Genomic DNA, 288,358 nt, shown 5'->3' on the forward strand with positions numbered 1-288,358 from the left:
TACCTCTCACACTGTACTTAAAAGGCTTGAACCACCAAATGTAAACTACCAGAAGCCATCCATGTACAGGTCATATCTGCTTTTCCAACAGCCCACCCATTTATCATCATGTCTACTGAGCCCTTGTTCCATTCTGAGCCTTCTGCCGATAGGAAGAAAACTGTCCTTCATGGTGTGTACTGTCAAGACAACTTTCTAGACAGGAAGAAACATTTCTAAACATTTCTAAAGGAATATCTCCAAAGCTATTTGACAAATTAGGCATTTGGTGGAAGAATCAAAATGAACTCATTCTCTAGGCTTAAGATAATGCTGCAAAGTGAGGAAGAGGTCCCCAAAAGGAAATTCCATAACTGGTAGAACTCAATGGGCAAATAGCTGGATAACCATGGGTGGAAGAAGCAAAGATGACATTTGGTATGGTAACAAGAGCCAAAGTAGAAAAACTTCTGGTAGAAGTGGGGGGAAATCGGTTCTACTTCACTGTATAAAAGTTCATGGCTGTAGGTGAATATACAGATGTGAAGAGAAAAATGAAAACATTTTGGTCCCTCATGCTGCTATGATTTTCCTGGGTAATAAGGAGAGGAGAGATGAACTGTAGTATATACCAGTTTAAAGTCTAAGTCTAAGCCATCTTCTTAGGTTTGACATAGGCTCTTCTAGAATTCTCCCCCTTTCTACATTTCTTCCCTTTGTAACTCTCTCTCTAGTCTACGACAGCCGATCTTTAACTTCTGACTTTTGACCCTGTGGCTCCCTTCTCTTCAAGGGAAAATCAGACTTCCTAATCTACCTAATAAAAGTCTTCTCTAGAGGACTATGACCCCGTCCCTCCCCTCCTCCCTCTCTTCTCTGTCCTTCTCTGTCAGCACGCTGGAGGAACTGATCGCGTGCTCTTTTACAGTCACATTTATCCCATGTAGCTTTCAAAGTTATAAAAGTTTGTGGAATTTAGTCTGAGAGAACGAAACTACTCATCATTTTATTTAACATGTTAATTGAGGTTATTTGAAAATGCATCTATTTCAGAAACATGCAACCGAAACAAAGATTTTATTTGTGATTTTTATTTGTGGTTCCTCTTTCAGAACCACACAGGAACTTTGGCCAAGGTTGTAGCTCATCTTTGTTATTAGGCTAGGCACAGATACTTCTCCTCTCATTTTGGTAGATTTTCTTTTTTAACTTCAGAACAGTAGTGGGAATTATTATATCAAAACCTGCCCATTCTCTTCAGCAGTGGTGCAATTGGAATATAAAATTCATAAAATGGAGACAACATCTAATACTTTGGCTCCATTTCATGCTAAAGAATTCTCCCAATAGCCAATCTGCAATGCTGATAAGACAGGCCAAGTAGAAACAATGCACTGAAGGTCTGAACCCCAACTGAACAGAGAAAATGACTGGCTTGGAAAGAGATTTCTTGATCACAGAAACTTTGGGGACAGATGTGGTTCCAAAGCATTCATACTTCAAATCTGAAATTGCTTACAATCAATGCAGTGATTGTCAAAGTCACATGGAAGCCAGACACTAGTGTCTCATGGTTCTTAGCTACTCAGAAGGCCGAGATCTGAGGATGGCGGTTCAAAGCCACCACAGGCAGGAAAGCCTGTGAGACTCTTATCTCCAAATAACCACAGAAAAGCCAGGAGTAGAGCTTTGGCTCCAGTGGTAGAGTGCTAGTCGAAAGAACAAAAGCTCAGGGGCAGTGTGCAGGCCCAGAGTTCAAGCCCCAGGACCAGCAAAATACAATAATAATAAAAGTCACTTGAAGAACTATACAACTTGTGAAGGAAGGGGGTCAGGAGGGAAAAAGCTGGGAGAAAACGAATGAAGAGGTGATACTGTCCAAGAAGAAATGTACTCAGTACCTGACTTGTGTGACTGTACCCCCTCTGTACATCACCTTTATAGTAATTTTGTTTGAAAAAACAAGTCATTGGAGCTCTGACCGTGGCACGCAGTGGTGTGCTTTATGAATGCGAAGGCAGCTCCTGGACAAATGATGAAGCTTGGCCTTTTCTTGTCATGGCTTTGTTAGAATCTGGGATACACATCAGTCCTAATTTCAATGACTGCATTGATGTATCCACGTCCATCTGATGGACCCCTGTCTAACCTTTCCTTGCTCGTCTCCCTGCCCGTGTCTTCACTACGGATACAGAGCTGCACTTAACACCTCCTTCCCTGCCTTTTTACCCCACACTCCGCCACGTTTTCTTCTTTTTTCAGATTTAATTTTATGTTATTGTAGGATGATGTCAGAGGAGTTACAGTTACATATGTAAGGTAATGAGTACATTTCCCCTCAAACATTGTCACCCCTCCCTTGTTTTCTCCCACTGCCCCTCCCCTCCAGCTCCCCCCACCCCCAAGCTGTCAAGTCCATTTCCAACACGGTGTCCTGTGAGTCTCACTGTTACGTATTTCCCCCTTCCTCCTTTGTGTCACCATTTTGCTGTTCCCTCTCCCCTTCCCCAAATCAGACAAATGTATATACAAGACACAGGTACCAAGATCAAAAACAGTGACAACAGCAGGTAAACCAAAGAAAGAAAGGTGTTTCCCCCCTATGATTTATCCCCTGTTGTCACTGTATCTGATGTTGGTGCCCTGGTATTGTATACACAGTCATCTGAACCAGGGAAGGGAAGGGGAACAACAAAATGGTGACACAAAGGACAAAGGGGGCCAATGAAACAGCCATGCTCCCAAGACGATACGTGGAAAAGATCTGTACAACTCGGGAGCAGGGTGACGGGAGGAGGGGAAGTGGGAGAAAAATGAGGGAGGAGGTGACAAATTTGACCAGAAATGTAATCACCACCTTACTTGTGTTATTGTAACCTCTCTGTACACCACCTTGACAATAAAATTAAAAATTTAAAAATTAAATTAAAAAATAAGTTCACATAGTACATTAAAAAACAAAAAAAGGAGAAAACCTCTTGTTTTCATATATTGGAGTTCAATTCAATTAGTATCATTTTACATAGTCATATGTACATAGCTATTGAGCTATTGTGATCTTCCCCTAGGAATATCCTGGACATGTACTAATTATTCTAAATGAGGGAAACCATGAGCCCTGTGTTTCTTCGGTACTGGCTTACTTCACTTAATATGATTTTTTCCAAGTCTTTCCATTTCCTTACAAATACAGCAAAGTCATTCTTTCTGATGGAAGCATAGAATTCTATTGTGTATATATACCAAACTTTCTTGATCCATTCATCTACTGAGGGGCATCTGGGTTGGTTCCATATCTTAGCTATGGTAAATAATGCTGCAAAGAACATAGCTGTGCTGGCACCTTTTAGTGTGGCCTTGTTTGTGGTCATTTGGGTAAATGCCCAAAAGTGGGATTGTTAGGTCATAGGGGAGCTCTATGTGGAGTCTTTTGAGGAACCTCCATACTACTTTCCAAAGTGGTTGAACAAGTTTACACTTGCACCAACAATGCAGTAGGGTTCCCTTCTGTCCACACCCCCTCCAGCATCTGCTGTTATTTGATTATAGCCATTCTAACTGGGGTAAGGTAGAATCTCAATGTTGTTTTGATTTGCACTTCTTTTATGACCAGAGATGTGACCATTTCTACATGTGCTTATTGGCCATTCTTTTTTCCTCTTCAGAGAAATCTCTTTTTAATTCTTTAGCACGTTTATTAATGGAGTGGTTATTTCTTTGGGGATTTGTTTTGAGGGGTTTAATTTTTTGAGCTCTAGGTATATTTTTGGTAGGAGGCCCTAGTCTGCTATATGGCTAGTGAAGAGCTTTAGGATTCATTCCAGGGATGCAAAGCATGTTCAATATACGCAAGTTAATTAATGTGATTCAGCGCATCAATGGGAGCAAGGACACACATGATCATCTCAATTGATATAGAAAAGGTATTTGACAAGATCCAACACCTTTTTATGACAAAAGCTCTGGAAAAACGAAGAATTCATGGAAAATCCCTCAATATAATAAAGGCTGTATATGACAAACTTACAGCTAGCATTATACTTAATGGTGAAAAGACAAAATCATTTTTTAAAGCAGGAACAAGGTAAGGATGTCTGTTCTCTCCACTCTTGTTCAATATGGTATTAGAATTCCTAGACAAATAAGGAAAGAAGAAAGAAGTAAAATTCTCCCTCTTTACAGATGACATGAGCCTGTCTTTGTAGAGCCCCATATACTCTTCTCCCAAGTTACTTGAGCTGATCCAAAACTTTGGCAAAATAGCAGGGTATAAAATTAACCGACAAAAATCAGTAGCTTTTCTGAATACCAATAATGAGAAGAGTGAGGCTGAAATCAGAAATGCAACCTTTTTGTGCTAGCCTCAAAAAATAAAATATATAGGAATTACTTAACCAAAGAGGTGAAGGACCTCTATGACAAAAGCTTATAAAAATTGAAATAGGAAGTTAAAGCAGATTGAAGGAAGTGGAAAAGCCTTCCATGCTCCTGGATTGGGAGGATTAACACAGTGAAAATGCAATAGTTCCTGAGACTATCTACAAATTCAGTGCAATACCCGTCAAAACCTAACAACACTCTTCAACAACATAAAAGAAGCACTCCAAAATTCATAAGGAATAACAGAAGACTCTGAATAGCAAAAACAATCCTTAGCAGGAAAAACAGTGCTGCAGGAATATCAATACTGAACTTGAAACTCTATTATAAAGCTGTAGTTATGAAAACAGCTTGGTACTGGCACAAGGACAAGCCTGAGGAGCAGTGGAATAGAATTGAAGACCCAGAAATGATCCGACAGACCTATGGCCACCTAATCTTTGATAAGGGAGCCAAAATTATCAGATGGAAGAAAGACAGCCCCTTCAACAAACGATACTGGCAGAACTGGCTATACACATGTAGAAAACTGAAGTTAGATCGTCCAATTTTTCTACAGAGAGTGATGTTGGGAAAGGTAAGGGTTTTTAGAAAAAAAAATGCTACTGGTAAATGTTTCCAAGTGTTGGATATTTGCCAAATACATTTCTTTCTTTCTTCCTTTCTTTTTCTGTTAGTTGTGGGGCTTGATTTCTGGGCCTGGGCACTGTCCCTCAGCTCTTCGGCTCAAGGCTAGTGCTCTACCACTTGAGCCACAGTGCCACTTCAGTTTTCTGGTGGTTTATTGGAGATAAGCATCCCATAGACTTTTCCTGCTCAGGCTGGCTTTGAACCGTGATCCTCAGATCTCAGCCTCCTGAGTAGATAGGATGACAGGCGTGAGCCACCGGCGCCCGGCTGCCAAATACATTTCTATAGTGGGGTCAATGAGCCTAAAAGTGCTAAATCTTCAGAGAGCATATGGATTGGACTTTAGGGCAAATACTCTAGGATATTTCTCTTCTGGCACGGTGTGTCTGAATATTTCCACATTTGTGACCATTGCTCACTCAGATGTTAGAGGTCATGGCAGGATTGGAACTTGCTATGGCAGAAAAAAGCTGCAAAAATATGTATATTCACAGATAGAGTGTGTGAAACACCTAGAGAGAAGTACAATATGAGTGGCATCTCCAAACTATAAGAAAAAAAATACAATAATATAGAATAATACTGGAATACCTTTGCACATATCAACAAATCTAATAATGTCAATAATAACATCAACATAGGTGATATTATACTTCTTTTATAGATACCCTGTGCAATATAACTCCAGAATTATTTTAATATGTAAATATAATATTTACAGTGAGATTTGAACTGTTATTCTCTATAAAATGAAGTAATGTAATACTTCTTTTTCTTCTTTCCCTGATATTTTTCTAGCATCAGCATGTGTTGCTTTTGAGTTTAGAGCAAATTTCAGATAAAAGCAACAGGATATATCTGTCCACAACTCTACAGTATAATATGCTGGTAGGTAAATGATGTCATAGACTCATTTTGCTATTTGAAATAAATGGTTGTGAGGCTCCTGCTTTGAAGACAAATGACATATGTTTTAAGAATTTACGGAGGAAAGACATGAAGGAAAAAGAGGAGAAACACGTATTAGAGAGCCCACATATTGGTCTCTTATGGTAGTTAGAGTAATTTCTTTATAATCATTTTCTCCCATCGAGATCCTGTGTGATAGAGTGGTTCTTCATCTTTCTTTTGTTTGTGTTTTGTTTTGCTCTGTTTGTTATTGTTTGGTTAGTTTTCTTTGAACTACTAAAAGTTTTCTGGTTAATACAACCAAGCCTCTAGGAGTGCTTGCGCATTGATAAATCATTCAGACTGCCACTGAGAAGTTAGTGACATTCATGTATATATGCTTGCACTGGTTATGGCTAAATGTTCTTATTTATTGTTATTATTTATGTTATTTAACAATATTGCTTAATATTGTTAAACATGAAAGTACCTTTAATTCATGTTCTGTGAGAAATAAGTCACTGGTTAGATTTATAAGAATTAACAGAAGGAATATTCCAGTACTGGTCTAAAACCAGTTCTGGGAGACTTTATGTAATGTGAATATGTCTAGGTAGAATTATTGCTATCAATCTATAGCAATGGTTGGATCTCAGTTTCCCCCACAGTAACATAGATTGAGTAATGCAATATAATTACTTTGCAAATGAAATGAATATGTACAATGAGCTTTATATGCCTTGACTCCTTATAGTTTTTCTGACACAATTATGTGTCATTGCTATATACATATACATATATATATATATTGTTTAAAAATTGTTTGTGTGCTGTCATATAGAAAGAATTTTTGTCCGGTTGATACAGGCGACAGGAAATTAAGCCCCTCCCTCCCGGTAAAGCAGCTGGGGTACCACACTGTCTTTACCACGCTGTGTCTGAGCTGTAAAAACGCAACAGAACCATTTGGTTAGAATGGCAGTGTCACCAGCTATTGCAGTACATTTTTAATAAAAGAAAAATTCCTCAGCCTTGATCAACCCATGCTCTTCATTTTGAAACCGAGATTAATTTTCCAAGACATATTATGGTACAGTATTAACACTTGAAATCATCTTATAACTGCTTGCTTTCATATTTGGCATAACTATTGTACCATCTTGGAACTGCTTCTATTGACCTTTAGATTAAAAATATGTTGGATTATCATGATTGACACTTTTTAAATGACTCATTCTTGCCAAACACAGCATAACAACTTTTCAACATTCCCTTTTCTTTACCACTGCCTCCACTTCATTATATGAAATACGGCAGTATTATACCTCTCATTGCCTAACATGCTTGCTTTTTATTTTATTTTTTTAATTTTTTTCAGAGTTTGAGAAGATTTACATTTGGAGCTAAATGTTTCAGTGATTGCTCTGTTGGGTTTCATTATTCGAGTGTAGTTAATCAAAGCAAGCCTGGCCTTGCTACCATGATTCATTGTATGTTTTTTTTCCCCCTTGAACTTAATCATTTACACAGAATGAATATACACCTCATCACAAGGGCTGGATTTCTTGAACAGCCTGCATGACATGGAACTGTAAAGCTTTTGTCAACTGCTGGGTCCCAAGAACTCCTCCATTGCTAGCATTCTGGATAAAAATATTTCATGGAGGAGTTCCTGATTAGGAAAAGCAAATAAGAAGCCCATAGGTGGAGCTGGGCAGAGTAGAGCAAACGGCCCAGCTTCGTTGCCTGGGAAGCCTTTCATTCAGACGTGGTTCTTTGCATAGTGTGTGTGGCCCTCACAATCACAATTAACAAGAAACTTTTTTCCACTCTCATTCCTAATCCCATCATAAATTATTGGCTGTTGGCATCGGAGTAGGGTTTGGCAGAGCTTGGGTTTTAGGGACAGCCTGAGGGAGTTACAGGGATTGTTGTTTTTAAACTGCAGAAGCTAATTGTATAAGTATTAACATATGTGAACCAGGCCTAACAAGCCTGGCGTCTGAGCAGCCCACAGTGGTGCTCCCCGTGAGGCCAGAATCCTGGACCAAACAGAAAAAGCTGATTCCTGTATTCCTCATGGAACCCAGCTATAGATTTTTCAGGAATTAAACGAGTCATCTGTTAAGCATATCAATCCTTTAAAATCAAGGCATAAAAACCCTTAATGAAGTAAATCCTACTTTTAGGAAAATAATATGCAGAACTCATCACTTCCTATGCAATTTACTACACTGAGCTTTAGGCTGAGCTCCTGAAGTTATCTACCGGCCTGGTGGTACAGGCGCACGTGTGTGTGTGTGTGTGTGTGTGTGTGTGTGTGTGTGTGTGTGTGTGTGTGTGTGTGTGTGTGTGTGTAGACGTACACTGCTTACCACCTGTACACTCAGTGCCGGCCCCCCAGGGGTGACCTGACATCAGGCACTAGCTGATTATGTCCACACGGCGGAAGTCATACATTCTTCAACCAGGACTTCGTGTTTGGTTTGCCTTTCTCTTCTGCACAAGGAACTGCCGTGAGCCTTTCTCAGCCTATGAGCCATAGCCACGGCTCCTGTACCCATGGGTCCAAGACAGCCACCAAATACTGCATAATTATCCCAACAATTGGATTGGCCACACTGAACGTGCAACAGCAATTCTCTTTCCTGTCATTCTTTCTTGTCATTACTGTCCCTAAGCAATACAGTGTAACAACTCTATCTCATTTGCATTCCATTAAGGGTTATAAGTAATCTAGAGATGGTTTACAGTATACAGGAGGATGTGTGTAGGAGATATGCAAATTCCATTTTATAGAGGACCTAGGAGTAGCTAAGATTTGGGGGGTCTAGAACCAATTCCCCCCAAGATATTAAGGAGCAGTTATTCTCTCATTTTACCTACCAGAATGTTGTCTTAAAATCTTCAGGAAAAAAAAAATAGGCATCTGTATCCCACAACAGGGTTTTCTGACTTCAAACTCCACGCTCTTACATCTTGTGTTCTTTTTCGGTGGCCCTCGATCCTGCCATAGTACCATACACATTCATGAAAACTTCTAGTGGATTAAGGAGTACTTGCTTGGCGCGTTTCCTCTGTTCCCAGAGTGAGGTTCAAGTTATATACAACGAAGGGCTTACGTTTTTGCCCAAAGACTCGGTTATACATTGACCAGTGCTTTACGCTTCAGTTTCAATAGAGAATTCTGAAGGAATATATACACCGCCATTGTACACACATCCCTACTGATTCTCTTTCATAACTTTCCCTAGCACCAGAACAGACTGAAAACTACTTCTTAGGAAAAAAAAAAAACTATGCATGTTCATAAAACAATTCCCAATGACTAGCACTTTCCAGTCGCCATGCCTTTCCCTGCTCTTCTGACTGTTCTTGGAGCACCACCGCCAACCTTGTTTTCTGACACCTCCCCAAATGCTCCCATTTAGCTTCAAAACCAGTACCACAAAGGCTCTAGTATCTGAAATGTGAAAAGAACACAGTTACATACTTGCAAAGAAGCACTAGCCCAGATGCCCATTCTTAACAGGCTCTGAAAGACTTCACTATTGGATTCCCCTGAGTCTGCTTTCTATGCCATTCAAATTGGTTTTCCATCTATGGGAGACCAGTTTTTCAACCAAACACTACCTTGTGGATGTTAGAGGAAGGAAACGCATGGCTTGGCAGGTGCATAAAGCTACATGGGGCCTAGCCACTCAAATTCAGACTTGTACAGCATTATCTACAAGGAAACTCAAGAAAGACATACGGTCTGTCTGCGTGTACATTCTACCAGAACCATGTGACAGTCAAAATGTGTGTATTGTGAGACTGAAAAAAAAAAATCCATGGGATCCATTTCCTTATGTCTTCATCTCAAATAGTTTATCATCTTTTTAAAAATAACTTTACATGTATTTGAAAAAAACATATTAATTGTACAAAGTAAGAGATCTTGTTTTAGTATTGCCATGCACACATCTAGGCAGACTTTAGACGAATGGTGTAATGCTAACAGATTAATTTATTTCCACCCCATGCTCAGAGCTCTGTAAATGACAACTCAGAACCTGACCGCTAACCCACTTCAGTGTTTCTGTTGGCCATTGCTCCCCTCCGCAGCAAGAGTTACCTTCAGCTCTACCTCTGACCTTGGAGTCACAGCCTCCTCAGGGCCATCTACTAGGGCATGAAGATTGCTTCTTCAAACCATTAGTCACAGCAAATACTTTCCTTATGTTTCCTGCCACCAACCTTGTTGCCTATTTCGTAGAAACAGACAAGTTTCTACTTTTCCCTTCTGACTTAGACATTCTGGGCTGTGTGGCAGGTAGATACGAATCACACTCTACCTTTCCAAGAAGCTTGACTACAAAACATACAAACAAAAGACAAAATGATAGCTAGACTCCTTCAACGGCTATACCATTCCTATGCAAAAATGATATAATAGCTGGGTATCATCAGGAGGCTGAGATCTAAGAGGCACTGTTCGAAGCCAGCCCAGGCAGGAAAGCTGGTGAAACTCTTATTTCCAATTAACCAACAAAAGGTTGGAAGTGAAGCTGTGGCTCAAGAGGTAGACCAGCCCCAACTTAACTAGAAACCCTCAAAACTGAAGAACTGAAGACCATCAATCAGAAAATGTGGTCAGTTGTTGGAAGTCATGCTTTGTCTCAGGAAAACTGCATTTCCAGACAGGCTTAGATGACTTATGCCTGTAGCCCTAGCTACTCAGGAGACTGAATTCGAAGGATAGCAGTTTGAAGCCAGTCTTGTGCAAACAGTGGGTTCATGAAAGTACTAGCCCACTGGCTAACGCTAAAAACCGTGGAATTCAACAAATAGACCCATTCAGCGGTTGCTCTCACCTAAAAGTTTGTCCTATTAACACAAAAAAATGGAGGCAATGGTTGGTAAGAAATGTACTCATTACCTTGCCCATGTAATTGTAAACCCTCTGTACAGTATTTTCACAATAAAAACAATGCAAGATTAGACTTCACACGGGTTTGGCAATGATAGTCTCAACTCCTTGTTTAAATCCAAGCTGCTGTCAAAACCCTGGGCCGGTGAACTGGAAGCTAGGAATAGAGATGCCAGGGTACCTGAAGATTTGCCCTTCGTGCTCTTTGATAAAAGATAGTTCTATCTCACTCACCTTGGGGTTGGACTGAGAGAACAAGGGGGAAAAAAAAAACCACATAGCATGCTGTACACCTTTAAGAGAAAAAAAAAAAATGAACAATCTGCTTGAGTGTAATCCAATTTAATTGAACAAGCGATTTCCAGTCTGGAGTTTGACTTTAGATTGCAGATAAAATCTGTGACTTGGGCCAGGCCACTTTACTCATCGACTGCCACGCCTATGACAAAGAGGAAATAATGTTTCATTAGAAATGATCCCTTTTGTACTTGGGAGGTTGAGGGGGAAGATCGCCAAGTTCCAGGTCAGCTTGGCACCGTCCCCCGCCCCAGAAAAAACCCTAAAGTTCCAGAAGATAAATATTCTACCTATATTATCTTCAATCCTGGGGAGAGGGGCAGAGAGGGCAAGGAGATAAGAAATTCTAGTGTGATCTCCCCTTGTTAGCCATGGAGGAAACAAATCATTCTGAAGAAGAGACCTGCCATTTTCTCAGTACCTAGCAGGATCCTGGCCTTTTCAGTCTCCAGAACACTCCAAGTGACTGAATGATGCAGAGAAGGAGGAAGGAAGAACATATACATATATATTATATATATATAATATATATTATATATATATATATATAGTTATGTAGCGATCTGCATGCTGGGACTTCAATGCGATTCATTATGCACCATATCCTTTACCCTCATCCATCTGCTAAGGTTTTCTTCTGCACTGCAGAAGGAATTTGCGAAGGAAACGTGATGTTATCTGAGAAGAGAGTAACAGCACCACACGGTTAGCACCACCTGCACTAAGAAAGATTCAAGATGGTATTTGTCAAATATTGGAAGCTGGGTGTCTGCTAGCTGAGGGATAACGGGATGTTTTCAGAGACTGTTTTAAAGTTCTATGGCCAAGTAAAAAAAAAGCTGCATTTGCTTCTCATAATGCTGGTTCTCATTTTTCTTGTGAATGTTTATCTACTGATCACCTCACTATGGCTTCCTTTGGATTGTCTTCTTGTTTTCTTTTCTCTTGCTAGAAAAGGTAAACATCTTGGTTCCTGTCTCTTTCCATGGTAAGTACTAAGCATGTACAAAGGTTTTTTTTTTTAAAGCTGCAGTTTTCAAGGAACTGGGTAAGTACAGGCAAGTTCACTCTAATGATAAGGGTATGATACTGGCACCTAAAGATTGAGTTCAAGACCCACTACTGGCATCCAAAAAAAAAAAAAGAGGAAGAGAGAGAGAGAATAAAATACATATAAAGCATTGTCGAAGTCATCAATCCTTACATATATTAAACATTGTACAGAGCAACTTATATCTTGCCAACTATTCTCTAGGTGCACAACATATCTAAATGTCACCTCTGAAATCAGCTAGGCTAAGCCCTCTAAACCTCTGAGAGCGCTTTTTAGTCTTCTAATTTGTTATCCATGCACACTGGGATTGAATTAATGTCACCAAATGGTATTTTGAATGTAGCAAAGGTATTTTTGTAACTTCATAATTTCCCCCTTGTTCTAAATAAAAAGTTTGCTTGTTTGCTTTGTTTATTGGTAATCACTGAGATTGAGATAATTACTAAAATACAAGCAGAATTAGTTAAGTTTTGAATTAACATACATTTCTATTATGAAAGGGTTTTAGTTCAAAGAGAAAAATGTTATTAGAAAATATCAAGCCAGGCAACAGTGGCTCACACCTGTAATCCTAGCTACTCAGGAGGCTGAGATCTGAGGATCGTGGTTCAAAGATAGCCCAGGTAAGAAAGTCAGTGAGACTCTTATCTCCAATTAACTACCTGAAAACCAGAAGTGGCACTGTGGCTCAAGTGTTAGAGCTCTCACCTTGAGCTGAAGAACTCAAGACAGTGCCCAGGCCCAAGGTTCAAGCCACCCCCCCTCCCCCCAAAAAAAGAAAAAAGAAAAGTAATATCACCATGTGGCTAAAAATTTGAGAAGTACAGAAAAAAATGAAAATAAGAAAATATTCATAACACAATCAACAAGTACTATAGAAATAAAGGTAGGTGCCTTTTGCCTTTTTTTCTTCTTTTTACATCGCATTTCTACACAATTATATTATGTGTGTGCTTCCTAGCCTGCCTGTTCTGTATAACATTGTATTTTCATCACTCTTATGTATTGTATAATTAAAACTACAGTCATTATTTTATATACATTTTAGGTGAATTGTAATTGATTTAACTGAGTCCATAGACAATTAGTATGTCACTTTCAACTCATAATCCATAAGAAAATAGATAGGAGTTTGCCTAGTAGGGGAAAAGTACAGATATTATGCTATAACAACAACCTCTTTCTACTATTGTGAGGGCTAGAAGATCAGGGAGCTCTTTTACAAGTTTAATTAGACATGGTGTCATTTCCTTCATGAACCTATACAATACTGGTGTTCTCCAGAGCACACTTCAAACAACCATGACTTGGTTGGTTAAATTATAAGAATTTTTTCACTATAATAAATAATATAGAATTTACCATTATAGGCAAATGGACTTTTTCATATTTAGAATTACTTCCTAAGAATTAATTGTCAGAAGTAAAACAAAATGAAACAAGTAAAAACATTTTGTTCAAGGCCTTTGATAGATCTTGCCAAATTTGCTTTCCAAGTGGTCCACTGATACTTGAGATATCCTCATGGCCAATATTAAATTATTCTAGACACATTCATCCCTGCTCTTAGATTTTAGTGGCCAATACCTAGAATTCTAGAGGCTAAGACCTAGAGGATTTCAGTTCAAAGATAGCTTAGGCAGAAAAATCTTGGAAATCCATCTGGAATTAGCTAACAAAATGCTGGACTGGAGGCATAGCTCAAGTGTCTTTATTACCAACTATAGACACTTTGGTACGTGGAAATACTCATCTTACTTGTCTCCTGTAGCTAACTTAATTGTCAGTGAGCAACTCTCCATTCTCTCTCATTCCTTGACATTTTTCTATTATATTCCTTGCTTCTCTCAGTTTGCCTATTTTAAATGCTTCAGAAAAGTGGAGAAGAGCTCATTAGTTCTATATCCATTATTTTGTCTCTCCTCCTTCCTGCCATCCCTCCCTTCTACCCTCTCCCTCCCCCCAACTCTTCTTTCTTTCCTTCTTTCTTCCTTTTCTTCCACTTCAACCCTAAGAACTACAAAAGGGCTAGCATGTACTCAGTGGTACTTGTTATATATTCACTCTTATGCCATTACTAACAGTTGGCTCTTGGGGGACAGTGGATTTTCACAAATAAAAGGGTTTGTTTTGCCTTGTCTTCTTGTACTCACTTCATTTAATGTATATTATTCCTACCTCTCATGCCTCTCATGTTTCCTTCTCTGTGGGAAGCTGTAAGCATATTTGCTTACAGACTTCCCTCTTGCTGTAGAGCAGTGCTTTTCAACCAAAAGTGATTTTGCCTGTGCAATATCTAGAGATGTCGTCACCTTGGGTGATTGTGGGGTGAATGTTACCATTCAGCGGTCAGCGGCCAAGGACGCTCCAAACATCATGCAGCGCACAGCACAGCCCCAAAGTGACAAAGAACCACCATCAGATCCTACACAGCAATACTGCCAAGTATAAGAAGCACAGGTCTAGGGAGAATTAAAATAATATTAATCTTAGGCATAGCGGAGAATTCATAAGCCAGGCTCCATTCCTTCACTTCTTTTCCTTTGAGATTTGACTGCCTGCAGTTACCCCATTTCAACTGTTTGCACTTTTTCACCCAATGAGTTTAGCCAGGCGGGTGCTGTCCCCACAGGGAATCCATGAACTTCAAGGGCATAAGCTCATTTCAGTAGGGGATCAGGACGCCCTACGTTTGTGTTCCCTAACACGCGCTAGCCAAATAGATGACTAGATGACATGTTAATTTTCCTTTGCTGGAATACTGCTGTCTGCGCTCTCTCCCTCTCTCTCTCTCTCTCTCTCTCCCTCTCTCTCTCTCTTCCTCTCGCTCTCTCTCTCCTTCTCTCCCTCTCTCTCTTACCCCCTCTCTCTCTCTCTCTCTCTCTCTCTCTCTCTCTCTCTCTCTCTCTCCCTCTCTCTCTTCCCCCCTCTCTGTCTCTCTCCCTCTCTCCCCCTCCTTCTCCCCCGCCCCCCCTACCCCATTACTCTTGGTTCATTTTAAACATGAGAAGGAACAGTTACTGGGTTTGGTTTTTTTTTGACAATTCTCTCCTTTCAAAATCACATTCAATGAAGACAAGACATGGTTTAATGGCCAACGGAGTTTACTGACGGGCTAAGGCCTTCCTTATTCACACCAGCACTGCAAAGGAACAGCTGAAATCGTGGAAATGGTGGTGGCTCTAGCAATGACTGCCAAGGCTCTGACAGAAGGACCAGTAAGACTGCCTTTGCAGCTTTCGAAGGCATTTCCTGTTGGTCCTGGATGTTCTGACAGCCATGGGTAGATTGGTGCTGTCAACCAAACGGCCGAGGAAATGCCACATTAAAGAAGTGGCTTTAGCACATATCTGACAAAAAAAAAAAAAAAAACACCTTGGAAAAACCAACTTTCATTGTCCTCACCCTGCAATAATGGCTAAAATAACAGCAGATGTGATTTTAACAGGCCCAGCCATGGATTTGCATTTTGTTGCTTTTCCCATAGAGCCAACTTATACAGTCACTTTTCAGTATCCATGGGCTCCATCTCCCCAAGTCCTCCATAGATACCAAGTTCTGACCGTATCTAAGCCCCTTCTACATAATAGCGTCGCATTTGCATAGCATGGGTGCCTGTCCCCCCATATACTCTGAATCATGACTAGATTATTTATTGTGCCTAATACAATGTAAATGGTATGCAAATCATAGCTATACTATTTTGTTTAGAGAATAATGACAAGAAAATATGCCCGTGCATGTTCAGCACAGTACAATCGTTTTTGAATATTTTAAATCTGTGGTTGGTTAAATCCAAGGATGTGAAGCCTGCAGACACCGAGGGAAAATTGTATGATGCTCAGAACTCTCCATATTATCTCATTTGAGCCTTGCCTCACCCTGAAATACGGTCTTTCTTTCCCCCGACCTGACAGCACGGGAATCTGAATCACATCAAGTTAAACAACGTACCAGAGGTTTTGAGGCTGACAGGAAGTGACAAGAGGGAGAGTCAGGTGGGGTCTCCCGCCTCTTACCATCACTGTCACCCTGCTTCTCAAGATGGCTCTCGGGTGAGCCTGTGGCAGAAAGGTTTCGCAGCGGCCTCACGCCGGAGTGAGCCCACGGCAGGTCATCTCCACCCCCTCTCAGGGCCTTCATTCAGGCAGACCTTCCTCTAAGGGATAATTTTAAAATTAAAAAGTCCCCCTGTGAAAAGTACGGCAGGAAGGGCAAGGCCTGACCACTTCAAAGATGCCAACGGAATGACCCGCGATTAGGGGTCTGCGACGTCCACCAACCACTCACCTCTCTAAGTCTCAGTTCTCTTTCTCAGCAAATAAAAGACACCGTAGTGGAGTGCAGTGGCAGAGCCATCTCTGAGGGCCGACGGTGTGCATGGGACTGCCACCTACATCCACTGGGTCTATGCAGTGCTTTGAGGTCCTATTGGCTCCAGACCTTCTGTGATTGCAGACTCTACAAGTTAATATGTTTGGGAAAGGACACGCAATAATATAGAAAACACAACTGGTTGAAAGACTAAGCCAGGCTCAGAGAGATCAAGGACACATGTTTCTCTTGTATGTGGAAGGCAGATATAAATTGTATGCAGGTTATATGCGTATATACACAAACATATACACAGAAGTATCATCTACACAGAGGAGGATTGTAATAGTATAACTCCTTTGAACAACTGACAATTTAACAAAATGAATACCAGGAACCAGGGACTGGTAATCCTAGCTACTCAGGAGGCTGAAAGCTGAGGATTGCAGTTGGAAGCTAGTCTGGGCAGGAAAGTCTGTAAGACTCTTACCTTCAATTAACCACAAAAAGCCAGAAATGGAGCTGCTGACACCCAAGTAGTAGAGTGTTGACCTTGAGCAGAAAAGCTCGTGGATAGTACCCAGGCCCTGAGTTCAAGACCCAAGACTGGGGAGAAAAAAAAAAAGGAAACAAAGAAGAGAAGGAAACTGACACGTGTTGTTCTCAGGGAGGGGTATCAAGGAGAAGAGAGCAGATGAATGGAAAGACAAATGGTGGGCAGATACTGTCATAATATCCAACATACACATGTGGAATGGGAAGCAGCTAAGGAGGGACAGATAGGGTTGGGGGGGGGAAGGGTGGAGATGGCGATACTGATCAAGACCATGTGCTCGCAAATGGACAGGATGACCCAAACCCCCTTCGTACGTCCACTTAAAAACAAAAACTGAACTAAAATAAATCGTGAACAATGCTACCTCCAGACCGTGAATCTCTTTTTCCTTTCATCCTTCCCGGGGCCGCACTGTTGGCGTCTGGCAAGTACCCAGCAGCCATTCTCCTTGGTTGGGGCAGCCACCAATAGGTTTTTGTGTGACTAAGGAATAAAATGCTTAGAGCCGAGCCCTTGGCAGGCTGCCTTCACCTTTTTACTGGGTCCAATTGCCCTCCTGACACCCAGATAAATGTGTGAGAAGACAGAACACTTTGTGAATATGCACAAGTTTCCTCCAGGGGCCAGGAGAGGCCTCGGTGACTCACAGAAAATGAGATTCCTCAGAAGTAAACTGCCCTGCAGGGAAAAGAAAGAGAAATTCCAGGAGAGAAGGGGGAAAGAGAGAGGGAGGAGAGGGAGAGAGAGAGACAGACAGAGACAGAGACAGAGACAGAGAAACAATAAATTTCAACAACTCCCAAGTATAATTAAAACAACAAGGGCTGTAAATGACAACGGTAAACTTCAGATACTTGCCGACCTCCAAGGCGACTTCAAACCGGTTTCCTCTGGATGTATTTATTTTTCTTTAAATATCTCGGGATGTGCACATGATTATCTTTGTGGCCATCTTCTGTAAACAGGGTGCTCAGGCGTGTCTGCATTGTTCTGGCTTGTTGCAGTCATTGACCTGATTGGACCGGGTACTGCTTTGATCACTTAAAAATGAAAGCAGTTTTTCCTCCAAATTGCACTGGAATGATTTGAAAACTAAACAAACCCAAAGGACACGTCCTATTTATTCTTTATTACTCACACATGTAAAAGAACACGCAGCCCTTCCTTCCCTCACTCCCCAAAATCGAGCATGCTCCGAGCAGCCCTTTTTTTTTTTCCTGCTCTTTCTCCCTTTCTACATTGGAGGCAAATGTGTCTTGAGAAGGGTCTGGAAAGGGCTAGGCGGTTTGGTAGTTTCCCTATGGAAAGCCCACTTTGATTGATCTCCCCAGACCCTCGCGCAGGCTCAGGGTTACAGGTGCAGAGGATTCTGTCTGAACTTGCACTCTCTGCCCATGCGTGGGTGGATACAACAGCTAACCTGGTGTTCACAACCCTCCTCTGTAAAATGAATAGTTCAACATCTTAAAATGATTATGCAATTTAATTTGATATAATTCAAGGGAACAAAAGGCATATGTTGGTTTTGTTTATTTGTGTTTGGTTTTTTTTTTGGTCTGTCTGTCATGGCGCTTGAACTCAGGGCCTGCAAACTCTTTTTGCTCCAGGCTAGCACTCTACCACATTGAGCCACAGCCCTACATCCAGTTTCTTGAGTGGTTAATTCGAGTTAAGAACCTCATAGGGACTTTTCTGCCTGGACTGGCTTCAAACCCCCATCCTCAGATCTCAGCCTCCTGAGTAGCTACAGGTGTGAGCCTCCGTGGCCCAGCGGGGATATGCTTTCTTTATTTGTGGTACTTAGTTTCATTTACACATGGACTCTGAGTGAGCCCATAGACACGATCTACCAGAGAGACAATCCCTGTTCCTTGGCATTCACTTCTTCCTGTCTTCTCCATATAATAGAAATACCCTGGAGGCTACTGCTAGTGTCTCTCACCAGTAATCCTAGCAACTCGAGAGGCTGAAGCTGGGGATCTCAGTTCAAAGCCAGCCATTCCCTGAGCAAGAAAGTTCAAATGGTGTTTATCTCCAACCAGAAAAGGCTGGGAAGTAGAACTGTGGCTCAGGTGGTAGAGCACCAGCCTTGAGCAAACAAGCTCAGATACAACAGCCAGCCCGGAAGAGCAACAAACACCTCCATTAAAATGATGTGCTTGGAATTGTCACTCCCATTAGATTGCCACCACTAAGTCCTTCGTATAAAGACATTCTAAAGCTGTCATTTTCTCTCCTATGTTTTATTAAAATATCCCCTAATTAAAAGATGCTATCAGGAAAATGAGTAGAGAGGCAATGGTTTCAAAACCACTATTTGCATAATGATGTACCCATGGCTGTAGTTTTCTTCCCTCGTCCTTTTGATCAACAGCAGCGATGGCCCTGCCTCTTCCCTGAACAGTCAGGAGGTTATTAGGAGGGACCAAACACCCTAACCGCCATGTACCTTTTGATTTTCTGCCATACTCTCCAAGTTAATGAGCAAGAGGGTCAAGGGAATTTATTCCTGTGCTTTAGGAAATCTACAAACAATAATAAAAGAGAAGTTGGTGGTAGATTAAGAAACTTTTAATAACCTTGTGCAAACTTTCCAGACACTCATTACTCAGCTTCAGTTAGCACATATAGATGATTGAAATATGCAATTTCAAAATATGCTGAGGGAGTTAGGAGGGAGGAGCGGCTCACAGAGAGGTGGTTTGGGCAGGAGAAAAAGAGGTTTAGGGCCAAGGAATTCACTAACAGAGTCAGCTCCTCCTGTTTTAATTCTTTTCCTATTTTCTCCTCCTCCTCCTCCTTCTTTTCCTCTTCTTCCTCCTCCTCTTCTTCTAACATATTTTTAACTAAAGTAACTACATAAATAGGAACAGTGGAAGCACTCCAGAGTCTTCTACCTGTAGCACTCAAGCAGTTCCAAATGATTTAACTAAGTAATAATAGACGCTATGGAAAGCTCAAATAGTACATTTTTTTTAGGAAGGCTAAGGCAAAGCCCAGCACAATAAAGCACCAAGAACCAGGTACTTGCAAGAAAGTAGGGGAAAGGAGTAGACAACAAAATGGAGGAAGTTGGAGAGAATGCAGTCAAGAATTCGTTGTAAATGCTCCACATGAAGAGAGGGAAGTGGGAGGTCCCAGAGGAACGGGGTTGTTGGAAGGAGTGACAGAGGTCACATGCATTGCATTCATAAGCTGCTTTATTCTATGGCACCTCCTTTGTACAACTACTCAAAGAAAAAATTTTAAACTACTAACTAAAAACTATCAACTGAAGTTGATTTATCTGAGTCCTCTCTCTCTCTCTCTCTCTCTCTCTCTCTCTCTCTCTCTCTCTCTTTCACTATTTTTCAAGAAAATAAGTGGCTTCCTAACCACTTTATCAGCTCCCATCTTCTAACTGGAGATTTCAACATACTCTCCTATATGTTTTTGAACAGGTGTTTATCTTCCTAATGCTGTGTCTCTCAAAGCCAACTGTCAACTTACACACAGACTGAGATTATCAACTGGATTCCAACACTAGCTTTAGCTCTTTCTGTGAACTTGTGCCAGTCATACAACGCTTTAGCACAGAATGCCTCAAGAATTATAGCCACATCAGACAGTCATCAGAGGCTCAGAAAATGTAGACATATTCAGAATCCCACAGGCTGAGTGAAATGTTGAAGACATCACTTGGATCCAAGTCCTTGATAGGAAACTGTATCCTAACATTAGTTTGTGTCTTCATGAACTTATCATCACCATCATCATCATCATCATCACCATTATAATCACTTCTGCTACCTTCTTTTTTTTTTTCTTTCTTTCTATTTTTTTTTTTAGACAAGTCCTGGGGCTTGAACTCAGGGCCTGGGCACTGTCCCTAAGCTTCTTTTGCTCAAGGCTAGCACTCTACCACTTGAGCCACCACACCACTTCCAGCTTTTTCTGAGTAGTTTATTGGGGATAAGAGTCTCATAGCCTTTTCTGCATGGGCTGGCTTCAAACCACAAGGAAGAGGAAGAAGAAAGAGGAACGGATTGGAATGGAAAGCCATATTATAGAACAGAGGTGGAGAGCTTTTCCTGTAAAAGGCCAGAGAGGAAACATTGTAGACCTATTGACACATTTATTTTGTTGAGCTCATTCAGGAAACCAGTCTTCAGGAATCCATAAATAGATGAGCATGGCTGATTTCCAGTACAACTTTATTTATGGACACCGGCATTTGAATTCATATCATATTCATGTACATAAAACATTATTATTGTTTAGATTTTAATTTAATCATTTAAAAATACAAATTCTATTTTTTTAACTTGTAGCCTATCCCTAGAAAGGCCAGAGCTGTCTCCCAGAACCTAGTTCACAGATACCATGAAAATGAAAGAGCGTTGAAAATGATAAAATGGCTGACTCTCGTGGATAATGTTTGATAAGGTAATATAATGTCCCACAAGTTCATTAGTAATACAATTGCAAGACTATCCGTTTGAAGAGCTACTGGGTCACCAGGAACCTGGGTGAATTATAAGGGTATTTATAATATACTTAACAAGAAACCTGAAAGTAGAGCTCTCAGAATCCATTTATAAATTTACATGTCTTAGAGACTCAGCTTCTCTTCAAACTTCGGCCCATCCATCCTCAGCCTTGGGCCTCCCCTAGACACTCGTGATCAGAGGACTGCCACCAGAGCTCCACGCACCGTGTCCTGAACACAGCATTCCCCGTGACAGATGGAGAAGATTCTTCCCCAACAAAGCCTCCCACCAGATCAGTCCCTTTTGTCTGGAAGCAAACGCTCACTCAGAAGCACACCGCAGACTATTTCTTTGTTAGAATTAGGTCCCATGGCCATATCTCTACGTTGCAAAGGAAAACAAAGTGGTGGTGATTGTCTCAAACCTTACATCAGTTATTCCACTGGTCCAAATCAAAACGTGGAATCCAGGAGCAGATAGGAAGCAGCGCCGTGAAGGTTACAATAGACACCCTGCCCGCCCCCTCCTCCCCCCCAGTGAAAATAAAAACTTGTGCTTTGTTTGTAATGGAGCCAGAGGCCAGGTAGAAGTAAGATGAAGGGTTTTTTTACATTTATTATTATTATTATCTTTAAGTAGTTGTTCAAAGAAGTTCCCGTTCTATAAAACAGTATATGAATACAAGGTGTCTGATGACATTATCACGCACCCCTCCTAACCCATGCCTTCTCTCACTTTTTTTTAAAATTGAGATTGATGACAATTAGCCTTGTGGAGGTTAAAATGTGTTTGTGACTTTAACTAAGTATCACTGCTCCACAATACTGTGAAATATGTGAAATTCATGTAATCACCTAATCTCAATTCTTTTTTTGAGATGAAAGTTTTACATTCCCAGGAGATGCTGTTTGTTACCACGTAAACATATAATATGGGAAATGTTATGCATTCTCCTCTGGAAATGGGCAAAAATACTGCCCAAGGCCAGGCCAGTGTCTCAGCCATTGGAGTGTTCCTGTCGGGCACATGTCCGCAGTTCTTGGCATTGAGAATCCCTGGCCGAGTGACCTGCTGGGGCTCATCGTCACCGTTCAATGGGAAGGAGAGAGAAAAGGGACAAGGAAGGGGGGAAGAGCAGGGCAGAGAGTCACAGTGCATTCTCCCCTCCGCACAGGATCAGCGTCCCACTGCAAAGAACCAAGGAAAATCTGAACACGCGTGAAAGTAACTTCAGTTAAAAAACAAATGAAAAGACAGACTCAAAACATGGGAATCTCATCAAGAAGAGTTGGAAGTTATACGGCCAATTATTAATAATGAAAGGTTTCATTTTCTGTTCCCTCATTTCATCAGGGATACATAAGAAATGGGGCTGGGAAGGTGGCTCCCTGGTAGAGCGCTTGCCTTGCATGCTTGAGGCTCTGGGTTCGATTCCTCAGCACCACATAGGCAGAAAAAGCCGGAAGTGGCGCTGTGGCTCAAGAGGTAGAGCGCTCGCCTTGAGCTAAAGAGCTGAGGGACAGCGCCCAGGCCTAGAGTTCAGACCCCACGACCGACAAAAATAGATAAATAAATAAATAAATAGAAATGTGTTACCAGGAACAGTGGCATATGTCTGTAATTCTAGCTACTCAGAAGACAGAGATCTGGAGAGTTTCAGTTCAAGGTCAGCCCTGGTGGGGAAAAAAAAAATCACAAATCACAAGATCCTCCCCCTTCCCCCCCCCCCCGCATCTCAATAGAAAAAGGTAGGCATGGGGGGTGGGGGGGTCTGTGCCTGCCTGTCTTCCCAGCTATCGTGAGAAAAGTAAGTAATAAGATTACAGTCTATGCTGGCCTGGTAAAAACTGAAACCTTATCTTAAAAATAATCAGAGCAAGAAAAGCCACAAGTGTGGCTCAAAGGGTAAAGTACTGGCCACCAATACTGCCAACCCTCCCCCCCATGATAAAAAGTACCTGTCAGAGTCTCTGCTAACTTACAAAGGCATGGCAACACCGGTGCTGACGACAGCACCCAGCACAATCGGGAGAACTGCGTCTCTTATGGCTCAGTGGGGAGATCATGCGTTTTAGGTTCAATGTTCTCAACAAATGGCATGTGTACCAACGCTAACTCATAGTGATACGCTTACTGTTGGTCCTGCAGAAAGAATATGTGCGTCTTCTATCACCTTCCCATTGTCTGTGACCATGTGAATATTTCTCTTTCCCTGACACTTTATATAGTATCATCTTCCCTTCTCAGCACAGTTGATATCAGGAGTCACGTGATCGGTCCCAGGGAAATGTCGAGGGGCATGTGCCTCATGGCCGGCTTCCCTCCCAGTTCCCCTCCGCTCCCGGGTTGAGGCCCACCCACCTTCCCACTCACCCCTTCCACCTCCCCACCCCTTCCCAGCATCCACCATGTACACTGCAAGGGCAAAGGCCTCTCAGCTACCATACCAGCCTCCTCTGGATTGCGCTGAGCGCTTGGGGAGCTGAGTGGAGAACGACTGTGAGCACTGTCCACAGTGGTCGTGGGAAACGGAAGGTGCTTCTTGATTCTCCTGAAAGCTGAGGAGAGCCGGCCCTCCATGCTGCAGCCACAGGAAGTGCAGGGCACGCCAGTGGTCATGCCAGGAGCGCATCCTTCCAATCCGCACTGAGAGTCAGACAGACAGACAGACAGAGAGAAGATGGCCAAGAAAGAGACTGGAATCAAGCAGAAGACAGACTAGAGTTGGAAGAGTAGACTCGAGAAAGAAGCAGACAAAAAGCAAGAACAAGGAACTCTTTGAACCAAAGAAACTATTTTCCCGTCATACCTGCGAAACTTCATTCTCCACACCCGTGATTGTCAGAGAAACAGTACTTCACTAAAGGAGGTAAAAGAAAAACCGAATCCCCACACAAGCACACACACACACACACACACACACACAGACATGTAGGTGCACACACACGCACACAGACATGGAGGCACGCACACACACACACACAGACATGGAGGCACACACACACACACAGACATGGAGGCACACACACACACACAGACATGGAGGCACACACACACACACACACACACACACACAGACATGGAGGCACACACACACTCACAGACATGGAGGCACACACACACACACACACACACACACAGACATGGAGGCACACACACACACACACGCACACACACAGACATGGAGGCACACACACACACACACGCACACAGACATGGAGGCACACACACACACACACGCACACAGACATGGAGGCACACACACACAGACACACACAGACATGGAGGCACACACACACACAGACACACAGACATGGAGGCACACGCACACACACACACACACACAGACATGGAGGCACACACACACACACAGACATGGAGACGCACACACACGCACGCACACACACACACACACTCCCCGGAGCATGGCGCTCGGGCCCTCCCCAGTCTCACCGTTCTGCACCACTCACAGTCCTTCCGCACGACCCTCACACATCGCGCAGCAGCCCTTGCGTGGAGGACGCCGTCTGGGTGGAAGAGTCTGTTGTGCAGCCAGGGCAGAAAGCTTCGGCTGCTCCCTGCTGGCACGCTACCCTCGCCTCGGGGTGGGCTTTCATTTTCGGTGTCTGTGCTGCCAACAGAACAGAATGGGCAGGAGATGAGAAGCGGAGGCCTGGCACAGGGTGACCACAGAGACTCTCAGCTGCCCGCGGGTGTTGCTTCTGGCAGGGAGGGAGAGGTCAGACACTCCCTCGGAACCTAGGACACGCAGGCAAGCATCCGTGCATGCGAAGACAATGCCCGGAAACCTGGGCGAATTAATTGCGAGGCTGTACCCAAGTTAAAGTCGTCTTCTTGGGAGGAATCTTAGGTATCGCTCATGCTTACTTGTGGGCCCTCACCTGGCGAATTACCTGCCGTCATTGTAAGACTCACTTCACAGACACGAGACCTTCCAAACATAAAAGGAAGCCTTTCATTCCCTCACTCAGTTCACCCCCAGGAATTATATGTTACGTGATCCGGGTGGGCATTTGGAGAATGACCTGTGGATGCCCAAAGGAATTTACAATCTGGGACGTTAGAGAAAAATCTAATAAATAAGAAAGAAAAAAAAAACCTGTGGCTTACACTGGCACTAAGACGCTTATTTCTGTTGCCATCAGAAATGTCTTTGGGGGCGGGGGAGTCAAAATTGTCCACAAAAAAAGCTAGATGTAGCTTACAAACATGCGAGCAAATGCATCGACCGGCATGCAAGTGTCGAGAAATGTACTGACTGAATGAAATGTAGGAGAGTCGAGGGAGAACTCAAATAGTGTAATTCCTTAGAAAAGCAAAGTCAAAGTTCAACAAAATAAGCACTAAAAAGCCAGTACTTGACAGGGGTGCGGAGAGGTCGGGGGGGGGGGGGGGGGGAGAAGGGTAGACAAACGAAGAGGAGAGGGGGCGATGCAGTCAGGAATGGAAGGTATACTCTACAAAATCAAGAAAAATGAGGCAGGGGCGGGTAGGGGAGGCATGGCGAGCATATTAAAGAGGCGACGTTCCTCAAGATGCCGTGTATTCATCAACTGCCCGGCAACGCCTTTGCACAACTATTCAAAGATAATTTTTTTAAATGAGGAGAGTTCAAACGATAGGACCCTTTTGAGGATGGAAATGTGGACCTCCCTTTGAATTTTATGGTTTGCGGGGAATTTTCCTTGCTTTTGTTTTCTCCAGGAAGCCTGCTTATTAAAAGAAAGCAAAATATATTCTTGAGACTTCGGTCAGAAAGAAAGAAATAGTATCCACAAAATGACTTCAGTGATAAAGAGCATGGACACCTATCTGCTGGAATAACAAAAAAAATATGTATGGCCATCCCCTGCCTTTTATCAGTGCTTTTGAAGAAAGTCTGGTTTTGTTCCTTGACCACCAGAGGTGGTATCCGGAGACACCAGAGACGTCTGAAGACGCGTTGGGTTGTTACGACTGAAAAGTGTGCGCCTCCCAGGGTCGGGCAGGGGTGACCCACACGGAGACTCCACGCGGCAAGACTCCACTATCCAAATTGAGACAGTGGTGGCTCACACCTCTTCAGTCTTCAGGAGGCAGAGGTCTAGAGGATCTTGATTCAAAGCCAGTCATACGAGTCCAGTATATTCCACCTACAACTCACTAGCCAAAACAAAATCTGCATTGGAAGTATGGTTCAAACAGTAAAGCACCAGTGAGCAAGCAAACCAAAGAAGTGTGAAGGCCTGAGTTCAAATTCCAGAACTATATAATAAAAGCAATCATCATCATCATCATCATCATCATCACCACTCCAACTCAAAGTGTAAGGTGCTGAGCTGGAGAAATTCTGCTGTATACTCAAGCGCATGTAATTTTTACATTTCACTCGATGGACGCTATATTATTTTGCCTGTCTTTCTTTTCATTGAGCGAAATAGACACTGGAAGGGAGGAAAGAGGTCAGGCTTACCTGTGCTTCACCTGGGTCTTTCCTCAGATGCGTGGCCCGCTTTGGAAAGGGGGAGCTGTCCCCGCCTCTCCATTGTCTCCACTACCCAGCAGCCACGTCTTCCGGAACACATCGCAAAGCCTCACGGCTGAGGAGCAGCAAGATGGACCAAACAGAAATACAGACGCCTTGTTAAACTCAAGTCCCAGGAAAATCAAGAGAGACTTTTGAACAAGGAAACTGCATGCAAACTTGGGACAATTGCCCCTCTAAATTGGAATTTGGGGATAGGAAATTCAGCCAAACAACACATTTTGTTTTGTTTTGTTTTGTTTCCCGAGGGAGGGGGATTGAACCCAAGACCTCAGGTATGCTAGACAAGTACTCTGCCACCGAAACAGATAATTTTCAGGATATATCTGTGTGCTCTCAAATAGTCATAAAATAATTTTAAAACTGGAATGGAGCCTTAATTGGATACCATGTATCTCATCAAGCAATTCTACCCTAGTTAGGTGTTGCTGTGTCTCTTCACTGCCTAGGGTATTATGACTTTATATTCCTCCTATAGTGATGTTTAATAAGTCTATGTGATTAATTATCTGCCACAGCGCATCTCAGCCCAGCGAGTGAAATCTCAGTTTTGGGAGGGCAGCTTAAACATCACAGATGTGGATATGGGCCACCTTCTTTTTGCCCAGAAAAAAAAATGTCCTAAACATAGTAAAAACCTCAGGAGATACTTCAAAGATGATACATCCTGTCACTTTAGAGCTATATGGTGAAACCAGGAGCAACTTTGTCAGGTATGGCAAGCAGGTGTATTTCTAAGACCAAGATTGTAACTATATTGTTAAAACAGCTTGACTGTGAATAGACCAAAATAAAATTCATCCCTAAAACTGAAAAGATGCTGAAAACAAACAAACAAACAAAAACGCAGATTCGTATGTAAAAACGGTCTGGAAAATAACAGGGAAGAGCTGGTATAGAGTCTTTATGAAGTTTGTCCACTTAAAATCCTAGGGGATAGCCTTCATCCTATATATGTTCTCATGGCTGCTGGAGACTTGGTCCTTTCATCCACCTTCCCTAACCTAAAAGGGTAGAAAGAAAGAAGAAAGATTTCACCCTCTGCTTCAAAAACTCTGTTCCTCTTGCAGCTCACAGACCAAACACAGATCCATGGCCACACACAGCTGTAACGATGGCTGACAAATCTGGTCTCTATTTAGAAAACAAGTCTTGCCAGCTAAAGGTAAGGTTAATCGAGAGGAAAGTGGAGAATGGGCATCTCAGCAGTCTTTGACCTTCGCTGGTCTCTGTCACATCGACTTGTGTCCCTCATTTGGAGAGCAAGTAGGAAACAGCTGCAAGAGGAAATCCTCACCTCTAGCAGTCCAGCTGCTGGGCCTTTATCTGCAGATGCTGTCCCTTCACCCCGCCTTGGAGGTTCCTTGACGCATTTAGGAGCCATCCTTCATGAACGATCCAAGCACCCTGATGTCTGTGCCTTGCAACACCGTTACGTGGTATGAGTTCACATTTTTTCTATTACACCGTCGGGTCGGAGGACAGAGTTCGTTTTGAAGTCATGCCTGTTTGCACACCCTCGGCATTTACTATTTGCCTCCCGGGTAAACAGATGTCCTCCATTTTTAGTGCAAGAAGTGACAACCGACCACATCCACACCGGCGCACCTGGGAGATGTGCGTGCGATTTTTTAATGCTGGCGAAGATAACGTCTTGCGGAGATTATTTCATTTTGTTAAGCGGATTTGGGAGAGGGGGAAAATGAGATTGTTGGGAGGACTACAGGGAGCTTTTTAATATAGCTGATGTGAGAGACTCGAGATTTGGAATAAAATCCTCCCCCAGCCCGCTCCAGAAAGCCGAGCATCTGCACAACTCAGCCATTACTGAATGACACGGTGCCGACAGGCTGTTAGGGAAGCCTGATGCCTGGGCAGCTGGTGTAATGAAGAAATGGAAGGTTTAGGCACAGGAAACCTCAGCTCCAACAGAAGGAGCTGAAAAGATATAGATAAGATTAGTGACATATGTAAAGGCCCAGATACTGTGTGACAAAAGTCTACCCAGCTGAATAGGCTGAAGCCAGAAGTAATAGGAAGGCCATGTTCGTCCTAATCCCTCCAAGATAAGCTGTTCCATCCAGAATTATCAGCCAACAATCTTCAGGGTATCAGGCTGAAAATGAAGTTTCAGACTGCTTTGATTCCTCATCCATAAATGAGAAAGTGCCTGAAGGATCTTTATTTATTCTTACTCCCACCGAAACACTCTTCAAAAAAAAAAAAAAAAAGTGCCAATATACGAGCAACAGATGCATAAAGCCTCCCTCCCTTTGATTGACAGAACATGATATAAAGCAACCCTTAGTTGACATTTCGGTTTCATAAGGATCCTAGCAGGGAGAGGAAAAGAAAAAGAATCTTGTAAAAAAAAAAATAAAATAAAACACTAGAAAATAAAGAAGATTTATGCAAACTCACATGAATGTTTTCAGAATCAAATTTAACAGTTTTATTTCTTCACAGCCTTTATTTGATATTTGGGGATGCAGGTGAAGAATTTCAGCAGCCATAATTCCAGCCATGTGCTTATCAATGTTGATAGCTTATTAAAATAAAGTATTTCCATGTTAATGTCTGTTGATTACTAGATGTGTAAGTTGCTTAGTTCTAAATGATTGGGGGTATTCACTCTGGGAGGAGATGTTTAATGTGGTGTTGTGTGTGCTTTAATTTAGATTTCAAAATAAGGAATTGAATGAGGAAATGTCATCCACACCTTCGCATTTGAGTTTTCAAAGGTCATCCTATGGTTAGTTTGTACATTTTCAAATTCTTGTCACATTGCTCAATAAGATATTAAAGTCCACTGTTCTCCTCTACATATTTTGTGCAATTGACATATAAATGTTCTGTTGGAAATAAGAACTGAATTTCATGCCTACATTTTTAAGGAAGGGGCACCAAAGAATCTTCCGGGTAAGCTCTCCAAAAGAATACTAATTATTCTTGTTTTAGCAATGCAACGTCTTGGTACTTAATTGCTCTCTGAGTTTTGCGTACTATGGAACCCTAGAATTCCAGATGTCCTGGGCCCGGATGCTGCCTCTGAGATCCTTTTGCTCAAGGCTACCACTCTGCCACTTGAGCTGTAGCACCACTTCTGGCTTTGTCAGTGATTAATTGGAGATCCCTCCCTAGGCTGGCTTCAAACCGAAATCCTCAGATCTCAGCCTCCTGAGGAGCTAGGATTACAGGCATGAGCCACTAGTACCTGTAAAATCGAGAGTTTTTTCCTGGTAAACATCAAAGCTACTTTGCATGCTGGGTTTTACTACATGTCACTTAAAGAGAATTTCAAAAAACTTCAGATTATCAAGAAAACTTGGGGGTAAGAGTAGGGAAAAAATATATAGCAAACTGGAGAAAGTTTGGCCAGATAACAAGTCAGATTTATCCAACATAATTTACTTATCTATATCTCTTCATGCTTACTCCACTCTCCTAAACACTGAACACCAGAGAGACAATACATGTTGCAAATAATTCCATTATTTTGGGTGGTGTGGGTGGTGGGGTGGTTTTAAATGTTTATTGATTAACCAGAAGGGAGTGGAAACTTTATGTAGAGTAACAATACTCCTACCACAGAGAATCCAGGGGGAAAAAGTGTGTTGAACTGTTTTATTTAATTGGCTAAAGAGTGATATAATGTTTCCAGGCCTCAACTAACTATCCAGAGTGTGCTACAAGGACTCTTTAATGGGCAGTAATCTTCAATTTGGCAAATAAAACTTTGTCTGAATTCGTGCAGAAGGAAAAGGTGGATAGACTATATATAGTTAGCAGGGCTTACAAAACTATAGAACTTATTTTAAAGATAGACTTCTATGCCCTTTTCATTTAATATTGATATTCACCTTTAGGGAATGGTGGCTTGTGCCTGTAATGCCCCTACTCCGGAGGCTGAAATCTGAAGATCAAGGTTTGAAGCCAGCACTGCTGGAAAGTCTATGAGACTCTTATCTCCAATTAACCACCAACCACACACGAGGAAATGAGGAGCAGTAAACCCCCTTTTGACAAAGAAGGAAACAGGGATTTCTCTCCGAGCTTAACTGAACAAGGTAATGCATAATGTTGGATGTAGAATCCAGCTGCAGGCTTAGATTGTCTGACTGCAAGCCTACCTTCCCCTCACCACTTCAGAGTTTACATTGCAATTTAAAAAGGAAAACACACGGCATAGTCTATATTTTACTTGCAAGATCTCTTGATCTTCAAGGATAATGAAAATACTGCAAAGTATAGAGTGTGCACAGGATTGCCACAATAAAATTACATGGTGCCAATTAGTAGCTTGTGTTTGTATGTGTATGCGAGTGTTTAAAGGAGTCACTCTGCCATTCTAAAATGTACTTTCCGTGCGTGAGGACACGTGCTTTGCCAAAGGCAGCATGCCAGAATGATAATTATAATTTCGGGATAAGCACAAATTAAGTCTACCACTTAAAATGCAAAAACTTCCTATATACAGACTGGATTCCAAAACTGGCCATTTCACATCGAAGTGTTGAATAATTCATGCTGCACTATATGGGCAAAGCTTGCACGCAGTTGGCATTGGTACAGGTCACGTACAAGCTCAAGCATTTCTGGTTATTATTTATTGCCCAAATTTCTTACAAATGCATACTGCTGCTTCTGGGGGGAACCAGCTCGAAATGTGGATGAATCAATTGGGGCCCCCTGACTATCCCACCAGACCTCTAGTCAGCAAGAGATGAGGTTTACAAATAAAGACTGTATTTCTTTAAGTGAATCTAGGCATATTTAGTGCATGCACCCAAGAAATGCACTTGGGGAAATGGGAGTGTTAAACAAATCAGCCCATTTATGCGCTTTGGGGTAGAGCTCCTGCAAAGCTGTGCACCGCCAACGCAGAGGCACGATTATTAACAAGGAGTTTCTGTTGTAAAGCAGACACTCAGTAAGTATTTGTTGAACGAATAAATAAAATGAATGAATTCTCTCTCCCCTTCAGTTCTCCTGCATTCATTACGCGGCTCTGGGAACTCCCTCTTCTGTGGAGCCGCTCGCTCCCCCTCTGCAGTCTGGGCTTGGTTTAGGCGAATCCGTCTGAGGGACATCTGTTGGGGTCTTCATCTCTCCTCATCTGGTTTGGCTACTTGCAGGTTTTCCTCCTGTGGGTGCCTCAAACACCCACATTTTAAAATCCAACTTGACAATCTTCCTTGCTCAGCTGCCCTGTCTCTAGCATATCAGCTAACACATCTTTGGACTACTAGTAGGAACCAAGGTTGCGCAGCTGAACTCAAAACAGGAACTGGAGTCTCGGGAGGGTCAATAAACTAAGCCGCAAACACAGTTCAAGTTGAAGAATGTATCTCATGATCCGTTCTGGTTCAGAACCAGCACACAATGCCAGTGTGCTCTTCTGTTCTAGCTATCCTATTCCAGGGGAATCAGAAAGTAATTATGTTACACAGTATCTTGACCTTGTAAGCCAAGTATTTTTGAGATCTAGAGTAATATAACAAATCAGTAGTATCAGAATCCTAGAGATATGATTGCATTGACAGATTATGAATCTGTCATCATAAAGTCTATACACCTAAAGCATATACTTTCATATATTTTACAAAAGTGACAAATCACTACATGCTTCAGAAAAAAATAAACATTATTACAAATAAAGCAGAAACTGTGCCATAACACCTTCCTATTAGTACTCACCTTGTATCACAGCAAAAAGTTCCAGAATCTATTACCAAAAATCATCATGGGTATTTTTTTAGATCCCTTCCCCCCCCCCCCCCCCCGCTTTTTGTTGGTTACGGGGCTTGAACTCTAGGCCTGGGCGCTGTTCCTTAGCTCTTCAGCTCAAGATGAGCCCTCTACCACTTGAGCCACAGCGCCACTAGGGTATTTTTTTTACTTGTTATAAATGTATTATATAGTGCAGGCTTTTCATATTGCATCGAATCACCCATGTTTCATTATATTAAATCTTTTTTTTTTTCTTTCCTGGTCTTGGGGCTTGAACTCAGTCCTAGCACTGTCCCTGAGCTCCTTTTGCTCAAGGCTAGCACTACCACTTGAGCCACGGCTCCACTTGAGTTAATAGTTAACTTTTTAGTAGTTAAATTTTTTTTATAGTTAATTGGAGATAAAAGTCTCATGGACTTTTCTGCCCAGCTGGTTTTGGACCAAATGATCTTCAGATATCAGCCTCCTGAGCAGCTAGGATTAGGTTAGAGGTTGGCCTGTTAAGTCTTTTATTTGTGGGGTCCATCCAGGATGTCTCACTCATCTTCATTTCTGAAAAGTAGTCCATTGTAACAGTACGTAGTCATTTACTTACTCATTCAGTTGGGATTTTTCTGTTTGTGTCAATTAGATCATATTTTTATGAATGATCTTATTCATGCTTTTTGATGATATATAACACTTCTGTTGATACATATATTGAAGGGAAATTATGGGTTTCAAAAAAAAGCATATTTTTAACTTTTAGAAGGCAAAGCCAAATAGTTTGCCAAAGTATAAGAGAATTTCACTTACTCTACATCTACCAAACACTTGGAATTCTGGTGTGTGTTGACTGGTTGATTGGTTGGTATTGCTGTGTAGTTTTATTATGGCTTGTGTTCATTTTAGTTATTCTTGTGGGTCTGTAGAGGTATCAGTGTGACTATGTTTGCACTTTGCAGATATCTAATGGCAACGAAAACCTTCAGATATGCTTATTGATCATTTAGGTAGCTTTCATAAAAATGTTTCACAAATTAATGGACACTTGATTTCTAGCATTTTTCGTATTTATCTAGAGAAAGTGAATATGGATGTATATAAACATATTTTTGTAAGCTTATAGGCATTACCTTGCTGGAGACAAGAGGCAAACAATATATCACATTACTCTTTCCACTGTCTGAAAGATGTCATCTGGTGAATCAAGGTTCTGAATTTTAGTGCATACAAATGTATCCACATTTCCTGTCATGGCTAGTGTTCTTTGCATTCCATTTAATAACAGGTTCTAACCTCAAAAGGTAAATAAATAATATTATCTTCTATAATCTTCCAAGAAGCCATACATTTAATTTTAATGTCCCATTCGGTTCTGTGCTATTTCTGAAACTGATTTTTGGGTACAAAGTGCCTAAGTCAAAGTTCTTTTTTCTATTTTTTTGTTAAAGTGTGCTATTGAATTACTCTAGCACCATTTTTGTAATGGAGGCTGGGTTTTATTGGGGGAAGGGAGCTGGAGGCCTTGCCCTTGCTTGAAGGTTCTACCCCATGAAATTTAAATTGTTGCTGTCAGTCCTGGGGCTTGAACTCAAGGTCTGGATGCTGTCCCTGAGCTTCTTTTGCTCAAGGATAGTGCTCCACTTCTGGCTGTTTTGATAGTTTACTGGCGATATCAGAGATATATGAACTGTCCTGCCCAGCCTGTCTTCAGACTGCAATCCTCATCTCAACCTCGTGAGTAGCCAGGCTTAGAGGTGTGAGCCACTGGAGCCCCAGATTAAAAGTTTTATTCATTTATGTAATAATTTCTTTTTAGTATGCAAGACTATAATCATTTCTTTGATATTTTAGATTTTCTACATAAATGATTCTATCATCTACAAAATGAAGTTTTTTTATTCCCTACCCCCACCCCTTTTCAATGCTATAGCTTCTATTTGCATCGCTTACTAGGACATCCATTAAAATATTGAACAGAAGTGGTGATAACTGGTGTCATTATGCCTTTCTAAAATTCAAGGTAAAAATGTTCAATAATTCAACCTTCAGTTCATTACTTTTTGTATATTTCTAAAGATTCCCATAGTCAAATAGAAAAATTTCCCTTTTATTTTTAGTTTTTATTACAAAGAAATGCTGGCTTTTGTTAGACATGAATCTAGCAATGTGACCCTATTTCTCCGTTATTCTACCAATAAACTGAATTTCATGCACTGACTTTAAACATTAAACCAACCTTGCATGCCTGGACAACTCTAACCTGCTTTTCAATATTCTTTCTAAACTTTTCTGGGTTTAATTTGTCAATTCTGCTTAGAAATATTTCCTTTTTGTTAGTAAGTTCCCAACACAGAAAAGACAAATAACTTAGTTCCAGAACACAGAGAATGGGAATACTTACTTCAAAGAGATCAAGAAGGCAGCTTCTCTGATGTGCTTATTATTAACTGCCATGTGAAGAATGAGGAGCCAACAGGACACTATTTGAAAATAACTAAAGCACATAGAGCTAGGGATGTAACACTAATGGGGGAGCTCCCGTCTAGAAAGCACAAGGTCCTAGTACAAAAAAAAAAAAAAAAACCACAGAAGAAAAATTTCTTTGAATTCTCAAAAAAAAAAAAAAAGAAATGTGAATAGACACGAGCAGCAAAAAGTGTGAGAATCACAGTGATTTAATATAAAAGGTATATAATCATTAAATAAACCAAAGGTGCTCAAGATGGTTATCTACAAAAGAAGACTTTGAAGTTTGGACAAAAATTGAAAGCATCTGCCTGAAGACTGAAACATTCATTCATATGCCTCTTACGTTTCGAAAAGCTTAATATTTAGGGGATATGAAAAAAATTCTGGGTATTTGTGTGAGCATGTCCAGGGGGTCTATGGGAGAGAGTCCGCATCCCATAATTTGGTGTCCCATAGACCCAATCAGAGCATTTTTCATTTTAACTGGAAAAATTTGAAGCTTCTTGTTTACAGCACAGGGGCTAGGAAACTAGGTATCTTTAAGTAAAATAAAAAAATAGATTCAATCCATCAATTTTAACTTCTGCAATCTTTTCCTTGAAATGTAGCCTTCAGGTCTCTCCATCCAATGATTTTATACTAAGACTGTTCAGCCACACCTCCACTTCTGGCTTTTTGGTAGTTAATTAGAGATCAGAGTCTCATGAACTTTGCTGCCCAGGCTGACTTTGAACTACCATCCTCACATCTCAGTCTCTTTAGTAGCTAGAATTATAGGCATGAGCTACCAGCTCACAGCTGGAGTCATATAAACAGAACTATGTAAAGGTGTAGGTAGGCATGTGTAACTATGTATATCCATCTACCCATATATTCCCTACCTCTGTTGGTAAAAATGACCCAGCTATAACAACTGTTCTACCAAGTATCCAAGGCATTTCGGTCCTAATTTCTAAGTAGTAAGTTATAGTGAAGGAAACCAGTGTCCTGGAGTAGAGGCTGAGTCAAAGGCTGTGGCAGTGAAACAAGATGAGCCTAGAACATCTTGTGCAGGGAATAAGAAAATATTCAAGGAATTGTAAAGTCAGACAGGTATAAGAGCCAGATTAATTAGCCAACCATAGAGCATGTTAATAAATTAATAAAACAAATTAATAATTATTCATTACAATTAACACCATTAATAAAGTAATAAAAAACAAATAAATAAATAATAAAGAACAATCTATTAAGTAAAACTGGATTTTGAATCAATAATTATAAAGATGATAGATAGTTAATTGATAGCTGATAGATCTATCATACAGTATGAAAATGTCATATAAAATGAATAATAGATTTTATAAACATCACCATTTGCCAACCACTATAGAAACAATTGATTCAAATAAAAGTCATCAGAGGAAGGAAAGCTGCTGAGTAAACATTTGATGAGGAATAAGATATTTATGTAATCTCAAACTATGGGCCACAAATTACTTGTAAGTAGTAGGCAGAAATCACGCATCAAGTAACTGAGACATATATAGCCTGGAAACTACTGTCTAAGCAAAGTAATGAGAATAAGACAGCATCAGAAATGAAAGAGGCTGACACCAAATCCCCATGTACTGAGAACAGCGGGTCACTGCCGCTCTGCCCCAAACGCACAAGTCCCAGAACTATGAGATGAGCTCAAACCAGTTCTAACAAAATAATTGGCCTGTAATTAAAAAGAGAAAATCAAGGCCATACAGAGAAAAGAAGACGTCTTCTACACTGAAGAAATATGACAAAACATGCATTCATGAATTGAATCCTGTCTTCTACAAGAGGTATTTTTAATAAGAAAATCAGCAAAACTCGAATGAGGTTCAACTGTCATTGTCAATTCTTTGGACTTGAAAGTTTTACTTTGATTATGTAGGACAGTGTCCTTGTTTCCAGGAATACACCTTTAAGCATAAATAAAGCAATGAGATATCTGAAATGTATTACAGTTTGGAATTTATATGTACATACACAGAGAATGTGTATGGGAAAGAAGCAGAAACAGAGAGAATGGTAAGTATATGCACAAAAAGGTCACTATTGAGGAGCCTAATAGTAGCGTGCTATGGGTGAAATGTGGGTGGAATATGGTTTGTCTGCTCTAGAACTCAGGTTGAAACTTGACTGTCATGGTGGCAGTGTTGTAAGTGGTCCTGCAGAGTGATTAATGCTTCTCTCAGCCCACTGGGTTAGTGACCCTAGAAGAGGTTGTGATGAAGCAAGGCTAACTCTCACATTTTGTCTACCTCACAAAACTGCTGTTCTACTTTTCTCTCCTAGTGTGGTATAGAATTGTACTCACCTGATCTGACACTTGTAGTCTCTGGATTAGTAGATTAGATGATTCTCTAATGCCTCAAAATTACCTAATATCTAGTGTTCTGTAATACTAGGTAATTTTAACAACAAAAATCAGACTGTGGCAAAAGAATTCCAAAGATCTTTGCACCATTTGTAACTTTCCTACAAATTTGAAATTAGGATAAAAAGTTAAGTCAAACAGTTCATTAATTTGCCCTACCACACCATGATTTCTATGAATGTAAATGTGTGCGCGCACTCTCTCTCTCTCTCTCACACACACACACACACACACACACACACACACACATGTAATGGCCCAGAGAATACACACAAATAATTCAGAGTTGCAGTGAAGGAAGAAAATATAGTAAGATAAGTACTAGTCTACTTCACACAGCTATCTCCCAAGAGATGGACCCCAAAATTTGGGTTCCAATTTTATGTCCACTTTTCTGTATTTCAATTTATTGATTTCTGGTTTCTCAGAGAATCATTTTGGCAGATTGCAACCCTTTCCAATATTTCTCAGTGGAGCCACTTTCCAAATATACTGTCTAAGCCTTCATAAATGTTTTCAATATGGCCACATATTTCTCTCACATAGAAAAGAAAAAAGATCTTTTCTCCTAGACAAACTCAGTATTTTAATTTGGGGTACTGTGCTTGAAAATTATCTCTTTTTTTGCCCTCTAGCCTTTGGCTTAAATATTGAATGGTGGGCAGAGGACAATCTATTCTATTTTTTTCTGTTTTTTTTTTTTCAAATTCCAAATATTGACTTTTATGGTTTAGGGTTATTTTCTAAAACTGATGTTTTCATGGAAAGGATTTTAATCTCAATAATTACTTGGGCTATACAAAAAGTAACTATCCTAATTTTCTTTCAATATTCTTGATTAACGATTTTATTGTAAGAAGTCAAAATTTTGCTCCCTCTATAAAAACAAATATTGTAGTGGAAAGATAAAATACCTGAGTCTGGGGAGAAATCTAGAGTCAAGAGAAGTCCCAGTGAGATTCAAGATGGTAGGGACCCTGGGGGCAGGTGATAGTCCAGAAAAAAGAGGGAGAGGGAGGAGTTGGGATGAGGAGGGGGATATGGTGGCATGTGCGAACATTTGAAAGCTTCTTTGGGTTCAGCTTTAAGCATTCCCTTTATATGCCCACAGGTATTATCCTTATGTCCATTTCACAAATGAAGGCGCTAGCTTCCAGAGCGAACCAATCAGTTGTCAGTGGTCACAAGAAAGAAAGAAAGAGAGAGAGAGAAAGAAAGAGAGAGAGAGAGGAAGGAAGGAAGGAAAGAAAGAAAGAAAGAAAGAAAGAAAGAAAGAAAGAAAGAAAGAAAGAAAGAAAGAAAGAAAGAAAGAAAGAAAGAAAGAAAGAAAGAAAGAAAGAAAGAAAGAAAGAAAGAAAGAAAGAAAGAAAGAAAGAAAGAAAGAAAGAAAGAAAGAAAGAAAGAAAGAAAGAAAGAAAGAAGAAAAGAAAGAAAGAAAGAAGAAAGGAAAGGAAGAAAACCTAGAGCCAACCATCAAACCCAGGTCAGGAAGTTTCTGTCACCCTAATGTGCTGACGTTGAATTGCTCCCTCTCTTTCCTGGGTTCCTATAAGACCCAAACTCACTAAGATCCTGAACCCCGAATTCAGAGCACTTAGAAGTTCAACGGGAAATGGTTTCAATGCTTTTTACTGTTGTAATCTAGTGTGCTATAATCGGTATGCTGCCCGATATGCTGGTGATGCGGGACGAGTATGAAAACAACTAAGTAGCCTCTATGTGTATGTGAGAGACAGACAGACAGACAGACAGAGACAGAGAAGAATAGACAGGACAGAGCGGGGCCTCAACATTAAGATTCCTATGAAAGGCACACCTCAATGCCTGGTGGAGGGGGTAAGAACACAGGTTCACCCCAAAAAGGGGACACTTCTGGAATCTCTGCAAACCAAGAGTCCAAAGAGGCATGCCTCCTAGCTCTAAAAAGGTGAAAATGAAATTGTAACACTGAAAGCGGCACGGCTGAAGGAAGGTTCCAGCCATGCAGCCCTGCCGTTGTAACCGAAGAAGGGGACGCTGGAATAGAGACGTGCTACTCAGCTCAGGACAGAGGCCGGGTCAGCAGCGGGCCTGCCCGGCCTGAGCTGACATCACAGCCAGCTGGCATCAAACGCTCAGCACACAGCCACCAAGAGGGGCAGGCTGAGGAAGAGCCCAGCCAAGGTGGGCAGAACCACGCTAGTACGCAGTGCACGCCAAGAATCCTCGCATGGAAACCTGAGCTGACCCTGTAAAGCCCAAGGACGGGGCTGATCTGTCAGAGAGGCAGGATGCCAACGTGCTACAGCTTGGAAACAAAATCGGAAAGTGGCCTCCTGTCATCTCCACGTCCTTGGTACCTCAGTACAGTTGGGCCAACTCTACTATTGAACAAGCTAGACTGTTTTATAAGCAGTGTCGAGATTTGATTTCTATTATTGAATTCTTAAGATCCCTACCATTACCTCCTAACTTTCTGCTAGGAAAGTTATGCCAGGGAAAAACAAACGCGGATCCAACGTATTTTTCCTGAGGAGCCATTCAAGGATCCAAAGATGGAAACCCAAGCTTCACTATCATTCACGCTGCTCTTCCCACACGTGGGTAAATGCTTGTGTAGACATTTGAACGGGTCTGGTACACCGCCATGATTTCACTCATTCACTCATTCAGCAGATAATTGATAGTGCTGTGTGCCAAGCACGTGATATACACACACAGCAAAAATTCCGCACTTGTAGGGCTAGTAGTGTGGGGAGAGCGATCATTAACAAAATACACCATTAGTAAGGTAATTATATTGCAGAGGACAGAGAAGTGCTCTGGAGAAAGGCAAAAGCGGCGTGGATACAGGACAGGTGGAATGGCAGACAAGGCCTAAAGCATCCAGGCCGAAGGAATCACGTAGGATGACTGCCTAGCATCCACATTCTGCAATGGGAACCAGTTTGTATTGGTTAATACAACCCATCCAAATGTGTCCAAAGGTACTGGCAATCAGGCACCGGCAAGGCTGCCAGATGAGAAAGTCCAGTAGTAATAATGAAGCGGACTTAAATGATTACATTTAATCATGTAACCTTGTATAGGATGACATGATCCAGGGATACATTACAGAACTCTAGAGTTTTAGAAGTAAAAAGGGGTCTAATTAGGAAACTGCTGGATTTTTCCTCCCACAAACCAGAAAGTTAAGATCCCGCGGTTTTAAGTGATTTTCCCAAAAACCCCAGTAGGTAAATGGCAGAAAGAGAACTAAAATATAATTTCATGTGTTTAACATCTCATTTTTCTAATGTGCTTTTCAATATTTTGTAACAGGTTTATTCTTGTATTTCCTGTTTAGATTTGATCCCTCATTCCCACCTCATGCCAAATTCATTATTATCCCCCCCCATGCCTTGCTGCTTAGGTTTTTGGTTGTGTGTGTGTGTGTATGTGTGTGTGTGTGTATGTGTGTATGTGTATGTGTGTGTGTGTATGTGTGTGTGGGGTATGTGTGTATGTATGTGTGTGTGTATGTATGTGTGTATGTGTGTGTGTATGTGTGTGTGTATGTGTGTGTGTGTATGTGTGTGGGGGGTATGTGTGTATGTATGTGTGTGTGTATGTATGTGTGTATGTGTGTGTGTATGTGTGTGTGTATGTGTGTGTGGGGTATGTGTGTGTGTATGTGTGTCTGTATGTATGTGTGTGTGTGTATGTGTGTGTGGGGTGTGTGTGTGTGTGTGTGTATGTATGTGTGTGTGTGTATGTGTGTGTGTATGTATGTGTGTGTGTATGTGTGTGTGTGTGTGTGTGTGTATGTGTGTGGGGGGTATGTGTGTGTGTGTGTATGTGTGTCTGTATGTATGTGTGTGTGTGTATGTGTGTGTGGGGTATGTGTGTGTGTGTGTATGTATGTGTGTGTGTGTATGTATGTGTGTGTGTGTGTATGTGTGTGTGTGTGTATGTGTGTGTGTATGTGTGGGGGGGGTATGTGTGTGTGTGTATGTGTGTGTGTATGTATGTGTGTGGGGTATGTGTGTATGTATATGTGTGTGTATGTATGTGTGTATGTGTGTGTGTGTGTGTGTGTATGTGTGTGTGGGGTATGTGTGTGTGTATGTGTGTCTGTATGTATGTGTGTGTGTATGTGTGTGTGGGGTATGTGTGTGTGTGTGTGTATGTATGTGTGTGTGTATGTGTGTGTGTATGTATGTGTGTGTGTGTGTATGTGTGTGTGTGTGTATGTGTGTGTGTATGTGTGTGGGGGGTATGTGTGTGTGTATGTGTGTGTGTATGTATGTGTGTGTTTGTTCCCTATAGGTGTTTCTCCATGTAAGTACAAAAAATACTATTATTTTACTATTTTTAACATAAAAGTAACATATAAACACTTCTTTCTACTTAGTAGCCTTGAATTCTCACCTAAACTCTAGTTTCTGGCTTATGGAGGATAGAATACTAACAATGTTGTTTTTTTTTCTCGGTGGAGATTAAAACCGTGGAACAGAGTCCTTTAATCAGGGTTGTAGTTTAAAAAGATACAGTCTGACTACAGATAACAGAAGACCTGACTTAGACTCAAACACATAGGCATTTTATTTTTTTCTTAGAACAGAGGCTCAGGGGTGGGTGGCCACGGGCGTGGCGTTGGCTGTTCAGTGATGAATCAGGAGCCTGGATCTTGTTTTTCTCGCCATCATCCTCAGAAGATGTCATTTTTTTCCTCCAGCTGTTGCCTCACTCAGCAAAGGCTAGTGTGCCTTCAGGCACGATCAGCATTGGGAAAGGGAGGGAGATATTATAAAGTATCATTATCAGGAAGGAAAGCCCTCCCTGCCAGCCCTTCGTTACTCCTGGCCACAACCCAGTGGTCATGTTCCCATTTCTAGGCCAATCACAGGCTAAGCAGAATAACAAGTTGGGCCCCTATGAGTCAATTAGCCCTCATGGCTGATGCTAAGACCTATGTTCCCATAGATCTACAGCTCTTTGCTCAGTGCCTGAACAAAATAGGATTCTTCCCAATAAGATACAGAATAGTTATTAGGTGAGCAGCAGTCCACACTTGCTAAAATTAATAAATAGACAAATCAATGGGTAAGTCTGTAAGCGTGCCTACTGTGTGTCTAATATTACACAATTGCATACTTTAAGAAGTATGGGGATACTGTCAGCTGTTGATATGTTTTCTCACAGTCCACCCATTATTGCATTCATGTATTGATCAGCTTTCGGTTACGAGGACAAATACCTGAGACAATCCACTTAAAAAGAAGAAAGGGACAGTGTGGCTTACATTAGAGGTTCCAGGCCATGCTCAGTTGGCTCTGGGTGTTGAGCCTGTGGGAGCAGGCAGAGAGCTGGGATGGAGCAGAGGGTGAGATAAGGCATCTTGACGAAGCACAATAAGAAAGCGGTAGGGTCATGATCCCAATTATCTCCTCCAAGGGCCTGCTCCCTATGACCCAGAGACTTCTAACAAGGCCCTGTTTCTTAAAGGCTCCACCCCCTCTCATGTGCATGGACGGTGGCCAAACCATCAAAGCAGGGGGACTGGGGGACATGTATCCAAACTATACAAAATAGTGTCCTTTCTTTTCAGATAAGCTTTCCAAGGACACTGATTTTTTTTAATAATAGGAAAATGTATATAAACAAGAAAACAAGAGATTTGTCCGGTACAATTTTTTAGTACTGAACATGAGATAATGAAAGAAAAGCAGAACTTCCATAGTTGGCCACACTGGAGTTATGTCAGAATAATAAAAGTATGATCTCTATAATAGCTCAACAGCTATGTACGTATGACCACATAATATGATGCTAACCAAAATGAACTCTGAGATATGGAAACAAGAAGGTTTTATCATTTCTTTGTGAAGCTTTCTTTTTTCTTTTTTTTCAGTTTTCCCCCTTTGGTTTATCCCGTGTTGACATAGTTTTTTTTTAATTTTTTTATGTTGGTACCCTGTGTCTTGTATATACGTTTATCTGATTTGAGAAAAGGAAGGGAAACAAAACATGGTGAGACAAAGCACAAAGGGGAACCAATGCCACAGGGACACACAGACACTAGGTTGGAAATGCCACAGGGACTCACAGACACTAGGTTGGAAATGCCACAGGGACACACAGACACTAGGTTGGAAATGAATTGTACAACTTGGGGGCTAGAGGAGTGGAGGGGGACGAACAGTGGGAAAAATAAGGGAAGGGGTGAAAAGGGTTGACAAGAGATCTACTCACCACCTTACTTATGTAACTGTAACCCCCTGACCCTAAAATAAAATAAATGTGATCTACTCAATCTATTCCAAGTAATGCCATCTATATACGAACATATGCAAATAGATATCTACATATATATACATATATATATGTATGAAAATATATGCATATACATATATACATGCACATTGATCTGCTCTTAGTACCTACTAGTCACATAAAAGAGTAACTTTGGAGGAGAGACACGAGGCAGATATCACATTAATCAAGGGATCAAAGTAAACATCACCAGTAATGAGAGAACTTGAGAGCGTGTGGCACTGGGTAGAAGGCAAGGAGAAGACTCTCTTGCCCAGTTTGGATCATCTATGTCTCATCCTAAGAAACAAGACACACCAAAATGAGGACACTCTGACAGTTACCAGGCCTGCGCTTATCAGCAGGGCCAAGGTCATACAAGTTAAGAGCAAGAACTGGTTCCAGGGGGAACAAGGGGACTCAAACTCAGTGACAGCTAAAGGTGAGATAGGACTCTGAACTGGGTGCTTTTACTGTAGAAAAATAGTGGGGCAATGAACAAGGCTTGACCAACGTCTCGTGATTGAATGGCAAGAATGTTGATGCTACTTCATGATTTAGGTATCCTTTACGTTTGTTTTATAGGAGAATGACCTTTGCTAAGGAAATGTATGGCAACATATTCAGAGATGGTGAAACAGCCTAACTCTCAAGTGATTCAGGAGGGAATACATCTTCCACTGTTCTTTCAAGTTCTCTGTACATGTGATACTGATTTGAAACGAATATGCGGTTTTACTGTTGATGTAACCATATATAGGGATACCATTTCTATACCACCACTACATAATATACCTCCCATTGTTTGGAAATAAGTAGTTTCCTATTGCCCGACACCGAGATTGCTTTCAGTATAAAGCTATTTTAACTTATGATGAAATGACTATTTAGGAAGTTACATTATTGTGCACACGTGATACTTTATAAGATGCACGTCTAGAGTAGAAATCATTCTAACGGAGTTGAAGTGGAATCTGCTATGGGTTGACTGCGTATCCTGAAGTTCTTGTGTTGAATCGTGACCAGCAGTGTGACGGCTGGGAAGCGCGGCCTTCCTTAACAGACCCGTGCCAGTATTGCGAGAGTGGTCCTGTTACCTCGGGAATGGGTCTGTAGAAGACAGTCCTGGCTCCCTCTTGTCCTCTCCTCCTACTTTTCATGGAATGACTTTGAAAGTAGGTACTAGCAAGCTGCTGATCTCCAGATCTTGCACTTTTCAGAATAAGGAACTGTGACCCAACAACTTTCGTTCATTATAACTTACTTGATTTCTGGTATTCTGTAATCGCAGCAAAAAAATATTAGGACATAAACCAAAATACATAATTGGCAATGCAATGTAATAAAATATTAACTAAGAGCATCTTTAAGGTGGACAGATCTGGTTTGATAATGTTTCCATTCACTGGTCTAACAAATAGTTTTCATTGACTACTGTGAAGAAAGCTCTGTGTTCATCCTGGGAATACAACTATAATCTTTGCCTTCAAATGACATTAAAGTTTAATGAACTGAGCAAGCTGGAATTAGTTCATTTTTTCCCCAATTCAAGATATGTTTTAATATTGATAATTTTTGAGTGTAGGCAAAATCAGTAGCCTTTATCTCTTTCAAGGTGCATATAAACATTTTCCTCAACATGGAAAGGAAACACTTACAAGATTTAGATACTTGCCTGGTGCGGGTGGCACCAATCTGTCATCCTAGCTACTCAGGAGGCTGAGATTTAAGGATTATGGTTTTAAGTCAATTCCTGTCAGAAAAGTTCACAAGATTCTCATCTCCAATTAACCAGCAAAATCCAGGAAATGGAGATGCGGCTACACACAGAACTGAGTGGAAAAACCAAGGGAGAGCATGAGTTCCTGAGTTCAAGCTGGCTGCAGAAAGGGAAATTTAAAAAATGCTTTACCAAACACTTAGCCTTATTGTTATGATCAAAGCATTAATTTTGTTACTGGTATTGTGATTTTGAACGCATCCAGTTTTGACATCCATGTACAGATTCCTCTGTTTTTATTCTATAATTTTTTTTCACTGAGCTTCCTTCCATAAAATTTTCGTCATCAGCTCTTGAAAGGCTCAATACCCACCTCTTAAGGAATAAGATACAATTGTCAAGTTTGTTTTTTCTGCATATTTTCCAAAAATAATTCAGAGGCAAAAACATTCATAAAAATATTTTAACATAAGTGGAGGCCACTAAAGACACTCACTCCAGGAAATTGATACTTAGAGAGCTGACAAATTGCATAAATGGCCTTTTATGGATATTGATACCAGCTGTGCAGACAGAGGAGGCTCTCCACCAAGGATTTATCAGGAAGATCTGCAAAATAAATGTACGCAGATCTCAGAATATTCTTAGTTACCATTAAGGAATAAATAATAACAAACAATTAAACACCAATGACAAGTAAACAAGTCTCTGAGAATTAAAAAAATATATTCTTCTAAATTGAAGAGCTTGTGGAAGGGATTTGGTTTTGACTTAGTGCTGTTGTCTGTATTTGAAGTCAGTCTCTGGTCTCTACAGAGGCAGGCACACCCTTGGTTACTGAAGAGTATAATGGTCGGGAACATAGCAATGGCTTTGGTCACAGCCACAGAAATTTCTAGAGAGAGTACCTTATGAGTCAGTGACTTACTTCCTCTGAAGGATGTACCCACTTTTAACCAAGACCTAAACAAAAAGAATCACTAAGGACTGTTAGACAGCTTGCCATTTGTTGCAATTTGTAAGAGAAGGCACAGGTTAACATGACCACTAAAGAGTTTGCCGGACTGAGCTGAGCCTGCTTTGTCCGCCTCACACGTCTTTATATCTTACCTAGTTTCTAAAAAAAAAAAATCACTTTAGGGAACATAGTCCTATAGGGCCCCTCCGTAAATCTCCATGACATTTCACCTTTCTGTGCCTTTGGGCTGAAGCAAGTCACCATTTCCTTCACAGTCCTTACCGGGTAACATCCACCAGCAAGTCTTGTCTTACCCACCACCAGCGTTTCCAGGGGGTCAAAATAGGCATGCACCTCTGTGCCTTGGGAATGGGTGTGGAAAGAGGGAGAGAGCGTGCAGGGAGGGATGGAGAGGGAGCACAGGGAGGGAGGGAGAGAAGGAGGGCTCAGGGAGGGAGGGAGAGAGGGCGCAGGGAGGGAGGGAGAGAGGGCGCAGGGAGGGAGGGAGAGGAGGCGCAGGGAGGGAGGGAGAGAGGGTGCAGGGAGGGAGGGAGAGAGGACGCAGGGAGGGAGGGAGAGAGGGCGCAGGGAGGGAGGGCGCAGGGAGAGAGGGAGAGAGGGCGCAGGGAATGCAGAGGACGCTCATGGAAGCGAGGCTGCGGAGTTCCTTCCAGACCAGCTGAGGAGAGCTTTCCATGTTGCATAAGCCCTCTGTACATCACCTTCACAAGAAAATTAAAACAAAACTAAAAAAAAAAAAGAGTTCCGCCTCATCTTAATGACTGAAGCTTATGGGGGGGCTAAGGAGAATTTTGGCAGAGGAGATCAAGAATATATATATATAATATAATATATGTAATATAATACATTATAACAATATATTAATAATATAATATGTAATAATATACAGTATTAATGAAGATGATCTGCTGCAGAGATGCTAGAATGGACAGAGTAACAACGTCACAAACCCAAATGCAGCCTGCCTGGTAAGCAGGACAGATTTCATGTCCTCCCCTTTGGTTTTCCAGGAGGTGGTAACTAGATGGCCAGCAGCACTGGTCCCGCAGGGGTGTTATCCACATTGATTGTGGAGACTTACAAAGCATGGGGTGGGGGGGCAGTAACCTGTGTCTCTGAGCTGTCAGTCTGAATATGGCAGCCTGGGTTCCCCCAAGGTCTGTCTCAGGCATTTTCCCCATAACAGAGAAGAGAAGGGGCAACGCTAATATATTCTACTAAAGAAAAGGAGAGAGAGTTGGAAATGACCCCAAGTGGAGAAGTTCTTACCCCTTTTTGTACGCTGGGTTCCAACCCAGGGGCTTTCCCATTTCAATGGTACTCACATGGTACCCTGCAGCCACCCCATGGAAGGCTTAGTAAACCACATTCTGAAGACCAGGAACTGGACCAGTAATTTGCATTTCCTACAAGATCTCTTGAGAGGCAGCTGCTGGAGATCCAGCAGTCACACTTGGAGATCCAGCAGTCACACTTGGAGATCCGGCAGTCACACTTGGAGAAGCCAGGCCCTCCAGTATCTTCTTCACCACTCCCAAGAACCTCCAAAAGATGGGATTGTTGCAGCCAACGAAGAAGCAGCTATTCGAGAATTAAGGAAACTACCCTCTGCAGGAAGTGGAGCACTAGAGTCCAAAGCCCCGTGTTGTTGGTTTGTTTGTTGCTGTGTTTTTACCTCCCACACTCCTTCCTCCACAGCCGTCCCAAGGCAGCCCGGGCTCCCAGCTCTTTCCTTTCACCCAGCATCCAGACTGCCCACAGCTCCTAAACGCGAGGGTGGGGATTAGAGGAACATCGTGGTGCCTCCTAGCAATTCATTCTCTTTAGACACCGGGTTAGTGCTTTGAGTCACCCTTCTTCATTCTAAACCTGGAAGTCGATGTCCAGATACCATATGAGCAGTTGCTCAGAATGCCCTCTAACTTGGTTTTTAAAAAAACACCATAACACACGCATGTGTATGATCAACATGCAGCTCCCTTATGTACTGTGCCTTTTCCGGTGAGTTCAAGCCTCTGCCACACTTGTGTCCCCCACCACCACCACCTTCCCCGTACTTCTAGGAGGTTTTAAATGGAACTGATCCTGGTGTTCTAGCCAGATCTTTCCCTGTTTTCATAAGTATCCTCACATACTATATACTCATATACTCATATACCTGCCAAACCCTGCTTCTAAGTCTGGATTCTTTGAGTATTTTTCTATTGTCCATTTAGGAATGGTAGAGAGGGGGGAGAGAGGCTGATTGGGGGAAAGGATTACCCAGATGGGTTGGTAGTAGTAAACATTCATAATAAACTTTGCTGAAATAATGTTTCCCAAAGCAGATAATCCCCTAAATGGTCTTTAAAGTTTTTTTTAACTTGCAATTGACAAATAATAACTATATATATATATATATATATATATATGAATATGTATATATATTCATGAGGTACAATGTGATGTTTTGATGTGTTTACAATGTGGGGGACAATCAAGAGCCAGATTAGAGTACAATGCATAAAATGTCTCTGGAACATAGACAAGGGAGTAGGAACAGTGTTTACTTCCAGGAAATACAATTGAGGAGCAGGACACAGGATGGAAAAATTACTTTTCCTCTCATTTTCTTGGTTACTTTTCAAGTTTTATGCCACCGGATCACATTGGCTTCACTAAGGAATGTGGTTTTTAACTATCTAGACATTAAGAGATAGAAGTGCTCCAATTTCAAAGCAGAATCTGAGAGGTAGCAGGGACTTTAGAGAATCTGAGGGCAAGTTTCTGAATTTCATGCTGTATATCCAATCATTATAGAGAAGTTCAGTGACCTCAAGGTCACAGAGTCAAGTAGTATTATACTCCAGAGAGAAAGAGGAAGAGGTCCTGGTTTAATACGTTTATGACATGGTAATATAGTCCCTTTGGGTTTGTCCCTTGTCTCATGAGCTTCCCAATAGCTGACCATGGTGTCTGGAGCACACAGCAAATGCTCTGGGGTCAGCTTGCCTGGAGATGAGTCCTGGCTAACTTTACCTGACCTATGACCTTGAGCAAGTGCATGGGTCCCTCTCAGCCACATGCTCTTCACTGGTTATGACAGCATTAGCTTTATTGCATGAAGTCTAAGAAGCTCTGACTTGCTTAAAATAACAGCTATATCATGCTTCTGTTTGTGCTAGAACTGGAGCATGTACGCAAGACCTTACCATCTTACTGGAGTTTTCACTCAAAGCTGGTGCTCTACCCCTTGAGCCACACACCCATATCAACAAAACAAAATTTTAGTATACAACTAATTGCAGACTAGAAATACCTGTGAGGTACATACTGCTTTCTGACATGTTAAAATAGAAAGAATGCATATTGTAGAATCTCTTTGGCAAAGGGAGGTCCAGTGATCACTGAGAAATAAGCAAACAGGAGTGGTTACAAAGCAGGAAACTTGTCTGGAATTAAGGGCAAAGTAACAACAAATAACTTGATACAAATGCTTTGAGATTTACACAGTGTTGACTAAGAAGGCACAAACAGTTTTCAAATACTTATAAATAAGCACAATACAAATGTAATAGAACTGAGTTACTTTTCAGGAAGTCTGCCCTAGGGTCAAATAATGTGACAAAGTATCAACAACTCATTATGTGTCTTAAAATAGCATTGTAATAAGAAGTGGCAGAGACTTCTCTTCAATCTAGTATTAGAATACCTAGCTACAGCAATAAGACAAGATGCAAACATAAAGGGGATCCAAATAGGGAAAGAAGAAGTAAAACTCTCCCTCTTTGCAGATGACATGATCTTGTATTTAAAGAATCCCACACACTCCACTCCCAAATTATTTAAGCTGATTCAAAACTTGGGCAAAGTAGCAGGGTATAAAATTAACCCTCAAAAATCAATGGCTTTTCTGTGTGCCAACAATGAGAAAAGTGTGGCTGAATTTAGGAAAGCAAATCCATTGGTAATAGCCTCACAAAAAATAAAATACCTAGGAATTAACTTAACCAAAGAAGTGAAGGACCTTTATGATGAAAACTTTAAAAACTTGAAAAAGGAAATCAAAACAGAACTTAGAAAGTGGCAAAAACTCCCATGCTCCTGGATTGGAAAGATCAACATTGTGAAAATGGCAATACTTCCCAAGGCTATCTACAAATTCAATGCAATATCTATCAATATCCCAACCTCATTCTTCAAGGAAATAGAAAAGGCAATCCAAAAATTCATATGGAACAATAAAAGACCCCTAGTAGTAAAAACGATCCTCAACAGAAAGAACAGTGCTAGAGGAATATCAATACCAAATTTCAAACTCTACTACAAAGCTATAGTAATCAAAACAGCTTGGTACTGGCACAAGAACAGACCTCAGGACCAATGGAATAGGATTGAAAACCCAGAAATGAACCTAAAGACCTATAGCTATCTAATCTTCGATAAGGGAGCTAAAAAAATAGAATGGAAGAAAGACAGCCTCTTCCGTAAATGGTGCTGGCAGAACTGGTTAACTACTTGTAGAAAACTAAAGCTAGATCCTTATATATCACCCTGCACCAAAATCAACTCCAAATGGATCAAAGACCTCGAAGTCAAAGCAGACACTCTGAAAACATTACAGGATGGAATAGGAGAAACCCTAGGTCTCCTTGGCTCAGGCCAAAATTTTCTGAATAGAGACCTGGAAACACAACAAATCAAAGAAAGGCTGGACAAATGGGACTGCATAAAGTTGCAGAGCTTCTGCATGGCAAAGGACATAGCTAGCAAGATTAATAGAAAGCCCATGGACTGGGAGAAGATCTTCACTAGCCATACAACAGTCAAGGGTCTCATACCTAAAATATACCTGGAACTCAAAAAATTAAATCCCCCAACAACAAATCTTCAAAGAAACAACTGCCCAATAATTAAGTGGGCTAAAGACTTAAATAGAAACTTCTCTGGAGAGGAAAGAAGGATGGCCAATAGACACATGAAGAAATGCTCAACCTCCCTAGCCATAAAAGAAATGCAAATCAAAACAACATTGAGATACCACCTCACCCCAGTTAGAATGGCTATAATCAAGAACTCTAATAACAACAGATGCTGGAGGGGATAAGGACAGAAGGGAACCTTACTACATTGTTGGTGGGAGTGTAAACTTGTTCAATCACTTTGGAAAGCAGTATGGAGGTTCCTCAAAAGACTCCATATAGAGCTCCCCTTTGAACCAGCAATCCCACTTTTGGGTATTTACCCAAATGATCACAAACAAGGCCACACTAAAGCTACCAACACAACTATGTTCATTGCAGCATTATTTACCATAGCTAAGATATGGAACCAACCCAGATGCCGCTCAGTAGATGAATGGATCAAGAAAATGTGGTATATATACACAATGGAATTCTATGTCTCCATCAGAAAGAATGACATTGCCCCAGTTGTTAGGAAATGGAAAGGCTTGGAAAATTATTAAGTGAAGTAAGCCAGGCCCAAAGAAACATAGGTCCCATGGTTTCCTTATTTGCAATAACTAGTATATGTCTGAGTCAAGCAGAAAAGGTCAGATAAGATGATGTTAGGGGAATGAACCCTAATATAGGTATTTAAATGTTTTATTTTCTTTCAAGCAATTGTTTCTAACATATTTATAAGATGATTTCTTTGTTGCTTTGTATGTCCCTCCCCCATGGTATAACCCCTGCTTTCACTGTATTTGATGTTGATATAATTTGTGGAGGGGAAGGGCAAAAACAAATCGTTTAACTAGGGATAGAGGTGGACCCATTGCAACAATGAGATGTACAAGTCGTTATGTTGAAAACGAACTTCACAACTTTGGTGGGAGGGGAGCATAGGGTGGGAGGAGATGGGAGATGGGAAGGAATGGGAAGGGGAAACAAAGGAGGAGGCTACAATGCTTGATAAGAAATGTACTGGAGACCTTCCTGTTGGCTGGGGGGCGAAGGCAAAGGAGGCAACATAATAAGTGATTTGGGGTGTCTGGGTAATATCACAACTGAAACACACCTACGAATCATGGGGGAGTTGTAAGTCTGCTGCTTGGCCTCATGAGACACTGAAATAAGGTTGCTATTGCATGTTACAATTCCTCCACTTCATCAGCACCCAGCACTGGAACTGAGCCTGGAAAAAGGGGTCCATGCGCCGGAAGGAGACAGAGTTCTGGTTAGTATCGCTGAGGTGAGCGAAGAGTAGACTGGCCTGTTCTCCTCACCCTCTCTGAGGGAGGAGCTCACTCACCTCAGACAGGTGTCTGGAACCAAGTAAGTGCTCAATACATGTGAGCTATTGTAAAAGTACTTGGTCAGCCATAAAACATTACACAAATATTTATATTGTATAATTTGTTTAAGTACCATCCATGATTAGATCCTGATTCTTCAGGCTGGCAATCTAGCCCTCTTCACAATGTGCCACACAATGCTTCATTTCATGCACTATTACTTTAAATGGAAGCCTTTTTCAATAAACTGCATTATATATTTATTCATAAACAATATTTTTGTGCATGGGTGCTGCGTATCTTTCAGATATTTCCATAATACATACACACCATGTACCATGGAAACAGATTTTTCTGTTAAAGAGCAAAGCTTCAGCAGTTTTTCCTGAATTTTATTCTGTCATTTGACTACATTATATTTCTGATGTTCAATTTGTACTGCGTACATTATGGACTTCTCTAGGGAACAGAAAGGATTTTTTAGGTAAACATAAAATGCTTTGATAAATCAAAACATATGAATGAGATTGCTCTTGAAAAAAAAAATGTCCCAATCTGTTGTGAGATTTGAAAGAAAACTTGGTCTTTAACATAATAAAACCCATTAACTTAAAGGCAGCAACAAAATAATAACATATTTCTTCTTATAGAAATAATGCAGAGGGTATATTTTGATAGGTAAATCAAATAGATTTCAAAGGGAACCTTATGGTCAGCTAATTGTAGAGAAACTTAAAGTAGCTGTTGAATTGGATGTTACCTGATTTGAGCCACAAGTACAAGCAAAATGCTTGGAATTCATAGGTAACAGTGGATAGTCATGTAAATGAGCTATAATAGCTCATGCTGGAAAGTCTATAATACCCCAAATATCATGGAATCTCACCTCAGTGTTACCTTTGCAAGAATAAGGAACTGGACATTTAAGACCTCATCCCTCCCCCAGCAACTAGAATACTGCTCATCATATTGGAGTGCAATAAATATTTCTTTCTGCATCAACACCAGTTAGTTATACAGGGAGGCTTCATTTTAATACTTCTGTTTGTGCATTACAGTGCCTTGTGACCAGAGTCAATCCCTCCATCCTTCCCCCCCTTCCTTCCTTCCCAGGCCAGTCTCAGCAAGCTTAAATGAATGGCATATGTAGATAGTCAGTGATTTAAGAAATCCCAAACCCAACCCAGATGCCCCTCAGTAGATGAATGGATCAAGAAAATGTGGTGTATATACACAATGGAATTCTATGCTTCCATCAGAAAGAATGACATCACCCCATTCATAAGAAAATGGAAAGACTTGGAAAAAATCCTATTAAGTGAAGTAAGCCAGAGAAACATAGGCTCCATGGTTTCCCTCATTTGTAATAATTGGTATACATCTAGGATAGTCCTAAGTAGAGGATCACAAGAGCTCAATAGCTATATATATATATATGACCATACAAAATAAGGCTAATCAAAATTAACTCCAAAATATGGAAACAAGAGAGTTTTTTGTTTTGTCTTAATGCACTGTGTGGAGTTCTTTCTTTTTTTCCTTGGTTCCCCCCCTTTTGGTTTATTCCTTGTTGTCACTGTTTTAGATTTGGGTACCCTGTGTCTCATATATACATATATATATATATATATATATATATATATATATGTACTTATATATCTGATTTGGGGGAGGGAGGGGAATTATAAAATGGTGAGACAAAGGATGAACCAATGCAACAGCGATACTCACAGGACACTGGGTGCGAAATGAACTTTACAACTTGGGAAGGAGAGATCAGGAGGGAGGGAAAGCGGGAGAGAAGCAGGCGGGGGCGGGGGGGGGGTAAACAATGTTCAACAAAAAATGTACTCACTACCTTACTTATGTAACTGTAACCCCTCTGTACATTGCACTTACAATAAAATACATTTTAAAAAAAGAAATCCCAATCATAACCATTCAAATACAAGAGGAAAAAAACTCACATCCTTGGGGAATGATAACTAAAAGTACAAAATGGTTCTGAGCTTGCAAGTTTGGTCCAGGTCAAAGTATGGTGGAACAGAAAGCTGGAAATCTCAATTCAGCCAATTAGTCAGCCTTGATTAGTAAGCCACTGAACTATGCCACTTAACTTCTCTGGATGCCAGTTTCTACACTGGGGCAAAGGGCAGGTTTGCTTGTAGCTCATTATAAAGTCTCCTGATTCCCTAAGCTCAAGGACTGTCAGCTATGATTCAAACTCACTCTACAAACAGCTTTACCAGAGTTATTTCCTATTACCTTTGTGGGACCTAAGACAGCTGACGCAAATAATGTTGCGTGTTGCTTCGTTTTTTTTCTTTCTTTCTTTCTTGCAGGTACTTAGGTTTGACTTCAGGACTAGGCACTAACCCTTAAGTATTTCTGCTTAAGGTTGGTGCTCTACCACTAGAGCCACACCTCCACTTTCAGCTTTTTGCTGGTTAACTGGAGATAAGAGTCTTGTGGACTATTTCACCTGGACTAGCTTCAAATTGTGATCCTCAGGCCTCAGCCTTCCTAGTAGCTAAGATTATAGGCCTGAGCTACTTGGAGCCTAGCTGTTGTTTGCTTTAGAATGAGTGAGAAAGTCGTTTGTTTCTAATTCAAGAGTTGCATGTCTTCTCCTAGCTTCCATGACATAGGGATAGGCTGGCGTGTGAATCTACAAGTTGGCTAAGACCTGAGACTTCCCAGTTCTTGACATTCACTTGATCTCTCGCCTCAGAGAAACATCAGGGTTTTATATCAAGCCAGTATATTTTGGGTCTCTGTTTATCAGAAGTACAACCCCATCACATTCCCATTGTCTTAAAAAAAAATCAGTAAGAATCCCAGCTGGCAGGTGTCAAAAACAGTAGGACTGGGAGTTCAAGGCCACCAGAACTACATAATGAGACCTACCTCAAAAAAAGGGTTGGGGCTTTATCTCCTTGTTAAAGCACCTGCTAACAATGCGGAAGAGTCTGCACTCTATCTCAAGCACCACAGGGGGAAAAGTTTAGTCAAATACTAAATGGCCTGTTTGTCTACTAAGGAGATAAATATCTAATGGGTTTGGGTCTATTAACTGAGGCACTTGAATTAAATATTTGTCAGAATATACAGTTTAAATGCATATGTCTTCCTAAAATTCATATATTCAAATTGAATCCCAACCTAATTATATTAAAAGGTGACAATTTTATAAGGTAACAGGTGACCTTATGAATCTATTTGACATTTTTTGTCACTTTGTCCCTCCATCCTTCTACTACCATGTGGGAACACAGCAATAAAGCACTATAGAGCTCTACAACCTGAACCACTCTTCCAGTCATGCTATTTTTTGTGCCAGTCCTAGTGCTCGAACACAGGACCTGGGTACTTTACCTAAGCTTTTTTTTTTTTTTTTGTGCAAAACTAGCACTTAAACCACAGCCCCACTTCTGGCTTTTTTATGGTTAATTGGAGATTAGAGTCCCAAGTCCTTTCCTGCCTGGGCTGACTTTGAAGATGCAGGCTGCGATCCTCACATCTCAGCCTCCTGAGCAGCTAGGATTACTAGCAGAAGTCACGGTGCCCAGGCAGCCTCGCTTTTTGTTGCTGGTTATGCTAGCCCTTTGGTTCATTGGTTATTTTGATAAACTCCACCCATCAAACTTTTCTTCAACGGCAGGCTTCAAACCTTAATTCTTTGCGCTTAGCCTGTGGAGTGACTAGGATCTCTAATCCCTGGACAGGCTCCTGTCTCAGGAACATTTCTACATGACAGAATACTGTGCGGGAATCAGATTGTCACCTGCACCATACAACCTGCTCCCAGTTCAGAATTTTGCACAGAGACAAGGTCTTCAATAAAGATACTGCTAAATAATTTGGAAGTCAACCAGCACAGGTCGGCCATACTATTACTTGTATTCTCTGGACAAAAATGACAAAAAAAAAACCAACTTTCTCCTCTGGAAACATGTTTTTCTTTCTTTTGTTTTCTCCCTGCTCACATCTGAACTCCTTTGGTCTGTTTAAAGACTCATCTTCCCCAATTTCCTGTAATGAATTTACTGTGGTAGAGTTTCTCAATAAAATATAAGGGCATATGAGATCAGGTAGAAAGGTTATAAGGAGATGAGCTTGCAGGAGCATAAAAAACTTAATATCAATGAAATGACTTCCAACAATGAAAGCGAGAGAAAGTTTGGCATGTGCTAATTAAGGAGTTTGATATGTGTGAATTTGTTTCCAATTATGAGATCTGAGTCCAATAATGAATTCTTTGAACCTGTTTCCAAAGTAACATATTTGGACCTAGAATAAAATTTCATGTGTCCCTAAATAAAAATAATTCACCACCTCCATGATACTTCAGAGGAAAAATGTCAAAGGTACACAGTATGCACTTAATGGAAAAATGTTTTTTTAAAAAAGGACTATATTGAAAACTGTAAGCATCTAGAGAAAATTCAAGATATAATATGTGAAATAAAAGCAAAAGAAAATGTGTCTTTCCAATAAATAGATGATAAGAAAACAAAATGTATTGTTTGTGGAGCCATAAAATCATGAGTGAATTTCTCTTTCACTTGGATTTCTGGTAGTATTGAATTTGCACTAGTAGTGGAAGTATACTTAAAATATGTCTATTAAGGCAACTCTTGCTAGTGAGCCTGTGGAATCAATGAGTTTTGTCAAAGAACGGCCATGGAACAAGGTGTAGACAAGTTGTTGAAAATCAACAAAGAATGGGGCAAGAATTGGGTTAGAAAGCAGGGAGTGGTGGTCACATATGAGCATAAACCTATAAAGAGGGAGCTATCAATGAAACCCAAATTGGACTGCTCCATAGAATAAAACCACCTGAGGGATCCAAGAAGCCTGTGAATAGCATCATCACACCAAGGAGAAACTAAGAAATGAGTTCCCCAGACTCATGTTCCTGAGGAATCACAATTGTATATCCCAACAAATGACTTCAGGTCAGCCTCCCTGACCTAGAGCAGAGCTAAAGAAGAGTCGAATGGGGACATGGGGGAGCACGCAGATAAGAAATAGAACAAGAGGCATGCAGCGGTGCAGGAGGATAATCTAAGCATTAACACACACAGTCACAAGGGGCAAAGGCAGGGTTTCAGGCTAATGAAGAGAAATTGAGCTAAAGGCACTTCTGAAACCCCAGAACGTTACATAAACATGTTTATTTCTCCTTATGTGCAAGAGTACCCATGCTGTGCTTGCTTGGCTGAAATAAAATGTTCCAAGACATCCTGCACTCTCCATTCAATTAAGAGCAAAAGCTAATGGCTCTCAAAATGAAAAGAATCAGAGCCAGGCACTGGTGGCTCACGCTTATAATCTTAGCCTGTCAGAAAGCTGAGATCTGAGGATCAAGATTCAAAGCCAGCCTGGGCAGAAACGTCTGTGAAACCACCAAAAAAAGCCAGAGTGTGAGCAACATCATCTATGGGCAGTGCCAGCCCTGACTTCAAGCCTCAGTAACAACACATGCACAGACACACACACACACACATGCACACTACATGTACACCACACACACACACACACACACACACACCACACACACTCAAAAAGAAAAATCTTATTATACCTTAGTTAAAAAAATCTCTTCTGGTCACACTTTCTTGTGGCACAATTTACATATATTATATATAATTAATATATACTATATATAATTCATTCAATCATTTATGTCCTCATGATAACCTTCGAATTTCCTCTGGAAAGTAGTATTTTTTCTAAATGTATAAATTGCTGCTGATGATAACATTGTTACTGATGATGATGATCACTTCAATTATCATCTATAGAATGTTTATTACATGACAAACCTCCAAGGACGTAGATACTATTGTTTTCTCCATGTTAACATTACATGGAGGCCAAAGGAAGTTCACTGGCTTCTTCAAATTAGATTACCAATAATGATTGCAGATTTGGAGGCAGTCAATCTAAAGACCATACATTTAAATACTCTGTAGCTTTTCTCTCTAGAAACAGAGTATTATGTATTTGTGTTAATATTTAGGAAAATGATTGGTTAGCCCAGTACTGGTGGTTCATGCCTGGAATCCTAGCTACTCAGGAGGCTGAGAAATGAGGATTATGGTTCAAACCCAGCCAGGGCAGTCCATGAGACTCTTATCTGCAATAAACCACCAGAAAACCATAAGTGGCGCTGTGGCTCAAGTGGTAGAGCACTAGCCTTGAGCTGAAGAGCTGAGGGACAGCGCCTAGACCCAGAGTTCAAGCCCCACGACCAACAGAAAGAAAAATGATTGGTGGTTTATAAGACTTTTACTTGAAAGCTCATCAAATAAAACATAAAACTACAAAAAAGTGGGAGCACAGATGGGTAAACTGAACAGAGATGGCAGACCAGGACTGAGTTTAGTGCATGGAAGCATCTGTCATGCTGGATGTTACTTGTCTTGTATCTTTCCATTTGAACTGGATATTTGTCCTTCTCTTTCCTGACTGCTTGAAAACTTAGAATATGGATTCAATTTTGCACAATTTCATGACAGTCTTTCTATAGAATTCTGGGCAATGGCTTCACACTTATGTCAGCTTTATTCTATGAAGAGATGTAAAATCCTCTAAACTATGTCCTATAGTGTCTGTCAGTGTAAATCTGTTATAGTAATATGTTATGGTAACTTTCATAAGGCATAATGGTCAAACACTGGGTTGTTTATATTACATAGCCTATGGTTAACATATTAATTTAAAATAACAATAATTTCCAGTCTACTTTGCAATATTGAAGGATAAATAGCCATATTACTCATGAGTCAGCCTTCTGTACTGAGTGAGATGCTTCTATAACTCTGGACAGAGTGTCCTATCTTCCTATTTATCTGATGCTAGTCCAAATAATATGTAAATGTAAAACTCATAAGTTATTTCATTTAATGACTTATTAACAGGACAAAAAAGGTTGGTGATGAAATTAAAATATTTATGTGAAATGACATATTGAGGTTACCAGTAGGATTTAATTAGCCATGATACCATTAAACATGAAAGGGAAGAAGTTGCTATAAATTTCCTAAAGCATGGACTGCCTGCCCCATAGTTTAAACCTTATTTAGCAGAAGAGATGAGAAAGAATTCATTGGCTTCCAACTGATCTAACTTGCCAGCTGGCTGTGTGTCAGTCTGCACTGATGCAGATGTGTGAACTTTAGACTGCTGAAGACAAACCTGTTAAATCCCTTGTCTTTACCACACAACCAAGATTTGATGTGAGCCAGGTTTGAACTTCTGAAATCGTTTTCTGTACTGCTCACTTGTTTTTGCCTCTCTGGTATCCCTTCTCTTTTTATTCTAGCTTACAATACTTCAATTTTTTGTATATCTAAATTATAAACATATCTGAAAACATATACAGGGTCATCCGCATATCTATGTAAACATGTTAGCTAAAATATGGTATATACAGGGGAAAATTCCAATGGTGTAACTCTTTTGAACAACTAACTTAGAGTTTAACAAAATGAATACCAAGAAGTAGGAGGACAATCAAAGGGAGGGGAGGAAGACAAACGGAGAGAAGAAGGGTGGGCAAATGCAGTCCTAACATTCAATGTACATAGGCGAAAATGGAACCAGTTAACTTGAGGGGTGGAGTGGGGTTGGAGAGATGGGAGAGAGCACTGGAAGGGGCGACACCGATCACGATGTGCTGTGCTAACCAACTGCATGTGGAATTGAAACCCCTTTATGCAACTCCTTAATGATAATATTAAAAACTGAAATAGTGTATAAAGCCAACAAGCAGTACTTAAAACTTTCTTTGTAGATCTACTCCAACCCCAATCTCAGGTAATATGGTTTGTGATAAATCACAGGGTTCAAGATGGATCATGGGATTCATTCTTAGGCTATTAAAGCACACCAATTTCCTTAGACATCATTTCTGTACAAGCAAAGGAGTAAGCAGGCATCACAAGCATCAAAATTCCATTTGTCTGGGCACAACTTTTGGTTTAAAGATGGACACAAATCCAACTTAATGCGATCATAGTGCTAATTCAGAGTCTAGAGACGATACATCACAAAAGAACTTTCTTTTGAGGGGGCAGGCTGATTAATGCTAGCAATGATACAATTTTACAGCTAAAGGTACCTACATGGTACTCCAGAATGAAACTCATTAATGTAACACAGAGAAAACTGAGAAACTGGTGCATGATAGCATTGTCTGAGACCCAAACTTTTCCTGAAAAATATGACTGTATATGACTGTAAGTGATATTTGCCAATGTGTCTGTTTGCCTAGGTGAGTTTCAGATGCTTTTTCTTTTACCTGCAATAAGAGAATTATAATTTCCTACCTTCATTTAGTCTTACCTTCTCCTTCTGGAAAAATCCTTTGATCTCCTCTTTGATCTAGCCCTTTCCTATTGAAGAAAATTTAACAATAAATCTCTGGTGCTCAGCTTGAAGAGCTCAGTCTGGCATCTTCTTTAACTTGGCTGGCCCAGACATGTGGCTTAGCAGCATGAGGTCAATTGGGAGGAAGGAAAAAACAAGCCCCAATCGGAAGTGGTTAGGATACTGCGGCCTGCTCAGGACAGGGCAGTTGTGGTCTCTGAGAATAGTACATTGTGGTCACTTCTAAAATCAGGAGTAACATAAATAGGGATGATTACAGACGTAAAACAAATATTTTAGAGACTTCATTTGGGGAAATATAGAAGACCAGAAGCAGTAACACCACAGCTTAATGAGTAGGTTGGTTTCCTTCAGTCCTTGGGTTCCTGAGCCCAGTGGGAGGCAGGAATTGTCCTGTGGTTTGGGCCACCAGAGCTCACTCCGGACAGCAACCATGCTAAACACACCTACAGTAATGCAGACCGCTGCCAGACACACTAACCCTGTTGATAGTTACTCCACAGCCTGGGCCTGTGAGTCCTTTAGTAACTTGAGCTTAAGAAGACAGAGTCCAGGGAACAACCAGCCAGTGTGTCCCACCTCCCAGCCACAGAAGTAGAACTTTGCATATTGGCTTCTAGACCAACCCTGATTTGGCCTTAAGTCCAGGTCCTGATTTAATAGGTTATGATTTTAAGCCAATGTTGAAATTATCTATGCCTCCTTCTTTTCATGTGCGAAATAGTTCTTTCCCCAGAATATAACGGTGAGGATTAAATGACAAAATATATGCCAAATGCTTAGCCCAGATTAGATCCCCGGCCAGGGCCATTTCACCCCTACTCGGCATCCTGTGCTGTGCATTGGTGGGAGGCACCATTTCCACATATACCTGTTGCTTTCTATCGTCCCCCCTCCCATCGCTCCCTCCGTGTCTCCCTTCTGAAATGCCGCCTGTCCATTAAGATTTAGTGCAGAAGTCACTACTGCCATGATGCCTGCCTTCCAAATAGATGAAATCTTTCTTTTGGCTCTGGTTCTTCATCGCAGACAGAAACCACACATAGGGCAGTGCTGCCTAATCCTGGCTGCATATTAGAAGCACTTGGAAATCTATTAAAAATATTGATGCCTGGGCCCCAATCCCAGAAATTCTGATTTAATTGGTCCGGGGTGAGGCTCAAGCATCAAACATGTTTAAAAAGCCCCCCAGGTGATTCTACCATGCAGCCAAGATTTAGAGGATTGAATGAGTGTGTTCTTAAATAATGTTTATGAACGAATTCAAGCTAAGATATTAATGGCTTCAAGTTTTAATAGGCTAATCTTCAGAATATTTGCATTTGTAGTAAAGGCAATACAATGCTATGGTTCGGGAAAACAAAGGTAAATGATTTCTAAAAAGTCTAGGCTAACGAAAGGAATCACAATTTATCTAGAGAGTGATAGAAGTAGACCTTTGAGCCTAGATCATGATAGATGATTGGCACCCTAGAAATGTGTGGAAAGTGTATCAGGGGAACAAAATGGAAGGGCCCATTTTCTGCAGGCAGCAAGAAAGAAGGGGAAAGGGGAATAGGATGACACTAGGCTGTTCTCATTTAAATCCTTTTCCAAAAGATTCTGAGATCGATTGGTTATGAACCGTCTCGTCCTCCACCTTGCGCTCTGTCCATATCCTTCGCAGCAACTTCTTAAGGGACTGAGTCTCAGATGGGAAGGCTGATGCAGGAAGATTGTAAGATCAAAGTTAGCTTGGGAAACATAGCAAGATACTCATCTCAGGATTTTGAGTTAAGTTTGAAGGAGATAAGAGTATTTTCCCTACACGTTTGTAACTTTGTACAGTACAAAGAGACACAGGCTAGGTCTGAGCCTACTTTAAGGGGCTCTACGTGCTTCCATTCTTTCTTTTAAAACCTTGTTACCAACGGAGATCAAGCCCAGGCTAGTCTCTGGAGGATGAGAAATACTCGAGGCAGAGTCCAATTGTTGTAGGTGAGTCTATTCTGGACCAACCAGTCACCAGCCAAACCACTAGTTGAGTCACAGACTCAGGAGTAAGCTCAGCCAAGCTCAGCCAAGCCTTGCCAAGACAAGAGCTGCCCAACCAAGCCACAAACTCGTGAGCAAAATAAATGGTTGTTGTTTTAAGCTACTGGATTTTGTGGTTACATGTTAACAGAATTTTTGTGGAAATAGATAACCAATATGGCCACGCGCTCATAAAATACAATAATAGAACCACAGATGTAACCCGCCCAAATCAGTGCCACTCCCTAAATATAAAAAGGTTGTATCTGTGCCCATCTGCTCGTGCAAACGTGACGTTTCTGACACAAATAGTTAATGCTGGTGGAAAATGAGTACGACACCCATCAATATTCCCACCTAAAAATGGGCAAAGAAGCTACATGCAGTAGCAAATACTAGGTAGCATTGATGGACACTATTGATCTTACACGTTAATCCTCTAATTTCCTTTAGAATTCCCCTCATGTAGTGTGTGTGTGTGTGTGTGTGTGTGTGTGTGTGTGTGTGTGTGTACGTGTGTGTGCGCTTGGCAATACACACACACACACACACACACACACCACAATATATCCTGCTGGATGGTGATAATCAGATAAATATGACTTTGGTAGGTCTCATTGGCATCTATCTGTTGAATCAGTTTCTTGGCAATCTATTGAGTTCTTTAATAGGCCAATCTGGTAGCTTCGTTTCTGCCAGCTGGGTGGTTTTCCTCCTCCATGTTCCTCAGCTGCAACCCTGAGAGAAAAAGAAAGAGGCTCTGGGAAGTCTGAATGTCACAGCCTCCAGCTTACCACAATTGATGCAGGAAATCCTGCAGGGCTGGGGCTTTCCTCCAGGCTTGAGCAATCCCCAGCTCCTGTATTCAGATGTGGGATTTCTCCTGCAGCTTCACAACCACCTCGTCATAACCAACAGAAATGTGGTCCTTCCTGATAGGTAGAGTATTCGTCATCCCCTCACTTTTTTTTTCTTCTAGTCTCTGCTTAGGGCTTGGTTTAATGAATTTGATCTCTGCCTCTGTCCTGTGGTGGGAAGGATTTGTAGAGAAAGTAGTCAAAACTAATCTCCGTTCTAACCCTGAGTGGTGCTAGAGAGAAACCTGTGGATCCAACTTCGGAATGCTTCAAGGCTTCCCCTGTTCATACCACGTGGGCTGAGAAATGGGGTTACACAGGTTGTCACCGCATGAATGTCGGACCTCGGGCAGTACAGGAAGAGAGTCAGGAAAGCTAGCTCTCTCCTAATGCTGTTCTCCTTCCAGAATGGGCCAAGTACGTGTTCCCCTTGCAGGACGATATTCCGTGACCTAACAGGGAGCCCACATTCCAAGGTATTTCTTCTACTGCATTCTCCACCACTTGGTGTTTAGCCTTGATGGTTACATGGTTTGAATTCCAAGAGACCACAGACTACAATTTACCCAAATAGCTTGAAATCTGTGTAGCTACCAATATTTGAGCCATCATCATAAAACTCTTCTTTCTGCAAGCAGAATGCTCTGCTTAGAATATCAATATTCTGGGGGTGGGGGAAGGACAGAAGGGAGAGCAAAGCAAATAAAACAAATCCCTGACCACTATAACTTCATACAGAACACTGCTCTAGAATTGCCAACTCTAATTGATTGGTAGGGTCTACATACAGTTCTGCTGTGTGAGGGATTCTGAGACCGTGCAAAAGAATGCTAGGATTAATTGGTTATAGCTGGCTAAGGTCAAGAGGAAGACAGTAGTAAGATACATGTCATCTTTTGCCATTCTTTTCCTGCATCAATTAAACTTCAGCTCAGTTCTGTCATGTGGCTTTTTCTTTACAAAATGAGAACTTCAAAGTTCAGTAAGCATTTGAGATAAAACCTTGAAAGAAACATCTAGTAGGAAAAATAACCACCTTCACTTCCCTGTAGCAAACCTTCGCTTTTGAGAAACAAGTTCATTTGTGTATATACATTAACGCTGTTCCCAGAAGATGTGTGTGCCCTGTAAGTATGTCATAGTCATCTCCAATCAAAATTGTCACAGAGTCGACATTACTCATCTTTCTTTGTCTTTTAAAATAAGACTTGGCGGAAGTGCTGCTGTGTCTCAAGGGGTAGAGCACCAACTTTGAGCACAGAGAGGCTCAGGCACCAAGTCCAGACTCAGTTCAAGCCCCATCCCTGGCAAAAAAAAAATTAATAAATAAAAATGAAATAAAGTAAGACTGCAGACAATCACTAAACATCTTATACTCTATCAAAACATTCTTGAATTTTTGAGGTTCAGAAATAATACTTTCTCTGCCTACCTGTGTTTTGTGAAGATCAGGTGGACTTTAAAAGGCTAAAGTGCTGGTGTAAGTTATATCTTCAGTTTTACACTGTGGTAACTGTCGTCTTATAAGGAAACTCATTTTCATCACCATACACTTGGCTACCTAGCATTGATTCCTCTTCCTGGACTGCTCTCATCTCCTTTGGGGATTGTCCTCTTTCCTTACAGGTGTGGCTTTGGCTGAATGAGGATTAGTCTAGCAGTACTGGGGTGGGGTGGGCGGCAGTAGGGAGGAAGGAGAAAGGGAGGAAGGAAGGCCCAGGACCGAGCCATCAGAGCCTGCTTCTCCTCTGAAATTGCCTATGTATAGGCATGTGAGAAAACGCAGGAGAATTTCATGCTTGCTCCCAAGATGAGGACTTTGATTATGGACCGAAGTCATTAGTAGCAATAGCTGTGGATGTACTTTTTAGGGGTACTGTGGGAGTGGCAGAGTCCTGATTCTGACTTGACTATCCCTAAGGGGCTACAGAGGGCCTCCTTATGCCTAGCCTCCCTGTTAAAAGTCTCCCAGAGGAACTCTATATATCCAACATTTCCTATGAATTCACTTTCTCTTTTATTTTATATCCGAATGCATTTATTGTTTAAGCCGGCAGTGGCTGCACTATAAACAGGAGCTCTGTGAGTGCAACACAGGAATAATGAAATTGGCCCCCTGTGTTCATGTCTTGGACAAAAAGCCAGCTATGTCGCAGGTGTTCAATAAATAATTGCTGGATAAATCCAAATGCGGAAGACAATTGACCTTTGATTTACTACTTTAATTAGCCATATGCTGATCCTAATGTAGCACCAGACAATGTGTCTAAGTTCAAAACAGGAAGGGCCATGCCAGTTGATACTCTTTGATTAGGGAAGCAAAACAATTTCCCAAAAACCATCATCTAGAAATCTTTGGCTTAGTCCTCTTTGACTACTGTCAGCTGCCACAGAAGATGGGAAATCTTGTACTTATCTCCTACTTTGTTGCCACAAGCAATACAAAATTTTACTGAAGAATTTTAGGCATTGGATATTTTATAGACAACTAAAGATGTCTACAAGCAAAAAGTATTCATACAAACTAAGCAGTGCGTGTGGTCCACTGACACTTAGAGAAATGGGAACCTGGACCACAAAGGAGTCTTGATCTCCGTGAGCCAGGCTCTCCACTGGCCAAACATAGATACTCCTGTAGAGGACCTGTTCAGTCTGAAGATGGGGATACAAGCATGGAACCTCTAGCTGGAGAGGCACCAAACTTACTACAGCTGATGAAGCTCTGGGAAGCCTGGAGATTTCTAGCTGACAGCAGCAAGGTAGGTATGTACTACAGTGGCAGAGCTATTCTGGCTCAGTGTTTCCAGACATCGCCAGGAGTCCTGCTGAATGGCTAAACTGCCTCACAAGGGCTTCCGCGGGCTTCCGACACAGCCCTGGCCTGCCCCTGCAGGATGTACATCTCACAAGACCCCTCATGAACCTAGCAATGATCCTTGCCTCACTAACCTTTCTCTGAGCTCACTCCCTCTAACCACAAGAACTAAACAGTCCCATGCTTTGCTCCATGAAGGCTCCAAACCCTGGGTCTGGAGAGTAGCTAATTGGTTTTTTACAAGCCTGAAATAATGCAGACATTTAAATATTGATGTTCATTTCTGGGTAGCTATAAACACAAAATGGGGAGAAGGAGCATGTGTAACTCCTTCAGTCGCACCATAGTAATGGCCCGAGTCAATAAGCCCAGCTTTCAAAGAGAGGCTCACTGGAATCCAAACGGCTGGTCCAATGTGTTCTGTCTCCTTCTAACAGAATGGTCCATCTGCTAGGCATCATTGGCTCTGCTCACCCAGCAACCCACACACATAGATTAGTGGGCAGGAGGAAGGCTAGAAGACTTCTGAGTCCTGAGTTGGTGGAAGAATAAAGCCACTATCCTCCAGTAGGAGAACTGGGCATTTAACTTCAGATCAAGCCTGGGAGGCCATGCCTGCAGCAACAAGGGGGACTGGTAGATACTTAAGACGCCAGGCTTAGGCCAGGAAGAAACCACTGGGCTATTCCTGCCCCTCTTCCCATCCTTGTCTCTCCTCTAACACCCCTGTCCTACTAGGCCCTCAGACACACTTTTCCACGGGTCCCTGAAAAATCCGCTCATCTTTTTTTTTTTTTTTTAAGTACTGTTCTATATTATTTCTTGAAAAGGTCCATCAACCCCTGATCAACACTAATTTGTTCTAGGGCTGAGATTTCTGTTTCCACCTGTGTCTGGCTGTTATCATTAAATGTTTATAATCCACCCACAGGATCTGATTGCTTCCTAAATTAGGATCATGGAATAGCATTAAGATGTTGTAACCTTCTTAATAATGGTAGTATCCTTTGGTTCAATGAAAACACCATTAGTATTACAATGCAGGTTCATAGAATCTTGTTGATTTATGCATAATTGAAAGTTGGTCTATCTCTCATGGACTTTTATGTTAATGGATCCCTTATGTTATATTTATGATGATTTTCATACTATCACGCTACAGTTCTAGGCTTCTTGGGGGGGGAAGTACTTTTGTTATTCTGGGGCTACCAATCAGATATTGATAAAAAAAAAAAAAACCCTACACAATTTCATTCAATTTTCCATTACTTGATAAACACCTAACTGGGAAGCAAGGAAACAAACAAACAAAAATAAACCCTTCAACTTTACAACCCAGGGATGAAAGAAGATGAAAATTCCTCTTCTTCATTTAGTTTTACACTTTCACTGTCTAAACACTCAGCCTGTTTTGGAGGGAAAGGCCCACTTAGACTTAGAGCTCTACTTTTGGTCGCATTACTCTCCCAGCACGGTCTCTGCCTACAGTGAAAGAGGTGGGGTTCGTGCAGCTTCGTGAGGACACAAAGTCTCAGAACAATAGAGGCCTTCAGAACCAGACAACACCTGAGCTGGCGAGACTAATAACCATAGAAGAAGATGCAGTGGCTCTTCCTGCAGAAGGTTCTGCTGGGAACTAATATAGAGCCTGGAGTTGGTCTAAATGATGACCAATTTTCTCTTTCCATAATTTGTACCTCGTCTTCTCTCTGGTGACTTCGTCCTGAAATTACCCTTGGTGGTATTACAAAATGCATATACCAGGCATTCCTGAATTGCTAACTACTGTTCTTCTGAGAAGCTCATACTAGATTCTCCTCTCAGTCTCCAGACCCGCTTCGGATTTTCTGAGTGTCATAACACGCCCCACAAACGCACAGAGAAGTTCAGGTCTGCCCTCTGGCTCATCTTGGGTTTTGTATGTATGTATTTTCATGTTGTCATTCCTTGATGGCTCTGGCAGTCTAGAGGGCTCTGTTCCCCAGACTCCAAGTGGAAAAAAGGAAAAAAAAAGAATCATCATAAACATGGCAATACTTCCCAAGGCTATCTGCAAACTCAATGCGATACCTGTCAATATTCCAACCTCCTTCCTCAATGAAATAGAAGAAGCAACCCCAAAATTCATATGGAACTGTAAAAGACCCCGAATAGCAAAAACAATCCTTAGCAGAAAGAACAGTGTGGGAGGAATATCAAGACCAAACTTCAAACTCTACTACAGAGCCATAGTAACCAACTTACTATGTTGTAACACATTTGACCGAATCTGACTTGCCATGGATTGAAGGCAATGCCAATGTGTGGCATCCGCACTGCAGAAGAAGACAGCCATGCAGCCGAGCCTAGGAAGCTATGACTCCTGCCTCATCCTGATTTCACAGAGATGAGGTATGGAAGTATATCCACATGAATCATGGAAATGATCTTGTGTTGGCCTATGTTTCTGCTTTATGTTCCTGCTGGTGAGCTGACCACCATTAACCTTTCTCTTGCTTCTCTCTCCCCTAACCCCTGAGACCAAGAGAAGTAGGCTCCAGTGTTTTCCCTTCTTGCCATCCTTCCCCTGGCTTCCTGAAAGCAGCAAGCTTCCTAGTTTTCACACACTATGGAAGAAACCCATCTAGTTGGCGGTGCCCGGCTCTTGATAAGAGCACATGCTGATTTTGGACAATCCTTTCTGTATTCTCAAAGCCTGGCTTTGTAGACAACATTGACCCGTGACAAACTCTCCCTTGAATAACAGAAATTGAATGTTGGCTCCATGTTTTTAGTCTTAAAGCTATTTGAATAACTATAATAAAGTTCTCTGAAGCACACTTGTTGGACACCTCTGTAAAATAAGGCTCTAGGTTTAATGATGGAAGAGAAAAAGAAAGGAAGGGAGAACAAAAGAAGGAAGGAAGGAGGAAGAGGAGGGAGGGAGGAAAAGAGGGAGGAAAGAGAAGAGGAAAGGGAGGAGGAAATGAGTGGGAGAAAAAATGAGGAAGGAAGGAAGGAAGAAGAAAAAAATGAAAAGAAAGAAAAGAAAATGCACACTCAACCAACACCAAAACTCAAAGCACAGTGGCTCACGTCTATAATCCCAGCCACTTAGGAAGCTGAGATCTGAGGATTGTGATTTGAAGCCAACCCAGGCAGGAAAGTCCTTGAGACTCTTATCTCCAATTAACCACCAAAACCTCAGAAGTGGAGCTGTGGCTCAAGTGGCAGGTAGCGCGCTTGCCTTGAACAAAAAGGCTCAGAGGCCATGCCCCGGTCCTGAGTCAAGTGCCACAGGACAGGTATCGAAAATGAATAACAATAAAAACACATTAAAATATTCTATTACAAAGTCTTTTATTTCATCTTCCTAAAAAAAAAATCTAGCATGAAGTAATGGTCCAAGTGGTGTGCATAGAGAAAATTCTAGATGAAACACCCAAGTGTCTGCTGGTTCTCTCAGTGTCTGTTTTGTGAGGAAAGGCGGAATTTGTAGCGCTGACTTTCCTGGTAATTTCCCACAAGAAAGCTAAATTGGCTCTGTTTTCAAGGGATGCACCAGGAATGCTGACTTAGTTGTTGCCCTCTTTGCTATTTCCAAATTGATACTATCTCGCCCACCAAAAATAGCCCTGAGCCCTGTACACTTGTATTCTTTGTGTTGCAATCTTTGATGGGAGGAGTGAACTTTTGCTTCTTTTTATTTTTCTTCTTCTTTTTTTTTTTTTTGCTATTCTGTTAACATCTCACAAGCAGAACAGAGGTTATACATGAAAACCGATACTATTATCACGGGTGAATGGTCCTTTTCTAGTATCATTTTGGAGTAGGCCCAAAGAGAAATTCTAGGGATGGTTCTTGTAACTAGAAGTTTGTCTGTTAATGAAGCTACTTCTTTGTTGCCCTCTTTAAAAAGAAATTCAACTGAGGCCTAGGCTGCCTACTGGAGGAGCAACTGGGTCCTAAGGGCATAGTTCCTCCTTCATTCCTCTCAAGACACTGATAACAAAATCTATATAATTATAGCAATCTAATTCTAAAGTAAGGTGCATGTTAATCTTAGAAAATACTAGAATCATTTGAAAGATGTTCTAAAATGACTCCACTGACTTGTAAATAGCAGTTGAAGAAGTAGAAACACATTCTGTATAAAATGGAATTTTTCTTACACATTTTCTTCAGCAAAGCATCCTTCGCTCTTTTTTTCCTTTTTGTGCTAGTATAAGGTCTTGAACTAAGGACCTCCAGTTCTTAGCCTTTTCTGTTCAAGGCTACCACTTGAGCCACACCTCATGTCCTGCTTTTTGTTCCTTAGTTGCAGATCAGAGTCTCTGTTTTGTCTGCCAGGCCTACCTTCAAACCAGGCCATGATCTTAGACCTCAGCTTCCTGAGTAGCTAGGATTATAGGTGTGAGCCACTGGTACCCAGCCTCTTTCATACATTTTAGTTGCAATGTTTCAATCATCTCAGTCTCCTTTGAAACAAAGTGTTTGGAGCCAGGAGTGATGGTAAACACCTGAAATCCCATCACCTGGGAGGCTGAGGGAGGAAGAAAGGGAGATCGAGACCAGGCTAGGCTATAGAGACTCTATCTTAAGAAAAAAGTGAAGTGGGAAATAGAATGGTTGTGTAAGTATCATATATCTCTCATGATTCATCTTGATATATCAAGATATACCCAGACCGTCCCGAGAGCGAAGTGCGTGTGTGAGCACGTGCCCATGGCCGAGGAATGGAAGTGAACCTCCACTAAGCTTGAATTTGACATGGAACTCTTCAAGAGAGGAGGTGAGTGACTCTTCCTGAAATTCATTGTGTAAACTGATGTTTAGGATCCTAATTGCTGAGATAAATTTTAAGTTAAAAAAATGTCATGCATACTGAGAGGGGACGATTTCTTGTTGTAGTAATTAACTAGAAAAGTCTACAAGTATGACCCAGTATTTCCTCATCCCTTTTCTTCTCCTTGTGAAATGGTCCCCAGGCCTTCCTGGGAGCAGTGTTTCCCACCAGCAGGTTCATAAGCTGCACTGCACAAAAAGGGCCAATGAATCTGTTTGTTACAGTCTACTTACTAAAGCCACGGCTACAATACTTCAGTGCTGAAGTCAGGGAAAACGCATCATCCACACACAATCCAAGGAAAATGCAAGCTGATACAGCACAAAGATGCTTTGTTTAAGAATGGCAGAAATTTCCAGCAACTATCTAGAAAAAAAAAAGTATGCAGGATAGGAGGGAATGTAATCAAATAACAAAACAAACCCCAGCTAAAAGAGAATCTTTATAAACCAGCACAAGGACACTTTGTTTTTAAGTGCACACAATGAATTTTAAAGATCTTTGTTTAGAGGGGAAATAAAGTATTATGAAGGACTGACACATTTGATGGATGGATGGTTTCTGAAAAACCACATTATCAATTACTTTTTCCTTGTTTGGCTCTAGTCCAGTAATTTTTATTTGAACAAGCCACATGCTAGCATGGTTTTGATTGCAGGAAGTCACTGGTTGTTGTTAAAGGATACTATTTCACTGATGGGCTTATCTCTTCCTACACAACCCCCCTCCTTCTGATGGGACTCTGATATGAAAGGCCCAGCTTCAGTTGTTATAAACAGAGTCCAGGATTGTTTGATAAACCCAACCCATGTTTTGCTTTCAGCCTTCTGTGGTACAATCCAAGCAATGTATTCAGCAAGGCTTCAGAAAACAAATACGTGAATTCAGCTTATTTCTGTCCTGAACTTTGATATGAAATTTTGATTTGTCTCATGTTTGTGTCTTTCATAAATCTAAGTCTGCCAGCAAAAAAATAGTTATAGATATCATATTCCTTTTTAAATATTAGATTACTATCTCAAGTGAACCTTGCTGAGGAAAAAAAGGGAATTTTTATGAAACAGTCCACCAAAAATGTATCAAAAGATCTTCTTAACAATACAGTGCCTGTTCTAGCTTCCTTCATGTTTTGTTTGTTTTATTGAAGCAAGTACATTATAACACTAGTGATAGCAATATAAGAAATACAGTTAAACTATATTATTAAGTTTTCCTTTATAAGTAAAGAAATATTTGGGGCAGTTGTCAGTGGGCAGGAAAATCATCTCTGGAATCAACTACTGAAACTCTTGGTGCATGCATACGTGCATGTGCGCGCGCACACGTGTGTGTGTGTGTGTGTGTGTGTGTGTGTGTGTGTGTGCACGTGCACGTGTGTGCACATGTACACGGGTGCATATGTGGTGTTTATAACTTCCTTTATGACTGTATTTTTTTTGATGGCAGGCAAGCACCCTTCCCAGCTCCTAGTTCTATATTTTCAACACTAATTTTAGTGGTTATTCTTCTGCTGGGAATTAAGAAAAAAATAAAATGATGTGCTCAGAGAATGGGAACTTGATTATTTATCATTACACTCAAACAATTTGAATGAATCCAAATTTAATATTGTTCAGTGGAAGAAATATAAATTTAGTAACAATTTCTTGACTCACTGGCCCATATAGAAATTAGAATAGCTCTCAGAACCGAAAAGATCTCACAACATAAACACATAAAGTGTATTAACATATGGAAAATAAATTCACCCTGATTTATTCCTTGAAAATAAAATAAATATATTTAGATGAAATTAATGTATCTAGCTGTCTCATTTTTTGGAAAACAGGAAAGATATTTTCTAGAAAAATAGTCCTTTCGTTTTCATTTTTGTCAGTACTGAAGTTTGAACTCAGGACCTCATGATTTCTATGCATGCACTTAACAGTGCCCTGGGCCCTGAGAAAAAACAGTCTTGAGCTGAATTCTCCTCAGCACTTTGCTGGTTAGGTGAAGTTGGTTAGGTTACAGCACCTGTATGAGGCTTCTCAGATTCACCTGCAAGGTGAAAATTAGAGGGACACTAAAGAATTATACTGAAATAATTAAGTGATAGGGTATATATAACTTTATATACAAGAAAGAAGTTACAAATAACCTCACAGGAAGAAGACAAACAGAGGTCCTTTCCAGGGACCAGCAGAAACCTGTGAGACTGAGTCCTAAGAGAAATCAGAGCCTTTTATCCCTCTAAGTCTTTTACTGCAAATGTCAAAAGCAAAATTACAAACATCCTTTTTTAAATCACTATTTAAATTGCCCATTGAATAAAAGTTAGGACTTTTATTTGGCAACTCTTTTCCTGTACGCTATAACTCTGTACATATTTGGTTTTAATAATTAGGAAAGTTCTGGTTGTACATGCAATAGCTTTACAGATAATAAAATTTTAATTAGGATTACTTTGATTATAACTTTGATTATACATTTCCTAAGCATTGAATAATTAAAAAATGTATGTGACTAACATATTTATTTCAACAAAAACCTAAAGTTCTCTTAAATATTCAAAAGATAAGTTTGAATTGCAGTTGTTTATATTGGACTATGGTAAGCACTCTTTCTTCCTATGGATGGAAAATGTACAGTTACCATACTTTTTGCAAATATAATTTTTATTGGATAATTTTTTATAGCTTGGAGTAGTTATCTGAATCTTGCTATTCTTCTCAACATTATTCACCTATTTAACATTTTTGCAGCAAAATGTTAATAAAAATAATGATGGCTGCATTTCAAGTTAATTGTTACAAAATATTTCTAAATTCAATTTGCAATAAATATCTGACTTATATTTTCACTGTCTTATTAAAATTTATACATGACAATCATCAAAACAATTTTCAAAATGATTAATTATATCCTAGAAAGTTCAAAGAATATAAGATTCTCCAAGGATTTAAAAATAAACAAATTCCTTTTAAGAAAGCTCAGGTACCAAATTTCTTTGGCTTGTAAAGGAAAAATCATCTATACCATACTGCTATTTAAGTCCTTGAGGAATGTCATTCCTGGAGATCATAAGATTATTTTCAGCATGACTTTCCTTTTAAAAGCTTTAATTTCTCCTTAAATTCTCACTCGGTAAATTTTTAAAGGTAAATTGGATTGAGTTACAAAGTGAGACTCGAGAATGAATGAGTTGTTTTTGCATCTCTCCCTTTCATATAGATGTTGCAAAAAGTAGTTAGATTTAGAAATCCACCCTAAGCTCTAAAACCTCTGCACAGTAGCAGCTGTACTGGGAGCAAGGATGCTACACCCTGTGCTATTCTGCTGTATGGATTTCCTCTGATACTGAGGGTAGATGAGGGAGGAGTTGTTACATGGGTAGTGCATCTGCCATTGAGCAATCAAATGAGTAGAGATAAGAAAAGGATAGAGATAACTGTATGGTCAATGTGAACTCTTTTGACTTGTGACTCTCTCCACCTCCCAAACCTTCAGTAAAAAAGTCATTCACCATACCTAGTTTGTGTTGAGATAGATCAGAAGTGTAAACAGTGCCCTAAATGTCAGCCTGGTAACAGAAAATGGACAGACGAGCAAGAGGCATATGATAGAGAGCAAGCTTTCATCAGAAACAAGAACTCACAACCAGCGATGATCCAGAGAAACAGAGGCCTCCCAGAATCCCTGGAGCTACTGAGAGGGATCTTGGGTTGCTGATCTTACATGGGTTGGTGGTGAGTCATTCTTGTTTAAAGCTATAAAAACAAGAAACCCAGCCGGCTAGAGATGAGGACATCCAATTCCCTGACCTGTGGTCAATGCTGATAATCGCTTCCCATAGGTTTTCTAAATATAAACACTGTGGAATATTAAACCACGCTACTTATACACGGTAACATGTAGACATTTGAATTGTAAGGCTGTTACGTTTCTACCTCTAGGTCTGCTCAAGAATCAGTCGAGTCATTTTCTCTAATCTACACTTTCTGTATATGTAAGGCTGTCATAACACCTGCTTTCCCTACCTAACAGGGTTTGCCGCCAACGTAGAAAGAGGCACATGGAATGTGGAATACTTGGTAGGATACAGAGTATTATAATGGAAAGATATTATAAGGCAGGCAGCTTTAGGGATATCAAAAGAAGAATTTTCTTCTAAAGGTTCATTTGATTCTCAACTTGTTTGCTTACTATAGTTGTGTAATATTCGAGGGGCCATTGGCCTTTCTGACTCTCTCTCTCTCTCTCTTAGTCTGTAAAATGGGGACTTGATAACCAGTATGCCCAGGCAATCTCTGAGCACCTTTATATATGATCAGATGTCATAACAGGTGATGGAAATACACAAACACCTGTGGTCTACAAAGAAACTAAGGTATCAAGTGGTATTTCTTGCAGATAAAAACCAAGCAGTAAAGCAGATGGAGTCTCTATGAATGAAAATCTTACGTTTTTGTAAAATTATGAGTATCTGGACTAGACGTTACCTTGCCAGTGAAGGCTCATTTGTACTATTTTATAAGGATTGCTATTAAGGTAGTTCATAGGACTTATCAGAATTGTGCCAAGCAGTGTAACATTGAGAACAGGTCTCCCTAATGCCAGTCTTGAACTCAAGGCCCCGGGCACTGTCCCTCAGTTCTTCAGCTCAAGGTGAGCGCTCCACCCCTTGAGCCACAGCGCCACTTCCAGTTTTCTGGTGGTTTATTGGCGATAAGAGTCTCATGGACTTTCCTTCCCCGGGCTGGCTCTGAACTGCAATCCTCAGATCTCAGCCTCCTGAGTAGCTAGAATTATAGGCGTGAGCCACCAGCACCTGGGTATATTCTTATAAGAAAATGAATTAATTTTTAACAAAAAATATCTGCATCTACTTTTCCCCAAACAATTTTCATTTCAAGAGTGTACTTCTTAGAGAAAGAAGGGGTGACATTGTTCAAGAAGAACTGTACTCATTGCCTGACCTATGGAATTGTAATCCCTCTGTACAACTCCTTGATAATAACAATAGATTTATAAATATTTTTAAAATCCAGAATTGGAGCCTTTGCCGAAGAGATAGGGTGCTGATACAAAACCAAACCAAAACAACAACAACAAAATCCCTGAGTAAATGGATAAACAAGCATACTAGCTAGGCATAAAATGATTTTTTAAAAAGTGCATTTCTTGCAAAGTTTAAGAAGGATGGAAAGAAAACACAATCAAATTTAGCAGATGACATTAAATAAACATCTTCTCTGTGACCGAGCAGATAAAGTATGTTTAGAAATGCAAATGTTGGCATTTGGGGGGAATGGGTACGGAGACCACACACACACCTTCCTCACAGATGAGAAACTACAGAGATGAGATCAGGTAGGCAAAGGATGAACAAGAGTTGAGTAGGCCACAGGAGATTGTAAAGTAGGCCCCAAGTCCAGTGTAAATAATCGTGGACTTCCATGAATTATTTTCTTGCATAGGTGCGTATAGTGTTTAGTTATGCTTTCTTTCCTACACCTACTTCATTCCCATGCTCTCCATTTCATTAAGTAAATACGCAGTTTTCCACCTGTAATGTCTTCCCCTCAGGCTGTTGTGATAGTTAGCAAGAGTGGGGAACCTGGCCCTACTCATGGCAAAAGCAGCTGCGTAGATATGAACCTTGCTATTTGTTGAAAGGAAGAGGACCAGAGCTTCAGCACCATCCATTTCCCTTGAACTTTACTTTTCAGTCCGTCAGATACTCCAGGCGGGGAGCTTTGGGGAGCCAGTTTTGCTTCCCAAGGCTGTGGGAATTCCTCCCTTTCAGCATTTGTCCAGAGGCCCTGGGACACAGTGATTGCCTGATTCACCCTCCACCACCCTCGGTTCAGCAATAAAACATGGACTTGAAAAGAAGGGAAGCAGGCAGGTAAGCCGAGTAGTACTTCAACGGCCGGCTTACCTGAATGTCCACTTGTGGAATTCAAATCAGGAGAGAGGAGACAGGAGTTCCGATTCCCTCTTCAGTTCTTTTGAGATTTGTTACCTTTCGCACACAATTCCTTTCTGAACCTCAGTTAATTAATCTTGAAAGTGGAAATAATGGTATGTTCCTTGTTTGTTTAAAAGCAGGGGGATGGAATGGGAAAATCTCTTTGAGTTCTTTCTAGATTCAAGGAAAGAAAATGTGAACTCTTCTCATGGAAAGGAGTTATTTTTAAGTGTATGATTTGCTTGGGCAGGCAACCATGAAGGAACTTTTCTTCTGCAAAAGGCCATTTGGATATTTATAATATCATTTGAGGGCCAAAGAAAATGATCAATACAGGCAGATGGTGTGGGACAGCTGATGCGAAGTATATGAACATACATGTCCTGTCATGTGCCACGTAATTTCTGGGCCTTAAATGGCTCTCAGACTGCACAGTCCCTTCCCCTGGATAGTGTACAAATAAATCCACAGTTCTTTTGGACTCTTTGTGATATTTGTTCAAGGTGGCCACAAGTCTAGGGTTTTTCCCAACATTCTTAGAACTACTGCTGATTTAAGCTGTGACTTTTTAATGATAGAGGACTTCACCTTTATTACTCATCTGTTTGTTTCACAGCACCCCATTAGTAGAAGGGTAATTAAGCCAAAGGGGGGTCCCTATCTTTAACCAAGAGAGCTTGCGTTACCCATGTATTCTCTTGTTCAAGATGAAATTAGAAATGACTTTTCTTCCATCAGGCATATACTTTCCCTGTTCTTCAACCCCCAGAGGGAAGAGAAAGAACTCAGTTGTTCCTGTGTGCCAATAGAAGGAAGTAAGAATCATTTAAAGGATTTCAAATAATACCTCATTTCGAGGGCTCTTTTCACACAGAAGCTTCCTTAGCATCCTTGTCAATTATTGTGTGTATGTTTCAGTCCTGGGACTTGAGCTTAGGGCTTTTTCAATCATGGTTAGTACTCTACAAATTGAGTTACAGCTCCACTTCTGGCTTCTTATTGGTTAATTAGAGTATCATCGTCATAGACTTTCCTGCTTGGATTGGCTTCAGACTGTGATCCTCAGATCTCAGCCTCCTCAGTAGTAGCTGGGATTGCAGGGGTTAGCCACTGGTGTCCAGCTCATCTGCCTATTCTCCTCTAAGAATGGGCATTCCACCAATGGGTTGGCCATATCTACCACTAAACAGAGACAATTAGAAAAGATAAAACTTGATCTTACCAGACAAGTTTAGACATTTGGTTCCATTAGAACAGTTTGCATCCTTTTAAACAAAGAGGCTACTGTAGAGTTGTCTCTGTCTTATCATAGACAAGAGGGTGGTAACAAGTGAGAGTCTGAGCAAGTGTCTACTGCCGCTTCCAGATAGGGAGCTACGTGCCCGAGATTCTCCCTATAACCATTCATGTTCCAGTTGAATATTCAAAGTAGAACTTGCATCTTCAAGTTGCATATGCATACTCTGCTCTAATTAAAATTTGCCCACCAGCCATTTGTGGGGTGAGACAATGGTAAAGCCAAAGAGGTGTGTGTATGTGTGTGCATATGACAGAGGGGTGGGAGGGAAGAGAGAGAGAGAAAACGAGCGAGAAAGAGAAAGGTAGGGTATGGTTTCTATAATCCTCAGTTTCCACCCCCACGAGATGGATTTTTAAACTGGATAAGGCTGTTTTCCTTGCCTTAGCTCCAGTGATTACACACCTTAGGACCACTTTGATGTATGTGGCAGTCCTGTCACTCCAGCTGTATCACCCTTGCTCCCAACCACAATCTCTTTCTATTATACTCAGAAAACAAATGCTTTTATCAGGCACGAGAATTCCAAGTGTTGTGGGCCCATGGATGTGGCCATTCTTTAATTTTATGTTACCTGTCCTCTGACAAAGGCTATAGTCTTTCAAAACGCCAGTGCGTCTCACAATGAAGCCTATGAATCCATCTGGAATGGAAAGTGATTGTATTGCTCCAGGGCTGACTTCACATTCAGGCCTCGCTTGAATGTCACCTCCTCTGGGAAGCTCCCGACGATTCCTCATCTTAACTGGTTCCGTTGCGGCAGTGACTTCCTTTCCTCCCTGCATCTTTTCCCTTTCTGGGTCTCACCACAACCTTCACAGGATGCTACTGGTTTAATTACTTGCCCATCTCTGTCAGAATGTATGCCCTCACCGGGAAGAGACTTTACCTGTGCTGTTCACTGTACAGTTCTTGGTCCAATCAGGAGAGAAATATACAATTGTGTCAGGACTTTTCAGAATATAAAAACATATTACCACGATCAAGGAACTGCAGCAAAGAAAGGAATGGTAAGAGGTCAAGTAAATGCTGGAATACATAAAAATAGACATAAGCAGCAGCTACTAGACCCCAGGCTGACATACAGCCCCTGAAAGGAACTCAATCGACACCATCCTCTGAGGTATCAGTGGCAAACTGTCCAGGGAAGTGCCAAAGCAGAGAGATGCACTCCAAACCCCCCTAAGGGGACATTCTAGAGGAAGCTGCTCTGCTGAGTGCTGTAGTTTGCTACTTGTGCTTTAGGAAGCTCTTCCTTTCCTCCCCTCCATCTCTCCCCCCTCCCCCCCCCCCCAGACCAGAACCAGGAAGCAAAACTCTGTCCTCTGCAGTGTCTTTGCCCCAGTGCCCTTTTACATCAGTTGGGAAATGTTTAAAGGGCTCAGATACATTTTCATTGAGTAGGCAAGGAAGTTGAGTTCTGAGCTGAGAGACAATAAATGGACCATAGCCATGTCAGCCATACATTTCAATATTTTGACACGTTCAATAAATGTTTGTTGACGTAATCAATGATTTACAATAGCTAACCTAAGTGAAAAGTAAGCTTGTCTGGTATATGGCACTTTGAGATTGGGACCTGCTAGACTTCACTTCTAATATGAAAGCTGCTATGAAAATCTGTCTCTATAAAAACTCTGGACCTCCTCCACCTGTGGTAGTGCTAAAGCAATTCCTCAGTGATTTCGTAGCTTGGCGGACCAATTTGTAAACAAATACAGCGAGTGGAGTCAGGTAGAGAGCAGAGCAGGTTGCAAAAGCAGCAATGAGCCTACCCTGTGTGTGTAGGGACCAGAGTTGAGTCACTGGTTGTCTGAGTTGACATATTTCCAGAGACATGCTGCGAATGATGGAGATCTGTCACACAGTCAGATTGAAAAACATGTCTAAGGGGCATAGTTTGAACCTTAAAGAGTAGAGAAACATTCTGATTTTGGTAGCCACTATATAAATTAGAACGATTAGGCGAAAGATCCCTACGTAAAGCTGATATTTCCTAATAGCAAAATTTCTCCTTTGTCCACTGACCCTTTCATAGCTCTTCAGGTTTTATTATGAGAGTTTTCATTTCCTGTCCCGGGAAATAACTACATGGAATTTCAATAAATAGGGCCCAAATGATGCAGCAGCTTTCTATATTGACAAAACACAGCATTTATTCATCAATACTCTCAACAAATATTTACTGAGTACCAGCTATGTGCCAAACAGTGTTCTTGGGCATTTGGAGTAGAGCCTGAATAGAACAAACCCCCAAGATCTTGTAATCATGGGACTTACTACTGTTCTAAGTGAAACAGAGGAGGAACTTCCGACAAAGATACTGTGACTTTTAACAAACTACCCAACGGTCCTGGTGGGAGTAAATAAACAGCCTCAGAAACGACAAACAGGGCCTTGGTGCTCTTTGATGCTCTATAACGCTTATATAATGCATTGTATAGAAATCTGCTTACTCTTGATTGTTGAGCACGTGTTCAAAACAGCACGAACCAGAGAAAGTCATTTGAAATCTTCCAGATAGTTCCCCCAAAAGTAAAAAGTTAAGCATGGGGAAAGACCAGATGCATTAGCTCACACGTGCATCCCAGCTACTCGGGAGGCAGAGACTGGAGGACAGCCTTTCAAAGCCAGCCTGGTGCAGACAGTCTCCGAGATTCTTACCTCCAATTAATCACCATAAAGCCCACAGGTGTGGCCCGCGTGCTAGGGGCGGTGCCCAGGTCCTGGGTTCAAGGCCCTTGTCAGCACGTACGCAAACATGAGCTTACAAACCCTTGAAATGATAGATGCTACCCAACATAGACCATCAATACTTCATCCTTATGGGTCCCGAACCGCTGTCACTTTGGTCTTTCTTACCTTAACCACCCGTTCAGGATGCCCTGTCTTGGCGGGCACCAGGCACGTGCGGGGGACATGGGGCCCTGGGGTTTTGAGGGTGGTGGAGAAGCCTCTGCTAGGTGAACCCGCGTGGCTGGTCCCAGACCAGAGACCAGGCTAGCCGTGAGGAGCCGCCCAGGGGAGGGACCTGGTGCGGCCTGCTTCTCAACCATGTTCCTCTGGGGTGGCCAGCAGTGGAGAGCCAGGCCCTGCCCATCCTCTCTGACCTCGGTCTTGGAACGCCCGGCCCCAGCTCCTAGAGGTCGCCCCACATCACCAACCTCCGCTCCACAGCGCCAGGGCGCACTCCACAGCGCCAGGGCGCACTGACCCCCCAGCGACTTCCACCCCAGCGGCCTTTCCAGAACATATGGGCGGTCTGTCCACGGGGGGCCTGCGCACGGGGGGGGCCTGTCCACGGGGGGCCTGCGCACGGGGGGGGGGCCTGTCCACGGGGGGCCTGCGCACGGGGGGGGGGGCCTGTCCACGGGGGGCCTGCGCACGGGGCGGCCTGTCCACGGAGGGGCCTGCGCACGGGGGGGACCTGTCCACGGGGGGGGCCTGCGCACGGGGGGGCCTGTCCACGGGGGGGGACCTGTCCACGGGGGCCTGTCCACGGGGGGCCTGCGCACGGGGGGCCTGCGCACGGGGGGCCTGCGCACGGGGGACCTGTCCACGTGGGGCCTGCGCACGGGGGGGCCTGTCCACGGGGGGCCTGCGCACGGGGGGGCCTGCGCACTGGGGGCCTGTCCACGGGGGGCCTGCGCACGGGGGGGGGGCCTGTCCACGGGGGCCTGCGCAGGGGGGCCTGTCCACGAGGGGGGCCTGTCCACGGGGGGCCTGCGCACGGGGGGGCCTGTCCACGGGGGCCTGCGCACGGGGGGGGGCCTGTCCACGGAGGGCCTGCGCACGGGGCAGCCTGTCCACGGAGGGGCCTGCGCACGGGGGGGCCTGTCCACGGGGGCCTGCGCACGGGGGGGGGGGGCCTGTCCACGGGGGGGCCTGCGCACGGGGGGGGGGGCCTGTCCACGGGGGCCTGCGCACGGGGCGGCCTGTCCACGGAGGGGCCTGCGCACGGGGGGGGACCTGTCCACGGGGGGCCTGCGCACGGGGGGGGGGGCTGCGCACGGGGGGCCTGTCCACGGGGGGGGACCTGTCCACGGGGGCCTGTCCACGGGGGTCGTGCGCACGGGGGGCCTGTCCACGGGGGGCCTGCGCACGGGGGGGCCTGTCCACGGGGGGGACCTGTCCACGGGGGCCTGTCCACGGGGGGCCTGCGCACGGGGGGGCCTGCGCACGGGGGGCCTGCGCACGGGGGGGCCTGTCCACGGGGGGCCTGCGCACGGGGGGCCTGCGCACGGGGGACCTGTCCACGTGGGGCCTGCGCACGGGGGGGGCCTGTCCACGGGGGGCCTGCGCACGGGGGGGCCTGCGCACTGGGGGCCTGTCCACGGGGGCCTGCGCACGGGGGCCTGTCCACGAGGGGGCCTGTCCACGGGGGGCCTGCGCACGGGGGGGGCCTGTCCACGGAGGGCCTGCGCACGGGGCAGCCTGTCCACGGAGGGGCCTGCGCACAGGGGGGGGCCTGTCCACGGGGGCCTGCGCACGGGGGGGGGGGCCTGTCCACGGGGGGCCTGCGCACGGGGGGGGGGCCTGTCCACGGGGGCCTGCGCACGGGGCGGCCTGTCCACGGAGGGGCCTGCGCACGGGGGGGACCTGTCCACGGGGAGCCTGCGCACGGGGGGGGGCTGCGCACGGGGGGCCTGTCCACGGGGGGGACCTGTCCACGGGGGCCTGTCCACGGGGGTCGTGCGCACGGGGGGCCTGTCCACGGGAGCCTGCGCACGGGGGGCCTGTCCACGGGGGGCCTGCGCACGGGGGGGGCCTGTCCACGGGGGGCCTGCGCACGGGGGGGGGGGCCTGTCCACGGGGAGCCTGCGCACGGGGGGGCCTGTCCACCGGGGGCCTGCGCACGGGGGGCCTGCGCACGGGGGGCCTGCGCACGGGGGGGGGCCTGTCCACGGGGGCCTGCGCACGGGGGCCTGTCCACGGGGGGGGCCTGTCCACGGGGGCCTGCGCACGGGGGGCCTGTCCACGGGGGGCCTGCGCACGGGGGGGGGGGCCTGTCCACGGGGGCCTGCGCACGGGGGCCTGTCCACGGGGGGGGCCTGTCCACGGGGGCCTGCGCACGGGGGGCCTGTCCACGGGGGGCCTGCGCACGGGGGGGGGGGCCTGTCCACGGGGGCCTGCGCACGGGGGCCTGTCCACGGGGGGGCCTATCCACGGGGGGCCTGTCCACGGGGGGCCTGCGCACGGGGGGCCAGTCCACAGGGGGCCTGTGCACGGGGGGGGGGGGCCTGTCCACGGGGGCCTGCGCACGGGGGCCTGTCCACGGGGGGGCCTGTCCACGGAGGGCCTGTGCACGGGGGGCCTGTCCATGGGGGCCTGCGCACGGGGGCCTGTCCACGGGGGGGCCTGCGCACGGGGGGGGGGGCCTGTCCACGGGGGCCTGCGCACGGGGGCCTGTGCACGGGGGGCCTGCGCACGGGGGGCCTGCGCACGGGGGGGGGGGGCTGTCCACGGGGGGCCTGCGCACGGGGGGCCTGTCCACGGAGGGCCTGCGCGGGGGGGGGGGGGGGGGGGGGGCCTGTCCATTCATGCCGAGAGAGCCTGAGGCGTACTCTCCCTGGCTCCCAAGCGGGTGCCCCAACGCAGACAGATAGACAGGCAGACAGACAGCCTGCCTTCTGGTGTCCCCACCCCAGCCTCTGCCCAGACCTCCCATCCCAGGCTGGTCTGAGGTTAATGGGCAATAGGTGCCCCCTTAGGGAGACGACCCGGTACCCCCACCCCCTCCCCTGGGGCCCTCCTCCCCCTTCCCCCATGTCCCACCTCCCATCACGCCCCCTGCCCTGGCCCCACCTCCTATCACCCCCCTGTCCCCTGCCCTGGCCCTGCCCTCCCCCTGCCCCCCTGCCCTGGCCCCGCCCTCCCCCTGCCCTGGCCCCGCCCTCTCCCTGCCCTGGCCCCGCCCTCCCCCTGCCCTGGCCCCGCCCTCCCCCTGCCCCCCCTGCCCTGGCCCCGCCCTCCCCCTGCCCCCCCCTGCCCTGGCCCCGCCCTCCCCCTGCCCCCCTGCCCTGGCCCCGCCCTCCCCCCCCTGCCCTGGCCCCGCCCTCCCCCCTGCCCTGGCCCCGCCCTCCCCCTGCCCCCCCTGCCCTGGCCCCGCCCTCTCCCTGCCCCCCCTGCCCTGGCCCCGCCCTCCCCCTGCCCCCCTGCCCTGGCCCCGCCCTCCCCCCTGCCCCCCTGCCCTGGCCCCGCCCTCCCCCTGCCCCCCTGCCCTGGCCCCGCCCCTCCCCCTGCCCCCCCTGCCCTGGCCCCGCCCTCTCCCTGCCCCCCCTGCCCCCGCCCTCCCCCTGCCCTGGCCCCGCCCTCTTCATCACGTGGCCCCGCCCTCCCCATGCCCACCGTAGCCCCGCCCTCTCCATCACCCCTCTGCCCTGGCCCCGCCCTCTTCATCACGTGGCCCCGCCCTCCCCATGCCCCCGTGGCCCCGCCCTCTCCATCACCCCCTGCGCGGCCCCGCCCTCTCCATTACACTCCTGCGTGGCCCCGCCCTCCCCATGCCCCTCCCCGCGTGGCCCCGCCCTCTCCATTACACTCCTGCGTGGCCCCGCCCTCCCCATGCTCCCCCCTGCGTGGCCCCGCCCTCCCCATCACCCCCTGCGCGGCCCCGCCCTCTTTATCACGTGGCCCCGCCCTCCCCCCCACCCCCCCGGCCCCGCCCTCTCCATCACCCCCTGCGCGGCCCCGCCCTCCTCCCCCCGGCCCCGCCCTCCCCATGCTTCCCCCCCCCCCGCGTGGCCCCGCCCTCTCCATCACCCCCTGCGCGGCCCCGCCCTCTCCATCACCCCCTCCGCGGCCCCGCCCTCCCCATGCTTCCCCCCCCCCGCGTGGCCCCGCCCCCTCCATCACCCCCTGCGAGGCCTCGCCCTCCTCCCCCCGCCCCCCCCGGCCCCGCCCGGCTTCCCGCGACTTGGTCCACCCGAGGCCGCGTTCACACGGACGCCGCCGCCGGCCATCGCGGCGGGGCTCCGCGGGACTCCCGCGCCGCCCCAGGCCGGCTTGTCTCTTTAAGAAGACGCGGGACGCTCATTAGTCCGCGCTCCCGGCGGCGCGGGGAGGGGGCCCGGGGCCGACCCGCGCACCGGCCGCGCCCCGCCCCTTCTTCTTTCTTTTCCGCCTCCGTCCCCACTAACACCTCGTTGTGGAGATGCAGCCAGGGCAGCAGCCGCCGCCGCCACCGCCGCTCCTCCCGGCCCCACGTTACTTTGATTGACAGCTGAACAAATGTTTCCCCGGTTCGAACGCTCGCGCTCGGGAACGTCAGCCGCGGCGAAGCTCCGCCTCGGGCGGGCCGGCTCCGCCCCGCCCCCGCCGACCCCGGTCCTTCCCGTTCATTGGTAGGAACCGCCCGCGACGCCCGGCCCCCACGTGGGTACCAGCGCGGAGAGCTCCGCCCCCCGAGCTCGCCATTTGTCAGCGGTGAAATGATGGGCAGTAACACAGAACGGCGATTAATGTTCAGCCATCGCTGATTGGTTGCCGGAGACGCCTACCCCGCCAGGGGAGGGCGGGGCGCTTGGAGAGCGCCCCAGAGCGGCTGCGGCGCCCGACGGTGATTGTAGTCCATCTGGCCGGCCGTTCCAGGTCGCGGCGGCTCGGTGTGAACTACATCTCCCGGGATGCACCTCGGCGGTGGGGAGGACGGTGGTGAATATGTATCAGAATGTTAATGATCAGCGGCTGCTAAATTTGGTCAAAGAAGTCACCTACACGGAGCGTGTTGTCGGAGCGGTGGGGAGCGGGCGTGCGGGCGGCCGGCGGCGTTCTTCCCCCTCACACACTTGTGTGTGATTCGGAGCCGGTGTGCGCCGAGTTCGCGAGGAGGCCTCTCGTTCGCACGGCCCCTTCGGGTGGCGGTCTCGCTGTCGGTTTGCCGACGAGGAAACCGGAAGAGCGATGCGGACATGAGACGGGGTAGCGCGGAGCGCCCCGGGGGCTCGGGAAAGGCCGTGGCCGCGAAGTGAGAACACAGACCCCAGACCCGGTCCCCCGCGGAGCCCCCGGCGGCGCGCAGGCCGCTCCCGGCCCGAGGCGCGCGCGGCTGGCGGGGAAGGGGAGCGGCGGCCCCGCGGCGCGGCGGCGGCGGCCCGGCGCCCGACGGACAGCGCGAAAAGTTTGCCGTGGGACGCGGCGCGCCGGCGGGGCGGCGGGCGGCGCGCGGCGCGGAGCTCGCGCGGGCTCTCCGGGTCGGACGTCGGCGGCGGGGCGGGGGGGACGCGCGCTGGACCATGCCCGCCGCGGGCCTGTGACGCCCGCGGGGGATGCGGAGCGGGCCCCGGCGCCCAGCACCCAGCCGCCGCGCGCTCCGCCGCCCGCGCCCCGCCGGGCCCGGCGGCGCCCCGGGACCCGCCCGCCCCGCACCCGGCCGGCCGCTCCGGCCGCCGCCGCCGCCTCCGCCGCCGCCGCCGCCGCCGCGGGGCCCTCGAAGCCGATGAGCCGCGCGCTTCTGCCCGGCGCAGCCAACTAAACCGGTGTGGATGATCCGCGACCTGAGCAAGATGTACCCGCAGACCCGGCACCCGGTGAGCGCGGCGGCCGCGGCGGGGGCCGGAGCGCGCGGCGCGCGGGGCGGCCGGGTCTCGGGGCGCCGCCCGCGCCGCCGCTCCCGGCCCGGGGTGGCGGGGAGGCAGCGGAGTTGTAGCCATTTTCTTATTGTTGTCTCGGAGGCCGGGGAGCGGCGCGGGGCCGACCGCCCCGCCGACCGCCGTCCCCGCGCCGCGGCTCCCGAGGGCGGGGGTGGCGGGCGATGGAGGCGGCGCGACTCCGCGCCGGGGCGGGGAGGGCGCCCTCGGCGGCGGCGGCGCGGCGCGGCGCGGCGGCGGCGGCGGCGGCTCGGGAGTGCGGGGCGCCGGCCCCTCGCGCCGCGGGTTCCCGGGCGGCGGAGCGCGCGGGCGGGCGGCGCGGGCGGACCGTGGAGGCGGGCGGCGCGGGGACGGCCCGCCGCGCCCCCTCCCCGCTGACCGCGGCCCGACGCCATGGCGCGGGTTCCCCCGACGGGCCAGTTCCGATTCCGGGTGGGGAGGGAGTGGGCGCGGCGCGCGACCCCGGGGCGCCCGCGGGGGGCCGGGCGGGCAGCGGGCTGGGAGCGGGGCTGGAACCCGCGGGGGCCGGCAGGGGAGCGGGGCTCGAACCCGCGGGGCGCCCGGGAGGGAGATGGGGGGGCGGGCGAGAGTTTCCCGATGGCTCGGGGCTGTCTCGGCGGACCCCCCCCCCCTCCCCCGGCCTGCTCCCGCGGGGCCCCGCGGCGCGGGCTGATCCGTCCTGTCTGGTGTCCCAGGCGCCGCACCAGCCTGCGCAGCCGTTCAAGTTCACCATCTCCGAGTCCTGCGACCGCATCAAGGAGGAGTTCCAGTTCCTGCAGGCGCAGTACCACAGGTGCCGGGCGGGGCCGGGCCGGGCCGGGGTCGGGGCTGGGCGGGGGCCGGGCCCCATCCCGCGCGCGTCGGGATCTCCGCGTCCGCCCCCCCACGCACCCCCCACGCAGGCCTCCCTCACCCCCCCCCCCCCCAGCAATCCGCCCGCAGGTTCGTCTCCACCCTGTCCCCGCGAGGAAGGGCTAGGCAGGGCCTCTTGGTCCTGAGTCGGGGTACGGAAAGGAAGAATTCTCCCCCTCCCCCTTCAATCAACAACAACAACGACAATAATGATAATGACAGTAGAGGGAAGGAGAACACGGAGCTGGGGACACTGGGAAAAGGCCCAACTTCGTTGGTTTATGGTTGGAGGGGGTCGGGGTTCCCCCCCCCCCCCCCCGCCCTGGGACCCCAGCGGTTCTCCCCTCCACCCCCCTGCCTGGCCGATCAGTTCCACTACTTTTTATGCTGAGGATATTGCTCTCCACCGGGCGCCTTCCCGAACCTTCTGCTGCTGCTGCTGCTGCTGCTGCTGCTGCTGGAGTTTTCTTTGCTCTCTCCTGCACCATGCATGGCTCCTGTTTCGTACATGCAGGGCTCATCCAGCGCTGGGCCCCGGGACGTGGGGCCGCCCTGCCCTGCTTTGGGGGACACGGGGCTGCCGGGTTCCCCCTTCCCTCATCTCCCGCTCAGCAGGCCGGAGAAGCCCCTGGCCACCCTTGGGCCGCCCGGACCCCTGGGCCGTGGCCTCCACCTGCGGTTCTTGCTCTTGCTTTAGTAAGTAGGCCCAGTGTGCTCGGTTCTCTCACGGTCCGAATGAAGCTGACCGAAGGGTTTATTTCTTCCCAGCAAACACACTCCACCTCACACAGCCTCCCGAAGCCCACGCTTGGTCCTTGTGGCGGGGACAGGTCCAGGCTCCTTGTTCTTTTCTTCTTTCACCAGTTCCAGCTCACTTTCTCCTCCCTTTTATGAACGAGGTGGTGGCTAAGGTCGTTGATTTGCTGTCCGTAGCTGATGATTTAGAGGAGGAAGAGTGTGTGTGTGTGTGTGTGCATGTGCATGTGTGCGCGTGTGTGCGCGCGTGCAGATTGGAAGGACGTGTAAGTTGAGTTCTGCACTGTACTTAGAGTATTCCCTGTCTTGAACAGTCTGAAGCTGGAATGTGAGAAACTGGCCAGTGAGAAGACGGAGATGCAGAGGCACTATGTCATGGTAAGAAAACTGTCAGAGATTCAAGGTGCCCATTAGCTGGGGATACCGGGGGAGAAAGCAAGCATGCTCAGATTGCTGGCGGCTGCAGGAAACAGCACAGGGGCCCCGGGCCAGTGCGGCTGAGGTGGTGGGAATGTGTTCATTAGCAACCTGTAATTCTAGGGTATGATAACTTGCCTTTGACAACCAGCTTTGATTTGAATTTTCAAAAAGTTCAGCTACCTAGGGTATAATTTTCTAGGCTTTGTTTTTACAGATTGGAAGGGAAAAAAAATGGAAACAAAACCTCATTTATGTTTTGTTTAGTCACAAGCAAAATGTTATTGTTAGTGGTTTTCTTTGTTGTTTTATTGCTCTTGCTGCAATTTTAAGCAGGCAGTTTTTCTATATACTCAGTAAGATTTTTAACGAGTCTTATTTCTTTTAAAGAAGGGCGGGTCAGGAAAGACAAGACTCCTTTTCAATATTTTCCCCATTCTTTATGTTACTACTATGTTTTATGTTTTTATGTGTGCTTTCAATTTCCATAGTGTTAGATTGGTTTTTGCAGAGTGTTGATTTGTTCTGCCAGAATTTTTGTAATGCCAGTTACATGTTCAAAAAAAATCTGATCTGCATTTGCAGAAGTATTATGAAGCATATTTTTATGACGTGGAGCATATTTTATGTTTAAACAACACGTCAGACTAACTCATTAATCCATTTCCTATTAAACTCTTTTGCTTTAATGTGTGGATATGAGTAGCACACTAAAAAAAGAGAAACTGAACTCGGAAGTGAAATCACCTTCCCTAATCATTCTTTCAAAGAATCAGGGTTTGTATAAGACATAGTTCCATTGTGCCTAGAGATTAAGAGTCATATGGCACTGAATTGTCATTAGACTTACTTGATTCATTTGCTTTGATGACATTTGGAAATGTTAGGAAAACTGTGTTTGAACATAATTTTTCTTAGTTTTGTGAGTTTCTCTCAGAATCTGTCTTAAGGTGGCTTCTGGCTTACTAAAGACAGTGATTGGATATCCTTTCTGATTTATTGGTGTGGCTCCTATGAGTATTTTTTGGAGGTGAGGCTTTTATGTTTCTTGTTTTCTTTTAAACACACTTGATATATTCTGAACAAAGTAGAGGAGATTATTTGAAAGGCATGAATTTAATTGTTTTTTCTTTTTTTTATTAACAGTATTATGAAATGTCCTATGGGTTGAATATAGAAATGCACAAGCAGGTAAGTTTTTATTTTTTGATAGTCATTTTAAATAGCTTTCTGTGTTTTCAAAGACTAGGTATTGGAGATAAAGCCATTTTTTTCATGTGTGGTTCCTGATCTTCTGATAAAAATTATCCCCATTTTAATCTTTTGAAGTGTTATTTTAAAAATGTGAATGCATCTTTAACTTGGCATACTTTAAAAACCTATATGCTAAATTTTAAAATACAGTTTTTCTTTTGAAGCATTGCTTTATGTACTTTGGGTATTGCAAACGTGTCTTATGAAAGAGCGCTTCTTGGAAAATATTAATAAGTAAAACTGTAAATTGCATGGAGCCTTCTTTGGCGTGGTGTGAAAGAATGGATAGAAGGTGAGCTGGGAGGACCAGAATGAAATCTGTGGAGCTACAGAAGAAATCGATGTCAAATCCTTGTACTGGTCCCTCAAGGCTACTTAGTTGGGTCTTACCAGGAGTTATAACCATTACTCCAGAATTTTACAGAATAAGTGAGCCTGGTCAAAAGAAGGTTCAGCACTGGGTCTTAAAATCTACCAATTAGTTTAGCAAAAAAGAAAAAGAAATATAGCGATTATTTGGAAAACATTGGGAGAGCTGACTCAAAGATCTTTTTTTTTTTTCCAAGAGATGAGATGAAATCATTTGGCTTAATTTTCATAGACAGGAAAAAACAGCACATATATTTGTGTATATATACATATATATGTGTATATATACGTGTGTGTGTTTAAATTATTGCTTGGCAATATTACTGTAGGAAGTGGTATGCTTTAAGTGATCTACCAGTGAAACTGTTTCAGGCTCAGCAACCATTAGAACAGGTGAATATATTTGTTGGCTGCTGAGAAAAAGACAAGGGCAAACGTAATACTTTTCATGTCTTATTATTTATGTGATATAATTTATGAGCAATGCCATTATCTCCTAAGTTTAGAATGTATGAAATGACCACATATTATTAGGCTTTTACTATTCATGGGTTCCTTTTTGCATGTAGTTATTCACCACATACTCAGAATACACCTATGTAAGTAGATTGCTAGAAGACCCCTGTTACACAATAAAGGGACTCACGTAGTAGTTGAAAACAAAGCTGAGAAAAAAAATGTGACATTACTTACACTAAGGACTTTTTATTTCAGATACTACTTTACCTTCTACATTATTTAGATTTGCCAATATTAGCCTGATACGTGTGTGTGTGTGTGTGTGTGTGTGTATGTGTGTACATTTAGGCATATATATATTACTAAATCATATTATTTACTAATACCTGTCTATATCCCTATTCATTAGAGTTTGGAATGCCACCTGTTAAATTCTTGTTTTGGTATCTTTGTCAATTCTGTTTAGTAATGTATCTTCCCTGCTTTAGGAAAATCTATTCAACTTTATGGATGGACTTTAAAAATTACTGGAGAGTTGTTGCTTGTTAATAACCCTTGTTACATACCACTTTAGGTTGGATTTTGTACATTCTTTTGTTCCCTAACCCATGATTAGTGCCTAGTACCTTTTTAAAGACTGATTGGACTTGATGGGTAAAAATGCCTGTTTATTCTTTTTCTGCATTTTATTTGCCCCTAACCATTTAGTTTCCAAAGTGAAATCACTTTGGAAAAGCACATAGCTTATTGCATATGGCTGTATGTTTTCCCTTTTGTTTTGGTGTTAGGTAGTATGTGGGATCCCTTAATTTTACACAGTTTAAACTTCTATAATTCTGTCATCCTCTTGTCCAGTTGGCCTTGAACGCCATTTATTTAAAATTGAGAAGAGTACATTTTTCCTTTTTTTCCCCCCCTCTTGCTTTTAAATTCAATCATATCAGAAATCCCGAGGGCAGTTTATCACATTATGAAATACAGACAGCCCTGCAAACCACCTACTTATTATATTTTCTTTTTTTTCTCTCTCTCCCTTAAGCACAGAGGCATATCTGTCTTTATTTGTTTTCCTAGGCAGACAGCCTTAGTTCCTCTTAGCCTCTCTTCCAGATGCACTCGCTGGGTTCCCTTGTAATGGAAAGCAGCAATAATGCAGGGAAGTTGCCCTACGGCATAATTGGGCCTAGTTCTCGAGATCGGGTTAGGCTTATTCACTTATTAGATTTGTGTCTCTAAGGGTTCAAGAGTAGGAGTCCCAGGAGTCCTTGGAAGTACCCTAGTAATTGGTGGCCCTGATATTTGAAACCTTTGTGTATTTTTTTGGTTATCGTTTCTTTTCTTCTTGGCTGCAGTCAGCCACAGAGTATTTATTTTTAGAGAAATTTTTCATTGGAACAGAAAATGATGGTTGTGATGGAGTCATGGATTCTGGCTTAGCAAACCGATGGGAGGATGGAGTAAGCAGCAGTGACAAACCTCTCCCTCCCCCCCTTTTGTGTGATGCTCATCAACAGTCACCCTGTGTTGATTCTGATAGAGAACTATAAAGTGAAACCTATGGGGAATTTGTCATTCTGAAATGAAAGCTAATGTAATTAGTACCAATTAAAGTACATTTAGTAAATTGGATTTAATCTTAATTAAGCCTGCATAATGTTGCCAATTTTTAACAATTATGTTTGAGAACATAATTAATTTAAATTTTGGTAACTGAGTAAATAGCATTAGTCTGATAGAATCAGTGTTTTTTTTTTTTTTTTTAAGGGGAACTCAGTGACATGACATAGAATTGGAACATAAAAGATGACTAAATACTGGTAATCTTTAGAAGGATTGATAGAGCTGAGCAGATGAGTCTGGGGGGGCGGGGCGGGGGAACCTAGGGAACATGAGAGTGAAGTTTTCCAGGCTATACTAGGAATTAATGCTTGCCCCGTCCTCAGTTCGAATGTGAAAATGAAGATGACAAATAAGACATGGTTAGAAATGACATGTTTCATTGTGACATCTTAAAAAATGGAGTTTTTCCGGTGAAAGAGCATTGGTTTTTATTCCCGAAGGACCTCCCTAGGTGTGGGGTTTTGTTTTTTGCCTCAGATAAGGTGATAGGTTCCAGATTTAATTGTTACTTTTACTGAGTATTCTTTCTAAAGTGTGGCTTCCAGGTGGGCTAGCAACCTAGGCAGATGGTGGTGATGTGAGCAGAGTAGTTGATACCATTGCTAAATGCTGCTTGTTGAAATCCTTCACCTGAGATACTGTAATTAAGGAAATCGTCCTTCCTGGTAGAATCCGGCAGTAGTGGTTACCACTCTTAAAAAGTGGTATGGATTGAGAACCATGGGTACGTGAAGCCAGCCTACAGAAACTAAATGAGTGAGTGTATTACATTCTGATGGGGGAGCAGGACAGGAACTCTTGACTTCCTCATAGCTAGTATTGCATAATTGGAAAATGTCTCTGCTGCTAAGATAATTTTTGCTTAGTATTTCCATTTTAAAAATCATTAGAAGATTCTGAAGTCCCTAACTAACATTGAGAAACTAAAAGTGAGTATTGCGTATTTAGTCACAAATATATTTGTATTATGTGCATATTCATGTGTGATGGATGTTTATACATGTGTTTTATTTTTAAATCGAAGTGACAAAAACTTCTGTTTCCCTCAAAGCCATGGTAATGGTATGACAGAACTGGCCCCCCACCATTTGAGTGCTGCTAAAATATTAATTGAATAGAAACGAGAGGGCCTTGCCAGCTGATAGGATATCATAATCATAGCCTCTTTGGTCGATGGTAAATGATGATAAATGACATTAGGAACCTTTTAGCAAACTGTAATAACTACAAGGAGGGAAGCAGTATGGATTTGCATTATATCTGATACCCTCTAGTACCAAGTGGATTGCCAATACTGCTTGTTTAGCATTTTCTAAGGGCAATAGGATATTGATTTCTGACTTACAAGGAACAGCTCTATTTTCGCCATTGAAAAGTATTGCAGGTTGTTAAGAAGAAATTGACTTGAAGAGGCCGACTGCTGCCCATCATGGAGCAAATAAAGCAAAGCTGCCGAAGCATGGTGGAGCAGCGAGACAGGCCCTCAGCAATTTGTTGCTATTAATTTACCATGCTCGACAGCAAATCAATCGGCATCTACTTCATCTGCTGGAGAAAATGCTGTCCAGGGCAGATAAAAGGCTCGGCATAGCACAGAGAATAGACTGGATTGGCCAAAAGGAGGCTGCAGCTAATGTGTAAATAAGTGAAATCAAGGCCACCGTGGCAGAGGAAGCTGTTGTTAATTAGGTTGGTGCTTTTTTAGTCAACTATTTGAGAAAATAGCCTAGGATTTGGAGAATAAAAAGAGATTTATGGAGTTTGAAGTAATATATGACTGGCATGGCTTTCCAGCCTGGAGTATTCTTGACTCTGGGACACAGTAGATTTATTTGGGGACAATGTCTGCAGTGTAAGTTAATTTGTTTGAGGTTCTGATTAAACAAGATTTCCCTAAGATAACTTGTTTGGTGGGGGTGGGGGAGTGTTTCATTAGCCCTTTCTTCACATCTCGTATTACTGTATACACTTAGGTTTAGAAGAGTGCACAGAGGAAAGTATGAGCAGAAATGTATTTTTGCGTGGAGACTGCTTTTTTCTTTTTTTTGAGAAATGGATGAGTGGATTGAATTCACACTAATAACAAAAGGAAACGGTTGTCAAAGGTGGGGTGCCATGAATATTTTGCTGTTAGAACTTTCTTTTGCTTTATAAATAGACTTCGGGGAATTACCTGGAGGAGCTGAACATGGAGTGAATACTACTAGATTAGACAGCTCAATATGCAGCAACATGTTGATGGTTACCCATAAGTTCTAGATATACTTACAGTGTGTGTGTGTGTGTGTGTGTGTGTGTGTGTGTGTGTGTGTGTGTGTGTGTTGGGGTCGGTTTTTGTGTGTTTGTTCTTTAGGTGTAAACCTGTGTTTTCTAATTTAAGATGACTCATCACCTATTAGTATTCCACAATTAATAGAATGGAGGCTCTTGGGGGGGGGGGGGTTGTTCTTCTTTCGTTTATATATTTTAGGATAGGGGGCCAATTTATTCCTATTTAGTAAACATAGTACATATATGTAGATTTTAAATGATCTTTTTTTCGCCAAAACTGTCAAGAGAATTTGGCACAGGGGCAGTAAATGTTAGATGGCAGCTCCTAGAACTGTCTTGTTACCTTTCGTACCTGGTCTGGAGCCTTAACCCATTTCAGTCCAGTACACGCTAGAAGAAATGCTCTCTGAATATTATGCATTTCTCCTTTCTCCCTTCTCCCCTGTTAGATTTTGAGGCATGATGGGAGAATGAATTATCTGTACAGTTTTAAACCTAACGCAGTGATTATTGAGTGGCATTAGAATTTTCTTCCAATGGAAGTGAACATTTATTATATATATCTGGCATATGCTTGCCACGGATCTGGGCATAATGCCAACATTCTTTCCTTTAATTCTCACAATGATCCTAAGAAAGGGATTATGTCCAATCAAAAGGTGATTAAACAGGGTCAGATCTGCACAAGTTGATATAGCTAATGGGTGATACATTCCGGCTTTAGCTATATTTACCTGGGAGAATGCTCTCTTGAGAGATGGATCTGGTATGAGTTGGAGATTCAGGCCCTAGCTTGTTCCTGGAATGGAGAAGCCGTGGGCAACAACAAGATAGTTTTTGGTTTTGAGCTTGGGCCTTATACTTAGTACCACTGAGTCTGAGTGTAAAGGATTCCCTCCAGCTACCCTGGTCAAGGGTCCAGGGTCCAGGGCCTGGGCCATCTGTGCAGGCTGCATTCAGTAAGAGGGTAGGGGTAGCTTATTGCTTGCTTATCAAATGGGAATTTATTTCATTCCTAGGCAACCTATCCCTCGTTTGTTTACAAACTTGTGCTTCTATTTAACTTTTATCTTTTCCTTGTGGCTTCTAAGACTGTCTAAAGACAAGGGGCTGTTTGTTAATCATCATCTTGTGGGTTTCTCTAGAGGGAAGTTGGGAGGGGAAAATATGATGTCTTGTGGCCTCTTTGTAGTTTAGAAAGAGGTTCTTAGATGCAGGAAATCACACAGAACTCAAACTTTTAAATGAAGGCAGATGTTTTGCTTTTACTGTTAAAAAAGGATTTCTTTGTAGCATTCAGACAAAGGGACACTTCTCAGGAGCCTGGGTCTCTGTTACATTTGTTTATTTTTACTTGTCATTTTGACTGGCAAAGTACCTAGGTAGTATCATTCTGAGCTGAGTTGAACTGACTAGATAAGGATGAGCTGTGTCTCCAGGTGCATTTTCACTTCAGTGACAATGATAGGATGGACCTTCATTCTTCACATTTTTTTCATTCACTCTTTCTGCCCTAGAATTTTACTTGTTTTTCTTTTGTAGAATAAGTAAAGGAAAGCATTTGGGAATTAAATGTTAAACTGAGCATCTAGAAGTTATTTGTTTCTTTCAAGGAGACAGTTTTTATGGCATTTGCTGTTACTTAGTCTGGTATGTGACTTCTTGTTAGTAACTGCATATTTAATGGCTATCAAGAGAGTAAAGGAGTTGGGATTTCTAGAAGGTACTTTCCTTGATCTCTTCCCACACCGTTTTGAAAAAAACTGCTTCACCCCAGCATTTGTTGCAGATCCAGTAGTCTTGTACAGGCTACATTGTAATTTTTCCAAGCTGATCTGCTGGAAGGAGGCGAGAAGCAGGGCATTAGGCATAGGCAACTAAGTATTACACTGATAATGAGTCTACAGGGCTTGAGACTTGCTCAGAGTAAGTACACTGCAAGCAGTTTATGAAATGATTAGTCTAAGGGGGAAAGGCCTCAGAACTTTAGTCAAAGTGAAAGTTAGAGCTGTTTTGACTTTGCTTTAGTAACAGCTGTCAGTGGTAGTTGCTTTCTGTCTGTAAAGAGGGATTTAGCTGGCATCACCACAGATCTATATACCTTCTCTGTTTTCATTGGAATTGACCCAGCAGCGAAGCCAAGCTCTTGCTATTTCTATACCACTGAGCCAAAAGGTATCCTCAGAGAGTTGGTGTGTGACCTGTATTCCATCCAGGGAGACACATGGGCACAGTATGGATAGTTTTCTAGCTGGTTTATCAAAGCACTGGGATTATTCTCTAAGAAACCCTTTGGGTATTGTATCCTCTGTTGAGTGGATATCTAGCCATCCTTTTTTAGTTTTTTTTTTTTTTGCTCTCCCAGCCACCTCAAGATTTGTACCTTAGAAAAGGAGTGTCTGTGCTTTATGAAATGAAAGGATAATTTCTCTCTTTGTGTGGTACCAGACTTCATCCCCAACTTGAGTTGGCATTAGCACGTTTGGAACTCTGCGGGGTTGAGGTTGCTTACAGCAACCTACATGTGTGTGAGACTGGGGATGGATGGTGGCTATTGGCTCTCTGATTTCTTCGCACATTTCTCATTTCACTTGATTGTAGTTAGAATTATTGCTTTTTTCTTTTTTTAAAGACTGTCTCCTTATGTTCTTCCTCAGGCTCACCTCTAACTTGTGATCTTCCAGTCTCTGTCTCTTACATGCTGAATTATAAGAATATACGAGTCTCCTGACATCATTCATCATTGCTATTTTCAAGCTATGTATGCCGCGTCTTTTGGTGACATACAGAATTTGGAAATGCAAGGAACTATATATAGGAAGACTAGTGGTAGTAGAAATTAGAAGCACTTGTACCTATCCAACACCCTTTCTTTGCAGAGAGCTTCAAGCATTTTGTATGTTCTTCTTAATCTTCTGATGTTCTTGTAAAGCAGGTAGCAAGCTTGGATCTGGGTATTTATTTAAATAGCTTCTGTCATTGGAGTACCCGACGGTTTGCCAAGCCGTGTCATTCCACCCGTCTCCTTTAGCAGATGACACTGAGGCTTAAGGGCTTAGAGAGGAGCCCAGTGCCACTGTTGGGGAGGATCTGCACTTGGGTGGGGATACCAGAGTTCAGGCAGGTCAGGAATTGAACATAATGGGAGAGCCCCTGGCAGAAGCGGAAATAGATTTCTTGACTTAACTTCCAGAAGTCTCTTTCCAAACAGGGGGGAAAAATGTGCTTGTTTCTGTGATGTTCTTGGGTTTCTACAACATGAGGATCATGGGAATTCTGGTGGCTGTCCAAGAGGGTTGCAGTGTCATTTCTAGTGAGAGATGTGATCTCTGTGCTTGTGCTTGAAGTACAGCTCCCCTCTCCATCTCTCCCTCTACCATCTAGTGCGAGGGCTATGCCTACAAGGAGTCTGGGATCAAGAAATGGAAACATAAAGCCAAGATCCATTTTTACCAAAGTGTTTAGTAATACTGGCTGCTTGTACATTTCTGAACTCTATACTGTGCAGACACACTAACTAGCTAAACAGTAGTTTATTGCCTGTCACCCCTCTCCAGCTCCTTGAGAACAGGCCTTCCATTCTCCCTGTTTTACTGTTCTATACCTGATACTGAGAACTGTCCGTCTCACAACACAGGTGTTGGTATTCATAAATAATTCAGTGGAAGAAAATGCTTGCATTCAGATAGAGCCTGCCAAGAATCTGTGATTTAGTATTTTTTAAAGTATATTTAAGAGTTGTAGGAATAGACAGCCGGTGCTGGGCCTTTACGTGGACTTAGGACTGTGTTACTACTAGAGTTTGTGGGGAAATGACATGTGGAAAAGGAAGTAAAAGCAGTTGAACTTGGGTGAAGTGTGTGTGTGTGTGTGTGTGTGTGTGTGTGTATGTGTGTGTGTACATATATATGTATCTGTAAGCATACATACATGCATATGTATGTATACTTTCTTAAAGATGAAACCATAAATCTTCTCTAAATGTATCTGATTAGTAGGTCTGTGTGTGTGGTTTTGGGTGAGTGTGGGGACACTATGCTGTTGTGTGTCTAGCTAACTATTCGTCAACTCCTTAAAAACACAAGCTTTGAAAAAAATGGTTTTCAGTTGTGGAGATGGCATCAGGTAGTTGAAAGAGTAATAATTGTAATAGCAAGCAATTTTAGAGAGCTTATTGTGAAGGGAGTGTTGTGCTTATTTTCACAGTTACCTTATGAAATGACAGAGTTGCTATTCTTTGTATTTCACATGGGAAGATTCTGAGTTACAGAGAGCGTTAGAATTTACTGTAGATCAGCCATGTTTTATTGGGGAGAGAACCCAAGGCTTCTGGCTTGCTGGAAAGGCACTCTTCCACTGAGCTGTTATCCGCCCCCCCTCCTCTGAGTCCAGGTTCCTTTTAAACTTTCAGATTTTTAAATCCATAATTACTTCTTGGAGCTATAAGTAAAAATGGTATGTTGCTGTAGTACTTTGTATTTTGTATTTTACATGGTACCCCACCATCCACTTTTTTTACTTAGCGCTCTGTATGTTATAAGCCATCCTTATCTCATAGGTGAGTAAAATAAAAAAGAAATATCGCATGACGAAATTCTACAGTTCCTTAGAAGATTGTTTGGAATTCACCAATTATAGGCCCAACATACAGGCTAAAGGATGTTTCATGCAGAACTAGAACAGTTAGGATAAAATGTAAATATATGTGTATAAGGTAAATATCAGTGCGCCTTTAAGTGAACAGTTTCTGTACTTTTTATTTAACATATATCATGGCTTTTAAAATGTCATGAATTTTAATGTTAATGTAATTTTTCTTCCAAAGATAATGCATGCAAAGGTGGTATATAGAAGGTTATTACCTGCTGTGTAATTAAGTGCTGGGATTAGTGAACCTTTTGGAGTCTATGGTAGAGTTAAGGTTTACCCCATGACACTGAGAAACACTGCATGTCTGTACACTGTGGCTTCCAGTGAACTTGACATAAACAAATCCTCAGCGCTTTCTTGCTTTGTCTCATCAGGAATCCTTTCATTTAGGGAAGGTTTGGACTTTACAGCTTGATTCATAATGAGCTAATGATAAACAAGTGACTTAGTGCTAAATAAAAGAATGTGAGAATGTTTAATCTTGGCCTTATGAATCACAAACTTAGTAGAAACCAGGTTTCTTCACTGAGTATAAACTCTAAAAAGGAAGAATGTGTGTTATTCACTGTTGTGCATCTAGCATCTAAAATAATGTCTGGAACACAGGAGAGAACATGAATGTGTGAGTGATGAAGCAGCTGAAGGAATGATTTAATTTTTACCATTTTGTTAGATGCTCTGCCGTATTCCACATGGTGAGCCACAGCCTCTTCTCTTCTTTGTTTCTGAGTTTTCAGGAAGAACTCAGCTTTGTGATTAGCAAAAGGAGTCCTTGGACAGTCAGATTGGGGATACCCAGCTCTGTCACATGCCCTTGAACGGGTAATTGGTGTTTTTGAAATGTAGGATTGGATCATTAGCTGATGATATATGTTTCTAAGGCATGCTTAAACTCTACATCAGATTTAAAAATGACCATTATTCGTGAAAGGTCCACCCTCAATTTTGTTTGACACTGGAGACTTAACCATTTCAGAAGTTAAGATTGAAGCTAGTGCTACAAAAGAAATAAGGTTGTTTTGTTCAAGGTAATGTAGAAGAGGAAATACAGGGCTTTTGTTGTGTTTTGTTTGAGCACTGTTAGGCTATTGTAGACAGCTATGATATTCCTGATATTGCCAGTATTTCATAACCTTCACCCATCTGCTGTTTTTTTTTTATTTCTTGTAGTTAAAAGAACCTATTAATGACTTCATATAGATACAGTTTTTCCCTGTGTACATCTTAGCTGAATGTTACACTTATCGAGCACCTACTGGGTATCAGGTGATGCACTAAATGCTTCAGGTGTTAATTTGTTAAGTTAATTTGTAACTTTGAGGAATGGATCTCGTTATCCTCTCGGTGTACCTCACAAAGGTTAGAGGGAAAGCAGGAAGTTTGTGCAGGGTTGTAGCGTTGGTGATTCAAGCCTGTACAGTTTGACTTCAGAGTTCAGATTCCTGAACCATAATCAATATGTACATCTAAAGTGACTATTTTCATATGGTAAGTTTTGGCTTGTTGTCGTGTCTAATAGGCCCAATAATAACAGACCTCTAGATATTTTTGTACTTCTGACTGTGAGATTTCTAAAACAGGCACATTATGTTTTTAGCCACGTGGGAGTGTCCAGAGCACTGAAAACCTTGCGAGGGCCTCCAGGGACTGTGGGCTGGGAGTTCTTGACCAGGTTAAAGGGGCCACGTAGGCCCTGAACTTACAGGCGCTGTTTTATGGCCTTTTTGTGAGGGGACAGAATTCATAGCCCTTACTGACCCAGAGAGGATACTGTAATTCAAACAGGAGTTGAGCTGTTGTGTTGTCAAGCATGGACATTTCCTTTCCCCAGAGGTGACATATGTCTGGTGGTATTCAGTGTTCGCAGTTGTCACAATCCGGAGGTGCCACTGGTCTTTGTTGGGTTGGTTGGATGTGCTGAACGTCCACAGGATTGCCCTTCAAAGGAAGAGTAGTCTAATCCAAGATTTCACCGAGGCTGAGCAACTCTGCTCCAAAGAGAGAAAAGTATTGTTAATTCTACTGTGTTTTTATGGTCAGGAGTTGTGGTTTTGGGTGATTCCTACCTCTCAGTACACATAGGCCAAGAATCAGCCTTATGTGACAGAGTCAGTTTGAAAGCATTTTTTAAACCCTACTCGTCTGCTCAACTTCTCCCTTTTCCATGATGATAGGTAGAATGGAGTTGGTCGAAGGTACAACAAATTCCAAAATGGGGTTATTACATGGCCTCTTTTGTAATCCTGTGTTTCTTGAAGAAAGAAATGTGCTAAACCCTCCAGGGAAAAGAGACTGTTTACTCTTCAACTTCTTACTAGATGATTGATTTCTACTGAAAATATCCAGATGGTTGTTAGGCTGCTATTCTGCAAGGCAGAATGCTTTACGTTGCACGTATTGGACTGGCAGAAGGTCCCTTACATGAGACCCCTGGAAACACTACCAGTCCTCAGCTCTTGTTTAAGGACCAGTTTCTGAGAAGTGCTGTCCACCCTTAGCCTTCTCTTATCCATGTGGAGCATTCTAAGTCACCTCATCCATTCTTCTGGGATACCAATCTGTGCAGTACAAAGGTGTATATGTGGATGACTGCTTTAAAAGGCTTTTGACTTTTGGGGACATAAACTGTTTTAGAGTGTGGCTTTTTGCCTATGTCTACCCTTGGTTAACCTCAAAAAAAAAAAGTTAACCTAAAGTGGCCAGTAAAAGTGTGGTGGCAATTATACAGCTATTCATTGCTTAAACATTTTTGGGGGTAAGTTGGGGAAGACAAAAATGCTTCCCTAATGGAGAAATTGTACTCTGAATTTTCCAAAATTCCCTTATGCTTTCACTGTTCTACAAGTTCTGGGAATGTGGAGCTGATGCTTTGACAGCTCTACTTTCTTGAAAGCTTTCTTTTTACATTTAAGAGGCGTTAAATTTAGGGGAGGCTGGGTCATTCGTGGTACATTTGTGTACAGAAACCTTTTGTCACATGGGACTCCTTCATGTGCTTGATGTGACTGGTCTTGGAGGTTACATAATAAAGATCTGCTTTAACCAGATCTAAGCAGAGCTGATGGGATTTTCTTATAATCTAAGCAGGAATTCGTGGTTGTTTTGTATTAGTTTAGGATGCACATTATTGGAATCTTATTAAGCATTTTGAGATTTTTTTTTTACATTTTGAGATTATTCTTTTGCCCTTTATCTTTGTAAATTAGAACATTTAGCTTTTGAAACCCAAGCATCCAGTACTGGGCTCTTTCACAAAGATGAACACTGTAGTATAAATCCCAATCATAAAAATAACCTGATCTTCACAAGGTCGTTGTATTCCTTCACTGGGGGAGAATTACTTGGTTAAGAGCAGGTGAGATGTCGTGGTAGTGCTGGGCACATCAGATGAAAAGCAGAGGCTATGGTGGCTTTTATTTTTTCACACTGTGCTAGGGAAGGCGCTGATGCCCCTCTCCGCTCCATTTCCTGACCTTTCATCTCTCTGCCACGTCTGTTCTCTTTGCCCAGCTGCTCCAGCATTCTTTTCAACACACCTCTCTGCCAGCCTGTACTCTATACCTAGACTGTAACAGGGTTTTTGTTTTTTTCCAGACAGCCCTTTGAGGGCTGTAGATGTGGGAAATGTTGGTTTTATGGAAGGAGTTGACTGTTGGGTGAGTGTTGAAGGGAATTTCTGAGAGGAATCATTTTTGATACCAGTGGTTCTTTGAAGTGATTTGAGTTTTTGCTTTTTTCTTCTTAAGGTGTTTTTAACATTAAAAATAGGCATAGAATCCCCTCAATTATTCACCAGCCCTTGAATCCTTGTCTCTAGTAGTTTACCTGCTCACATTTCCTCTTAATTCTTATATCATCTAACATTTTGGATAGGCTAGTGATTCCATATCCTTTCTATGTTGAGAAAGTTCAAATAAACATGTAGTGACTCTGTGTCTTGAGGAACTAATACATTTCAAAAGGTAATTATTCCCATTGTTTGCCCATGATGTGATGAGCTAAACTCCGTAAGTTATTACATGGAATTGTTTGTGTGTGGTTCATTTTCCTCCCATCATAATAAGAGACACATTCCTGTTTTAATGCATTGCTATACCCTTCTAGATGCTAGCCTTAAGCTTCTGTGGTTGAGTGAAAACAGCAGTGATAGTAAGGAAAGTTAAGTAAACATGAAATTTAAAAGGCCATAGAGTACATTTTGGTAAACCAAAATATTGCTTGGTGGCATAAAGCCACAGATCCATTCCAAAAAAGAAAAAAAAAACACATGCGGAAATGTGGTTTTACTGTCTGTCAGGCAGTCTGTTTCAACTGTCAGAAACATACGTTGCTTTATAGGGTGGTGATTTTTTTTTTTTTTTCCCAAGTCTGACCGCATCTTTTAATTTCCTTCATTCTACCCAAACCTCCTACCACACCCCCTGTGTATCTGGTGCTAATTTATAGCCATTTGAATGTAATGACAGATCATTAACCAGCCAAAGGGTGGGCACTTGTGGCAAGAGCTTCTTTCTTGGGTGTGCCAGTTACGAGTTCTGTGTTTTGGGTAACTGTCAGAGCACAGCAGCTGTTCTGTCAGGATCTTTGGAGGTAGTTTTTAACTGTTTTGTTTTTGCTTTTGAAAAGTAATATTAAAGAAAATTAGATATTAAAGAAACGTTAGAAAGCAAAACTAGGCAATGCAAGAACCTATGCTGTCTTAACTACTGGCCAGGCAAAAGCCAAAGGCTGACTTCACGGTATTTTTACTGCATGTACTGCGTCTGATGGAGGGATTACATCCCCCTCATCCAAAAATGTTGTTTGAACCGCTGCAGTGGCTCATCCCTCTAATCCTAGCTACTTGGGAGGCTCAAGAGAGAAAGGATCATAGTTCTGTGACAGCTGGGGTGGAGAAGTATGTGAGACCTCTTCTCAACCAAACATTGGGTGAGAGAGTGTGCTGCTAGCATGTACATAGGAGTCTTGAGAAACTAGGCCTAGGTGCACACCTGTCATTCAGCTATGGTGGGAAGCAAAAAATAGAACCGTGACCCAGACATGCACCTGCGGAGGAAGTGACACCCCTATCTCAAAAGGAACCAGTGCAAGGAAGGCCTGGAAACATGGTCCTGCAGAAGAAGAGAACCTGTCCAGCAAGTCCAAGGCTGTAAGTTCAAAACCTTGTACTGCCCCCCACCCCTCAAAAAAAGCGGTTGAGGTTTGGGAATAATTATAAAATAGATTATAAGCTTTTAATTACGTAGACCATATTAAAGCAAACGATTGAGAGGATGAAACCTTAGATCTTTATAAGCATTTTTTGATCTTATGATCATTATTAATTTCTTTTTTTTTTTTTTGTAACAGGAAACACAAACTTAAATGTCTTTTAGGATCTGGTTCTAGTTTAGCCAGTAGCTTCTTGTTAAATTACTGAACTTTTTCAATTCTTAGTTCCTCATACATAAGCCAGAGGAGTAAAACTAGATCGGTATTCTTTTCTCCTCTACCCTAGATCAGTATTTTTTTTTTTTTAAATAAAATGCTTGGGCATTGGAATTTTTCTGGAAGCTCCAGAGTGATTTCAGTGCACAACCTGATTGAAGACCAATGAATCTGAGCAGTACAACTCAGACTTTAATGTGCATCGAAATCCTCTGGGATCATGTTGAAATCAGATTTATTTGTGTAGATCTTGAGCTGGTGCCTCCTGTCCCCCAATCCATCCAGAGCTGATGTGCCGCTGGTGCTGTTGGTCCACTGACCAACAGCCAGGGGTCAGTCTCAGAAGAGTTCCTTTGACGGTATTTCTTATCTCCATGGTCGAGTCCCTGTGATGCATGGGGCTCAGGTGCTTTTTTAATGAGATACCAGATTGAGGATATCAAGATTGGAAGGGTGTATCTGCATACTCTCTCCTTGGTTAAGTTCCAGAATCAAACCTTTTTGGAATGGTTCTGTATATTGAAGTCATTTTAGTAGGATAGTCAGTAAGGGGTATGAAGGGTTTTACATTTGCAGATTCAAACAACCTGATTAAACCTATTTGAGAAATAAAATTGTGTCTGTACTGGCATCATATCCAGTCATCATTCCATGCAAAGTAACTTATAACAACTATTTACCTAATATTTCTACTGTGTTACATGCTATAAGTAATCTAGAGGTGATTTTATGTACACTATAGTTGTATATAAAATGGTATGTTATGGAAGAGACCTGAACACTTGGTAATTTTGGTATGTCCAAGAACCTTAGCACCAATTCCTGAGGATTACAGAGGAATGACTGTACCTTGCTTTAGGTAGTGGTTTGCTGGGTTGTAAAACTGTATTACAGAGAGGAGAGTGGTATTTTCCTTTTTCTGCTTTGCTCATGGAGACCCCTTTCAAACATACATACAGGTACCCTGCCCATGTTGACTTAGCACTGGCTGCATTTAGTGTGAACTGGCATTTGAGCACATTCACTCTTGAAAGTTTCCTAAACACAAGTTAAAGCAAAATCTTCATTTGGAAGTAGATTTTGTTGTGGAAGAAACTCAAGCACAGTTAAGCTGTAAAGTTTGTTTCCAACCCTATCATTTGGTTAAAAAAAAAATACTAGTTATAATTCTCAGTCCTTTATTTTTGTTTGTAGTAGCATAACTTCAGACTAGAAGGAAGCATGATTTAGTGGGAAGAGCACCTGAGGTACTAGTTTAATCTTTCACTCACTTTATTTCATAAGTAGTTTATAATTATTTAGCATCTATAAAGAAGCCAGGGAGGGGATTAAGGAATTCTCCAGTTACTAGGCCTGTTCTGGAGAATTTTGTTGCATTGAAGGAACATAATCAATCAGGTACTGTAAATTTTAAGCCAATAGAAAACGATTTGAAATTTAGGGTATTGCTTTGACCAGTGTTGGGCTTAGAGTGTGGTCATGGGTTGGTACAGCTCTGTCAACTATGTAAAAGACAAAGTAATTGGGAACTTATGTGAATGTAACTTTAGCATGCCTTATCTTTAAAACACAAAGCAAGAAAAACCTACCTAAGCAAATTAAGTAGTAGATTAAAAAAAAAAATCTAGGCATAAACCCTTTTTCTTCTTTCTGTTTGGTAACAGTTTGAGGGCAAGCAGTTATTTTTACTTTTTGTTGGTCGTGGGGCTTGAACTCTGGAACTGTGCACTGTCCCAGAGCTCATTAGCTTAAGGCGAGCGCTCTACCACTTGAGCCACTGCACCATTTCTATTTTTTTGGTGGTTAATTGGAGATAAGAGTCTTGCAGACTTTCCTGCCTAGGCTGGCTTTGAACTGCCACCCTCAGATCTTAGCCTCCTGAGTAGCTAGGATAAGAGGCATGAGTCACTTCCCTGGTAGACAATTTTCTTATAATAGTACTTTAGAAAACTTTATCAGTAGAGATTTTTATAAACTTGGAATAGACTGGAGCCAGATGCCTTTGAGTCAGGTTTGTTATCCAAGCTACTTCGGTGTGAGTTGGAAAATCTTGGTTCAGAATCAGCCCCTGCAGAGATTCTATCTCTGATTTACCAGACAAAGCCAGGCTGGAGGCATGGCTCAAGTGGTAAAGTGCCGGCTGTGAGAAAGCAAACCAAGTGAGATTGAAGCCTTTATTTCAAGGCCTACAAAGAGACTGAGATTGTAGCTCATGAAATGATGTGTAACATGAGAAAGCATTGAGATTAAAGGTAGGATCATGTTCAAGACATTGCAGGTGTGTAGCACAGTGAAGGCAGTTGACAGAATCAGAGGTTGGAAGCTATATAACTTATAAACTATATGAGCTATATAGTTTAGGTTGTGCTTTGGTTAATGTAAAACTCACAAATTCTGTTAAGTACTTTGAAGTACTTACAAAGACATTTAGCTGTTCATCTTTTATAGTCTACACAGTGGAAAAAGCATATTCCTACAAATCCTACATAGTAAAGAGAGCAAGACCGGTCCTTTGCCAGTAGCCAGACTGTCTTTTCTGGGTCACAGTGCCTGAAAGTGAAGAAACAGTAAATTTTATGGCCTGACCTCACTCCTTGCCAATCAGTGAGCAAGCACTGTCTGTGTTACTGTCCCATTGAGTCTGCCCTCCCACTCCCCTCAGCCTCTTGAGCCCTGCAGCCCTTCCCCTGTAGAGTATAAATTAGTGAGGGATGCTCTCTTAATTGAGAGATAGAAAGAGCCCTAAGCTGGAATCAATATCTCAAAATACATCCACGCAATTTGTAATGCTATCTAATCTCCAGTCTGTCCTCAGACAGCACTAACTTACTTTAAGGGACTTTATCCATGCTCCTGCCATCATATGGGCAGCTGTTGTTCCTATTTCATGGTTGTAGAGTGGAGTTTGGGCCCATTTGAGGCTTGCTTCAAATTGTGGTTCAGCTAGGTTAGTAATTAGAAAGCCACTGTGCCTTTTGAGACTCTATAGTTGCATCATTCATAATAGCTGGTGTATTTTTCACGTTTTGTCACTTGAGTCTGAATTCTTCCCATGCTTTCCCATAACTGTTACTACAAATAAACGCTGACATAAGCCTGTGACTTGCCTATTTGAATGCACGATGGATCCAGTCTTACATGCAGTTAATCAAGTCCAAATCTGTGCAGCCACACATGCTGCTTGGTGTCCTTTTCTGACAGTCATCCTGGTGACAATTGAGCCTTCTAGAGCCTTATGTGTGGGTTATGTTACCTCTTAGCTGTCTTTTGTCCCATAGCCTATTCCTTTGTATGTTGGGGAATCGCATTCGATTTCTTAGGGTCTTCTTGACCCTTGAGAATCTTACCAGTATTTCCAGCATGTCTCCATCTTCTTCGTCTGCCTGGTTTTTATTAGGTAACCTCATTCACTCTGTTAAGTAGATGATTCTTACCCCTCCCTCCTATTTAAAAGAAACATAAAACAAAAAAACCATCCTGACCTTGTCTCTGAATCTATCCTGTCATTTCCCTCTGGTGTTCACCTCCGCAGTTCCCCGATGATGAGCTTTCCCACACGTCTGCCCGAGGGCCAGTGAGTCCATCTGAGGAAATGCCAGCCTCTCCCTTCTGCTTTCTCAAGTCAAACCCAAAGGGGGAGCAGTGGTTGTCTCCCTTCCCTGTAATGTGTTAGCCACACCCCGCCAGTCCTGTTCCTCTCACAGACGTTCACCTCTCGCTATCTTTCTGATGGATCCTGGTTACTTCTTTAACACTTTACTCTTAGTTGGCTGTAACTGTGCAATGGGGACACGATTGATCTTCTTAAAGTTGCTGTGAGCATGAAGTGAAGGCCCGGGCATACCACACATACACTCTCCATGGATGTTAAGATGGAACTCAGGACCCAGTCCCCTTCATGCCATATTCACAATGGCTCTCACTGCCTGCAGTGCGGTAATCTGGTCCTAACTGGCCTACCTTGGAGGTTGACTTTTATGGTGCTTTCATTGCAGCCTCCTTTTGTGCTGTCGCTGCCCCCATTCCTGTTTCCTGTTCTGGTAACTGTCCTCTGATGGTACATCCAGCTAAATTTTTTAGCGTGCTGTCTGCTTCCTGATTCCTCTCTTTGCCTTTCAGACTCCCGCCACCCATCATTTATTCACGGTGAAGAGTCCTGTGTTAATAATTTAAATATACCTTGCTTGTCACTGTTAGTCTCATTTAGTAAGTTATGGGCTCTATAAACCCTCTCTGTTCCTCTGCCATCTGGGATTGTGGCACAGAACCTGATGGAGCAGTAGGCAATTATTAAACATTGTGGATATAGCTCAGCACTGGTGGCTCACGCCTGTCATCCTAGCTACTCAGGAGGCTGAGATCTGAGGATCACAGTTCAAAGCCAGCCCAGGCAGTAAAGTCCATGAGACTCTTAACTCCAATTAACCACCAGAAAACCAGAAGTGACACTGTGGCTCAAGTGGCAGAGCACTTGCCTTGAGCTGAAGAGCTGAGGGACAGCGCCCAGGCCCAGAGTTCAAGCCCCACAACTGACCAAAAAAAAAAAAAATTGGGAATATGTTCACAAAAGGGAATTCTTCTACTTTGGGGCTTTGATTTCTAGGGCTCTTACGTATGCCATCCAAGGTAGTTAAACATTTGGTGTCGGTTACTGTGTTTATTCCAGTTTAGTTTTTTCCCTTATAGGACATACACACTTCAAGGATTCAAGGTAATTCTGCATCCATTATACCTTGTACCAAAGCTCTAAGCTTTGAGTAGGAACCAGTACCTAAAACCATCTTGTTTCTTAAATCTTGGATTCTTTGGGAATTTATCTTGTGCTTATTCCAAAATTATCTTTGATTCTCCATCTTTCCCTTTGTTGCATGTTCTGTAGATCTCTTCTTTCAAATATAATACTTACCAAGAAGTGGGAGGAGGGCAGAAATGCACTGAAGTGTCGTGACCTGTTTGGGATTTTCCTTGTTTCTTGGGGGGTTGTCTTTGTGAGAGTCTTGCTGCTGCTTCGTGTGGCCATCAGAACGTTCTATAATCTGGTCCTGGGGGTCCCCTTCTTCTCTTAGTTTTTTGTTTTGTTTTTTCCTTCAGTTGTGTGCATCTTGTGCGCTGGCTTAAGGTTTTCAGTTGGGATCACTGGAAGCTTACACTGGATAGTGAGTGTGGGTGCTGAGCATGGAGATTTGGATTGAATGGGTCGACGGGGAGGCCTGTGAAAAGCCCTCTTGTAAGACTAGAAATCACTTACCAGCCGCTTCACCCAGAATATTCTCTCCTCAAAGAGCCTTGAGGAGAGAAGGTTCCAGAAAAGGTCGAGGAAGTTCAAGTTCTATTGCTTTTTATGTGTTTCTTTACACAGATTTATAGCTGCTCTCAAGTGAAAGGCTTCAGGTTTTCCCTCAGGAAAGAGAGTGGTTTACTTCTGCGTAGAGCAAGGCCATACAATCAGAGATCTCTTTACTTCCATAGTTGGTAACGAACATCTACAAAATGTGGTCTGGAACATGCTTTGGGAGATGTGGTCATCCACATTTCAACCTTTGTCCTCCCTTGATTATCTTATCCCGTCCAGAGCCAGCCCCCTGACCTTAGTGCTCTCTCTGTGATCTCCTAGTGAGTTTTTGTTGTTTCTTCACCTCTGAGTTCTTCATGTACTTGGATATGTGCTTCTATCTTCCTGGCCCTGTGAGGTGAGCTTCATTGTCGACAGCAGTGGTCATCTTGCTCATTTTATCCGTGTCTCCATTCAGCACCCTTCAAGAATCCCAAGAGATACTAGGAAACTAATAAATGTTTTGGGAATAGAAATAAAGGTAGCAATGCATGCATGGCTTTTTTAAAGGTACATCTTGAACTGCCCTTATAATTTCATTAAAAAACCAAATGCCGGGCGCTGGTGGCTCACGCCTGTAATCCTAGCTACTGAGGAGGCTGAGATCTGAGGATCACGGTTCAAAGCCAGCCCCGGCAGAAAGTCCATCTCCAATAAAGTCTTATCTCCAATAAACCACTAGGAAACTGGAAATAGAGCTGTGGCTCAAGCGGTAGAGCACTTGCCTTGAGCTGTAGAGCTCAGGGACAGTGCTCAAGCCCAGAGTTCAAGCCCTGCAACTGACAAAAAACAAAACAGAACAAAAAAAAAACTAAAAACTTGAGGTACAAATGTGACCTTTCATATCAGTGTGTTTTATCTCTGTGTATTCAGCAAACCCTCAGTTGAATCCATTCGGGGAAAAGAGGTGATTCTGCTGTAAATATGTACAGATACTTATTCCTTGTCATCGTTTCTTAAACACTAGAGTATACAACACCTATTTACATTACATTTGCCTTCTATTCAATATTGTAATGTGTGGGAAGGTAGGTGTAGGTTTTATATAAATGCCTTGCTGTGTTATATAAGGGACTTGAGTGTCCTCAGATTTTGATCTCTGTACATTAAGTAACTAAAAATGTATACTTACAAATAGGTAGTATATTGGTAAGCATACAAAAAAGTATGGCATTTTGGTTATACAAATATGTTGTATACACTGTAAACAAATAGGCAGTATATACTGGGAGTATATACTTAGAGTAGTTTAATTTTTAAAAATTTCTTTCCAATTTTCTCAAATTTCTAGTAGAGTTAAAAAAGAAGAAAACAAGCGAAAGTAGATGAGAGCCTGCTTTAGGAATAATCTGTAAATGTTCTGATCACAGGGGGATCTCTGTAATGTTTGAGTTGCTCAGCTTATGCCAGGCAGCTTCTCCCAGCCTCTGAGCATCGTAATTTTGTGAACCCTTTCAAGAAGCTCAGTGAATGATGGCTTACTTAAAAGAAAGGCTGGGAGTTAATTTGCTCTTAGGATCAACTTTCCTGATTATTAAGTACCTCAACAACAACAGCCTTCACCATCAGAGACTGTGAGGAAGCAGTTTGTGTATCAGAACACGTGTGTGGGATCCCAAGTCAGAGCTCCTGCCCAGGGGTAAAGGGACAAGTAAAGGTGAGGAACTTCCTGAACTTCCTTCAGTAGTGCTTCAAATGGCTTTTTCTTGGAAGGTCTTCTCACACTGCAGATGTGTTCATGCACCCCCAAGTCTGGATCCCATGGTCCAATCTTAATTTTTTTTTTTTTGGTCGGTCATAGGGCTTGAACTCTGGGCCTGGGCGCTGTCCCTGAGCTCTTCAGTTCAAAGCTGGCACCCTACCATGTGAGCCACAGCGCCACTTCCCCATGGTCCAATTTTGAACAGTGTGAATAAGTATGAACTGCTTCTCTACATCCTGAAACCTGTAATTTCTGAGATCCGTTTACGTATTTGAATTACTAGAAACTGCTCTTCTCCTTCCTGTGAGCCAAGACATAACTATAACGTGATGAGGGCCTGTCCTTGGGTTATAATATTAATTTATTCTAGATACCATTCTAGGCATTTACTCTGAACTTCAAATACAAAGTGCTCTCTTGGTGTGCCATCTTAATATGTACACCAAATTCCAATTACTCAGGTGCTTAGTAAGCTGGTACAAATGATCTTAAAAGGAGGTTGAGCTGTGCCTCCTTCATGAGGTTCCTAAAATCATCTTTTAAACTTTGTTTCCTGCCAAGGAATCAGAATGGGAGCTTTAGTTATTTGCTCATCAGTAAGGAATTGTCCAGAATGAATTTGCATGTCCTCTTGCTACCCACTGAGGTTATTTGTTACTCTTTTTTGGGCTTTTGAGCAGCCAAAAAGCTAGAAAAGATGTGTGCTCGGAGGTTAAAGAACCCAGATCAGAACACATGCAAGTGTTGGGCAGATGGCTACTCCTTTACGGTTGATTTGGTGATGTATTCTGACAATTCCAAGCAATTGGGAATGTTTGCAAAAGAATTTACAGAGTTTCACCTGGACTGTACGGAGAGTATCTTCCATAGAGGAACCATTAGCACCATTAGGCCTGTGGAGAGATCTCTGCCTTCATCAAGCCCCATGTTCTCAACCATGGTGCTCTACATGAGGATGGGTGTATGCTGTGGTCCAGTGGTGTCAGATGTCACCTTCCCCTTAGATTTGCAAAAAGTGTACCCTTTGAGGCCCTTCTGTAGTCTATATTTAAACATCTCCAGGAGATTAGTTATGCACATTAAAATTTGAGAAGCACTCATGTAGTCCACCATTTGCACCACATGTAGGAGAGGTAATTTCAGATGATTAAAAATGTTGTTGAGAGAGACAAGAATAGGGGTCAAGTGTGGTGTCTCACTCCTGTAATCCTAGCGTTTGGGAGGCAGATATTGGGAGGACCATGGTTCAAGGCCAGCCTGGGCCACAAAAAGAAAAAATAACAAGCTAGCAAGGTCCTGTCTCATCCAATAACCAGACCTTCTGGTTGTGTGCTCTTGTGATGAAGGATTGTGGTCCAAGCTGACCCCGGGCCCAAACTCAGGAGGTTACACCTGACAAATAAAACACGTGAGAGCTAAGGGCGTGACGCAGTGAAGAGCACCGGCCAGACACACCCCAGTGATGCCCAAAATATGCTGGGCGAGGAAGGGAAGACAGGCTCGGGAGCGGTAAAAGAGGGATTAATCAGTGAAGGCCTGGGTGTAGACCGGGGATGGGGAAAGAGCCCTGGGGTCCTGTGGGGAAGAGGTTCCAGGTGGAGGGAAGAGGAGGTTCAGAGGCACTTTTGGCTCCTTGCAGGCTCTGCCTTCTGTCCTGGCCAGGCCAGGGTCTGGGATGCACTTGCTCACCAGGTCTCAACCTGGCAGTAAAAGCTGCCGTGTATGGCTCATTGATAGCTGGGTCAGCAGAAATAGTCAGCACTTAATTTTGATCAGAGCTGGCTACTTCCTACAGTGGGAAAAGAAAGGAATCAGAGGGATGTTTCTTCAGTGATGGCTTTAAAGAGTGGACATTTTCATATAATTAGAAGGAGGGAGAGAAGCAACTAGAGGGTATGCTAAAATTGGAGTAGGAAAAAGAAATGCTGAGGAATGTGGCCACAGGTGGAGAGTTAGTAAGAAATGTAAGCATAACTAAAGAAAAATATCTCACATGGCTTTCCTTGTAGGAAAAGTAGCTTGTTTCTTCTCTGGGTAAATAGGTATCCTTGATGAGCACTTCTTAAGAACGATTAGTCTGTTTGGTTTTATTCCTGTATCTAAAGGTTTACCTCTTCAGGCATTGCTCGTATTATTTTGATCATATTAGTCATACTGGGAAAAATGAAGATGAATGTTCTCCATCGACTGTGATCTCTGGAGTGCACTCTACCGTGCATGAACCACACCTCCAATCCAGCAGTTTTCTGGATAATTGGAGATCAGAGTCTCCCAGACTTCTTGCCAGGCTGGCTTTAAACTGTGATCCTCGAAGCTCAACCTTTGCAGTGGTGGTTAGCATCAGAAGCACGAGTCACAGGTGCCCTGTGGTCGCTGGATTATTTTTCCCCCTTCCTTATGGATAAGTAAGAAAATGCTTCATTGCAAATTCACATTTAAAAGCAACCTGTAGATGAATAGAGAGAGAAGAAACAAATGAGAAAGTCACTGTCAGGGCTTGGCAGATTTCTAATTTCGGAGTGCCGAGGGAAGAAGCCTTTTGCACAGCCTGGGTGTCGAAGCGGTCCGTGTAATCAGGTTCTCTGCCTAGCTCTCCTTTACTCCGTTGAATCGACAACAGAGTCATTTTCTTTTCCTATTCCTGCTGGCATTCCTTCCCCCCGCCCCCCCATCCTTCCTTTCTGTTTTCCTGCCCCTTACTAAGATGAATATAATGATAATACTACTTGCAGTATTTTTTTAGAGAACTAAAGTGATTTGAAATCTTATATACCAGGCAACAGGATTGTCAACCTCAGACTTAATAGTAAATCATTCTATTACTCTTGAATTTGAGCAGTATTAAACTTAGTCATCAGAACCCCTACATGTTCTGGACAATAAGTACCTATGAAAGATTTTCCTTGAATACCCTCTAAAAAGCCCAAATGGTGAGATAAAGGGATGCTATTTTTGAACCATTGTAACAACAACAACAAAAGTTCCATAAAATACCATGTTACTTTTGGTGGGAACACACTGAAATAGTTCTATGAAATGTCGCTGCACCAGGATTCTCTCCAGGAAGGGCATTGCCCTTCTTACTCCTTCACAAGCCCACAATAGCACCACATTTCTTGTTGTACAAAGAGTGAGGTACTTGAATATATCCAGTTGAATGAGTTGCACAGAGTTCTTTATCACATGCAGTAATCTGACATAAATGTGAGTTCAAATTACAAACCATGTGGATGTTGGTTTGGTTTTACCATCAGTAGAATCATTGTTTAAACACAGTGGGGGAAATAAGAATAAAAAATGGGTGAATAACTAGAGCTTGGATATTACTCAATAATATGACTTGAGTAACTCAAAAACAATATGCTATTCTCATTAGAGGAAGTAGAATGGGCAAAGCTTCTAACAGGTCTAAATACTTTGCCAAAGAATCTTGGTAGTTGATTAGTCTTTTGAAAACTGAAAGATAACACTTATTCTTATAATGCTATTTATTGCTTTCATTAGACAGTATTAAGTATTTTGTACAAAATATGTACCTAATCTAAATTTTTAGCTATCTAGCGTACCAACTTTCTTTCTAGTAGTGCTGATGATACATTTGATCTAAAGAGTTTCTAAGAGAAACTAGAGAAGCATTATTCTAGTCTCTTTTTTTAAGCATATAAACTTGGTTTTAACCATTAGATATTCTCATCTGTTTGCTGAAAATGAATTTTGATGTCAATACCTGAGGTAACTGACTTAAAACAGAAAAGGTTTTCTAGAGGCAAAGCTCAGTGATAGAATGCCTGCCTAGCAAGTACAGGTCTTTGAGTTTAAACCCTAGTACCTCAAACAGAAAGAAAGTCATTTTCTTTCACTGTGTTGGAGATTTTGGAATTTCAATCCATGGCTTTTGGCAAGGTAATATGTCACAGTGGAGAACATTTAGTGGGGCAGACCTTCTCACCTTTGGGAAATGGAAAAAAGGGAGAGAAAAGGCTGAGGTCCCATATCCCCTTAAAGAGCAAGCTGTATGATTTAAATTTTTCCCACTAGGCCCTACTTCCTAGCTTCTGTCATTGCCCAATAGTCCCATAGGCGGGTGATCATGCCTTAAACATACGGCCTTTGGTCTCCCTTGTCCAAACCAGTGTCAGTTTAGAGCTATTATAGTACTTGAATTGTTTTCATTATGTTTAATTTGGAATATTAGTAAGATGGAAAAGAAATTTTTGTCCTTTGACTTAAATGTTGAGTTAGGTATGATCAATTCCAGTAGTTTTGAAGTTTCTAAGAGAATTTGAGACAAATTGATGACCAATCACAATTATTTATTTTCATCACATTTGAGGACTCTTTCTATACAAGAGTTGAGGGGATGTGATTGATAAATACTTAAAGTGCATTGATTCTTTGAAAAAATGTGAAAAAACTAGTATAAAGTACTAATATAGAGTACAAGTCAGTGGTAAAATGTTACTTTTCAAGAATGTTTTTCTGAAAGTGTATTTTTTCCCAAATAGTTCCCTAATAATGCTTTGCTACTATTTCATTGTAATAGTACATATAATTTTGTTCAGATTTTGATAAGATGCTAAAACTTCTTTGAACCTTTTTAAAACCCAACAATTTGATATATAGTTTTGATTACTAAAAGAAATTCATTGTATTTTTTCTCAAGTATATTGCTAAAATAGTTTTTCAGGAAAGTATATAGGCAGAAAATCTAAATAAGAATTAGATTTTTATTATCAGGTCCCACTTTGGGGAATGTAGCTGTGATTCAAATAGAGATCTAACTCAGTTCTCCCTAAATGACTAATTTATGTTATAAAGGAAACATGTATGTGTGTGATATTGGGTGCTTTAATGTTTGTTACTTTCTGATATGTTGAGTTGTGGTGTTCTTTTCAGTGTATATCGCTTTTTATGATGTAAAGTAGTTACTGAATATTCCAACGTTCCTTGAGTATTAAGAGCGTGGCGTAGGGCTGAAGGCTTCTTCTCAGGGTTTGCCCGTTTCATTGCTGAGTGGTCATGTTGTTTAATGTCCACTGCCCATGTCCACTTGCGACTTACCCTGTTAACAGTCACCTGCCAGATGTTGAACACATAGCCAAAGTTTCCTGTTTTGTTTTTGTTTTTGTTATTACCATTTTCTAAGAGATTTTGGCAAAACCAAGTTTCTTTTTTAGTAGGGACAATTATCATTTTTTACTGTCTCTTTTTATTGGCATACAATAGTTTCTAGTAAGCAAGAAAGAAATATTAAGTTAGTGAAAATATGTGTGTAACTTAACTATTTCTAAACAAGTGTCACTCTTTTTGAATGAATATCTTGATGACTGGCGGCAAAGCTACATAATGAAAGTGTCCAAAATTGTCGAGTATTTGACAAAGTAGGGTTGCCAGAATGATCTTTTTTGTTTATTTTTCAACCTGAACAATTGTCCTTTTATTGTAGCCATTACTGCTATTTTGGAAGATCATGGACATCTAAAGGCAATAGTTTTAACAGCCTCCATAAAGCATCAAATGCCATTATAACATCCGTAATTCTAACAGCACTATTTCAGAATCTCTGTTTAAATGAACTATCTATCTGTGAATGTATTTGCTCAGGGATGCATGACCCACATCACCTATAAATTTGATTGGAAGCTACAGCGCTGGCACAGGGTGATGGATAGCCCATTAGAGCCCTGATTAACCATGTGATTCAAAGGCTGGGAATATATTGTCTAAGCAAGATTCATCAGATGCAATCAGAATTTCAAGTGGTCAGAGGAAATTCAGCTGTGTGTCGCGGTTTTTCCTTCCCTAGTGCTGCTGTTCCTTCTATGTTGCCTTTTTCCCCTTTCTTTTTCCAATGCTGAAAAGCGCTTCTTTGATGAATCTGCTCCTTACCCTAAAGCTGTCTGTCTGTTATTCATCAGAAAGCAGGTCGCAGTTCAGTGAGCAGAAGAAAAGATTTTAATAGAAGCTGTGCCAAGGGCTGTAATGCATCATTTTAGGGCCCTAATTACATTACAATGACAAATATCAATGGTGACAACAGCAATAACCTACATCCTTTAATGGCTGTGCTGGAAAAGGAGTTTGGGCCCCACGCCATTAGATTAGACTCAGTTTCAAAACACAGGCCATTAGAAGTGTGTGTCCACAGTATTATTGGCTGATAGCTGAAGCCCAGTGGAAAGGCCTATAAATAAATGATGTCTCCCTAAAGCCTGTGTCCTCTGGGACAAAAGAGGCAAAATTAGATGACCATGGAAGCAGTAGTGTTTCCGAGGCAACTTTAGCTTTCAAAGTGAAGAATGACCCGCTTAATTTTATGAAATCTCAAGATCTCCCTCTCTTTCTCTTTCTTTCTTTCTGACACACACACACACACACACACACACACACACACACACACACACCTGCCACACACACACACACACACACACACACACACACACACACACACACACACACACACACACACACACACACACACACACACACACACACCTGCCAATTAGCCGGTTTATAAAAGTCCTTTGGCGTGACAACTATGAGAAATTAAGAAGTCTTTTAAACAAAAGAAGACCTTTAAATAAAGTTTGAGGAGTTACCCTTTTGTTCTATTCAGTATATGTATCAACTTAGATGATTTCTGGTATTAATATTGTTTCCTCTGTATCTCAGTCTTTAAGAAAAGGTTAAACTTTTTTTTCATTAGTTGTTGAGACTTAAAATAGCGTAGGTCCAAAATTAAGGAACGAAATAACTCTTTGGTCTTTATTTTATCAGATGAGTAAGTTTCCTGAATAGTTTCATTATGTAGGCAAACTAAGGAACTCCGTTTTCTTACATGCCCACACATTTTTCAACCCTCCTAGCAAGGGACTATTTTATTTATGTAAACAACATAATGAGGAAAATATGCTTGGCAGATGGTTCTAAGCATTAGAATCATCAGTTTGGTTTGCCCCAAAGTGTCTCATTATCTTTTATTCTCTCCCCCTCCACCTCTTCCTACAAACATCTGAACAACCAAATGCCTTTGAGACAGACTTTCAGCAGAATGGTACTCATTTTCTCAGCTCACCCTGGAATTTCACCCCATAACCACTGTGGTGTGTTCGTCCAGGTGGAGCGTGGTTTGGTGATTCCCACTGCAGCTTTTCATGGTGGTTTAAGCATTCTTCAAGGACGGCTAAGTGCTGCGTGGGGTCCCGGCAGTAAGTTAAATCAGGTCAGCACAGTTGGGTCCGTACTCACCACTGCTTATCTGCGCTGGGTTTTTGCCTGTCCTGTTAGGAGAATAGGCTGAAGTGGAAAACTTAGGTTTTGAAACTGCGGGCTGAATTGGTGTTTTCTGTTGGCTGGCAAAGTGTGTAAGGTGCTGGCATTTAAAAGATTGCATACCTACAAAGTCAGAAGGGCTGCAGATGAAAGAAGGAAGCCTCATTGCGTAAGTAGGGTGCTGCTGTCACCCTGGGATTGAGCTAGCATGAAAAAGAGATGCTCTTGTCCTCAGATGAAATGAGGAACTGACCCTGGATGGAATTTATTTTAAGAATGCCTCAGGAATAGTAATTGCTTTACATTTTTCTATCTTTTAACGCTTCTTACCTCTCCTTTTTACTGTCCCATCATTCAAATATATTCTGTATGTGTGTATGTATGTGTGTATGTATATTAAAAACTGTCTACTTATCAAAAAGTATGTAACATGCCACTTAAAAGGCAGAGTACCTTTTTAAAAAGGAAAATATAGTGGTGATATTTTTCTTTCTGGCTGGATATGGGAAGTACTCGCCTATAATCCATACCCTTCTGAGGCCAAGGCAAAAGGATCCTCAGTTTCAGGCCAGCGAGGGCTACACATAGTGAGACCTGCACTCCCCATCAAAACAGAACAAAATTCTGTTTTCTGACACTGTTGGTACTTGGTACTTTTTTGCACATATACAGAATGAAGATCATGTTCCCAAGAAGGAGAACTCTTTTTTTTTTTTGGTCAGTCGTGGGGCTTGAACTCTGGGCCTGGGTGCTGTCCTACACTCTTCAACTCAAGGCTAGTCTCTAGATAACTTCATGTTGCTTTCTGCCAAGTATAGTCAGAACACACACACACACACACACACAGACACACACACACACACACACACACACACACACACACACACACACGTCTAGATTAACTTGCTCCTTTGGGTCTGGTGCTGTTCTTTCAGGAGATGTTTTCAAAGCAAAGTCCCCAAATGTAGTAGAGAGTTGGGATAGAGAGCAGACTGTGTGTTTATTATCACAACTCTTCAAGACGTAAAGAGTGTTATGAAAGACAACATGAGAATAGACAAAGGGTACTGATGAAGACTTGAAACCTAATCTTAGAAAGAGGAGTGTTGGCGACCAAACTGTGCTGTTAATGTGCCATTGCTATCTGGGTTTCCTTTTAACGGACCTATTTGATGAGATTGTTCTCTTCTTCCATAGAAAATAACACTAGCCAGAATATTGCGTATTGTAAAGTTATCCTGTTAATATTTTGAGAATCTGTCATCAATTGACTCTTCTGTTTATTGCTTTCCTCTCTCTCTCTCTCTCTTTTTTTTCCCTGCAGGCAGAGATTGTCAAGAGGCTGAATGCTATCTGTGCACAAGTCATTCCTTTCCTGTCCCAAGAGGTAAGGTAGTTGATTTCAGGCATTGGGCTTGAAGTTGCCATTTTAGTGATTTTGCAGCGAAGAGTGTGGAACTGATGTTGGCCTTGCCAGTTTCTTGGTGTCTGTATTTTACATTTCTAAGATACAGTGTTCTCATTCCAACTTTTACACCTTATTAACATTCAGTGGGATGTGATTTAAGTGTGCTTATATAGGGGACTATTTCTAATGCGCTAAACAAAATTCAGTTGTTAAAGTATGATATGCTGTTGCTCAGCATTATGCCTGTTTGTCATAATGTCATCTAATAGGGAAGTTTGAAAAATTACCAGCAAAATAAGAGCATGTTTTACATTTCTGTCATTGAGCAGTCATAGTTGGCAGAAGATACATCAAAAAGTAGTAAGCAAGTGAATGTAACTTTTGGCTGGCTGTTTCTGAAAAATCATTGACTATTACCTGATTAAGTCTCAGAATAAAATTTCTATTCATTGTGGAAAAAGCAATGCAAGGTGACCTGAGTGGCCTTGTGTCTCTGAGTGTCCCTTTTCTCCAGACCAGGCCTTGTTGACAGGGGTCCTCGTGCTTTGCTGGTGCCTCCCATGCACACCACTAGTTTTGTCTTGCTCGCCACCAGACCAGGTGCTCTGTCTACAGATCTGTGCAGATTGGGATGAGGCGTGGCATTTCTAGTGCTTGGTGGCCGCCTGGTGCTCCCTGCCCTTTTTTGTTTGCTTGCTTGCTTTTGGCAGTGAGAGAGAGAATTTTTGCTTCCGAATGTCAGAATTCTTCATTTGCTCAGGTAGATTGCCTCTACATCTGCATCCTGGAAGAACTACTATAACGAATGGATTATCCAATGTGTCACAGACACAGACACAGCGTGCTTTGTGTTGGGGCCAAGACGGCATTGAGACTCTTCCCTCCCCCACCCCCCTCTGCACCCTTTCAGTTCTTCTGAGTGTCCTGTCACTGCTTTTTTAGCTACCTACCTGCCAGTAAGCCTGGGCTAATGTTGGCATGCAGGCCATATTTGAGCTTGCCATGTGTAGGAAGATAAGTGTATTGGTTATCACCGTCTTTTTATTTTGTCTGAACAGAGTTAGACTTGAGTACATGTAGTATCCTTAGCTGGGTGTACACTGGGGAAGGATACACTCATGTTCACGTATACTTTGATAACCTCCTCGAGACACATACTCTGCTGGATAACTAGTTGTTTCTCCCCCTCTAGCTGTGACCAGGAAACCAACATCAATATTCTCATTTACTTGCTTTTACTTCGGGTTTGCTTGTGGTTGGATTAGATCGCATCATGAATAAGAGTATCCTGGAGGCCCCTTTGCATTTTTTGCCCCGCAGTCCTTGGAATTGAACTCGGGGCCTCTCGCATGTTCCAGAAGCTCTTTACTGCTTGAGCCAGGGTCAACCCACGCCCTCTTTGTTTCTGTTTTTTGTGAGATTGGCTAGAATCTCACTCCTCCTACTTAAACCCTGTTGCCCAGCCAGGACCACCACACCTCGGTTTTCAGATGAGGCTGGGAACCTCACTACCTATCTGGGCTGGCCTCAGAGGTGATTCTTGCCAGCTCCATCCCTCAGGTGGCAGGGCATGTAGATAGGAGTCACATTTGTCCGTGTATTTTGATTGTGTCATCAAGCTCTCATGCGTTTAGCCCATGTGGGCCCTCAACTCAGGGAGCTGGATTTACAGGCATAAAAGTCACCATGCTTGGCCATATTTTGCATTTCTTTAGGAAGCAGAAGCTTGGTTGCCCCTGGCCTAATTTAGACCAGTGTTTCTTACTATAAGCGGCTCTACTTTGTATAGATAGAGAGAAGGAAGAATGTGCCCTCCAGAGCTGTGACCGCGGTAGTAATGGAAAAGTTAGGGGTATCCATGGAGAATGGTATTATGTTTTGGGTGTCATTGGCAGGCATACATCCCATATGTAATTACTGGGTCAGCTTTATTCCAGTGGCCTTTTTACAGCATCTGTGGATTATATTCAGAAGTGAAAGGAGGTTTTGGTGTTGGTGAAGCTGCTTAGCCAGTAAGTTGTTTTCCCTCATGGCTTGTGTGTTCAAGCCCAGTAGGACAGCATGTGTCATGGTAGTGGAGCTGAGCAAGGCTGGACTGTTATTGATTGGCTGAGAAAGTTGTATCCTGTAGAAGAAAGCCACGGGGAGAAACTAGCAACTCCTTTTCTTCAGCTTCTTGTTTGACATTCTTAACTCACATATAATGACCTGGGTGAAAGTTTCCTTAAGCCTAATTCCATGATTCCATGCATCGTTTATTTTTTACTTTGGATTTAATTTGCTCTTCCTGATTTTTTAAGATGTGTGTTTACTCTGAACGCACAGGCCACAAAGGTGTTCTGGCAAATCAGAGCCTGTCTGATGTTTTGTTTCTGAACAGTGCTTACCTTGTTTCCTCTTAGGGCATTCTGTGAGCATCAGATCCCTCACTTCTTCCCTGAGGCCAGATGGACCTTGATCTGGAGGGGGGAGGAGGGAAGGTTATTAGAGGAAGATGAATTCTATTTCCTGTCTCTTCAGAGGCATGGAAAATCACTCTTGCATGGCTGCAGGCGTGACTTGGTGCCAGGACTGAAGGCTTTTAATCTGATCTTTTAACACCAGCTCTGGTGTGTCAGCCACACTGCCACAACAGCAGCAGGGGCATTAGGATTTATCTTCAAATGTTTTTTTTATTTTAAAAATAAATGATTGAATCTAGGAAATAAAGAGACATTCTCTGAAGATGAGCACATATGCTACAAGACAATGGTTTGGAGGTATTTTGCACATGTGGAGTTTGATAGGAGTAAGAGGTAAATTTACATACCTCTAGATGCACGCTTTTTGTTTACTTACATTTTTACTATCTTTTTTTTTTTTTGGTTGGTCCTGGGCTTGAACTCTGGGCTTGAGCGCTGTCCCTCAGCTCTTCAGCTCAAGGCGAGTGCTCTGCTGTTTGAGCCACAGTGCCACTTCCAGTTTTCTAGTGGTTTATTGGAGATAAGAGTCTCACAGACTTTCCTGCCCGGGCTGGCTTTGAACCGTGATCATCAGATCTCAGCCTCCTGAGTAGCTAGGATTACAGGCATGAGCCACCAGCGCCTGGCTTATTTTTACTATCTTTAAGTAGTTGTACAAAGGAGTTACCATTCAATAAATAAGTAAAATATAGCTTGGTCAATGTCTCCCCTGTATCCTCTCTCCCTTCCTCCCCAATCTGACCCCTTGCCCCACTTTTCTTAATTTTACAGGCTATGCATTGACTTGTATAATTGCCTCTACCCCTGTTTTTCTTTTCATTTGTCTCCCTCTTTCCCAGGCCTTTTAAGTGGGATTCATTTTGTGGGACTATGATTTTGTTTTTCTAAGGAATTACACTGTTTAAATTCTCCACTGCAAACACCATTCTTCAGTTAATACATTGTGTACACATACATACAATCCATGTGTGTTTCCTTGTACAATATAAGTTTATTCTAGATTTCAATATGACACAACACTTGTGTCCTTTGTCGCTCTGGGCCTGACTGGCTTCACTTAACATTATGCTTTCCAGGCCTGTCTGTCTTTTTGCAAATGTAATATCACTCTTCCTCATAGATGAGTAAATGTCCATCTTGTGTGTATGTCATGTGTATGTGTATATGTGTGTGTGTGTGTGTGTGTGTGTGTGTGTGTCATATATATTTATATATCACATTTTTCTGATTCATTTCTCATTGAAGGGAATCTGGGCAATTTCCATTCCTTGGTTATGATCAGTAATGGTGCAGCAATGAGCATGGCTGTGCTAGTGGCTTTTCTGTATCCTGGTCTGGTTTGTAATCTTTTGGAAGAATTCCCTGGAGTGGTACTGTTAGCTCTTTCAGTTTTTTTTTTTTAAGAATCTCCACAAACTTTTCCAGAGTGGTTGAACAAGTTTATATTCTTTTCAGTAGTTTATTAGGGTTCATCTAGTCCCACATCCACATCAGCATCTGTTGTTGTCTGTATTCTTGATGATGGCCCTTCTAATTGGGGTGAGGTAGAATCTCAGTGTTGTTTTCAGTTGCATTTCCTTTATGGTCAGAAGTGTTGAACAGTTTTCCCTGTGTCTGTTGTACATTCTACTCCTTCTGAGACATCTCTGTTTAGCTTGTCTGCCCACTTATTAACTGGATTGTTGGTTCTTGGAGGGTTTGGTTTCTTGAGGTCTTTGCATATTCCGGACCTTAGGCTTTCATCTAATGTATAGCTAGCATAGATGAACTCTTCAATTGAGCCCTTGTATACTGATTGCTACACATGCTTAATATTGCTTATGTATAACTTGCAACATTTTCAAACTTAAATGTATATAATAATGACTCACAACTATTAAATAAATTTGGTTTTGACGGTGAGAATGTTTTCTTTAGGAATTGCCTTATTATAGCTCAAAGGTTCTTAAAAGTGTGTCTATATAATAATCATGGAAAAGAATTTTTCTGTATTTCCCTAAAACATTTAAAAATTACAGGAATACACATACTACTACTTTCAGAGTCCTAAGCATTAGACAAAGACATTGCCAACTCCTCCCAGGTGCGCAACCATCACTTACAGTGCTTGCTTAGGCCTTCGCAGGACCCCCACCCTAGAGTGTAGAGAGAGCTTGGGGCCTCTCAGCTGTCTGGGCTGCTCTTTTCCCCCACTTCAGTTTTTCCTTTTTTTTTTTTTAGCTGTTTGGAATGGGGAAGGCAGATCTATACTTTTCTTGTCTTCAAACTTTTCTTTAAGAGGCACATCTCAAAGGAGTAAAGCTCTTCTATCTCTCCAAATAGATCTGATTTTTGGGTGAAGTACAAATAATCAACTCTGGGTTAGCAGTTGCATAAACAAAAAGTACTCAGGCAATGACAGTCATCTCTGGGCTGAATCTTGACTTCACTGTTATGAATTATGCAGATTACTCTAATCACACCAAGCTGTGTAACCTTCAGTGAGTTATTTAGCTCTCTAAGCCTTAGTTTCCCCATCTTACAGAGAAGATTAGAATAGCAGCGTGGATCCAGAGATTGAATTGGGTAATTGAGAACATAGTAAGCACCTCCAGCTGTAGAATATTGGTAGTATTGGTGATGGCAGCCATATCAGCAGCAGGAGCAGAGCTCTTGAGTTTGTTTTATAGAGAACCTCCCTTTTTAAATCATAGCATTTTAGAATAATGTGAATTGACCGTTTTTTTCCTCTAATGTACTTTCTAAAGAGGAAAGGAAAAAAAAAGTTAAATTAATACTGAACCCAGGCTTCTCAACTAGCTGAACATCCCTGGTTATTTTTCATCAGCAGTTTCAGAATATGGCTTGTAGGGCCTTAGTCTTCTTATAAATGAAGCATGCCAGCAGTGTCCTTCAACTCTACCCTGTCCACTTTCCAAAAAGATGTATCTGTAAGGCAGTTTTAATGTGGATTGAAAACTCTATGTCCCTGTTACAATCTGGCAAAAAGCAGTAGCCTTTATCCTAATCTGGGCTCTTTATTTGCTTTGTGTTGGGAGAGTCTTAGCATCCCTATCGAATGAAAGAATAAGTCCAGTGTTAGCAAACTCTTCTTCATTCCCTCATTTTCTTCTCCTCCTCCTCCTCCTCCTTCTTTGTCGGTCATAGGCTTGAATTCAGGGCCTGGTCACTCTCCCAAGCTTTTTCTCTGAAGGATACCACTCTACCACTTGGAGCCACAGGACTACTCCTGGTTTTCTGGTGGTTAACTGAAGATAGGAGTCTCACTCATTTTGCTGCCTGGGCTTACTTCAAGCTGTGATCCTTGTAGCTTCCTCCTGAGGAGCTAGGATTACAGGCCGGAGCCACTGCCACCCACACTCCCTCATTTTCTATTGCAATTCCAGGGAACTGAATTCTATTTCAAGTGGGTTTTTTTGTTTCTGTTTTTGTTTTGTCCTAAGACATTTGAAGAGGAAGTAGTAAAAACTGTTAAGAGTTCAAGGTAGCATTTCAGAATGCGCTGGCTGACAAGTCTTCCTGTGAGAGTCACTGAGCTTGTGGCTCTAGCACTGGGCACTCAACCCCTGCAAATTCTCTCTGAAGGAGGGGAATATTTTATTTTTGCCCTAATCTATTAGATTAAATATTAAACAGTGGACATTTAGTTGACAACTTGATTTGGAGGTGAATTGTAGGTTTGATAGTCTTACTTCTCTGTAAGTCATTTTAGAGATGAATATGAGATGTTTTATGGGAATCAATAAGCTGTCCCAAAGATCTTTGGGAACTTCAAAGGCCTTTATTTATTTATTTAGGATTTTGTTGTAGGCTGCAAGTCATTTGGTAAAAATTTTATTACATTATAGTTGATAATTCTTTCCTCAGGGGACATTAGCATTTTTGAGAAACTTTCTGGTGACAAGGACCAGAGTTCATTGGAAGAGCCATGTTACGTAACAGGCAGTGTGTTGTGGGTGGAGGGGGAGAGATCTTGAGCAAAATACTTAGATTCTCTGGGCTACACTTTGCTCATTCATATAATGGGATACCTGTACAATAGTTGTTGCTATATAAGGATTAGTGATCTAGCTGGGTATTTTGGCTGCTTTAACAGAGGTCAGAGGAATTGTGGTTTAAGCAAGATAAAAAGCTTCTCTGTTCCATAGACTTTGGTCTTGAAGCAGCGATAGCTGATTTGGTAATTTGATGTTGTTTCCGTACTGGTATTCCCTTACACTTAACCATGTCCTGCTAATATCCAACAGGAATGTCTTGAAACATACTTATCTGCCTCTGGCCAGCTACAAGGAGACTTGAAAATGTAATGTTACCTGAGGGCCCATTATGTCTACCCAATACTTAGATTAGTATAAAAAAAAGGGGAAAAAACTAGCAGTTACATTAGACAATTACAATAGACAATTGTAATAGACAGTGTTATGCATGAAATAGAAACAGTGATTATTATTGCAAGTGGTGTGTCTATATAAATTCGAGCTGTGACAATGTACATTTTTACCTTTCACTTAATATATGAAACATTACATAGTTCTTGTTATAGATGTCTCTCCCCTGTAGTTGAGATCTTGGCAAAGAGTTTACTAATCAAGTAAATCAAGAGTTTGCTTATCATTTATAAGTTTACAAAGGATAGAAAACATGAATGGATATGGGCTCTGTATACTATCTACATAACCCCAAGGGGCCATACCTAGTTCATACTTATGCCCATTTTAAAAAATGAGCACCAAGTCTCTTAAAGACATTTCTCAATTGAAGGATGGGTTAGAGCAGGTCATGCATAACCTGCTATCTTTTATAGATTTATTGGAGGGAAAATACTATTTAATTAAAAAACAAATTTTCAGGAAATCCATGAGGTATTTCTTTCCTCACACCTACCCATGTGTGTGTGTGTGTGTATATATATATATATATATATATATATATATATATATATATATATATATATAGTCCCTGGAACCAGAAACAGTGGGATCAAACAGTGAGTGACAATTTTCCTGCTCAAGAAATTATGGAAAATATTGGATAAGTCATTCTTGAGTTTGAAGATGTCTCAGAAAAGTTGGTCCACGTTTATTGTTTCTGCCAAGTTAAATTGATTCTTTATAATGGCTTGGGTTGCAAACCACTTTTAAACCACAACTGGAAGAAACCTTAAATGTGTGTGTCTTAAAGAGATAGACTGGGTGTATAGAAAGTGCTTCTTTATCACCAGTGACTTCCTAATTCTCATTTCTTCAACCAGTGATCCTTGTTACCTGTGGACAAATGACCTTCACTTTTAACCTACCACCAGATTTTTATAAATTATTTCTGGGTCTTTGGTGCCAGGGAGATGTTCATCCGCCTCCTTTGTCCTGTAATTCCATAGCTAGGTGGGTTTTTTTTATTGCTCTTCTTGTTTTGTCTTGTTTTATTCCTTGAAATGCAGCTGCTTAGGAACTGGTGGAAGAGCCACTAGAGGTGCCTTACAATGACTATAGAATGAACTTGGGGCTTGGGTGTGCACATCAACAGAGCTGCTTTTCCCATCCATCGGTTACTGTAAATAAATACTGTTTTAGGAAATGAGATGAGGAACTCAAACCATTCTTTTTGCAACATGTAACAAAAATTCTTTGATCAGTTTTTTTTAATTGCATTTTTAGATTATAAAATGAGAATTAGGAATGAAGGATTTTATTTGGTCTTTAATCTTTATTCAACTATTCACCTACTACATAGGCCACATTCCAACTTAATCTTGCTGGTGCAAATTTAATTTTAAATTAGATCTTTTTATTAAAATTGCCTTAAGATTTTCTAGTAAGTTGTACTAAATAATGCCTTTTCAAACCACAGAATTCTGTAGATTTTGTGGATACTCTACATTTAATGGTAGAAAATTAATGAAACAAATAGTTATGATATAAATATATCTGAATTAGGATTCTAACAGGTTAGAACGGAACCTCATGTATCATTTAATATACATTTAAACATACTATAAATCTGGTTCTTTGCTGGAAAAACATTTCAGAGATTTCAGATACTGTTGTTTGAGCACCCGAGTTAATAACATGTACTGCATTCCTCTGAACTGCATTTTGCATGTGGGGAAAAATTGTGAATGAAAGTTGAAAATTGTGATCAGTGACTTCAGTACTGTGCCTTAGGGTGGAAATGAACACAATACAATGGTTGCATATACTGATGGCAAAGCTGTCCACCGAGGTCACCCCTCGTGTTGCTTGTTAACTTAGTAAAGAAACAATGGCTGTGACAGCAAGCGTTGATGTAGGTGGGCCTGGCTGAAATCACCAGAGATCCCCTGATAAGCACGCAGTGACACCCTTAAGACCATCTTCAGAGTGTTCATTAAGCATTGGCAGCTAGCACAGAGCATGTCTGCTTTCCATCTTTCCCATTTGGAGCCATTTATTCAGTGCTAGTATGCAATGCATTTTAACAACATTGTGTATGGACAGAATGTCTTGCAAGGATTAATACAAGGATTGAGCTTTTGGAGCATTTGATCCAAATGTCTGCCTTTTATTTTATGTGTGGGCATTGGTAACCTTTCTTTTGCAGTATTTTCCCCCATAATGTTGAATGAGCCAGCAGAGAACATAATTCTCTCCCAATTCTTGGCTGACTTTGCCTATCTGACTATGTGTTTGGATGACAGTTATTACATGATAGTGGCATATTATGGTCCTTTTAGCCTCAGGAAATACAAGTTGATTGTCGGGAGGGAGGTAAATCCCTCCTCCCCCCAGCAAATTGGTTTCCCTCCTGGCAGTCTTTGCTTGTCCCCAGACTACAGAGCAAATCCTTGTATGCAGAAACTAATGAGTGCCAGCTATAGTGGTAAGCATAAACAGGATTTCAGCCCAGGTCAGCCTCAGCAGAAGGCCATCCAACTGTATCGAAAGTAACTAGATGTCAAAGGGCTAATGATGCAGTGCCTGGGTAGCAAGCAAAAGGCCTGAGTTAAACCTCCGGTAGTGAAAAGAGAAAGAAAAAGAAAATTAAAAATTTGCTGTTAGAATGCACCCGTGGTATTCAGTATAGATGATGTGGAAAACGAACTGTGCAACTTGCGGGCAAGAACAGGATGGGGAAACGGGGGAAAGCAAAGGACGGGATGACGTTGTTCAAGAGAAATGAACTGTGAAATGGGAACATCTCCACACAGCATCTTAATGATAACGGGAAAGGAAAAAACCTCGCCACTTTAGCCACATTGTACATATGCAGTGTCTACCCATTTTTGTGGCCATTGGCTACCATATCATTAGCATGAAATACATTTGTTGGAGGGGTTAGAGACAGGAGACCTCCACGGAGTCAGTAAGGAGAGAGTTCATTTGCCAGAACCCAGTCACTGGCCTGCACCTGATGCAGTGTGCAGAGGGGTGGACTTACAGTGGGGAGAGGAGGTGTGGCCACAGCAGGTGGGGGAGGGACCTGGGTGCCTGGGGGTCTCCTGCTGCCTCCAGATGTGGCAGTTAGGATAGGTTACAGGTGGTGGCCGGCTCGGGACTTGAAGAGGAGCTCCAGGTACACACACACAGAGAACAAAGAGGAATGGGACCCAACAGTTTTAAAACTGCAGGAAGTTCGGATCAGTAGAGATAATTGAACATGCCACGGACGAATACTATCTTTCTGTGAGAAGGGAGGAAGTATGGCCAAATTATAAGTAGTGAGCAGTCTAGGGCAGCGTTTCCTAAAGTGAACCCCTGACAGTTTTGATCCCTCCTTCCACAGCCAAAATTGTTTAGGAAGCCCTGTATATGCATCCTTTGTTCCCTTTGTGCTTTATAGTTGTAAGTTCTTCATTATATAATCTATCTCTTTGTGTGTATGTGTGAGTGTGTGTGTGTGACACTAAAATTCTTAGAATACTGCTTTGGGGGGTTTAAGTAAGTTTAAAGTTAATGTATGTCAGAAAATTGAGAGTTTTTACAAAGAAGGCATAGTAGGATTTTAGTTGGACGTACTAGGAATGATGGTTTCATTTGGATTTGAGATGCTCAGCTCTACCTGGAGTATACAGTTCTCATCACATTGGATTTGACCACAAAAGTATTCTGAAGGATAGTGAGTGAGTACTTTTAGAGCCAGTAAGACAGAAATCATTGAGTGACCTAAGGATGTTTAACCTGGAGGAAAGAAACACGCATTACGGCAAGCCACTTCCAAATGCCTGAAATGCCAGAACAGTGGAGGGGAATTTGGAGATAAAGTCATATCACCTCAAAGAAGTCACAGGCAGATGTAAAACTGAGCCCCAAATGAAAAAAAATGTTGGAACTTGAAATATGGTGACTTCTTTTTCATAGGAAATACTTCAGGCGAAGACTTAACTGACAGTTGGTTGGAATGTGGTCGTATGCATTTATCCACTGGATAGAGTAGTGGCTTTTGGCCTGTGGTTGGTACTGCAGTTCCATCAACTCCTCAGACAACATCTGGAAATCTGTGCATTTGGAAATAGTCTTTTTGTTGTTAATTGTTAACAATGACTGGGGTACTAGTAGCATCTAGGTCTCATGATCCCTATAGGTTCTTCCTAGTTTGAGTTGCTGTTATTGACTTTTATTATACATGTAGCTAATGATTCCTATTAGGAGGAAAGGTATTTTTTGGTCTAAAGTATTTGGCCTAAGTATCTTTCCATATGATAGTACATGAGTTCTCTAGTTCCCTGCCATCTACCTGTTTTTACTCTAACCAGATTGATCTTACTAAAATGCAGAACTGATAGCACTCAGCTCCTCAAAAATTTAATAAAAATGTCTGATTTCCTACAAAGATAAAGTCCAGCTTCTTGCATGTCATGCAAAAACCCTTCACGATTTCACCTTGTCCTACCTTCCAGATTTCATTTCTCACTAACACATAGCTAGCTGTGTAGATTATACCTCATCATGCATATGTCTTCATACATTTGTCTTCATTTTTCTTTTTGTGAATTCCTCTACCATTTAAAAGAGCTTTTGTTTGTATGTCCTTTATATCAAAGAAGACCTGACAGAATTCTCTCCTACATAGTTCCTCAGCTGAGTTCCCTATACTCACCTCCTGACACTGCTTGAGAGATGTAAAAGGGACTTTTCTTAATTTCTTCTTCCTAGTGGTGTTATTATTTAAATTTCTTTATTTTAATTAACCTCTATTAATAGTGTAAGGGAGGATAACTGTGATAATTCAGTAGATGCTTGTAATATATATTGAACAAGTTCATCCTCTGCAGTATATTTCCACATTCCTTTTCTCTTCCCTCACTTTTCAATCACTAGTAGGTTGCATTGTGTGTGTGTGTGCGTGTGTGTGTGTGTGTGTGTGTGTGTGTGTGTGTATGTAAGTAATGTACTTAGATCCTCTTCACTCTTCGTATTTCCCTCTCCCTGCTCCTATTGATTGCTTCTGAATAGTCCCCTTTTTATATTTTTGTCCTGTGATCTTCGTCATCATCATCATCATCATCAATCATCAATCATCATCAATCATCATTAAGTTTCAGGTCTTAAATTAAGGTCTTTGCTCCATTTGGGGTTGATTTTTCTACAAGGTGAGAAATAAGGGTCTAGTTTCAGTCTTTTGTATGTATATAACTAATTTTCTCATCACCATTTGTGGACGAGATTGTCCTTTCTCCATTATTAGGGTTTTGTTCTTTTTAAAAAATCAGATGGCAGTAGCCTTGTGGATTTATTTCCGGGTCTTCTGTGTTTATTGTGAGTGTTTTTGTGTAAGTATACTATGGTGTTTTTGTTATTAGGACTCTATAATATAATTTAAGCTATGATATTATGATACATCTATGTTGCTCTTTTTTTTTTTTTTTCAGGATTACTTTTGATACTTGAGGTCATAATGATTGGTTTTTCTATTTCTGCCAAGAGCTACATTGGGCTTTTGATGGGTTTGCATTGAATCACACTGTAGGTTGCTTTTGATTAGAGAGAATGTGGAAGATCTTTCCATCTTCTAAAGTCCTCGATTCTGTCTTAGGTTCTTGTAGTTTTCATTTTAGAGGTCTTCCAGCTCCTTGGTTAAGTTTATATCTAGTTTTTTTTTTTTAAGCTATTGTTCATGGAGCCATTTTGATTTTTTTTTCTCATCCTGTTTATTGTTGATTCACAGAAATGTTATGTGTGTTTGTATGTTGAGTGTTGTTACCTGGTGTTTGTTTATCAGATCTAGAAGTTTTGAAGTGAAATCTTCAGTCATATAAGAATAATATCTAATATGCAAACAGGTATTTGTCTTCTTTATTTGGCTCCCTTTTATTTTTTTCTCTTGCTTTATTGCTTTGGTTAGGAATTCCTGTACTATAATGAATTAGGTGTGGAGATAGTGGATATTCTTGTCTCATTGTTACTTTAGAAGAGTTTTGTATGTGCTTAACTGTAGGTGTCAAGTTGTACTGAGGTATATTCCTTTTTTTCCTAGTTTCTTCAGAGCTTTTATCATAAAAGGATGCTGAAATTTGCCAAAAGGTCTCTCTGCATCAAATGAAGTGATCATGTTATTTTTGTCTTTGATTCTTTTTGTGTGCTGTGCAATGTTTATTGATTTGCCATTTTTGAACCATCCTTGCATCCTTGGAATAAAACTAACTTGACTGTAGTATATGATTTTTTTAATGTGTTGTTGAACTTGCATTTTATTGAGAATTTTATGACTTTATTGAAGAAACTGACCTATAATTCTTTTTGTTGTATTCTTAAATCCAGTTTTGTTTTGAGTGTAATACTTCCTTCATTAAATGAACTTTCCCTATCTTTTCCTCTGTCTAGAGTTTTTGTCTCTTCATGCTTTATTCACAGAATTCCTGAAAGCCTTTAAGGTCACAGTTGTCAGGTTAACTTCCTTAGGGAATCTTTACCCAGCCCCGAAACTAGATTTAAGGTATTTTCTTGATAAATGGTTGCATGACATCCCATAATTTTCTTATGGAAGTCATCCTCAGTAAGGATGCACTTGTGGAGCCTTTCGAGGCTTACTAAGTTATGGACTGTTTTCCTTGGTAGAGTTTAAACTCTGAGATCTGGGGCTGTGGTCCATCGGGCTCATTGTCCGGGCTTAGTACAGTGTCTGATGCACATTTCGTGCTCAATAAATACTTGAATAAGTGAAAAACAAAGGCTTTCCTGGTGCTCCAGCAAGTGTACTGTCTTCCCTCCCGAAAAGCCTTAACTGTATTTTATATCCTACGTTTCTGTGCTATAAAAGGTGCCCTTACGGCTACGCTCCTATGAGAAGCAGGGCTAGTATGTCATCTTCTTGCAGCGTCACACAATAGATGTGTTTGTTACAAGACTTTGAGTTTATCTTCTGTCTCTACTCTTCTACCCCTGCTTTTGTCAATACGTGGCATATTTTTTTCTAGCTGTAAGTTGGAATGTAGTGGTTTTTTAAAGTACCTTTAAAATTACTATTAGAAAAACCACTACTATGGCGTGTATACCTAAAGTATGGATATGTATGCCAGCTATTTCCATTGTAATCAAAGCTAATACCTTAAATAACCACTGCCCACAAATTGGTTTATGAAGGTCTGTTCTCCAGTAAGCTTTTTTGACTTACTGGGGGGTGGCGTTGTTTTAATTTCTTCCTTGTAGAGAAAAATAGTTCACTATTTTATTCATTTAAGCAGACGTTAAAATAATTTTGTGATGCAGAAAGTAAGTAGTAAAAATAAACTGATACATGGGATTTTATTTCACAGTCATCCCCCCCCTTCCAATAATACCTGTATGCCTAACATCATAATATTTTCAAAAATCAGCTTCAGTGAGATACAATATACTGGTTTTGTGTACAATTTAATAAATTGACAAACTTACACAACCATAATTTGCTTTTTTTATGTTAAAAGTAAAATATTTGTAAATCACAATGTAATAAAGAATAAGTAGGGCTGGGAAGGTGGCTCAGTGGTAGAGTGCTTGCTTCGCATTCTTGAAGCCTTGGGTTCGATTCCTTAGCACCACATGTACAGAAAAAGCTGGAAGTGTTGCTGTGGCTCAAGTGGTAGAGCGCTCGCCTTGAGCTGAAGAGCTGAGGGACAGCGCCCAGGCCCAGAGTTCAAGCCCCATGACCGGACCCAAAAAATAAAAATAAAAAAAGAATAAGACATTGCTTTCTTCAAACTCCCAGTTACCTATACTGATTAATTATTGTGTTCTTGGTGGCATTTTATTTGATGGTACTAATGGGACAATTCAATCAGGGGCTCATATTTGAATGAGAAGCTTGAGCAATAGGACAGAAAATAGGACTGTTGTCTTCTGCAGATTGACTGAGGTGGAGTGTCTGTCATCACTTGAGGGGATAAGCAGGAAGTGAGGCAGGAAATGATGTTAGGGTGGAGTGAGAGTAGATGACAAATTGGGAAGGGGAAGTAAACCCGGAAGAGATGGCTGACATAATGGCAAAGCAATCAGTGTTCTGAGAAGATGTGAAATCCTTGATTTATTTTCTGAGTCAGAAGGCTTATTTGTTAAAACCTATGGATGGAAATAAAATGTTTCCTGGCCCACTTTTTTGGGAGACTTGGGGCTGCATTCTCAAGTCTTCATATTTCCCTTTTTGTGATTTTTTTTTTTTGCTCTTTGTTCCTGAGTTTTAATTTTCACACCTTGCCTGGGTTCTTTAGTGGGTGGCTTCTTGCGTCTGTGGGGTAATGTGTTTACTGTGTGATGGAGTGAGTAATATCGGGGTGCTTTGAGACCTTTCAGAGCCACAGGGAGGAAGCATTGTTTGCCTTATGAAGCTTCTGTTCAGAAAGCCCTTAAGTAGCAAATGATTCACGAGTTGTGATCAGAAGTAAGAAAGTAGAAGTCTACTTCTGAAGTGCAGGTAGAAATTGCTAGCCTATGCGTATTTCTATTCAAAGGGCCTAGCTGAATCATGATGCACATGGTCATTTTAGCTTTGTAGCAAGTTTCTGTAGTAGCATCTGATAAGGGTGTGAGTTTTTCGTTTTCTCTGAAACACTGCGCTTGATTTTAATGTGGGTCCTCAAAGCTAGCCCTACAGCCTAAGGGACCTCTGCCCATCTTAGCAATTGTCTCCAGTTTATGACGCAGGACAGTCTTCATGGCAGAGAGGCCTCAAGTAGATATATTTCCCAGATCTGTGTCATGTAACTATTTTTGAATACTTAATATAGAGTAGATAATAATTCATGAAAACAGGGCTGTTTCAGTAGATAGAGAAATGGCAGGGTAAGAGCTTCAGCACTTGAGCAAATGAGTACATGAGTAGAATGGATGATATGCTTGTTGGATGTTTGTATGATCTTGTATTTCAGCTTCTTGGAAGGTTTAAGTAGCCTTTGGTGATTGTTCAACATAAAATGTGTGAAATCCCATCACAATTTCCTCCCATAGTCTCATGTGTAATGTTAAATGAATTTCAGGAGCTCTACTTGTTTTTTCCCCTCTGCTTTGCAAGTGCTGCTCTTTCTATCACTGCTCCAAATCAGAGTAACTATATGTTACCTCTATGCTTTGTACATAGTAAGGTCTCAGGAAAGAGAAAGAGACCTGGTTCTTGGTCAGGGTAGTATTTATTTAGGGAATCTGAAGTTACATTGACTATGCCTTTCTTGTCTCGTTTTATCATAGGAATTTTACTTCAGAGAAAGAAAAAACATTATTTCATTTTGGCAAATATTTTATTAAAGGGTAGACAGATGTTAATAAGACTGCTTCTTGCTAAACTTTGTGTGTGTGTGTGTATGTGCGTGTGCACACGCATGTGTGCGTGTATGCATGCTGGTATGGATTCTTGAACTTGGAGCTGGTATGGATTCTTGAACTTGGAGCTGGTATGGATTCTTGAACTTGGAACCTCGACTTTCACATGGCATTTTTGCTTGAAGGTGGCACTGTACACTTCGGCTTCTGTGGGATTGCTGCTTAAGCTCATGTTTTGAAACTGGAAATCCTACAACTAAAAAAGGTCAAAAGTGCATAGTGTAAAGTTCAGTGCCTATTAAAAGCTGAAAAATACAACAGGCTATTATCTGACATTTAAAATACACATTCCTATTAGAAAACAAAGATAGGAGCCCTATGTTTTATATAGATAACTAGGGCAGTTACTTTACCACATGTTCTTCTCCCTATTCCTGTACAGATCAGGGGTGGAGATTGTGGGGGTCTTCATTAACTTTAGTAAATAGCTATCTGAGGGTTTTAGAATGGGGAAACAGGTAGTTGAAAAGGAATTCCACATTTGATGATGGCTCTTCGTGTGCATAATTGAGTTTCTTGCTTTCTTGGTGAACAAAGTAGTAAAGTTAGCTACGTTTCTAAACTGGAATGAACCACAAGACTTTTCCATCTGCACAGAGGGATTCTTATTTTACAGCACAGTTCCTTTGGTTCTTCATTTACTAATCCAGATTGACAGGCCAGAGTCTTATTTTAGACTGACTGTGAGTGGTCTGGATCTCAGATTGGTTAGTGTATTTAGTTTCACTTTGGGGATACTTGGCATTTGTATGTGTCCAGATGTGTGTGAGGACACCATGTAGAGACTTGTACTTAATTTTCCCACTATTGAAAAAAAAAAAAACCAACTGTGAACATCATTTCTTGTTTATTCTCTTTGTAACTGAATTATGGATGGAAAAATTTTTCCTGAATTATCAATTCTAGTTTTTCTAAAAAAAAATTTGTCTTAATTTTTCTGTTAAATGAATTAAAAAAAATATTGACAGTCCTTACACTTCAGTTGTACAACTTTTAAATTTTATCCTTTTTTTTTTTTCTTGCAATGCTGAGGAATAAACCCAGAGCCTTATGTGTGCTAGGCGGTGCTCTACCTCTGAGCTTCATTTCCAGCCCTGGTATTTGTAATGTGCAGCCCTTTATTGTAGATTCCAGCATGGATATTTCATGTTCCCAGAGGAAACATTAGCATTGAATTCTAAATGACCTTCTAGTCTCTATTACAACAATCAGGAAAAAAAATTAAGATAAGTACATGTAGCAAATAATATTTTTCTACAGATGACAGAGAGAAAAGGGAGGACGAACAAAACAGAAAGATTTTTGTTAATACCAGTGGAAGACGTTTAGTCAAAGTTCTCCCCTGACTTGAAAGCGAAGTTGAAGCTGATAGGACCAGATATAGGGGACCATCATTTATTGGGGCACAGATGGTTACCACTTAGTTACTCACTGCATCGTGGACCTAAATGTACCCTCGATACTACCCATTTACCTGTGGCTTTTATTTGGAAATTTGGAAAAGCCCCAATGCTGTCTTGCATGTAATTGAAGTTAGAGAACATGTTAGGAAAAGCTGTTCTGACTGAGTAGAAAACAAATAATTGTATTCTGTTTCTGATCTTCATTTATAGCACCAGCAACAAGTGGTGCAAGCTGTGGAACGGGCCAAGCAGGTGACCATGGCAGAACTGAACGCCATCATTGGGGTACGTGGCCTTTCCGTTCTAGCTCTAATCTCAGTGTTTATCCTCAGCTCTCTTGCTTTCTCTTTAAAAAATTTATTCCAACAAAGGCACAAAAACAAAACAAAAAACAAAAACCAGTAGATGACCACAAAGTGTAGAAATCAACAGTTTGCCTTTAATATCATGTGAAATTTGATGGCTGGTTCAGAAAGTTGGGATCACATTCTTTCTGATTTTAGTTCCTGAAATCTCTTCCCTAAGGTGGCTGGGTTGTTCTTTTTCCTATTTCTTTCTTTTGCAATCAGCTTCTGTTGTTAACCTAGGGCAGAAAAAAAAGGTACAGATTGCCCTGATGTTAAAATGACCTGATTTCTTCCATCTTTCCTCAAATGATGTAGCCTGTCTTGATAGCATTTTTAGTGAAATATATATTTTCACATCTCCTCTGCCACTTTTCCCCCCTGTGATCAGTGATTCTTATGGGCTAGTGTCCATTTGTAGGAGAAATAATAGGTGAACTCCACACTTTTGAAAAATTCATTGGCTTAGAACATCATTCTCTAGCAAGTAATAGTGATAATATGGCACAGAAATCCAGTTGGACGTTATAGGTTTGTGCAGTTAGTCCAACAGCACTTAAATTTTTGTTCTTTCAGACTAAGTTAACAAGTAATAAAGTTGTGTGCTAAAGAAAACTTAGAAAAAATAATGAAGCCAAGTAGTCTTAGTTTTAAAGAGCACAATGTTCATTTTTATATGGTAAAAGCAGTTTCTTACCTTTTTCTAATGAAGGCACTACATCTATACTTTTCTCTTTCTGCCCCTTCCCAAATAATTTCTTTTGTGTATAAATTATACAGAAAAGCCTTCTCTTTTTTCCCCTTAGTGTATCAAACATATTTTGAAATGCTAATTATTCCATTTACTTTCATTAAAATTCAAATTGCTGAGTGAAGATGTGGATAAGGGTCGCCTGATAATCAATCCAAGTGAAGATATTGCTTCAATTATGCCTCTGTCTTTTAACAAGGAAATCAGAACTCTGGGAGCACTGCATTGGTGCGGGCAGAGGAGTCTGATTGTAGCTTGTTCTTTAATGGGCTATTTGGAGCTCTATTTTGTGTCCCTCTGACCACAAGAAAGAAATGGTAGTAAATTAGCAGACATAAATGGAAAAGAGTAACCTTTATTTCCTCCAGACTGCTCCTTGAAAGATGAGGCTGAATCAGAAATGCCACGTAAGAACCTGGGGTAGCATTTATCATACATTTTCTAGGGTAGACAGGGCTCGGGGGACATGGGGATGAATACATTTCATGATTAGTTTAATTTCTTTAAACGGAAGAAAACAGCAATATCTTATTTTTATTTAATGAAAGAGCTTCCATTTTAATAGCTAAGCATGCATTTATATACCAGCTCTGCTTGATTGAAGTGTTGGTACGTGTGAGTGCATAGTGCTTATGTTAGAATGGTATATATGTTTTTGTTACTGTATCTCCCACAGGTCATAAGTGATAGAGCCTGCATTTGTCACTGTATGATCTAGTGGTTATAGAAAGAATGTACAGCGTACAGTCCAGTAGGAGAGCTTGAAGAGTCATTTTTAGCTTTGCGTATATCATTTGTGTGAATGGCTAAAAGTTAGCCATTCTACCTTATGTGTGGTTGACAGCCTTTTCTAGAAAAACGTTGTTTTTGTTGTTTGGGATTTCTTCCCTTTTTTTTTTTAGTGCTGAACAATAAGATTAAGTTTAAAACCACATTGTGTTGGATGTTGTTTAAAAATGAAGAAAGACATATCATATGATGGGTCTTTTTAATGTCATTTTATGTCTTATTTTACATGCTTTCTTTTGAATGGGATGATGCATTTCCTTTTCTTAGGGGAATGACGATTTAGATTGGCTGGTAGTTGAGTTACTGATGTTTCCTACATAAGGATTTAATCGCTAAAATAAAGCTAGTTTAATTTTGTGATCCAAAACTTGTTCGAAGAACTAAGTAAACAAAACTGCATACTATTAAAGCAGCATGTGCTGTAGCTCATAGATCTTGGAACTTGTAGACCTTAAACTATTTGTATTTGGACAGAGAATGAAGCAAAATCATATAATCTGGTTGTTCAGAAAAAACAGATTGCAGAAAGATTAAACAAGCCCAGCAGTTTCAGGGAACCACAAATCTGAGTGAGAAGGAAAGAGCTCAGTTGCAAACTTAACTTGTTGAATTTGTGCTGTTTTAGTTCCCTTTGCCTTTCCCCGTCCTGGTAGTGCCTCTTGCCTAGGAGTTTTTGCAGACGTAACGTTGTGGGATTTGGAAACACCTGCTCTGTGTCCTCTTGTGCATTTATTACTATATCTTGATGTATCATTTTGGACAGCTACCAAAATGATCCACCAGCCTGGTTTAGATTTTTTTTTTAGCATGTAGTTGGCAACGCGTCTTTGCATTGAAGGAATGACAGTTTTTCTCCCAAAGGCCCATCTAAGCCCCATGTAGACCTTCCTTTATTTATCTCTACATAGGTATCTGTTTTATGCACACACCATCCAGAGAAGAGCAACTGTTCCCATATTTAATGTAATCTGATGAAGCACCTTTTTAACTCTGCAATATTATTCTACCTTCTTTGGTAGATGAGCGGAACCAGTGATCCATGCAGTTTCAATGCACAATGCTGGAGTGAGCCCGAAGCCTGGAGAGGCGGCTGTTCTCCTGACAAGAAGCTAGTTGTGTTTAATGGAATGAAACACAGTTATCATGATTTCTTTCACAGGTCATGTGCAGTTTAAAACTGTTGATAGATGGAAATAAGTTAAAGATCATTTATCTTTTATTTATAAGGAACAAAACCAGGGAAATTCTTGTGTTGTTTTTTGATAGCTAATGTTTTGTGTTTTTTTTTTTAATCATATATCTATCCTTGAAGTGCTTCCTGAGGTCCCCCCAAATGAGTTGGGAATGTTGTGTGTCTGGTTTGATCTGCCATGTATCCTAGTAGCCACTGTGTTTAAATTAGAATCTCTGCAAGATCACACTGTTGGAACAACACACAAATTGTAGTTTTAAATCAGTAATATGATCTAATTAGAAATGATGTTTTCATTTCCTGTCTTATTAAATTGAGTCCTCTGACTATCTTAAAATGGCTTTTAAATCCATTACGCTATATAATCAGAGCATGCTGTGTGAATGCGGTTACGCCTAATAAGGGAGGCTAACTTGAAACCCATAAGAATTTTAACAAAGAAACGAGCATTCAGGAAAGGAGTTTGTGAGTATGTACATTGGAGGGAAAGTGTTTGGCTTTTAAAAATAGAAAAATGCAATTTTTTTAAATCTCCCCACCTTCTTTATTTAACCTCTCTAAGAAACAGAAAAAAATAGAAATGCATGCATTGAAATAAAAAGCAAACCCCCCCCCCCAATAAAAAAGAACCTCTAAGAACAGGTATGTCATGGTGTTAGAAAATGCAGTTTAGCAGTAGAAATGCTGAACCTCAATTTTTAGCAGTGACATTTTAATGATAGGAAGTCTGCAAAATTATTTGCCATCAATTGTGAAGGCAATAACAAGCCTTGGTGGTTTTTCACACTCTCTGTGTTAAGTGCTTTCAGAATGACAGCGTAAACTGTGTTAGAGAACTCCAAGGAAGTAAAACTGATTAAAATGTTCATGCTTGAATGGGGCTGATGGAATAGTTCATTTGGACTTTCTCTACCTCCTGCAGCTCAAGCTGAAATATTAAAATTCAGTGGATTTAAATCTCTCTCCTCTCAGCTCAGGAAAAAAACATTACATTTTAATAGGTTTTAAACCCATAATTCATTGGTTTGGAGCAGCACTATTAAATCTATTTAAATATTACTTGTATTACTAAGGAAATGATTTAAATGACTTTGCCTTACCACACTATGTGTTTGAATTATTTTTAAGAAAGACGGTATCTTGAAGGGGGCTATCTCCCCTTTTAGCACTTTGTTTTATTGTCTCTATCATATGATTGACCTTTAAATTGTGTATATATGTGTGTGTGTGAATATTTATTTATTCCAAATTAACATTACAGCAGAGAGTCTCTCAGTGTGGTAATTGAAAAAAACTGATGTCCTACCTTTTTCCTTATGGGTTTCAAAATAATCATTTTAAATTTCAGAGACATGTCGATGAATTATTACAGCAGTTTACCTTGTTACTTGTTTAGCTGTGGGGTTTTTTTGTTTGTTAGTCTTCGTTTTGTTTTGAGGCATTACCCTGGGGTGTCTGGTTCTCCATGTATATCTGAGGCTGGCCTCGAGTTTGGGATTCTCTTATGTCAGCCTCCTCCACATAGACATGTGCCTCCAGGCCATCGTTTTGTTTCTTTGAAATGAAATAGCCATTAGATAAAACATCTCAAAGGTGTAAGTGTTTGGAGATAAAAACTGTGTGTAGATGTGCATGTCCCTGTGTGTGCGTGTGCATGTGTGTGTCTAGCCCTGCCGAAGTGCAGGAGATGTGTGGACTTTAGAGTCTCTAATAGTGTAAAACCTGAAATTAAAAATACAAGTTTGGAGCCGAGCACTAGCTACTCAGTAAAGTACTCAGAAAATGCCGGAAGTGGTGCTGTGGCTCAAGTGGTCGAGGCTCAGGGACAGAGCCTTGGCCTCGAGTGAGTTCAAGCCTCAGCACCAGCAAAAGAAAAAAGAAAAAAAAAGTTTTTTGTTGTTTTTTTTTTTTAACAGAAGCAAAAATGTAGTAAGCATGCAAGGCAGTATTTTCATGTAGTCTGTTTTGAGCTTGGTGATCTCCGTAGTACTGAAGCCGTGTCCTGGGTGGGTCTCCCTTGTGCCCCTGAGTACTTGGCTCTAGTCATCGCCAAGGTCCCAAGGCTCAGTGGGAGCACAGTAGGAAGAGCTTGCTTTTGCACCAGCTCTTTTTGGAGACCCTTAGTGTGGGAATCCACTCTGCCAAGGACTCCAGCTGGGTAGAGAGCATCAGTTGCCCATCAGAGCCATCTGCAGCCAGGTTCTGGCCTTCCACCTACTAGAGGGACTAACACTGAGGAAGCGTCTCCATAGGCATCAAGCTCTTTAAAGAGACTTGGCCCGTAGGTAAGTAATGGTGGTCACACACAAGAATCATGGCTTCTTTTCTGATGCTAGTACCATGTGTAAAACTTTACTCTTCAAGACCTCAGCTTTTACACCTTGAGCTTCCCACTGTTTTTTAATCGTAAGGACACCTAGGGGTGAGCTTATCTTGTGCTTCTCTCCATTTCCTGTCATCGGTGTTTTTTAAAGTGTACATAATATGGAATGGCCTTTTTTAAGTGATCAATTAAAGAGATGGATGTTTTTTAGAGTGTTATCTCAGCTTTGTTACTGTCTTGATTTAATGATGTGCCTGGAACTTAGAGGCTTTCGAGTGCTGGCCACAGATTTTATCGTATAGAAGTTTGGGGAAAGAGGCTGGCAGGGGCATGTCCCTCGTGTGTTTCGCCCTTGTAAGGACCTGCCGGCATGATCTCACCAAGCTGTGATGGCATTAATGCCAGTGTAGTTGCTCATAGCCCTTTGTACCATTCTGTTGGAATGTTTGCCTCTTAGGCTGCCTTCCCTTTTTTTTTTATATTGGATTCTTTCCCTTGGAGCAAGGGGACTACATTATTGAGTGGTGTAGTTATAATCTAATCTTCGACCCTAATCTGACGGGGCTTTAAGAGACAGTAATTTCCTTTGATCTCACAATAAAGATTTTTCTTATTTAAATAATTTCTGTAGTTCAATTTCTACTTTAGGAACTCTCCTCCACTTCATCCCCCCCAAAAATAAAACACTAAATAAGGAACTGGATTTCTAATTTGTTGCTATGGTGTCCACTTAGGTTCTATTATAAAGCTTCTTTGGAAAAAATTTCTAGAAACCAGTTAATTCCTTATCTCCCAAACTGTTGGTGACTTGAAGTGCTACTATATGTCTTTGTACTTAGCTAAGATCCTTTTCTCACCAATAAATGTACTTTCATAGTTCAAAGTGTTAAAAAAGTTTCAAAATTTGAGTGGGTATATCGAAGGCATATGGGCATCGGTATCCACTGAGAAATAGTGGTCTGCAAATGTGCATTCATTCACACCAGAGCACCAGAGAGAGACTGGACAGATAAATTCTTGGAAGCAACTACACAGAAAAATGGGCGTCACTCAGGTTAGCTCACAATCTGAATTTTAGTCTATTTTTTAATTTGGATTTTACACCCTCACCCAACCCCCAGCTAGAATTGAGAGGAAGCTCCGATGAATAGAAAATGCATAAACCTGAATGTCATTTACAGTATGACCATAGGGATATGTCAGTTCGGTTTTTTTGTTTGTTTCCATATCTTGGAGTTCATTTTGATTAGCATCATCTTATATGGTCATATGTATATAGCTATTGAGCTATTCTGCTCATCTGCTAGGACTATCCTAGACATATATTAATTATTACAAATGGGAGAAACCATGGAGCTTATGTTTTCTTTGGGTCTGGTTTACTTCACTTAATAAATTTTTTCCAAGTCTTTCCATTTTCTTATAAATCAGGTGATGTCATTCTTTCTGATGGAAGCATAAAATTCCATTTTGTGTGTGTGTGTGTGTGTGTGTATACCACATCTGAAAAGTTTTTAATGTATAAAATTTATGAATGGAATGGATAATCACAAAGTACATCCAGTCTAATAATGTATGATTTTGTATGCCTCTGTTTTGGCAGTTGTATATCTTCATTATAAATTTGTGGTCTTTTGTGTCAGTTATTTTTTTTCCAGATTAATCCTCTCTGTAAATGTCTGTTTTTTCTCTCAATGGGTAACAAAAGGATGAATGTTTATTGGATGTGTTTGCTCTGTGTCAAGTCCGATGTTCACTATTTGCATGCATTATTTTGTTTAATCTTCACATCAGCCCCATGTATACAGAAGGAAATATTATCTGAACCTTACAAATAATGAAACCAGAAGTAGCAAGTGGTTTTCTAAAGGAGCCATATATACGGAGGAAGTAGCAGGACTGCAGTCCAAGTTTCCAATGCCTACTCATGTAACTGTTTGAAGCTTAAATATCTTGATCGTAATTTTTTAAATAAGTTTTTTATTGTGAAAACTCTGTACAGAGGGGTTACAATTACACGAGCAAGGTCATGAGTACATTTCTTATCAAGCATTGTTGCCTCCTCCTTTGTTTTTCCCCTACCATCCCTGCCCTCACTTCTCCACAACTACACCCTCCTCCCCCTAAATTGTAATGTTCATTTTTTGACATCCTATCCCTTATTTGATCTTTTGAATTTGTGTTCTTTCTTTTATGCTGGGGCCACATTCTTTGTACCTTGGAATCCACTGTTAGGATTGTCCAGCACTGGGGTAGGGGTGGTAAGGGGAAACAAAGGAGGAGGTAACAATGCTTGATAAGAAATGTACTCATTAGTGTAGACCAGAAATATGCTTTAAGTACACCTTGCATTCATAATAAACCTATTTCTGTAATACGTACCATATGGAATTATTTCTTTCTGACTTTCCATTTCAAAATGTCTATTTTCTGATTATTTTCACGAGCTGTACAACAGAAGATCGGTATCTGATATTGCCCAAATAATAAATTTTTGATGCACATGGTAATTAGGTAGCCTAAATTATATGACAACCAAGACTTGTGGAAACACCGCTACTGAGAAAGAATATTAAACTTGAATTTCATGCTTCACTATTGGGCTGTCCATTTAGATCCCTAAAATATTTGCAGAATTACAGGTATGAGCATGCAGGGGAGGCATGTATTTTTTGGAGAAGAATGTTTATAATTCCCAAAGGGTACTATGATGCAAAAAATGTTAACCTATGCATGTAAGATAATACTACTATGATTTCTTATTCCAAGAAGCAAAATATTTTATGGAATGTATGTAGATGGAAAATACTTACCTATAGAGATGTCAGGAGGCATTATTCAATAATTCAGAAATCAGAATTTGTAATGGATTTGCATCTAAATTTCATCCAGAGAATGAGAGTTGATTATGAAATATTAGGGTTAGCTAACTATGGGAAGGACTGGCTAAGGACAGGAGTATGACTGGTAGAAAAGGACAGCAAAAGCTCATCCCAGGCCAGGAGTGGCCAGTTGGGAAGAACTTTATACATTAGTAACCATAGAAATTAGCTTATGTTTCAGGTAATCCTATTTCTGCAATTATGTCAGTTTTTGATAAACTTCATTCTTTTTCTCTCCTGTTTCTCTATTTTTGAGAAACCCTATCCATACTGTGAATGACAGTTACTAATAGTAATAGTCAAACTTTACATAATGGTGCTGACTTAATAAAAATGAGAGCTCCCAACCTCCCTAACTAAGTCTGAAGAAAAGCAAAAAATGACACATTCTTGAAGTGTAAGCAGCCCCCTATGGTTAGAGTGTTCCTCGTAATTCTACAGTTTTTTTTTTTTGTTGTTGTTGTTGTTTTTCCTAGTAGATTCATAAACTAGGGAAGAGTTTATCTGAGACAAGATTGTCTTCTGACCAGTGGTCCCAAAGCAAAATGGCAGTCATATTGTATTTTTTTTTTTAAATTTCCCTAGGGTATTTCTGGGTTGACTCAAAGCAATTTGTAGACACAGCCCTGCCAAATTAATATCTGAAAGGAGAAACTGTTGTGGGTGAAAAAAACAGATCGAGGTCCTTGCTGTCTACGTGGATTGAAGTGCAGAGCTTGTTTTTATTTCTTAGTTTTTTGGGGGGGGAGGGGGAGCATTTTAATGGCTAATAGTGTCAGAGACCTGTGGACATAGATAGATGTTGAGGTAGGCTTTTTTGTTGGTTCTTTTCTACAGTGGAGGCTAAAACCTTTTAGATGACCTTTCTAGTTTTTCTTAGAGGTGAGCACATGACCAACCTTATCCATGCCCATGAGATATAAGGAGATGAGTTTTGTTTTCCTTTCTGCATTTTAGCACAGTTATATCATAATGTGAGGTAATACATAGAACTGTAGCTGGCACCTTCTGATGAACGACTGGATATGATGGAAGTTATAAGAAGTACAGAGAAGTTCATCTTGAGACTTGAAATGCCAACTCATCTAACTCTACACTGAACTGATTATATGAGTAATAGAAACCCTTATTATTTACAATATTTTTATGTGGGTTCTCTTTAACTTGAAGGAGAACTGTGTTATCTGATGTATATTATAATACTCTGTGTGTACATGCATGCTTACATACATAGAAACATATGTGCATGTATGTTCTTATAGTTTAATGGTGCAATGACTAACAAAATGAAGGAAACAGCCATCTGGAGGCTGGGCCTAAGTGAACCTTCACATATCTAGATAATGGATCCTATCCAGCCATTACAAATGACGTATTTTAAGTAGTAGTAGTTGTTGTAGGGGACAATGTTTTTGATACACACTAAATAGGACAAAGACTAAATAGCAACCATCTAAGCTATAAGATGGCTTGATGTTACTTTCATTTAAAACATTTACATATTCATTGAAAAAATACTGAATTGATCCACTGGCGGTATATTGGTGTTTTCTTTTATCAATAGGGTTTTATTTAACTTTTCACTCTGCTTGTCTTCAGTGAGCACATTGCTTTTCTTATTGGAAAAAAGAAAAATAATTACAAGATAAATTTGTATTTCTGTGGCAGTTCCTCATGTAAGTGGTTTAAGCTTACTTTGGAACCAACTTTGCAAGAAAATTCCTTTCCCCTACATAACCATGTGTCTTGAGCTGCCTTCAGAAATATATCTTAGCTTCTCTTCTCCACCAGTACTGATACGCCCTTCCTTCAGGGTACTGTGGTAGGATTTGAACTCTGTACTCCTTGTTGTTGTTTTCTTCCCTCACATTCTAGCTGCTTTCAGATCCAGTCACTACATAGCATTGTGAACTTTTAAAAAAATGTAAATATTTTTATGTTCTTTAAAATTGCGCATTTTAAATACTTGTAAGTATGCAGACCAGTGTATGTTAGCTAGCACACACGTCCTTAGGAGGATCTATGTTTTAAGCTAGGTGTATTTTTTTTGAAGCTGAACTTTGGTTGCCTTTTAACTGGAATAGTCAGGATCATAATCTTTGTTGGCTATGTGTTGCAAATATCTTCTCCTGGTTTCTGGCTTGTTTTCTCGTTTTCTGTAAGGTATCTTGATGAACAGATGTTTTTAATTTGAATCAAGTAATAAATACTATGAATCTTTTATGGTTTGAGCTCTCTGACCCATTTAAGAAATCTTATTCCAAGATTTAGAGTACTCAGAAACAGATCTACTCATTTGTGTCAAAGTAAATCAGTGAGAAAAAGTTGGAAATCAGACACCAGTAGCTACTACTGAAGGATAGTTATTCTTGTGGAGAAAAAGTAGAAATGAGATTTGTATATCTCATCATATGCAGAAGTCAGTAACAGAAGCATAAAAAGCACAACTTCACACTTTCAAAAAAAAAAAAACCCGAAGTAAGTCTGTCTGTCTCTTCTTTTGTCTTGGATTTCTTAAATTGGTTACAGAAAACTCAAACCATAAGAAAAAGATTGATAGTATTTATTACTCAGTTAAAATGTAAAACATCTGTTTCTCAAAAGATTCCTCACCGGAAAAAAAAAAAGAGAATACAAGCCAGAAACGAAGAAGATATTTGCAACACATATCCAACAAATCATTATGATCTTGATTACACCAGTTAAAGAGCAACTCAGGCTAATAAAGTGAAACAGAACCGCAAGCCAGTACCCCAGCCTTGGAAATCTCGTTATTCTTAACATTGAAACCCTTTAGTATCTGATTCCCAGAATGCTCATGTTGTGCCCAACTTTCCCTTTTGCTTCTTGGGTCATACAGATTGCCTTTTCCACTGCAGCCCCAGCAGGCAACAGCCCCTTGCAAAAGCTTTTCTTCAGCCTGTGATTCTGCCCTTCGTCCTCTGTAAGAAGGTCTGGTTTGCATCCTGCTGGTCTCAGTTCCAGTCATTTTCCCTGAGGGGATAGTTTCTGTGAATGATGGCTCTCCCTTGGCCAGACCAGGGTCCTGATGGGTGGCAGGGACGTCAGTGGGCTGGGTGAAGTCCCGTGCTCCACTCCGGGGTGCAGCCCTCTTCTCCACCGGTCCTTACTTTGGATCTCAAATGTGTGGCGATAGCTCGGATTGTGTGTGTGTGTTTTTAATTCCTATTCAATGATGCTTATCAAAGTGAACTCCAAGAAATGGAAACAAGAGCATTTTCATTGTACTGTGTGTACTTATTTCTCTTTTTTTCCCTTTAGCTTATTCCCTGTGGTCATTGTTTTTTCATTTCTGTACCTTTTGTCTTGTATATAAGTTTATCTGATTGGGGTACAGGAAGGGGAAGCACAGAAATGGTGGGAAAAATGGTGAACCAGTGCAACAGTGATACTCACTAGACACTCGAAATGAACTTCACCACTTTGCTGGGGGAGGGGGGGCTGAATGGGGGAGATGTGGTAGAAAATGAGGGAGGGGTAACACTGTCCAAAAAGAAAGGTACTTTACCTTATGTAACTGTACATCGCCTTTACAATAAAATTTAAATGAAAAAAAAACACAAATTCCCAGTTAAGGGATGGGAGTGTACAGGGAAATCAATTCAGTGGCCCTGCCAAACACTTTAAAACATTATTAATAAAGGTACAGAAACGACAAGAAAATGCTAGTGCATTATAGTAGTATTATTCGGGGTTGTTAAGCTTTTTCATTTATATGTATTCTGTACAAACATGCATATGTGCACACACTTGAAACACATAAGCTGGTAATTGTTGGAAATCAACTCATCTAGAAGTCATTTGAGATTAATTCCACTTCTCAAGTTGCAAGATTTGAGGTTATTGAAGAACTTGAAGTAGATAGGCTTTTAAGCTGTACCTTTACTGTGTGGGGGGTGGGAAGTGGTACTACTGGAAGCTCGAACTCTGGTCCAAAACTCTGTCAGCTTTTTCATTCAACCACTGGTTCTGTACTGCTTGAGCCATGCTATCAGTTCTGGCTTTTTTTGGGGGGGGGGCCACTTGGAGATTGGTAAATCTAGATCCTTAGATCTTCTGAGTAGCTAGAATTACAGGTGTGTGCCACTGACACCCAGCTTGTAGCTTTGAACTTTTTTGCCACTGACACCCAGCTTGTAGCTTTGAACTTTTTAAAAAGTTTCAAATAGCTTTACTGAAAACCTTTACTGAACACAATCTCTTCATGATAGGACTCCTGTGATTAAAACACAGCAGAGTAAACCATTGTTTTCAGTACAAACTAGCCTCTAAATTTTTTTCCTAAATAATTTAAATAGGCCTCCATTCTTCTACAAGTAGAAATTGTATTTTTATTGCTAATTCGCTTAGAAGTAGCTGTCCTAGTAAATTTTCGGCCCATTCAGAAAGCAAGATTACTCTTAGAGTAGTTAAGATAATATATTTGTTTTTAATTTTTCCCCTCCTGTTTTTCATTCTTATTTCATGAGTTAAACTAAGTTTCAGCAGTGAAACTCTTAGTACAGATCTAGTGTGATTTACATGTTGTTTTTTTCTTATTACCTGTCTTGTCCGTAAGACAAGTCCGAAGGATATGAGAAATACGTCCTTTCAGTGAACCTCTGTCTTGTGTTTCTTAAATGTACATCCTTCTCCTGCCACGAAGCCCATGATTGAAGTCACCAGGACAAGCTGGTCTTGAAAAGTTTTTCCTTGTTCTTCTTACTCTTGTTTCTTTCACTTCACTTTTAGTTTTTGCTAGAGATTGTTAAAAACAAAATAAAAATAAAGAACTCCCGTCTTAGAGCAAGAAGAGTATATATGCTTTTCCCTATCCCCTACAGCAATAGGGAAATTGAGTTGAGTACTGAACCTTTGTGTAAGTATCACCTAGATTTACCCATTGCCATATTGTCACTTGTAGTTACATCTGTGTGTATACATACACATAACTTTTTAAGTGTTGAACTATTTGAAAATGACACCCACATTTCCCCATTAATATTGGGAATGTATTCTATACTCTGCATGCATAATTGATATATGCCCCTAGATCCATCCTTATAGTTCAGAATCACACACATTGTCCACAAAATACCCTTCATAGCACTCTTAATAGAATTTCCCTCCTAATCCAAATTCATATACAGAAATTACTTATTGCCGCGTGTATTTTTTTTACTCTAGACTTCAAACCATTTTTTATGTTAACATCTTAAAGCTTCTAGACCAGTCATATAGGATCTTCCATAATCTGTATTTGTTCATAATTGTCTTCTCAAGTTTAGATTTAGGTTAAGTATTTTACTAGAATTATTACCCAGGTGATTGTATTAGTTATTTTTATTTTCCTTCTGACCAAATAGTTTGACACAACTTAAGGGAGGAAATATTTTATTCTATTTCGCATTTAGCTTGTGGTTTCCGAGAGTTGAGTCCATGGCTGTTAGGCCCATTGATTCTTAGTTCTTGTAGAGGTGGAGTGTAGGGTGGAAAAGGATTTTACCAGAAGCAGAGGGTGAGAAAGGCATTTAGGAACATGATGTAACCTTCACATGCATGACCCCAGGAACTTCCTTCAGTTAGGCCCTACTTCTTAATTTCTCCAGAAGGTTCCAAAATAGTGCCACCAAGTGTTTGACATGTGAGCTTATGGAGGACATTTTATATTCAGACTTAGAACCTTCTGCAGGGTCTTGGTCATCTGATAACGTAAAATGTACTTAGTCAATCTCTAAAAGTCTGCAAAGCCTTAACAGGTCCAATATTATTCAAACATCCACATTCAAAATGTCTTGTGAGGCTTAAGGCATAGATACTCTGAGCAGGGAGCTCCTGTTAGTACAAAGGGGAGGGGAGGGAGAGCAACAGCAAGTAAACAGGATGGACACAAGATTGAAATCCAGCAGGGCAAGCATCAAATCTCGTAGCTCCACGTCTAGCATCCTGGTACACACGTAGCGGCATTATCTGAGTACTGATGTGCTTGGGCAGCCCGGGGGGGCTTCTCCAGTCACCACCCACAGAACTTCTGTGGATTGGCTCCATTTGTGGTCCAGAATTTTCCCTTGCGGATGTTCTCATTTCTGGGATCTCCGTCATCCTGGGATCTCTGTGCTACAGACGTCATGTCTCAGAGTGGCTGCTAGGATCTTGACCCTGCCACACATTAGCCTCTATCTGGGTATCTGGGTAGAAACCTTCATGATGGTGTCACTCTGAATTCTGTACACCTGCAAAACTAGCTCCGTGTGGACACCACCACAGGCTGCTGCCCGCCCCAGCCATCACTGGACCCCATCACTGAGCATGGTGAGAGGAATCCTGGGGGAACAGTTTTTGGATAGCCTTGTTCAAGGGGGCATCTGGGAGATGCTCTCTTCCGCAGGGAAAGCCTCTCAACTGTCTTCCCAGTGTCACCCTTCAGACTGGGATGGGTAGCATCTGCAAAACTCCTGAAGGGCTCCTAGAGCAAACCTTGAAGCAGAATCCCTGGCTTGTTTTTGAGACTGGTGATCATCATTCGGATGCCTTTCTCAGCTACCAACTTGACAGAGCCTTTTCTGACCGTGCACCCTTTTCAAGTCGTCTCAGTGCTTTGCTAGGTACCTCATTCTCACTGCATATCGGGCCAGCAGCCAGAAATACCAGTGCCGTAGCTGATCTGCCACGTTCCATTACTTCTTCACCTTTAAAGTCAGCCTCCGATAGTCTACAGACAAATTCTTGGCCACCGTGTAAGATACATGACCTCTAGTTCAGTTTCTAATAGAGTGCTTGTGCTCATCTTGAATCCTCATGAGCCTGGCTCTCACTATCTGTTATCCTTTCTGGTCTTCTGAGCTCCTTCCGGAATTACCCACGGAGCTTTGCTTGCAACCTTCTAGTACTTTTCTAGCCCACATCTCCAGACTCTTCCAAACTCCTTCCACAAACCAATTCTAATGACTCAAGAAAACCACATGGTCGAGAGCAATCACCCAACCCCTCACTCCTTAGGAGTCAGATGGTTTTTTTGTATTTGTTACTTTTTTCCTTGCTGTGATCAAAGAACTGACAGAAACAATTTAAGGGAGGAGAAATTTATGTCGGCTCACACTTTTAGAATTCACAGTTGTTTGGTCAAACATGGTAGCATATTAGAAGGCTGCTCACCTGAAAGACAAGACAGAGTGACAAGGGTCTTGGAACATGACATAAGCTTGCAGAAAAGTCATGCCTCCAGTCACTTACCCTCCAGCGAGGCTCCACCTCCTGCAGTTTCTTAAACCTTGCCAAATAGTACATGGGCTGGTGACCGGCTGTTTAACAAAGAAGCCGATGTGGGACTCATGGCAGGACATACCTTTTGCTAGTGAAAACCCCATTAAATTGGCTCGTTGTTCTTTTGACGCTTTCTGACAAAAGATGTTATCACAGGTTCACCTTTCATTTTCTTTTTTTTTTTTTCTTTTTTTTTTTTGTCGGTCCTGGGGCTTGAACTCTGGGCCTGGACGCTGTCCCTCAGCTCTTCAGCTCAAGGCTAGCGCTCTACCACTTGAGCTACAGCGCCACTTCCACCTTTCATTTTCTTTTAGAGACCAAGATACAAGCACTGAATATGCTCATTACTACTGGGACATTATTACTTCTAGAAACATGTATTACGGTGGATTCTGCTATGGAGATCTTAGTAGAGGTGGCAATTTCAGTGGCAAACAAGAAAACCTCTGTCTGGCTTCCAGTTGGAGATGTGAAGAATCTACGAAGCACGGACTAGCAGTTCTGTCCTCACCAGCTTCTGTTTGGTCATTGATCACTCAGTCTATTACCAGTTGGGCACCTTTGATGAAAAGCCATTTTACTTTTTTACTAGCAGAAAGATAGCATTTCAAAAGATATTTCCTGCGAGTTTGATTTCCTAGTGGTGCTTTCCTACTTTCCTTGCCAAACTTGAAGCTGCAAGGAAATAATTCTGTGTTACAGAAAATCTAGTAAAAAGCTATTAACAGAATCGAAGCTGTGTCTACCACTCTATTGCTGTATATTTTTAGACATAATTACTAGCTGTTTTTCAGAATTAAATTAATTATCTTAATGGAGTAGTACTTACTTGCTAAATTTGAAGTTCACTCCATTTTAATGTTTATTCTCCTGAATGGCCCATCAAGAGATTTGGAGGAAGAAATAGCTTATTTTAAACTGTGATTTGTGCTGTTTGTTGGTGTTTTTGTTTGTTTCTGGTGAAATAAGGCATCCAAAGAAAATGATAAGCTAGGGAGATCAGTGAGAAGAATTTTTGCATAATCCTTCTCTGATATATTTTTCCTTCAGTTGCAGTTGCATAGAATACGTTTATGTTAACGTTTAATTGGTACTAGAGCATGTCCTTTGCTTGGTTCTTAGGCTTGATCATCTGTCATTGGTGCTGTTCTTCTCTTCTTCTCCATCCTTCCTCTTCTCCCCTCCTTCTTAGATTTGTTGGTACATAATTGTTCAGGATATTGAGTTATCAAATTATTTTAATAACATCTGTCTTGAACTAGGTACTCTAAATATACATTTCAATTCCTTTCGTGTTGAAAAAGAGAAGACACTTTATAGTTCTTCATGTAGGGATAAAGTAGTAAACATTTGCAGGTTCATTGTTCTGTGATTGGTACCTACAGTGTAGGGGGTCAGAGGACCATGGGCTTTCTTCATCCTATGGAGAGGTAGCTCATTAGATTCTCCTTCTCTTGGCTCCTTGAATAAAATTCTAAGAAACCTGTCTTCTTCTCCAGAGGAATGTATTTTGAATTTTCTAACAGCAAAAAGTTTTAATTAATTCACCTAATTTTTAAGTTTTTCTTTCATTTTCATTTTGATTCTTGAATGTCATTTGATATTTGGTCAGCTAAACACATTTTATTTAATGAAGAAGAGTGGAAATTCAGCAAAGCCTGTAGTGACTTGTTTTTATTTTAAAAAGATGGTCTCAAATATTTTGCTGACTAAGTATCAATATGAATATTATTATTCTTGTTAATTATTATAGTAATTGCTATAATATATGCCTTGTACTCCTGTAGTAAATCAACTAATATTTCAGTACCTACATTTTTAATCATATACTTTCAGTAGTAAATTATCATTTTATGTACGGTCATATATTTTGAAAACTTGAGCAGTGTTATTCTGTGGGATACTATGGTGAGTATGCTTGTTTGATTTGATATTAAGTATATATAATGAGTGGTAACATAGTTTTATGTTAGGACATTAACCTCCCTCCCCCCCCCCCCCCGATTTTCTTTATTCAAAGCATATTACATTAAGCAGTATGACTGTGATTTGGTTGTTGACATTCATAAGATCTTTGAAATAAATTTTGTTACAGTAAGTGAAAAATTAAAAAGCTCTAAATGTGATGTGTCCTGGTGAAAAATGATGTTAGTGCGACCATGAGAAAAATCTGAATAAAGTCTGTAGTAATATGCTCATGGTAATTTCTTAGTTTTGATGAAGTAGTTAGGAAAAATATTGTCGTTAGTAGTAATTTGTTTAAACACCTAAGAGTTTAGAGATACCAGACTGTAAGTCTGATCACAGGAATATCAAATTTGCTTATTTTAGATCACTGGTGTTTATTTTTAAATTGTTCAAATGGAGAATTAGAGAAGAAACATCTAACTTATTTAAAATGTTGCAGATCAAGGCATTACGTGAAATAAAATTCATCAGGTTATAAAATTTGTTCTGATACTGCTTTCTATCTTATTGGAACACCTAAGGGTAAGAAATCTCTAGTACTTGGGAAAATCTCAGAGACATAGCTGTAATTAAAGGGTTTAGACACATGCACATTTATCCATATTATTTCTTTTTTAAAAATTTATTTTGTGGTAAAGATGCTGTATAGAGGGGTTATAGGTACATGAGTAAAGTAATGAGTCCGTTAAGATGCTGTATAGAGGGTTATAGGTACATGAGTAAAGTAATGAGTCCGTTACATTGTGTATAGAGGGGTTATAAGTACATGAGTAAAGTATTGAGTCTGTTATGTTGTGTTGAGCACTGCTATCCCCTTTGTTTTTTTCCTGTGTTATTTCTTGATGTAAATGAGGCCTTTTGCTTTCTTGGATTGTTGTGTTAAAAAAATGGTATTGGCCTCAAGTGCTGTCAGAATTGAGAGGCCATGTTAGAGAGTGCTGTGGGTCAGAATTCTGAGAACAGCCTTCGTACAGAGGATGAGTAGCATGCCAATTCATGGAGACAGGGGTGAGCGCTGTGTGCTTGTGTTGCTGGGTAGTAAAACTGAGTTGTAGGGTAGAGATGTCTCGCGAAATTGACTAGCATCATGGGAGAAAAGATTCCCTGGGTGATATTGTGCAGAATTCTGCAAAGTTAGGCGGGCATTGGTGTTCTTGAATGTGAAGACATTTGAACTTAACTCTTAGATAAAAGGGGAGCCCATTGTTTTTGGAAGCAGGGAATAAATACCAAAGAACTACTTTATTTTCAGTAATATTGTAGAGTTTTGTGCAGACTTTTTTCAACAGGGGCAATTGAGCTAGATGCCAGTGAATACAAAGGGTCCTGAGAATTGTTTCATACCTCCAGAGTTTCACAATCCCCAGCAAGTCAAGGTCTTTCTGCGCATCACCCAAAAGGTGAATAATGATACCTTTATGAGACAGTACATGCCAACAAATGAAACAAAGAATCGTATAGGATAGATAACCGGATTGCTTGCAGAAGCTGTAGGGGGTCAGGTGAAACAGGAGTTTGAACTAAGTTGGGTGATTGCCACTTGGGTAAGTAATGTGGAGATTTTCCTAAAATACATGGAAGGGCCACAGTTGAGGGAGAACACTGCCAATTCTGGTACGGTGCGAGTTGAGTGGAGTGGAAGGCAGCTAAGGGATGCGCCGTGATCCGCGTATGGGGTAAGAAGAATTCGACATCGTGAAGACCTGGGGAGAACTCAGAAAAGCCATTAAAATGTAGGGTGAGTTCTGCTTCCTGGGGTCACTTCAGGTTCTCACATAGATGAGCAATTCACCTTAACCAAAAGGTTAGAGACGCTGGTAATTAAGCCTATTACAGGACAGTGACAGCCACAGAATACCTGGAGTTGTTCAGGGACCAAGGTGGAGAGTTGAAGGAGCACTGACACCAAGAAGAGGAGAAAGGGGCTAGTGGGGAAGGGCTTCCGTGAAGAACTTTGGAAGAGACAAGAACTTGATTTCCTCCAAGCAAGGCACAAGGAAGAAGAGGGAATCAGTCTTTTTAGAGCTATTCTGAGGCGAACTAGAACCATTGGGAATTTCTAGCTAGTCTTTACTGTGGATGTACAACAGACAGACTAGAGGATATTTTCAGCTGATGAGACAATCCTGGGCAAACAGAAAAGGGAGGTAGTTAGTGTTTTGTTTTGTTTCATTCTTTGAGAGTAGAAAAATAAAACACTAGAGTCATTGAACTTATTGATTTTGGCAGATACTCCGTTCCTTTAAACATCTACTAAAATAGACATTTTTTAAATGTATCATATGACGTGTGAATGTTTCTTGTCTGCAATTGGCCTGGATTTGTGTCAGATGTAGAATCATCGGTCTATAAGAGAGGAGATAGAAGAGACATAGATTCAGCCTCATAAATTCTTGCCAGATGAGCTCAGAGATAGCAGTGGCTCTGTATTTAACTAGGCCTGTGAAATTATTTGAGGAATTTAAAGGAAAAAGAAATGGAGTAGTTTTTGCTGATAAGCTGAATGATGTTTTGAAGTTAATTACATATATAATTCCTGTTTTCATAGATGTTATTTTTATATTCAGAAAATATATGTGCTCATACATGTTCGTCACTGAAAAATAATAGTATGTAAAAATTACGAAGATCATTTCAGCCACTTGAATGAAAAGCTGATTTGAAACATGGTAAGGAACAGCTTTGGCAGGATGTCAGTTGTGAACTTGATTTTAATGGAACCTCTGACACTGCTCAGCTTTCCATTTTATGTAGATAAACTTGCCTTGGGTGTTCACATTTTAAGTGTATATAATCAGGAAAACAAGATGTGAGTAAATTGAGAAAAGAGCTAATTAATGCTATACTTTGATCATCAAATACAGGAAGACATGCAGAAGAAGAACAAGGAGACGAGATAAAACATCACTTTTTGTCTCTGAAATATATAAAAAAGTTCCTCCAAGATCCTTCTTCCTAGATTAATTTCATGTTGTAGAAAATTATGGAATTGAATTTTTTTTTTTTGGCTAGCATTGGCTGGAGCTAAACATGGTTTGTTTGAAGCCGTGCTGAGTGTCCCCAGCCCTTTCTGCTGGCGTAGTGTTGGAGGGTTTTGTGCAGGAGGGATTCCTGTTGAGGGCTGTGTTGATCTTGCCATCCCCCTTTCCCCTCCTCTTTCCCCTTTCCACTCAGAAGAGGCAGCCAGGGCTGCACACAGCAGTTCCTTTGGCAGAGGATGATGCGGTCTCAGCTGAGGTCAAGCACCCCCACTCCGTCCTCTCCAGGGCTTTCTCTCTGTGTTGCTAGTGTGCTGGTAAAAATGACTTTAAACTCTTGTCAGCGCAGTTACTGGTGCATGCCTCACAGTCCCACTCAAATAAACCTGTCACAACACAGAGTCGGCCGCCAGAGAAGAGGATGAGGGCAGGCCTCGAGCTTTGCATTCGAGCATCCCTAAACGTGCACAGAGTGCCCAATTATTTCAGCATTATTGAGCACGCCTACAGGAGGACCCAAGCCTTGCTACATTAGATTTTCTTTAGTAATTTGCTCAAGTACCACTGAGGACACTTATAGGGCTTAAAACGGTGGCTGCAACCAGTTTCCTTTTCTGGGCTGTTAATTCCGGTTTTCTCTTTCAAATTAACTCTCTCTCCATGCTGTGCAGTGGTTCTAGGAGAACTGTTTTAACACTAATTTTCTCAATTTTCAGCTTTTTTTGTTCGACATAACTGCTTTAACAGTTATTCATGTATATGTTTTGATTAGAAATGTATGATAGCAAGGCCTCTTTTTTTTTTCAGAACAAAATATAGAGGCTTTGTTAAATCCAGATTTCAGCTCTTGAAAGTTACTTAGCTAATTTCATTACTTAAAAAAGTTACGTTATTTACAGCGCTTGTGTACACTCTCCACCTTAAATCTTTTAGCAATAAAAACAGCATTTACAGCTCTACATCTCTCTCCCTCTCCTTCCTTTAAACAACAGAGAGGTATTTACTTACATATTTGTTGTTCTATGCGTGTGTTTGTGTATTTATTTTTTATTATCTGTTTCCTCATTACCTCTTTCTACCTGCTCTTCTCTTCCTGGGGACTGGGTGATGAGTTCAGGGGACAAATTCAATATCTGTGTCTCATTTTCCACAGCAGCAACAACTCCAGGCTCAGCATTTATCACATGGCCATGGTCTGCCGGTGCCCCTGACGCCACACCCTTCGGGACTCCAGCCCCCTGCCATCCCCCCGATCGGAAGCAGCGCTGGACTGCTGGCCCTCTCCAGCGCTCTGGGCGCTCAGTCTCACCTTCCAATTAAAGATGAGAAGAAGCACCATGACAATGATCACCAAAGAGGCGAGTGCTCATTTGGGGACGCCATTATTGACATGATGTCACTGCTGCTGAGGGCAGTTTCCAGGTTCTAGTGCCCTGGATTTTGTTGACTGGTTACCAAGCAGAGGACTTGTCACGGCAGGAAATTATTAGAAGCATTTGTTGATTGTCAGGACTTGACTGTTCTCCCCAAGGACCAGGAGATTGTTTGTCCTGGTAATGACCTCTGATCCCTTGTCGCCCTGTAATTCTTAAGTTAAAATCAGGGATGAAGTCCTGTGCTGTCCTGTATATGAAATCATACGTGGCATTAATAGCTAATCTTGGCCACATTGTGTATGAGGAGGTGGAGGAAGTTACTGACAAAGGCTTACTTGGTATTTGACTAAACTAGCTATTATTTGTAAATCAGATGAGCCTGTACAGAACAGTAAGACGCTCACAGGTATGGAAATAGTTCTAGCAGCCTTAATAATGGAAGATGGAACCCAAATTAATGAAATCTGTTGGTTTAAGTACCTCTCGTGAAGTCTGTTCAAAAGCATGAAGTTAATGAATTCTTTTCATTAAGAAAGCCACAGTTCCAGGTTGTCTTCATCCCTTCTGTCAGGAGGATGAAGGGACAGATACACTGCAGTGTCACAGTGGGTGCTGCTTACTTGTTTATTTTTTAAAAATAGTCAGAAAAAGGAAGAAAGAAAAAGTTTCCTAGTATTCCTTTGTGGGAATTTAAGTAGCACATGGGCGGGGCGTTGGTTTTGAAAGGTGTGTCTCATAATGAAAAGCTTCTATGTGTTCTTGTTTTCAGTTTCATTATTATGAATTATAATCTTGGGTAAATTATCCTTATCACATAAGCATGAATTTACTATCTCTGATGTTAGAAACACTGTAATATTTGTCTTGCAGTTATCTTAATGCTATAGTACAGCATTGACTCATGATGACAAACACTTTTATAAGTGGGAAAGTCAATAAAGGACATAAATAGTAAAGATATCTAGCTCTGGTTCTTCTGAAATTGTGTCAAAGTTAGGTTGGTACTTTCCAAAGCTGATAGCGTTAATGATTAATGTAACAGCAAAGTTGACATCTGTGCAATTTATTGTTCAGCAGAGATGAGGTTTGATAAAGAAATGATTTTGTGTAAACTAACAAGCATTTTTTTTTTCTTTCTCCCCACCACGTTATCTGCTTGTGTTGCTGCTGTTTTGCCTGTAGACCGAGACTCCATCAAGGTAGGAACTGAAATTCATAAACAAATGAATGGCTAAGTTAGTGAAATAGTTTAGTAATAGATTGTGCAATTTTAAAAATAGTATGGCATGCTTTTACCACGTAGTGGTTAACTGGCTTCTAAGTATGTGGTTTGACATTTTTGAAAATAGCCTCTTTTTCTACCAAAATTAGATGGCTAGAGCAGTATGGCTTGTATGGCTAATTTTATTATGTCTTGCTATGGGAAAAAGAATGCTTTTCTTTGGTTAGGCATTGGCTATGAGATAATAAAATAAGTAAGTTGATGTATAAGGAAGTTTCACATTTGGGGATATATTTCCACCCTACAAAATTCTCTGTCAGAGTAACAAAACATTTGTTTGGGCTGGAAGAGTAGCTCAGTGGAAGCATCGGAAAAGTAGATAGAAGGAAATAGTCTATGAGCACTTCTCTTCACGGGAAAGATGTTTTATAACATCTGTGTTTCTGGTTTGTCAAGTTAACTTTCTTTTGGGTTTGCATCTGTCTTCTCTGCATTTTGTATCTCTTTCTAGAGGGAAGTTACAGGAAAAGAGGAAAGTTACTCAGGGCTTAATGATTTGTATATGCCTGTGTAATACCAGAATAAAATGTGTGAAGGATATTTAAATTTCTTTGTAAGCAAACAAGAATAGGCTGCCATGGGCAGGAAATGAGTAAACTATGAGAGATGTGGTAATCACATTTGAGCCAGGTGTAATATAATAATGTCATTGTGTTAAGTGTGTGGTGTTCTAAATGTTATTGAAAGAACAGTTCTTAAGCACTGGCTCAAGTACAGATGCTGCCAATTCTTTTTCTTATATTTTTACAATAATTGTATTGTGGGACATAAGTAGTTACATCCTTTACAGTTTTTGTTGCTGTTGTTGGTCATGGGGCTTGAACTCAGAGCCTGAGTGCTGTTCCTGAGCTCTTTATGTTCAAGCCTAGCGCGCTACTGCTTTGAGCCACAGCTCCACTTGTGGTTTTCTGGTGGTTAATTGGATATAAGAGTCTTACGGACTTTCTTTCCTGCTGGGGTTGGCTTCAAACCACAATCTCAGATCTCAGCCTCCCAAGTAGCTAGGCTTATGGTCATGAGACACCAGTGCCCAGCTCCCTTTTCATTTCTTAATGAAACTGAGAAACTATCTTCTGAAATAATTAGTGCTATTGCTTTACTCTGTCTTTTATAATAAAAGAAAATGGGGGGGGGGGTGTTTCTGAGCCTACAAATAATGGAAAATTAAATTGAGTATACCTATTACCCTTCAAGAATCTTTGTGATTTGAAGGGGTGTCTACAGTAAATGTCAACAGTTGGAACCATACACATTGAATTACTTAATTACACATTTTTTTGTTGTGTAGTCCATTGAATAATACAGCCTATCAGTACCTAGATTCAAAAATAATACCTGGATGCTTGCCTGCCTTCCTGCCTTCCTTCCTGCCTGCTTGCCTGCCTGCCTGCCTGCCTGCCTTCCTTCCTTCCTTCCTTCCTTCCTTCCTTCCTTCCTTCCTTCCTTCCTTCCTTCCTTCCTTCCTTCCTTCCTTCCTTCCTTCCTTTCTTCTTTCCTTCCTTCCTTCCTTCCTTCCTTCCTTCCTTCCTTCCTTCCTTCCTTCCTTCCTTCCTTCCTTCTTTCCTTCCTTCATCCCTCCCCCACCCCTCTCTCCTTCTATTCTTTCATTGGTTATGGAGCTTGAACTCCAGGACTGGGATCTCAGTCTTCTGAGTAACTAGGAGTGTAGGCATGAGCCCCTGGTGCCCTGCTCTTTGATTTCTTAATCAGATGATATTACTTGTTTCACCAGTGCATACAAAGAAACAAGTCAATGCAATGACCAGGATGAACTAATAGTAGTCCTTAGAGGGCCTGTCTAGTGGTTCAGAGGGCGCGATGGAAACACCCCTTGTCTTCAGAGGATAAATACATGCCTTTAGGGCTAGCCTCTCCTCCTCCACTCCTAGCCGACTGTGAAAATATGAACACTCACCTGCACACTTTTGTGTTCATTACATTTTATATTCCCTCACATAAAAGTAGGGTGTATTTTGAGATCATCTGTAGTTATTCATAGTTAACCTGAAAGTGTCTATGGAGCTAGAAACCGGGGAGGGGGAGCCAATGAAGAATTAGAAGCTGATGATTTTGCCCTGACTTATTATGGGATGGAAACTGAGTTTCTGGTGGATAGGATTCAAATTCAAAGTTGTGTTGTGTCAGATCAGAGGCTGTACTGTAGCTTTGCAATGTGAAATCGTTTTTCATTTTCTTAAGAGTGGTTTGTGATGCTCAGAGAAGCAGTTGCTCTTTCCATTGATCGTCCTCTTGCCTCTGTAAGTGGTTAAGAGGAGTCGGTTGTGTTATTGTTGTTGTTTCTTCTTTCTTTTGTGATTGTCAGTTGTGTGGCTTGAGATGGATTTTATCAGCCGGAGTGTGCCAGTTGCCTGCAGCTGGGGTCAGGCTTGTATGAAATAATTTATTCATGCAGGATAATGCTCCTTAACATTTAGCAGGTAATGCACGTGACATAAATTTCCTTCTTGCTTTTAATTTTTCCCTTTCCTCTTCTAATGTGCAAACAGGCAGCTCTGGTACTCTAAATAATAAGTAAATTTTGGCCATCTGTCAAAAGGAAATTTCAATACAAATTTAAATTAATGGTGCCTGAAATTTTTTATAGCTCCTCTAAAAGCCTCTAATGTGCAGAAAATTCTGGATCTGCTGGTAGTAATTAGTGTTGCATGTAATGAGGATGTGGGCCATGTTATACAGCCCCATTGTTACATTTTGATATGGTAGCAAAATTTTGACTTATATAAGGTTATGGATGGATTTAATGGTGAGAGATACTTGAAAATGTTTTCTTGATGTTACAGATTTTTAAACAGGGCAGATTTCAGAATTGCTTATAAAATACAAACTTAATCTCACTGTAAAGCTTCAAGTAATTAAGCTGCTTTAGATACCAAGTAAAATGACAAAAAAAAAAAAAAAAAACCAACCCAAAACTTGTTAAATTGTTAGGCATTTTTTCTTTCTTTCCTTTCTTGGAAGTTCTGTGGCCACTAAATCACATGCTATTGGCTTTATTGATCTTGTTTTCTGTAGCTCCAGTAGCCAAGTTCATTCTTAAGCCTGCTATTTGCAGACCTCTGTCTGGGGTTTTTCAACAAGGATGGAGAATGTAAATATGGATATAAAGGCGAAGGCTCTGTAGGAGCCCACAGATCAATTTCCTTGGTGAGGAGACACCAAAGCAGGGTACGTAGCAGGACTGTTGAAGGAAGAAAGTGCAGCACTTGTCATCTGCTTATTGGTCACTGGCAGTCCATTATTCCATCTGCCCGATAGCTGCCTCCACCGCAGAGGCCCAAAACGGCAAGGAACTCAGCCCATGTCATTCTCACCTTGAATGGAAGACACTTCAAATGTACCTCTCTGGAGACTCTCAAACTCAGTTCCTACTTTGGTTTCCTAAAAGGAGATGAAGGTGTTCTCATCGGGAAATGGTTTTGTTCTGTTAGCCACGGGGGACTGAGGGATAAATGTGAGTCGATCAAGCTAACCACGAGAGGGGGGCTCCGTGAGCTGCCGGCAGCCTCCCAGGTGTCGGAGGTCTTAGCTCATGAACAGGAGTCTAGCCATTTGTTTTTGTCTTCACTCTCCAGTTTTCACCCAAATGATTACATTTGAGCCAGGTGCACTGGTAATTCATTCCTGTGATCCTAGGTACCCAAGAGGCTGAGATCTGAGGATCTTGGTTAAAAAGCCATCCTGGGCAAGAAAGTCTATGAGATTCTTCTAGTAAACTACCAAAAAGCCAGAAGTGAAGTTGTGACTCAAGTGGCAGTGTATTAGCCATGAGCATAAAAGCTCAGGCACAGTGCCCAGGCCCTGAGTTCAAACCCATGACCAGCACCAAAGGAAAAAAAAAAAAAGAGGAAAAAGAAAACTCCCCAAATCTCAGGAGCAATGATTCAAAGTAGTGATGGCTAAATTTCCCAAGTGTTGTTCAGGTTCCTACCTGAAGTTGAATTGTCTTCGGAACTTTCCCTACCTCCCAGTGTCTATATAGTCTGCATGGTATGGAGGAGAACAACACAACACCACGAAGGGCATCACCGTCTTTAAATATATAAAGTGAACTCATTAGTGTTAAATATTGTTTAGCTCCATGGCCTCTCCCAAATGTATATTACTGTACATTTTTTATTGTATTCATTTTGTGTTTACATGGTCTTCCAGTGTTGCTTCTTCAGTGCAACAACTTTCACCATCTCTGTGTAGGAGGTACTACTTTTAAAACATCTTTATCGTTTGTTTATAGCAGAAATAGTAATTATAAGGGGCTTACCATTTTTAAATCATTACAGCAAAAATGTATTTTTAAATTGTGTTATTTCATTCTACCGTCTGCCTCAAAGTACTAATATTCATATCCCTCACCAGATATTGTGATTGTTTTTTGTGACTTATGTATTGTCAGGTTGATCTCTCTTGTGTACTTGTTTACAGTGCTTGCTGCAGTATTTCTACATGCTCTCACACAGTGCTTCAATTTTGGACTTTGTAGCTTTTTAAATTTTTGGTGTTTTAATAAGTACATATGGCACACTTGATTTTTTTAAACGTACATGGTAACTTTTCATACTGTATGTTATACATTCTAAGTGACAGTTTTGCTTTAGCTTAGAAAGGATTTTACAGTCATCTATCTCTTCAGTTAGGTTTAAGGCAGTGCCTATTCTGTTCTGTCTGTGTATTGGTGTTTATTCTGAGAAGATGACTAAAAATGTATTGTTTTCTTTACTCCTCCACTTACTATTAGCAATAAAGGTTTATCAGTGGAAAATTAGAAGCAGGTTGTTTTTATGTTCATATTGAAGTGTATGATTCTAGCCAAGAAGGTACTTTCAATTCATTAGTTGGTGTTACAGAAAGAAGTAATCACTCAGAATTAGCAGAGTGGTTACTTTTGTTTTCTACTTCATTTTTGCACATTAAGACTTAATGGTCAGAGCTCCTGTTCTAGAACCTTATGCAACCTGTGTGACTTCCTTCCTCTAAAATCCAAACCTGTTTCTCCTGTCGTAAAGGAAAAGTTATAAAATAATCGAAAGCTAAATTTATTGAAAAGGGAGGAATAAATGAATTCAGCGTGACACCGTAAAGAGAGTCTAAGCAAACTGATTAGGGACTGTGATTTGAGCACTTCAGCCTATGAACTTAACCTACAGAAAAATAAAGTAGGTCTCATCCCTAGTAATGTACATCTACCTTCCTTGATCACCTGAGACAACCAGTTGTTTCCCGTATAGCTCCTGTTAGAGGTGTCACCTGTGAAAGTCGGTACTATGCTTACTACACTTAATTGCGTACTTTAGGAAAGGATTAGAGGGAGGCAGGTCTGACTCCTCAAGGTCACCTAGCTGGCGCCATCCTGAAGGAGAGCTCTTTAAGTGACTCTGTCTCACTCTGTTATTAAAAATTAGAAACATTCTACAAAGAATGAAGAATAGAACTTCCATATGTCCAAGGTCTGTGTTCAGGAGCTTCCATATTTATTTGCTGCTTAAAGCAAGTTCCATATATTGTGTATTTTTTCTTCATAACCTTAATTGTATACAATAACTACATTTCTGTAAATGATATATTTTTAGATAACAATAATGTTTTTATCACTTAGGAAAAAATAATTCCTGATCTCTTCATATACCCAACCTCTACTCAGTTTATACATTGTTTCAAAGCAATTATTTGCTGGAAGTTGTGATCTGGATAGAGCCATTGTTCTATTTTGTTGTCATAACTTTCAGGTCTCTCAATCAAGAGTCTCACTTTAAATTTTTTTCTTACAACACAATTTAATTCTGCTATAATTCTTTTAAAATAAATCTTTGATTTTTTTTCCCCCCTTTTTTCCATTCTTGCCTTGAAGGAGCTAAAAGTGTATTCCGTTGAAGCATGAGGAATCTAGGCAGTAGATGTTCTTACGTATTTTTTAGATCAGTGCTTTCAAAGCTTATCTTACGCAATAAAGTTTGGACATGGATTGAACTTCCAGTATATCATAGACTATGTGAAAAGCATACACAGAACTTTACTGATAATCAGCATAAATTTCTAGATTTTCTTTTTTTTTAAACTGGTATTCATTATTTATAAAATTCAACTTTTCTGTTCATCACCAACGTGTGCATGTAAACAGACTTTATCCTTGCATCATAAGAAAAAGCTCTTCCTGGTGTGAACGGAATGTTCTTGACACTCTTAAGATGGTGTCCCGATACATCCAGAATGTGAACATTCTCCAGGAATGGTGTCCCAGGTTCTTTAACCAGGCTGTCTACTACTAGGTAAACTGTATCAGTGGCCAAGTCACTTAACAACTATGGATCTCCAAGTTATGATTCTTAATATTCTTTCAACCATTAGAATGTAATTACTATGTTTGATTCGTTCTCCTTGTTGAAATGAGTTATAAAGCAAAAGTTTTATACCATAGGATATATAAATTAAGAAGTGGTTTTGGCAATAAAATTGGACATCTTATCAACCAAGTAAATTCAGTGGTAATGGTATTTCATTTGGGAAGTGATGGATAGTTTGGGAAATGGATGGGATAGTTAAATGTTTAAGGTAAGGTTTGCCTTGAAAACATGTAATCATACAGCTTTTAATTTGCCAACATATGATTTGAATTGCTTTAACCTTACTGTTGTTTTTTTTTTTTAATACTTTTAAAGGCACTTTTAAAAAAAAAATCATTGATTTTACTGTTTGGAGTTACCTTATCAAAGAATAATTAGGAGCTTTTTTTGTTGTATTGGTTTATGATGTAGTAATTTGTTCGTTATTAATTGATCCCTGCCTCTAGGCGTGTAAGCCGTGTAAATGTAACAGGTGCCCTAATTCCCGAAAATGTGTTGTAATTGTTTGTTTGCCTAACAGATGAATAAATGTCTTTAGGGCATAGCTGGTCCTCAGGTGGTGAGCATGAGTGGATTAATGATGTGACTGGGGGAGACAAGCTTGTTTCGCGCACCCGCCGCCGCAGACTGCTGAAGCAGAACAAATATTAATTAATAGGGCCAGGCGGCTTGTCAGTTCCCCCTTTCCCAGCTGATTTTGGCAAAAGTGGTTTCATTCCTTTACCCTTTAGTTAACAGACATTTTCATCTTGATGGGTTTTTTTTTTATCTTTCTTAATTAGAATGTATTTCATCTCCTGGAAAAATATTATACCATAAAGTTTTTCTAAAAATGTTAAATGAAACATATTCATAGTTGGCATTTGAATCTCAGGAGCATTTGTTTCTCAAAATGTTATTCCCAATCAAATTATTTTCAAAAATGATCATCTTCATTTATGTTTTTTATAATAACCCTCATTTACTCTGGGGGGAAAAATCATAAAATCACCTAGAGGAAAACCTAATGTTCTTTTTTCTTGGTTTCTTGAATTTCTGCAATACCCCTGCCCATCTCATATATTTTGTTCTGTGGTAGTGCGAAGTAACTCAAATATCCTTTGGGTATAGAAGCTCTGTACTTGGTTGCTACTATCAGCCTCATGTAATTTTGGGCTTGAAGAGGTCTGTCTAATTGTTACTGTGACACTGTGACAACTGAACATAATTCTTCAGATTCACAAGGCAACAATAGAACAGAAGTTTTTCTGAGCTAACTAGTATTTTCTGAGATTTTGATTGTTTTGAATTAGCTTGCTTTTAATGAACATGATGCAATTTCAAGACAAAGTAATGCTGCTTAGATATGGCTAATCAGAACTTCACGTTAGAGTTGAACACTAATAAATACTGTCCAAATAGTGAACAAAATAAGTTATGCTGATTCAACTTTATTAGATGGTTCTTTCATACAAACCCGCTGATTTATTTCCAAATTTAAAAAAAAAGAATGGTTCTTTAAAAACCACTTTGGGAAAAAGAAACGTTGGCATTGTAATTGGTTTGCATGAGATAATTTTTCCATTGATGGGTAAGTACCATTCTTTCTTTGCTTCTGAGGTCAGTAATGCTTCTAGGTTTGCTCCACTAGAACTAGAACAATGGACCCACGTGTAATCCACTTCCATGCCTTGCACCCTTCTTGCTGAAAAGCTTGCCCTTTCCTCCCCTTCCCCTTCCCCTTGCACTGAATTGAAGGCAGCCAGGTGGAAGTTAAAATGGCTTAAGTATTCTTGTTGTAAGTGAAATTTTTTTAAGATAGAGTGCATGACAGGTTGAGTATGAAGAATTCTTTTTCATGGAAACAGCCTCTTATTTAATTATATCATGCCCTGAAGGAGTCTTAAATTTCATTTTGAAGTTGGTGGTTGTTTTAATTTCACATTTGAGTAGAAGAGGAAACCCTTGTGGAAGGGAAGTTAGCAAGTAAATGATGCGACCCAATGAGAGAGGGCCTCTGCCGCGAACAACATCATAACACTTCGTGTTTTCAAAAAAAATTACTCCTCCTATGGTCATTTTAATCATTCGAGAAATTCAAGAATTCCATTTAACTTTCTTTTAACTTCTGCTTTCTTGAGCGACATTTGGCCTTTTGAACAACAAAATAAAATTGGAAATGCTAATGTTTTGAGCCAACTAAAGGAGGAAAATAAAAATGTCACCATGGTAACAAAGCTGCTTTCTAGATGGTTTCCTAAGATATGCCTGAACTAGACGCAGATGTCTGATTTGAGAATCTTGCCTCCTTCAATGTAAACAAATAACTTCTGGGCAGGTGTTGGAAATAATATGGAAATCCTATTAAGGGGTCCTGGGTCCCTGTCAGTCAGGAAGCCCAGTGCCACAAAAGGGCTGGTTGTCACATAAAGGAGCAGAGTAAATTCTCATGAGGCTGGAGCTTTTCCCAGGAAGTGATTGTCTTGGTGTGTTCTTTCTCCTGTGGATCTGAATGTAAGCTGTTGCTTCTATTGATCTATTCACTGGCTTTATTTTCTCCTCTTCATTTCAGACCCTCCCTAGCCCCCACCAGCCTCTATTTGCCCCCGCTTCCTCCTTCCTTCTAGTTTAACACTTGATCTGTGCTGCTGCCCTGAGAGTTGTGACATTTGTGATTTTAACCTCCCACCCTGAGTGGGCAAGGGGAGGCGGGGGAGTGCTTAGAGGGGGGCTGTTTTACAAAGGTCCAGGCTGATTGAGCCTGTGCTGAGGGGCCTTTGCTGCTGGCACAGTTAGCAGTAGCAGCAGTGACAGGAACGTCCGATGAATGACTGCTTGAAGTTAGATATGGATGAATTAGGCAGAAAAGCATGAAGAGACATCTTTTTTAGCAACTTCTGTAGTTACCTAAGACTCTTTTGTCCAGTGTGGTCGCCACTAGCCATGTGGAACCATTAAAGACAAATTTGAAAAAAATGAAATGCAGTTTCTCAGGTTCATATGCCGGCTATTAAATGCCCAGTAAGCCACATGTAGCCATAGAAACTACCAGAGCGGTGGAGACACAGAACACCCCCATCCTCACAGGTGGTCCCCCTTGAAGGGCTCTGGAAAACAGGCCTGATGAGCTCTGCTGCTTCTGCTGCGTCTGGTTAAAGCTGGCTCCTGACATTCAAAAGCACACACGCTTTCTCGATGTAGAGAAAACAAAGGACTGTACCACAACAGCACTATCTAAGTGGTTTTCTCCTCCCTGCCGCCCCCCACCCCCTTCCTTGGTCTCATTGAGCAGTTTAATGTGTTGTCTTCCAAAACCGGAACACAAGGTGATGGATTTGAATGGTTCTAGATAAAAAGTTGAGGCATTTGGTGGTGGTGGGGGGACGGGGGGGGGGGGGGTAGGTATGAAGGCTATACATAATGCTCTTTCTAATACTCAGAAGGTTAAACGTGGGTAAACACAAAACAAGGCTTCAGAAAAGCACCCCATTATGATGCAGCATTTCTCGGACTATAGTCCCCGAGATGCACTTCATAAAGCCAATAAAGCTCGCACTGGTGGTCTCCTGTTGCCCTAGCAACGGACCATGGGGCACAGTGTATGTGAAATGCATGAACATCTGTGAATTAATCTTTTTTAGTTTGTTCTTTTCTTGGCACTGATTGGGCCACTCGGGCTTGTGCCTGTGACACTGCGTGTAGAAGGGTAATCTGGAGCTGTCCCCAGGGCTTTGCCCTACAGTGAATGTTGGAATGGAAAGAGAAGGGAGATTTATCTGGGGTAGTGCATTCAGCGGTAGAGGGATTTAGCTTGACAGCACTCGCGGTGGGATGTTATTAGCTTACTTTCTGGTGCATGGGGAAATGAATAAAGAAAAAAACTTCGTAAGTCTTGACATTACTGAGTTTATTGGGCTGCCCTGAAAAAAAAATTCTGCAGAGAAAATTGAAATAATCACTTGTGTTTATACCGCAGTTAACAGGAACTAGGAAGTGCTTAGCTATTCTAGTCTTTGGCTCAGTCTGTGCTCCAGAGGTTGTTAGTAAACCACAGTGATGTATCACTGGTCAGAGTGAGAGACTCAATTGGATGCTTAGGGTTCTGGTATCTGTTTTGATAATAAACTTTGATAGAAGCCTAGAGTGACTTTGGGAGAATTGTGTGTGTGTGTGTGTGTGTGTGTGAAGGAGGGGCCATCCTGGGGCTTGAACTCAGGACCTAGGATGTATCCCTGAGCTTCATTTGTGCTCAAGGATCCTCAGTAACTTGAGCCCACAGCTCCATGTCTGACCATTTGGAAGGTCATTGGAGAGAAGAGTCTCACAGACTTGGGCTGCCTGGGCTGGCTTCAAACTGTAATCCTCAGATCTCAGCCTTCTGAGTAGCTAGGATTATAGGCAAGAGCTACCTGGTACCACCCCCCCCCCCCCATTTGATAAATTCTTAAGCTGGTGACATTTTTTTTCCTTTTAGGAGAATAAAATATAAACTATGATTACATAAGGAAATAATTGGGAACAGTATTTTGGTGATTGTACTCTCAACAGGTTTGACCTATTTAATTCTTCCCTTTCCCCTTTTCAAACCTCCAGGTTTCAGCAGGGCTGTACACTCTGTAGTTACCCCGGTCACTTGACTAGATAGATAGTCTTTTCTTTTTTTTTTTTTTTTTTTGCTCACCCTTTCATGTTTAATTCTTGTCTCTTTTGTACTACTTTTCTTCCTTCTCACACTTCTTTTCCCTCTCTTACCATTCTTATGAATTTCTTCTTGAGCAGGAATGAAAGAAGAATATGAAACATCTCATGATGGATTTAATCTTCTTAAAAAACATTTAGAGTAAAATTTTAGTTCAGGTGGGCAAGAGGAGGGTACACACCAATGAGGCTAACTGGAATCTGGGACAGGAGGATCACAATTTTAAGGCCAGCTTGGGCTACCTACCGCAGGACTTTGTCTCAACAATATTTAATAATCAAAATTATTTAATTTGATTTAATTTGATTAATTAATATTAGGATAAAAGTATCCCTATAACAGTTTTATTTGCTTAATTACCATTGTATACTGAAAGGCTTTTGAGTAGGGAGAATTAGTTGTAAACTCTCCATTCACATCCTTTGGCTCTCAAAGACACAGCTGCACTTCTGTAGTGAGAGATAGTCTTGATTTTCCTGTTAGAGACAATTAACCAAAAAGTATTGGAATGGTTCTAGACTCTTGAAACCTGTCAGTATTAATAGGTAAACTTGAAAATTGAGCAGTGTAGTCTAAATAAAATATTTAAAGTTAGTAGTTATCGGCTTGGCAGCTAGAAGGCAAACAGGCCTGCATTGGGTGCAGAGTAAAGATTAGATACAATCCCTTTCCTCAAATCGTTTTTCTGTTAAAGTGCAGAACTGAGATAGGATGCCTTCTGTGTAGAATAAAATATATTAATGGATTGTTCCTCTTCATTTCTCTGAGCTTCCTGTGAGTCCTGAATTCTTTAAAAAATGTGCATATAAAACTAGTTTATGATGATTGGGGAACTAGCTATGACAGCAAGTCTTCCCAGGAAGCTGCCAGGGTTGATGTGCAAATGCGTGCAAACATGGAGCCTTTAGCAAATACTGACAGTAATGCCAGTGGCAACAGTCTGTAGACTCCCTGTCTTGATGCATACCTTTTACTCGAGTTCAGAGTGTGTTCTGTAGGAATCTTCAAAACAGTTGGACTCCAGAGCTAACCAGTGTGTTACCTGATATTTTGAATACCCTCTTTTGCCTTTGAGTTGGTTTCTCTGGCTTAAAAATAAACAATAACAATTTTTATAGCTTCTTTCATGCAGTTCAGATAGCAGTTTCTCTTTTCAAAGATATGTGTGTGTGTGTGTGTGTGTGTGTGTATTTAGGTACTATAGATTGAACCTAGGGCCTGGGCACATGCTAAGTAAACACACCACCACTTGAGCCGTACCCTCAACTTCAGATAGATTTTTGATGTTACCAACTTCTAGTTATTTGAAACTAGCCCCAGAGACAGAAGGTATGGGCATCATTAGAGACCTTTAAAAAGAAGTGGTATTCTCAAATGGTGTTTTTTCCATCCTGAACTATTGTTTTTTGAAAGCTCAGTCCTTTTTTTCAAGAACTAACACTTCCTCACCCTTTGCAATGGGTGGTAAAAATTCCATAGAAATAAATGGCGCTCACTAAGCCACCTGTTGTGTAGTGAGGAGAGCAAAGGAGTTCGACTATGAGTCTCCGTTGTTTTTGCTTCATCTGACTTCGACAAATAAGTGTCATAAAAGCAGTAATTTTGTAGTATGGGCATTTATGTGCTCGACAAAGAAGAACACACACTTAGTCTAGAAGGCACAAGGTCTCTGGCATTCTGCTCTTTTGTTCCTCATGTACGTGTGAACTTGGCAAACAGCAGTTACTCTTAAAGTCTATTCTTTTGGCCTTTCTAAAAATAGTTTTAGAAGTAAAAATTAAATGCAAAGAAATGCAGTTTTCATTAGTATGGTGAACATGTGGATTCATGAAAGTGTTTCAAGGGGAGATTGAATATTTTGATATGCTTTTCTTCTGTATGCAGTGTTATCATGAATGAAAGGTTTACTAGAGGAAGACTTTCTACATTTTATGATGGGGCTACCAAAAACTGTGCCTGATACCAGACTGTAGTTGAGTCAACGCAGCATTGCATCTACAAGGATGGACTCCAAAGGGAAGTCTTCACTGCATATTTATTGGAAAGCTATCTCCATTTATGAAAATACCGTGATGATCCATTCATCTACTGAGGGGCATCTGAGTTTGGTTCCATATCTTAGCTATGGTAAATAATGCTGCAATAAACATAGTTGTGCTGGTCGCTTTAGTACGGTCTTGTTTGTGGTCGTTTGGGTACATGCCCAAAAGTGGGATTATTGGGTCATAGGGGAGCTCTATGTGGAGTCTTTTGAGGAACCTCCATACTGTTTTCCAAAGTGGTTGAACCAGTTTATACAAATGTACAAAAATATATAAGTAAAAAGTTTGCTTCTCATTTACAAATATATACCTTTGTGATGATGAAAGAATGGAGTTTTAGTTTAAAATCATCAAGCCTACTCCATTGCTGGAATCTGCCGGGTTCTCCCCAAGATTTCTTGGAGACACTTTCCTTAAAAGTTGTTCTTAAATCATCAGCTTAATATGCCCCTGGACAGCGCCCCTCCCCAAAGAATGGATGAACCCTAAAATGGGAGCTCAGGTCCTTTGGGCTTGCAGTACTCAATTCACCGTGTGTCTTGTATGGTTACATTTTTCTGGTCCTATTCTAATAGATGCAGTCTTTAGGAACAGGTACTTCAAACTGCTCTTCAGCCCGTTTACAAATGTCTAGCTATGCTTTGAAAGACTTTTTTTTACAATTCTAAACACCTGTCTTACTCATTGAAAGTGGTTGTGAAATGGGCAGACAACAAAAGTTGAGTGAGGGTGGTGGCATTCTGGAGCTCTGCAGTGCTGTTCCACCCCACCCCTGCCTCGGTCTCCTCCTTAGGCTGCTCCCTTGGGAAGCTTGGGTGGTGGTAAAAACCACAGGCAAAGGATTAGTCATGAAGACTCAGGTTTCTTAGCTAGAGATTATCACTGAGAACTAACTCGGGTCATGATTTCTGTTTCCATCTGCCTTTGTTCCTTTTGTGCACTTCTGTGGTCAGACAGCTGGAAGTGCTGCAGAAATATTTGAAGAGCCCTGTTTAGTAGTTTATGTGAAAAGCCGTTGAATAATTCACACAGCAAATGATTAGACAAGCACTTGTCCATCTGACTGAGTTATTCTGCATGTTTGCTGAAGCAGCAAAGAAGGTGAGCAGTGTTTCTTCCTCCAGAGGGTATACAGTGGCCGTATTGACCCATCTCGTTATTGGGTTTCAGCCTTTTGTTGACATTGTTGTAAATGAAAGCAGCTCAGATGATCTCTGAGCAGCTGGGCTGGATCATTGTAAAGATTCATGCTTGTTGCTGTTACCCTCAGTGTTTGCAGTGGGTTGTTTGCTTTGACTTTTGTTGAACTGTTGACAAAAGCATTAGATACAAATGGGAACAAATAAAGTGGTGAGATGCCAGGAGGGCTTGGCAGGAGCAGTGGTTTTCATTCTGACTTAAATGGAGGATGGCAGAAGGAACTTATCTCGATGGGAACTGGAAGGTGTATTTGTGTGTGTGTGTGGCGGGGGGGTAGGTGTGCACGTGTGTATGGGCACGTGTGTGTCTGTGTCTGTTTTCAAATACCAAACTGTAAAATAGATTGCTGGTTTCATAGTTTGGCTGGTAGGCATGGGAGAACTAAGGAGATCACATGCCATAACCTTCCGAAATCCACACTCTACTTAGTGTGCCTGTCGGGTTTACTGTTGGCCGGAAATGTTACCACAGAAACACTCCATTTCTGGTTCTCTGTACTCAACTTTTAATTTTGTTTTTAATAGTGCAACTGTTTTGGGTAGGGGAGGTGACAGGCATGAGTCAAGGTAGGGAGGATTAAGAAGAACCGTATATGCTGAAATAATATAGCTAGCAAAATGGAAGTCATTTACTGGAACACTTTTAATTTGGTTTAAACAAAATACTCCTTTGTATATTCAAATGGAGAGTAGCTCAGCTGTTGTGAAGCCAGAAAATTAATGGTATTTTTAGTGAAATAGCAAAAGCATGTCAACAACATAGCTGCAGATGATTATGCAGGCGTTTTATTCATGAGGAATTATCAATGCAGGTTACTGGACAACATGGTGTGACTGGAAATGATGGAGTGTCGGAGAAGCAGCGGTCCTGTTTGAAGATTTCATTTTGCATTTAGTCTTCCCCAGCCTCATTTGCGCATGGATTTCCCTATCCCAAACCAAAACAGAGTCTTCTTGGCTGAGGGTAGTGTGCGTATTTCTCCCTTTAAAATGCCCAGGAGTGGACGTTCCCTTTCAGTATCTACTCATATGCTAAGGAGTTTGTCTCCTGTGCATAGGTGGTCAGGGGAGGTGGGTAAGCTTCAGAGTAAGATCCCTTCTGAAGGATTCATCTCTGTACATCTGTTGCAGTGGTCTAGAAGCACCACATTGGAAATTGTCACAGAATTTGCCTTCCCAGGAAAGTAAAGGCTTTGGAAGAAGTGGTTAAGGCGAGGGAGGGGGGGGGAACATGAACAAGAATAGATAGAAAATATATTTAGGTAGTTAAATTGCCCTCTGAAGTAGTGCAATTCCACTAATGACCATGAAGTGTTTGCTAGACATATATCTGAATGAATAGAAAACTTGAGCAAAGTCTGAGTGTTGAGTCTCACACTTTGGTCCAGCGCTCTGAGGGTACTATTGTACTCAAAACAAGGAGGAGGCTCCTCTTTCTTCTGCTCTGCAGCTCATCATTGGGTTCCCCTACTAGTGACAAAAGGAACAGATTGTATCTTTGTGAATATGTTTTGATTAACATAGTTCTTGGGACCACCTTTAAGTTCCTTAAGGACCTGTAGTCAGAAAGCATAGGAATTTATGTTAAAAGTACAGCTTGTAGATTGTTTTAGTCATTGTACCACCTGTAATCCAGTTATGGCTTGGGAAGTTTGGATTTACATTCTATGGTTGTGTCACTGCAGTATAATTAGAAATACAGATTTTATGTGCCGAAGGTTTAAATATTTAAATATTAAATATTTAAATATTAGGCTATGTTTTTGTTTCAACATCACGGGGTCCCATGGAGCGACCTAGATCTTGAATTCATGCTCTCGTGAAGACAAGTGCATCTGGGCAGTTAAGGAGTTACTATATCTCCCAGGGTTTAGTACACAGGGGAAGGAGGTAGGGAAATCGTGCAAGTTAGAAATCTTGAGTAGACAGTAAGGCAAGAAGTTTATCATCCTTAGCAAGCTAAAAGAAAAGGGAAAGGGGGAGACTCCTTATACTTGTCTCAGCATGACTCCAGAATTATGAGAAACCCTGAGCAAAAACACAATAAAAGCTCACAAGTGAAAGAATGAGTTCAAGAGAAATTTACTCAGTCCAAAACAAATAGATTGGTACACTGTGCCCTGAGGCCCTGGCCCAGGCTGCAAGGGTAAGCATATTCTGGAAGAGTCTGTTTTACAGAAATGATCTGCCTCCTCTTCCCTCCCCCTCCTTTCCCACTACTCATGCACATACTCATGTTTGCTGTGCTCTTGAAGTTGAAATAACAGCCTTGTAAAGGGTGATGCAAGGTGATTCTTGCAGCACTGTTTGAAATGCATTTCTAAAGGTTGGTAAGTGGCTTGTGTCAGGACCTGTGCACGTCTGTGCAAGTGACACATTGTGAATTGCAGCAAGATCCTAGGCAGATGGCAGTAAAAAAAAAAAAAAGTTCGAATCCCCCTCTGGCATTACAACCTTGCGAATCTGGGCAAGCTGTGTATGAGGAGGTGCCTGACATAGGTGCTTCTTGTTTCTGGTTTACTAAGAATGCACTATGGGCAATTGCAAACGACTGGGTTTCCTTCCTTCTTTTGGAGTTAATATTTATATTAATTTGTGCTTCACAAGCACCAGACTGACAGCAGAAAGAAGCAAGCTAGAAATGTGCCAAGTGGTGGTGGAGAATCTATTCCAGGATTAAAATTTTTGCTGCAAGAAAAAAAAACCCAAATCTACAAAATGGATTGGCTACATGTACATGGTTTAAAATTAGCTTCAGCTAATTGGAGCACATAGTTAATTCCAGAGGGGATTTTATGCTTCAGCATAGTTCAGCCTGGGCTGACACTATGACTTTTATGTTTTGGGTTTTTTTTTTTCTTCAGCAAAACCACTTGCCACTCGTAACAGATGAAATCAGAGACCAAATGGGGTGAACCTTGTAGGTTCTTGTCATTCTAAATCCTGGTTTAAAAGGCACTCTCCTGCTGGTGGGAGAAGCTAATAACTACCCTTGCACGAGCTGAATGAGTAGCCCGAGGACTGTGGTCTCAGCGTTACCTTGTGTTTTGCAGAGTCTCTTTTATTTTCATGTCAGATTATCTGTAAAATGGACGTCTCCTTCCAGCACTATAAACTGTAACGGTGCTGCATTCGTCTAATTGTATGGGGAAGGAGTATACCCAGCAGATGCTTGTTGAACAGGAGAGATCTTGCCTCGTTCCATTATTTTCCTACTCGTACACCTAATCCCTGTCAATAAGGTTGGCTGTTTGGGGGAAAGAGCACGCAGCTCCTCACTGTAGTACTGATGTGTTTGCAGCTCGTTTTCTTCCGGCTGCATTAACCCCGGACTCTGTGGCATTAAGAGTAGGGCTGGGTGTGGGCATTGGCTGAGAGCAGCATTCAAGAGTCCTGGGGGATAGTTGACCTGCGTCCAGCAGTGGACACTAAACACTGTGTCCCCGTCCTCATTTGAGAAGTACTTCTGAATGTAAACCCTCGTTGCTGTGTTTTTAGTAGACACTAGCTTTACATACTCTATTAGCAGTCTGTGAGAGCCTTTTTTAAAAACGATGTGTGCTTTTTTAGAATGTTGAAATACTTCCCTTGCCTGCCTGCTTGCCTCCCTCCCTCCCTCCCTCCCTCCACATGCCCTTTCAGTGATCAGTTGTTTACAGTTGGCTTCCAGAGCCTCACAGTGAGAGGACCCTGCTCACAGCCATGCTGAGAGGCTAACCAAAACTAAATTCAGAATACTCAAGAGTCGAAGGAACAAGATTCTAACAGATTTCTTATTTGAACGCACAAAGGAGCCAATGGAAAACAAGACACACAGTGCTTTACCCTCATTGGGAGAGACTAGCTTTTTAATAGGGCGGCCTGGGGCCGCAGGCCAACCTCCTGCCTCTCCTGGGTGTAGGCTGTAGGGGCATCTGAGCAGGAAGGATTCGGCTTCACACATGGAACAGAGCTGTTCTGGCAGAGGCTTTAGGGAACATCTTTCAAAGAAATCTAGGTGGTTTTTTGTTCATTTGTTTTTAAGAGAATTACCTCATCTGGTTGTAGAGAATAATCTTCTTGAAAGATCTGCTTTTGTGAGACAAGAGCTGGAAACTATCAAATCCTCTTTGTGATACTCCATCCTTACCACTAGATCTTTTTTTTTCAAAAAGTGCTATCTGTGGGCTGGGAATGTGGCTTAGTGGTAGAGTACTTGCCTAGCATGCAAAGAGCCCTGGGCTTGATTCCTTGGTACATATAAGTAGAAAAAGCAGGAAGTGGTGCTATGGTAGAGTGCTAGCCTTGAGCAAATGAAGCTCAGGGATAGTGCCCAGGTCCTGAGTTCAAGCCCCAGGACTGGCAAAAAAAAAAAAAATGTGGTATCTATGGATAGCCAAGAAGCCTTTGTGGAGTGGGTTTGTGCTTGAGAATCCCTGAGCTTTTCATTAGTCTATCCACCTGACAAGATGACGCATTGCATGCTTAGCTCTTCGATAAAGAAGGATTCACAGTTCTAGAGTCATGAAAACTAAACACTAATTGTGTTTCTTAGAGATGTCTTTAAAAAGCTAAGGGAAAGAGGCGTTACATGCACCTGGCTCCAATACATTAGGAGGAATGACTGGTTTAAGTGAAAACTTCCTACAGCTACAATTAGAAACAAATGCAAGAGAAGGGCAGGTAGGGTGGGAAGAACACGCAGCCTAGGGACTCAATTAGAATGCTTTGAAAACATAATCCCATTCAACTTAGATGGTCTCAGAACATCGCAAGATGTGTGAAAACACACCGTAAATGCCAGCAGCCCGAGAAAAGGGCATGGTTTCAGAAACCCTGTTATAAATTATTTGGCTTTCAGGAACTTGGAAGATACATCACCAAAATATTCAGAACAAATATCAAAGGAAATTATGCGGTCTCTTCTGTACAAGGAATGAATGAAAATTTTAAAGATCTCATTTTGTTTAGATTCCGATCTTAATTTTTCATTGTATTATGTTTATTTGGTGGGATCTGATAATAACAAATATTATTGTAACTCTTTCTCTATAACCAAATAACATACTCTAACCAAAACAGTCCAGAATGTGACCCAATTTCACTAAAGCAAGAGAATGCGAGTTAATGTCAAGAGATTTTCCTTTTATAATTTACTCATCTTTTGAAACATGTACAACTAATACTGTACAAGTGTTTGACAGTGAATAATTTTAAAATACTTGCTTACCTTTAGGATGATAGATACAGTGTGCTTGCAAAAGTGTAGGTTACCTTTCATTCTCGCATAGATCCATATTGAAGTTTATACTCTTGTGGCAAGAATCCAGCCCCAAATGGAAGCTGCTGTGAGTCTCTATTTTGCATGATTTAGTTTTTTTTTTTTTTTTTTTTTTTTACCATTTTATACCTAGAAAGTTTCCCTTGTATTTAGTAAAATAGTTTTTCCTAAAACAAACAAACAAACCAGTAGTGACATAGATTATACTCATGGTGAGCCACCAAAACCACAAGCTACAATATGCAGAAATCCAGTCCATGGTGGAGGCAGGGGCTGACGATGCCAGGTTCGTGCCACTGCCACATCTGAGTGGTTCTTGGCCTGCCCCCATTGGCATTTGCCGCCAGTTCTGCCTGTGCATGCTTTTCCCAGTGAGAAAGTTGGGTCTATGGTTCTGTCTCCACCAGTGGGGCTGCCCATCACTTTGGGGTCTTCTTATAATTATTCTCACCTTTCTCAGTGCCCTCATCATGCCTCACGCTTTCTTCCACGGCAGGAAACCCTTTCTAGATGGCACTGAGAGCTAGCTGGACCACAGTTGCTCTCCTCCAGGCTTGTGAAAAGCTCAAAGGCTGCTTACTATAGAGTGAAAAGGAGTTAATTCATAGAGTACCTATTTAGTTCTACAGATAGCTCTGCTACCTGCTCATTTTATGATCTTGCGCAAAGGAATGGTAATTAGTTCGGTGGCTGTGTGTATTCCACGCTACCCAGGTTCTTACAGCATCGCTGTGGTTAGTCCTTGGAACAGCCCACTAAAGTGAAGTTTGCTGCTGTCTCCTCACTGCAGATGAGCAGAGTGAGATAAAATGCAAGGAAGTAACGTTCCCCGTGTCATCTAGGATGTGAGTGATCAGCTGATTGGAACCCAGTTACACTCCAGAGCCTGTATCATCAAGGTCGTTTTGAACCTCTTGGATGTTACTTTATGTCGTATAATCCAAGTTGGAGTTAGAGACGTAGGTGCCTTTCTCACTAAAGAGGTGCCTGATATTATACTCACTTCTTCCCTTCCGTGCCTGGCTCAACAAAAATCCCAACTCAGCAGATGCTGCTATTGTAATTTGTAAGTTTGTAATTTTTTTCTCTTGCAATGAATGCAAACTCTGTGAATCTTCGAAGCGGTGGATTTAGAGTCCAGTTTTACTACCCAGCATTTTACAATGTCATCCCACACTCCTGTGTGGTGTGCTTTTCTGTTAACTTTCTCGTGTCCAGCAGATGTATCCTCCTCATCTTACAGCTCAAAATCTGTTCAGTGATTAATTAAAATTTATGCTGGTGAAGAAAAAAATCTGACAAAGAGAGTAACATACAGACTTACAGACTTATCAATTTGTTGGGGACTAATCGGGATATTTTTACAGTAATAGAATCCTCTGATTTAGGACTTTTAGCCTAAGGCTACTTTCATTTTATGGGTAAGTAAGGAAAAAAATAATTTCTTCTTCTGTTCCTAGGGCTTGAACTCTGGCCCTGGGCTGCTGTCTCTGAGCTCCTTTTGCTCAAGGCAAGTGCTCTACCACTGGAACCACAGCGCCACGTCCCACATTTTCTGTGGCTAATTGGAAATAAGAGTCTCGTGGACTGCCCTGCTCATGCTGGCTTGGAATCTCAGTCCTCAGATCTCAGCCTCCTGAGTAGCTAGGATTATAGACATGAGCCACCAGTGCCCAGCTCATTAAGTTAAAATACATAAAATGCTCAGGAAATTAAAATAATACCAGCTGTATTTAGTTTAATAATAATCCTCCTTCTCCTCCTCCTCCTGCCCTTCCTCCTCCACCTCCTCCTCCTTCCCCCTTTTTTTAGTCAGTCCCAGGCTCAACTCCGGGCCTGCTGGCTGCTGTCCCTGAGCTGCTTTGTGCTCAAGGTGAGCACTCTCCGCTTGAGCCATAGCACCACTCCCAGCTTTTTCTGAGTACTTTATTGGAGATAGGAGTCTCATGGATTTTCTTGCCCCAGTTGGCTTCAAACTGTGATCCTCAGACCTCAGCCTCCTGAATAGTATTACAGGCGTGAACCACTGGATTTTTTTTTATGACCTCAGTTCATAATTAAGTAGGAACCACTTGTGTTTCAGCCATTCCCTCCTCCTGCTGCTACCCCCTCCTGCCAGCACCTCCTCCTGCAGGCACCAAAGAGGACATCATGGGACTTCAAGAACAGATGGAAATAGCTGCTTCCAATGCTGGGTCCATTTATTGAGGGTGATTTAGGGAATTCAGTCGGGAATGCTATATGCTGTTAAATTAAAATCTGAAAATACTGAATTGGGACCTAATGCCTGACAGAAGCCTTTGGACCTAAGGCCTGCTGGAGCATCTTACACGGTTTCCTGCATTTATTTGAAATTCAATTTATTCTTCATTTAAACAACCTTTATTTAAAAACAGTAAAGCATGTGCAGGTTATCTTGTAAATCCAAAATACTGGGGTCGATTTCGTTACCCGTCTTTATGACTGGAAGCTTCGCCAGTTTCCCAGTTCCTCTTTCATTCGCTAATCATGACCAGTGCCAGTCCTATTCCGTCGCTTTGCTTCTCTTCAACATTGGTGTTAGCTTCACATGTGGAAGTACAAGTAAGGCGAGAGAAGGATGTCTTAGACTTCCCCACCAGCCACTTTGATAAGACTAGCCGGCATCCTGAAAGGTGCCTGAAACTAGAATGCCTTGGTTGAGTAGCGGTAAAGAATTACGGTACGATGATTTTATACTAATTCCATATTTGATGGTCTGTTAATTGCTATTGATTCCTGTTTTCAGTGCTCTAGTGAATGGGATTCTCTACTGCTTTTGCTCCCCAAGGTCTGTCTGGCAAAGGACACAATAGATAAATAAATTATTGCTTGTGTTGCCACCAAAATTATTTTTGTTCCATACTCGAACTCACTGAGTACATTCATTACTTTCTTAAAATATCTAGAATTAGTGGAAAACCAATCATGGATGTAGGCGAGAGCACAGGGCTGGGAGTGGGAGTTAAGGAATCTGCTGCCCTGCCGGAGCTTGCATAGACTCCTTCACTTTCTTATCAATAAATGACAAGCTCAGACTGCGTGATCATTCCATTTCTTCCTAGCCTAAAGTTTATGATGTACCATATGATGAATCCTATTAAATATTCTGTTCATTTAATATTTAATAGCACTCGCTTACTATGCAAAAGCCTCAGAGTGTTAGTTTGAGATAAATGTTATTCTGTACATTGAAGTATTCTGAACAAAATGTCAGAGATGCCTCAGACATATAAATCAAATATTTTGTTCACAATTATAATTTACATCATATGTTAGAAGTATATCAGCACCCCTCCCATATAAGAATGATGGTTTTAACCATGAATAAAACATAGTACAGTGGAAGATATAATGGCTTAATATCCAGATGGATAGATCTGAGCTCACATCACAGCCTTTACAGACTAGAGATAGATGACCTGGCAAGGAACTTTATTTCTTCCAGTTAGATTATTTTAATAGAAGGAATAATAAATAATAAAACTATTTTAATAATAAAATAATGATAACATCGATTTCATTGGCTCTTTGCACAATTAAAGTCCCTTTCAGAGTGCCCTACATTATAGTAATTCTCAGTATGTACTGCATCATATATTCAGAATAGTGTTCTGGCTAACTCCAAACACTGTTTGCAAGCTGAACATTACAGTCCTAGATGGAAATCAGGTAGTGCCATTTTCATGATTTCCCACCTTTTGAAGGTGTTCATGGTAGAAGAAATGAATACGCTGTTAGTTTCTAGACACTCTAGCCCAAGCCTGGAGGTTCTCCAGCCCTTGGTAGGAGCCAGGCCTTGGGCCTTGTGCATTCTTTGTGATCACTTCGTTCTGAACCCTCCTTTTCCTAAGATGGTATATGATTTTATACACTTCTATTTTTGAGTAGTTTGTTCAAAGGGAGTTGGTGTGCAACAAAATGTGGCATAGGGTCAGGTTCATCAATCTTGATCCGTTTTCCCCGTTCTTCATTGTCCCTACCCCTCCCATCACCTCTTTGCTCATTTTTCTTAATTTTGTAGAGTATGCAGTGAGCTTGATAACTGAATTTTCATCTTCCTCTTCTTTGTTCTATTCCCCTTCCCTTGGCCCTACCCCAACCCCTTTCCAGTATCTGGTTCCTGGTGTTTATTTTGTTGTGCTGTGAGTTAGACTTTCTGAAGAACTATATCATTTGAGTTCTCCCCTGAATCTACCATATTCCAGTTAATATGTTGCGTACACTTGGATACCGCCCTGAAATATATATTTATAAATTCTAGTTTCCACATATAAGTGGAAATATATCTATGGGCTTGATTTACTTCATGTAACATGATTTTTTCCCAGGTCCTTTTATTTCTTTGTAAATGATTCAATATCATTCTTCCTAATGGATGAGTAAAATCCATTTTGTTTATATACCACATTTCCTTGATTCATTCATCCATTGAGGGGCTGCTGGGCTGATTCTGTACCTTGGCTGTGTTGAATAGTATTTCAAGGAGCATGGCTGTGATGGTGTTTTTACTGTACCATGCCATAGAGTCCTTTGGCTAAGTGGCCAGGCTGGATCATAGGTTAGCTCTATGGTTAGTCTGTTGGAGGAACCTCTATATTGCTTTACGTGTGTTTGAACTAGTTTTACATATCCACCAGTAGTGTACTTGGGTTCCTTTTCCCCCCACATCCATGCTAGATCTGTTACTGTTTATATTCTTGATTTTAACTGGGATGATTTGGAATCTCAGTGTCCTTTTAATTTGGATATGCTGGTAATTTTTATACCTTTAAATATTGGAATGTAGAAATCATAGGTCCTGATTACTTGAATTTATTAGTATATAATCAGAGATAAATTTGTTTCCTGGTGATAAAATTGAGCCTACATAATCCAAGAAGGGTTCCAATGCATCCTCACAGCTCTCCTTCAGAATTTTGTAGCATTGCCATTGTTTTCACTTCTTTATATCTGTGGCCAAATTATGGTTGTTCTTTGGCCTGTAGAATCAGAAGGGAGTGGTATAGATGGTTCTTTATATTTATGGAACTCAGAAGCATCAATAATCTTTCTTCTGAAATTCAGGCTAATCTTACCAAGTGCTCTTGGGTGAATTTTTGTGGTTTGAATTCGTGCTTGTGTACTAAGGGTATCAAACCCGTAGCTTTTGTTAGCAGTGAGTGCGAGTGATGTAACAGGTTCTATCAAGGGAAGTCCACATCAGCGAAGTCAGTGAGCATCTTCTATAGAGACTAAGCGCCCGCTGGGTCAGGTTTTCTTTTGTTCTGTTGGCCAAATCAAATAGACCAAGGCGAGTACTTGTTATATAGGTAAAAGAAGATGTAAAACATTGAGCTATTACAGTCTAGCTACCACCATGGTCTTAGAGATGAAGGAAAATCTTTCCCAGTGGGAAAACTGTGACCTGTGGTCTCACAGCCTAAGCAAATGCCTTATAATTTGAGCCCCTGAATCCTCTTCCCTGCATCTCCTCATTACTATACTAGAACCCGTATGTTAGAATGCTTCCTAAGAAATAGCCCATGCCCAAATACGCACCTTTGTGTTTGAAATAACACAAAGAATATTGTTTCCAAGACAACTTTGGAGAAATGTCAGCTTTTTCATCGTTTGAAACCCATATGAGAAGTGTTGTTATCCACAGTCCTGCTGGGTAATTTGTGTACTGCAGTAGTTTGTTTGGAAACATGCCTGTTGTTCTTTAAAATATGCTTAATGCTAGATTAAAGAACAGATTTTTTTTTTCTGTTTATGCAAGCTCATTTCTAAAGCATTTAAAATAAAGAGCTTGGGCATGTATGGTATTTAAAAACCCTTCACATGATGTTTTTAAAACAGATCAATTTCAGCATTAAAATGTTAGGAATTCAGCCAAAGAAAATTCAGCTTGGAGTGTATAGCTGTAATGATAATGTATTATAACCGTCTTCTTTGAAAGTAATTGTAGCAGCAGAGTTGAACCTGGCGAATTATATAATTTAAGAGTGCCAGAACACAGTTGTTAGGGGGGTTATTCACGACTTTCCTAAACCAAATCAAAGCGAAAGATTTTATTATGAGGTATTTAAATCATAAGAATAGTCATCAAAGAGTATCTAAAGATAACTCATTTCAATTGAACAGAAGGTCATATGTCTACATGTAAGTTATTACACTTAACTGCTTGAAAGAGTGTTAGGATGTAAGAGAGTATGATTTCTGATTTTTAGCTTTTTCTTGAATTGAAATTGCCTTGAGTTTACTTATTACCTAAAAGTACTGTTAAATCTGAAGTCTTATAATTGAGATGTTAACAAAATTGATCATATCATTCAGGTGTATCATTCAAAAATTATTTTAGAAGAAGAAAATTTTCATGTATTCTTCATCCTTAACTGAATAGACCAATATCGCAAGAACATGAGACATACATATATATATATCTATATATAGTTTTCATTTTTTTACAACAGCTACTTTATCCTTTCTGCTTCTGTCTTCATTTATTCAAGATTTTTGAGTCAGTGAATACTTGCACAGTTAGATTTATGATGATAAACTCATGCCATGTAAATTTGGTTCTTTTGGCGGAGTAGTACGTGTTCCGTCAGTGGTTCTATGGGGAGGGAGTAAGAGGGAGACACGGACAAGTAGGATGGGGTTAGCCGGTGCTTCTGTCTTGACATGGAGGCCAAACATGGACCTGGTAAGACAGCTGGCTGGAATGAAGTTACTGAGACACTGTGGAGACATTTGTCACTGTTACTCGAAGGGGCTACTCTAGAACATTTTTCTTGTGGAATCTCTTTGTGGTCAAGAACACGTGCTTCATGGCTGATTGTCAAATCTCTGAACCAAAAAGGCTGCTTGCTTGTTTGCCATTCCTGGGGCTTGCACTCTGGGCCTAGGCTCTGTCCCTGAGCTCCTTTTTGCCCAAAGCTAGCACTCTTATCTCTTTTGAGCCACAAAGCTATGTCTGGCTTTTTGCTGTGGTTAATATTAAGATGTCTATTACGTTGGTTCCTGATGGTCCCTCAAAAAGATAAGTTTCAGCTCTTATCCCTACTATTTGTGAATGTGGCTTTTTGGAAGATAAGGTCTTGATAAATATGATGAAGTTTATATGAAGGTTGTACTGGAATAGGAGTTAGCGTCCAGAACCTCAAGATAAGAAATCTGTCATTTTATACCACTGAGAATGTGGTAATTTCTTAATGGTAGCTCTAGAAATCTCATGCAGACCCCAAGAGTAAAGTTCATCTATCAGTTTTGTTTCCTCACCAGTGTAGTAATTGCTGCGTGAGCTTTAGTACCGTGAGCACCTACATACAATAAGACACACATCTTACATATTGGCAGCTTCAAAAATCTTCTTTAGTCCTGAGCCAAGTAAGTGCAAGCACCAAACTCAGGTTTGGAGAAATACAGTGGTAAAAAGGATGAAAAGGTGCCGTTCCCTCATGCAGCTCATATCTTCTGGAAGAGATGTATGAGCTGTGTAGTTAATTATTCCAGGATGGGTGCCATTTGCTTTCATATAGTTTACATTTTTGTTTTCCTCCTACATCTTAATGGACCTTTGACTCCAACCGTAGACGATGTGGTGAGTGTGTCGTGTTCCCTGCTCCACTGAGGCCAACTAAAGATATGCGGAAGCACGGGTCCTACGGGCCGTGGATGCGGATGCTCATGGTGTGCAGAAGCACCGTTCCCACGGGCCGTGGATGCTGATGATGTTCATGGTGTCCTCGGAGGTGTGCAGAAGCACCGTTCCCACGGGCCGTGGATGCTGATGATGTTCATGGTGCCCTCGGAGGTGTTCAGAAGCACAGGTTACGGGCCGTGGATGCTGATGTTCACGGTGTGCAGAAGCACCGTTCCCACGGGCCGTGGATGCGGATGCTCATGGTGTGCAGAAGCACCGTTCCCATGGGCCGTGGATGCTGATGATGTTCATGGTGTCCTCGGAGGTGTGCAGAAGCACCGTTCCCACGGGCCGTGGATGCTGATGATGTTCATGGTGCCCTCGGAGGTGTTCAGAAGCACAGGTTACGGGCCGTGGATGCTGATGTTCACGGTGTGCAGAAGCACCGTTCCCACGGGCCGTGGATGCGGATGCTCATGGTGTGCAGAAGCACCGTTCCCACGGGCCGTGGATGCTGATGATGTTCATGGTGTCCTCGGAGGTGTTCAGAAGCACAGGTTACAGGCCGTGGATGCTGATGATGTTCATGGTGTCCTCGGAGGTGTGCAGAAGCACCGGTTACGGGCGTGGATGCTGATGTTCACGGTGTGCAGAAGCACTGTTCCCACGGGCCGTGAATGCGGATGCTCATGGTGTGCAGAAGCACTGTTCCCACGGGCCGTGGATGCTGATGATATTCATGGTGTCCTCGGAGGTGTGCAGAAGCACCGTTCCCACGGGCCGTGGATGCTGATGTTCATGGTGTGCAGAAGCACCATTCCCACGGGCCGTGGATGCTGATGATGTTCATGGTGTCCTCGGAGGTGTTCAGAAGCACAGGTTACGGGCCGTGGATGCTGATGATGTTCATGGTGTCCTCGGAGGTGTGCAGAAGCACCGTTCCCACGGGCCGTGGATGCTGATGTTCATGGTGTGCAGAAGCACCGTTCCCACGGGCCGTGGATGCTGATGTTCACGGTGTGCAGAAGCACCGTTCCCACGGGCCGTGGATGCTGATGATGTTCATGGTGTCCTCGGAGGTGTGCAGAAGCACCGTTCCCACTTGCCGTGGATGCGGATGCTCATGGTGTTCAGAAGCACCATTCCCACGGGCTGTGGATGCGGATGTTCATGGTGTGCAGAAGCACCGTTCCCACGGGCCGTGGATGCTGATGATATTCATGGTGTCCTTGGAGGTGTGCAGCTTGCATCATGTACAATCAATCATCTGTGCTACCACAGTGAATACAAAAATGATAATAATAAAAAACAATTTCCCATGTGGAGACCTCAGAGCTTTTCCTCCCTTCCTTATCCTTCCCCATCCCTCAGCTCCCTTCCCCTCCCTTCCCTTCCCCTCCCTTCCCTTCCTTTTACCTTCTTTCTTCCTGTCATACGTTTTAGACAAGAGTCCAAGGCCTATGCCCAGTTAGTTTGAACCCACATCCGCCATCCTCCTGCCATTCTCTTGAGCCCTCCTTTCTTCGCTTCTTGCTGCTGTAAGTTACCACTTGATAGCTTTTTACAGCAAGTAGACCTCATTTCCTCCTCCTCTTAGGAACTAGGGTATCCTTCCGATCAGAGCATTATCTTCTGGGATCATTAGGTTCATCCCTTTCTAACCTTATGTGACTCATCTCCTGGGTTCAGGTTTCCATCTACATAAAAGGAGGGGCTTGAAGTAGACCAGAGCTTTTCCCACTTCAGAGGAGCTTTAAAGAGCACATGTGCTGGTTGCTGTCCAGATTCTGAGCTCATAGGTCTGAAGAGGTCATACTGGACGGAGGTGTGTGTTTCTCACAAGGTGGCTGGACAGCAGACCACAACTCCTGACTAGTGGGGCTGGAGGCTCCCGATCCTTTCCACCCGGAGAGGACCCTGTTCCTGGTGGCAGCGAGCGCTGTGTGGTACCCTGGGAAGGCCCGCCCACCCTGCCGGTCTGCACCAGGGCAGTGTTGTGGGAGTCTGCCAGAGCAGAGCTCCAGGGGGGCCTTGGGGCCTCTGCCAGTGCTTGAGAAAAGCCCTGCTGTTTGTAGTTACTGTTTTGATAGCCTGACTCATTTTTTTGGTTTTGGTTTTGGTTTTGGTTTACTCCAGGCTGAAACTAAGCCCAGTGTCTAACGCATAATTAGAGTACTTTTCATGTTGCAGTTCTTTGGCCATTTGCTTTGGGCTCCCCGTTTCCTTCAATCCCCAGTAAGGGTAGATTTATGGCCGTCTTCATAACTATGATTAAGTCTCTCAACTCTTTTGCTTTATGTGGCGTTCTTGGCCACTTAATTACACACACTGCATTAAATGGCGTGCTGGTGCTGTGGGTACGGACGGCAGTGTGGATAGGATCTTTGGGTTCTGTTGGAAAAATGTCTCAGTGATACACTTTTGAGCTTGTAAACAAGTGCTGAGCATGCATAAATTCATTTTGAGAAATTATTTCTTTATTACTATTTAGTTGAACTGATGGTGACACTAAACATTCCAGACTTTGATGTTTTTATACGGTATTCTTTCCCACTAATTAACTGCACTAATGAAGTTAATTAGTGGGGGAGAATGCCGTATAAAACATCAAAGTCTGGATGTTTAATCACAACTTAAAAAGAACTTTTATACTCTTAGATTGCCAAATACGTTCCAATTAGCTGAAGGAAGGTCAAAAATTCTGTTTCCCCCTCTGGTCTTCAAAGCTTTTCCACACTCTCTGCTAGCTGGCAAAGGTATTTGAGCCTGAGTGTTAATCTAGACAAGCTGACAGTGGTATGTAGAAGACTAACTATCTTCCCATAAGCTATATGTAATACAGAGTCAGTTTCTGCAAAAGACACTAATGACCTCTCCTTGAAGGTCCTGATGGAAAATAAGGGCAGTTGACAGAGTCGTGGGTTGTGTGTTAGCTTATTTTCTGTTGTTACACAACAGGCTGGTATTCCATAAAGGAAAGAGGTTTGGCTTAGAGATTTGATGCTAAAAGTCCAAGATGGAGTGGATCCATTCATGAGCCCCTGAGGAGAACCTCACAGTTTGCAGGAGGAGCACATGCAAGAGATGGCAGGGCGAGACAGGAAGCACTGGGACTCGGGGCCAGAGCCGCTCCTTCTTAAATAGCGCGTTCTTGGAAGAACTGCATTTCATCCTTTGGGAAGGCAGCCGCTTGGTGACCTGAATACCCTACACGAGTTTCACCACCCTTCAAGAGACCTAGCTTCTAGTATGTGGTCCTTTAGAGGACACACACACCACAGCCAACCATCTCATGGATATCTGTTTTTCTGTTCTAATTTTATTAGACACCCTATTATTCTATATGTTACCATGGACCACTTCTTTGCCACTTATCTAATACCTCTTAATGAGCTAAAGAACTGTGTATTTAAAGGTATGAGATACAAAGAACTATGTATTTAAAGTATGGGATATAAAGAACTACGTATTTAAAGGTATGGGATATAAGGATCTATGTATTTAAAGGTATGGGATAGGAGGATTCTGAAATGTTAATTATTAAAAATTCTTAAATGACCAGTAGTTGAGCAAGAACAGCAAGAACTCCTTCTCAGGTCATTTCCCTGTGGTATGTATTCTATTAATTATTTTAAAATCAAGCAGAGTTTACAATAGCAATAATGTAATTCAGATAAGCAATTACTGTAATTGACCTTGGCAAGGAGTGTCCTTGGCGTTCAACACAGTTTGCTTAAATCCTGAGGATGGCCAATTATCTCATGATACCCCCACTTTATTGAGATCATTGTTTTAATTATTGCACTCAAACTATATCGCTGTCACATTGTAGAGTCGTTCATGGGAACACTGCATCCAAACATTCAGAAATGTGTAGAGTGGCTAGCTAGCTAGCCTCATGTGAGGACAAGGGTGTGATTGAGTTTTTGTTTTTCCTGTTTCCCACCTCCAAACAGTTATTTTAAAGGTTACTTCTTACCACTTCTTTGTCCTGACATGATGAACTGCAGGGAGGTGAAGTGGAGGATCCTCCTCTGACCTAATTGTGCTCTTGTAAAGATCTCCAAGGTGATTCAGTGTTAATAGGTAATCAGGTCTAGTTGATTAGGAGTTCTAATTGACAGCAATCTCGAGGCTCCTCCATTATCTGAATGTGCCCTAGGTCAGAAGTTGTCAACTTCAAAATCACCTGGGAGCTTTCAAAATGGCCATACCTAGGCCTTTGCCCAGGCTTACCCTCTCTAGAGAGACTGGCTTGATTGCTCTGGGGTGGAGGGAAAATTGGACTTTTTTAAAAAAAAATTGTCTTCCCCTTCCTAATCTTTCTCCTCGTTTTTTAAATGTTAGGCATAGGTTCTCTTGATAAGCAGCCGTGTGTAGAGCCACTACCCAGGCGTTAGACTTGATTCTTCGCTGGCTTGTCTCTTAAGTCATAACCCAGTCCAGATGATGCTCTCTGCCTTGCTCTCTCATTCTATTTCTCCCAAACTTAGCTGCCTCATAGACCTGAAACAGCCTCATTCAAAGGTTGGGACCTGAAGTACTCAGCCCTTTCCGAGTTGTTCCCAGTCTACCTCTCCCATGGAGAGTCTCAGTAGATAATCCCATTCTTTCTTAAACCTATGAGTTTCCTTCCTTGCTAGGTTCTCTTAAAATTTAACTGTTTTGAGCACATGAATGCAACATACTTTTTCTGTGGGTTGTGTGTATGCATGCGTGCTTGCGTGCATGTGTGTGTGTGTGTGTGCGTGTGTATGCGTGCGCACATGTGCCTGATATGTGTGATTAAGAATCAGCATTTATACTTCAGCATCAAAAATACCTGATACAGGGGCTGGGAATGTGGCTCAGTGGTAAAGCGCTTGCCTCACATGTGTGAGGCCCTGAGTTCGATTCCTCAGCACCACATAAGCAGAAAAAGCCAGAAGTGGCACTGTGGTTCAAGTGGTAGAGCACTAGCTTTGAGCTGAAGAGCTGAGGGGCAGCGCCCAGGCCCAGAGTTCAAGACCCACAACCAACAAAAAAACAAAAACAAAAAATGCCTGATACACTACTTGTGAAAATTTAGTCTCCTTGATTGGGCCATGATGTAGTTATAAACCTCCCAATATTTTCCTTCTGAGATAAATAAAGTTCATGGCCATTGTGCAGTCCTGTGATCCCTTTAAGGTTTGGAATATTCTCGTGGGATATCTAAGTCTCCTCCCCTTTTCAATTAAGAACCTATATGAAGGGTTTGGAGGTTGGCTCAGGGGGTAGAGCTCCAGCCAGTGAGCAAAAGCGTCAGATACTGAGTTCAAGTCTCAGATAAAAGAAAATTAAAAGAGCCTATATTAGATTTTTTTATAGATGTTAGAACATAACATTTTGTTGAACATAACATTTTAGTCTTACACTTGGGTGGGGAGTCACTCAATTATACTTCTAACATCTTTCTCGGTTCTATCCTGCTCCTTTCTCCATTACTCCTCAAGTGTGAACCCACTCACCTGGCACTAGACCACTGGTGGAACTTCCGACCATTCCCTTGCTTTCTCTGAAACGTGCCAAATATGATCAAAGTTCACCTTCCAAAATCTGATAGATTTTGATATTTTAGCATACATGCAAAGGTTTATAGTGTATGTTTACTAATAGTGCTTTTATTTTTAAGTGCAAAGGATGTCGGCAAATAAGGCAATCCTTTCTATTCTTGGAGTTTTAAATTTTGTTGCTGAGAATCTAACCTACCTTTCATTTGTCCTGACTGCTACTGAGGCTGAGGGCGTCAGCCTTCTTGTATGTCAGTTAGAGTCATCTGCTTGAAAGAGGCCCTTTCCAGAAACCCTGTTGGGTGTCTCAGCTTGCAGCATCTCATTTAATTCCTTTCATAACTTGTTACCATTTGCACTTGCTTTTTTAACTTTATCAATAGCGTCTTTATTTTTATGATCTTAACTAGAACCAATGCCCTAGGAGGGCAGGTTCTTTATCTGCCCTTTGCGTTGTATTCTTAGCCCCTTGGGGCCTACTGAGTGCCTGACACGTAGTCGTAGTAGCATTGTATTTTGTCAGTAACCGAGGAGTTACAGGCTGCACTCTTCCTACCCTGCCACTGTACCTGCTTCCTGACCCCAGAGCCAGCCTGCACCTGGGGTGCAGGTGTGGGCTGTACTTGGCCACCATAGCTTAGGATTATCTTCAGAAAGCACATTCACCTAGGCCTTCAGGACACCAAGCCAGGGGGCAGGTGAGACTCAGCCTTAAGAACATTCCATCCAGAACATTTGCATCTGTAGAGAGATGGAAGTTTACAAGTATGTATGCTGCCCTATCACAGAGCAGCTCTTTTCTAATAACACATGACAGCATATCTTGCAAACGAGGTGTTTAAGGCCCTAGGGAAGCGGTCTTCAGGCTTGAAGACTATACCACTGTTTTTCCAAAGAAGGCTGAGAATAGACAATCATTGCAGCTCTCTGGATTTCCAGCCGCCTAAATTAGCTTGCTGGCCGCTGTGCTTTAGGGGCAAGTTCCATAAATAAACCACAAAAGGAATATCGGTGGCTCAATTAACTATCATTGACTACTTTAATCCAGTTGGGCCCCAAAACGAAATGCCCAAAACGGGGTAGTTTAAAAAACAGAAAGCCATTGCTGGGAGTCTGGGAAGCTGGGGGCTCCTGATCAAGGTGCCTTCTCCTCTGTTCGGTGTCTGAGGAGGCCGTGTCCGCACATGAGTGAAATGGGCCGAGGGGCTTCTTCAGGTCGCTTTTCCCAGCTTACACATTCCCTTCCTGAAACTTCCATCCTTGATCTGCTCATCCTCCAAATACTCTCTCATGCCCTATGTTTAAGTTTCAACATAGGAATTTTGATGAACATAAACATTCAGATTATGAAGGCATAATCCTGTAGGGTAAATAACCTTATCTCCAGCTGGCAGGTATGAGAAGTGAAGCCTGAATAGGCTAACTTGCCCAGAATCACACAGACGACGAATCCTAGAGCCAGGCACATTGAAACCAAAGCACCGTCATGTAGAATACCAGCTGATCCTATCCCATTCCCCTCTAGACTCCCTGAAGTGCCAGTGCCGTATTCGCTTCTGTCCCTGGTGTCTAGGACACGGGAAACAAAAAGGACTTACTCCACTTAAGTTGCCGGATCCAGTACCAGTCTGCCTGTAGCATCTACTGTTCTTCATAGAGATCAAACCTGGTCTTTCCATCTTTTAGTGCGCACTGAGGCTCCCACCCCAGAGGTCTGGCCTGCCCCGCGTGCATGTTTCACCTCTGACCTCACTGACCCACTCTTCATTCCCAGTGGAGGGAAGCCAGTGAATATCTGTCTTAGCCAGCTTCATCAGTAGCTCAGATGCCTGTGACATGATGTGTGATTTAATTCCATGCGCTTAGACTCTTTCTTCAACACACTAGATTGTGACGTCTTCTGCATATAGATTACTATTCCTCGGGTATTTAAAAATCACAAGACAAGATGCGCAAGATAATCGAGTCCTGGCTGCACTCACAGAGGGCTGTCCTGTGATAAGACATGCATGTACTGTATGCTTCTATGAGAACAGAGGCAGATCAGAGTACTAAAGTCAGGTCTCTGAAGGAGTTTTGCTTTTACTTGTTTGTTTAGCAAACACTTCCTTCATTGTCCTTGTATAACAAAATGAAGGCTGGCCATTGAACTGTTTAATAGCGAAAGTATACCAGTGAGCTAGAGCTTTCTTTGTAATAAAATAATGATTAATTGGATAGTATTCACCTCATTTCTCCATATGGAGAGCAAGAGTGTATTCTTTCAGTCCATTTTCAGCATGCTGCTATTACTGCACCATTCAGTTCAGTGCCAGATTGCAGTTGGCTCCATTTAGTTCTGTTTACTGAGTAGCTCTGTAGTGATTAAATGTCACTGGGTATACCAAGTATACAAAAGTAATTAACCTAAAAAGGACATGATAGAAAAAAGGTCAACAACCTCTTTAGCCCGTAGTGCCATCAGCCAGACTAAGTATTGACAGAGGTATTGCTGGTAGAGCTGGGGCAGTGAGGAGAATATGGAAAAGGGAAGGGAAAGAAGGGAGGAGGGAAAGGTCAAGGGGCAGGCGTACAGATGAGTACTTACACTTGTCTGGGATAGCAGGTAGGCTGGGGCCTAAGGTGTTTTCATGCCTTATAATTTAGCTCTCTGACCTGTAATTTGGAGAGAGGTGGGCTACGACTTAACTTCCCTGTCAACATTTTAGCTCCGGTGAGAGGACTGTATTTTCCTGCTTAAACCACGGAAGTCTTGAATCAGCCTGTTCTTCCCGTGTTTTTTGGTCAAACTCTCATCTTTAGATCCTGTCATATGAAAGCTACCATTTGGAATCATTTCTTTAGAGCTACTTGAAATTGTATGCATAAGTATCTCTCTGTCAATTGCTTTCTGTATAGTATACCAAAGTCATAATCAACTGATCCTTAGTATCAATTGATACTAATACTATGTGGCTTGCTATACTAAAATTTTATGTTGAACTCTAGGAATGAAACACTAAAAAAAATCAACCCATGGAAAGTTCTTGTTTTCTTTTTTTAATTTCCTTTAAGAAAAAAAGCCACACGTATTATATCTGTTTGGGCTCTTCCATCATTTGTTTGTGGTGACTTACTGCCTAAAAAGTGGGGGGGGGGTGGGTGGGAGTTGTGCTAAGACTAGTTCTGTTTACTGCAGACCTCCTTGGGGAATAAATGTTGTATGGAAATCTCCAGGTGTCACTACTCCCTAAGGAACCCAGAAAAAACTGCTGATGGCTGCATCCTTCCTGTGGTAGATCTAACCCACTTGATGCGATTCCTTCCCATTTAAATGTTAGCTTCTCAGTGGTCAGACTTCAGGGAGACGTGTTTCTCCCTGATCACAGCCAGTTGATGAACACAGTGTGAGTGACAAAGAGTTGAAAGTGGCCTCCCTTAGGCCAAAGAGTTTTCCATTTAAGCAAAAAAGAGTTGTAAAATGATTGCCTCGATGCGTGTATTCAGCAATGCGCCAGGTACCCTAGCTAGAACCCGTCCTGACGCTGGCCTTGGAGAAGGAGCTACATATTCCCTTGAGAGTGCAGAGGCAAGAGAGGAACCGGTCACCTGGCACTCGCTTATTGGCACCATTCTGACCTCTTATTTTGTGTTTTTCCTTTTGCACTGTTTCCTTTCACTATCGTTTTATCATAGTTCTGAAAATTGTCACCCTGTCACTTTCAAGATCACTACATTTGAAGGTTTCCTCCTTTGGTTTACCCCGGACATCACACGTAGACACACACAGGGCTATGGAGACTGCGACGGTCATTGTGGTACATGCCAGGGAGACAGGTAGGACATGCTGGTGGGAATGCACAATCTCAGATCTCTAGATAATGAAAATCATACGAGGGCGCACCAGAAGTATCCATGAGCAGATTCGATTTTGTGTTCATTTGGTCAACAACAGTTCAGTTGAGGCATTCAGCCACATGCTGGGTTTCGTGGTCATCCGAACAGCTGTGCTCCCGGCCTTCCCTGGACTTCCAGTCACATAGAGAAGATAAGCAAATGAAGTGGTAATGGTGATACGTATATGAGAGGAAGGAAGCACACAGGGGTGAGCATAGGGATTTACAGGAGGGAAAGAACTGGTGGTTAGTCAGCTCTTCAGAATGTGATGTTTAAGTGGAAAATTAAGAGGTATAAATATGCTGGAGAAGAAAGTAAGTTCTTAGAAGAGCTATCTATACAAAGGCTCTAAGGAGCAAAAAAAAAAAAAGCTTGGAATGATCAGTACTTAAGGAAAGATGAGATTCAAGAAGGTGGGCAAGGACCAGAGCAGGCCTGTAAAAGTACTAGGTTTTTGAATGAATGGACATGTAGACGTTGTAGACCTTTTGAATCGTGTGGTCTGTTACTATAACCACAAATCATGGGTGACTTCTGGTCGGCCCAGATCGAGATGGGCTATAAAAATAAAATGCAAACCAGATTTTGGTACTATTCTAAGACAAAGAATGAAAATATCTCAGTAATTTTGATATTCCTTATGTATTGACATATTTTGTAAAACCATGGGTTAAATAAATATGTGATAAGGATTAGGCTTTTTTTTTAATGTTTTAAGAAGTCTTGTCAAGTAGGAAAGTGCAGAGTACATGTGGGGCTCATTCTGTTTGTTTGCCAATGCTGTTTGAAGAACAACTCACTTTAATATTTCGTTGAAAGACCTCTAAGACCAAATGGCTGATTTTTGGAAATTATTTAGCCATTTTATGTAGTAGGAAAACCTGGAGTTTCTGATTAGCAACCTTAAAACTGCTAGCCAGCCTTGGTTTAAATTGATACATTGTTATTTCCTTCTGTGTTCCTGCTGAATTGCACTCAGATATTGTATAGAGTATATTTGCATACATAATGCATAAGAATGTATATGAGGCTCTGTGGAGTTAACACTCTTTGGAAGAAAAAATGTTTAGCCTTTCAAATAGATTAAAACAGTTTACTGGGAAAAATAGTAACATGAAAAGACTTTCTTTTCCAATAAATTTTAACGGTTACCAAAATGGGGATTCTGGTCCATTAAAATACAGTTTGCTAAGTCTTTAAGCTTACCTCATTTCTCTTAGCCCCTACCCTATTTTGAGCGTTTTGGAAGTCACTATTAGAATCTGTTGATATTTTTATTCAGAACAGAACACGGCATTGGAATAGGTTTAAATCCAGATCACTCCTCCACTGAAAACAACAACAAAAATCAGAAAGGACGCTTTTCAGCCCCTGTCCACTTTTGTTCCGATCTTACCATATTTACCAGTCAGACTAGTAGTATTTATTATTTTATAGGTGCAAAACTAAAAAAAAAAAATATCCAGAAGAAGGTGGCCAGTATATTTGACTATAGTTTGTACAGATTTAGCATATAAGATTTTTCAAGTCCTTATTCATGTGGGAATTCTTAGGGGAGGGCAAAACTCATAGGAATGGTAGGTTTTCTAAACTTTGAGGAAGGCCATTGGATTGAAGGATAGACGATCGCTTTGGGCTATCAGATAGAATAAAAGATGCAGGTAGAACAAAGTCACATGGCCTGGCAACTTTTTATTCCAGAATCTGCAAACGCATCAGACTGTGCCATAGGTAACAATTGGACTTACTCACTTGGGCTTTGGGTTCTCCTCTCGTCCATGAGGAGGAGGAGTACTTGCTCTCTCCTTTCCCCAGTTGCTTGCTCATCGGCCCATAGCTTGCAGCGCATGCAGACTGTGACTTTGAAGGGAGGGAAGCTCAGCTGCCCACACAAGCCTCAAGCCTGTATCCTCGGCAGAAAGTGCCATGTTTCATCAGCTGAGTTTGCAGATAAAGTGACTGTGTTCAATGAAATTTCTGGGGTGGAGCCAACATCCTTATTCCAGGAAGAGGACATAACAGTCAAGAATCCCCAAGAGGACATTAAGATAATGTTGTAATTTAAAATCAATTGTATTGATACCTTATAAATTATTAGGGCATTTCGTCCTGACCAAGTCATACATAATGCTGAGACCATGAGAACAAAGGCATGAACGGTTGAAGATCTTCTAGTTTCTAGTAGGAAAAAAAAACCAAAAAACACAGTAAGCCTTTTACATTGTGTACGGCTTGACTCCTGTTGGAGGAGAAGGTGTATATTTATTTCACCTGGCTTTGTGTGCCTGTGTTCAGTAACCACTGTTGAAGGAGCCCGTTTGTGGAGTAGGATTATACTGTGGTGTCCACACCTGTCAAGGAGAAATAGCTCTTCATGCCAGCCACTGTGCTTTAGGATAGGACTTCTTAATCCTGACCTTTGTTCCTACTCACTGAGAACTGGAACCTGGAGAGAGGTCCAGTAACTTGTCTAAATTCCTGTTGCAAGTGGCCTCGCCTAGTCTTGCAGCTAGCCCTAACTGACAAGAATTGTGAACACCACCTCAGTCATTCCTCTGACTGCCAGTTCCTCTGGTTTGATACTATTTTGAATTTATCTTGACCCAAATTTCTTCCACCAGAGAGACACAAAGACAACTTAAGTGTCGGTTCTAGAGCTTGAACTCAGGTCCTAGAAGCTGCCCCCAAACTTTTTTTTGCTCAAAGCCAGCACACTACAACTTGAGCCACAGCTCCACTTCCAGTTTTTTTGGTAATTAATTGCATATCAGAGTCTCTAGTTTCCTGCCTCGGCTGGCTTTGCACCTTGGTCCTCAGATCTCAGCCTCCTGAGTAGCTAGGATTACTGACGCCCGTCTTATAATAGAACATTTTTAAAGAGCATGAAATGCTATAGGGGTAGAACTTTTATTGCCAACAGACTATACGTAATAAATAGATTATATTAAATCTTCTTTTAACAAGAGCAGGTCACCAGAAAGTCCTAGTCATTTTTGAAGGTGAGTTTTGATTTATGTTAATTTTTAAAAGGCAAGTTCTGTGACGGTTATATACAGATTGTGCTTTTAATGACATCCTTAATCAGGAAGGTTATAAAAAAAAATCTTGACTGTAATGAGCAGTAAACTGACACCAGTGACTTGACTTAGAGCCTTGCCATGTGCACTTTTTCAACAGCAGCATACTATAAATTTTATACTAATTTACATACATTTGCATGTGTTACGAGTTAATATGTAATACTTTTGCATTTGGGCCAAATAATTTTCTTTTTAAAGTCTTTATGCTTTCCACAACTGAGGATTATTTCCCCTATCAACTCTGTTCTTTCAGATAATGTATTAAAATGTTTTTATCAGTTCCAGTTTTGTGAATGAGACTATAAACGTAATGTATGATATTAATACTTTAAAAAATCTCAATGAAAGGTACTACTGTGATGAGGTCTTATGTTAAAGCTATTACATTTATTTTAAACCTTGAAAGTATTTCTAAACTATGGACTGTTTTGAGGGCTCCGGATGGTTCATAATTGTAGGCCCCTTTCCTCCTGTAAGTTGGTTCCATTAAATGGAAGGAGCATTTTGCATCTCTGTGCATCTGCGACAATACCTCAGCCTTTCTGAATTCAGTAAAGCCAGTAGAATTGATTTCTGGCCTGTGTGTTGGCCTCTGGCTTTTCTGAGAGGTTGTAGAGGAATTTTAATTGAGGACTTAGCTTTTGGCCTCAAGAAGTGGTCTATAGGGATATCCCTCTCTGTCCTGCCCAGCATACAAACTAACCCTAACTTGTCCTGACCCCGATGCACAATTGAGAATGCCTGAATGAATTACAGCTAGAGAAACAACGTAATTTATAGTCTAAAAACCTAGGCTGTTCTTGCGAATAAAGGAAAGCCTGGACAACAAAGAACAATCCAGGACTTAAACATTCTCATGATACCCTCTGCCTCTTTGTTACTCTCTTTATCTGTTTCAGTCCTTTGGTACCATGCAGATAGGGATTTTAAAGACCATCACTAATGGGCAAGTGAGCCATAGCCAGTGAGTTTCAGGATGCCTGATCTTCATTATCCACTCAGCCTTTCACTTTTTTTTTTTTTCTAGTTGTGATCTAAGTAGGCAGGGATGTCTGAGCTTTGTACCTATACAAGTGGCAAAATTGGGGTACATTTGAATTCAAATGAAAAAGTATCTCGTGGAGACGGTATGGAATATTCCTTACAAGTGCCTTGAAACAGATCCATGATCGCTCATCATCCCAGTCTGCAATGGAGCCAGGCGGACTGCACTGTTTCCCCTTTTTCCTCAGCTCAACACATCTACCTTGCTCTTTAAATTACCCTGGTAAAAGTGTACCCTCTAACGGGTACACCCAAGGTTATTTTGCCTCTTGTGGTTTGGACGTTGCTCCTTCCTGTGACTTTGCATTCATAACCTATCTGCTGATAAGTGTGATCAAAATATAGTGAGAAGATTTTCTTTAATGTCCCTAACTGTATATATTCACACATTGTCATGATGCAGCTCCAGTCAGTTTCTGAGGTAATAAGCTACAGAAATAGCTAACCTAGCTGACCTTTTAAAATCATAATAGAAATTAAAACAGGCTTCACTGCCTTTATCAGTATTTATTTGATTCTTCTTTATTCACATGCCCAGCCTATATCGAAGGGGCAGAGTGGTGATTTCTAAGATTTATGATGTGAATCTCGGCCAAATCCAATTGGATTCCAGAGCAATTATGTTATTAGAACATTGCTTATTGCCCTCCTGCCCACTGCAGAGATTAACCTTTAAATGCTAGAGATAATTAGCTACCTTATCATTTCACTAGCAAACTCCAACGTGTAACTCTGTCCCGCAGTACAAATTCAAGAGTAAATGCTGCCCACATGACCAGAACCGGCCACCTCGAGAAAGCCAGAGCCAGTGAGTGAGCGTTAAGGTCTAAGTAGACATTCCTGTTTAGCATCAGATCTTAAGAGAGTAGTTCATCATTGTCTAGAATTCATTTTTCCCTTTTGAAAAATAACTTGCAGCAGTAGAGACAACTTGGTGTGTAGTGTGTTAGAATCAACAGGCCGAACATTTCTTCTTTTTGTAAAACGTCAAATGAGGAGGAGAAGGCGCCTCGAGGTGGACAGGAGTGAGGAGAAGCAGAGCTGCGTTCTGCCAGTTCCAGGGAGTGGTCGGAATGGGCAAATCAGCACTCTAATTGATAAAAACTAGTGCTCTCAAGTCTGCGGTTTCCAGTTGAATTGTTCGCCCATATAGCCTGTGCGTTTTGAATCGAGACTGAAGCAGGCCTACAGGGGCATGGTGACCCGTTTGCGTTTAGAAACATTTCTGCTGGTTCCCGGCTGCTGGTGGAGCTGGGCCCCTCCAGCCCCGGGACACCACGGCCTCGGCGGGAGGTGGATTTGTGTACACACTGAGGTGCATTCGTTGCACATGCTTCAGTCATCAAGTGAACAAATGTTTTAAGGGAACAGTCATTCCGCTCGACAGCACCCGAAGCAGCTCTGAAAGGGGACATTCGAACTGGTTCTTAGGGCTGAGGAGGCTGCTCATGGATAGATAACTGAGTGAAAGAGCCCTTCTGTAAGCCAGGGGACATATACAGCCCTCCGGGAACACAAGCTGGACATGTTAATGTTGGAGACATAGCCAGGACTGTGGAGTGGGTAAGGAAAAGAGGACTTTGGGAAGCAGCTACACTTGAGTTCAAAATTATTTCCTGTGAATGGAAGGGAAAAAAGTAAGTGTGTGTGTGTGTGTGTGTGTGTGTGTGTGTGTGTGTGTGTGTGTGTGTGTGTGTGTGCGCGTGTATGTATGTTTTAAGGCAGAGTAAAGACAAGTGGGCAAAAATCTGTCTTTGGAGAGTAAGGAATTCCATAAATAAGGAGAAAATGGATGACATTCTGGTATGAAATATGGGGGTGAGCCTGGGCTCATGGGTTCAGTGGTCATAAAAACCAGATTGCATTAAATTCTGATGTGAAAGTGAAGAGGGAACATTGAATCAAGTCTGGTGTCTTGAGAATGAAGGCTGGAGCTCAGTGGAGATACAGATAACTCCTTAAAGGGGCTGCGGATATAGCTTCATGGTAGAATGCTTGCCTAGCATGTACAAGATCCAGGCTTGGCAAAGGGCTGGGCCCCACAAAGACAGAGTTAGAGCTATCCAGCCCTCATGCTGGTACCCATTCATTCATGGCTGCCATCTCTATCTTCCACTAACCACCACCCTCCAATAATATGTTTTAGAACTGCCACAAAAGAGGATGTGGAAGTAAAATTGAACCTAGAGCCCCAAAGTTCTGGATGTGACACTGCTTCCTGTAATTTAAAGGCCCTGGTAAAGCTTGTCTACCTTCATAAATGTTCATCATTACCAACAGACACAAAAAAAGTTAAAGTGAACTACATATGAAATACAGAAGATAAGTTATAAACCAGGAGAGCTTTACTGACAAGCTCGATGAATGGATTGTTTACATGCCTAGCAAAGATGTTACTGTAGAGATTGATTCTCTGTTCTCTGTAGGACTTTCTTCTCTATCTCCAGATGTTCTTTTTACTGCCTTCCAAGACTATCCTGTTCTTTCCAGGCTGAGTTAGTTTTGCCCTTGGGAGTCCCATCCTGTGTGCCTCTCTGCGGAATTTGCTAGTTCCTCCTTAGCAGCGGCCCAGGGCGGGCCGCCCCCCTCCCGCACCTCTCTCTCACTCACATCTTCTCTTGGGGCAGTGATGGTCACTGGCCAGTTCCTCAGGACACAGCGGCTCCGAATCCACTTCTTCATCCATAGGTCTAGACTCCACACCACCCAAAGGTGCCCAGTCGCCACCTGCTCCTGCTGCAGAGAGAGGCACGTTCCATTCCGCCTTGTGCTCTCCTTAGAGCGCCGCGGGCCGTGTGGGCTTCCCTCAGTCAGCTTGTTCAGAGCAGAGGTGGGAATTTGAGGCCTGAGCGAGCAGGGTCTCTGGAGACGTGAACCTGGTTTTTTTTTTTGTTTTGTTTTTTGTTTTTTAGCTCCACTCAGCTTCTTGAGATTCCAGAGGCAAAAGTCATAGCAGACTTACGAAACTTTAAGAGTCAAAAAGAAAGGAATTTCCTGGCTGCAGGTGTTTTCCTGTTATACTGCATCTTTTGGGGGGAAAACAAAATCTTTTTCTCTTTCACTTTCTCTTCTCTTCCTTCTATTTCACACCTCTCGCCTCCTCCCCTTCCCGCCCCCCCTCCTCTTCCCTTCCCTGACTTTCTCTGCCTCTCTCTCTTTCCCTCCTTCTCTCCTTCCTTTCCATCCTTCCGGGGTGTACTAGGCTTTGAACTCAGCGTGATCTACCACTTGAGCCATGCCCCCAATCCTCTTTGCTTTAGTTTGATTTTATTTGAGTTCTCGTGCTTTTGCCTAGATTGGCCCTGGGCTACAGTGCTCCTACCACTGAATTCTGAGTAGCTGCTTGACGGTGTGTGTCACCATTCCAGCTTGTTTATTTTGCCTTGGCTGGCCTTGAACCACAATCTCCTATCTCTGCTTTCTGAGTAGCTAATATAGGCATGTACATCACATCTACACTCTTTTTTTTGAAATTGAAAAATGGCTAGGTATTGCTTAAGTTCAATTCTGTATTAGGACCTCCAAATAATGGCTTCTCATTAATCTGCAACCTTAAAAGAATTATCTTTTCTTCCTTTCCCAAGCTTGCAGAAATGTTTTAACAGTATGATATGAACGTGTACTTGAGAGCAAACCCATTCTGAGTTCCGTTTATGCTCTGCCTTACTGTCCTTTCTTACTCCTCTCCTCCCTGACCATCTGTTTCCTGTTCCTTGTTCTTTTCCTTTTTCCTTACCCTTTTCCTTTTCCACCTTGTCTTACTCTCCTCCTTCCCCTTTTCCTCTCTATTGTCTTCTTTTTATCTTCTCCCCTCTCTCCTGTGTCCTCTTAGCTGCTTTCCAAGTGTATGCCGCAGAACAAAAACGTAAAAAAAAGTCTCAAGTGATTTAAAAATACAACTGCTAACTGAGTGGTATTTCTCAGCTGTGCTTTTGCTTTCTAATTCTAGAGCTCTTCGGTATCCCCATCGGCCAGCTTCCGAGGTGCTGAGAAGCACCGGAACTCCTCTGACTACTCCTCAGAGAGCAAGAAGCAGAAAACTGAGGAAAAGGAAATTGCAGCACGTTACGTAAGTTCATTCCTCTGTGCTTTTCGGAAGGCTAGTTAGCTTTGCTGTTTATCGCCATCAAAGCCTACAACACAAGACAACGTTTGTTAGGAGAAAAAAAAAGTTACCTTTCTCCTTGATAGTTCTGAGTTGCTGAAGTCCTGTGTGTGTGCAGCAGATGCATGTCTTTTTGTATATGAGAAGCTAGACTCTTTATCCAGCAGCTAATAAAAGATTTGGGGATTCTGTGGTATAATTTCATAGATCTGTTTGCTCCCTGCTACGTATTTCAGGGTGCATGCATTTTCTGTGACTTAAAGGAAAAGGTAACATCATAGGAAATTTGTAAGACTTGTGTGTTGAGGAATCTCTTAGTAAGTTGTGTGGACAGACAGGTAGCATGTCCCTAGCATGGTGGAAGCTCACTGTCTATGGAGGCCTGGAGGGCCCACAGCAGTACGAGCTGGAGGTGGGTGGCAACTGTGTTGCAGCTCGGTTTCCCTCCTGAGAACTGCAGACCTCACAAGAAGCCAGAAACCTGGGGGTTTGCCTCTCACTTCAACAGTGTGGCAGCTAAGTTCCAAACGCTGCCCACCCCTGCAGAGCTGCAGTTTGCAGCTCTGTCTACAATCATAAGCCACTCTCCCCCATTTTCTTATATTTGCCTTTTTTTTTATTATGAGCTTACATTAGTGAGAGGGGGATTTCATCATTATATTTCCACATGGGTTTTCAGTATATTCCAATAATCAGACCCCACCCCCCCGCGACTCTCGACCCCCTTCCAATTTATTATTAATAGTTGCTTATGTATTTGTAAAAAGGAACACGTTCTTATGTATTCTCTAAATGCTGTATTTTTGCATACTGTAAGTACAGTATCTAAAAGTGTCTCTCTCCATTCACTTAAGTTTTTGTTCTGTATTTTTTTAAATGAATTCAGATGCTGAAACGGAAGTCCTTTGCACACCTACTTAAGGAAAATTTTCTTTAAAAGGCAAATCTCCATTTTCTAAACTGGAAAATGGAATCACTGCCCACCTTACCTACTCTTCATGAAGATTAAAGTTAAGCAGATAGTCAGGAGTTGAACACTTTTTTGACCTTTGTTTTTATCATATATGAAGAGTTTAGTCGGGATTCATGTTGTGTACATCTAGCTAACTCTGTGAATGCTTTCGTCTGGGGCTGGAGATGACGTTTCCTCTTTATGTGTCCAGGACAGTGACGGCGAGAAGAGTGATGACAACTTGGTGGTGGACGTCTCCAACGAGGTATGTTTAAGAGTAACTGACGTGCCCACTCCTTCCCAGCTGTAACAAAGGCTAGTGGACACACCAGTAGGAGCTAAAACAGTGTTGTTAGTGTCCTTATGAAGCCATGTGCTGTTCAGGTGAGAAATTATTTATTGCTGATTTGATGTCTTCCTTGAAGCTTTCTGTTGTTGTTGCTGTTCCTTTTCTGGGATGAGCAAGTACCGTTCTCTGCCCGTTCAAGTCAGTGTCAGAAGTCAGTGGTCAGATCTTACTGCCAAGCAGATTGCAAATGGGTGGGGTTTTATTATTTGTTTTATATCAATAGTCTAAATTCTGTATTGTTTTCTTTGGTCTTAAAACCAAATACATACATACATAGGTATATATATATATATATATATATATATATATACACACACACACACACACACACACACACATACACACATATATATACACAGACATATAGATACACTTATTATAATTGATATTATAGTTAATACATAACAGTTGTATAATATACAATATATAATTATATAAATAACGTAACTTAGTTTATATAATAATAGACAATGAATGTACAGTAATTACTAGTGTGTATAATTTGAGGGCTTGTTGTTACCTATTCCAGAACATAGTGTATTTTAAGGTAAACTTCTAGCTAACATCTCAGCTAAAAAGAGCCCCTGTGCTGTGCATGAGCGTAAGTGTTGCCGCCCCGGGCATTCCTTTGCAGGACCCCTCCTCCCCGCGCGGGAGCCCAGCGCACTCCCCACGAGAGAATGGCCTGGACAAGACCCGCTTGCTCAAGAAGGACGCCCCCATCAGCCCCGCCTCCATTGCCTCTTCCAGCAGTACTCCTTCCTCCAAATCCAAAGAACTTAGCCTTGTGAGCAGCTTTCCTCCGTCTTCTTTGTTACTGCCAGTTTAAAGACAGATTTAAGATTAGATTTGATTTTAAACGTTATTCACATTTTTACAGGGTGTTGATTTGCAAATGATGTATATGTCTAGTGTTTTATGTTTAGTTAGCCAAAGTGTTTTTAGGGTAGAAGGATCTACTAACTTGTCAGTAAAGAGTGTTTCTTTTGGAGTGTTTTTGTAAGATTAGGAGAGGGATATGGATAAGTGGAGATACATCTCCACACTGGGGTATGAAGACAGGTTGTAGTTCAGCATGAACTTGGGGAATTCAGTGTCACTTTCTTACTAGGTTTGAATTACCCAGCTATATTTGACTGCAATAATGTTCCCTTCCTACCTAAAGAATAATCTGGCACTTATAAAAGTCTATCTTGACTCACCACAAATCACAAATGCAAAAAGGAACTGCTTACAAGCCAGGATAATCTCCCTGCATGCCTCTTTCTGTGGCTGTGCCATTAATGGGATTTTTGTGTGGTCCATCTTTTTGCTTCACTAATTATGTCACTCTTTATTTCCTTCACTTAAAAAAAAAAAGCTGAATTCAGTTTTCAAATACCTTTGAGTTCACAGCCAAAGGAAAGAAAATTCTACAGTTTGTGTGCAAATTAAAAAGATACATCTAGTAGAAAGACTGCATTAGGTTTTGTTATTTTGATTTTTTTCTGCTCTCTGCTGCCCTTCTGGCCTTTCTACGGCATCTCCCTGGTGCTGAGTCTCTGTGGAAGTTCAGATTTGGGTCTTTCTGATGGCACCTGTTACCCGGGCAAAGCCTGTTCCAACGTAACAGTTCACTGGGTACCACTTAAACCAGTCGTTCTGAGCCCAGAGCCCCCAACAAGTAGCCCACTACCCATAGAACACCCTGACTTGTCAACACTTTTTTGCCTTCCAGCTCAGATTTGTTTTCTAGAAATGGTCAGCTCCATAAAGTCAGCTTCAGTGCGTGGCCTCTGAATCCAACCTCCTTTGCTTTTCCTACGTCATTATTAACGTAAAAAACCAAGCTGAAGAAACCCTTTTCTTTTCTCTTCTTTCGTTTCCTTTGTGTTTTGTTCACCTTAATATTAACACTTTTGTTAAATCTGTGTTCTCATGGCTGGTAAATCTCTTGTCAGAATGAAAAATCTACTACTCCTGTTTCAAAGTCCAGTACCCCTACTCCACGAACAGATGCGCCTACCCCAGGCAGTAACTCCACCCCAGGATTGAGGCCTGGACCAGGAAAACCACCAGGAGTGGATCCCTTGGGTTAGTGAGACAAGTGTTTTTCTATATTTATATTTCTGTTTTATAAAGAAGTTAAAGTGATTGAGAAGTACATTAAGCTAGGTACCAGTGGATCACATCTGTAATCCTAGCTACTCAGGAAGCTGAGATCCAAGGATCACGTTTTAAAGCCAGCCCAAGGAGCAAAGTCCCTGTGAGACCTGTATCTCTAATTAGAACCACTCAAAAACCGGAAATGGTGCTTTGGTAGTTCTAGCCTTGAGCACACAGAGGCCCAGGGACTGTGGCCAAACCGAATTCAAGCCCAACAACAACCAGCCAACCAAAAACAAAAACATTAACATGACGACCCAGGGTTGGGCTACTAACCAAAAGCTGTTTATCCTCAACTAGCCATGTTTAGCACATAGAAGGTAATCAGTTAAACATGAATGCCACCTGGTACTGGGAGGCAGCGCCTTATAATCCCCAAGGGATTGGGGTCTGGAGGATTAAAACTCAAAGCCAGATCAGGTAAAAACTATGCTGGACTCCAATTCAAAAATAACTAGCAAAAAGCTGGGCTAGAGACATGACTCAAGTGGCAGAATCCATCCATAAGCATAAAACCCAAGTAAACTCAAGCCCCTAAGTTTAAGTCCTGGTACCAGCAAGAAAGAAATATATCTATATGAGCCAGACACCAGTGGCTCATGCCTATAATGCTAGCTACTCCCGAGGCTAAGATCTGAGGATTGCTGTTCAAACCAGCCCAGGCAGGAAAGGCCATGAGATGTGTCTCCAATTAACTGCCAAAAAGAAGAGAGTGGGGCTGTGGCTCAAGTGTTAGAGTGTTAGCCTTGATCAAAAAGCTCCAGAACCAGTGCCCCGGCCTAAGTTCAAGCCCTAAGGCTGACACAAAAAAAGAAGAGGAATGAATGAATCCTCTGAAGACTTGAATGACTGTTGAGGTTAAAATTCATTCAGTTGTACTATAGGTTGGTTTGGGCGGGGGGGGGGGGGGGGTTCCCCTACCAGTCCTGTGGCTTGAACTCAGAGCTTGGGCACTGTCTCTGAGCCTCTTTGTGCTCAAGGCTAGCACTCTCCCACTTTTTTTGCCTGGGTTGGCTTTGAACTGTGATCCATCCATCTCCGCCTCCTGAGGTTACAGGCATGACCCACCAGCACCGGGCGGGGGTTTGGGCGGGGGGGGGGGGGGGTGGTTCCCCTACCAGTCCTGTGGCTTGAACTCAGAGCTTGGGCACTGTCTCTGAGCCTCTTTGTGCTCAAGGCTAGCACTCTCCCACTTTTTTTGCCTGGGTTGGCTTTGAACTGTGATCCATCCATCTCCGCCTCCTGAGGTTACAGGCATGACCCACCAGCACCGGGCAGGCTGTCATTTTTTAAAACATATTAAAAGGCGTCTTCAGGACTACTTCATGTACTCTTGGTTTTTCCTCCCCCTTCCACTGTGTCCTGCAGCGTCCAGCTTAAGGACTCCAATGGCCGTGCCCTGTCCGTACCCCACCCCGTTTGGGATTGTTCCTCATGCTGGGATGAATGGGGAGCTGACCAGCCCGGGAGCTGCCTACGCAGGGCTGCACAACATCTCCCCGCAGATGAGCGCGGCTGCCGCCGCTGCCGCCGCAGCCGCCGCCTATGGACGCTCCCCCGTGGTACGCTCAGTGGCTCTGAATGCACTTCGCACTGGAGGTTTTCATAGACGTAGGAGAGTGTATTCGTAAATTACGCTGCCTATGATTATGTCTAGGGGTTTTTGTTGTTTGGAAGGTAGAAAGTTTCTTTGGCTTGTATCTTTTAAAATTAATATTATTTTTGACATTTTAAACCTACAGAACTAGATTGCCTAGAATAGTGAATATAATTAGTTCTGTGCTTCTGTTAGGTGCTTCACTTAGTATGTTTGTTTGATCTGAGTTCCATCCCTGCATATGGGAGTCTTAGATCTCTGTTGCTTTATCAATAAATGCAGCTGCTCTTTAAACATGTAATTTCAAAAGATTGCCCCAGGTTTTAGAAAAGAAACTAAGATAAAACAAGTGGATATAATTGTGCTTGTGTATGTTGTCTTGTTTGGGAAACATTCTAGGTGGGATTTGATCCACACCACCATATGCGTGTGCCAGCGATACCGCCAAACCTGACCGGCATTCCTGGAGGAAAACCGTGAGTACCTCGTGACTGCCACGCCCTCCTCACTCCCTGCTCGCCTTTTAGAATGTGAGCACAGTTAGCGTCGGGTTACTAGTTTACTTTCTTACTTGCAACGTATTTTTAATTTCTCTAGCACGAGAAAAGAGGCAATAGGTTGGGTTTTGCGTGTTCAGTTTAAAACCTTCATATTGAGGGCTGGGAAGGTGGCTCAGTGGTAGAGCACTTGCCTTGCATGCATGAGGCCCTGGGTTCTATTCCTCAGCACCACATAAGTAGAAAAAAAAAAGCCAGAAGTGGTGCTGTGGCTCAAGTGGTAGGGTGCTAGCCTTGAGCTGAAGAGCTGAGGGACAGCACCCAGGCCCAGAGTTCAGGCCCCACAACCGGACCCCAAAAAAAAAACCAAAACCCCTTCATATTGAAAGGCACAAGATTGATATGATACAAAGAGAACAGTGGGACAGAGGGGATGAGCTAACTCAGCAGTGGGACTCTCTAGACACTACGTTGGAAATGAACTATACGATTTTGGGGGAGAGGAGTTGGGAGGGAAAAAACTGGGAGGAAATGAGGGAGGGGATGACACTATTCAAAAAGAAATGCGCTCACCTGACTTACCAAACTGTAACCCCTCTGAACGTCACCTCTAGAGTAAAAATAACTAATCCTTCGGGTTGAAGAAGGAAATGAAAGTAGCCAAGCAGCCCCAGCAGGGAGGCTTCACCATGACATGACTATTGCCCATTTTAAGGCGATTTGTTATTCTAAAAGTAGGATTAAGCCTGCTCCTGTAATCCTACCTACTGAGGATGCTGGGTTCTAAGGATAGCAGTTCAAAGCCAGCCAGAGTAGGAAAGTCCCTGAGACTCCTACCTCCAGTTAATCACAGTAAAAACTGGAAGTGGCACTGTGGCTCAAGTGGTAGAGCGCTAGCCTTGACCAAAAGGACCTCAGCACCTAGGACCAGGAAAAAAAAAATGTCTGGTTATTATATGCAAACCTGGATGTGCCAAGCCAAGCCTCAAAACTACCAAAAAAAATCAATCTGGATTTTTATTTCAGTTTATTTCTAGAATTTCTCGTTCTTGTTCTGGGACTGGACACTTAGAAGTTAATGCGTAGCCCACTTGAGTTGTAGGAGACCAAACAAACACAGCACACTTGCCTTGCAGCCTTCTCTGGTGTATTCTAATCTCCCAGCATCTCTCTTCATTTCCGTGTAAATACACCTTTTTATCGCTCCTCAAGCTCAGAGCTTTCTAAGTTGGCTCCATCTTCCCAGATAGCAGGAGAGTACTCTAAAGTTCTACCAGTTCTTCGTTTAAAGTTCCAGCTGATTTTCCCTCTCCTGGGAAACATGCCGTGTAGACTGTCCTCGCCCCTCTGCCTGCTGCCTCTCCAGACTCCAGTGCTGTCCAGACTTGAATCTCAGTAGCACCATACGTCCTCTTCCCCGAGGACTTCCCTAGAGGCTTGCCTATGAGAGCATTTGCTGTGAATCTTCTTTCTTTCTCCCTCCCAGTCTCTGTGGCTCACTGCCTAACTTCAGGTCTCTAAACTTCCCCACTGCAGCAAACAATGCCAGCTCCATAGACAACTTGCTCAGTAAATATTTGACTGACTAATAAGGGAAACAAGGCAAATTAGACTTTGAGTTCCTTGAGAGTTGAAGGTATAAATATCAATTACCATAAAATGCTGTGTACCTGTGTGTGTTTTGCAAATAGTTGTTGACTGACTGACAAGTTTTGTTGACCAAGAACCCTGATGTATTTGGAGGTGAAAGTTTGATCTATTTCAAACAGTGACTAAGTAACAAGGTCATGGGGCTCATCAAATAACAATTCAAATACCTAAAATCCGTAGGAGCAGATGGATGAGCTGGGGGAGCCACAGGGGCTTCCCGGAGGGGGCGTGCCTGTCTCTGCGGGTCACCGGCAGTTGCACCTGAACTGGAGTGTAGCCATTAGAAGGGGGCTTCTTCTCAGGGTTGCTGCTGCTTTGAGGCAGTAAGGAGGATGCGTGTGTCAGGTGGATCCAAAGCAGAGGCAGTCTGGATTTAGAGGCTGACCCACTGAACTACCATAAAATCATAGTTGGTCTGACTCGGGCTGCTTCTGACCTTTCAGTTAGGCGTTCCTCCTTTGTAAAGCTCAACTCTTGGCCTATAAAGTTTTAAAGATACATTTGGGAGAGTTGATGGATTGAAAGCTTACTGAGAATATTTGTTCCTAGAAGTGCGAATACCTGATCCTTTGGAAAATGACTATACCAGGAAAACCAACAGGCCTATGATGTGGTTGACCAGTTGACAGAAAATAGAGTCAGGATTATGGTAGAGTCAGGGCTGCTTTGTGATTTTTGCATGTTGACCACTAAGAATAATGACATCACCCACAGTTTACTGTGTTCACTTTGTGAGTTTTGTTTGGTTCACCTCTATCATATGATACCTTCTGCACAAGGAGGATGGAGGATGAATCCTGATAATATTGCTGTATTTACTGCCATGTTATTTATGTATATAGTAGTTGTTGAGTTGCTTAGGGCATCATTTCCTGGTCAGCTTTGCCCCACGTATTTTTAAGGTGCTTATGTAGTGGAAGGAATGGTTTGTGGCAGGGAGTAGAGTAATGAAGATCAGATTTGGTATTTGCACCTCTCTTCTGTTATCAGTATGTCTTTATGCCACAGCGTCAGCATAACTCAATTCTTATTCTTTTGTGGGGTGTGTGTGTGTGTGTGTGTGTGTGTGTGTGTGTGTGTGTGTGTGTGTGTGTGTGTGTGTGTGTGTGTGTGTGTGTTTGGTACTGGGACTTGAATGCAGGGCTTTGAACTCTCACTTGGCTTAAGTTTTGCTCATAGTTGTTGCTCTCACAGTTGAGCCATACTTTCAGCTCTAACCATTTGGCTGGTTAATCAACAGTAAGAGTCTATTTGTATGCCCAAGCTGGCCCCAACCAAGATTCTCCAATCTCAGCCTCCTGAGTAGCTAGGATTATAGACATGGTTCACTGGCACCTGGCAGAGATAACATGTGCACTTACTATAGATTTTCATAGCAAAAATGAATATAATGATTATGTTGGCTCTCCAGATCATAAAACATGGAATTATGAAACTTTGCCTTATGTTTTTTTTTTCCAACAGAAAGCCTTGTAAAGTACTTGTGAGGTTAGAACATTAGATGTACTAAATCACCCCGACTGCACACACTCTCCAAGTAACTACCTACCTTTCCTTAGAAAGACATAAAAATTTTGTCTCTGTTTTAATTATTTTTACAAAATGAATTGCAGGATATTATCAAAGTTATGATTACGTATGTATTCTGCACTCATAAAGTAGCATTTATTTGATCATTTACTTTTGGTCCTCTTGTCTGTTCAGGCGATTGGAATGACTATAATTTAACTTCAGTATATGCCAGAAATGGATTTTTACACTCATCTGCTACTTAAATTTAAGACGAGTGTAAATAGGGCTTAGGATGTATCCATTTGATTAAAGTGATGGGACTAATTGTTTTATGGAATATGACGCGCACATGCAGGAAAACAAAAGACCTTGGCTTTATGGGTTTCCAGTCACAGCTTTGGAAATGGTTTGCTTTTATGGAGTAATTCCTTGATAGATAATAAAATCCTGTGCGACTGCTCTGGTGGCTCATGTGCTACATAGAGCCTCATTTTCTATTTACTTCATGAATTCAGATCTATAAATGTGAATGTAAGGATTAGTGCTATTTTGTGAGAGACTGAGAACTTGAAGATGTGGCCAAGTCACAAGGAGATGAATACAACCTAAGGGAATTGCAGCTTTAAAGAGGAGACATGAGCCAGAGGTGAGAAGTCCAAAGACTTTTCTTTCAGTATGTTTCCTCATACGACCCTCCCCCCAAAATAACCACTTGAATGCCCGTTTGTAAAAGTATGAATTATAAATGGCAACTCCTTTGTACAGCTACTTACAGATCATTAAATGTTTAAAGGTGTAAACTGCAGTGCCTAGATACTTTGAAATACAGTTCTGTTAGAAAGTCCAAATTCGTATTTTTTCTCAGCTGTCTTCTGCTCTTTTCACTTCTGGCTCCTAGCCACTGTGTCGTTGTAGCGTCACTTGCCGCATGCCTGTGTGTGCTTGCACACACACACACACACACACACACATTGCTGTCTTCTGGGAGAGGAATGTAGATCACTACTTGTTAGTCCTCCTGTTACCATCTGCTTCTAGCCCAGTTGCTAATTTGGGGTGGCCATGTCCACCAGGCATCTCTGTATTTTTTATAGTTTATATTCATTATAATCAACACACTGTCACACACTGGGTCTTAACCAATTTACTCTCCTTTCTTTTTGGACAAGTCATTTTCACTTCTGATTCCGTGTTGGCTCCCTTCTCGCATCTCTCCAGGCCTACGGAAGTGTATATCTGTGGCTGCTGCTAGTCAGTCACCATCACGCGTGCTTATTTCACAGGCTGCTCAGCACTCTGCGCTAGGTAATTAGTCTATTTGTTTCTTATTCCTTCTGACTGCCACAAGCTCACCAGCCTTCCATCCCTGTGGCACAGGGCCCGAGATGAAGAACTTACAAGGTGGAGAGGTTTATTTGGGCTCTCAGGTTCAAAAACGGCATTCTGTGCTGCCCTCCTCTGCTGTTGAGTCAGGGGCAAAGCCGTCGATGGTAACGGGAGCCTGCACCGGGACCCGCTCACTGCCCGGCCACGGGAAGACAGTGAGAACGATAGGAAGTGCTCAGGTGTTCTCTTCCACATGACCTCTTCAGTGACCTTATTTTTCTCAGTCCAGCTTCCTACAGATTCTGCCACCTCTAAGTAGCTGCAGAAGATGAATCCCAAACCCTCAACTCCTGGGCCTTTGGGGCCCATCAAGATCTAACCTGTAGAACTTTCCCTACTCCTTGCTACTGAACGTATTTACTTGTTTTTGGAATGGCTTTGCCTCCAGTATTATCACTCCTTCTCTTGCTGCCCAAAGCCGCCTCGTGAATCTGCCTGTGCAGGTCTCACGCCAGCATTCTGACTGCCCCTTTTATAGCGTTATGGTCTAAGCTAATACACCTGCTCCTCTGTTTTGGACTGTGGTTCTGGCCAGCTTCTCCACTTTGTGTTGAACAGATGAATTTCTGGATTAAAACCAATCCAGGAATCTTCCCGATCATTCTACGCCATCCTTATGGAGCCCTTATTCTCTATGAATGTTTTGTCTTTCTCCTGTGTGAAATTCTTTCATTCTTTAAAACCCATCCCTAGTCTCATATATCTCCCACGAGACAGAAATGTTATCTTTCTTAATAAACCACCTCAGAATTATACTTCCTATTGGGGCCCATAATCCCCAGCTACTTGAAAGGCAGACATCAGGAAGATCATAGTTCAAAGCCAACCAGACAAAATGAGCGAGACCCTCCCTTTCACAAGAACAAGTCAGGCATTTTGGTGAGTGGCAGGCATCCCAGCTATCTGAGAGGCCCGAGATAGGATCCCAAAGCCAGCCCTGGGCCGCTTATCTGAATGTACAGTGCACCGGAGGTATGGAGCTCAAGGGAAGCACTTGACTAGCAAGTGCAAGGCCCCGAGTTCAAACCCCAGTACCACCATGTATTATAGGCCGCAGTTCTACACTTTTCTAATCATCATTCCTAGATTATAAGTCATATGTAGCCAAGTTGTTGTGTTGCCTAATGTTCTACTTAGCATAACATTTATGTCACAGTATAGGTTGCACTCAATTGAACTATGTAGAGAATGGTCTTCGGAGCCTGGCTTCACTGAATACTTAGAAATACTCTTCTCAGAGTCTGGTTGTATATTAAAGGGTTTATTGAGGCGGCACCTATAGCCCACACCTCTAATTCTTGCTGTTGAGGAGGATGAGATCTGGAAGACTGAATTTCAAGGCCAACCTGGATAGAAAAAGTTACCCTAAACTCCATTTCCAAAATAACCAGTCAAAAGCACGGTTAGAAGTATGGCTGAGTAAACACAGGGGGCCATGGGTTCAAAACCTATCACCCTTTTCCCCGAGAAAGAGCTTGCTGAGGGGTTAGTATAGTACTGCGTGAGCTTTAGTTTCTCCAACCCTAAATACTGTGTGTACACAGATGGCAAACAAGAGAGCCACGTTACATACGTCCTTCAGGCAATTAATTAGGCTCGTGAGGTTCATTTGAATCCTCTCAGAGGAAGTGCCAGCCATGTACTGGGTGCTTACTGAGTGGTTAAGCTGCAAACGACCCCGTGGGTGACCTTGGAAGAAAGTGCAGGTCTGGGTTCTCAACTATTTAAATTCTCAAGGCTTTTAAAACCCAGTTCGTGATTCTACAGGAGAGAAAGCTGTGTCGGCCAAAGGAAAGCACCATTAAGAATGTGTGACACCATCTGAACTTGGAATAACCTTCCTTCCCTTCCTTCAAGATTTAGTCTTCATGACCTTCCTAATTGCTAAATCAATTAGCCTTTTTCTGGGTCATCATTTCTCAGAATCTCAGCCTTGCTTCTCAGACATTATTGCCTTTCCACCTTCTCCCACTTACCTGAGCGGAACCCTGGCTCACTCACCCGCTCCAGGAAGGACCACCTCATTTTTCTCCCCATACACGAGGCATGTGGTAGAAATGGCTGAAAATACCACACACACACACACACACACACACACACACACACACACACACACACACACACACACACATGCCACCCTCCTCACTATGTTATACACACACACATGCCACTCTCTTCACTATTTTATACACACACACACACATACACACACCACCCTCTTCACTATTTTATATACATACACATACCCTCTTCACTATTTTATACACACACACACACACACACCACCCTCTTCACTATTTTATACACACACACACACCACCCTCTTCACTATTTTATACACACACATACACACACCACCCTCTTCACTATTTTATACACACACACATGCACACACCACCCTCTTCACTATTTTATACACACACAAACCCTCTTCACTATTTTATACACACACATACACACACACACATACCACCCTCTTCACTATTTTATACACACACACCCCTCTTCACTATTTCACACACACACCACCCTCTTCACTGTTATACACACACACACATACACACACACACACACCACCCTCTTCACTATTTCACACACACACACACACACACCCTAAAAACTGCTTTTTTGCAAATAGGTGCTGTTTGAATGGCCCCTCTTCCAGCTTGTTAGGGAGTTGCCTGCTCATTTATTAAGGACTTTCCACAGGCTTAGCTTCTTCCTCTATTTGGAGCCATTGTCAGTCTGGCTGATTGAGGGACCCAGCTGAATCAACCCATGATTTCATCCTGTTTCTTGAACCATCTCATCTCTAGTGAGCATCTGCCCTACAGGTTACCCAAGCAGATGGACTCACCAAGGAGACCTGGGCGGCAGCGCCCTGACTGCTCACCCTCCTCCGTGCTCTTCCCACCACCAGAGGTGCTGTGAGCACATCAACGCAGTTAATTTCAAGTGGTTTCCCGTTCTACTTAGATGAATCTTTTCGGTTCATTAGAATCCTCCTTAATGTGCCTTTCCCTCTCTCCCGTGCTGTGCCTGGGTGGTCCTCGCCTGCACTCAGGCCTTCCTACCCACCTCTACCCCAAGACCTTTGCATCTGCTGCTTGTTCTGCCTCGCGCACCCCTGCAAGGTCTGCGTCGCTCCCGCCCAGCTTGGTTCACACGCCTCGCTGCCTCCGCAGAGAGCCGATTCTTCCAGCTCCGTGCCCTTACTCTGTGAGCTAAGAGACAGGAAGAGGGGAACTGCCTGCTGTTTAAGTTTACTTATCTATCTTCTTTACCTGTTTTCCCTTCTAAGATGTAGCTTCTAGGATTCCCCAGACCTACCCAGGTACCTGGCCCGTACAAGGCCCATAATAAATATTAGCGAAGTACTTAGTGAACATGCCTTCACATGTGCCGTGTTCCTCCTCCTCCTCCTCCTCCTCCTCCCCCCCTTCCCTCTCCCCCTCCCCCTCCTCCCCTCCCCCCCCCCCATCCCCAGGCACCCTGGGTCTTCATAGCGCTGACTGGCAGCTTTGGTCGTGTGCACATGCATCTCTCCAGTGAACGTGGCCTCAAGCTGGAGCAGAGGGTGTGTGCCCTCTTCCTTGCCCATTCCTTGGCGTAGTGCTCAGTACAGGAAGGGACTCCAAAAATATGTGTAGGTAAGGGTCCGCCCAGTGAACTGCTGTCTGATTTGACCGGCTTCCCCTTTCCTCTTGTCTCTGTCCGTCCTCACTCTCCAGATGCTTTTAAAGGAACATGAGCTGCTCCACGTTTGTTGGTTGGATGGATTGTTTGGTTTTTGGTCGCCTCAGCTTCAGCTCTCACTTCTTGAATGCGACCATACCTTGGTATCGCTGACCTTTTCTTGCTCCTGAATTTACAGCTGCTTGGATTTTCATTTGCCCTCCAGCTTAAGAAAACCAAATCCAGACCTCCCGCGTGAGCCCTTGCATTTGCTTTCCCGCCACCTTCAGTTGTTTTTGTGGTCAACGGAGTTCCTAGGTTCTGTGCTCCAGAGGGTTCTTCCTTCTCAGGTCATGTATCAGCGTGTCTGCAAGTCCTGTTAATTTGACCCAGGAAGTACTTTATATCCGCTGTCTTCCTAGCTTCCAATCCCCTTCTTCCTCAGCAATTCTGACACTGCTTCCTTCAGAGAAAGTAAAACCCTTCTACTGTCTGGCACTCGCATCTTCCACAGCCGCAGGCAAACTTCATCTTGCCAGAAAGATTCAGGTTGTTGAGGAATCCGCCCTCGGTAATGCACTAACTTTTAAAGACATGACATGCCTGTAGATTTTGGCAGTAAGGAACCATGAAATGCTGTAATTGGATGCTAAAGTCCCCCGTGGTTTAATCCAGTCTCCTAGCCTGGTGCACCCGCACTTGCTTTCCCTGGGAAATTATGTGACATAATTTCCAAAATGCGCCATAGCCCAAGAGATAGTAGGTGCTGCTGACTGTGCCGTACCTCACCTGCAGTTCAGAACCCAGTGCTTCGTTCACCTCGGTGTGAACTGGAGATGGTAGAGCTGCTGTAGGGCACACGTGTGAACTGGAGATAGATGGAGCTGCCGTGGGTGCACGCGTGTGTGAACCGGAGATGGTAGCGCTGCCGTGGGTGCACACGTGTGTGAACCGGAGATGGTAGAGCTGCCGTGGGTGCACGCATGTGTGGAGATAGATGGAGCTGCCGTGGGTGCACACGCGTGTGAACTGGAGATGGTAGAGCTGCCGTGGGTGCACGCGTGTGTGAACTGGAGATGGTAGAGCTGCCGTGGGTGCACGCGTGTGTGAACTGGAGATGGTAGAGCTGCTGTGGGTGCACGCGTGTGTGAACTGGAGATGGTAGAGCTGCCGTGGGTGCACGCGTGTGAACTGGAGATGGTAGAGCTGCCGTGGGTGCACGCGTGTGTGAACTGGAGATAGATGGAGCTGCCGTGGGTGCACGCGTGTGTGAACTGGAGATAGATGGAGCTGCCGTGGGTGCACGCGTGTGTGAACTGGAGATGGTAGAGCTGCCGTGGGTGCACGCGTGTGTGAACTGGAGTTGGTAGAGCTGCCGTGGGTGCACACGTGTGTGAACTGGAGATGGTAGAGCTGCCGTGGGTGCACGCGTGTGTGAACTGGAGATGGTAGAGCTGCCGTGGGTGCACGCGTGTGTGAACTGGAGTTGGTAGAGCTGCCGTGGGTGCACACGTGTGTGAACTGGAGATGGTAGAGCTGCCGTGGGTGCACGCGTGTGTGAACTGGAGATGGTAGAGCTGCCGTGGGTGCACACGTGTGTGAACTGGAGATGGAGCTGCCGTGGGTGCACGCGCGGGCCTTTGAGGCTGGCATCTCACTCCATTTGGGTTTGTTCTCCTTGGGTCTATGCAAGCTATTAAAGCTGGTCTTTAATGGTTGTGTTTTCTTGTCATTTCTCATTTCAAAAACCCTGTACTTCTTAAGAGCTTCATAATTTTAGCTTACTCTGATGTGCATTAGTAAGTACTTGATTGGGATAAATCAATACATATAGGCAAAACCTGGTCATAGGCCTCAGAATCACACAAATTATAGCACGCTCTTTAACGAGTAACTACTCCACTTGCCACTGGTTACCTTCTTTTAGTTCACTGTGAGGTATGGGTACCTTATTTCCCTTTTAGAAATTAGAACTGGGGAAGGTTCTGGAAGGTAACTGCGCGTGCCACAGTCGACATGAGATCTGATTATGGATCTAGCAGTGGCGTCTCCGGCTCTGCTAGGTGAATTTGGGTACGGAGAGGGCTTTCGTTCTCATCCCATACGTTAAACAGTAACATCTTTCCTCTTGTCCTCCTCTCTCTCTCCTCCCTGTCTTAGAGCGTACTCCTTCCACGTCAGTGCAGAAGGCCAGATGCAGCCTGTCCCCTTCCCCCCCGACGCCCTCATCGGACCCGGAATCCCACGGCACGCCCGGCAGATCAACACGCTCAACCACGGGGAGGTGGTGTGCGCCGTGACCATCAGTAACCCCACGAGGCACGTGTACACGGGCGGCAAGGGCTGCGTCAAGGTCTGGGACATCAGCCACCCTGGCAACAAGAGCCCCGTGTCCCAGCTGGACTGTCTGGTGAGCGAGCGTGCGTGACTGTCTCAGGAAACAGGAAAGAATGGTGTGTGCCCTGCCACAGTGTGCGCTGGGCTACAAGAGTGATCCCAAGGGGGAAGCTGGGCTTCCTCTCGGGGCGGGTCTTCTTTTGGTTCCTTGAAGCCAGAACAGTCCAGTTCTTTCTGTGTGGCACATGCACCTGTGATGGTGTACAACTCTGTCTCCAGAAGCAAAAGGCAAAAACAATTGTTTGTCTCTGAAAGGTTTTGAAAACTAAGAGTTTGCACATGGTTTCTATGCAAGTGAATCTACAAGTCTCATGCAGAGAGTACTAAATACTTCACTGTACCAGATATTAGAAACCCCCTTAAGCTGATCTACTGGCATTTGTCCTTGAGTTTCCTAGGAATTTTAGCCTAGTTTTCATCGTTTGTATGCACCACGAGAGTTGCTGCTGCTGCTGCTGCCTTTAACAATTAAATGTAGATGAGGTATTCCCCCCCCCCACCCTCATGTTTTCTTGGTACCTGTCCTTGGGTTTGATGAACTCAAGTTCTAGAAGCTGTTCCCTGAGCTTTTTTTGCTAAAGGCTAGCTCTACCACTTGAACCACAGCTCCACTTCCAGTTTTTTGTTGCTGTTTGGTTTGGTTTGGTTTGGTTTATTTACTTATTTATGTGTGTGTGGTTGATTGGAGGTAATTGGCTCATAGACTTTCCTGTCTAGGCTGGTTTTGAGTCATGATCCTCACATCTCAGCTTCCTGAATCGCTGGGAATAACAGGCATGAGACATGGGTGCCCAACTCAAGATGGCCTCATGAGCAGAGCAGAGGTTTTGTTTTACTTTTTCCTGTCACTGTATAGTACAGATTGAGTCTTCCTTCTAGTTAATACCGCTTCCCTGAACTCCATGATGCCTTGGAATCCTGTATTAGAGCTGGGCACAAAAAAAGGAGCAGACTGCCAGATGTCTTGAACCCTGACCACCTCTTTGACTATAGTAATAGGACCCTTGTGCTGCAGCAGAATGAACCAGAGACCCGTGATGTGAGCCCCTGCCTTAGCCCGCTTGTAGATCCATTTGTGCAGATGACACAAGCATTTGGTTGATTGGGTGGTATTGCGAGTGAGTCTAGATTATTCCATTCTGATACTAATTAAGATTAAATATCTCAGTGCCAAATTTTGAACATCGAGTTTAAGTACTTCCTTAATTTCATGTAATTTTCTAGCATTAATCTACTTTGTCATTGTCATAAGTATAAATGGCTCATTAAACCGGGAGGGAACACAATACTTTTATGGATTTCTGCTCTCGTGTTAATGCTGTTTTTCTTTCCCCATGAGTAATCCCTTGATGGTTTTGTCTCTACAGAACAGGGATAACTACATCCGGTCCTGCAGATTGCTCCCGGACGGCCGGACGCTCATTGTGGGCGGGGAAGCCAGCACCCTGTCCATCTGGGACTTGGCGGCTCCAACCCCACGCATCAAGGCAGAGCTGACGTCTTCGGCCCCCGCCTGCTACGCCCTGGCCATCAGCCCCGACTCCAAGGTCTGCTTCTCCTGCTGCAGCGACGGCAACATCGCCGTGTGGGACCTGCACAACCAGACGCTGGTGAGGTAGGTCAGCAGAGCCGGGCTCCAGACTGTGAGATGCTGATCTTTCCATGTCGGGTGACCGTGCGCTCGCTGTGTGGGAACGTGTGTTTCTAACTTGACGGAATACAATTTATCTTACTAAAAGCCGTGAAGAACAGATCCATTGTAGGATGCTGCCAATGAATTACTAATGTAAAAATCTGTTTTCCACACTATTTATACTTCATAAAATGAAGAGGATTGTTTTCCTTTTATTCCTAGCACACAAGAACGTCATCAATTCACATTATTAAAAAGGAGGCCAGTTTGGCATGACCCTAGGAGCTCATTAGACATCTAGAAGTTACATGTGTGCTTGCTGCCGAGCCGTTACTGTCCATAGAGACTCATTGAGAGCCTCATTCTGCACGGTTCTATCTTAGGCAGCTAGCTTGTGTATCTGAGAAGTCACTCTTACCAAATCTGTGTTTATGTAGCATTTACCAGTGGTCCCGGCCCTGCTTGGGCTGCTCCCTCAGCAGTGGTCCACACTGTCTCAGGTCTAATATGTAAGAACACTGAGGCATAACCGTGATGCTTCTTTAGAAATGATATTGAGTAGGTTCAGCGTTGGGAGGTAAAACCATCCAAACAGTCCCTGCTACCCACACTTACGAGATTGGCAAGAGATCAGCAAGAAAGAAGTATGGTCAGCTGAAAGATAAGCAGGTTTGTAATCAACCCTGCCAGGCAAGATGAGCATGTCTAAAGAGAAGAGGTCTTTGTGCTCCACATCTTATTTTTGAAGAGCCAAGCTCTGTCCTGGGTTCCAGACACACGTTTTTGTCAGTGTGTTTGCTGTGGGTAGCATTTATTGAAGTAGCCACTTGACCGCCTTCCCTCGATGCCCTAGGTACATCTTACCAGACACAGTTTCCGGATCCGCAGATCACACGGAGTGTCCATCCACGTGCCTTTCTTGAGAGGCTGGCCTGTCCTATCGCCCTGCAGCCCCACCCACAGAATACATACATTTGGTCATTATTTTGAGTAATTAGAGAACATAAACCAACATGAAATCTGTAACACCAGCTGCCAAGGACATACAAATTGACCTCCACTAAAAACTAGCTCTTGAAGATTCTCCCTGTGTTTCAGGCAATTTCAGGGCCACACAGATGGCGCCAGCTGCATTGACATTTCCAACGATGGCACCAAGCTCTGGACGGGGGGTTTGGACAACACGGTCCGGTCCTGGGACCTGCGCGAGGGCCGGCAGCTGCAGCAGCACGACTTCACCTCCCAGGTATGGCTGTGTGCCTTCCATGTGAGCAGTTTCGGGCCTGGCGTGGTTGTAATTCTGGGCTTTGAATCAGGGTCTTTGAATCCAGGGGACTTTCGTCGGGCAGGCTTGCCTCCAGCCACAGTCCTCTGGCTTGCAGACTCCTAGTTAGCTACCCTCAGGAGTCGGTGCTCAGTGGAGGTGTAGTGAGAAAGGGGGCTTCTGACTGGATCCCTTTGGGGCTCACCCATTTGTCTTGGGTTTCCCGTACAGTTCAGATTCTGAGTAGAACCCCCAAGGAGACTAGACCTCCTGGTGAAAAAGAAAATCCGTCCACTGTAGCCACCATCACCTGTTTGAATCCTAGATCTTTTCCCTGGGCTACTGCCCGACTGGAGAGTGGCTTGCGGTGGGGATGGAGAACAGCAATGTGGAGGTGCTGCACGTCACCAAGCCCGACAAATACCAGCTGCATCTTCACGAGAGCTGCGTGCTGTCGCTCAAGTTCGCCCACTGTGGTGAGCAAGCCCCTTTTGTTCATCTTCTGTCAACCCACAGTCCTTCCTTCTGTCCCCTCCTGATGATTCCTGCGAGCTGGGTTCTTTAGCTCATTAACACATTCCTCCTCTTCGGAACCGTAGTGCCTCCTAAATCCTGCTTGCCTCACACAAGCTCTGGCGTCAGTCTGCTCTAACCTGATCCCAAATACAGGCGATTCATTAACCCAGAAGGATGGGCTTCTGACAGGACAGATGCTCTTGTTGGTGGATTGAGTGATCTGGTGTTCTATAACGTCACTCCATGCGTCTCACGAAGTAACACAACATTATCACCGTGTCTCTACATAAAACTCTCTTCCTAGGCAAGTGGTTTGTGAGCACGGGAAAGGACAACCTTCTGAACGCGTGGAGGACACCTTACGGGGCCAGTATATTCCAGGTAACACCTGCTTGCTTCGTGTGCCCGTGCTGTGTGCCAGCCACGGTGTCTCTGTGCCCGGCTCAGATGAGCAGTGCCCTGGGGTGTGCTGGAAGGGGGCTGGGCCGGTGCCCATCCGGGGGGGGGGGGGGGCGGCGGCAGCACAGCCTCCTGTCCCAGGTCCCCGGCTCTGCCTGCTCAGCGGAGGCTGGGGGTCCTGCGGGAAGCTGTATGTTATGATGATCGTCAAGCACTTCACGTAAATACTTAGTACTAGTAACTGTTCTTGGGTAGTTTTGTCTTTTTTCCAAAGAAGACTGTTACAGAGCAGTTGTTGCTTACCGATTGATTGAGAGACTTTTCCTTCCTATTGACCCAATGAAATTTTTGTCTACTTTTTGTGAAAGTTATTTATCAAAGAGTGTGGTAATCACCACGTGCGTGCACACACACACACACACAAAAGCTCATCTCCACTATGACTTTCGTGAGCATTTTATAGGCAAGCGAAATCTTTGTTCAATCTCCTTTATTTCCAATGTTACTATCTGGTGAGCTATCTTTAGGGATAAGGTAGCACACTTGCCACTTTCCTTAACCAAGTGTCATTATGCCCTCATAGAATAGATGGAGTAAAATCCAAATACATTTCTGTAGACTGTGAAAATAACTGAAGAGTAGTCACTAGGACAAAAATAGCTGGTTGGTCCCATGACACTTACAGTTTCATACAGCGTTTTTCCTGCTATGAACCACAGCCTTTTCCAGCTGTTGAAATCCAGTCATGGAGTTAGAGTTCAAGGCCTCAAGCTCCCTTGGCTTGAGTGCTCATCTGGTGCTCTACCACCTGAGCTGTGCTGCCAGCCTGGCATCTTGCTGGTTAATTTGGCATCTCATGGACTTTTCTGCCCGGACTGGCTTAGAACATTGATTCTCCACATCCCAACCGGCTCCTAAGCAGCTATGACTGTAGACATGCCCTCCAGGCACTCAGACCACCATCATTGTTTAAACAAGTGAAAGTGAAAATGTGTGAGTGTGTCTTTATAGTGAGCACAGCTCATCATAGAGTGGATTACAAATTCAAATTATTCTGAGTTTCAGTTTTTAAAGGAAGTTTGGAAATGGATTAGCCAGTGCATGTCATACATTGATTTTTAAATTTTTATAATTATTTTTCAGAGTCCTGGTGTAAGTCCTGCAGGGTTTTTGTTATTGTTGTGAAGTTTTGTTTTTGTTTTTGTTTTGATTTAATGGATACAGTTCAGATAAAACTCAAATCTTTTGTAGTTGAGTACTGTGCAAATCACTCAGGAATGATACATTTCTTTCCGACTCCTTCACCCCCCTGCCTGCACATTTGTGTGACGCTGATACTCTTGGAGTATTTTCACATTCTGTATCCCAGAACAACCACAACAGAACACCTCTGTCGTGCTTTGAAAGCTGCTTCCCCTGGATTCCTCTCCTTGCTCGCTTGTGACGCCCTGCGGGGTGGAGGAAGGCCAGCGACCATTCCTGGCCGCCCAGGCTCAGACAGGGCAGTGATGAGTGATGTGTGTACTTAGCGCAGCACTCCTAGACCAAGCCTTCCCACGCTGAGGTTCCCGCAGCCCGACATCCTACTCTGCCCTCGAGAATAGACAGGCCTCGAAGCCCAGCCTAGACTCAGCGGCCCACGGGTGCTCCTGCCACCGGCTGGCGTCCCCAGGGCCAGCGCGCCTTCCGCCTTGCGCCTTGGTCCCTTGGTGCGGCGCTGCCGGGTGAGAAGGGCCCCGCCGTCCCCGCTGCCCAGCTCCTCCAGTCCTGCGTCTCAGCACTGGCCGCCTTGTTTTCTCTATCTCACCTGCGTTTGTCATGTCTCCTTCCAGTCCAAAGAATCCTCGTCGGTGCTTAGCTGCGACATCTCTGTGGATGACAAATACATCGTCACCGGCTCCGGGGACAAGAAGGCCACGGTCTATGAAGTTATTTATTAAGGACAAATCTTCATGCAAACTGGACTCCTTGTAGCACTTTGCTCTGTCATCCTTTTTTGTTGAAACCACCCCACCCCCACCCCCGCATCTAAAACCAAGGATTTCCAAGTATTCATTGCAGTTGTGGAGATTAATCCTTCTCTTTAACCCGTTCCCTCCTTGCTATTGAATTGTGAATACTCATTAAGAACCTGTGATACCAAATCTTCAGCTATCTACTTGGAAGAACATGGAATAAGCATACTTAACAGTGAATGGAATCTTTAATTATGTATTATATCTGTAATATATTTATTTTGTTTAAAGAAGGCTTTCTAACAATGACTGACTAAATAAAGCTGTCTGCTCCTGCATTGATGATGAAGGTGCATTGTATTTGATACCCCTCCCCCCCCTTTTTTTGCCAAAGGAGGGGAAAGGAAGGCTTAACATAGCTGATTTAAAATAGTCGCTAAATGTAGACTATTGACTGTATAGAGAAGTGAAATGTATAATTACACATGGAAGCAATATGTTGCTGTGTTGTTATTAGGATTTTGTTTCGGTTTCTGTTTTGGGTTTCCACTTCTTCTGAAGTCGTTCCAAAATTTGGCTGAACAATTTCAACTTGACCAGCCAAGACATACTCATTCGAGTCTGTTTTGGACAACTTTAACAAATAGATCTCTAGCTTTAGATTATACTCGATAAAAGGAATTGGATGCTTCTTTTTTTCCTCTTTTTATTTTTTGACCTGTTGACAAGTGTCTGTAATATGTTTTTAATTCCCTTTTTTTTATTGTATTATAGACAGATGAACAAATTAAATTGGGCCTCAAAGAGAGAACTTAATCCCTTCTGGTTATTTTTGCCACGTTATTTTGCAGAGGGAGTTGTGTATCTTGGGGCAGTTTTGTTCTGAGGAATTATGGGCTATTTTGTGGCATGCTCTTGGGGAGCTGCACCAATAGGGAAAGGACTCCCGCCGCTGAGCAAGTCAAGCCTTGCACAAAACAAGGACTGCAGGGGAGGGCCTGCAGAGGCCTCCCTCTGAAAGATACAAAAGAGCGGAGCGTGACTCTCCCGGGATGAGGACTGGCTTTCTTACCTCCGGTTCTTTCCATGTTGTAGTTGGATGTCCCTGAAATGGACGCAGGCTGTGCCATTGTGCCAGAGACATTGTGTTTTCTTTTATGTTGTTGTTGTTGCTGTTAAACTATAATATGTGACTCCTTTTTTTTTTATTATTATGTTTTGTTTGAATGCTTTAAAAAAAATCTTTTTAAGTCTGTGGATCTGCTGATGTACAGTGCCTTTGCTGCTATGGATGAACATCAAAAGAACCGTGTAGATAAACTTTATTGTGTAAGTAGAAAATGACTTAATTTCATACTAGACATGGGTGGCTGCTGCAAGTTGAAGTGGGCGTGTCCATTGGCGTTCCTAATGTGGTAGCAGAAAACAAAATGGTGTCTTAAGTGCTTAGTGTTTGATGTCATTAACAGTTTCGTAAAACTCTACAGTGTAGAAAGATTTTGATACTAAACTGTGCATTGTACATAGTTCTAATGCATTGTATTGACCACCAGTGCTTCTATAACAGTAGATTGTTTGTGCATTCAGACTTTTAAGCATTAAACACAAATAACTTCTAGTATGCTTATTTTTCTAATTCTTTGTTTTTATTGGCTTTAGTTTATTACCTTTGGCTATGCTGCTCTTCTATATTAAAAATTACTAGTTACATTTATGGTAGGTTGTTGTTAAGCAGCTTGGGTTTTATATTGTGAATTTTGCTTGTCTCTATTTTCACATGAGGTAAGCTAGAAAGGATAAGATTTCTAAATATCATCAGGTTGTTCTCCGATATTTATGAAGCATCTCTTTATTTATAAACTGCTGTTCCGCCCCTTGGTAATTGGGAGCCCAAAATCAGGGAGACTGTGGTTTGAGACGAATCCTGGTAAAAGGTTAGGCAGACTTTGTCTCGGCCAAGCAAGCTGGGTGTGCCAGTGTACACTTGTCATACCAGCTACGAGGTAGAAGGATCTACATAGGTAAAAGGATCACTCTTCAGGCAAAAATGTGAGCAATTATTCAAAAAGCAAAGCATAAAGGGCTGGGGACATGGCTTCAAGTAGCCTTGACTTTGAAACCTCACTACCACCAGCAGGGAAAATAGGTTATGTATGGAAAAGTTGCCAGACCACTCTCAGAACCTTCCTCTTTGGGGGCTGTACTGTTCAGTCTAGTCGTTAGTGGCTGTCCCAACGTAATTGTGAAAACTAAAATTAGAAATCCAGTTCATCAGCAACACGGCCTCCATTCCAGATGCTCTGCTCGCGGCCCTTCTACTGGACTGCACAGATTGCTGGACGATGTCACTCGCTGCCCAGCGTGCTGGCGGACCAGTCCTGCTTTCGGAGTTCATCCTGCATGTGCGTGTCGGCAGCCTTTCTGTGTAGCGCGCCCTGGGGAACAAATGGGTTTGTTAAAATACAGCCAAGGAGGAACGTCAAAGAATTTCAAGTTCTGGGACCCAAAAGTCTGGCTTTTTAGAGAATTGACCAGGGCAGCCCTCCAGCAGTGCTCTTCCTTTGGACCAGCAGTCCTGTGTGCCCCGCTGAAGCGCGGAGCGCTGAGCCGTGACAGGGTATAGCAGAGACAAGGGCTGGCGGTTCTCTGCAGAGGTGGAGCGCCGGGTTCAGGGCATGGCACTGTTGGTGTGAGGAAGATGGCGTTGCGCTTCATCTCCTGCTCAGAGGGCCCAGGATCGCAGCTTGTTTTCCACAGCTAGTTTCCTGTGTGGGTTCCAAAGATGTGGGGAGCCAAGAGGAAAAGCAGATGTCCCCAGGGGCTCTCTCCTGAGAGCTTTTCTTCCTTCCGCCCCTGGGACACGCAGCGGGCCCCCACCCCGTCCCAGCCTGCGCGTGCTCACTGTGGGCTCTCTGCCTAGCCGCTTGCCGGGTAGTGAACATAGAAATCGCACTTCTCTCCGTTTTTGAGATATCCCTTCACCAATTCGTGTGTACCTTTACTAAGACTTTTTAAAAGGATAACACATCTTTGGAGTAAGCATGACTGGAATACAGAAAGTGTGATTGTAGGCATTGTTGTGATGCCCCGAAGGAAAGTGTCTTTATTCTTGTGTTTCTGATGAGTCGAAGATGACGATAATCCACAGTTCTTTTAAAAATGATCCAAGAGCTGGAACTGGAGGTGTAGCTTAGTTAGTAGAGTGCCAGCCTTGAGTAAAGAAGCCAAGCAAGAGTGAGGCCCTGAGTTCAAGCTTCAGTACACGCACCTCATGTGTATATGTGTGTGTGTATATATATACACATACACAGTACACATACCCCCTATATATATACACACAGTACACGCACCTCATATATATATACACACAGTACACGCACCTCATATATATATATACATATATATATACACAGTACACGCACCTCATATATATATACATATACACACAGTACACACACCTCATATATATATATATATATATATATATATACACACACACAGTACACGCACCTCATATATATACACACAGTACACGCACCTCATATATATATATACATATATATATACACAGTACACGCACCTCATATATATACATATATATACACAGTACACGCACCTCATATGTGTATATGTGTGTGTGTGTATATATATACACATACACAGTGCACGCACCCCATATATATATACACACAGTACACGCACCTCATATATATATACATATACACACAGTACACGCGCCTCATATATATATACATATATATATATACACAGATATATACACACAGTACATACACTTCATGTATACATATATATATATATATATACACCCCCCCACACACATATATATATATACACGCACACACAACCAAAAGTTGGTTTTTGAACTTGATTTTCTTTAAAAAAAATTTATTTGAGTAGATAATACCTTTTGAAATAAATGGGGCTCTGTTTTGTTAAGCAGTTTTTATATCCGTACAGAAGCCTGAGGCATGGTTGACGTGCACAGAAGTCTTCATGTTTGCACTGCAATTACTTGGGCTTGGGAGAACACCCCACGAGAGCAGCCTGTGCATGGCAAGTGACGTCCTGGGTTCAGTCTCATGCCAAAATGGAAAAGCTAATTACTTGAACTTAGTTCTCGGACATAGTTTTCACTCCAAGGATGGTCTTAAGAGTATGAGAAAGAGCAAAGATTGGAATTACCCTGAGCCAGGAAACACTCATTTCCAATGGGAGGAGACAGCGGCGTAGAGAATTAGATAGAACTGTCAGGATGGTAGAAGGGACCCCAGCTGAAAGAGATCAAGCCTGGAGCCATGACTCACACCTGCAGTCTGAGAAGCTCAGGAAGCTGAGATCTGAGGATGGAAGTTCAAAGCCAGCCCTCACCGACAAATCCAATTAAACAGCAAAAGGTCAGGACTGGAGGCTTAGCTGAATGGTCAAGCCCCCACGGGGGGGAAGCTGAGGAAGAGCAAGAGGTCCTGGCCTTCTGTGGGCTAGCAGATAATGGAGAACAGCCAATGCCCAGGATTTCCTTAGCTACACACTTGACTTTGTCATTGCAAGGTGACTTTCTGGTCGGAGGATTTCAGAAGATCCGGCTCCTGGATTGCAGTGTGTGGAGGCTGGTTTCAGTCCTGCAACACCTGTGCATGCTCAGGATTCCCACCCTGGGGCATCTAGAAACTCCAGTTTCAAACCATCTCAAAGCCTTCAAATGCTCTGATCCTGCAGCCAGCATCTAATCCCTCAGGCAGAGACGGGGTACCATTGTGGAGAGAGCTGCGGTGCAGACGCAGGCCTTCCTGTCCCTGAGCTCGCTTTCCCTTCAGCTGTTGCTTCCACGACTCCGTCTTTCACGTCAGGTCTTGCTCTCAAGCCTTTAGAGACAATGTCGTTGACTGGCAGTCGGCGCTGTCCCACGGAAGTCAGTTCTGAGAGCCTGCTTCGGGCACTGACTTGAGGAATGACCAACAGTCCTCCGATGCACCGGTGTCTGCCGCCGTCTGCTCCTGTCTGGGTACCGTGCAGGGTTTCGACAGTGCACTCTGCGTGCGGCGGCTTCTCGGGGGCCTCCGCCGGCTCCGTGTCTCCTGGCGCAGTCCTTTCGAGTCCCCTTCCATGCGGATGCGGGAATGGCATTTTGGATGACCTGGACACAACAGAGGTCCTCTTCTAGCAGAGGACCTGCAGAGCCTGCAACCTAACGCGCAGGTGGAAGCGGCCCTCCCCTTACAGAAGGCGTGTCCGTCTCTGGGTTTTGTTGTTTTGTTGGGTTTTCATTGGGGGGAGGGAGGAGAGGAGACCTCACGGGTCACAGACAGAGGTCCTCCTACACTGCCTCCGAGCAGGGACCCCCGCAGGGCTGGGACCTTAGAGAGACGCTCAGCCAGTTGCCCTGGGTTCCTAGAGCCACGGACAGCAGGGTTTTCACCGAGGGCCCGTTTGCTTCTCGCAGCAGGGTTAGACAGGTGGATGGCAGAATACTGAGTTTACTGAGAAGAACACCAAGGCGTGGACGAGAGCAGTGAATGACCCGCATCCCTGTCCCCCAGGGGCACCGGCGGACTGGAGCCCAGGTTGCCTGACGCGCAGTGCCGTTTGGCAGATTGGCATGGGGGTGGAAAGCCAGGGAAGGCAGCCTCTGCCTCCTCCCATGTGGCTGAAATGAGTTCAAGCAGGCAGACCGGCTACTTGGAACATCACACAGCCTCCCAAGGAAAAAGGAAAGCAAAGGAAGCCTCCAGGTGTCTCCATGCCCCGTGCACTGCGACCCTGTCACGGACTGGTGCAGTAGAGTCAATGCCAACCCCCGCTGGCCGGGCGCGGAGGTCTCCTGCTTGCAGCAGTCCTGCTTGCAGTCCTTACTGGATACCGCTGCTGCTGCTGCAAGTCTAGGCTCCTTGGCTGGGTCTGGTATCATGGGGCACAAAGTGTGAGTTGAAACGGAGGGCTGTTTTTATCATTCTTCCTCTGAGGCTGGGATGTTTGCAGCAGGAATGAAGCCAAGGGTAAAAACACCGCGGCCTGTGTGATCCTGAGAACTCCAGGCCCGGATGGTGCCCTTTCTCCTTGTGGGCCAGGAACGCGGAAGGACCAGGAGAGCCCCTCGCTGGAAACACCCCAAGGAAGGGAGGGAGTCCCTGGAACACAAGCAGAGGAAGGTTTCTCTGAGAATCACGGATCACTATTTGAAGACCTTCAGTCCAGATCACCTCTTTTTTTTCTTTAATTGTCAGGGGGATGTAGAGAGCTCCCGTTACATACGTCAGGGAGGGAGCGCATTTCTTGTGAACATGGCTACACCTCATCAGCTCCATAGAGACATACTCCCTTAAATAACCTGGGGGCGGCGGGGTGACACGTTGGGAAGTAATGCCATAAACCAAAAGCAGAGAAAAGCAGCACTGCTACCTTCGCACCCCAAGAAGCCTGCCAGGCCTCCCTGGGTGAAGGAAACAAGACGGCCTTTCTGAGTTCATCACCAGTTGCATCCTGTTCTTAATCTCAATCAGACTCTCATGGCTACTCTCATTTTCCTCTAAGTAGGCAATGAGTTAATGAAATGGCATTTCAGGGTTTACGGCCAAGTCAGGGAATCCAGACACAGCCCCTCTCTGTGTGGGATTTGAGGCACCCACGTTTCAGTGAGGAGGAGAGCACCCCCAGACCCAGAAGGCCGACAGAGGAAAAGGCATTGGTCCACGGGCCCTGGTTTGCAGCATCTGTCTTCATCTCGGAGCTCACCGGCCCCAGGGAGAATTGTAGGGTGAGCACCGAAAGCCAGCTAGGCTCTCCAGGGAGAGGCGGGGCTGTGGCCCTGGCTGGGCTCCGCAGACACCTGCCTCCGGCCTTCCATGCAGCCCTGGGGCTGAGCAGAGTCGCCAGCTTGGCTGCCAACCCCTGCTGGTCCTCAGCCCACCCCGCAGCCCTTCCCGGCTGCCTCTCTGCGGCATTCTGCATATTTCTCCAGAGACAGGCCCTGTGATCTTCACGCTCCGTGTCCTTAGGCTTACAAACCTCGTTCATTCAGCCCCGACCACAGAGCTGTAGAAGCGATAGATGAGGAATTGTCTGTGGCTCAGTCCTTTTGAGGTTTACTTGAAATTTAAAGATGTTTGCTGGTTTTGCGATGAATGTTTTCTATCCTAATGCATTTCAGGTGTAAGTCCCAGGTCTAATTGTCTACAGAGCAGACATTTACACCTTGAAAAAACAAAACAAACTTTTTTTTTTCACTTTGCGTGTGTGTGTGTGTGTGTGTGTGTGTGTGTGTGTGTGTGTGTGTGTGTGTGTGGTATTAAGGACTGAAGGAAGGCCTGTGTATTCCAGATCATCCCTCGACCACTGGAGCCACCCCCAGCTCCCCAAAACTTAAGCTTTTGGGCAAGAAAAAGTCCAATTGTGTTGAATGGTCCTGTGCTTTCATTCCACTCAAAAGACATTCAAAATTTTTCTGCTGGCAGAAAGTGGAAATAAATGGCATTCTCTGTATCTTCTAGGTTCTTATTTGTATTTTCAGAACTAATGAGATGTACTTATCTCTTATAGATGCCAGTCACAATTCTAAATGCTTTCCTTGCAAATCTGAGTCATGAAAGGACGCTATGGCTCCTCAAAATATATTTTCAATCGACAAGTACTTAGGAATGCAGATCGGAATGGGGTCTTAACATGATTCATATATAACATATGTATATATTTATATCTACACATATATGTATATGTATGTACATATACACACACACACACACACACACACACACACACACACACACTGGCATTATATACCATCCAACTGTACCCCATAGTCAAGAATGATTGTGTGTGATTGTGTGTTTGTGTGTGTGTGTGTGTGTGTGTGTGTGTGTGTGTGTGTGTGTACTGGGGCTTGAACTCAGGGTCTGATGCTGTTCTTGATCTTTTTTTTTTTTACTCAAAGATGGCATTCTCCCCCTTGAACCACACCTCTACTTCTGGTTTTTGCTGATTAATTGGAGATAAGAATTTCTCTGACTTTCCTGCCTTCAAACTTTGATCTTCAGATCTCAGTCTCTTGAGTAGCCAAGATTATAAGCATAGCCACTGGTGCCAGGAGATCGTGCTAATTAATATTCTGAGGGTGGAATGAGTAGAGTGTGGAATGATTATGAAGTGTCAGTCAAGGCCAGTTTTGCCCCCAAATGCATCGTGAAAAATCTACTAGTTTTCTTTCCATTTTTAAATCTTGGATTAAAAACAAGGGCTTTTTTCAGGGTAATTAGATGGTTCCTATTGCACAGACATGGAGCCAAATCGCAGAGCTTAGGTCTTGAAAGATGACATGACAGTGTGCTGTCTGATGCCCACCTGTGCCCTTTGCGTCTGCCTGCTGTTGGCACCGGCACCAGGGCCGGCACTGGTAGGAGCTCCGGCTTTGCAGTGGCCAGGCCGGGCCTGGGTGGTTCTGCTTCTTTTATGTTGACTTACTCTCACATTTTGCTTCCATACGCTCTCTGCCTCTCTTGGAATCAGTTACTGACAATTACTTTTCCACACTTGCTCTTAAAAGGAAAAAAAAATGAAGCCTGGGCTTTGCTACACCGTGTCCTTATCTCTGTGATGCTTTGCTTTTTGGCTAGTGACTACCACCAAAAGTCTGTAACTGAAAGCTGACTATGGACACATGGCACTGATAAAAGCCATACACTTTAATAGTGGCATCAACATCAGCAACAAAGCTGGGCAGCAGTGGCTCACGCTTGTAATCCTCGCAACTCAGGAAGCTGAGATCAGAGGATCTCCCATGGCTGGGAAGTCCCTGAGATTCTCATCTCCAATCACACACATACACACACACACACACACACACACACACACTGAAAGCAGAGCTGTGGCTCGAGTGGTGGAATGTTCTCCTTGAGTTAAAGCCGCTCAGGGCCAGTGCCCAGGCTCTGAGTTCAAGCCCCAAGACTGGCACAAAACAAAAATGGAAAAACATTAGGTATTCTTTAAACCATTTTTGATGGGTAAAGTTCCAATTCTTTTTGCTTTTCTTCCAAACTTCAAAATATAGTTGCTCTTTTAAAATACAAATAAACTTGGTATTGGTCTTTTGATAATACAATATGTTTTACTCAGGGCTTCTTTCTTTGAAAAGACGACTTTGCAACATGCCCAATAATCTTCAAGTTTGAGAGGCAGACACCTTGATTACTGGTGCTGCTCCACAGTGGTTAAAACTATATGTACATTCATGCGAACACTACGCTGAGGTAATGGTGTCCGGCTCAGAGAGTTGAAGGGCTACAAGAGAAGAGACCTGGGTGGCGTACAATCCGAGCGTCCCTCTTCTGGATGCACAAAGGCCCTCTGATCACTTTGGAGGGGAAGGGGGTCGGGGGTGGGACTCTGAGATCTGGAGGTTTCCACCTGGGTTAAAGCAAAGTGATTCTCAGCAGCACGAAGGAAGAAACTCCGGGAAATCAGAGATGACAGTGCAGAGCTTTAATTAAGAACTCATCACAGAACTTGGACCGATTCAGTTACTCTCTGAATTGCTTTCCTGCGCGAAGCACGGGCTGCCAGGGCTGGTGGAGGATGCAGAGCTATTTAGACAAGTGCATAATTGGCTCCCTTGTGGAGAATTGGGGAGCTACGAGGGTTTTAAATAGGATCATCTTTTTAGGGATCTTGCAAAACCTATAATCATATTCATCTGTGCTCCCTGAAAAATCTTTCCTGAAATCACCAGCCTGCTGAGGTAGCACTTAGGTCCAGAATTGAATGCTGACCTTTCGCTCATTTCACCTGCTCTCTGGAGATAACTGTGTGCCAGCGGCTGGCACGGCAGGCAGTAATAAATGTTCACTCTTCCCCGACTCATGTCCTCTTCTCAGGCTGTTAGGTAAGATGGGCATCTTCAGCAGATATTTGTTCTTGGAACTATTATTTGACTAACTTAAAAGAGTTGCCATGTAAAATGTGGCTACAGTGAAGCAGATTGGCAACTATGTTTAAAAAAAAAATAGCCCAATGCACAACTTTTTACAATGCAGATGGATGGAAACTTCTCAGATGAAACTATTCTGTTGGCCTTGCAAAGTTTAGTAAGAAAATCTTAAGTACCATCCGATGTGTGTGACCACCACTATGAAAGCCACATTTAGACCCCGGAGTCTGATTTGGGCAACTGGTGACAGTATTTTGAGATGAGCAAGGAAGTTGGCGTAAGGGTTGGGATAGAAGACTACGAGACCTTCACCTAAAAACACCTTGGAAGATGGTAAAAATGCACATCTGAAACCAAGGGAAACAGCTGGGAGGAGAGATCGCTGTCAGTCCTCCCAATGAACTCACAAGGTGGAAGAGAGGGAAGGAAGGGAGGCTTCCTCACTAGATGCCAAATAAATGCTGGCTCTCCCCAGACCTGAACCGAAATGAACCTATCTTCTTTATACGTTAAACAGCCTCTGGTGTTCAGTTACGGCAACAGAATCGCCATGGAATGGTCAATGAGGGGGCGTGGATTGGGCAGTCGTGGTGTTCAGGTGCCCACTCGGATAAAGAGATAGTGGTCCGCGTGGTAAGGATGGGAGAAAACATGCTGTTCCAGTCACGTTGGCTGGACCCAGAGGAACGTGACAAATGAGCCCAGCCAGTAGCTATGCACGAGGAATGTTCTCCATGATTAGCTGAACACCACGAGCAACGTCCAAGGCGTGGAACATGTATGGTGATGAAGAGTGTGGGTGGGAAGCAGACGCCTTTGGTGCCTTCAGCCACCAGCAAAAGCCAGGAACGCGAGCGGACCGTCACTGATGCTGGTATAAGTTGCTCTTACTCTCCTTTTTGTGGGTGCTGGTGCTGGGACTCGAACTCAGGGCCTAGGCAGTGTTCTTGAGCATATTTAATTAATTAATCTATCTAGCCACAGCTCCACTTCTGGCTTTGTGGTGGTTAACTGGAGGAGTCTCACAGACTTTCCTGTCAGGTTGGGCTTTGAACTGTGATCCTCAGATCTCAGCCACCTGAGCAAGGCTAGGTTTAGGGGAGTGAGCCACCAGCTAAATCGCTTTCAAGAGGCAATCTTACCTACATGTGAATGGAAGCAAAGAGTTAATCCTTTTACCTGTGGGACATGAGTGCCTGTATACCTAAACACCACACACACACACACACACACACACACACACACACAAACACACACACACAATCTCATTCCTAATTTCAACTCAAAAAATTCAGAGACCCATTGCACATATCAAGGTCAAAGAAGGCTAAGCAAAGTTAAATATTCTACCCAGACTAGCATAGCCAGTGCAACCAGTACAACCAGTACAACCACCGTAACTCCAAGGCAGCCACACTGGCTTTGAAGCCTACACTTCCGAGTACTAGCTCAAATTTTCATCCCAAAGCAGATTCCAGCGAGGCCTATTTAACTGGAGCAGCATTTCCTGCGCCACTTCATTTCTGAATTTATAGAGGGCCGGTTGATTTTCCTCCAGTGTATATTTCATACCATTATTTCTGCCTATTTATAAACCTTGTAGTCTGTCCCAACGTGAATCTCTTAGCCGAGTTCCTTAGGGGGCTAGCTCTTCATAAATGGGGGTGCTTCTCCTACAAGTGGGAGCTCTGCTTCCCCCTCGGGGAGGGCCCCCAAGCAGCCGGGGCCTTGTTGTTCATTCTTTCACTGCACAGTACTGACTGGCGTGGTGCTGGTACTCGGACTATGTTTAGGGCTGATAGGATGTTAAGGGAGCCCCTGTTTCCTGTGCCAACGACCACACTGAGATTTCGGCCCCATGACCACTCAGCCACACATCGAATGTGGAAGCAGCCAGAAAGGTGCTCTCCCATTGGAGCTCCTGTACTGAGGAGGCTCGTAGTGAAGAGCCTTGTGAGATGCAGGCTCTTCCACGCCCATCTCTGCCTGGCTCCAAGCTCCCAGGCCTGTCACTGCTTCAGAGGGAAATCAGACGCTCCCGACAAGAATGTGCCCCGCGGGGCTATGTTGATGATTGCCTAGGATTCTCTGATCATACAGGTGTTTGCAGATTGAGGTGTTGACCATTCGTCCGAGTGGTTGCCAGGTATGAAACTAAAGGGACTGTGCTGTGATGCGCAGGACTGTCCCTTTTCTCAGCTGCAAAGAAAGACCTTTGTGCGTCTCCCCAGGTCTGTGTCCCCAACGATCCCTGGCAGATTTTCCAGATTGCTTTTGAAAGACGTTGTTAGCCTTGCTTCAAAGTTACCTAGGGCCAAAGATGGAAAGGAAATAATGATTTGAGGACTGACAGTTGATTTTAGAAAAAGAAAACAACCACCACAGAGGCCAGGAATGTATAATGTTTGTACAGACTGGTACACTCCTACAAGCCTGGCTACACCAGCCCCAGACCTAGAAGGTAGAAGACAGCTGTCCTGTACAGGAAAATGATCAGTATTTAAAAATACTCAAGGATATTTAAAGCAAATCCAATCAAGTGTTTCTTCCCATTGACAAGTTTTCTTCTAAAAAGATACACACAGGCAATAGGGTGATGCACACTTTTGAGATATGTAGAGGTTTGGTTGATTTTTCTCCTCCCTTTATCACAGAGAGAGAGAGAGAGAGACAGACAGACAGACAGACAAACAGACAGAGAGAAGCAGACAGAGCCTCTGAAGGAGGAGCAATTTATGTTTGTTTTTTTTAAAATTTCCAACAGATAAGTTTAATATCAAATTAGAAGCCTAGGGGACATCTCCAAACTCGCTTATTATGAAAATACAGTCAGCAACAACGTTAACCATGGGTTAACCTACCACGGTGTGGAAAATCTATAAACACGACCACTGTTGATTTTCTACCAGTCATTGTTTTTACCAAGTTAAACACAGGAAAATGTGGTCTGCGGGCTGCACCATATTTCATCCATAGAAAACCATTCTGGCACGGGAGCCAGAGTGCAGCCTGGGCGTGGTGGCTCAGGCTCCTCATCCCAGGGAGCAGCAGGAGGCCAGAGGCCAGCCAAGCGCTATCTGAGGCAGCTTGGCAAAGAACAGGGCTGGGGCGTGGCTCAGAGTGACGGCCCTGGGTTCAATCTTCCAGGACCATAAAAGAGAAGAGGGAGAGGAGAGGAGGGGTGAAGAGAGGTCAGGGGAGGGGAGGGGAGGGAGGGGAGGGCAGAGGAGAGGAGGGCAGGGAAACCCTCAAACATCTGCAGGTGGAGCCGGCGTCTCGCCACCACTAGATTCCTGATAGAGAAGCGACAGCCCTGTCGCTCATCCTCTCCTTTCTTCTCAGCCTTAGGCTCTTTGGCTCACTTAGCTTTGGAGTCTGAAAGCAGTAGTTCACTCAGGAGAGCTGGGAGGGTCCCAGGCAGACAGAAGCGTTTCTCAGTTGCAGAGCACTTAATTCTTTCCCACTGTGTGTGTGTGAAAGCTGCTGGGGTGATGGCCGGGCAGGGTATGGCGGACCTGGGAAGATGCACTGGGCAGCTGGGAGTGGGGGGGCGGGTAGATATTCAATTACCATTTACTAGGCAACCAAGAAAAGTACTGTATTTAACACACACACACACACACACACACACACACACACACACACACACACACACACACACACATACACACACACACACACACACCTCTCTCTTGGCACCCAGGCTTACGATTCTCAGATTTGGAAGTTCAACATGGGGAAATGTTAGAACCGGGCTTCGCGGTGTTTGTCTGTCGCCCTCCTTCTGCAGCGGCATCTGGGTGACTGGGAGGTATGAACACCACGCTGTTCTGGTTGCAGAACGCAGCCTGCCTCTTGGGCTGCTGGTAAGTAGAAGGAATTTGGTTCTTGCTGTTGGAGGGTAGCTTCCACTTGATTTTTCCACGTGTGTGTGAAGGTAGCGAGGATGTATTTGACAGGACAGCTTGTGAGCCAGCAAGCAGTGAGAGAAGGAAGCGAGGCACCCAGGAAGCAAGCCACTCTCTGAGTGTGCTCTGTAGAAGAGACATGGAGACTTAGAGAGTTCTAGAATATCACAGGGCCTTGAAGATGCTCAGACTTCCAAGTGAGGGGCATTCTCCTTGTCTTTCTCTTGTTTGATGGTGGTAGCCATTTTCCCAGAGATGTGCATGGCAATGCTAGAGCGTTGTGTAAGAATCAGGTCACCAGCTTCGAGAGAACTGGGCAGGCAAAGCTGACTGCAGAAGGGTGCGTCCACAGCACTCATCTGCCACGCAAGCACAAGGCGCAGGTGGGCTGATCTCCTTTTATCCCACCCCTCTGCTCGGATTGGCTGAGCTCAGGTCCACAGGCTGATCTTGATTTGCCAGTTTGAGGATGGCTAAAAAATTTTTTTAAAAATAACAAAAACATTTTACTAAACAGGATGGGTTTAATGAACAGGAACAGGATCTAACTAAAATTCAATGAACTTGTACCAGGAGTCCTGAATTGAAGTGTAGCAGGAATAGGATGTAACTAAAACGCAATCAACCAAGATGGAACCACCCAGACAAAGCAGGAACTTTTCAAAGACAAAACCCCCCAAACAAACAACAATTATCACAGAAAGGAAGCAACACACTTGGATAGGAAAGGCGGCTTTTTCTCACATTTAAGTTTGTAAACATTTTGGAAGGGTCATAGGATGCTCCTACGAAGGTGCAGTAATAATATCAGAGAAGGACAACAGGATAGCCGTGGTGATAAACAGTATGGAAACTCCTCCTAAAGCCAGAAGAAGTGGACTGTGGGGGCAGTGCTGTATACAACTGTCACATGATTTAGCAACCCCATTCCCGGGTACGTATGTCAAAGAGATAGTTCCACTCCTGTGTTCATGGTAACACTGCTCACCCGGGAGAGGTAAGGTAAGAAGTCAATCTTAGTGTCCACTCACGGATGAATGAATAAAGCAAAGATGATGTAAATACATAGTGGAATACTAGCCACGCTTAAAGGGGGAATGTGTAGCAATTTGCAGCAGCATAGATGAGCCCAGAGGACTCATTACCTCACTTATATTTGGAATCTGAAAAAGTCAGATTTATGAGAGGAGAGGATAAAATGGTAGTTACCAGTCTCTAGGGGGGGAGTCAATGGAAAGATGTTTTGCAAAGGATAAGAAGTTTCAATTAGATGAGAAGTAAATTTCAGGGATCTTAATGACGCAATGTATGCTAGAAAATTGTTAAGAATGGATATCTAGTTACTTAGGTGTTGCTGAGGATTAAACTCGGGACTCCGCCATGTAGTCCATGCCTCCAGCCCTTTTTGCTTTCTTTTTCATATAGAGTCTCGAGTTTTGACTGGGATCAGCATCAGGCCTTTATCCTCTGACTAGACTTCCATGTGGCTGTGATAACACCATCATGGCTAGCTTGTTGTTAAATTTTTCCTAATTTATTAGCTAGGTTGGATTTGAACCATGATCTCCCCCCATTCTCCGTTTCTCAAGTAGCTGAGATTTATAGGTGTCAGCTGAGCCACTGCACCTAGCTGAGAAAGTCAATTTTAAGTGTTCTCACCACACAAAATCGTAATTACAAGCCAGGTGCTGGTGGCTCACACCTGTAATCCTAGCTCATCAGGAGGCTGAGATCTGAGGTTTGCAATTCAAAGTCAGCCCAGGCAGGAAAGTCTGTGAGATTCTAATCTCCAGTAAGCCACCAGAACAGCTGAAGCGGAGCTGTAGCTCAAGTGGTAAAGTGGTAGTCTTGAGCGAGAAAGTCAGGGACAGAACCGAGGCCCTGAGTTCAAGCCCCACAACCCCCCCCCCCCAAAAAAAACTAATTGCATGAGTTCAATTGAGCTATCCCACAATGTAGACATATATTATATCAAGGCAAGATGCTACTTACTTGCAATTACATTTTTTAGCTGTCAATAACACGACTTTTTTAAAGGAAAAAGCCGGGCATGATAACGCGTGATGTATCTTCCTAGCAGTCAGGTGGGCTGAGGCGGGAGAGTCAGGAGTTCAAGGCCCGGCCGGGAGCGTCCCGGGGCTCACTGGGAGGAAGCGGGACTCGTCTGGGCTGGCAGGTCAGCTGAGCCTCCTGCGCCTGATTCACAGTGGGACAGCTGCTCCACACGCTGCAGATTCCAGCCAGACGAAAGCAGTCGTGTAAGATGATGACTGCCTTTGGTTTGTTCAGGCCACTGCGATTCACCACAGAGGGAAGGAATCACCTAATAGCACAGTTCAAACATGGTCTCACCACGCAGCACACAGGAGCATGGCGCCAGGGAGATGCACTGGCAGACCATGACCAGCAGGGGGAAAGTCTCCCATGGAGATTTCATCCCCTCAGAATCAGTGGCTTTGCTTTTTCTTCCTAGAAGGTAAAGGGCACCTGTCAGTTACAGCGACAGCCCATCATGGGGGAAGAAGGTGCCCTGAGCCTTCTCCAATGGACTGGCCGGTGTGTTGAGGGGTCACCTGTGGAGCTCTGCACCAGCCCTGCTTCAGCAGGGGAGATTATCAGCCTTTCCTTTTTCAGAGCAAGCCACAAGCCCTTGACTCATTCCTCCAGGGATGGCTGGCGCCACAGCTGTCATCTGGGCCCTTGGAGACCACGAGTTTGTGCTGTTCACCTGGCTATGCTTCTCCCCACATCTTCTCTCCATCCCTAGCCTCTGTTCAATTTAGAACGACAAAAGTCACAGGCTCAAGATAAACCCAAACATCTGGATGACTGATGCTTCAGAACCACTGTCGCTGCTTTCATAGCAGATACAATCAATAATATGGTTTATAGACTTTGATCTCTCTCTCTCTCTCTCTCTCTCACACACACACACACACACACACACACACACACGCCTTGCAGGATCATGGCTCTCTGGTATCTTTTATAGACACTGGATCCTAACATCTGGACCAGGACAAGGTTCTGCTCCTGAGGAAGCTTCTACCAGGTTGCGGCACTCAATAAATGATTGAATGAATAAGTGAATGTAGTGAGTGCTTTTTTTAAAAAAAAAAAAACTAATCAGTTCAAAGGCATTGTCTTTAATCTATGTCTTCATAGTGATATATGTACATATTCTGCTTATGTTGCTGCATATGTTAAACTATTCTAATGAATTGGTGGAATTTATAGATGTTAAATGATTGTTTCCAATTATCTATTTCATCCCTCTCTTCTGCAAAAAATTCCCTATGAGTCCTTTATTATTATTATTATTGTTGTTGTTGTTGTTATTTTGTGCTAGTGCTGTCACTTGGTTTTTACATTCAACGCTAGTGCTCTCCTACAGCTCCGCTTGGGTATTTTCCTAATTGGAGATAGAGTCTCACTGGCTTTCCTGTCCAGACTGGCTTTGAAGCCTCAGATCTGAAATCCTCAAATCTCAGCCTCCTGAACAACTAGGATTAAAAGAATTATAGGCACGGAACAGGTCAGGCTCCGTGCAATCTTCAGATGACCCAAAGATGTCTTCCATTCCTGAAATGCTGAACCTCGGAATCAGGAATGCCAAAAGTGACATTGTTGTCTCTACCATCCTATATTCGTAACTGCCAACCTCATCAGGGGAATCACTCAAAGAAGAGTAGGAACAGGAAGAGCTGGGCTAAAAGAAAATGACCCTGTTTGCTATAGAAAATAACCCCCTCCGATAGTATTATATATGCAGTTTATTATTTATGCAGCAGTACAAAGGAATTGTCATTTAGCAAAGCAGTTTATGAATACAATATATCCTGATCAGTGTTGCCTCTTCCAATACTCTCTCCCAACCTTTTCCCACCCATTCCTTCCCTCCTTCTTCTTCGTTCTGTAGGATTGGATTCATGTTCTTCCTCATCCATTTTTCTCTTCTTCTCTCATCTTCTTTCTTCTCTTCATTGGCCTACCCCTTCTCAGAGGAGGCCGGGGGTAGTGAGCAGGAGGACCTTGCTTAGTCCAGCCTTACCATAGTTTAACAGCCCTATTTACCCCAGAGAGACAAAAGGTTAGCAGAAGACCCTGCGGGCAGCGTGGTGACTGAGTTGCGCCATTCAGAGCTCTGGGCCTGGGTGACTCTTACATGAACCCTCTTGGCTAATACCATTCAGGCCCCAGGGAAACACTGCCCCATCCATGCCCTCCCACTAAAGCTATGAAGATGTATGTAGGAGCCACATTCCCATATGATATCAGCGATGAAACCACTTTAAAGTGTGCAAAGAGATTTGAGTGGCAGAGATGCTTAGGTAAGAGGGGGAAAGAAGCAACTTAATTAACTTGTCAGCTCATTTTTTTCCCTCTGACAGCATGAATGCAAGAGAATCATGTGTGATCAAGTATCATTTCCTAGTCCTGCGGAACATCCACTTTATTATTTTTCTTTGTGGTTTCAGAGATACTTACAAATCAGCAAACTATTCAGAACACTATTGCACAGTCTGAAGAACGTCTTCTAAAATTAAATAATCCCAATCACCCCTAAATCTTTATAGCTGTGAGTTGACACAGAATGTACGAAGTCATAATTTTCTGTGAAAGAGGTGCGTCTTTATGAAAGGATGTGGTTCTCTACTTTTGTATTTATGAAATGAAAATGAAAATATTTTGCAATATTGTCAGTGGTAAAAGTAATCTACTGTGTACAATCCAACTATAACGTTTGAACATGATCACAGAAGTTTATTGACAGGTCTAGTTTAGATTGCTTTAGCAGAGTAAATTCTCTCAAAACTTAATAAAAAAAAAAAAAACACCCTACTTCAGAACAACATTTCAAGAAAAGCATCTATTTTGGCATGGCTAGCAGGAGAATGCAAAATACATCCAAGTGTTGGATGCAACACAATTAGTATTTTGCTGAAACAAAGGCAAGACAAATTAACTTTATGGACTATATTTTTGAATTAATAAGAATTATTTTATTACTTATCAAACATTACTACCCCTGCAAGCAAACACCCGGATATGCACATTCTAATTAAATCTAGTCACTGCTGAGAGTTGGCTGACTTTCAGTCATGCAGAAGTATGCCATTAGACAGTTTTAATTTTGCCACCATGAACAAATATCTATATCTATCTATCTATCTATCTGTCTATCTATCTATCTATCTATCTATCTATCTATCTATCTATCTATCTGTCTGTCTATCTATATATATATTTAAGGAAGGGGATGAAGTACTAATTTTTAAAGATGGTTTTATTGATTACCTTTTTAAAATATTATCTTTAAGGAGCTGTGTGACAGTTGCCATTCAACAAGGCAATGTATGAACACAATGTATCTCGATCCATGCCACCTTTTCAGAACAGCTATTAAGGTTTGGTTAATTAATTGATTAATTTGTTGCATGTGTGCATGTGTGTGGTTGGGGGAGGGTGGTGCTAGCACCAGGCCTTGGACTCAGGAAGTGTTCTACCTGGCTTTTTCACTTAAGGCTGGTACTCTACCCCTTGAGCCACACCTCCACTTCCAGCATTTTGCTGCTTAATTGGAGATAAGAATCTCATGGGCTGGCCTGCCTAGTGTGGTCTCGGATTTCAGCATCCTGAATAGCTAGGATTACAGGTGTGAACCATTAGTGCCTGGCTTTTGTTTTATATTTGATACTCCCTTAGAACTGTGGGACATGGACAGTTCTTTGTACCTTTACCTTAGTTCACATTTGTTCTCTTCTTCTTTCTTTTCTTTCCCCTTCCTGGGATATGACTCTGTCTCCTGTTTTTCCTTTCTCTTCTAAATATCAAGTGCTTAACTTTTGTTACATCGAGTCTAGGTCTCAGTCATCATCTCAGATGGCAGTCACAGGCTCAGTCCCTGGAGAAAACGTTCATGGGTTTTCTTTAGGGTCCTGTAAGAATCAGAGAGTTTACATGACAATCGTAGGCTGGCTGTCCCCTTCCCGGTATCAGGTTAGCCCCGGAATCCTGTGTCCCAAGGTAGAAATTTCACTGGAGGTCTTAGGTCTGTGACTTTCTTGTGACACGGAGCCTCCTCAGTTATGGCTGCTGTTAGAAGCTGCTGGTTGATGTCCAGACCCTCCCAGATCCCAACCCCTCACCTTGCGTTGGGTCTAGGCCCTGCTAGGTGCTGAGAAAGCTGAGGATGGACCGCCACCCCCCTGAGGAATCTGGCACACTCTGTGTCTGCCCAGCCTGGGGACAGTCTCTGCTGCTTCCTGTAGTTGGCCGATGTGGAGAGCATTTCCCTACCAGGAGAATTCCTTCAGGAATCCAGTGCTTTTGGATAAAGAAGACTTGGAGGCAAATTCTTTAAAAGCCACGTTTGCATTCATGCACCGCAAAGAATGGAAGTGAACAGGAAAGGCTTGAAAGAGGGGAAACAACCACATGAGAGCATTGAAGTCAACACTTAAAAAATACAACAGCCCCAAGCTTCACATGCCCGGACGTGGGCTATGGGGGGAGGGCATTGTCTGCCTACTTCTGGAGACCGAAAGAGGAACAGGAGGGAAAAGCATGGGGCCTAGATAATTGTGGTTGGCTTTGGGCATCAAGGGGAATTCCAAGTTTAGGTCATTTGACTGAGGAAAAGAGAGACAAAGCTCCAGATTGTGCTTCTGGACAGAAATGGTATCTTCGGCTGGTGAATGTGGCCCCTCAGGTGTATCTTGAATCTGTTTTCTAGAAGCGCCAGCTTTCACTCCCTGCAACCTGCCTCTTCCTCTACACGTAAAGCCCACACACATGGAGTGAGCTCCTTCCTTTCTTCCGATAGTCACTTAGTCAACAAGGATTTGTTGAAGGTCTTCTCAAGGCTAGACATTGTAGTACGTGCTGGGGGTCCACAGGGTATGGAGAGCTTACAGCTCAATGCAGGAAATATTCAGTAAGCAAGAAACAACATGAATACAAAGCAACATAAATGTGAACTGCAAATTCTATTAAAAGGTGAACACTTAGCTGGCTCACGCCTGTCATCCTAGCTACTCAGAGGACTGAAATCTGAGGATCACAGTCTGAAGTCAGCCCGGACAGGAAAGTCTGTGAGGCTCTTTCCTACAGGTAAGGCTGAAGGGAGAGAGGGGGAGGAAGGAAGGAAGGAAGGCAGGGAGGAAAGGAGGGAGGGAGGAAGGGGAAGGACTGAAGAAAGGAAGGACAGAAGGAAAAAGAAAAGACGAACAAGAGAACCCACCAAAAGGCCAGAAGTAGCGCTGTGGCTAAAGTGGTAGAGTGCCAACTTGGAGCGAAAAAGGTCAGGAACAGCTCTCAGGACCAGAACTCAAAAAAAAGGGTGGGGGGGGGTAGGTGTGAACATAAAGCATAAAGCATGACCAAGTAATTGAGTGAACCTAAAATTAACACAGGAAAAAGAATAGAAGGAATTAGCAATGTTTTCACCTTCTTCATAGAAGGATCTCTGAAGAACCTAACTATTGGTAAACAAGTAGATATCATTAAAGAACGGTACTTTCTTTCCCCTGATCCCAAGATGTTAATATCAGGAGTTACAAAAGAATAAAAAGGTGGTGTTTAAAGGCTTCGGTCATGCAGTCCCTTGATTAGAAAAGAGTAACATGATTACTAGTCAGTAATAAAATAGAATAAATATATAAGGACAGGAAACACGCTGAATAAAGGAACATTGACACAAAAGATTAAATATTCTATCGTTTCATTCACTTCAAATTCCAGAACAACGATTGCCTGAGGAAAGGCAGGGAAGCTAGGAATGGGCGACATAGAAGAGTGTGAGCGAACTTTCTAGAAGAATGGACGTGTCATGACAGAGATTTGTCCCATATAGGTCCATGCATTGTTAGCGCACATCTACCTATCCAATGGTTGTTTAATTATACATACATGTTGCTTCAATGTAGTAAGGAAAGGCAAGAAGAAGGAAAGGAAGGAGGGAGGGAAGGAGGGAAGGAGGGAAAGGAAAGAAAGAGAAGGAATGAGGGAAGTAAAGAAGGAAGGAAGGAAATAAGGAAGGAAGGGGAAAGGCTGAAGGGAGAGAGGGGGGAGGAAGGAAGGAAGGAAGGAAGGAAGGAAGGAAGGAAGGAAGGAAGGAAGGAAGGAAGGAAGGAAGGGGAAGGACTGAAGAAAGGAAGGACAGAAGGAAAAAGAAAAGACGAACAAGAGAACCCAAACCAAAAATTGAATTCAATTATATGCATCAGCTGGAGTTTTAGGAGCAAATTGTACTAATGTCTACATCTTTGAAATCCTTGAAAGACTGGCATGGGCCAGCAAGTGGCCATACAGATAGATGCGAAATAATCCTGGTGATGTTATGTTGGAGATTACTATGCGCTTCTTTTCTTTTCTTTCTTACTTTCTTCCTTTTTTCTGAGGCACTGGTCTTTGAATTTAGTGCTTCACACTTGTTAGGTCTCTGATTATTGAGGGTTACTAATGTCGATTTTAAATGCTCTTGTCAAAAACTAAGCATATGAGGCAATAGATATGTTAGTTAATTCATTTGATCTGATCCCGATCATTGCACAATGTAGATACCAAAACACTGTATTGTAGCTCATAAATACATATAATTATTACTTGTCAAATGAAAACAAACAAAAAACCTGCACGTTTAACACGACCTTGATCCTAGAGCTTTCCAAAGTATTTATGAGCAAAATGGTAAGCTTTTCTCTTAAAAACTAACCCAAACAAAACACAAAACCTGACCTGGCCAGGCACCGGTGGCTCAGGCCTGTAATCCGAGCTACTCAGGAGACTGAGATCTGAGGACCATGGTTCAAAGCTAGTTGGGGCAGAAAAGCTCATGAGACTCTTTTCTCCAATTAACCACTAAAAAGTTGAATGGGAACTGTGGTTTAAGTGGTAGAGTGCTAGCCTTGAACAAAATGCTCAGAGATCAGGACCCAAGTCCTGAGGTCAAGCACCAAAAAACCCCCAAAAGGAACCAAACAAAAACCATGCACATTTGGTAAAAGATCCTATTCACAAGACAAATTTAGCAATCTCTCACTGGCCTGTTGTAGCAAATATTGTATGTTTTAAGCATTTACAGTTTATTTTTCCCTCTGAGGGTATTTCTTTGGTGGTGGTGGTGGTGATGGTGTGTATGTGTATGTATGTGTGTGTGTGTGTGTGTGTGTGTGTGTGTGTGTGTGTGTGTGTGTGTGTGTGCATATGTGCATGCATGCACATGTGCATGCTGGTACTGGTACTTGAACTCTGAGCCTCATGTGTTTGTTTAGCCTTTTTGTTCTAGTCTGGTGCTATACTACTTCAGCCATGCCTCCACTTCTGGCCTTTTGCTTTAAATGCAGATAGGAGTCTCTTAGATTTCTCCGCCTGAGCTGGCCTTTCAGGGCCATCCTCTGATCTCAGCCTCTTGAGTAGGTCGATTCTAGGTGGGAGCCATTAGTTCCTGGCTAGCACTCATTCTTTAAGTTATATACATTTCCTTTTGGAGAAGAATAACATGTCTGTGCTGCGTCCAGGAATGGTCTATGGTCCACCTCTGAGCCGCATACAGCTACTCTACTTCCACAGTGTTCTGAATGACTCAGAATGGCCAGGAACCCACATCATCCATTCATTCTGAGCCTCAGATAGATAAAAATATGGAAGTGTGAGTTAATTAGAAACCACATCTTCTATGCAGATTGAAACACATTTTCAAACGACCCTGTTCCGTTGAAATTGGCCAGGCAAAGTTTGGTCACAGATGGCTCACTTCTGATTGTATTAAGATGGTGAATTACCAAGATCTGCCCTCCATGGATTATGGCTTGTGGCTCATGAAACTCACATTTCTCGTGGGTACATAGACATTATGAAGCAAAGCACACTTATTTCCATGTCTCCCTTCCAAGTTTATAATTTGAGTTTATAATTTTCTTCTAAAAGGCCACGCTGCCGAGTCTGGCTGGTCAGATGGCATGTGGAGCCCATCAAATTCTAATAGATGAATAAACACATGGACGCCATTTCTCTTCTGGACCTAAGCTATGGAGTTTTCCTGGTCACAGAAGGCTGAAGTGTTGTAATATTTTTGCTTTAATCTCTTCTCCATTTGGCCATCTTTGTCTCCCCCAGACAGCATCTTTGAAATTCCTGTGAAGATGCATTAAAGCTTATTACACTCCTTGTTTAGATTAACAATTCACTAAGAGAAGGTGTCAATGATGTAAACATTACATGAAAGGGAAGGCTGCGGGGAAACAGCGTTTACAGAAGCTGCTTGGCTCGTGGGAAATGAAAATACGCTCTGATGTTAACCAGAACCGGTTCTTCCATGACATGCTTCCCTTCCAGAAAGTGTCAAATAGCCTTTCAGTAACCTTAAAAAACATCTCTGTGGTTATTTATACAAAAGTGTTTCGGACTCTTCCTCGGCTATAAATTGTGATCAGCCACGTGGGTGCATGGGGGTTTATAGGGCACGTCTTTATCTGGCAAGATAAAAGGAATGTTTATGATTTCTCTGAAATGTATTTGCCTTTCCCATGGCTTGTGATAATATGATTAATCTTCTAAAAGGAGCCATTTAAGAAACAGCTGTTTAACCTCCAACACAAACAGTAGCTTAAACCCCGTGGTATTTGCTAATGCTTGGGGGAAAATAAATAAGAACTTGTGCTTTACTCAGTTTCTTAGCCTGTACTGGAAGGAGGGGCCTACTTTGTGACGTTGATCTGGTTAAAAATACCAATGGCATTTTGTTACGGATGGCTTTGTGTCTTGAATTCATAGATGGTGAACGTATGCCTTAAAGAAGATGAAAATTAAAACCACAACAAGGTAGCAGTTTTGACCTACTAAACTGGGACAAAAGAAAGAACAACAGCATCAAGTGTTGGTGAGAATGATTTATGAGGATTTCTCTCTTAGCTCGTGACGGCGTGCATTGCTACATGGCTTTTGAAATAACTTGATCTTTACAGATACTGTTTATGTTGTGTGTACATCAGCACTGGGGCTTGAACTCAGAGCCTCATGCTCTCCCTTAGCTTTTTGGTTAAGTCTGGTACTGTACCAGTTGGATCAGACCTCCACTTTTGTTTTGTTGACTAATTGGAGAAAAGATTCTCCTGGACTTTCTTAACCTGGTTGGCCTCCTTGAGTAGCTAGGATGACAGACATGAGACACTGGCACCCTGCACAACTTGATTTTATGTAATGAAGTAGATCATATGAGTTGTACACAATTTAGCATTTCCCTCCCGGAAGCAAGCCTTAAGGAGATTATTGCATATTTGTACCAGAATAGATATAACTATCTTCTTACTAGTGCAGTTTCCAATAGGAAAAATTACCTGTAATAGGAAAAACAGATAACTTTAGTTTTTTATTCATATAACAGAATGTTATACTAAGGTAAAAGTGAACATGATACAGCTCTATGAATTATCATGGATAGATCTTAAAAACATAATATTAGATTTTTTAAAAAGCAAGTTCTAAAGCCAGGTGCTAGTGGCTCATGCCCATAATCCTAGCTATTCAAGAGGCTGAGATCTGGAAATCTGGGTTTGAAGTCAACCCAGGTAGTAAAGTCCCCATGAGACTCTATTTCCAATTAACCACTCAAAAACTGTAAACAGAGCTGTGGCTCAACGTGGTAGAGTGTTGGCATTGAGCTGAAGAGCTCAGGGGCAGTGCCCATGCCCAGAGTTCAAGCCCCAGGACCGACCAAAAAAAAAAAAGCAAATTGCAGAAAAATGCATATAAAATCTTCATTTGCATAAGAAATACACTAAGAAATACATATTGACATCAAGTGACTTAGACCTGCAAGAGAACTGTTACCTTCATTACCTTACTCATGTCACTGTAAACGCTCTGTACAGCATCTTTCCAATAAAATAAAATTTTACAAAAGAGAACTGTTACCCAAAATAAGATAGTACTTACCTTTTTTTGGGGAAAAAGAGGATCAATGAACGAAGGAGAATCATGCAATGAGGGTTAAAGAAACTGGTAACGTCTATTTCTGAGGTTATGCTGTGGGTACAGAGGTGTAGTTTGTAAATCAGGAAGATGTTGGATACAATTTATAAGCACAAAATGTGCATGCCAAGGGTGAAGCACCTGAAAGGCAACGGTGTAGCCGCTGTTTGGTGAAGTTCAGTTATTTGAAACTCCTCAGTGGCGTGGGGAAGCAGAGTTGAGTCTTCTCATACTTTCTGTGAAGTCATCAGGGTCTCTACTAGGGTGGTGATGCAGGGCCCCACATTTCTGCGGGGAAGACGGCTGTGATTCCTCATGTGGAAGAATGCTTCGTCAGGCCGAGAATGCAGTGGGACTTGTGGTTCTGAGGTGGGAATTGTGCTGTTTCTACTCATCCGCATTAACTCAAAGGCCTTAGAGCAACGCAAGCTCACGAGGCCTCTGGAACGAGAGCCTGGACATTTGTGAGCAGGCCCAGGGCACGCAATGACTGCTCTGTGTCGATAGCCAGTTCTTGCATTCGTGGCTGGGCCTTCTCTCCCAAGTGCCAGAAGGACACATTCGTTTGCCATTACAACTCTGATTGGACGCAGCTTGCGGTATTGGAAAGGCTTCTTTCTTCATGACTTTGGGAGAGACTCTCTCCCGGAGGAGATCCCACTCATTCCAAATCCATGCGATCTGCCCCGAGTAACACCTTCTAATCAGGATACGTGGCTCATGCTGCCTCTGTGGTCTGTGGTGGGGGAAGATCACAAGCACTCTTCCCCAAGCTGGGAAAAGGCCTGTTGTGGGGAGACTAAGCGTGAGGAGGAGCTGGCCGTCAGCTATACAAAAACAAGTGACAAACAAACCAACCTCATTAGCTGATTGGAAAGCATTGGAGCTGCAAATCAGACTGCCGATTCGTGGCCCAAATCTCCCCCTCCTTTTCCATATTTACTGTTCACACCTACGTCCAGGTAATCAAGGGGGTGTGAAGTGCTGATACAGTTTGTGAAGCAGACTTGTTGTTTGATCTCTGTCCACGTCCTTGTCCAAGACATACAGGAATACTTCATTTCTCAAATTCCTTTCCAATGAAAATAGGGCCATCAGAAGGTCAGGAAAAGGGGTAGACACAATGCCCAGACCTGGACATCATAGAGCAACAGAAGTCTCATTATATGCTGGCCAAATGTGAAGGAATTTGTCTTAGGAAGCAGAAGGTTCTTAGGAAGTGAAGGCTGTCTAAGAAGTGAAGGCTGTCTACTGAACATCCAATAGTCTAAGGATTCGGACAGGAAATCAGCCTTTCCTTTTTCTTTTTTTAAATTTTTATTTTGTGGAGCTAGTGAGATCCAGAGCTACTGATTTTAGTGGCTAGTGTTGGATAACCATTAATCACAGAAAGAATTCAGGCTCTTTCTTCAAACTGTTGCCAAGGCTTTATGCTGGGCTGAATGTAGACAATTCTTAGGGGAAAGTCCTCCTGGCGTCTGAGAGAGTCTTGTCATCTCTTCTTACCACCCTTCAAAGGGTAGACAGCCAGCTTTGCGCATGTCTCGGCGATAATCCAGAATTGCTACTGTAAACCATGCATACCCGAACACCTTGACTGACCTCAAACTTCCATCCCATGCCGATGTTCTGGAAGTCTGGAATTTTGAACATTGGCTTTCTTCCAAAAATGAGGTGATAAGAGCTGAATATTTTTTCATCTAAAAATATGATATGACTTAGCAATTAGTATAATAATTCTCTGGATTCAAAATATTTTCAAATATATTCAAAAATTTTCAAAAGTTGTATATAATAATTCTCTGGATTTTTTTTCAAAAGTAGTCCAGAAGGCTACGTCTTGTTTTGATCATAAAAAAATGAAATGAATGCAGATTGTAGTTATAGCAATAGGACATGTAAAGTAACATTTCTGTGCCTGGATAGAGGTGTGATGACTGTGACTTGGGTTTGCTTCCTTACAGAGGGAAAAGTCAGTTTATGCTGGTTTAGGACACACAGTGACATTTGCACAATTATCATGGCTGAGTGGCCTCTCAAGAGGAATTAGCTACCAGCCAGCTGAAACACTTGGACATATTTGGCATTCATCACACAGGCTTGCATTCTGCTTTTCATGGACACATCTGTGAAGTAACTCAGTGTCGTAGTTGACTCAAGACTCAGAAATCTAAACTTGAATCTCGTACCCATCTTTTTCTAATAGGAGATGCCCTGGGCAAATTCAGTAACCAGTAAGAATCGTGGACATGGACTTATCTTTGCCAATGATGAAACTTCCTGGAGGGGATAGCCTATAAAAATCTGGACAGGCTGCTTTTTGTGCTGTATGGTAGCTAAGGCATAAAAAAAATACACATTGACAGAACAAAAAGATATGAGTGATATCAAGCATGTGAAAGCCACCACCCCACGGAGCAGTGCCTGGAATGTTCATAGCATTCAATGAGATTGTACCCAGCATTCTTTGCTCTTTTTGATAGAATGTTCCTGAGGCAAGCAGACAGGGTCTCCTAATTCTGTGGTACATAAGGGACCGGTAACTCTTGGGAACACTGCAGGTGCTACCCAGTGGGCCTTAAACGCACAAATGAGACCTTGGGGGGAAGCAAAGGACCTTGGTCAGTTAAGATACAGACTTTTTTCCCCTCTTGTGAAGTTCCCTTTTGCAGGAGTGTGTTCGATAGGATTTGTTTCCACAGCATTTAACTGAGACCCAAAGGATAGCAGCTAAAACGTTTGTTGATTCTTTTTGCTCCTGTAAAGGTCTCCACGCAGGCAGGAGAGGGCTGGGATGGTGATGGCCTAAAAAGCCCAAGAGGCCTTTAACTCTTCGAGGAAGGGGAAGCCGTGCGGAAGGGAGGACACGATCAGGAAGTAGTGCTCCCGCCTTCCTCACGTCAGTTCTAACTCCAGTGGAGACCAGGAACGCCACCTTTACTCCAAGTGACATTTGTTAATTTGGAAGAGGAGAACAGAAACAGCCATCGGAAGTTCTTTCTGCCACATCAGAGCTTAGAAAGTGACGTGATCCTTGTTACCTATCTGGAAACATGTACTGGGGTCATGTGGCTGATTACGGCCTCCTAAGGATGGAGGGCAGAGCTCCGGGAACTCCAGCTTAATCAGGATCCACTTAGGAGTCTTAAATTGTCCGTTATATGTGAGAGAAATTCCTGTCTTAAAATCTCAGTGATGAGTTTTTCAAAAAGAACTCTGGGATTATATCTCCGCCCAGTTAGATTGACCAACATCATGAATTTGAACTGGACCGCTGGTGGGAATGTGACTAGTACAACCACTCTGGAAAGCAGTCTGGAGTCTCCTCAAAAAAGTAAACATAGACCTGCCCTAAGACCCAGTCATCCCACTCCTGGGCATCTACCAGAACATCACAGGCCAGGATACCATAAAGACACCTGCACATCCGTGTTCATTGCTGCACTATTCACAATAGCCAAGTTGTGACACAGATGCCAAACAATGTGGTACCTACACACAATGGAATTTTACACAGCCAGTAGAAAGAATAATATTATGTCATTTGCAGGGAAATGGATGGACCTAGAAGAAATCATGTTAAGTGAGGTAAGCCAAGCTCAGAGAGACATAAGCAGAAGCTAGATCTAAAATATGCTGGATATGATCAATTCTACAGGACTCTAGGCATTCACTTACACACAGTAAGACCAAAAGAGGATATTCTTAGGAGAGGAGCAGGAAGGTGCAATGCTTATGTGCATCTATCTGATCATGTAAAATGATATTTACTGAAATGAACTCTGGAAATGGGAAGAAAAGGTTTTTTTCTTTGTTAAAAAATATCTCTGTGACTTTTGGAACTTTCTTGTTTACAACTAAACTTCCATCCTCAATAAATTCAGTTAGGTCTGGTGTACGTGGTATCTGTGGGATGGATGTGGGGTAAGAAGCTTTTTCCTATTCTTATACTTACATTATTACCCTCTGGGGAGCAGCTAGTCCTTCTCCTGAATCAGCAGCTACAGACTGACAGGAAACTAGTCTGCTGTCCACCCAGCTGTGACTCCATTCTATTAGGCTGAAATTTAAATCAAGAGTAAGTTAATATACAGAACTATACCCCAGTGGCCTCCAATTTATTCTTGTTCACTTATAAGGTCAGGCCCCTTACACTGGCATCTTATGCTAGCAGTACAAATTTGTACAGGACGTTTTTTTAAAAATCAAGCAAATCAGAAGTAATAAGATGATACAGCTCAGCCTTGACTCACTGTAGGAAATCTCGGTATGTAAAACTTCAGACACATTCAGCGTGATCATGCCTCTGTGATAAGTCCCCTCCCAAAATAATTTACTGAATATCTAATCATTTGCCAGAATTCTAAGGTCTTTAAAATAAGAATACTGTCTTCACTTTGATAGTAGTAGTACTTCACTTTGATAGTAGTAGAACTACTATCAATGCTCTTCATTCCAACTTTTCACAGACTCCACCTGTTATGTAAAGTGAAAGATGCTGGCTCCAACACCCAGCCTGGGGCTGAATGAAACAGAATTTCATCTCTCTAACTGGCTGGACATTAACTGCCAGTCTGAATAGCTTGGGGAAAAATAAAGAAACGTTCTCTAAAGAAATCATAAAGGAATTAAATAGTATTTTCTGTTGCATATGAACCAACACTCCCTTTTTTCCATCATATTTTATCATGGTTCTGAAACATCCTTTTTTTATTATAGTATATGACTAGTGAACTTTCTGGTGTTATACCTTGTGCATTGTGTGTGTGTGTGTGTGCATGTGTGCCAGTCCTGGGGCTTGAACTTTGGGTCTAGGCACTGTCCCTGAGCTTTTGTGCTCAAGGCTTGTGCTCTACTCCCTACCACTTGAACCACAGCTCCATTTCCAACTTTTTGCTGGTTAATTAGAGATCATAGTCTCATGGACTTTCTTGCCCAGGCTGGCTTTGAACCCAAATCCTCAGATCTCAGCCTCCTGAGTAGCTGTGACTTCAGGCTCGAACCACTGGCATCTGGCCACCATACATATTTTTAATGTCATTAAAAAAGTTCTAACTTTAGGTATGTTACTTTCTTATATCATGGCTATGATACTATGGGAGGTTAGAACTAAATAATTATGATTCCTTCAGGCAAGACCTCCAGTGTTTGAAGGAAGCTGGACTTCATGGCTAACCGCTTTAACATTTTACAACACTGATATAAAAACAGCCTCCAATGGGAAGCCAGCCTTTCAACTAGGCTTTTTCCTTTCGAGTCCTTACAAGGAGTGAGTTAATGATGTGATCTGACCTAATCTAATCTAATGATCCCATCTCTTGCTTTTCTTAGAAGGAAAAAAAAAATCTGAATTTGAAAGTGGCGTCTTTCTTTACCCATAACTTTATGGAGAAATTCATTTGGGATGCGCAATTAAAACAGTTCATCAGCCTTGCAGCCTGTTTATTCCCTTTGTGGTTCACAGCCATTTCATGAAAGCCAAGGCCCGGGCAGACATCCGTGTCCACGCCAGGCTAGAAGACCCGAGTGTGTGAAGGGGTGGATATGGTCTCTGCGGGATTATTCCCTGCAGGGGCCTCCCGAGGCCTCCATTCCCGGGAGAGCCTGTGTCAGACACACAGCGGGGTGTGAGTATTGTAAGTTGATGGAAAGAACTTCAGTTAGCAGAAAGAAACCCATCTGCAGATACAGAAGACGGGTGTCCTTCAAATGCCCAGCATTGGCTGGTCTTGCCCAGACAGATGCCCTGTACCATTCTCACTGTGTGCAATGCTTCCTTCCACGGCTGCTCAGCCAACGTCACCCTTTGTGAGGGTTTCCTGTGTGCCAGCCAGTGGCCAGTGAGCTCACCGGGGCCGCCGCCTTCTTTTCTTCTTTTTTTTGTCAGTCATGAGCTGGGCACTGTCCCTGAGCTCTTCTGCTCAAGGCAAATGCTCTACCACTTTGAGCTGCAGCTCCACTTCTGGTTTTCTGATGGTTCCTTGCAGTGAAGAGTCTCATGGACTTTCCTGCCCGGGCTGGCTCTGAACTGTAATCCTCAGACCTCAGCCTCCTGGGTGGCTGGGATGACAGCGGGAGCCACCGGCGCCCAGCCCCACAGGGCCTCCCTTCGAGGCTCTGCTGGAGACACTGGATTCCAAGTTTTTCCCTCTGGGTTTTCCATCTTGGTTCTTAAAGTAGCTTGCCTTATATGAGGAGGAGGGAGACAGATGCAGATTCGTTCTAAAAGATTTGCTATCCTCTTTTTTTTTTTCTTAATCCTCTATATTACTGGCTCAGCCCCTAATTCCATCTAATTTCATTCTAGAAGAAGCAGGTAAACAATAATCAAACACTTGCAGTATCAGGAGTCCCGGGCCAGGGCCTTCCGAGTTCTGCCCTTCTGACAGATTCCTGCAGGCCAACCTCGTGACCACTTTCCGCTGTGGCTTCATAAACCATGGAGGGAAGGAGAGCCATGGACTGGAAGGTGATGGATAGCACTTTCCGTCTCTGGGATTGTGAGTTAAGTGTTGGCGTGACCTTCAGGTGGTACTTACCCGTGGAGACTCAGTGTTTTCAGCTGCAAAAGGGATAAATCAAAGCCGGGGCTGCGTCAGCAGGAAGCAACAGAAATCCCTTCCAGGCCCTCAGACCTACGTCTTTCACAGATGCTTGTAAGGATAGCTTACAAGTGTTCTGAAAGCCCGACCTATTTGAGAGAGCAGAAATGGAAGCTAATATCCAACCTCAAAGATGTTCTAATGTCCTGTGGTGAGGTTGAGTTCCTTGCTGGGAAAGAGCTCCGCAGAGGCTGGAGTGGTGTGGAGCTGCAGCCCGTAGCTTCTGATTGATGGTTAGGTATTCATCTCGAGTTCCTGGGAAATCAGAGGAAAGGAGCGTGAAGGATCATAGCCGCAGAGCAAGACATCTGGCTTTCTTTCCTAGAGCTGCCGGGGGAAGTGCAGCTCCTTAAAGCAGAGAGTCACACTAAGCACGACTCACCTGCCGCATCTCGGAGTGACTGACCGCCGGCCAGAAGAAGCTTTGTGGTGGCTCGAGCTGAGACTGGTCTGTAAGCTCCCGACGTCTTTGTGGGGACTGTGATCCTGACACCCGACCCCAGGCATGCGGTTCTTAGAAAAGCCGCCAAGCCGCACTGGTGGTTAAAGCTGCAGGGCCTCAGAGAAGCGCGCGTGGAGATGGGAGGGAGAGTTGGGGCTGTGGGTAAGGAAGGGGTCTTTCATGAGGAAGCGTCGGGGTTATTGCCAACACCAAGAGGCTGACGGCTGGCCTGGCGTTCACCACACTGCTCTGAGCGCACCTCCACTTGTGTTTACGCCTGCACGGTGTACTTGACACGCCCCTCGCCTCTCCAGCTGCTCACCCCTCATTCAACACCTCCATGAGCCCTTTGTATCCTCCCTGCATAAAGAGAGAAACTGAGGCAGGGTGAGGCAAACCTCCCCCGCCCCCACGCCCTTCAGTTTCAGTCTCACAGCTGGAAGATGATTTCCCAAGACCGTTTTCCTCAGTGATCTAGCCTGAACTGGCCGTTTCACCTGAGATGAAGTATGGAGGTTCTGCTGGTCTGTCTGTCTTCTATATCACGCGGCAGGTGGCTTGGGAGGTTGTGTACAGACGTCACCTGTGGCTTACCTATGCAGCCTTGGCCTCTGGATGATTCCATTGGGCCAACGTTATCTCACATTTCTTTTCTAAAGCAAATGCATTAACATGTGTTTCTGCTCAGATGACCTTAAAACAGTCGTGTGTGTGTGTGTGTGTGTGTGTGTGTGTGTGTGTGTGTGTGTAAGTTGTAAGGCATGAACTCAGGGCTTGGGTGCTGTCCCTGAGCTCTTCTGCTCAAGGCTTGTGTTCTAACCCCTAGAACCACAGCTCCACTTCTGGTTTTTAAGTAGTTAATTGGAGATAAGAGTCTTACGGGGACTTTTCTGCCTGGGCTGGCTTCAAATTTTGACCCTCAGATCTCAGCCTCCTGAGTCGCTAGGATGACAGGCGTGAGCTACTAGTGCTCAACCCTCATTATAGTAGCAACCCTTACAGTGCATCGGGGATCCATATTTGCCTTTTGAAGCCAAAAGAATTAGACTCAAATTTAAGAGAAACAGAGGTAGGCAAGGCATGAGGATACTTTCAAAGCACACGGGAGACCATGCAGATGCCATCCTGGAGTAACAAACTTGTGGTCAGTAAGGTGGCAGGCAGTGTTTGAAAACTGGAGTCAAGCGAGTAGGAAAGGATTGGGGAGAAGTGGAAGTTGGTAAATACGGTTTAAATATATTGGGCTAAAAATTCAGGCTGTTAATCCCAAGTGTTCCTACCTGTTGTTTATTTACTTGATTCTATTATTATTATTATTATTTTGCTGGTCCTGGGGCTTGAACCCAGGGCCTGGGTGCTATCCCTGAGCTTCATTTCTTTGCTTGAGCCACAGTGCCATTTATAGCATTTTCTAAATTCATTAGAGATTAGAGTCTCACAGACTTTCCTGCCTGGGCTGGCTTTGAACCATGATCCTCAGATCTCAGCTTTCTGAGTAGCTAGGATAATAGGTGTGAGCTACCCGCACCTGGGCTTTTAGTTATTTTTAAATAGGAACTCATGTAAGTGAGAGGCTACACACTAGGCCTTCCTAGTGCGGCTGAGTTCCTTTATAAACCAGGGAAAGAGTTATCCTTGACAAGTGGCCTTTCTGAGGATGCCAAAGAGTGAGGCCTGATGCTCTGCTCTGTCCCTACCACACAGCCTCATGAAAACACATTGTGTGCTTGTAATCTCGCTCCAATCCTCTGACCCTTGGGAATTCCATGCATTTGGATTGTTAGGATGGGTTAGCCGGATTCAGGTTGGAAGCAGTAGCATTGCAGCTCTTCTGGGGCCGACTGCCAGGCTCTCCTCACCCCTTCCTTCTCTCCTCACTTCCTGGAATCCTTCCCATGCTCCAGTGTGCATCCCAGAGGGCCTTGTGGCATTCTCTTGTCCTGTCTGGTTGCACTCTCAGGCTCTTCTTTGTGGTTTCTGTATTACAGCAGGAGACAAAGACTGTTGTATTTATCTATATTAATTGGGTTCTTGTCTTACCTTGATTTAAAAAAACAACAAACCAAACGACTCCTTTATGTAGAATTCCTGTTTTCTTCATCATTAACCCCTCACACCACCCTGCAAGGGCCTTGTACATAGCAGGTGTTTAATGCTGAAATGACAGCATGAAGTGTGTTTGAAAGGTGTGCGAGTTTGTTTGGTGGATTAAGGTGGTAGTTGCTGAGTTCTCCAAGAGAGAAGAGACAACTGCGTGCTGGATTTCTAGACCAAGACAGTTCAGCGAGCTTCCCTCCCCGAGAGGCATACCCTTCTTCTTCCCCAGTGTCCTTCCTCTCTGGGAGATGAATTAAACAGGCCCCTCCCCCCCCCCCATGACAGAGCAGGGAGTGTGTTGTAAGGGGGGGAAGGGCTGCTGTCATCCCGTTTGCTGCCACGGCTCGACTGGTATGGCGCCAGGAGGAGAGGGAATAAGTGAGCAAGATGTTTTCCGTATTATCCGTGGTCTGAAGGTGAGCCTCATCACCCAACGCAGAGCCAGCATGGCTATTTTTGGAACAATGACTGATGCTCCCTTCTGTGTGTCTTCAGAGCGGCGTCCAACAGCGAGCAAGAGGAAAGGAGCTTGAGAGTGCTCGTCCCCTCCTCCCCTCATGCTTCCGTGTTTGTTTGAACACTGGAGGAAATGTGCTATATTTGGAAGGTCCAGTATTGGAGGTGTTAGACAATCTTTGAAGCTCGTTGCTAATGGCTTTCCCTACTTTACCAAATAAACATCGTTTTGACTACTTAATTGTAGTCTTGTCTTAATATGCAAATGGATGAAGAGGGTTAAAGGATGTTACACACATATATTAGATAATATGTAAAGTAGCATCACTATCATATTTAATATATACAATATATTATCTAATACAAATCATCTAATACAAATCATTAGTCATTATGCAATCATATAGCAGCATATATAACATATAACATATAATATTATATGTAATATTGCATATTATATGATATATGATATATGATTATATACAAGATGGCATAACTATTTGAAGGAGAGAGGTTTGTGGAATTATCACAGTGAAACCACCTTGTACTCTTTTGGGATTTTTTGTTGGTTGTGAGACTTGAACTCGGGGCCTGGGTGCTGTCCCTGAGCCTCTTTGTGCTCAAGGCTAGTGCTCTACCACTTGAACCACAGTGCCACTAGTTTTTGAGTGGTTAATTGGAGATAAGAGTCTCACAGGGACTTTTCTGCCAAGGCTGGCTTCAAACCACAGTCCTTAGATCTCAGTCTCCTGAATAGTTAGGATTACAGGTGTGTGCCACTGGCGCCCGGCTACCCCTTGCACTATTAAGTTAAGCAACTATACATGTATATATACATATTAATATATACACATATTATATACATAGCAATGGAGACTAAATACAAGAATCCAAGGAAACGGTCTTTCTGGAGACTGAGCTGGGATATCTGGGCTGTGGAAGACACAAAGGAAGAGAGCCTTTGGTAGTTAGAGCAATCTAACACATCGCATTTAGGTGAGGGGGGGAATGGAAACTTTAAGGGGACCCCAAAAGGCTCCCCAGTCCTTCCAGGCACCTCAAATATTTTAGATCCCAATGTTCTTTGATCCCTAAGTAGTTTCATCCTGTATTATCTCTTCCTGATCACAGCTGAGATTGAGTGAATGAAAACCAAAGGATTCACTCATTCCTAGATGGAAGCCGGACATCAGGACAGAATGTATATGAGTCATCAAGAGCAGAATGCACAGCTTTCTCACACGACCAGTGAGTTGAGCAAGCATCTCTTGAGACATAAACAAGGCAGTGAAGTCTTTCACCCAGCAGACCCTGAAGCCTGGTTCATGGGATTCGAACCCCCTCAGCCTATTCTGTCTATTCTGACAGCAGAGGCTACTGCTTTTGCCTCCGTTCTTTTACGAAAGCGGCTCCCAGGTCACTTTAGGTTGCAGACACAATCTCCATCCAGTGATTTGAATGTCAAGGTGAGATGTTAATCAGAACTTTGAATATGATAGCACTCAGTCAATTTCCTTCTTCGGGCAGGATCCTCTGGTTTACTCTTTTCCCACTGCCTTTCCTTGCTCACCTCAAACTCTGCATGTTTTTCCCTCCTGTTCTGATTCCTTGTCGGGGTCAAAGATGGGAGAAGAGGAGGTGCAGAAACATAATATATTTGACCAGTCTGGATCGCTGTGATATCTCTGGGAATAATGTTCCTGTTCCTAGTTAGATCAACGATGCTTAAAACAGACGTTTTCTCTTGTGTTTACGTGAGCTTTAGGAGGTTCTCTGCTAAACCTGCCTCTTGTAGCTCCCTTCACCTCTGTGCAAGCATACAGGTGTGCAGTAATCCCTTCTACCCTCTTCAGCCAAAGTCTTCTTAACCTCCTGTGTTTTCCATTGAACAGGACCCAAGACACCACGAGCCGGGTCTTTTCAGCCCCAACATCCTCTGCTCACCAAACCCTTGCAGGCCAAGTCCAGCTAAGAGCATTCTCTTGGCTCCAGGCCTGAAAGAGCAGGCTGGCTCTCTGCTCCTGGGACGATGCTCGGTTTCCTGGAAGAAGACAGCCCTCTTCAGTTGTGCCTTCCTCAGTTACAGGTGAAGGATTGCTCCCCAGTAACCGCAGGGAACACGCATCGGACATTTCTGAGGCCCGTGGCCCGCCCACAAAAATTGATGACACGGGCTCTCTGTGGAGCAATATCTCTTGTAAGCCACAACGACATCTTCTTCTTCCAACTCCTCTTGTCTTTTACATTTCTGATATGGCTAGAAGATTAAAGATTTTGGGGGGGGCAAAATTTGAGGACGTCTTTAGCCGTTCGTATAGAGGCTGACGGCCTTCCCCCCTCTCTTGTGGATACTTGACATCTGTTCTACCGAACTGGAGGTTGCGGTTGGAGGAATTCCGTGCTTACATCCTGCTGCACGTGTTACCCAAAGAAGCTCCGATGAGACATGAGCGTGGTTAGGTACTGGTCACTGCCAGGGCGTAGTAAGCAAGCTACTTCACCGTTAGAAGCCACAGAGGAGATGCCTGTGCTGACCAGTTCTCCCCTAGGAGCTCTGGGCAATGCCAGCACATCTACCTATGACTGAAGGTAGAGGGAAGGTAGGACTGGTTTCAGCTTATTGTTGTGATGGGAAGCATAGACAATTGGAGGGATTCCAGCTCTCCTCCAACCTACAGAACAAACTAGAGGTAAGTGCGTATGCATCCACATCTAGATGGAAATCACCAGATTATTATTATGTTTTGTCATCCAGCTCGGAATTTCCAATATAGTTCACTTCTCCTGAGGAGCTCTTTTGACTGTTACTGTAACTATCTCCAATACAAAAATCCTGCACCATCTAACAAGCAGTATTTGCTAATAATGCTGAGGATCTGGGAGGGGGGACCAGTTGGCTCTGCTGATGTAGAGGCTAGACTCACTCACTTGACTGAAAACTGAGAAGGGGTTTGCTGATCAGATGGCCCTCAGCCGGAATGTCAGGGGAGGGAGGGCTCAGTGCAAATACGTCTCCTCCTGTCACAGCTGCCCCAAACAAGGGCAGGCACAACAGTTAAAGGGACATGGAAAGACTCTGGGTGTCTAGGTTGCACTGGTTATACCTCATTTCCTCTGAGCTGGAGGGCTGGGAGTGAAGATACAGAGAACCACAGGAAAAAGCTGGGAAGCACCTTCTACTAGGAATAGATGTATCTCAGGTCAGACTTTTGAAATCTTAATGCTCAACTGTATTTCTCTGTGATAGTCTAAACTACTTAGTTCCTTGGAAGCATTAGAGCACTGCTGGCTTATCCATTTTAGAGAGAGCAATCTGGTTCCTCAACTGATTCCTTTAGGAGTTTACTTACGTGCTAGTCGGCATAGGCTCTCTCCCCTTGATCGAAGGAAGATTGGCTGGAAACTATTCTTAGGTGAAAACTAACTGTGCATAAGTTTTAGTTAAACTATTTTTCACAAGTATATTTTAATCTCATAATCAACATTTCTAGGTATTAGAGATAAAGAATAGAAATGTCATCTTTGATTCATATTTTATTTTGCAGTTTTTTTTTGCATTGCAAATCTCCCAAGAGAAAGTGGACCAATTTTATACTCCTGCAGAGCATTCAGGACTGGATCCCACTTTTGTTAAAAGCAGTAGCTTAGACATTTTAATGATATATGAGTATTTGTTTTGTGAAAATAATAAGATTTGAGGACTGAGAGAGTAGCTATTAGCATGATTTAATTTTTATTGCTTTTGAAGTAGCAAATACTCATTGACTCGAGCGTGAATTGTTAGGTTCCTCTACAAAAAAAATATAGCATGTGATGAGTAAGGGCTGATGATGTATTTTCTTGACAAGTGCTTTTATGGAGACTATTTCTAAATGCAAAATGCTAACAATATACTGAGAAGAATGATTGCATATTTCTGAAGGAAGTTCATAGAGAAGCCTAGTATCTTTTTAATTTCCTCTGTGTTCTTTAGAAATTACTTGTTGAGGACTGTTTTCTGCTTTGAATGAGTTTATATAAGAGCTGCACACTTTCTGGGCACCATGGACTGCGATGGTAGCCACTCAGAAGGCCGAGACCCAGAGGATCAGGGTTTGAAGCCATCTTGAAAACTTCACTAGGCTATTTCTCCACAGAAATAACCAAATGATAGGGCTGGAGGTGTGATCCAAGTGGTAGAGCACCAACCAAGCAAGCACAAAACCCTGATTTCAAATCCTACCACTAGAAATGAAGAAGGATGGTCTATTATGTGGCAGCTTAGATCTACGGCCTCAGACACTGAAGTCAACAGTGCATGGAGTCTGGTGGGTTCGATGGAGCAGAGAGGATATTTCATCCAAAGCTTGGAATTTTACAAGCTGTAGTAAGAAAAGGTGCATGTCTATACTTACTTAAAAATGAATATTGGAAAGCAATGTTTTCTTTTTCTTCTCGTAGCTCGTCATCCGAGAGCAGATTCTCGGGTGACCCTGGGAGACGCAGCAAATCAGCTTTCCATATTTGCACATTAATGGGGACAACACTGGGACCACGCGGGCCCAGTGGCATGGCCAGTGCCCTCTCCCCTCTAGATGGCTGCAGGACCAGGGTTCCGGCATCCGTGCCATGGCATTTAAAGTCGAACGTAATTGTCAAGCTAGAAAAATGCTTTGACTTGCTTAGCACCAGTGGCTCCTGCCTGGAATCCTGGCTACTCGGGAGGCTGCGTCTCAGGCCAGCCTGGGCTAGAAAAGTCTGTGAGACTCTTATCGTCCAATAACGACTCACAAGCCCAAAGCGGGGCTGGGGCTAAGTGGCACAGCACCCACCTGGAGCATAAAATTCAGGGATTTCAGCACACATAAAATCACACACGTGCGTGTGCGCGCGCGCGCACACACACACACACACACGGAAAAAGAAGTACTTTGACTAGGTGTGAACCTCCAAAGCGGAATGGAACACACTTCTGCTTTCCCACATCACAAGAGCTGATCAGAATCTCATCGGACAGAGAGGAACCGTGAAACCTACCAGCAGGATTTGGTGAGGACAATCACAACTCTAGAACGGAGGGGTGGACGCCGTGCTCTGGTGTTGGAGCTCCTGACAATGAGTGAAAGCGTCAGACTCTGAGTTTCAGTCCTGGACTTAGACCAAAAAAATAAGTGAACAATCAAACAACTAAATGAACGAACTAGCTATAGAATGCGGTTCTACACTGGCCCATGTCCTGTTGCTACGTGGAATGAACCCCGAGGCTGTGTACAGTGTAAGGGAAAAGCTGTGTATTTTGGGGCCTGGTTTGGGAAGTCTGTCTTGTCGGCGTCTGCTCAGCTTCTCGCCGGGGCCCCTGCTGCTGTAACTCACGGTGGAGCGTGGAAGGCGAGTGGCAGCTCACATCGTTTTACAGGAAAAGCACTGATGTGTGCTCGAGAGCAGGTCACTCAGTACATCAAGGGCCCCGGGAGACCCCACGTCCGCTCCGCACAGCACTGGAGACTGGACCTCGGGCTGCGTCTCGGTGGAAAGCAACCATGTGGAGATCACAGCCTGCACTAAGGAAAGCAGGGAGCAGTGTGGTCAGGAGAGGATGGGAGGAGTTCAGGCTCTGGTGGCTGGAAGAGCCTTAGGCTCCTGACAGTATTTTCCTTCCACAGGCCCTCCGCGTGAACAGGACGCTTCCCTTCCTGTGGTCAGTACAATGAGGGACTGAGGAATTAAACGGCGGGTGCTGAATCCATCCATCTCAGCCTAACACTCAGGCCACAGTGCCTGAAGAGCTGGTGTTCTGAGAAAGGCAGTGGGTGTGAGGTCCACAGCAAACGCTCCTCTCACAACCCGAGCTCCCCAGAGCCTCAGCAAGTCCTCCTGGCAGGTGGCGCTTCCCCAAGACGTCTGCCACCATAGCTCTCATCGCCTGAATCCAGGTGGGCTTGAGTCTGCATCAGCCAATAAACACTCGGAAAGGAGCACGTGTGGGTGTCTAGATTGCTCACAGGAGGCGGCTTCCTCATTCCTGCTGAATCCATTGCTTTATTCAAACAGCGTTTGGTGAACATGAAATTGGCACTGCCAGCTAGGTGCCATGGCCCCAGCCTTGATCTTTACTAGTCAGGAGGCTGAGCGCCAGGGGATCATAGGAAAATCCAGGTAGAAAAAAATCCACCAGACTCCATCTCCAAACTCATCAGCACCGAGAAGAAATGGAGGCAGGATTCAAGTGGTAGAGTGCCAACCAAGGAAGCAAGCTGAGCAAGGACAAAGTCCTGGGTTCATGTCCCAGTACTACGCGTGCGCGCGTGCGTGTACACACAAATGCATACACACGCATGCACACACACACACACACACACACACACACACACACACACACACAGAAACTGATACTGTCAAGGAAAAAATAAACCATTTGTGTCTTTCCTCTCTGTGGTGCCTTGCTCCATTTTTCTTCCCCAATACAAGAGAAAATACTTCTTTCACAGTTCTATTTGTCTTCATATTTTACAATTTAAATAAAATTGTACATAAACACCTTTTTACACAAAGGGTCAAAAGGAAAGTTGAAGTTAAATTGAGTACCTTTGTTCATAAAGAAAGAGAAAGGTTGGCAAAAAAATTTAAAAAAAGAAGAGAAAAAAGAGATAGTGAGCTCATGGAACTGTAGCTGTTAAAGAGGCTCAGATGGAGAGGATCGTATCTGGAGGCCAGCCTCGGCTAAAAGTCCATGAGAAGCCATCTGAGAAAGTTGGGCACGACCGTGTGCCCCTGTTATTCTCAGGCAGAGGAGCTCCTGAGATCAAGAGAATGTTGATTCTGGGAAAGCCCAGGCAAAGCAAAGCTTGTCGACCTGGTTTCCAAGGGAAGAAAGCTAGGTGTGCTGAGGCTCACCTTCCTCGCGGCCGTGGTGGAGGGACAGAGTGGGAAGCGTGGGCCTGCGAGGCTGTATCTCAAAACCGTCAGTGCAAACAGGGCTGCAGCCGTGAGCAGAGCGCTCTCTAACTAAGTATGAGGCCCGGAGTCTAAACTGCAGTGTCGCTTGCATTGCAAAATAGAAATACTGTACCCTGCTCTAAAAGAATCGAGTATTCTCGCACAACTCTCTTTGGCTTTTCCCACTCAGGTTTTGTTTGTGCCCCAGCTCCCTCGGTGCAATCCGCCTCTGAGTCATTTGTGGTTTCCAAGGTCTTGCTGCTTCTTCCTTTCCCTCTTTCCTTCCTTTCCCCAACCCTATTCCCCCCATGCGCTTACCCCCGTCCCTGGGGTTAATTTCTGTTTATTGTGCATAATCATTAATCCTGCAAAACCTTATTGAATGTCATCTGTATGCCAGACATTCTTCTAAGAGCTGTGGATACGGTTATAACTCAAGTTATTTGGTGTTTTTTTTAAATGCTCATGGAATTTCATTTTCAACTGGCAGTAATCATCACAGAAGTCCAAATATTATTGTATCAATTTACGTTAGCCTAAAATCTGTGTTCCGAAGATGCTGAGTGTTTAGGAAGGAGTGAACACCAGCTAGTAGCTCGAGCTAGAAAACATTTCCTACCTCCCTCAACTTGGAAAGTGTATCTGTTTATCCTTGGTATTAAGGTAGCATGATGGATGAGAAAATAACTTTCCTCTTTGACACATAGTGTGGGATGCAAGTGGGAGGTTCTGCATGATGACAGCTATTAGTGGCAGAAAAATCTGCTTAAAGGTAGGTGCCAAGAGGCACCAACCAGGCAGTAACCTCTTACTCTATTTGTTCTACCTGGCTTGCAGCCATTGCCGATTGCACCCATTGCACAGGCTCCCAGAGTCTGGATTGTCTTGATCGACTTCTTACTTGGACTGAAGTTATTAGGTGATGTTAATAGAGACTTTCCAGAGTACTAACTCGGGCAAATTTCATGAAACCATTCATGCAGCTCAACGCAGCTGTCTTCAGTGTTATTTTATTTATATTGGGCAGAGGCTATGCCTTATTTGGGTCCTATACAAGGACATTCTTGGCATCCAGTGAATTCTACTCCTAATGTAATTTGGAAAAATTGTTGGGTTTGGAAAGAGAAAAGCACATTTTTAAATTGGCATGTAGTTTTTATTTCCAAGACAAAAGATTGTTTCTAATCACATAAAACCATACCAAGAAGTCCTGCTATCTATCTATCTATCTATCTATCTATCTATCTATCTATCTATCTATCTATCTATCTATCTATCTATCTATCTATCTTTTATCCATCAATTGTTTACTTAATTATCCAGGTATGCTATGTGTCTCTCCCTTTTGGAAAAGTCCATTTAAGCCAAAACAAACAACGAACATTTTTTTCTTCAATGACTTCTGGACTTTCTGGCTGATTTTATTGTTTTGCTGTTTTCCCTTTTGAATTCCAGACTCCCGAAGATTGGGTTCTGAAATGATCCCATCTGAAAAGAAACAATGGCCTGTTACACAGAAATCTGGTATCATATCCAGAAAAACGTGTTTAACGCTTCAAGCGTATACTCTTCTGGACCAGTGCTTTCTAAAGGATTGCTTCAACTGTACTATTCTCTCTCTTGAGGTAGAGTTGGGGTTAGAGGACAAAGGACTGAATCCGGCCTGTCCCTGGTGATAGGTTGGGTTATTAGGCAGATAGTTTGGGTTTGCTTTAATTTTGCTTGGTCAGGGTTGTCAGCTTGCTGGGCACCAGGATGCTCACATCTGTCATCCTAGCTACTCGGGAGGCTGACATCTGAGGACTAATACATGCAGCCAGGCCAGGTGGGAAAGCCCGTGAGATTCATTTCCAGTTAAGCACTGAAAAGCTAGAAGGGGAGCTGTGGTTTGAGTGGTCGAATACCTTGAACAAAAATGCTCAGGGACAGTGCCCAGGACTGAGTTGAAGGCCTAGTACTGGGGCATGCCCACACATATGTGAATGCAAGCACGCATATACAATAACATACACACACACACAGAATTTGTCAGCTAAACTAAGGACAAACGCAAGGACATCTGTGATTGGGTGAAGGGAGAGAAAACAAGATCCTAGACATAGAGTAGAGTGTATCGATTAATGGCAGTATCAGAATTCAGAAAACTTCTCCCAAGCATGACAACGGTGGGTGTGTAGAGCCAGCGGGAGCAATAATGAGCAGAAACACTAGCTGTATCAGATAGTAAGAGTCTTCTCATTATACTCATTGGAATCCCAGTAAAATTGGGAAGTAACTCTCATCATTCCTCACAGCTAGGAAAACTCAAATTTAAAGAGGTGAAAAAATTGTGTCCAGCAAACGCCCCAGCCAGGATTTGAACTCAAATGTAAGCTCTGAAAGCTTTGCTTTATTCGTGTATATTGAACATATTACACTCTAAATGGTAATGATGGACTGTTGAGGATTTCAGCTAGCAGGTTGGTAAAAGAATTGACTCTGGGAATGGAGGCTTTCTGGCCACCCAGAAGCAGGATTGAGTGTAAATTGTGTGCGTGTGTGTGCGTGTGTGTGCGTGTGTGTGTGTGTAGTGAGTGGGTGTGAGTACTGGAGCTCCATCGCCGGGCCTGGGTGCTGTCTCAGTTTTTTGTTTGCTCAAGGCTAGTGCTCTACCACTTGAGCGACAGCGCTACTTCTGGTTTTTCAGTAGTTAATGGGAGATAAAAGTCCATAGGCTGGCTTTCAACCATGCTCCTCACAGCTTAGACTCCTGAGTAGCTAGGATTGCAGGCCAGAGCCACAGCAGCTTCATGGTTTGAGTTTTCTTCATGCGAAAGCATTTCTGACCCTGGGCCTCACCTCCTCATCCCACCGGCCCTTTGTGATTTGCTCTTGCCCTGCCTTTATAGGAGTGGAGTGGGAATCAGGGTTTGGAGGTAGGTTTCTCTCTTTGCCTTCTGCGAATCGACCTCTGAATGCCAGTGATAGGAAGTCACATCCTACCTAGTACTTCAGCAACAGGAAGGTTTCTTTTGTTGTCGTTAACCAATTATTTTCTTTTTTAAAAAAAGGAAAGAAAGGGAAAAAAAAAAGAAACTTAATTCAAGCTTTAGTTTCAATATGGTTGGTTTTGAGTCTCACATTTCCTAGCTGAGCGCGGTTTTTCCCTTTGGATCAGGACGCGCTCCTGCTGCTAGCGAGGGTTAAGGAGGACGGTGGGGAGGCAGATGTCGGCGCCCTCTGCCAGGCTGGTGCTCGAGCCACCCGACTCCTCCATCTGAGCGGCTCAGGAAGCGGCCAGGAGGCACCGAATTCCACCCAAAACATTCTTCGCACCCCAGGGTTCTTGCCACATCCAAGGTCTTTTAAAAATAGCAGCAAAATGGCTCTGGGAGGGGAGCGAGGACTGGAGTCTGAGAGGAGGCCCTAGCGGCATGAAACCCGTGGCTCACGCGCATTCTGATGGCCAGGCACACCTTGAACTAGGTCAGATAGGGACTCGAATCTTCGCTCTCATACCTGAGAAGGCTTTGCCTTTGGTAATCGGGGGTAAGGAAGAACAGGCTAGCTTTTCTGTGACTGTGGAATTACAGCTCACCTATGGAAGACAGCCGGGTTCTAGAACGCCCACCCTTTGTAAGGAGGAGCTGGCCTTTTCTACGTGGACTTTATGAGGAAGGGGTTAAAGTTTCCCTTCAAATGTGACTGCATTCCCCAGCTCCATTTCCATACTGTCTCTAGAAAAGGAAGGTTTCTTGAAGGGAATGAAGAAGAGTGTACAAGGCTGAGATGTGTCTTCTGAAGTGCTCCTGTTGGCCTCAATCCCTGCAAACCACGGCTAATGGCCACCTGATGGAAAGGAACATTGCCGTTCCAGAACTTCATTCTTTGATGAGACTCAAGCAGAACCTAACACACAGACTCGAGAGTAACTCTTTAGACCCTGTAGGTCATGGGACTTGGTCAGAACTCTTCAGCTCTCCCTTGGAGTGGAAAGATGTGATAGATAACACATAGACGTAGCTACATTGTAATCATCTTTTGTCTGAAAAAATCCCACACTGGTCAGATTTGTTCTATAGTCCTATTTTGCTAACTTTCTGCTAATAGATTTTCCCTTTTGTTGTGTGTGGTAAAGGGTTAAGGGAATCCCTAGAAGAATGTCTGATAGGTACCTGGGAAGGTAAGGACTAAGCTATTCCATGATAGCTTTGTCAGGAAAAAACAAACAAACTACAAAACATTTCAGAACGGGCTAAAAAGGATAAAGGAACTATACCTCCTGTCTCCCCCCTGTCACCCTAGCTACTCAGGAGACCGAGATCTGGGGATTGGGGAGCAAAGCCAGCCCAGGCAGGAAAGTCCATGAAACTCATATCTCCAATTACCTCCCTCCTGCCCCTCAAGAAAAAAAAAGCCATAAGTTGCAGCTGTGGTTCAAGTGGTAGAGTGCTAGCCTTGAGAAAAAGTTCAGGGGCAGTGCCCAGGGCCTGAGTTCAAGCCCCAGGATTATGAGGGTGGGAAGAAAAAAAGATAAATGGGCTGTCTTTCTTTTTTAAAAAAATTTTCTATGGATAGATTTTCTTTTTTAAATTTTTTTTATTATCTTTAAGTTGTACAAAGAAGGTTCCCATTCTACAAAACAGTATATGAGTACAAAGCGTCTGACAACATTGTCATCCATCTCTCTTAACCCATCCCTTCTCTCAGTTTTTTTTTTTATTAATTGAGATTAGGTGATTACATAAAGTTCATATATTTCACAGTATTGTGGAATAGTGATACTTAGTTGAGTCACAAACATATTTTAACCTTCACAAGGCAAATTGTCATTTTCATGGTCTATACAGTTTGTGAATTCTATGAGCTTTGACATTACAAGTTATTTTTTCCACATCAGGTGATGTTTACATTTCTTTCCTTTTGCTTAGTGTGGGCTGTTCCCACTTGTTCTGTTCCTCCTCCTGGCTTCCCTGTTGTGTGCATATATCTACCGTATATACGGTTCAGAACCTGGAGTCATTTAGCAATGATATCACAAAATGGGTGGCTGTCCTTTGTTTCTGGAGTCCTGTTTGCCATATCTTCTTGTATTTTGGCTTTATCATCCACATATCAGGGAGACCATGTGCCGTTTGTCACTTTGTTCTTGGCTAACTTTGCTCAAAATAATCTGCTCTAGTTCCATCCATTTCCCTGCGACTACCATTGTTTTGTCTTTCTAATGGCCACATAATATTCCATTGTATATAGGTACCACAAATTTTGGATCCACTTATCAATAGTGGAGCAAATCTTGTTTCCTAATCTTGGCTACTGTGAACAGTGCTGCAATGAACATGGAGGTGCATGCGTCCTAGTATCTTGGTTCCTGCTGTTCAGGGTAGATGCCTAGGAGTGGTATGGCTGGATTATAGGGGAGGTCTACATCTAGCTTTCTGAGGTATCTCCAGACTGCTTTCCAAAGTGGTTGTACATTCCCACCAGCAGTGTAATAGGGTTCCTCTTTCTCCACATCCCCTCCAACATTTGTCGTTGGCTGACTTAAGGATGTGGGCCATTCTGACTGGGGTAAGGTGGTATCTCAGGGTTGTCTTTATTTCCATTTCCTTTACAGCCAGGGATGATGAACATTTCCTCATGTGTTTCTTTGCCATTTTTACCTGAACTGGCCTGGATGATCCTATTTATATGCTTCCCACCTTCCCTGGGGTAACAGGTGTGCAAGGGTAGGTTCTCACAGACTTTCTGCCTGGAAGGGCCCTGAACTGCAAGCCTGCCAATCTCTACCCCCTGAGTTGCTAGGGTTACAGGTATGAGCTACCATGCCAGACCTACATTATCTTAAATTATAGGAAAATGCATGCTTTCTGTAAACCATTAAATTGTTATGGAGTACAGCACAAATAAACAGTAGTCTCTTACTTTTTTTCCCTCCTACTCCACACCTTTCCAGAAGTAATCTCCCTTAAGAACTGGTGGTCAGGGCTGGAAATATGGCTTAGTGTAGAATGCTTGACTAGCCATGAAGCCCAGGGTTTGATTCCTCAGCACCACATATACAGAAAAAGCTGGAAGTGGCGTCGTGGCTCAAGGCGTAGAGCGCTAGCCTTGAGCAAAAGAAGTTCACGGACAGTGCCCAGGCCCTGAGATCAAGCCCCGGGAATGGCAAAGAAAAAGAAAACAAATAACTGGTGGTCAGTGGTCTATCAAGTATTAGTTCTGACCTTCACTTTGCCATTCATGTTCATCAGCATTCCCACTTCTAAATGGATTAACCAGTATGGGATAAGACATCTTGAATTCAGACAGTTATGTAAATATTAAAGAAGTTTTGTGGAGGGTAAAGAGCTGTGTTCTCCAGGGATCCTGGATTCTTTTGAGAGCTGTCAATTAATTATAACAGGCTAATATTTCCCCAGTTACCATGGCTAACTCAAATCTGACTGTCGTATAAATTAGTTTTACAGATCGTAACATTGGGTATCACACTTGCAGACAGATTATTTTAAAGAGTTTCCTTGTATTCTGTGCTAGGAGAAAGATCCAGTTGGGAGATTAAGAATGAGATGAATAATCGAAAGAGACATCAAAATGAACGCCCATGTGCTGTGAGAAACATTCAAATACTTTTTTAATGAACTGGTTCCTTTGACATATTTTAAGATCTATAGGTAGGGGGAAATAATAGCATGACAGGAATAGAATAGATGGGAAAAAATTAAACAGGATTCTGCCCCATTAGTTATGATTGACAAGGAAAAGATAATAGCCACAAAGCAAACGGAGTTTGTTAGCAGAAAGAGATAATGTGATGGGACTTTTTATAAATAAATTAAGGAAGAAGTAGATAAAAGTTTTTGAAAGTTCACTAATCCATAGAGAGATGGGTATGGCATGCACGCATCTAAAATAGCTGTGATAGTGATATTGAAATTCTGTCATTACCAAGAAAAATGAAGAAGAGACGTTCCGAGCACTAAAGAATAACGAAGAAAGTTGCAAGCATGCCTACTGAAACTGCAGATAAGTCACTGTCTGTACTTGAAACATTTGAGTGTGGGCATATCAGCACATCTGGCTGACATGTCTTCTCTTGGGTCATATGAGGGACAGCTAATGTGTTCACCAAATCACTTATAAGGCATAATTGTGCTGATTTAACATGAACTAAATAGCTAACTGCACTGGACTCTACAACTGCCGATTCTCAACAAAGGGAAGCAAGTCAGGAGCTGAAATAAGTAGCAAGTGTTTGAAAACATGAGGACTACTGTCACATTCAAGTTGACCACCCTATCCCCCATTATCTGAGATTTCTGCACTGGAATCCTTATTTCCAAATACCTTACAAAAGACGGGATGTCGGCAGAAGTGTGTTCATTTGTCGGCTTTCCATATCCCCAAAACTTAGAGCCAAATTGTCATGGGCTTTCATACATGATCATATCTAGTTTGCATCTAAATCTTCCTGTGGCAAGCGCCTTAAGAAAAGTTCTTGGTAAGACCCTACAAATCAAATACAACAATATCAATAATGTAAGCAAAGGTTACTATCTTTTGTAAAATGGCAGAGCTGGTATTTTTATCCACCCCTACTATGAGTTCATGTTTGGCCACTGCAGAGATGAAATGAAGATACACTTGTTGTCTATTTCATAGACATAAAAATAGAAAATTATCAAGAAATCTTTCAATGTGTGAACTTATACTCATAAGGAAGGTATCAAATATGACAATCCAAAGTCATCATGATTTGCACATGTTTATAACCTTCACTTACTCTTTTTTTTCCTTTCATTTATTTTTCTCTTGATAGTACGGGAGCTTAAAATCAGGGCCTTGTACTTGATAAACAGGCTCTCTACTTCTGAAATATGCCCTCAGTCCTTTTATGTCTTTTTTAATTTGCTAGGGTCTTGCATTTTTTCCTGGGCTGGCTTTGGATAGTGATCCTCTTATCTACCTTTTCGTGTAGCTGGGATCACAGATATGTACAATCAAACCTAGCTTATACAAAGGGAGAACCAATGCAGCAGCGATACTCACAAGACAATGTGTTGAGAGTGGTATGGGAGGGAGGGAAAGTGGGAGAAAAATGGGGGAGGGGTAAAAGTTTGACAAGAAATCTAGGGTAACAATGCTCGATAGGAAATGTACACATTACCTTACATATGCAACTTTAACCCCTCTGTACGGTATTTTTACAATAAAAATATATTTAAAAAGGACTGTGCTCACTACCTTACATACGCAACTGTAACCCCTCTGTACATTGCCTTGACAATATTTTTTAAACCCTAGCTTATTTATTCAGATGGTATTTTACAACGGTTTTGCCTGCACTGGTCTTGAACCACAGTCCTCCTGATCTCTGTCTCCCAAGGAACTTGGATTACAAACCTAAGTCTCAAATTTGCCTTTCCTTGCTTAGTCCTACACTGCAAATGAGGACTTGACAGAAATGGAGCATCACCAACAGGTGATAGCCGGCGTAATTGTGCCTGGATAAGCTCAGGATCTTTGGTTTATGCATGTGCACGGGGTCTACGTCAAGGTGAGGTGGTTTACAGTACAGGGAAGTGCATGGGGCTGATTCTGCTTCTCTTCGGGAATGTCTCCTGCTTCCCTGCCACCTGGGCCTTTGGTTAAGCCCAACTCGTGTCTTTGCATCTCTACATTCCTCAGGATTTTTTTTTCTTTCTTAAATGGCCCTATTTTCTAGTCCCGTGTGTGTGTGTGTGTGTGTGTGTGTGTGTGTGTGTGTGTGTGTGTGTGTGTGTGTGTGTGTGTGTGTGTGGGCAAGGTCCGACTCCAGGACTGCAGGGACCCAGGCTGCCAATGCTGCGATTGCAGCCGGTGCAGCAGTCAGCCTGACATGGAACTTGAGCAGAGTGGGGAGCTTTCTAACCAATAACCATTCCTATAAAACTGAACTGTGGAAACTTGCAAAAGCACAATGAACAAGAAAAGAAAAAACACCACCACTTGCCAGCCTACCTTCCCACTATTTCCCACCTGGAAATTCTCTTCGTATGAATTATTAAATGGATATATGAAAATAATCTAATTATATTCAATGCTCAGGCCTCTGCATCACTTTTTTGGGGAGAACATCAATGATGATCACCCAGTTGTAAATGATTGCACCATACTACAGAATCGATGGGATTTTGTAAACTTAGTATTCTATTCTCAGTTTTGTAATGCACATTATTTTGTTGCTTGGAAGCATTGTTCTTTCTGATAAGCCACTGACACTTGCTAGTATGATTTATTTCTTGGCATCACATTTTCTAAAGCCACTTTCCTTGATTTTTAATATTTTTTTAAAGAATTACAAACATTGAAATTCTGAAAGGCAATATTATTTCATCTTCATGAAAGAAGACACTTTTTTGTGCTTTTAATATATAATTTTATTGCAAAGATACTATACAGAGGGGTCATGGAGTCATTTTTTTGAGTGCAAAAAAAAATGAACTGGCTCCAGGTAGTTTTTGATATCGAGAGTCTAATCTCCAACTACCTACATGTGTCAGTATTTCTTTTTTCTCTTAAGTGTTCAGCTTCTGAAAAAAAACATGAACATATGGTCTGATATTGCAGGCCTAAAGAGTTTTCAACTTGATCAGTAGCCAAGGAGGTACTTGTAGGATTGCTGAGGGGAAGGTCAATGCTTTGGTATCTTTAGCACCAGAGAAGAGACAGCTATGCCTGCTCTTAGATTCTTCAGCAGTACCCATAAGCAAGAGAGAAGTACTTGGTTAGGTGGCCTTCTCTCTACGTCTATGGGACTGTTTCATATCTTCAAGTGTAGAAAAGTGGTTTGCATTGCATAGATCAATTTGTTTTTAGAGATTTACTGTTTTGGACTGTCTCTAGTCCAAATGGAGTTCACATAGAAATGACAAAATATCAACAATTCTACTTCATTCCTTCCACACTTAGATTCTACACTAAGATTGAGCCAATAATCTAGAAGACTTTTCTGCAAATGAAAATTATTTTCTACCAGACAAGTGGGCATTTTGATTGACTGCCTCTGTTTTAGAAGTATTAAGAGTTCTTCAAGGCCACATACCAGCTCATGCATGTTCAGGCTCATGCATGTAATCCTAGTTACTCAGGAGGCTGAGATCCGTGGATTGTGGTTCAAAGCCAGCCTGGGCAGGAAAGTCCGTGAGAGTTTCATATCCAATAACCAGAAGACTGGGAAGTGGAGCTGTGGGTCAGTGATAGAATGCTAGCCTTAAGCACAAAAGCTCCGGGACGGCATTCAGGTCCTGAATTCAGAACCAGGACTGGCAAAGAGTTATTCACATGCTATCCAAAGTGTGGTGAAACAAAGCCCTCCAACTTGGAAGAGAGTCATACAATGGCATTAATATTACCATCTACCATCATGTATTTCAGGAATCAGGAGAATGTAGAAAAGATTGGAGAGCTAGCTCTTGCCAAATTCAAGGTTAAGTCCAGAGGGAAGTCAGCCTTGTCCCCCTCTCATGAATCTTGGAAATGATTTGATATCATTGATTTATGTAAATATTTTATTTTGGATGAGAGTAGGCCGAGTCAGTTTTGAACATTTACAGATTGAAAATTCATGGAGAAATATGACAAAATATTTTTTTTTCCACTGACAAATGATAGCCATTAAAAATTCCATGCAGGGGCTGGGAAGGTGGCTCAGTGGTAGAGCGCTTGCCTTGCATGCATGAGGCCCTGGGTTCAATTCCTCAGCACCACATAAGCAAAAAAGAAAAAAAGCCAGAAGTGGTGCTGTGGCTCAAGTGGTAGAGCACTAGCCTTGAGCTGAAGAGCTGAGGGACAGCGCCCAGGCCCAGAGTTCAGGCCCCACGACTGGACCCAAAAACAAAACAAAACAAAACAAAATTCCATGCAGCGTGGAAATATTACAGGAAGGGGTAGGGGAAACACTAGGGTTCCTTCCTAAGATCCAGAATCACAGCAAATCAAAGAGAGACTGGATAAATGGGATTGCATCAAACAGAAGAGTTTCTGAATGGCAAAGGGCATATCTAGTAAGATAAATAGAAAGCCCACAGAATGGAAGAAAAATTTTCCCAGCTATGCATCAGGCAAAGGCCTTAGATCTAAAATATACTTAGAACTCAAAAAATTACCCCTCAGAGAATCAACGGCCCAATTAATAACTGGGCTAAAGACATAACTAGAGACTGCTCAAAAGAATTAAGACTGGCCAATAGACCCATGAAGAAATGTTCAGCATCACTGGCCATAAAAAGAAATGCAAAGCAAAACAGCATTGAGATTCCACCTCACCCCAGTTACAATGGCCATTATCAAGAAAACTAACAATAACAGATGCTGGTGGGATGTGGCCTAAAAGGAACTCTGCAACACTATTGGTAGGAATGTAAACTTGTTCAACCATTCTGGAAAGCAACATAGAGGTTTCTCAAAAGACTAAAAACATAGAGCTTCCTTATGACCCAGTAATCCCACTTCTGGGCATTTATCTAATAGACCACAAACAAGGCTGCACTAAAGCTACCACCACAACCACGTTCATTGTAGCATTATTTACCAAAGGTAAGATATGGGATCATCCCTGATAACCCTCAGTAGATGAATGGATCAAGAAATGTGGCATATATACATAGTGGAATTCTACTCATTTATTCATTCTACTCATAACACTGTGCCATTTGTAAGGGAATGGAAAAATTTGGAAAAAATTACATTAAGTGAAGTATCCAAAGAAACATAGATTGCACAGTTTCCTTTATTTGTGGTAACTAGAATGTGCCTATAGGTCTAAAATAAACACCATGGAAGATAAAAAATATGCTTGGATATGATCAATTATTCTGGTGGCTAGATGTTTATACAATGAGACCACCGGAGGATATTCACAGGAGCAGATCATAAAGGTGCAATAGCTATGTGCATATGATCATAGAAAATAATATTTTTTGAAACGTACTTCAAGAAATAGAAATAAGAGATTTGTTGTTATTGCTATTTCTGTTTTCTTTCCCTTTTGTCTTATTTGTTAGTTTATTTGTCTTTGGGAGGGTGAGGAGGTGGCAAAATGGGTGAACAAATGCAGGGTGGTACTCTTTAGCTCCTGTGTTGAAAATGAACTATACAACTTGTGGGTAGGGAGGGAAAGAAAAAAAAAACTGGGAAAAAGAGAGCAAATGGGTGATATGGTTCAAAAAGAAATGTACTCGTTCCATGACTTATGTAACTCTAACCCCTCGGTACATCAGCTCTACAATAACAATAAGATTTATTTTTTTAAAAAAATCCCATGCAGCAGAGGCAGTTGATTGTTGAAGGTGAGATGATGGATACTTCCATCAGCCTTTGACAGAGGGCACAACAATAATTCGGAACCTAGAATGTAAACCTTGAAACAACCGAGTAACTTAACAGAGCCGAATCAAGCATAAGCAATGAAGTGGGTTGAGAGGATTGGTTTTCCCCAAATGTCAGGTTCCACGGAAGAATGCTTTCTCTATTTGATCTGTCACTAGAGCTCTCAAAACATGACACTCCTTGAACATAATATACTTTGATGATAAACTAGATTAACTTTCTCAGTACAAGTGAAAGGCCACCTGTTGCCAGAATGGCCGTATTCCTCGTTGGCTGTCTTGTAGCTGTCATCACGTCAATGCAATCTGCAGCCGACATGCTGGAATATAATGAATATGTCAGGAGTTGGAGGTCAGCCATCCGAGTACATGAAAACTTGGCTCGCCTACAGTGTCAGCATGGAGGCCTCCCCGATCATCTCGTGCAAAGGATTTCTGCACCACTTGATTTGTTTGCACAGGGTTTGTTGCTGTTGGACAGGCACATTCTGAGAGGCTTTTTGACAGCCCATTCAAATATTTTCAGCATGGAAAAATAAGGGCTTCCAGTTTCAAGCTCTTCAAATAATAGGTGTGCGAAATCTGCAGTCATCAGGGAGGGTGGGATTCTGTTGTTGGTTTTTGTGGTAGAAGCAGCCACAGAGATGGTTAGAAATGTTTTGATTGGGGTAGGAAGAATTTGTGTTTTTGGAAGATCACAACTACTGCATGGAGATTAACTGTGCTCAACTCCTACTTTCTCCAACCACCCTTGACTTTACTTCAGCGGTGATGGACCACATGGGGCACAAAGTCTGGGTGGATGAAGGTATACACAGGCACCTCATCTGTATTTGTAGTTGCACCTTGCATGGAGTGGTGTGGGTATATTTTTCCAGGTCACAGTACAGGGCATAGTAGGTGGTACATTATTTATTGTCTACCTATCCTTTTTCTTTCTCCTCTGAGAAAGGAATCCTCAAAGTCTTTCTTGGTCCAATGAAAGAATCCAGGTTAGTTCTATCCATTGCAAGTAAGAGAGCTTAAGAGCAGTCTTGGTTATTGTGAAATGCTTGTCTCAGCCCTTCGAAGGCTAATTAAAGGAGGATTCTGTTCTTTGTGTTACCCAGGGCATTTTCTCAGTCTTGGCTCTGTTGTCCTTTGGGGGAATTCCTGTGCATTTTAGGAGGAGTAGAACAGCCTCCCCAGCCTCTAACTGCTGATGCCCAGTAGCACTACTCCAGTCACAATACTCAACATGTCTCCTTATGTCTCAAATTGAACTGGGGGAATGCTAGGATCCTAGAAGTATGTCGTATGCAATGTCACAAAGAAGAAAGTTCACAGGCACGAATTCATCCCAACAGCTTTATTTCCTTGGTTTCAACATGAAAATATCAGCTCAAAAGGAGTGCGAGGGTGATTGCACTCTATAGCATAATTCACACTCGTGCAAGAGCAGGCTCCGACAGCCAAGGATGTTATACCATCTACCGATGATTTTGGTAATGGCAGAACCACAACAGGAAGAGAGAGACAGCAACTCTTTTTTTTAAAAAAATAAAACTTTAAATTTATTTTTGGTTAATGTAGAGGTGATGTTCCGAGGGGTTTCAGTTACATAAGTCAGGTAATGAGTACATTTCTTCTTGAGCAGTGTCACCCCTGCCCTCATTTTCTCCCAGTTTTTCCTCTCTGTCCCTTCCCCCGCAAGTTCTATGGTTCATTTTCAACAGTGTCTAGTGAGTAACACTGCTGCCTTGGTTCAGTCTTTGTCTCGTCATTTCTGGGTTCCCTCTTACCATCCCCCAAACAGATAAACATACAAGATGAAAGGTACAGAAATCAACCACAGGGACAAATGTTTCACTGAAGGACTTAGCCCTATGGGAAGTCAGGTAGCTGTGTTATTTTGCCTTTGATCCAATACATGTAGACACCAACTACATTATTATGGTACTCTTTTGTCAGATGAATACAAGGAAGCTTGGGAGTTGTAAAGCAGTCTGTGTATCTGAGGTAAGTGGAAGAGCTTGTCTTCCAGGGCAGGTGGGGCCTGTATACGGAGCTACTAGTTTCTCCCTGTATATCTCTAGATCACACTAGAAGAAAACCTGCTCCTGTGACAAACTGCTATGGGCCTTGACAGCCCGTGCTGAACAGCTTTCTTTCCAGCACTTTCACATAATTTAGGCCTCAGTGAGTCACATCCTATAATCGTTTTATGAGAACAAAGTGGCAAATAGCTAATTTAAAATTATCCCTGTCAGAAGAAGATAAGAAAATTATGTGTGGGATTGATTTTTTTTTAAAAAAAAAAACATTTAATATCACTTCTAAAACACTTGTTAAATTTTATCGAGCTGTGACCTTATAAACTTAGACCTACAATGTATCAGCAAGCTGCATGCTCAGTAGGAGTTGAAATTTCCACTCAGAGTTCACTTTGCATTAATTAACTCCATGTTTAATTTTTGCTATTTGTTTTCATGCTCCTTAACATTTTCTACATGTGTTGACAAGGAGAAATGTCTGCCTCCTGGGTTACAGCTCTTTCTTTTGCTCTGCTCGTGAAGGTTTAAAAACCAGTGAAATGGCCAAAAGTCAAGAAGAGTGAACAAAAGGAAAGAAAGCGAAATGGAAATAGAGACTCCCATCAATCCACGGCTTGGAAAGCGAGCGGACCAATTTGCCTTCAGTTATATATCTCCTTAGCTACCACCAGAGCTCCTTGTCCTCTTCCTTACTTGTATGGCTTTTTAAATCATCACTGCAATCTCCCTTTATCCCATGGATACTGCCCACACTAGATTTGTTTTTTATTTAAGACAGTTGAAGACACCTGCATGTACTAGCTCAGAGGCTGTGTAGATACGGTCTCCGCATTGGGCACAGCTCTGTCCTCTGGCTCAGGGTTGCTCGTAGGCCTGTGGTTGTGTCAAGCCTGGTCTAGGAAGGATTCATCGCCTAGCTTTATGCAACCGGCTGTTGGCAGCACTGAGTTCCTGGCCAGAGAGGCAGTCTGTTCCTTTCTAAGTGGGCCAACTAACTGTATGTGCATTTCACATCATGGTTGCTTCCTTTCTTCATCAGAATGCAGCAAGAACAAGAACAAGAATGAGGGGGAGGGGAGAGAGCAAGAAGGAACGTTCCAGAACCATAAAGTTGGCACTCCATTGTCCTTTGCTTAGTGTGGTCCTTAGAGAAAGACACTAGGCCTGGCTCTCAGTCAAGGGAGGAGAGGTTCACACCAGTGTTGGGCAGGGCTGGGGAGCTTGTTAGGGATCTATTTATGAAGCCTATGTACTTCCGTCCATTGCTGCCTTCTAACGTTAATTCGAGACCAATCTCACCCCTTCTGTAAACATTTCAGCATTCATCCCTCGCACTCAACAGCTCCCTCAAACTATTCACAACCACAGTGCGTTACAGACCTGAAATTTAATAATAACTCCCAATCATTTTCAAATACTTCATCAGCATCCAAATTTTCGGTTGTCTCATGAATATCACAACGGCTTCAGAATAATGCATTTCGTAAACGTCTTTTAAGTTGCTTTCAACCCATTCCAATCCATTATTCTGTCCCTTACGATTTATTTGTTGCAGTGAAGAAACTGGCCAGTTGGCCTGAATTTTGCTGGAATCTGGAGTAGTTTCGTGGCTTTGGGATTGCGATCTTACTGCCTTAAATTCCCTTGTGCTAAGACTACAGGCATGCACCACCATACTTGGCTGAATGTCACTGATTTTTAAGATAGCATTTCCCCCCCACAAAGTGAAATCAGGATACATCTTATCATCAAAGGAAGTGGGTAATTTCTGAGGTGCAACTATAACACTTGTTATATACAGTTCACTATAACACTTCTTATTGATTAAAACACATGTCTTGGCTACTTCTAGTGCTATATTTCAATATAACACTAGAAATATATGTTATTGAAATTACATGTGATGAGTTTGTGGTTTCATTTCTTTTTTCTTTTTCTTTTTCTCTCAGAAAGATCTCACTACTATTGGGCAATGTTATTGGGTAGAATAACACAGGAATAGAACAGAGGGGTGGGATCTAATTCATTCGTGACTAGATTACTAACTATAACCCTTCAATATTAAAGGTAGAAAACTGAGTATGGAAAACTGAAGAACTTTGTCTTCTGATGTGTTTTGGGAGGATCATGGAATTACGCACATCAGTCCTTGTCAACTGGCAGTCAGCCCTGTGAGAGGCAATGGCATAGTCAATGCTGGGACACATTTTCAACTTATGCTCATTACAATAAAACGAAAGTATATTAATTGAATGTATTTGTATATTCATTGGAAGATATATGTTATAAAATAATGTTAAAATAACTGACTTTTTATTTTAAAGGTGGTTCTTGCCAGATAAATATTTTGTAGAATAGTCTTGTTTCAAGAAATACTAATTAAAAATAATAACAAACATTGCACTAGCAACATTACCTTAATCAATCCACATAAAAATGGAAGGAAATAAACCAAATTGCTATAGCAATGATGAAATGTATAGACTTTTTAAAAATTTATATTTTGTTCTTGTTTTCCTAAATTGCTTGCAGTGAACAAAAAATACCTTTCAAAATCGGAACCAGTAAATATTATTGTTGTAAATGTGTCATGTCAGAAATTTAATATTTCAGATAGTAGGATGGCTTGTGTGTGGGAAGCCTGGAGGTTCCTAGTGTTGCTGGTTGGGGACAAAGGATATTTCTTGATTGTGCCTTTGGCCAGCAGCTGTGGAGTAGTTGAAGCTTTTCTCCCTCTTGCTTCTAGAGAATGCCACCCGCAGGGATTCTGACCCGTTTTGATTCTTACTCACAGAAGAATCCTCTTTAATCC

The 288,358-nt window shown here is 42.6% G+C and overlaps 1 protein-coding gene across 5 annotated transcripts; it reads left to right on the plus strand.

The window, feature by feature from the left end:
• The first annotated feature begins 87,342 nt into the window (after nt 1–87,342).
• Nucleotides 87,343–230,457, plus strand: Tle4 (TLE family member 4, transcriptional corepressor). Of its 5 annotated transcripts, none has more exons than XM_042665572.1 (20): nt 87,343–87,471; nt 88,227–88,324; nt 89,454–89,517; nt 90,703–90,747; nt 121,237–121,299; nt 139,159–139,233; nt 160,592–160,796; nt 161,997–162,013; nt 206,757–206,876; nt 208,076–208,129; nt 208,848–209,000; nt 210,154–210,286; nt 211,727–211,920; nt 212,355–212,431; nt 222,836–223,085; nt 224,440–224,687; nt 225,804–225,951; nt 226,295–226,445; nt 226,790–226,866; nt 228,717–230,457. In XM_042665572.1, the coding sequence occupies exons 1-20, from the start codon at nt 87,427–87,429 to the stop codon at nt 228,822–228,824; spliced, it is 2,325 nt and encodes a 774-aa protein (XP_042521506.1). In that variant the 5' UTR covers nt 87,343–87,426; the 3' UTR covers nt 228,825–230,457. The 5 variants fall into 5 exon arrangements, with proteins under 5 accessions (XP_042521506.1, XP_042521507.1, XP_042521508.1 ...); XM_042665573.1 differs by having other exon boundaries at nt 160,595–160,796; XM_042665574.1 differs by lacking the exon at nt 139,159–139,233.
• Nucleotides 230,458–288,358: the final 57,901 nt, after the last annotated feature.

This window comes from Dipodomys spectabilis, unplaced genomic scaffold (assembly GCF_019054845.1).
Source record: "Dipodomys spectabilis isolate Male_0828 unplaced genomic scaffold, ASM1905484v1 ptg000335l, whole genome shotgun sequence".
In the NCBI taxonomy this organism is placed as follows: Eukaryota; Metazoa; Chordata; class Mammalia; order Rodentia; family Heteromyidae; genus Dipodomys; species Dipodomys spectabilis.

What these genes read in the sequence shown, in the direction of transcription:
- Tle4 (XM_042665572.1), top strand. Translation starts at nt 87,427, where the DNA reads ATGATCCGCGACCTGAGCAAGATGTACCCGCAGACCCGGCACCCG. An exon ending in ACCCGCAGACCCGGCACCCG is followed by an intron (nt 87,472 to 88,226) that starts GTGAGCGCGGCG and finishes CTGGTGTCCCAG; the next exon opens with GCGCCGCACCAGCCTGCGCA. An exon ending in AACTGAACGCCATCATTGGG is followed by an intron (nt 139,234 to 160,591) that starts GTACGTGGCCTT and finishes CATTTTCCACAG; the next exon opens with CAGCAACAACTCCAGGCTCA.